This window comes from Schistocerca cancellata, chromosome 2 (assembly GCF_023864275.1).
Source record: "Schistocerca cancellata isolate TAMUIC-IGC-003103 chromosome 2, iqSchCanc2.1, whole genome shotgun sequence".
In the NCBI taxonomy this organism is placed as follows: domain Eukaryota; kingdom Metazoa; phylum Arthropoda; class Insecta; order Orthoptera; family Acrididae; genus Schistocerca; species Schistocerca cancellata.
In genome coordinates, this window is record NC_064627.1 from 229,820,351 (window position 1) to 230,108,708 (window position 288,358).

The following is a 288,358-nucleotide window of genomic DNA, read 5'->3' on the forward strand; positions in this document are numbered from 1 at the left end:
AGACACGCGATAAAAAAGAGTGCTCTTTATTCTCTGTAAGTAGACATATTGGTACCACCTTTCCTGATTAAGGTTGTTCAGCAACAATAGACTTTTTTGCTGAAGATACACATCATACCAGCTAGATTGCATGCCATCTCCCGAAGCATGGATCTGACAATAGTTCTTCCTGAAGTGACGTCAGATTTTATATGGTTGTACAATGGACATTCGAATAATGAGACTGGAGTACCTTGCACACCAGACTCACCTGGTCCTCGTTGTCAGCGTTGGATCTGGAAGTGCTCGTGATGAAGGCAGTAGGCTATAAGTAGGTAAGTCGCGCCCAATCTGCAGGGCATACTGTATCTGGAAGTGCTCGTGATGAAGGCAGCAGGTTATCAGTAGGTAAGTCGCACCCAACCTGGATGGCATTTGACCTAACATAAGCTTTCAGTGATGTTCGGAAAGATTCCTAGGACACGATGACCCTTAAATGATGTCTACCAGTCACATTCTCTGGCATTCCCTTTTCTACTATCTGGCTGGATTTTATTGGCGATGCCAACAGTTGTAAGATGCTGGACTCAATATAGCTCGATGCTTTGAAACCGGTACGAAGCCGCTCCATCTGTGACTAGTAACGAAGCTATTAGTGTAGTTTCCAGCGCTCCATTTATTTGTAACAGCACACCACCCTACGCATTACGCAAACTACGCGATCCAGCCACATTAATCTGACCACCACCAATGCGCGACATCAGCGTGCAATAACCGCTTACAGACATCAGATGACGCACTACCGTTGGAGGGTATATAAAGTGTGTCGGGAAGGGCGTGGGGGGACGCGGATTACAGTGCAGTAGTTATCGCTGTGCAGAAACTGAGCGATTTATCTGGCAACAAAAAGACATAATCATTGGCTTCCGGACCAAGGGTGGAACCATTGCCGTAATTATGTAAGTCCATCTTTGTACAAGATGGTTGAGGAACTTCTGCAGTTCAATATAAAACGCAACATTAAAAACACCTTCATCCGTCTATATTTTGAATGTAGTTTATTTATTCGACCAGTTTTGACTTTTCACTAGGTTATCTTCAGACACATTGACTAACGTGTAGAAGAAACCTAACCGCCGGCCGGTGTGGCCGGGTGGTTCTAGGCACTTCAGTCTGGAACCGCGCTGCTGCTACGGTCGCAGGTTCGAATCCTGCCTCGGGCATGGATGTGTGTGATGTCCTTAGGTTAGTTAGGTTTAAGTAGTTCTAACTTCTAGGGGACTGATGACCTCAGATGTTAAGTCCGATAGTGCTCAGAGCCATTTGAACCATTTGGAGCCCAACCTCCTGTACAGTCAAAATAGGAGCCAGCATTAAGTAACCGGTGTCTGTAGACTTCCAGTTTCAACAACCCGATCCCTTGACGGAATCCCTTACTTAATGCTGTCACCTATTTCGACTGCACATGAGGCTGGATTCCCTCTACGTGTTTCCCAGGGGGCCTGAAGATGGCGTAGTGAAACGCCGAAACTTGCGACATAAATAAACTGCATTCAAAGTAAAGACGGCTGAAGATGTTTTCAATATTACACTTTCATTCCAGAAACGGCTAAGTCTGAACTATTTGCGTGGCGCCGTGGCTAAAGTAAACCGTGCACGGCAAAAGGTGCTATTCACAATCGCTGACGAGGCTATTGTGGTGCACCACGTGCCATACATGAGAGGGATGAACGACGGTTGCGGAGATGTTTACTCCCGAATAGACTGCAGCTGTTGAGCAACTCTCCGCCCAGCTGAACCAAGGGGCTACCAACAGTGTCTCCTCAATGACCGCTCAACGAACGTTGCTACGTACGGGACTCCGCAGCTCCCATGCTGACTGCTGTTCACTGGCGACAAAGGCTGGAAGCTGCAAGCCAGTACCGCAAATGGACGTGCACTGAATGACAACCGGTGGCCACTTGAGACGACTCACGTTTTATTCTCTGTAGGATGATGACGATGTTTGGTTTGTGGGGCGCTCAACTGCGTGGTTATCAGCGCCCGTACAATTACCCAATCTTTGCTCAGTCCAATTTCGCCACTTTCCTGAATGATGATGAAATGATGAGGACAACACAAACACCCAGTCATCTCGAGGCAGGTGAAAATCCCTGACCCCGTCGGGAATCGAACCCGGGACCCCGTGCTCGGGAAGCGAGAGCGCTACCGCGAGACCACGAACGGCGGACACCTCTCTATAGAGTGGATGGCCTTTGGCGTGTACGGCGTGAAACGTCTGAAAGTAAATACCCTGCAACAAGCGTCAGAATTTTCCAAGCTGAAGGGTATTACCTAGGTGATCTCGTTATTCTGGAATGCACAACAGGCACACACAAGTAAGCGTCTGTCCTTGGGGACAATGTTCACCCTCTCATGCAGTTTGTTTATTCTCGGCGCGATGTCTCCTACCACCTTCTGCATCGTGTCGCGCAGCAGTTCCAAGACTACCAAGATTACCTCACTGCGCTGGTCACCAAACTCAGCAGATTTAAACCCAAACGAGAATCCGTGGCATCACCTCGATATGGCTGTTCGCACCACGGATACTGAACAGAGAAACCTAGAGCAGCCGGCTACAGCACTCCAGTCTGCGTAGCCTCACATCCCAGTTGGTACGATCCAGAACCTCACGGACGCTCCTAATGCACATTCGCAGCTCTCCGTGCTGCAGAAGGTGGTTATTCAGGCTTTTGACAGGTGGTCACGTTGATGCGTCTGCACAATGCATTATGCCGGGACTAACATCCGGTGCGGCAAGGCGCTGACCCATTAGATCGTAATAGCAGCGAATATCACGTTCTTGAAACGTTTGATAACACACGACTGCAGCCGCTATTGCTGCCCTTGCTACGATTAAATTGTGAGTTGTTTTATGCACTCTATCTATTGCTAACTTAGTAGTCTGTAGTATGTTAGGCCTCCCATCTAAATAGACGCGCCGGTCGGAGTGGCCGAGCGGTTCTAGGCGCTACAGTCTGAAACCGTGTGACCGCTACGGTCGCAGGTTCGAATACTGCCTCGGGCATGGATGTTTGTGATGTCCTTAGGTTAGTTATGTTTAAGTAGTTCTAAGTTCTAGGGGACTGATGACCTCAGATGTTACGTCCCATAGTGCTTAGAGCCCTTTTCTTTGCAAGTCATCTGCTGTTACCATGGCGTCTATTTAAAAAGTGGTTCAAGTAGTTCCGAGCACTATGGGACTTAACATGTGAGGTCATCATTCCCCTAGACTTAGAACTACTTGAACCTAACTAACCTATGGACATCACATACATCCATGCCCGACGCAGGATTCGAACCTGCGACCATAGCAGCAGCGCGGTTCCGGACTGAAGCGCCTAGAACCCCTCGGTCACAGCGGCCGGCCGACTTGCAACAAGCATTCATTTAAGAGAAACAATTGTGGGCAGTGTACAGAGAATATGGGTGATTCCTGTGTAAGCGATGGCAAGTACAGAGATAGATTCCTGGCCGAACATGCTAGTGTGGATTCATAATAGGACCTTACATTGATGAACCTTTTAGCCAGTCTACCCTCATAGTCACACAAATTGGTTCGGAAGTATCCATGTAAAGAGCACATTGTGTTCGAATATAATGACTTTTCTGGAGACTAGAAATCTACTCTGTAGGAATCAGCATGGGTTTCGAAAAAGACGGTCATGTGAAACCCAGCTCGCGCTATTCGTCCACGAGACTCAGAGGGCCATAGACACGGGTTCACAGGTAGATGCCGTGATTCTTGACTTCCGCAAGGCGTTCGATACAGTTCCCCACAGTCGTTTAATGAACAAAGTAAGAGCATATGGACTATCAGACCAATTGTGTGATTGGATTGAGGAGTTCCTAGATAACAGGACGCAGCATGTCATTCTCAACGGAGAGAAGTCTTCCGAAGTAAGAGTGATTTCAGGTGTGCCGCAGGGGAGTGTCATAGGACCGTTGCTATTCACAATATACATAAATGACCTGGTGGATGACATCGGAAGTTCACTGAGGCTTTTTGCAGATGATGCTGTGGTGTATCGAGAGGTTGTAACAATGGAAAATTGTACTGAAATGCAGGAGGATCTGCAGCGAATTGACGCATGGTGCAGGGAATGGCAATTGAATCTCAATGTAGACAAGTGTAATGTGCTGCGAATACACAGAAAGATAGATCCTTTATCATTTAGCTACAAAATAGCAGGTCAGCAACTGGAAGCAGTTAATTCCATAAATTATCTGGGAGTACGCATTAGGAGTGATTTAAAATGGAATGATCATATAATGTTGATCGTCGGTAAAGCAGATGCCAGACTGAGATTCATTGGAAGAATCCTAAGGAAATGCAATCCGAAAACAAAGGAAGTAGGTTACAGTACGCTTGTTCGCCCACTGCTTGAATACTGCTCAGCAGTGTGGGATCCGTACCAGATAGGGTTGATAGAAGATATAGAGAAGATCCAACGGAGAGCAGCGCGCTTCGTTACAGGATCATTTAGTAATCGCGAAAGCGTTACGGAGATGATAGATAGACTCCAGTGGAAGACTCTGCAGGAGAGACGCTCAGTAGCTCGGTACGGACTTTTGTTAAAGTTTCGAGAACATACCTTCACCGAAGAGTCAAGCAGTATATTGCTCCCTCCAACGTATATCTCGCGAAGAGGTCATGAGGATAAAATCAGAGAGATTAGAGCCCACACAGAGGCATACCGACAATCCTCCTTTCCACGAACAATACGAGACTGGAATAGAAGGGATAACCGGTAGAGGTACTCAAGGTACCCTCCGCCACACACCGTCAGGTGGCTTGCGGAGTATGGATATAGACGTAGATGTAGATTTCACAGTATCTGATGGCTTGCTAGTTGTAGCGCGATTGAGACACTTCCTGATGCCCGACAAGCTATAACCTACTACAGTTTCCGTGATCTTGAGTGAGGCACGTGACTGAATGGAATGCGGGTAGACTTCACGTCAACAAGTAAGTTGCTATGTGTTGCCTGCAGTTGTTGATCTGCAGACCGTTATTTTGGGACATCTGTGCTCTTCTCCTTACTATCATAACAGGCACGAGCTCAGAAATGGTGTAGTTATCCATGAGGATTATCTGTTGGTAGTGGTTTCTTACGTCAAAAAGGTTATTTTGGAGGAACACGCATGAAATGGCCTTGATAGATTGCATTGCTGATAAATGGATGGTAAATAATGATAGCAATTTACCTCGATATAGTTCACATGTATAACTTTCTCAAACAACAAGTGATAAGCCGACACTGGTGGACGTTAGTAGCGTGCTCACAGGACTAAACCACAAATGACCGGTATGTCACAATTTTCTTTCTTGAGAATTCTAATTATTCCACTTGCTCCAGGTAAATGACCATTGCGTTATGGTTCTATGATGCCGAACAAAGTCTTCCAGAGCCGCAATATTAAAAATTATGGGGTATAACTAAGTAGGATGTCTGCCTGACGGACAAAAATCAGAATCTAAAGGCCGTTTACCTTTACAGATAAGGTCTGAGATGTTGTTTATCATTGGAAATGAAGCACTGCTGCATTTTGGACGCGAAAAAGAGACTGGGTGGAATGAGTGCGGAAAAACTGTTGGACAGATCCTCAACAGATGTGGCTGGCCTTGTATTTGAGATGTGCTCCAGCATAACTGAATTCCTACATCTCACTGTTGCGGCAGCTCGTTTCGGCATATTTAAAACAACAAATTCATATATAAGCACAGTCAAATTGTAGCAGAAAGCTATTTGCGTTTACAATAAGAAGGCAAAAGCTAAGAACAGAGCGAAAACGCTACATAGGTTTACTGTTTAGTCTGAGACAGTATATCAGAGCGACAAATTAAAAGAGTTCTTTTCCCCTGGTTCCATCCAAGGTTTACGGAAAGTTGACATTGTTCACGAAAAAAAAACACAAGAGGAAGTTTTCTTTCTCATATTTTCAACTAGGAACCCCTTTGCCAACAAACAAGTAGAAGAGAACAGAAAGTTCTACGATATCCTTTTATGTCCCACAGGAATCGAAATGTGTGCAACCGACTGGAATGATGCTTGGCGAGCTATACCTCTTTCTGTATGGCCAGTGATTGTTATTTCATTGGGAACTTTCCGGTGAACTGACCTAAAAATTACTGGCACCATTACGCCTCCAAATCCACTGTCCACTTAAACTGCTAAGCTTTCTAGGCTTCTGATTCGAGGGGGCAGTTATTTATTCGTCTCAAACGATTTATTGCCATGTTTTGCAAGCTAACATGTTGGTTCGTTGTATTATACGATTCAAGGAACACGATACGATTAGCACACAGGTTAAGAACAACACTCTAATCTATGCGGACATTCTGATTTACTGATAGACGTTTCACTTCAGAAAAACTAATAATGATGTTAGGCCTCACTCACTTGTAACCTGGCCAGTCAAATTATGGTCGATATGCAGTGGAGTAACGACGCAGCAGCAGTGACGTTGGGCAAGATCCGTGTAACTGAACAGGCTCCGGCAGCACGAGAGGCGTTGGGAAAGCAACGCGTAAGGACATTATTCACCGACACTTTATGGACCATTCTCTTTCTGCATCATAGGTATTTCATTAAAGGGTCGCTGTGTGTGTGTGTGTATGTGTGTGTGTGCGTGTGTGTGTGCGTGTGTGTGTGTGTGTGTGTGTGTTTGTTTTTCTGAGATCTATAGGTACTAGATATGTATACATTGTTCAGCACTTGGATATCATGAAAATGAAACGCACATGATTTGTGGTTTCAGCCGTTCGTTAAAGAAAGTTCTGATATCCTCGTCTGAAATAAATACCTACGGATTGGTGTATTTCTTGGTTGGGTATCACAATATATGACAAATTGGTTTTATAAAATTCTATCTGAATTCAAGCTGTGTTACATTTTACTAGGAAATCGATCTTTCGAAGGTCACCGCCAAGACCAGTATGTGCTTCGTACTTAAAACACTAAGCTCCTCCCGAATAGGCCATGGAGGTCCGACGGTACCGACCGGCCGCCGTGTCATCCTCAGCCCAAAGGCGTCACTGGATGAGGATATGGAGGGGCATGTGGTCAGTACACCGCTCTCCCGACCGTATTTCACTTTCCGAGACCGTGCTTCTCACTTAGTCGCTGTCTAGAATGAAATTTTCACTCTACAGCGGGGTGTGCGCTGATATGAAACTTCCTGGCAGATTAAAACTGTGTGCCGGACCGTGACTCGAACTCGGGACCCGAGTTCGAGTCTCGGTCCGGCACACACTTTTAATCTGCCAGGAAGTTTCAGTCGCTGTCTAATTTACCTAAGGTGGAATAACGTCGCCTGGTGACCGGTATTCGCTCGTTCAGTGAAGAGAAACTGGAAATGAACGAGAGAGAACAACTAAAGAGTGGTGTGGTTTAGCTGGAATGAATTGGGAAACGTCTCAGCGGTCTTCTATAGGGACTATAAATGTCTAGATCATTTATTATTTGTACTGAAGAAATAAGACTCCGAAAAATTATATGAAAAGCTAAAAAATTTTAAACACTGCAGGCTAGCTGGAAACGGCCAAGCCGGGTTCGACGCCGAAAGCAACCATTTCCACGTATCGGCATAAACTCAGCCCAGTTCTGCCCTCGAATGATCAATATACCCTGCTCAAGAACGAGGGAACATTCATAGTGTGTCAGACTCACTCACTCCATGAAGAACCGGCCAAAAAGCATAGGTCTGCAAGTATCACCGAGTGTGTAGCAAAATGTATGTAAAATGTGGAACAGGATCGTTCTACAGTATAAATGGTTGCTTGCTTGATGCCCTCAGGTAGGGCATCAATTATGATTTCGTTAATTCAGCACGAGTGATGCAAGTTGAGTACTCGGTCTGTCGGAGTAAACCCACAGCTACGTCGTGCATCTTTGATGAGCCTTTTCTCCTGGTTGATATCAGTCAGTACTAATTCCTGTCAGAGTCGGTTGGCAGACTTTCAGAACTGCCGAGTGTTAATTTGTTTGGTTTTCAATATCTTACTGTCGGCTCATTCTGCTGAGAAGCGAAGCCAAGCTGATGAATCCACGAGGAATCCGTAAGGAAGAGCACCAGGAGCCGCATCCGAAAACTACGCATAAAGCTTAATAACTGCACACCTTTCCCTCTGGAACGAAATTATGGGGCACAAGGGAACTATGAGTGTAATTTCGGCAATTTATGAACGTTCAATATTTTTGAAAATATTACTGGAGATATCAGCGATCCAAAAATTACTTTTCAAAATAGTTATAACAGTCTAGATCACAAGACACATTTATTGAATGATGACCGGTTTCGATCATCACATGATCATCTTCAGACCTACAGCCATTTGGATGACTATCGTCATTCAGCGGTTCCTGTTCCGTACACAGCCGTTATACAAGGTTATCTTCAGAACCACAGTTGTTTTTATGGACAATGCCTTTTAAAGGAGCAGGTACCGCTGCCTCTATTAAATGTGCTGTGTTACACCCGAATTTCTACCTTTTCTTTTGGTACAGAATGTCAGTAAAACAAAGAAAGCGACACGAGTTTGGTATCCATAATGCTGTGGTTTTGGCCTACCGCTTACTATGCAAAGTTTTTGGGAATGATATGCTGTCTACGTATAGTGCAGCGCTCAGACACTGTGCGAATTGGTTGTTGTATGTAAAGTTTACGAGGGACTTCTGCAACCGATGTTAATGTATAGCTTGGCAGGAAAGGGGGAAGAAGGCTGTCAAATATGCCTCGTGGCGGCAGTGTGCAGGAGGTCGAGCAGTCAGGATCTGATAGTGGGCATCCAGGGCTTGTGATGTTACAAAATAAAAGTGATGTTGTTATTCAATGGAAAGTTGGAAATTGAGATTTAGCTTACTGTTTTATCAGTCACAATTGGCGTAAGAATCATGGATTGACCATTGTCATAAAATATTGCATTATGAGATGTGAATAGTTTTTACTTGCAGTTTCGCGTGGCTTGAGGCAGTCACAACTAGCGTGCTATTGATTAAGAAATTGCGTTATCGTCTTTCTAATTACTTCATGGTCGTAGATACGATCATACCCGGTTGTGAAGTTATTGTTATGACAAAACAATTTCCTAAGGGACCAGAAAGTTCTTAAGGGCGCAAAAACAACTGTAACATCACCCAAAAGGGAAATTCAATATTAAAGCTGATGCAAGAAGACGATAAAACAGTTTTCTTTTTATCAATGTAACACGCACATTGGACTGCTGATCTTGGTGTCTGTAATATTAGCAAAATGCATAATTAAAATGAAAATAATACTGAGGATATAATAGGAATGAGCACTGCTAAATGATTCAGTATTCCCAGAACAAATATTTATTATAACTAAGACATATATCGTACCTTAAGCTTAATACTACAATGACGGTAGATTTTTATGTCCGTATCCTGTCCATTGAGCGCTCTTTTATATAGCCATTGTCTTCTTTGAGTCGCTCGTGCGTCGTCACGGTAAGTTATAACAGTTGTTTACACTTCACTCAAACTTAGACATAACACGTTTATATACATTTAGTAAAAATTAGATCAGACTACCACAAATCTGCGTCCGTCTTACTCGAGAAAAACAGTACAAGTCTTTTTAGCGCTCAAGGCTTCATTTGTTCTCCAGCGAACAAAATAGTGAAAGATCGCATATCTATCCGTATTTTTCTGTTTATATTGCCGCCCAAAGACTACGAATTACATTATTAAGAAAATTCCACCGTCGCCATGCGAGGCCTCATTATACATTAATCATTATTTATAAACAAGTATTTGCCTTCGGGCTGAAAGTATTAACTACTCGTATTTGCTGTTTTAATGAAGTCAAAAATAGCGAATATCACAGGCTGCCGTTAGATGACAAAACAGGGAATTAAGTACAATGAACAGGATATATTTCAATATACGGAGTACAAATGGCGCGCCTAGTGTCGGACTTTAGCAGGTTTAGGCCAGTCTAGGAGGTCGAATAATTAATTAAAATGGGCAACGGAAGGGGAAGCGGTTCATGTTAACTTACGTTGGTGACCGGTCGTGAAAAGCAGAGCCAGAGACTCTGCCTCCCAAAAAGACGTCTGATCTGTTCGAGGTCTGGATTACAAGGGAGAGAAGCAACTGTGTTCTGCTCCGCAGGACGCTCCGGCGTCCACACACGTGATCGGTATCACGCGCACGCTATTGGCTAAAATCAATGGCGTGAATTCACTAGCAGTTGCAGCAGAGGGCTCAGGGCGTCTCCTGTCAGCAGCTTTAGCTGGGCAGAACCGACTCGGTTTTGAAAGGCAAGCGACTTGTGTCACGTAGACACGGTGTGAATTACTCTGGGAGAAAACTTGTAAAGATTCCACTGGGCCTTTGAAATAAATTTCTGAAACCAATTCCCTAAAAATATTCCTTGGCTGGCTGCCATCCTGTACACGTACGTTTCTCTCTCTGCATTGACATCGCCCTCTGTATTCACCAGGGTCCAAGATCATGTTTCACTGACCATAACATTGCTTTAACATCGCACAGCAATCGTAAGGATGGTCTAATGCCGTATTTGTCTAGAGTATGACCCGTCTTCATCTCCTCAGAATGGAAGGAGAGTTGTGGGTCTGTCCTGTGCCGCTGACACAAATGGCGTGTGCCTTCATTTACCGGGGAAAGCAGATCTAACGTGATCGATTTATGTCTGATTTCGTTGAAGACATGTTCCATTCACTTTTCAGATTGTTGTTATCTGTAATTGTATTAGCTCAGTACGTCAAAGAACTGTGGACGGAATCTGACTTAGATGGTGGAAACTGCATTAATTTACGTAACTATTTCTGTGCGTTATCCCTTGTACAAGAGAGGCACCGCCGTGTCCAAGGAACACTTAACAAACACAGCCATTGGTTTTCTTTCTCAACTTCTATCATAAACCAGACGAGTGGAATTCATTTGGTCAAAAACTTATGCAGCATGACACTTCCGAATGGTCAGATCAAGAGCCTGTCTCATCATATCGACAGAAACATGTTGAAAGAAAAGGGGCAGAGTTTAAAGGCCGCTCTTTAAAGTGGAGAAATTAGCAACGGCTGGTTATAAAGCAAAGACGACGACTTTTCCATCAGTTGTTTAGTAGTATTTCGCAAGCTACAGATGGTAAACGGTCATCAAAACGTGTTAGAACATATTGAAGATGCGACGAGCAAAGTGACTGGCTAAAGTGTGAAAACTGTCTGTTATCATCGTTTTGGAAAATTAAGACACTACGTCTAGGCTCACCATATTTTTTATCAACAATTACCTTATACTACGCATATGACGGATACAGAAGGCAAACTTAGGCGCCACAAGCTTAGGAAGATAATCCACTATCATTAATGTTAGATTCTTACTGCATATTCGTATGTATCATACATATTTGTGCCAAACAAATTAATTAAATTAAATTGGTTAAAGTCAATTAATGAGGCAGAAGGAACAATTATATATTTTTACTTTCAACTGTGGCAGCATCACAAAATTTATGGCTTCTGTTGAACAAGAAGTGTAAGTATTTTATTCATTCCAGTCCATTGAAAACGTCCGAGTATTTTTACTGGAGAAACAGGCAGGTGGCGACCATTCTGTCAGTGTCCTTATTGAGATCCTCGATGACGTCGCTTAGCAAAATGCTCTGAATCGTAATATTCGTTGCACAAAGAACTTGATTCTTTGCACTGTCTTCCTCTAACTTATACTGACTTTTGGTGACATGTTTCTTATCTTGAGCAGCATAACTTTTCGAGGCACAAGTAGAATTTACCCATTTTATTTTCCTTCCAGTCATTAAAATTTTCCACCTTCTTCTTGGTAAGCATGCCGATACTGCCATCTGCCCGCATTTCCGTTTGCGAGTTGGTTTTGCATTTTTGGTTATGGTATTGCGCGCCTCGGTGAGACTGAGATGGAAACAGTATCATAATCGGAATGAGCGAGAACTGACGCAGCATTACCTTAAAACTGAGATAGAGTGAAAAGAGATCCTACGTTTATAGCACATATGGATATGGATAAAATATTGATTCAAATGTACTGTCTGAAATATGTGAGGGAAGCTGGGATAAAATACAGGAAACAAAAGAATATCTGTTGCTTGGATAGAAACCAGACTGGACTTGGGAGACTCAGGGGACATGGACCGGAGGAATAATTGAGAAGGGAATGAGACAGAATTGTATGCTATGCCCCATGCTATAAAATATATGTATTGAGCAAGCAGTAAAGCAATCTAACACCCAAATCTTCAGGTGTCAGGCACTCAGATCGATACCAAAAAACGTTGTACGCGGACAGAGTATCAACCAAAACTCCGATTTATTTCGGACTATGTGCTATCGTCCGTCAGAGCAGTTGCAAACTTTAATTAAAAGTAACACCATATTGGATCAAATGGCTCTGATCTCTATGGGACTGCACATCTGAGGTCATCAGTCCCCTAGACCTAGAACTAATTAAACCTAACTAACCTAAGGACATCACACATCCATGACCGAGGCAGGATTCGAACCTGCGACCGTAGCGGTCGCGCGGTTCCAGACAGAAGCGCCTAGAACCGCTCGGCCACACATAGACCGGCAGTAACACCAGACCTATGGAGCACAGCAAAAGCATAACTGCGAGTAATTTATAAGCATAGCGTCCGTGGGGATGGCGCTAGAATGTTAGATCGTTGTACCAAGCGTACTGGGCTCAACTCCCAACGTCGACAATTTATTTTACTGTCTTATGCGTGTAAGTGTTACACGGAAATAATAATGCTTCCGTACGTGTGATGCAATTGTTCCTTTATTCTACTTTTCCGATTGTTTATGTTTTTGTTTATTTTGTAAAACTACAAATGGCCTAGCTAATTCATCATGAGTGCTGTCTGTTCTGTCGCACATGTCCGACAGAACACCACATCTGTCTACACAAATGTACTCTATAGGTTTGAAACTTTCAACTAACGAAGAAAAAGCAGAGTGCAAAAAGAACATTGCTACGAACTCCAAAATTCCTTTTACATGTGAGGAAAATGTTCTTCCATATAAAAGTTTCATTCGTAAACAGTTAAAAAAATAAACGTCATCAATGGGGTTTGAACGCAGGATTTTGAGAACGGCGACCTCATGCTCTGCAGCCTAACGCACGCGAGGCCTACAACGCAGCAACTCAAAGATATGCTTTTCCTGTCCTTCGTCGTTCAAATGGTTCGAATGGCTCTGAGTACTATGGGACTTAACATCTGAGGTCATCAGTCCCCTAGAACTTAGAACTACTTAAGCCTAACTAAGCTAAGGACATCACACACATCCATGCCCGAGGTAGGATTCGAACCTGCGACGGTAGCGGTCACGCGGTGCCAGACTGAAGCGCCTAGAACCGCTGGGCCACATCGTCCGGCCCTTCGTCGTTCTGGTGTTGCTTTTAGTTACTGTATACGCGTGTTCTACTGGAAGACAGGACAGAGCACGAACTAAATCGCTATTTTGGTTGATACTCTATCGAAACGCAACGTTTGGTACTGATCTGAGAGTCTGACATCTAGAGATTTGAGTGTAAGAATAAATTCTGAAAGGGAAGAAAGTTCGGGAATAAGAAATAAGAAAATATGAGGTTTTCCAGTAGCAGTGTAATTCTGTCAGAGACCACAAAAGACGGGAATGTTCAGTTGAACGGAATGGAATGTCTTGAAAAGAGATTATGACTCGAATACAAATGGAAATGTCGTGTGACTAGGGCCACCCGTCGGGTAGACCGTTCGCCGGGTGCAGGTCTTTCGATTTGACGCCACTTCGGCGACTTGCGCGTCGATGAGGATGAAATGATGACGATTAGGAAAACACATCACCCAGTCGCTGAGCGGAGAAAATAACCGACATAGCCGGGAATCGGACCCGGGTCCTTAGGAGTGACATTATGTCACGCTGACCACTCATCTACCGGGGACGGACATGAAGGTAAATGGAAATAAAACTAGGGTAATGAAATGTTGCTGAATTAAATCAGGCGATGCCGAGGTAATTATATTACGAACTTAGACACTAAGAGTGGTACAACTGTTACACTATTTGCACTGCAAAATAGCAAAATAACTAACATCAGTCGAAACACGAATGTTACAAAAAGCAGAGTAACAAGAGCAAAATAAAAATAAAAAATAAAACATTTCCGAAAAGAATTGTTAACATAAAATATAAACGTACATGTTACGAAGACTTTCCTGGAGATAGTTGTCTCGAGTGAAGTCTTTTACAGAAGTGAAAGTTTAGACAAGAAGCAAATATAACTTTTTGACCTGTAATGCTACAGAATAATACTGTAGATTAGATGGGTTCAAATGGCTCTGAGTACTATGGGACTTAATTTCTAAGGTCATCAGTCCCCTAGAACTTAGAACTATTTAAACCTAACTAACCTAAGGACATCACACACATCCATGCCCGAGACGGATTCGAACCTTCGACCGTAGTGGTCGCGTGGTTCCAGACTGTAGTGCCTAGAACTGCTAGATGGGTTCAGGTGATAACTAATGAAGACTTACTGAATGGAGATGGGGAGAAAAGGAATGTGTCACAACTTGACTAAAAGATGGGATCAGGAATCAAGAAATCGTCAATCAGGTAATTTAGTGAATTGGGGCGTAACAGTTATGGAAACCTCTGTTTGATTACAGGAAGTGGGTCGAAATGGATGGAGGCTGCGATAGTTGTGCAAAGACGAAGAAGCTTGTAAAGCACAGATTAGCGTGAAGAGCTGCGTAAAAACAATCTTCCGATTAAAGTCTACAACAACAACAACAACAGAAAATTGAAAATATGAAAGGTAAACAGACATGTAATCTACAATACGGAAGTTAATAATATCTCCCCTAGGTGATAATGAGTAAATGTTGGAGGCGATTTCAAGCACACAGCTCACTCAAAAAACGGAAGTTCCAAAACATTATGCCGCTGATTTCTCCATTTAAAGGGGGGTGGGGGGATGGATGTAAGGGATTTGGGTCTAAGCGATGGATTTTTCCAAAATATTATTCTTTTAATATACGCAGTTTAATCTACGTTAGGTATAAATTTTATCTTGATATCAGCATTATAAATGCTTTTAAAACATTAAAATGTTAAACTCTGTACTCGCAGCCACTTGCATCTTATCAGACATTTGGGAAACAGTGATAGGGACTCTACGTATTTCAAAGCTGTAGTAGATACTCAACCACACAACTGTCCAATAAAAAAAGTTGGAATGTGTTGGCCCCATCTAGAAGAGGCTTGGTGGTAGGCTTCGTCACTTGTTGAAGGAGAAGAAATGTGAAGCTCGTGAGGACGGAAAAGAACAAAGATGAAAAGCCAGAGTGACTCTTAAAAAGTGATTCTTTGTAGTTATACTGTGCGAGAGATATTAGGAAAAATACCAAGAACTTAAAGGCAATAAAGTGTATTGTGTGGGCACTTTACTTTCACGAGCTATCCACCGACCAAAGACCAGTACATAATCTGAGCCCGAAAGACGATTGCTGTTAGTGCAGCTCGAAAAGGAGAACATATTGACATAAGCAGTCACTGCCAGAACCTACCACGAATGTAGTTAAGCCTATATTGAGATTTCTTGCAAACTCTGATTTATTGAGGATGTGTTTTCATGGCAAAACACAAAATGAGAACGTAAACCTAGGTTATATAATGTGGACAGATGTTCAAAAAGAACATTCTGTGGGCTTGATTGGCTAAAAATAGGTGTACAATGCAGTTTTACATTTTAATGGGCAAAATAATGGCATAATTGAAGTGCTGAGGAGAGTCGGTGTAAATCCTGAGAGGCACCCACATGCCTTGCTCATACTGTGGCATCAAGCAGTGAGGCCTGCAAGATGAGTGGTCTGCCAAGCGAGTGGATTCATTCTTATTTATCAAGTAACATGAGCTCTAGTACTCACATTTAAGTTACAAATTATTCTCCTGTTTAAATATTACGCAACGGAAACGGATAACGCACATCTGACTATTAGTAATTTTTACAACTCTGACTGTTCACTACGCACTGGCAATACCACATTTTCTTTCTTATTCAACGGCTTTGATCAACACGTGGCCATCGCACTGAATATGAATGGTGCACACATTATAAATTCTGGATATCATGGCAACATACTATTCGAAGGAAAAGGCCACCAATCTTTTTCTTTTCACTTTCTTTTTTATTCCGATAAATTCTACAACCTAAACACACCATTCTACAACAATTGCACATGAGAAACTCTGCCCAGTGGCATCTTTACATTGGTGGTTCTCTATCTTATGGTCTCGTAATTATCTAACACTGCAGTGCACTTTCTGGATAGGATGGTGGATCTTTTGCTATATCTCACACTTCGACTCTCACACCCATCATCACGAAAATTTCCTCCAGACCGAGCGGTACAAAAAGGAAAATGCATGACCCAATGCCTCTGAAACTATCTTGCTACTCTCCCATGAAAACCACACATACTTAAAGTACATGACATACACCACACTGCAACATGGAATACAACACCAAGAATAGTCACAACGTTATAATCACATCACTTTCAGCTTTCCCACTTCAATTAATATTCATCCCAGTTTCACACGACACTGCCCCACTTCGTAACTTTCCTTTCCTACTACGAACTTTCCTACTACGAACTCTGGAGGATATATGCACGTCTTCCTGTGCAATGCAAGCCAAGTGGCGTTGCTGGATAGACGGCTGACTCACCTTGCTTCTCTCTCAGAGTATTATAGTTTGAATCAAGCGTCACACAGAAACATAACACGCAAAGTAATATTAAGAACATATTCGTCACACACGCGAATCCTCAACTGATACCATGGACGAGTACTTCTCTTTATCCTTTGTCTCACACACAGATTGAGATTCACACAGTACTCACCACGTGGAAGTACTCGTCTCTAATTTCAAGTCCTGCACACGCCATTTCTTAAATATTTCCAACTTATAGTACACACGCCAGTAATTCAGCTTAACTTTAGCACTCGGAAGTATTTCAACTTATTGCTACACGTGGTTTCATTGTGACCGTTGGTCACTTCCGAAGATTACTACGATCCCCTTAATATTACCTGCCTGACATTTAATTCTCCCCACAAAAGTTGCTGAAATAGAGAAATTGTTATTCCAAACTACTCTTAAGTATTCCACTTGCATACCATTCTATCCACTCTTTTGTCTTTACGGAGCACACCTAAGACAGGTCTTACGAACACAAGATCCAGCGCCAGAATGCTGAAAACATGGCCGTTCTTCAGGTCAGCTCGCACCTCTGACGAAGTGGGGGAAGACCATGCTACCCATTGGTCAGCCACATTTCAGGCGCTCAAAGCTCACGTAAATTTCATCTCTTTGGTTCCACCAAAGGTGTCCAAAGGACCGTCTCAAAGATGATCATATATTGCACATGCCCTATCTGCGGTTAGCAGACGACCATACATTCATTCATCTCGCAGATCTCACCAAATTGGATATAGGGATTTATTTTGTGGAAGTGCACATGTGATCAATTAAATAAATAAATTGTCATTCTTTCCTACACTGGTATCCGGCTTCGGTGTATTAAGTGAAATTGAGTTATTATTACAAAAAATATGTTCTTCTGGCAAGAATAACGAAGAATGAGAGAAGCATTCAACGAATTCGAACATAAAACATTGGCAAACAATCTAAACAAGAACCCTAAAAAGTTTTGGTCATATGTAAAATCGGTAAGCGGATCTAAATCCCCTATTCAGTCACTCGTTGACCACGATGGCACCGAAACAGAGGACGACCGAAGAAAGGCAGAAATACTGAATTCAATGTTCCGAAACTGTTTCACTGCGGAAAATCGTAACACGGTCCCAGACTTCAGCCGTCGCACGGACGCCAAAATGGAAAATATTGAAATAAACGATATCGGAATTGAAAAACAACTGCTATCACTTAGTAGCGGAAAAGCATCCGGACCAGACGAGATACCCTTAAGATTCTACATCTACATCTACATCTACATCTATACTCCGCGAGCCACCTTACGGTGTGTGGCGGAGGGTACTTATTGTACCACTATCTGATCCCCCCTTCCCTGTTCCATTCACGAATTGTGCGTGGGAAGAACGACTGCTTGTAAGTCTCCGTATTTGCTCTAATTTCTCGGATCTTTTCGTTGTGATCATTACGCGAGATATATGTGGGCGGTAGTAATATGTTGCCCATCTCTTCCCGGAATGTGCTCTCTCGCAATTTCGATAATAAACCTCTCCGTATTGCGTAACGCCTTTCTTGAAGTGTCCGCCACTGGAGCTTGTTCAGCATCTCCGTAACGCTCTCGCGCTGACTAAATGTCCCCATGACGAATCGCGCTGCTTTTCGCTGGATCATGTCTATCTCTTCTATTAATCCAACCTGGTAAGGGTCCCATACTGATGAGCAATACTCAAGAATCGGACGAACAAGCGTTTTGTAAGCTACTTCTTTCGTCGATGAGTCACATTTTCTTAGAATTCTTCCTATGAATCTCAACCTGGCGCCTGCTTTTCCCACTATTTGTTTTATGTGATCATTCCACTTCAGATCGCTCCGGATAGTAACTCCTAAGTATTTTACGGTCGTTACCGCTTCCAATGATTTACCACCTATGGCATAATCGTACTGGAATGGATTTCTGCCCCTATGTATGCGCATTATATTACATTTATCTACGTTTAGGGAAAGCTGCCAGCTGTCGCACCATGCATTAATCCTCTGCAGGTCTTCCTGGAGTACGTACGAGTCTTCTGATGTTGCTACTTTCTTGTAGACAACCGTGTCATCTGCAAATAGCCTCACGGAGCTACCGATGTTGTCAACTAAGTCATTTATGTATATTGTAAACAATAAAGGTCCTATCACGCTTCCTTGCGGTACTCCCGAAATTACCTCTACATCTGCAGATTTTGAACCGTTAAGAATGACATGTTGTGTTCTTTCTTCTAGGAAATCCAGAATCCAATCACAAACCTGGTCCGATATTCCGTAAGCTCGTATTTTTTTCATTAAACGTAAGTGCGGAACCGTATCAAATGCCTTCCTGAAGTCCAGGAATACGGCATCAATCTGCTCGCCAGTGTCTACGGCACTGTGAATTTCTTGGGCAAATAGGGCGAGCTGAGTTTCACATGATCTCTGTTTGCGGAATCCATGTTGGTTATGATGAGGGAGATTTGTATTATCTAAGAACGTCATAATACGAGAACACAAAACATGTTCCATTATTCTACAACAGATTGACGTAAGCGAAATAGGCCTATAATTATTCGCATCTGATTTATGACCCTTCTTGAAAATGGGAACGACCTGCGCTTTCTTCCAGTCGCTAGGTACTTTACGTTCTTCCAGCGATCTACGATAAATTGCTGATAGAAAGGGGGCAAGTTCTTTAGCATAATCACTGTAGAATCTTAAGGGTATCTCGTCTGGTCCGGATGCTTTTCCGCTACTAAGTGATAGCAGTTGTTTTTCAATTCCGATATCGTTTATTTCAATATTTTCCATTTTGGCGTCCGTGCGACGGCTGAAGTCAGGGACCGTGTTACGATTTTCCGCAGTGAAACAGTTTCGGAACACTGAATTCAGTATTTCTGCCTTTCTTCGGTCGTCCTCTGTTTCGGTGCCATCGTGGTCAACAAGTGACTGAATAGGGGATTTAGATCCGCTTACCGATTTTACATATGACCAAAACTTTTTAGGGTTCTTGTTTAGATTGTTTGCCAATGTTTTATGTTCGAATTCGTTGAATGCTTCTCTCATTGCTCTCTTTACGCTCTTTTTCGCTTCGTTCAGCTTTTCCTTATCAGCTATGATTCGACTACTCTTAAACCTATGATGAAGCTTTCTTTGTTTCCGTAGTACCTTTCGTACATGATTGTTATACCACGGTGGATCTTTCCCCTCGCTTTGGACCTTAGTCGGTACGAACTTATCTAAGGCGTACTGGACGATGTTTCTGAATTTTTTCCATTTTTGTTCCACATCCTCTTCCTCAGAAATGAACGTTTGATGGTGGTCACTCAGATATTCTGCGATTTGTGCCCTATCACTCTTGTTAAGCAAATATATTTTCCTTCCTTTCTTGGCATTTCTTATTACGCTTGTAGTCATTGATGCAACCACTGACTTATGATCACTGATACCCTCTTCTACATTCACGGAGTCGAAAAGTTCCGGTCTATTTGTTGCTATGAGGTCTAAAACGTTAGCTTCACGAGTTGGTTCTCTAACTATCTGCTCGAAGTAATTCTCGGACAAGGCAGTCAGGATAATATCACAAGAGTCTCTGTCCCTGGCTCCAGTTCTGATTGTGTGACTATCCCATTCTATACCTGGTAGATTGAAGTCTCCCCCTATTACAATAGTATGATCACGAAACTTCTTCACGACGTTCTGCAGGTTCTCTCTGAGGCGCTCAACTACTACGGTTGCTGATGCAGGTGGTCTATAGAAGCATCCGACTATCATATCTGACCCACCTTTGATACTTAGCTTAACCCAGATTATTTCACATTCGCATTCGGTAATAACTTCACTGGATATTATTGAATTCTTTACTGCTATAAATACTCCTCCACCATTGGCGTTTATCCTATCCTTGCGGTATATATTCCATTCTGTGTCTAGGATTTCGTTACTGTTCACTTCCGGTTTTAACCAACTTTCCGTTCCTAATACTATATGCGCACTATTTCCTTCAATAAGAGATACTAATTCAGGAACCTTGCCCTGGATACTCCTGCAGTTTACCAATATTACGTTAACTTTTCCTGTTTTTGGTCTCTGAGGACGGACGTTCTTTATCAACGATGATAATGTCCTCTCTGGTAAGCCGTCAGGTATTTTATCGTTTCGCCCAAGGGGGGGTCCCTCTAACCTAAAAAACCCCCGTGTGCACGCCACACGTACTCTGCTACCCTAGTAGCTGCTTCCGGTGTGTAGTGCACGCCTGACCTGTCTAGGGGGGCCCTACAGTTCTCCACCCAATAACGGAGGTCGATGAATTTGCAACCATTATAGTCGCAGAGTCGTCTGAGCCTCTGGTTTAGACCCTCCACACGGCTCCAAACCAGAGGACCGCGATCGACTCTGGGCACTATGCTGCAGATATTAAGCTCAGCTTGCACTCCGCGTGCGATGCTTGTTGTCTTCACCAAATCAGCCAGCCGCCGGAAGGAACCAAGGATGGCCTCAGAACCCAAGCGGCAGGCGTCATTCGTTCCGACATGTGCTACTATCTGCAGCCGGTCACACCCAGTGCGTTCAATAGCTGCCGGAAGGGCCTCCTCCACATTACGGACGAGACCCCCCGGCAAGCACACCGAGTGCACACTGGCATTCTTCCCCGACCTACCCGCTATTTTCCTGAGGGGCTCCATAACCCGCCTAACGTTGGAGCTCCCTATAACTAATAGGCCCGCCCTCTGTGACTGTCGGGACCTTGCCGGAGAATCGGCCACTGGCCCAACAGGCGAGGCATCCTGTGGTGGCTCGGAAACGATGTCATCACCACTAGGAAGCACCCCGTACCTGTTGGAAAGGGGTAAGGCAGCTGCCACGCGGCCAGATCCCACCTTCGCCTTTCGGCCAGGCACGCGAGAGCCCACCACTGTCCGCCATTCACTCTGGAGTGATGGCTGACCGGTAAGATGCTCACTGCACTACAGTGATTATGCTAAAGAACTTGCCCCCTTTCTATCAGCAATTTATCGTAGATCGCTGGAAGAACGTAAAGTACCTAGCGACTGGAAGAAAGCGCAGGTCGTTCCCATTTTCAAGAAGGGTCATAAATCAGATGCGAATAATTATAGGCCTATCTCGCTTACGTCAATCTGTTGTAGAATAATGGAACATGTTTTGTGTTCTCGTATTATGACGTTCTTAGATAATACGAATCTCCTTCATCATAACCAACATGGATTCCGCAAACAGAGATCATGTGAAACTCAGATCGCCCTATTTGCCCAAGAAATTCACAGTGCCGTAGACACTGGCGAGCAGATTGATGCCGTATTCCTGGACTTCAGGAAGGCATTTGATACGGTTCCGCACTTACGTTTAGTGAAAAAAATACGAGCTTACGGAATATCGGACCAGGTTTGTGATTGGATTCAGGATTTCCTAGAAGAAAGAACACAACATGTCATTCTTAACGGTTCAAAATCTGCAGATGTAGAGGTAATTTCGGGAGTACCGCAAGGAAGCGTGATAGGACCTTTATTGTTTACAATATACATAAATGACTTAGTTGACAACATCGGTAGCTCCGTGAGGCTATTTGCAGATGACACGGTTGTCTACAAGAAAGTAGCAACATCAGAAGACTCGTACGTACTCCAGGAAGACCTGCAGAGGATTAATGCATGGTGCGACAGCTGGCAGCTTTCCCTAAACGTAGATAAATGTAATATAATGCGCATACATAGGGGCAGAAATCCATTCCAGTACGATTATGCCATAGGTGGTAAATCATTGGAAGCGGTAACGACCGTAAAATACTTAGGAGTTACTATCCGGAGCGATCTGAAGTGGAATGATCACATAAAACAAATAGTGGGAAAAGCAGGCGCCAGGTTGAGATTCATAGGAAGAATTCTAAGAAAATGTGACTCATCGACGAAAGAAGTAGCTTACAAAACGCTTGTTCGTCCGATTCTTGAGTATTGCTCATCAGTATGGGACCCTTACCAGGTTGGATTAATAGAAGAGATAGACATGATCCAGCGAAAAGCAGCGCGATTCGTCATGGGGACATTTAGTCAGCGCGAGAGCGTTACGGAGATGCTGAACAAGCTCCAGTGGCGGACACTTCAAGAAAGGCGTTACGCAATACGGAGAGGTTTATTATCGAAATTACGAGAGAGCACATTCCGGGAAGAGATGGGCAACATATTACTACCGCCCACATATATCTCGCGTAATGATCACAACGAAAAGATCCGAGAAATTAGAGCAAATACGGAGACTTACAAGCAGTCGTTCTTCCCACGCACAATTCGTGAATGGAACAGGGAAGGGGGGATCAGATAGTGGTACAATAAGTACCCTCCGCCACACACCGTAAGGTGGCTCGCGGAGTATAGATGTAGATGTAGATGTAGATGTATTTTCAATGTCGGGCGGTACTGTACCCTTTCAATCCAGGTGTGTTTACAACAAAAGTATTTTACAGCATCAGTGAGAGTAGGGACAAGAAGGCTGACCGATCACTGTGTTATCTAGAAATACAGACCAGAACGCTCAGAATGGAAGAGAAACCTGGAGTATGAGCTAACTACATCTAGAGATATGAGAAGAAAATCCTTCGAACCACATTCTCTCGATTTTACATGTTTTGCATTATTAGAAGCCTTTTTCAAAAAGCACGTGTGCTAATGCTATTAAATTTTCACAAGATGTTCCAAACATGTTGCTGTCTCATTGGAACTGAAAATACAATATCCTTCGATTGGTTTTTGATTTATAGGACTGTATGTCGAAAACACTAATTTTGAATGTATAAAATTTAGAACTCTGTAAACAATAAAATTTTTACCATAAATTAATTATTGTAGTTCACTGATTTTATAATCTTCTTTGGACCTTGCGATAAAATTTTCGAATTTGTTATACGATTAGAATTTGAGCTATGGCTATTTATAAAAGACAATAAATATTGAAAATTCTCATTTGTGGCAAAATATTAAGCCCGAGTCTTTCACTATATTTTTCCAGTACAATACGGCTCTTTTTCTTTATTCATAGAAAATTTAAGATTTGTACATTAATAACTACCGCCATAATGATTCTTTAAGTAAATTTTACATTTTCGGCTACTTTCCTCATTGCCTATCCGGAACGACATTTGTGACAATCATTCTACGAAATGAAAAAACAATGAAATTTAAGAGTATCATATTGAAAATGGATACTGTCTTGAGATACATCCTGTAAAACTTCTAATGTTAAGATTTATTATGATTTACGGTAGAAGCAGTTTAGTTACTCTGTCATACCGAAATGTAAAGGTTGCAAATCAAAGCGCACCGTACAAGAAACGAAAAAAAATATCAGAATTGCCAAGTATTTGTACGCGTACAGAATATTATAGAACAAAATGGGTCAAAAATCACACCGAAAGAAGACCATTGGAGCAAGTGAGAAAAATGAACAGCCAATAAGAAAGTAGCGCCAAAAATGGGAAAAAAGAAAGAAGAATTCCCAGATAGCTGATGGATGCGCCCAACAGAAATCTGTTCAGGCGAGTAGTGCTTTCGCCCCTCGCAACAACGCGCTAAGAAGCAATTCCTGCCGGATAACTGGAGACACCGCCAATGCTTGCGACGCGCAGACTTTTGGCACGGCGGACGCCGCGGTGACCCCCCGCCGACTCAGCCGCGGCGGTTCCGGCTCCCGAGTTCCACGCAGCCGCTGTGATTAACGATCAACTTTCAGGTATTTCCGGTTGTTTTTTGTGTCCGCTCCGTCTGAAATTTTATGGTAATTAGATGTTGTGTATCAGTTACATTACACTGAATTATTATGTTGCCGTAAGAAAAGCTGTTTCGGAAGTGTGCAACGATGTCGGGTAGTGGCAGCAAGCGGCTCATCGAAAATCCTAAATCTCTCACTTAAACCGCGCAACATTCTCAGGGTACTAATGTGTCTATTTTAAAAAAAAATCTGTTTAGGAGATGTCACACTGGGGAAAGATACTTTCATTTATTCTGTTCTTTAAAAGATCATGTATTACCAGTGCACAATTACAAGGCTGAAACAGATAGACGAGAAATACATGGCTACAGACAGGATAGATGCAATTATAACAAAATTAAAGAAGATGTATGAATATCAAGAGCTCAGTTGGAAGACCAGTACTGAGCATGACTATGGACAGTGTACTGTCGATCCTATGTTTAAAATAACATGGGAAAAGGGAGGACTGGGAAAACTGGTGAACGTACCTGGATGTTCCATTCTTCTAGCCGGCCGAGGATATTATGCCTCCAAGTGGGATCGTAGGCATTCTCAGAACGAAAGAAAATACACTACTGGCCATTAAAATTGCTACACCAAGAATAAATGCAGATGATAAACAGGTATTCATTAGACAAATACAGGGATATTACAAATGATTGAAGCGATTTCATAAATTTACTGTAGCTCCATTCATTGACATATGGTCACGACACACTACAGATACGTAGAAAAACTCATAAAGTTTTGTTCGGCTGAAGCCGCACTTCAAGTTTCTGCCGCCAGAGCGCTCGAGAGCGCAGTGAGATCAAAATGGCGGCAGGAGCCGAGAAAGCGTATGTCGTGCTTTAAATGCACTCACATGTCAGTCATAACAGTGCGACGACACTTCAGGACGAAGTTCAAAGATCCACCAACTGATAACTCCATTCGGCGATGGTACGCGCAGTTTAAAGCTTCTGGATGCCTCTGTAAAGGGAAATCAAGTGAACGAAGAAACGGTTGAACGCGTGCGGGCAAGTTCCACGCGTAGCCCGCGGAAGTCGACGAATAAAGCAAGCAGGGAGCTAAACGTACCACAGCCGACGGTTTGGAAAATCTTACGGAAAAGGCTAAAGCAGAAGCCTTACCGTTTACAATTGCTACAAGCCCTGACACCCAATGACAAAGTCAAACGGTTTGAATTTTCGGCGCGGAGAGGATGCGTTCAGTGCGAAACTTGTTTTCAGTGATGAAGCAACATTTTTTTTTAATGGTGAAGTGAAGAGACACAGTGTGCGAATCTGGGCGGTAGAGAATCCTGACGCATTCGTGCAGCAAATTCGCAATTCACCAAAAGTTAACGTGTTTTGTGCAATCTCAGGGTTTAAAGTTTACGGCCCCTTTTTCTTCTGCGAAAAAAACGTTACAGCACACGTGTATCTGGACATGCTGGAAATTTGGTTCATGCCACAACTGGAGACCGACAGCGCCGACTTCATCTTTCAACAGGATGGTGCTCCACCGCACTCCCATCATGATGTTCGGCATTTCTTAAACAGGACATTGGAAAACCGATGGATCGGTCGTGGTGGATATTATGATCAGCAATTCATGTCATGGCCTCCACGCTCTCCCGACTTAACCCCATGCGATTTCTTTCTGTGGGGTTATGTGAAAGATTCAGTGTTTAAACCTCCTCTACCAAGAAACGTGCCAGAACTGCGAGTTCGCATCAACGATGCTTTCGAACTCATTGATGGGGACATGCTGCGCCGAGTGTCGGAGGAACTTGATTATCGACTTGATGTGTGCTGAATCACTAAAGGGGCACATATCGAACATTTGTGAATGCCAAAAAAAACTTTTTGAGTTTTTGTATGTGTGTGTAAAGCATTGTGAAAATATCTCAAATAATAAAGTTATTGTAGAGCTGTGAAATAGCTTCAATCATTTGTAATAACCCTGTATATTATACTAGAACTGACATGTAATTACATTTTCACGCAATTTGGGTGCATAGATCCTGAGAAATCAGTACCCAGAACAACCACGTCTGGCCGTAATAACGGCCTTGATAAGCCTCAGCATTGGGTCAAACAGAGCCTGGACGGCGTGTACAGGTACAGCTGTCCATGCAGCTTCAACGCGATACCACAGTTCATCAAGAGTAGTGACTGGCGTATTGTGAAGAGCCAGTTACACGACCACCATTTACCAGACGTTTTCAATTGGTGAGAGATCTGGAGAATGTGCTGGCCAGGGAAGCAGTCGAACATTTTCTGTATCCAGAAAGACCGGTACAGTACCTGCAATATGTGGTCGTGCATTATCCTGCTGAAATGTAGGGTTTCGCAGGGATCGAATGAAGGGTAGAGCCAAAGGGCGTAACACATATGAAATGTAGCGTCCACTGTTCAAAGTGCCGTCAATGCGAACCAGAGGTGACCGAGACGTGTAAACAATGGCACCCCATACCATCACGCCGGGTGATACGCCAGTATGGCGATGACGAATACATGCTTCCAATGTGCGTTCACCGCGATGTCGCGAAACACGGATGCGACCACCATGATGCTGTAAACAGAACCTGGATTCATCCGAGAAAACGACGTTTTTCATTCGTACACCGAGGCTCGTCGTTGAGGACACCATCGCAGGCTGTCCTGTCTGTGATGCAACGTCAAGGGTAACCGCAACCATGGCCTCCGAGCTGATAGTCCATGCTGCTGCAAACGTCGTCGAACTATTCGTGCAGATGTTTGTTGTCTTGCAAACGTCCCCATCTGTTGACTCAGGAATCGAGACGTGGCTTCACGATCCGTTACAGCCCCGCGGATAACATGCCTGTCATCTCGACTGCTAGTGATACGAGGCCGTTAGGATCCAGCACGGCGTTCCGTATTACCCTCCTGTACCCACCGGTTTCATATTCTGCTACAGTCACTGGATCTCGACCAACGCGAGCAGCAATGTCGCGATACGATAATCCGCAATCGCGATAGGCTACAATCCGACCTTTATCAAAGTCGGAAACGTGATGGTACGCATTTGTCCTCCTTACACGAGGCATCACAACAACGTTTCACCAGGCAACGCCAGTCAACTGCTGTTTGTGTATGAGAAATCGGTTGGAAACTTTCCTCATGTCAGTCAGCACGTTGTAGGTGTCGCCACCGGCGCCAACCTTGTGTAAATGCTCTGAAAAGCTAATCATTTGCATATCACAGCATCTTCTTCCTGTCGGTTAAATTTCACGTCTCTAGCACGTTATCTTTGCGGTGTACCAATTTTAATGGCCACTAGTGTACCTATTAACTGACGCCTTGTAGGAAAGCCTTTTTTTTTCTCCAGGGGGTCAGATTACCGACTGTTAAGCGGCATCTGCTGAGCCCACACTAAACGGCATCTAAAATCTGACAAGGCGACAGTCGACCATCTGCCCCTAGGTCTTTCCACACAGGCAGCGAGGGCAGCACTACAGTAGCTTCTCGGGCATATACAGCTCTTTCTGACCATCAAGAGGGGGATCAAAATGGCTTCTCTCGACGAGCTGGGATACTGTCCAGATACTGATATCAGGCTAAAAAACTGAGAAAGATTTCTTTGTTATTATTTGCAGATACTGTGTCACGAGCCGTAGAGAACGCAAAATCCAGCTCTGACAAGAAGAAGGGACAGTTCTCCACCTCATCATTAGAGGATCTGAGGTCCAACCACAACTCTCAGCGACGATTCTGTGGCGCTTTATAGCTGAATGCTGACTGGCGGTGGCAGACTTTGTGCCTCGGGTTCGTCTGGAGGGTTCCATTTCGCGTTACGGGGCTTTTATCACCTCTCACATAAATCCTCCAAATGGTCTCTCATGGAATTTTACTGTTGCTGCAGCCTAACATTTAGGAAGTGTTGCCATGATCTTCATCTACTCTATAATTCTTCTTTCTTTGGACCTCGGTTTCCGAAACTGAGCCGTGTTGAAAATTGCTGTTTTGAAGAGCGCGCCTCAGCGCGTTGTGTGAAGCAGTCGCCCTCCGTTTCTGGCGGTGGCGCCGCTGTGGCAATCGAAGCTTTGGTGTCTCCCTCTGGTGGGAAAGGGAAAAGATTGCCTGTTGACGTGCATTTAAGGGGCGCTGTGGGCTCACCAGTTGGTCAGCCTGGGTGAGCCTGGAGTCAGTCTGGGGTCAGTCTCTCGTCCCCAGCTTGCTAGTCTGTCTCTCGTCCGAACTTGTGGCGCAGTGAGAGAACTCAGCGAGAGGTCGCCTGGTCGGGGGCCTAGTTCCTGGATCTGAGTCTGCACTTTAGGCCGCCAGTCTCCTCGAGTTGCTCAGGCAACGGTCATTGGTGGTTGGATCAATCGGTTGGTCGGTTGCGCACTGAGACAAAAGATGACTTGAGCGCTGGCGCATGCGAGGTCGCCACTTGAGTCCAGTGGGCCGCGCCGTACAGCGAGGGGTAGTGGCTTCGCGGTCGACACGAGAGCAACAGGAGTCAACCCACAGCATCGGTCTGGCCGGTGCGAGCTGCGACGCCGTGAGACGGGAGATCGGCGCGCCTTCCCGCGTCCGTTGAAGCGGTTGGCAGCGGACGGTTCGGGAGAGCGTTTTGGGAGTGCTGCGCCAGGTCTTCCCCAGAAATCGCAGATTGGTGATGTATCGTTTCATTTACTTGTTAAATTCTACTTGTTTTCTTGGTGAGGTCACCAGCCACTTTGTTTTGGGGTCGTCCCATCATTCTTCTCCGTTTGTCCACCCGCGGGAAGGTGGTTATTTATGAATTGTGTGGTCCGTTTTTCCCTTGTGGAGTAGGGGCGGGTTAGAGCAACCTGCGGTTTGGGTTGTTTGGTAATCTCCCTATCAATCTGCCGTACCCTAATAGCTGCCTCTGTCATGTGTGTCGGACTCGGTGTGATACCGAATTTATTGCTTGAAGTGTAACGGCCTAATTCCTGAAATATGTTTTTATCTTGCCTGTCATCTTGAGAGATGGTATTTGTGTTCTATAGAGCATGTTTGGCCAACCTTGCATAATTTTATGTAAGATTGCATTTCATGGGATTTTATTTAAATGGTCATTTTAGTATATAAAGTTGCCACCCTACCACCATAAGACTTTTCTTAGAAGTTAAAATCAAGTTGCACCTGTGGCAAGTTAATCTTTTAATTTTAGTGTTTTGTAACATTTCCATCCCTCCTACAGGGTGCATAGTTTGTGTGCTTGTGTGATTGTTAAAACTTTTACTTTAAGGTAATCTGGTGTGTTGCAGATTTGCACCAGTGTAGTCTTTCAGAGGTTGTTGTGAGCGCTCGTGACTACGGCCGTGTCAAAAGGGAGCGGCAACGTTCTTAGCCCGAAAGCTCATACACTCAAAAATTTGTTTCTTTCTGCCTCTGAATAAATTGTAACTGGATATTTAGAGGGTGCTTTCTGCTTATAATTTAAAATCTGTTTCTTAAAAAAAAACTTTTAGGAATAAAATTTGCATTTGTTAAAAGCAATTTAATTTTGATTTCATCAATTACTCCCTGGCAACTACTTCCACTCTCACATATTGTGATTAAATGTGTTAATGTTCTTGATGAATCGCTAGTAAATAAAGTAAATTCTTAAGAAAAAGTTTTGAAATTAAATTCATGGTTCAGAAACGTTATGAGGTTCTCTGCTGTCGTCCGATATTCGAACATATGCAGTGCCACTCGCCTGTCCCTGATTTCAGAGCAAGGAACAGTCTGATTTCGTATGTGAACGCCTCACCGTCGTGGGAATCTTATATCTGATATGATCCACCCAGTTCTAGACGCTTTCATGGTGGCTGTAAAACGTCCATTTAGCCATGCTGAGCACCCTCCGTGGTGTTTTACTTACGGAGACTGCTCTCCCTCTATCGAGCGAATCCAGACCTGGAAGTCATCAGTAGGATGCATGTCGTCAGCCACTTGTCAAGGTACAGTATTTTTTAGGCCTGAAGACCATACCGAAAGATGAGTGGCAGGAAACGATTCCATGGCGGTTGGGCTGAATGGTATGTTCTGCCCCATGTGCAGAAGACACAGGTCCTCTGCAAACACTACTTTCTCAACATCTCCAGCCCAAGCCCAGGTGACAATCGAACCCCTTAGCACATTGTGTGCATTAAAATCCTCATTTAGGAGGAATGGACGGGTGAGCTGCGTGATATGGTTGGCGAAATCGTCTGGTCGACTGGTTGGTGAGAGGCCAGGTAGAAACATAATGGAGCGAACTTATGTTGCGACTGAACTGTCACAGGAAACTGCTAACTGCTAGCATGCTGGAGATAAGGGAAAGAGAGGAAGAAGTTTATGTGAAATCTAATAAGGTAGCAACTCCACACTTAACTCTCTCCCCGCTGAGGTCGTCCTATCTGCGGAGGCTACATCCACTTATCACAGGGGTGTCAGAGGCATTTAAATGTGTCTAATGGTGACCCCAACACAATGACCATCCCTGAACCAACTGAAAATTTAATGCAATACTTTAACTCGCGTTTTTGTAAGTGACGAGTTGGTCTTTGAGAACTGTATTAAACTTAGTTTGATATCGAATTACGTAAATCTCAGTGCATGGCGACGGAACTATCAGGAAATTTAATTTCGATCAGAAATATGTGGAACTCAGGCTACACGAGCCTATATCCAGACTAGCTGGTACATCAGATAATTCGTCACCAGGAAAACAAACAATTTTCAATGAAATTTACGTTTCCCATCTGACTACAGATTACAATGTTGGCTCAGAATATCGCAAATATTTATCTTAGTCATGCAAACAGTCACTGTATCAGAACTGTTATTCTAACTATGGAGTAAATGAATATAAAAATTAATGCTTCTGAATTTCTGGCAAAACTGCTTGAAAGTTCATAAGAAAGCACATTACTGAAACCTTCTACTGATATTAAGCATCGGAACTGATATGATATTATTTTCACAAATACATTCTGACAATTACTGTACCTTACAATGGACATGAACTTAAAAGTTTATTAAATTTCTTGCTCTATCTGTGCACAAGGAATGATCGTCTCTGCAACCTTTCACCTTTAAGATTAATAATGTGACTGTCAACAATCAAATTTCGTTTCCCATACTTGTGATGTGGAATGCAAGACAGTATTTACCAATTTTCATAAAACGCTTCTCAGTACCGAACTCGCAAAGCGCAATGCGAGTGTACAAACAGAGTCATGAAAGTAAAAATGAAAATGCGGAACTAGTTTTAACGACTGATAAATGAGAACAGGAACTCCAAGTATAGCTATGCTTCATTAAGCAATGACAAGAACAAATCTTTTCGTTAAGTTCTCACACCTAGTCAAGTTAGCAGAAATATTTCTTTATAAGTTTCCTGTGTGCAGTTGCCATCCTTGACACTTAATTCAACTATAAGACCATGTGCTGAACTATAAAATTTCTACCGCAAACTTCAACCATAAGCAATGTTCTAACAATAAAAAACTACACAAATACAAAAAGACTGGATTACCTTAAAATTGGCTTTTGTCACTCTTCCATTAAAATCACGACTTCCTCGATACTTTTCCTCAAAACATATTAGCAAGATAACCTTTTTAAATTAGTCTGCCTTCACTACACGGCAGGTCAGCTTCCATCCTTTTCAAACCAAGTACATAGCCAGACTGTCCAACAAATGCACATTGCTACTCTTTTCAAACGAAGTAACCTCTCTGACCAAAATCTCTGGTCTGAAACACAGTCTTACAAAGAATGTGATTATATTGATACTACAAAGGTTAAGTACATTTATCTTATTCGCAACTTCATTCACATTCATGGTCAAAACTTCCAGAAAGTCTTCATGGCAAATAGGACAGCCTCTTTTCATCATCCCTCTCCTATTAAACAAGAATTTTTTCAGAATGTTGTACAAAATGTGTGGTTACAAATACGTGGAGTGGGTGGTAATATATACAAAATGTAAGTGAACAGATGCAAAGTGATACAAATATGTCACATAAGTTGAGATACAAGTAACAGTTCATACATGCAAACTAATATACAAAGCTTCCAGTAACAAGTAATTTTACATATTTGTGATCATACAGAAGACATGACATGACAAGATATGTGCTGTGGCATAAATACATTCAGTTTTACAGTAAGGTACAGAGGATTACAAAGTCATTACAAGTAGCTGTATAAATGTTTGAAAGAAACCCATAAGCACAAATATTCTGCCAATTCAAATGCAATAAGAAAGATACACAAATTTAATGCAACATGGTACAAAACTTTGCAAAGCAATTACAGCTGATTATTCAGTCGTTTAAGAAAATCTTGTGAAGACAAATGAATATTCTTGTCATTTCAAATAAACCAACACTTATAGACACATTTATAGTATGGTACAAAAATTCCTGCAGTTTTCTGTTCAAAATTATTGAGTAAACCTCTGAGGAAAACGCATGCATTTGGGGGGGGGGGGGGATATCATAGCGAAATGTCATGCATCACTATTTAGGGAGCATAGCACTTTGCTTTCAGTTTGTCCACTAGCAACTCACAGAGCTCAAGATAAGTATGTTACCTGGGCAGGATAAAATGTCTTAAAACAACCTCCACTTGAAGAGCTACAATCATTGGTGTGGAATTAACATAATGAGCAGTGTTTCCACTGGTCCATCTTAGTGTCACAGCAAATTGTATAAAGCCATCAAGTATCATTACTTCCATTAAGCTTTGTGTGTATGTGTTAAACAAGATCATATCCCATGCGTGTCCAGAACACATAAAACAAATTTACAAAGCAATCAGATAACTAGTTTCACACATTTTAGTGCCTAAATGAACTGCCCTGAAGAAACATGGTAATTTCCAGTACATGTCCATTATTCAGACATTCTTAGCTGATAAACATACAGTAGAAATGATCATCTTATAACATGAGCATCATATAAATTGCATTAATGCTTGTCAGGAAAGTTCTAGTGACATTTCAACCAATTGCTGAAACAAGTAAACAGTTAACCAAAAATCTGGTATCAAATGCAAGTGTTGAATACATATCTCCATTTTTAAAGTACCTCACACAAATATAAAACTTGTAGCCAGTTTCTTAAGTTTCATACATGTATCTATCTGGCCAAAATGGTAACTGCCACATAACACACGTACAAAAACATTAGGAATAAGAATAGTGATCATTAAAATAACCAATTATTCTATACACACTCTTGGAGCAGAAAACCTTACACTTAGTGTCAGGCATGTGTCAGTTAACATCTTATACTACTGGGACAAAAATCTTAGGTGTAACATCATCTTATCATTTGTTACATTCACTGGTAACACATTAATTGTAGTTTCATTAACAAGTTGCAAGTTTCTGAAAATTCAAAGATCAGGCGTCAACCGCAAAGTAACTGTTAGCTGTTGAGTGAATGCATACATACAGAGCACAATTCTGAACAACATATTTTAAATGTATTTTGGTTCTTGTTTCCACTGTTACACAGTGTACCTGCAAAGTTAATATTAAACCACATACAGTATCATTACTGAGACAAGAATCTTCCTTTACCCCTCAGTGGCTACTTGAAATAATAATCCATAAAAAACATCCAAATACGTCATCACTACTGAACTAATATTGTCTTCTACTCCTCAAATACTTATTCTTAAAAAACATCTCATCACCTAGATACACATAATAATTTAGTACATATTATTCCTTCAAAATGTCTCTGAGCACTAAGGGACTTAACATCTGAGGTCATCAGTCCCCTAAAACTTAGAACTACTTAAACCTAACTAACCTAAGGACATCACACACATCCATGCCCGAGGCAGGATTCGAACTTGCAACCGTAGCAGTGGCGCGGTTCCGAACTGAAGCGCCAAGAACCGCTCGGCCTCCGCGGCGGGGTATTATTCCTTCATTATTGCTCAGCATAAGTACCATTTACATTTTGCATAACATCAACGTCTTTTTTCATCATACAAATACAGCTACATCATAAGCACTTCGTTTCTTATTTTTTGGACTCAGTATTTTTATATAAATTTCATATTTTACCCTTTCTCAATCAGTCTTCACACTGTGGTCCCATTTCTCAAGACATACATATTCAGCTGGAATTGTCAATTAATGTCTCTGTATCACGAGTAGACAATAGCTGAGGATTCTTAGCCTAATAAAATTATTCTCAAATGTCTCAAAGCAGCATCAATACAGTAGACTTCTGAAACCTAATTAACAAATTAGCAAACGTTCATAGCAAATGTTGGCTAAGGCTAAATCAATCACTTCATGATGATCATGTAGGCTACCTGTTTGGGTAATGATACTTTCTCTGAATCTGTCAAGTGAGGCAAAGATGTAGAATCATTTGGTAACTCATTCAACACATTCTAAAACAAGTGAAGATGTACATCTCAAGCACTCGGTTTGCAGTGACTATACGATCTGCTATCTCCCAAGCTCTTTCATTTGGTGTTCACAAGGATTTGAAGATGCATGATACATGGAGACAAAGACAGGTTTAATTTTCCTATGGCACAATGTTGGCAATCAATGCTGGGATTGGAATTGACGTCCACTGTCGGCTTTTACGTTGTCTATGTGACCAACTTCCTTCAAAAGGTGTTTAATAAATGTTGCAGGGATATAGTAAGAGATCTTCTTTCTGACATAGTTCACACTTTGAAAGCACTGTACGAATTATTTTCTCCATATTGTGGAAATAACACGTGTCATGTAACTTCTTAAAACAATTTGGGGCTGCAAAATAGGTGTAATTGAGGAGTATGCACCACCAAAGTATGTTCACTAAGTCATCAGGGATACCCATAATTCACTATTAGGACTCCTATGTTCCAAAAGAATATTGTTCCACATCAGATAAAATTGTCTCACAGCAACATCGTCCTTGTCATCCCATTTCTCTTTGATTCTTTCCATATAGGATACTTATCTTGTTTCTTAGCAATGTCAGTACTGAAATCACTCTTACTTCGGAAGACTTCTCTCCATTGAGAATGACATGCTGCGTTCTGTTATCTAGGAACTCTTCAATCCAATCACACAATTGGTCTGATAGTCCATATGCTCTTACTTTGTTCATTAAACGACTGTGGGGAACTGTATCGAACGCCTTGCGCTCGTCTTTTTCGAAACCCACGCTGATTCCTACAGAGTAGATTTCTAGTCTCCAGAAAAGTCATTATACTCGAACATAATACGTGTTCCAAAATTCTACAACTGATCGACGTTAGAGATATAAGTCTACAGCTTTTCACATCTGTTCGACGTCCCTTCTTGAAAACGGGGATGACATGTGCCCTTTTCCAATCATTTGGAACGCTACGCTCTTGTAGAGACCTACGGTACACCGCTGCAAGAAGAGGGGCAAGTTCCTTCGAGTACTCTGTGTAAAATCGAACTGGTATCCCATCAGGTCCAGCGGCCTTTCCTCTTTTGAGCGATTTTAATTGTTTCTCTATCCCTCTGTCGTCTATTTCGATATCTACCATTTTGTCATCTGTGAGACAATGTAAAGAAGGAACTACAATGCAGTCTTCCTCTGTGAAACAGCTTTGGAAAAAGACATTTAGTATTTCGGCCTTTAGTCTGTCATCCTCTGTTTCAGTACCATTTTGGTCACATAGTCTCTGGGCATTTTGTTTTGATCCACCTACCGCTTTGACATAAGACCAAAATTTCTTAGGATTTTCTGCCAAGTCAGTACATAGAACTTTACTTTCGAATTCATTGAACGCCTCTCGCATAGCCCTCCTCACACTACATTTCCTTTCGCGTAATTTTTGTTTGTCTGCAAGGCTTTGGCTATGTTTATGTTTGATGTGAAGTTCCCTTCGCTTCCGCAGCAGTTTTCTAACTCGGTTGTTGTACAACGGTGGCTCTTTTCCATCTCTTACGATCTTGCTTGGCACATACTCATCTAACGCATATTGTACGATGGTTTTGAACTTTGTCCACTGATCCTCAACACTATCTGTACTTGAGACAAAACTTTTGTGTTGAGCCATCAGGTACTCTGAAATCTGCTTTTTGTCACTTTTGCGAAACAGAAAAATCTTCCTACCTTTTTTAATACTTCTATTTACGGCTGAAATCATCGATGCAGTAACCGCTTTATGATCGCTGATTCCCTGTTCTACTTTAACTGTTTCAAATAGTTCGGGTCTGTTTGTCACCAGAAGGTCTAATACGTTATCGCCACTAGTCGGTTCTCTGTTTAACTGCTCAAGGTAGTTTTCAGATAACTCACTTAAAAAAATTTCACTGGATTCTTTGTCCCTGCCACCCGTTATAAACGTTTGAGTCTCCCAGTGTATATCTGTCAAATTAAAATCTCCACCCAGTTACCATGTTTGAGCCTTCTTTAACCGTGAAATTCACCCTAATTATTTCACATTTCGGATCTCCGTCAATTTCCTTCGATATTATTGCACTTTTTATCGCTATAAACACGCCTCCCCCTTCACTGTCCAGCCTATCTCTGCGGTATACATTCAAATCTGAGTTTAGAATTTAATTACTGTTTACATCTGGTTTCAGCCAACTTTCTGACTCTAGTACTATGTGGGCATTGTGACCGTTTATTAATGAGAGCAGTTCTGGGACCTTTCTATATACGCTCGTGCAGTTTACTATTACCACATTAATATTGTCATTCCCTGTTACGTTTTGCTACTACTACCTAGCCGCGTCTCTGGAGGCGTCTTGTCGGGCCTAGGGAGGGAATTCTCTAACCTAAAAACCCACATGTGCACTCCACACGTACTCCGCTACCCTTGTAGCCGCTTCCTGCGTGTAGTGCACGCCTGACCTTTTCAGGGGGACCCTACATTTCTCCACCCGATAGCGGAGGTCGAGAAATTTGCACCCCAGATCTCCCCAGAATCGTTGTACTTAAACTCGTGTTTGTAAGTGAGGAGTTGGTACCTGCCAAATGCATAAAACTTATTTTGATATCGAATTCTAAAAACCTCAGTGCAGCGCAAAAGAAATAAGTGAATATTTAATTTTGAACGCGCTACGCGATGCGAAATCCAGACTAAATGGCACATCAAAACAATTCGATTACAAGAAAGCAATCTGTTTTGAGTTACATTTACGTTTGCCATCAGACTGCAAAACTAAATGAGTCAGATTAAAATGCTGGCTCAGAATATCGCTAATATTTGTCACAGTCTTGCAAACAATCACAGTATCAGAATTGTTATTGTAAATACAGAGCAAGTGAACATTAAAATTAACACTTCTGACTTTCTGATAAAACTGTATGGAAATTCATAAGATAGCGCTTTACTGAGATCTTTTACTGGCCTTAAGCCTCAGAACTAATATGATATTATTTTCACAAATATACTCAGAAAATCAGTGTACCTTATAATGGACATGAACGTTGTGGTAATTAAATTTCTTGGCCCAACTGCGCAAAACAAAATGCTCGTCTGCTCTGCAATCTTTCACCATTAAGAATAATGACGTGACTGTCAAAAATCAAATTTCATTTGCCTTACTTGCGATGTGCAGTGCAAGACGGTATCCAACCACTTTTCATAAAGTGCTTCCTTCTCAGTGCATAACTCGCGATGTGCAACGCGAGTGTACAAACAGAATCATGAAAGTAAAAATAAAAATGGGGAACTAATCTTAACGAATGATAAATGAGAACAGAAACTCGAAGTATAATTGTGCTTCGTTAAGCCGTGACTACGATACAGCTTTTCATAAAGTTCTCGCACCTAGTCAAGGTAGTAGACATATTTCTTATTAACTTTCCCGTGTACAGTTGCCGTACTTGACACATGTTTCAACTTTAAGACAAGACCACATGTGGCATTACAAAATTTCTACAGCAAATTTCATCCATACGCAATGTTCTAACAATAATAAATTACACAAATATAAAAAGGCAGGACTATCTTAAAAATTGGCTATTGTCATTCTATCGTTAATATCATCACACTTCCCCAATATTTTTCCTCAAAACATATTATTACAAAAACTTTTCAAAAAGTGGCTGGCTCTACTACATTACTGGTCATCTTCCGTCCTTTTCAAGCCAAGTACATAGTCTGACAGTCCAACACACACTGTATACTGCTACGCTTTTCTAAAGAAGTAACCTCTCTAACATGTCTGGTCTCATACACAGCCTTACAAAGAATATAATTATATCGATACTACAGACGTCGAATACATTTACAAAATTAGAAACTTTATTCAGATTCATGATCAAAACTTCCCGAAAATCGTCATGGCCAACAGAATAGCCCCTTTTCACCGTTGTTCCTTTCTAATATGGGAGCCAGTTTATTAGTGAAGATTTTCTTACGCTTAACAGTTGGGCTTTAGTTGAGGCGCTGGATGGTTGCCTCAGGCAGACTTTATATTCCACGGTCTTTGATGTCATCTCATTAGGACCGCTTGTCAGAATTAGATCTCCATTATCTGACGGTTTACAACCTGCTTTATTATGACGCTGACACTTTTCTTTCGGAGGAGGCTTTGGAACAATATTCGTGTTTGCCCTTAGTGGAGTCTGGCTGTTGCGACGTTGGAATCTCTATAGTTTTGGCAACCATGGTCTGTTCTGATTGTCTGGATGGGGCCTCAGGTATTGAGATGAGTATGCTTTCGCTATTATACGTTCAAATGCAGTGCTTTGTGCAGACAATGTTGATTGTGTATATGTAGTGGCATCAGAATTTGGATTCGATTCCAAAGTTGGTCAGTGTGGAACCGCGCGACCGCTACGGGTGCAGGTTCGAATCCTGCCTCGGGCATGGATGTGTGTGATGTCCTTAGGTTAGTTAGGTTTAAGTAGTTCTAAGTTATAGGGGACTGATGACCTCAGAAGTTATGTCCCATAGTGCTCAGAGCCATTTGAACCATTTGAACCAAAGTTGGTGGTCGAACAGCGTTTACTTCACCGTACAGAAACCGCTTTGTTGTTTGGGCTCATGGCTCTTCTTTTCTTCGAGCTGTAGTTCATACTCTTCTCCAGACAGGGCGACTCTCAGAGTAGTTAACAGACCGCCGGAGTCGAAGAAATAGTTCTTTCACCTTTACACGCTAGAGTGGTCTTTAATACAGTGGTATTTAGTACAGTGCGTCGGATTTGGTATCTAAGACATCTTTAAATAAAATAAACCTGCCCTGATGAGCTTTGGGAGTTCTGCATTAAGAAATGTGAGAATAAAGGCACCCGTTTTTGCTACCTCCCCATCACATTTTGCACATGAGTCACCTCTTTTGAAATCATTCATCTTTTTGTTATACATTTGTGATGTGCGAGTCCAGTCCCCTATGTTTGACGTCAAAGTGCAATAACAACCACAGTCGGCATGCGGCACCACTAGCAGTGGAGGCCATGTGAAATGTATCGGGAGGATGCGGAAAACAGAGCATTCGCTGTCGTAATGCGGAAACGGAGCGATTTATCTGACGTCCAAATGGGGACTTTACATCAGTGGTCATCAGTCCCCTAGAACTTAGAACTACTTGAACCTAACTAACCTAAGGACATCACACACATCCATGCCCGAGGCAGGATTCGAACCTGCGACCGTAGCAGTCGCGCGGTTCCCGACTGAGCGCCTACAACCGCTAGACCACCGCGGCCGGCCAATCAAATTCAATAAGAAAACAATAATTAATATTACTAAAGGAAGAACAATATATTTTAATCTCAACAAAACTAACAATAGCATCAGGAAAATATACTGATAAAAAATAAAAATAAAAAATACAACATTAGTTTCAATAGTTTAAAAAAAACACCAGTTTTCTAAACTGGAAATAAGTCTAGCACACACCTTTAGAACTTTAGGGATAGGACACTATTCCTATCCTCAGTCTCCAAAGTCAGTATTCTAATAAACCAACCCTTGAAATGATTACAATAATAATTATAGCATCACAGATGTAATAAATATTAGTTCTATTAAAGTAAGTCATCCAATATCAATTTTTTTAATTTACTATCCTTTCTTATTGATTTACTGACAGGACCAATAATAGAAAGATGTTCACTATTACATACTCTGTTTTTAACATTTCTTGGTGTTACATTAGATTTTTAATTTACATTACATGAATTACATCAAATGAAGTACTTCAAACAGACTCATTTCCTATAATCTTTACTTTAACAACATGAATTATATCATATTTACATGAAGTATTTTTAGGCATAACAATTTGTATAGGTTCCCCTAAAAATACTGAAATTATCGGTATTAATAATTCAATTACTTATCAAGAAATAAAGGTTTCTTTAGAAGAATTACGTAATAACCCAACGTTAATTATTATTTATTTCTAGCATTACTAGCAGCAGTTACAATCACTAACAACAATCTAAGACTTACTTTTTAAAAATGAGACAGTTATGCTAGTGAATAAATCTTTATGTTTAAGACAACCCTTACTCAGCATCAGGAATGCATTAATAGACATTTTTGTGCTCTTTCACACATATTTAATCAAGTAATGAGACGCATTATGCTCAGTTAATAAAATATTCTTTTTACTATGTGTTCAGATAACAAGAAAGAGAAGTGTGTTATGAAAAGTCTGCTTTCATAACCCAGAGTTTTCTTAGTATGGACTGACGAAAGTGATGTTGGATCTGCCTCTGCTTCCTGTAGATGCTGAGAGCAAAATGTTGCTGTGTTTGGTAGATTGTAATCAGAATGATTAGTACACCCGTAACTTACGTAAGCTTGCATTATTTGTCAAAAAACACTTCCACCAGAAGTTCATGTATGTGGCAATTAATATGGTGGTCGTCTGTTTCAAGCAAGGCACACATGAAAGACAGGTCGCAGCCTGTAGATCATGCTGCATGGCACTGCAGGTCTTGCTAATGCCAGCAGCAGTCTCTGGCGTGGAACTAGTAACTATTTCAGACGAGTTTAATAATTTTTAACTGTGCATTTAGATGCATGCAAGCTTTCGATCACACACGTCAAAGTTAAGACCTTTAGTGGGTATATTTTTATTGACGTGTTGATTTCCCGTATGCTCCGCACGGCGCTGAGCGGTCGCGAAATATAGCGAACAAGGCTACTAGTGTGATGTCACAAGTTCGTTACGGGGCCCGTATTTCTGGCGGGTCCTGGCTCCAAGTTTGTGACGTCATGACATCTCGCTTTACTGTACGTCAGTGATTTTCGCTCGTGTACGAGGTGTGGCTAGAAAAAAACCGGACTAGTACTGGTGAAACAATAAAACGAATGCAATAAGGCTGAAAGTCGCGTGGCCTGTCACGTGACTCTCCCTCCGCCTACTGCTCGAGTTTCATCTGCCTCCTGCACTCAGTCTGCCCGTGGCGTCTGTTTTAAGTAGTTGACGTTTTGTCTGTGCGTCGGAAAATGTTGAGTGTACAGAAAGAACAGCGTGTTAACATCAAATTTTGTTTCAAACTAGGAAAATCTGCAAGTGAAACGTTTGTAATGTTACAATAAGTGTACGGCGATGATTGTTTATCGCGAACACAAGTGTTTGAGTGGTTTAAACGATTTAAAGATGGCCGCGAAGACACCAGTGATGACATTCGCACTGGCAGACCATTGTCAGCAAAAACTGATTCAAACATTGAAAAACTCGGTAAACTTGTTCGACAAGATCGCTGCTCTGCTCTGATTGTTAAACGGCGATCTTGTCGAACAAGTTTACCGATTTTTTCAATGTTTGAATCAGTTTTTGCTGACAATGGTCTGCCAGTGCGAGTGTCATCACTGGTGTCTTCGCGGCCATCTTTAAATCGTTTAAACCACTCAAACACTTGTGTTCGCGATAAACAATCATCGCCGTACACTTGTTGTAACATTACAAACGTTTCACTTGCAGATTTTCCTAGTTTGAAACAAAATTTGATGTTAACACGCTGTTCTTTCTGTACACTCAACATTTTCCGACGCACAGACAAAACGTCAACTACTTAAAACAGACGCCACGGGCAGACTGAGTGCAGGAGGCAGATGAAACTCGAGCAGTAGGCGGAGGGAGAGTCACGTGACAGGCCACGCGACTTTCAGCCTTATTGCATTCGTTTTATTGTTTCACCAGTACTAGTCCGGTTTTTTTCTAGCCACACCTCGTATGTCGACAGTACAACTACAGCAACTTCGTTGCGTATCCACGAAGTCTCAGCGAAGCACGTAGGCAGTGCCACAGACAGGAGTAGCCGAGTAGAAGTAAATAGAGGCAGGAGTTGCCCAGTAGGAGTACCTAGACTGAGTGGGGTCAGAGCGGCGGGGCGCGGCGCGTCGGCTGTGTTTACAAGGCGGCCGGGCCGCTGTAAGTGCTGGTGCGTGATTTGTGCGGACGTTCAGCGCACAGCGTAGCCGGTTCGCGGCATCGTCGTGTGAAGCCGCGGGAGTCCCGCGCTCGGTTTAATTTAGGAAGCTAGCGTAGCGGCACTTCTAGACATCGCGACCAATGTATTGTAGCGATAACTCAGAGGCTACCGGATGGATGTCTACATCGCACGGATAGCGCGGTGGAGAGCTGACTCTGATCACTGCCAATATTTCGTGGACATTGTTCTGCTACCTATAACAATAAATCGGATTGCGAAATCACGCGGACTGACAGCGATTTCCACTTCTTCATTGTAAAGGTTACGGTATTTCATAACAAGAGTTTTAACAGTGGGAAGTTTTATAATGACATTCTTGTCGCGTCATTTACACGGATGAGAAGCTACTACATAAAATTTCTACTTGTCCGGTACGGCACACTGTTTCAACCTGTTACGAAGTTTCAAAACAGCGCACACTTCACTTTGGAAACTATTCTATATTTTACACTGATATGGAACCTGGATTTCGTCTGTGTCTAGGTACTAAGCCAACTTAGCCGCGAGTGAAGTAACATGACACAATTCCTACTTCCTTTGTACACTAGCATCCTTTTATGGACTTAAAGTTCTCGGGTTCGATCCCTAGTCAGTCCTAGGCTTCTTATCTGTCCCTTATAACTTCTTTCACCTCCGGTTATGTTTACACCTGTGAAAAAATGCTGAGTTGCACCGTCGTTCGGAATCCACTTTAAACTATTGATCCCTCTGAAATTGGCAGGATAGGTCAGTTCAGAGGCCGCCGAAAGGCAGTGGCATTCCCTCTCCGACAGGAGAGAGAGTATTGGCTCTGAGCACTATGGGACTTAACATCTTAGGTCATCAGTCCCCTATAACTTAGAGCTACTTAAACCTAACTAACCTAAGGACATCACACACATCCATGCCCGAAGCAGGATTCGAACCTGCGACCGTAGCGGTCGCGCGGTTCCAGACTGAAGCGCCTAGAACCGCTCGGCCACCACAGCCGGCTCCGACAGGAGCATGCCTAGTAAAGCACTCTGGTGTTCACACCATCGTACGACTTGAGACAGCCTCACTTTTAACCTCTGTAAAGGGATCGCAAACGAAATATCCCTACAAGCCGAAAGTATGGGTGATTTAGAAAATCTGTTTTACTGGAATGAGCAACCAATTTACCCGTAAAAAGCAAAAATGAACAAGATGAGTATTGGAAAAAAAGTGGCTGTGGTGTTGTTGGGTTTGTGGAACATTTCTTTTTCCCCGTTATCGTGAAGAAATTGATCATTGAGCTTGTGAGAAGTGAACTTATTTACCAAGACTGACGACAGTTTCATATATTTCAGTGATGATGAAATGGAAAAAATCGTAAGTGCATTCATTAAGTAGAAAGACTATACCGACGTATCTTCAAATGAAAGGCACTGATAAACGTCTGTTACTATACTGAAGAATAATTACGTCAATACTACAGCTTCCATTACACTGCATCGCGATAGTGAAAAATCCAGAATTGAAAAAGGACTCAAACAGCGAGTTTCTATATTATCAGCCGGCCGGAGTGGCCGAGCGGATCAAGGCGCTTCAGTCCGGAACCGCGCGACCGCTACGGTCGCAGGTTCGAATCCTGCCTCGGGCATGGATGTGTGTGATGTCCTTAGGTTAGTTAGGTTTAAGTAGTTCTAAGTTCTAGGGGACTGATGACCACAGCAGTTAAGTCCCATAGCGCTCAGAGCCATTTGAACCATTCTATATTATCAAAGTACTGACAACAATCATAGCGGAAGGTATGTGATTCTGGAAGCAGGAGAATATAGAAGAAATATTTGTTAATGGAATGGAAACTCCAACAACTCAAGCTATGTCAATATTTTCGAACGTTGCGCAAGGGATGTTTTGACTCGGCATGTTTGGGACGGGACTACCATACTGTGACCGAAGCATCAGAATGAAGGGGCGCTTTAATTGGAAACTCTGCTGAGGTCCCTGGTCAGTGCCCGACGGAGTGGCAAGCAGCACCGAATGGCCGAAAACATACATCTGTGACAACAGAAAAATATGACACAGTCTCACTTAGTCTCAGTACTATCCCTGATTTAGTATATCTAATACTGACGTTAATTCAAGTTGTAGCCAAATCTTTTTTCCGAATTGTGTTAATTAATCTGTATACCACAGGAGACCTTCTCTGCAGTTTGAACGAAGTGGTGGTATCACGAGCACTCCACACACACTTCTTTACTTAACTTGGCACTAGAAGAAAGAGTGTACGAAGCTATAACGGAAACGCCGAAATTGATTATTCTCTAGAAGGAAGATTATGATTAAATTGTGTTACTTCAGTTTTCTAGCGGTACTTGGAACGACATAATAAGGGCAAGCAAGAAACATTTTCTCGACGTTCAGCAACAATTGTGGCACAGTGTTTGTTATGTGCTATTTCGGTGCCGTTGTTGGAATTTTACGGAGACGTATGAACTGTGGCCGCGATATTACGGAAATGGACGTTTGCCAGTGAACTCTTAGAGATCGCTGACGGTTGAACGTTGTATGCAAACTCTGTAGAGCGTATTTGGGCTCTGTACTCCCATCAGATTTGAAGATCTAATTCGAATGTACAATCACGCTATTAATAAGTTGGAGAGAAGCCTTAAAAGTGAATATGGATATATATACATACATACTTCTGGTAGAAAGAATATTTTCCGTGGTACAAATTTATGAGTCAAAGATTCAACTGTAGAATCAGAGATCGTGAATGAAAGGTGAGTACCGGTATATTGTAAGGATGTTCATAAATGATTGAAGTTAAAGTATAAATATTGCGCTGGAGTAGCCATTGAATTATTCCCGAGGACATAATTAGACGATTCCAAACATTCATTTTTTATGAATAATTCATTAAAGACCCTGTACAGAAATCGGGAATACATTTCCCAACAGCCTTTTATTAAGTTGGAGGATAGCTAAATTTTCTCGCAGTGGAGATACAGCCTTGAATTTGTGTAGGTAATGAGCTGAATGACAAATTGCAGCAATATGTTGAGTATCGCTTTCTAAATGAAATCAGTGGCAATTAGTGCGCTGTGTCTATGCTTACCACGACCATTTTCAAGGAAGAAGTGTATATCCTACACGGAAGGAGTTAACGCAAAGTACGTACTAACATTATTTTGCACCTGAAGGATTAGTTTATCATCACAAGTTCATTATGTATTAGAGGTAATTTAGATATATTTCATGCCCATGACAGTTTTGTTTGTGACTTTCTCGTATTTGATACGTTTTCTGCCAATTCTTATTCTATTTTGCTTTAGGTGTTCAGCTGCTCTCCTAGTAATCTCCTATCTAAATATTTCTCACAGCCACTAACATCTCGAAATCTGAAATGTAACTCTTAATTTCGATACCCGACATCCCTGCCCGGCATATGTATCCTGGATTTACTTAGCATGAACTTTTTTCTACGGAATGCATTGCAATACAAACGGAATCCCACAAATTTTCTGGCAGGGCGGTCTTACAAAGATGTGATTATTAGTCTGCACAGCACTACAATCACACAGATTTTTCTCACTGAGGCCTGCTTTGCCCTTGATTTAGTTTTAGAAACCCTATAGAGTGCGGTCCCTTTGTCACTCTCTCCTTCTTAGTTCTTCTTCTCAAACCCATATTGTAATAGCATGTAATTTTTTCCCATTCTTGTCTTCTTTGGAGGTTTACTACTGTACAAAACTAACTTGCTAACCACGCGTAATCAAATATTTTCATGATTGCTAACTATTTTCATAACTGCAAATCCTCTTGCGTTTCCGTATGGCATTACTAGCAGAAAGAGGGAGGGAGAGAGAGAGAGAGAGAGAGAAAGAGTGCTTTCCATTTCTCGTCAATAGTATTTCATTTCTCCTGCGCATGCTGGTTGTGTTGACACAAGTTTTCAGGTTAACTGTGTGCATGTAAGAATGAGGCAAGCCAACTGAGCAAAATCTATTTTGTCCTGGCGTGCACTGTATGCCATGTGTGATGAACATATGTGAACTTATCTAACCATAACATGAGCTTAAACCTAAAACGTGAAAACAGTATGTTCGTAGTTTCCCTTTCTTTGATCCACTTAATCTACACTGAAATCCGTATTATGTACTTGCACATCACATGCCGTCTTGTCCGCAGTTTGATCCTTCATGCTAAAGCTGGAGTTTTGTTTCAAGATTAGTTCTCTATTATAGAGGGAGAGTCAGAAATCTCACATAAGTTTAAATAAAATTTTTTTTGGAGAGGCTATTCTTTCTGCGCTGCATAATGTCTTAGAAACCACGTGGTCAGTACCAAGATAGTCTGTTGCACGATCGCTTGTTATAACATATAGCACAGCATCACTCTTCTTTCAGGTTACTGCATTCTGAGCAAGAACACAGGTAGATGGCAAATTGTCCTCTAACGCCACAGCGTTTGTTCGGACGTTTCAGATCTGGTCAGGTACAGAATAGTTCACTGAAGAGCGAAAGAAATTGGTATAAGCAAGCGCATTCAAACATTAAACAGGCAGAATACGGCGCTGCGGTCGGCAACGCCTATATAAGGCAACAAGTGTCTGGTGCAGTTGTTAGATCGGTTACTGCTGCTACAATGGCAGATTATCGAGATTTAAGTGAGTCTGCATGTGGTGTTATAGTCGGTTCACGAGCGATGGGACACACCATCTCCGAGGCAGCGATGAAGGGGGGATTTTCCCGTACGACCATTTCACATGTGTACCGTGAATACCAGGAATCCACTAAAACATCAAATCTTCGACATCGCTGCGGCCGGAAAAAGATCCTGCAAGAAAGGGACCAACGACGACTGAAAACAATTGTTCAACGTGACAGAGCTGCCACCTTTCCGCAAATTGCTGCAGGTTTCAATGCTGGGCTATCAACAACATCGTGCGACCCATTCAATGAAACATCACCGACGTGGGCTTTCGGAGCCGAAGGCCTACTCGTGTACCCTTAATGACTGCACGCCACTGAGCTTTACGCCTCGCCTGGGTCAGTGGCCACCGACATTGGACTGTTGATGACTGGAAACATGTTGTCCGGTCGGAGGATTCTCGTTTCAGATTGTATCGAGCGAATGGACGAGTACGGGTATGGAGACAACGTCATGAATCCATGGAACCTGCATGTCACCAAGAAACTGTTCAAACTTATGGAGACTCTGTAATGGTGTGGGGCTTGTGCAGTTGGGGTGATATGGGACTCCTGATAAATCTAGATACGACTAACAGGTGACAAGTGCATAAACATTATGTCTGATCACCTGCATTCATTCATGTGCATGGGCATTCCCAGAGACTTGAGCAATTCCAGCAAGACCATTCGAAGCCCCACACGTCCAGAATAGCTGCAGAATGGGTCCAGGAACACTCTTCTGAGTTTAAAAACTTCCGCTGGCCACCAAACTCCCCAGGCGTGAACGTTATTGAGCATATCTGGGATGCCTTGCAACGTGGTTTTCAGAAAAGATCTCCACTCCCTCGTACTCTTACTGATTTACGGACAGGCCTGCAGGATTCATGGTGTCAGTTCCCTTCAGCACTACTTCGGACATTAGTCGAGTCGATGCCAAGTCGTGTTGCGGCCCTTCTGCGTGCTCGCGGAGGCCCTAAACGATATTAGGCAGGTGTACCATTTCTTTGGCTCTTCAATGTAGAATAGACGTTTTGAGTTGCTTTTTTGCAGTCTGAATCTGTATACTGTGCGTGTTGTTGGCTATAGCACAGTAAAGTAACTCCATTGCGAGTCATGATTTTGTCTTACGCGCATTTTTGTGTTTCTTATCGATTAATCTTTTGAGTGGCTAAATTATTTCGAACTGCGTTTAAACACTGCAGCCTCAACAAGATGCAATTTTCAATACTGCTTGGATGCCCCTCAGTATTCATTATTACTCAGATATACTTAAATAATCATTATCAGTCAGCTGTGGTGAAATACTCATGGTCAGTCAGATGCCCTTTCAACACCACCAGATTGAAGCTCGAAAGTATAGACCAGCTTATAGTCAACACGCAAACATAGGCATATAATATATTAGAAGGCACCCACTGTTTTTTTTTTTAGTTTACAGAAAGCCTAAATATTGGTATTTGATTTTTTGGTGGGACGATCTTTCTCCATATAGCAGCGACTTTTTATAGCCACGAGCTTGCTATTGAACAAATACAGTGCGTAGCATTACCTGCATTCCCTTGAGTCCCAAGTCCTCTAAAGCCCTTGAAATATTTAGTAAATGTAGTGCTAGTTTCCACCGCAAAGAAAAACGCGAAATGGAAATCTAACATTAGGGCTTCAGAACAACGCATTAGGCATGAGGTTAGTAATCATAGGAAGAAGGATGGTGTGCTGGTGTGCACTGCGGAGAAAAGTTTAACAATCTCAATTGATAAATAGAGCACGTTTATTTACAAAAGGGAACACACTCCTGAACTTAAATTGGGGCTCATATGGAAGTTCTAACACTATGGTTCTCTTAGGACAAACTGTATTATTCACAATTATTCAGCAGCGATTAGGCTAGGTCAGGACTGCAACATGGCTACACATATTCTCACATGCAAAGTCCCAGACATTATTAGAATTACCGATGACAAACTCAACATTTTCTAGCCAAAGGCGAGTCGTCAAAACTGGCTTTTGCCTCGCTGCAGAAAGGAAACATGAACATAATCAGGATCACAACGCGTGAGGTGAATCGTGACTAGGTACAGAACAAGTTCTACCTTATCTGAATTTAGTGAAAAGATAGTAAAATTAATACTCACGAGAAACTCATATCGCTTATAATAAATCACTTTAAAGTTACAGTAATTTCCTAACCCGAAAAGCCTGAGCTAGGCCCCATCCAAAATCAACGTCTCAGTACGCACAGAAGCAGCACAACACACCGCCAACACAGTGACTTCTGTTCTAAAACTCATCTGCCTCGCCTCCCCTCAAAGAAACCTAAAACTTAAAGGGAGCGAACTGACCAATCGACATGACGAATTTTCTCGTGGAACAAGGCATCACCTCCAATCAGAAGAGAGGAGAGACGACGCCTGTTTACGCGCACGAATGAAAGTGTCCCTCGGCCGTGGCTGTAAAAGCCAGTGTCAGGAGAACCCGTTACAATAACCTACTCTTTAGATCAGATTAGATTTACTTTCATTTCCATTGATCCATAGTGAGGAGGTTCTCCAGGATGTAGGACATGTCAGAAAAACAACAGTACATTACAAATATTTACAACTCTAACAAATAAGCTAATATACCATTCCACAGGTCCCAAGTGGAATGCTCGTCATTTTTTTAACACTATATGAAAGAATCATTTTACAAATACTAATGCACTGAATTTAAAATAAAAATAATTTGTAAGGTAGGCTTTTACCAGTTTTTCTATTCTTCTTTATAGAATTCGTATTAGTATTCTGCAGCCACGACTTATTAAACTGATAGTCAAGTAATTTTCGTACGTGTCAGTAACTGCTTTCTTTCGAATTGTAATAACTACATTCTTCTGTAAGTCTGAGGGTATTTCGTCTGACTTACACATCTTGGACAACAGATGGAAGATCTTGTCTTGACTGGCTCTCCCAAGGCTATCAGTACTTCTGATGGAATGTCACCTACCTGCGGAGCCTTGTTTCGGCTTAGACCTTTCACAGCAGTGTGCGGTCCTGCCCACTAGCCTCTTATAGGGTGCTTAAAGGATGCTGCTTTCTCGGATGGCTATACAACAATTCGAGCAAATCACATTAATGGTTTTTATTACTATAAAGTAGATTGACAATACTTAATTTTGATTTACGAGAACGTGTCGCAAGCGATGGGCGACATGCAAAAAATGGTTCAAATGGCTCTGAGCACTATGGGACTTAACATCTGAGGTCATCAGTCCCCTAGAACTTAGAACTACTTAAACCTAACTAACCTAAGGACATCACACACATCCATGCCCGAGGCAGGATTCGAACCTGCGACCGTAGCGGTCGCGCGGTTCCAAACTGAAGCGCCTTTAACCGCGTGGCCACACTGGCCGGCGGCGACATGCAAACAATCAGTGTACTTTGCTGTACACAATGTTCATGCAAGTTTGTCACACTTTTTGGATCAGCAATAACGGCTATCGTAGTGCTCTCTTTTAAGGCGTAGTTTCTACTGGTGTCCATCTTCTACTGTCCGCCGAGGCTGGTAGGAGCGGCGCTTATATTCTCGTCGTGGGGCGGTCCTACTCAGCGGGCTATTGGCTGACGTCATCTCACAGCCTTCTCTGCTCTTGTGTTCATCTTCGCGCCGGCGCTTGTCGATACGCCGGAACACGCAGTATCATATCTCCCACGTCATCATCTACATCTACTTCCTTTTCTATAATACTGTCTTCAAGTTTATCTCCATTGGATAAACCCTCTACATACTCCTTCCACCCTTCAGCTTTCCCTTGTTTGCTTAAGACTGGATTTCCATCTGAGTTCTTGATATTCGTACAAATACTTCTGTTTTACCCAGAGGCTTCTTTAATTTTCCTGCAGGCGGTATCTGTCTGTTGCAGATATACTGCATAAGCAGCGAAACTGTAATAAGCGATAACCTGCATCCTTCCATCATTTTGTGGGGATGTTACCGGGAAAAAGTTGCGTAAAGCTCGTTGGGAGTCGCTACGTGCTCTCATTCTCTAATACTGGACGAATGTAATCTGTGCAACTTGCGAGCTGTGAGTTACGACGACTCCAGACATACAGGGTGTTACAAAAAGGTACGGCCAAACTTTTGAGGAAACATTCCTCACACACAAAGAAAGAAAACATGTTAATGTGGACATGTGTCCGGAAACGCTTACTGTCCATGTTAGAGCTCATTTTATTACTTCTCTTCAAATCACATTAATCATGGAATGGAAACACACAGCAACAGAACGTACCAGCGTGACTTCAAACACTTTGTTACAGGAAATGTTCAAAATGTCCTCCGTTAGCGAGGATACATGCATCCACCCTCCGTCGCATGGAATCCCTGATGCGCTGACGCAGCTCTGGAGAATGGCGTATTGTATCACAGTCGTCCACAATACGAGCACGAAGAGTCTCTACATTTGGTAAGGGGGTTGCGTAGACAAGAGCTTTCAAATGCCCCCATAAATGAAAGTCAAGAGGGTTGAGGTCAGGAGAGCGTGGAGGCCATAGAATTGGTCCGCCTCTACCAATCCATCGGTCACCGAATCTGTTGTTTTTTTTGAGAAGCGTACGAACACTTCGACTGAAATGTGCAGGAGCTCCATCGTGCATGAACCACATGTTGTGTCGTACTTGTAAAGCACATGTTCTAGCAGCACAGGTAGAGTATCCCGTATGAAATCATGATAACATGCTCCATTGAGCGTAGGTGGAAGAACATGGGGCCCAATCAAGACATCACCAACAATGCCTGCCCAAACGTTCACAGAAAATCTGTGTTGATGACGTGATTGTACAATTGCGTGCGGATTCTCGTCAGCCCACACATGTTGATTGTGAAAATTTACAATTTGATCACGTTAGAATGAAGCCTCATCCGTAAAGAGAACATTTGCACTGAAATGAGGATTGACACATTGTTGGATGAACCATTCGCAGAAGTGTACCCGTGGAGGCCAATCAGTTGCTGATAGTGCCTGCACACGTTGTACATTGTACGGAAACAACTGGTTTTCCCGTAGCACTCTCCATACAGTGACGTTGGCAACGTTACCTTGTACAGCAGCAACTTCTCTGACGCTGATATTAGGGTTATCGTCAACTGCACCAAGAATTGCCTCGTCCATTGCAGGTGTCCTCGTCGTTCTAGGTCTTCCCCAGTCGCGAGTCATAGGCTGGAATGTTCCGTACTCCCTAAGACGCCGATCAGTTACTTCGAATGTCTTCCTGTCGGGACACTTTCGTTCTGGAAATCTGTCTCGATACAAGCGTACCGCGCCACGGCTATTGCCCCGTGCTAATCCATACATCAACTCCGCATTTGTAAACATTGCACTGACTGCAAAACCACGTTCGTGATGAACACTAACCTGTTGATGCTACGTACTGATGTGCTTGATGCTAGTACTGTAGAGCAATGAGTCACATGTCAACACAAGCACCGAAGTCAACATTACCTTCCTTCAATTGGGCCAACTGTCGGTGAATCGAGGAAGTGCAGTGCATACTGACGAAACAAAATGAGCTCTGATGGAAATTAAGCGTTTCCGGACACATGTCCACATAACATCTTTTCTTTATTTGTGTGTGAGGAATGTTTCCTGAATGTTTGGCCGTACCTTTTTGTAACACCCTGTATACACAGATTCTAACAGTAGTTCTTGAGTAGCTGTATGAAACCATTGACAACATCACAGCTCGTATTGAATGGATTTTTTTATTATTATTAGTCATCAGCCTGTGCTGGCTGGTTTGATGCGGCCCGCCACGAATTCCTTGCCTGTGCCCACCTTTTCACCTCAGAGTAGCATTTGCAACCTACGTCCTCAATTATTTGCTTGATGTATTCAAATCTCTGTCTTTCTCTACAGTTTTTGCCCTCTACAGTTTTTGCCCTCTACAGCCCCCTCTAGTACCAAGGAAGTCATTCCCTGATGTCTTAACAGATGTCCTATCATCCCGCCCCTTCTCCTGGTTAGTGTTTTCCACATATTCCTTCCCTCTCCAATTCTCCGCAGAACCTCCTCAATCCTTACCTTATCAGTCCACCTAATTTTCAATATTCATCTTTAGCACCACATCTCAAATGTTTCGATTCTCTTCTGTTCCGATTTTCCAACAGTCAATGTTTCACTGCCACACAATGATGTGCTCCAAACGTACATTCTCAGAAACTTCTTCCTCAAATTAAGGCCTTTGTTTGATATTGGTAGACTTCTCTTGGCCACGAATGCCCTTTTTTCCAATGCTAGTCTGCTTTTGATGTCGTCCTTGCTCCGTCCGTCATCGGTTATTTTGCAGCCTACGTGTAGAATTTCTTAACTTCATCTACTTCCTGGCCATCAGTCCTGATGTTACGTTTCTCGCTGTTCTCATTTCTGCTACTTCTCACAACTTTTCGTCTTTCTTCGATTTACACTCTTATTCTTTACTCCATTCAGCACATCATGTAATTCTTTTTCACTTTCAATCAGGATAGGAATGTCATCAGCGAATCCTATCATTGATATTCTTTCACCTTATATTTTAATTCCACTCTTGAAGCTTTCTTTATTTCCAACGTTGCTTCTTCAAGGTACAGATTATAGAGTAGGGGCGAGAGACTGCATCCCTGTCTCACTCTCTTTTTAACGCGAGCACTTCGTTCTTGGTCGCATACTCTTATTATTCTGTCTTGGCTCTAGTACAAGTTGTATATTACTCGTCTCTCCCTATAGCTCCCCCGTACGTTTCTCTGAATTTGGAACATCTTGCACCATTTTACAGTGTCGAAGGCTTTTTCCAGGTCAACAAATACAATTAAGGTATCTTGATTTTTCTTTAGTCTTGCTTCCATTATCAATCGCAACGTCAGAATTGTCTCTCTGGTGTCTTTATGTTTCCAGAAGCCAAACTACAGACTGTGATAGCGTTCTAAATTTTTGAATTCATTCGAGTTGCAGTGCCATCCTAAGAAGTTTTGGTCTTCTGTTAAATCAATAAACCTGTCGAAGCCTTCTGTCCAGACTCTATGACCATACTGAGTCAAGCAGGATGCAGAAAGGAGACCGAAATACGAAACTCTTATCAGTGAGAAGAATCATTCTGTGGTTCCTCGTTTAAATATCTGCAGAAACGACAAAATGACAGATAAGTGACCACACGACAGGAAAAGAAATCGTTCAGTGTAGGAAAGGTCACTGGATCTGTCGAGATACTAATACTATTTTGTATCGTGTAGGCGAAACAACTTGTTATTCCCCTAGCAGCAGTGTACTGTAGACTAATGGAGGAGCGAAGCGATCCGAACGATTAGAGAGAGAGAGAGAGAGAAAAGAGGTGTGGGTCAGTCCCGCTTCCAAGAACCGTCGTCAAACAGACGTACAAAACTACACCCCTGTTGAATATTGGGACATGTTTCATGCTCTCGTATTTTGACGTTCCTGAACAACGAAAATTTCGTCTTTTGGAATAGGCTCAGAAAACAGCGATCTTGTGATACCCAGCCAGCTCGCTCTGTTCATCCACGAGACCCAGAAGGCAGTAGATACCCGCTCGCAGGTAGACGCCGCGTTCCTTGACTTCCGTAAGGTATTTGATACAGTTCCGCACTGTCGCCAAGTGAACAAAATAAATGAGTATAGAATATCAGATCAACTGTATGATTGGGCTGAAAAGTTTCTAACAAACAGATCGCAGCATGTCATTGTTGACGGAGAGAAATAGTCAGGCGTAAAAGTAACTACGAGCGTATCCCAAGAGAGTGTAATAGGATCGTTAGTTTTCACAGTTTGTTTAAATGACCCAGTGAATAATTATGGAAGTTCCAAGACGTTCTTAAGGATTACCGTATTGTACACACGTAAGCCGCAACGATAGAAAATTGTATCGAATTTCAGGAAGACATGCAGAGGAGTTGAATATTTTCCGTCATTTTGGGTCCTATTAGAAAGAACTGACAGAGGAAATTGCGAAGATTCAAAGAAGAGCAGCGTGTTTCGTTACAGGTTCATTTAGTAAGCACAACGGTGTCAAGGATATGCTCAGCTAACTCCAAGACAAGCGTTCTGCGTCGCGACGCGATTTGCTGTTAAAAGTCTGACAACGTACGTTCCTAGAAGGGCCAGCGAATATACTGCTTCATCTTACGTGTACCTCGAGAAAAGACCATAAACTTAATATTAGAGTGTTTCTGAGCTGATGCGGCTTACTAGAAATCTCTCTTCCCACGAACCACTCAGCCGGCCGCGGTGGTCTAGCGGTTCTGGCGCTGCAGTCCGGAACCGCGGGACTGCTACGGTCGCAGGTTCGAATCCTGCCTCGGGCATGGGTGTGTGTGATGTCCTTAGGTTAGTTAGGTTTAAGTAGTTCTAAGTTCTAGGGGACTTATGACCTAAGATTTTGAGTCCCATAGTGCTCAGAGCCATTTGAACCATTTTTTTGAACGAACCACTCACGAATGGACAGTGGTACACAAAGTACGCTATGTCACACACCGTAAGAAGGGTTGCGGAGGATAGATGTAGATGTAGTGGTTAGAGCTGACGTTGAAAGGTAACTAATGTATTTATATGGCACTAGTCGAGGTGCACAAAACCAGCTGTCTGGCTCGACGTCTGGTCCCTCAGCGCTCAGCTGAAGACGTGCATACAAGAAACCAGGGGAGAGTCGACGGGACGGGTTTGGGTAGGAGGCGCGTCCTTCTCGGAGCCGCGCCGATCTCCTGCGTTCGATAGTGCGTGTCGCAACGGCCGGCTCCCGACTTTCGCAGAAGCCGCTGGTGTGGCGCGTCCTGTTCTCCAGATTGCGTAACACTCGCTCTGGAAACTGGATATCGTTGACACATGTAAGAGCCGGGCGTTTAAAGTATAACTGTATTCAGATCCGAGCGGCTGATCCGTTCTTCGTTTTGTCCGCTTACATCCAAGTTCACAGGTGTTCTGCGGCAATTTATCAGAACGAACTCGTTCAGCCTGCCCCCCCCCCCTTCTTTCCCCCCATTTTCTGTTCCTCTTTCCTCCTTTTTCCTTTTTCTCCCCCTTCCTCTCCTCCCCTCGGTTCGAACCCCGCCGTGCGCACGCCCGATCCCTATTTTTAGCGCCCGTGTTCACGAGTAGACCGCGCGGGCGGTGATCGCAGTATCAATCAAGCGGCGGTCGATTCGCGCGGAATTTGTTATTACGATTAAGTTCTAAAAGGCGCTCCATTAAGAAGGTGGCCGCGGCCCGCCAGCAGAAGGCTAGGGGACCGGGCTGTGGACGATTTATGGAACCGGATTCGCTTTTCCATTTAGACCCGCGCGGGCGAAGGCCGGCGTCCGCTGCCCGGCGTGTAGGTCAGTAGTGGCGAGTCCGGCGCTGCCAGGGCCCGCTCCGCCATTAGCCGGCCAAGTCGAGCAGAACGGCGCGGCGTAGCGAGGCGCGGCGCGGCGAGGTCTCCTTCGTTAGCGGACCTAAGCGCTAGTAATTAGATTCCCCGCGCCGCGATGTGTGCGCCTGCGACACGCTCCGCTGCGCAGTAATGGCCCCCCTCTAGCTCTCGGTGCGTTATCAAAGTGGTAGCCCGGCCGGCAGTTTACATATAGATCTGCGCATTTAGCCGGCCGTATATCGCGGCCGAGTTATTGCGACAGCTGCCTCGTCGGTTTATGATGTCAGCCAGATCTTGATAACTTATTTATGTCGGACGCGCTGCTGTCTTGCTTTCTGAGAATCTCGAAGAGTGACGTGTCTGATGGCTGAGACGTCGTCCTATTACTTTAGAGGGATTAGCGAAGAACTTCGGTGGGGGATTTCCTGAGAGGCAGTTTGTAATCGATTGACAGCACCTGTTGCCGAACTAGCTGGAAAATACTAGATTCTTATTTCGAAGGTGCTTAATTCGATTCCCAATTTAACTCGTCATATATTGTTCCCGATCCTGTAGCGAAACATGTTTGTAGCAGATAATTATGAAACCCGGATTTTTAATTCAGCACCTTGTGTGCGGATCAAAACGTCGCCGCAACTAAGGGACAATAAAAGACAGGCATCAGTGACCATGATATCGTCATAGCGAACTTTGGTTCCTAACGTTAATAAATCAGTCTAGAAAATTAGGAGAGTATTTCTAATAGAAACAGCAGACACACGGTTGTTAGCATCCTACAAAAATTGTTCAATTGTGTGTGAAATCTTATGGGACTTAACTGCTAAGGTCATCAGTCCCTAAGCTTACACACTACTTAACCTAAATTATCCTAAGGACAAACACACACACCCATGCCCGAGGGAGGACTCGAACCTCCGCCGGGACCAGCCGCACAGTCCATGACTGCAGCGCCTGAGACCGCTCGGTTAATCCTGCGCGGCTTTAGCATCCTACTTAGACGACGAATTGACGATATTTACTTCCAGGATGATGGATGTATATGAATTATGGGCAAATTTTAAACGGACTGCGAATGATACTCTGGAGAAGCATGTACTGAGTATGTGGATTAAGAACGGAAAAGATGCTCCGTAGTTTAAAAGGCTTCTATCAAAAATGTTCAAATGTGTGCGAAATATTATGGGACTTAACTGCTAAGGTCATCAGTCCCTAAGCTTACACACTACTTAACCGAAATTATCCTAAGGACAAACACACACATCCATGCCCGAGGGAGGACTCGAACCTCCGCTGGGACCAGCCGCACAGTCCATGACTGCAGGCTACTATCCACTCACTCCTTGACCAGTCTGGTGTGGCAGTTAAATATAGGAAAAGTATAGCCAAAATTTTAAATGTCACATTTAAAGAAATCGTACACCGACGAGACTCGCACAGACTCCCGTAAGGGGGACATAGTAATAAACATGCCTGGCGTAGATAGTTGAAAGCGAATAAGTCACCAGGTCCTGATGGAATCTCATTTCAGTTTTACAAGGTATTATCTACAGCACTGGCCCTTTCCTTAGTTTCCATTTATCGTGAATCTCTCGCCCAGCGCAAAGTGACAAGCGACTGGAGAAAAACGCACTTGACTCCCGCACGTAAGGGTAAAATGATGGACCCGCAAAATTACAGACCAATTCATATATCCGCTAAACCCGCAGGGCAGAGCAAGTGATTAGGACTGTAGAAAGGACCAAATAAGGTGGCGGTCAGTTTCACTAGAAAATTGTCATTTATTGTAATTTAATAAAACAATTAAACCAAAACGGCACGTAGCCGAACCTTTACAACTACGAGTTTCAAAATCCAATTCCTTCACGGCTACGGCTGAAGGCCTCCAAACAAGAAATGATATAAATCAACAAGATAAATTTCAAGTGGCTAAAGACACGTAGTAAAATTATATATATATATATATATATATATATATATATATATATATATATATAGGGTATTACAAAAAGGTACGGCCAAACTTTCAGGAAACATTCCTCACACACAAATAAAGAAAAGATGTTATGTGGCCATGTGTCCGGGAACGCTTAATTTCCATGTTAGAACTCATTTTAGTTTCGTCAGTATGTACTGCACTTCCTCGATTCACCGACAGTTGGCCCAATTGAAGGAAGGTAATGTTGACTTTGGTGCTTGTGTTGACATGCGACTCATTGCTCTACAGTACTAGCATCATGCACATCATTACGTAGCATCAACAGGTTAGTGTTCATCACGAACGTGGTTTTGCAGTCAGTGCAAGGTTTACGAATGCGGAGTTGGCAGATGCCCATTTGATGTATGGATTAGCACGGGGCAATAGCCGTGGCGCGGTACGTTTGTATCGAGACAGATTTCCAGAACGAAAGTGTCCCGACAGGAAGACATTCGAAGCAATTAATCGGCGTCTTAGGGAGTACGGAACATTTCAGCCTATGACTCGCGACTGGGGAAGACCTAGAACGACGAGGACACCTGCAATGGACGAGGCAACTCTTCGTGCAGTTGACGATAACCCTAATGTCAGCGTCAGAGAAGTTGCTGCTGTACAAGGTAACGTTGCCAACGTCACTGTATGGAGAGTGCTACGGGAGAACCAGTTGTTTCCGTACCGTGTGCAGGCACTATCAGCAGCTGATTGGCCTCCACGGGTACACTTCTGCGAATGGTTCATCCAACAGTGTGTCAATCCTCATTTCAATGCAAATGTTCTCTTTACGGATGAGGCTTCATTCCAACGTAATCAAATTGTACATTTTCACAATCAACATGTGTGGGCTGACGAGAATCCGCACACAATTGTACAATCACGTCATCAACACAGATTTTCTGTGAACGTTTGGGCAGGCATTGTTGGCGATGTCTTGACTGGGCCCCATGTTCTTCCACCTACACTCAATGGAGCACGTTATCTTGATTTCATACGGGACACTCTACCTATGCTGCTAGAACGTGTGCCTCTACAAGTACGACACAACATGTGGTTCATGCACGATGGAGCTCCTGCACATTTCAGTCGAAGTGTTCGTACGCTTCTCAACAACAGATTCGGTGACCGATGGATTGGTAGAAGCGGACCAATTCCATGGCTTCCACGCTCTCCTGACCTCAACCCTCTTGACTTTCATTTATGGGGGCATTTGAAAGCTCTTGTCAACACAACCCACTTACCAAATGTAGAGACTCTTCGTGCTCGTATTGTGGACGGCTGTGATACAATACGCCATTCTCCAGGGCTGCATCAGCGCATCAGGGATTCCATGCGACGGAAGGTGGATGCATGTATCCTCGCTAACGGAGGATATTTTGAACATTTCCTGTAACAAAGTGTTTGAAGTCACGCTGGTACGTTCTGTTGCTATGTGTTTCCATTCCATGATTTATGTGATTTGAAGAGAAGTAATAAAATGAGCTCTAACATGGAAAGTAAGCGTTTCCGGACACATGTCCACGTAACATATTTTTTTCTTTGTGTGTGAGGAATGTTTCCTGAAAGTTTGGCCATACCTTTTTGTAACACCCTGTATATACATCACAGCTAGGCTGAAAGCCTCAAGGCAAAAGTGGATAGAACAAACATAAACAAGGTGCAATACAAACGGCTAAAGGCCGCAATTAAATTTCAAAATTTTAAAATATATTGCCATAATCTTTTAAGGCAGGAGGCCCCAATGTTTTCGCTTAAGGGGAAATATTAAGAATAAGGTTTTAAGTGGCTGAAGGCCCACAATTGATTTTCCAAAAATTCAAAATACCTTAAACCTTTAGGAATTTAAGTGGCTGACAGCGCACTAAAGGAAAAGTTAGCACAACACTAACTTTCAGCAAAATGTCCACTTACCAGAATTCAAACTTACTTATAACACTGGCTGAAGGCCCTTTATTTACGCAAAACACTTTTCTTTTCTTTTTTAAAGCATTGGCTATAATAGATTACCAACAGACCATTAAACATCCATGAAAATGACAGTCCGGCACTCAGACGCCTCCATGGAAGGAGGGGGGGGGGGGGGCTGCCCTCGAAACATTAACGTTCACTTAGGTGAGACAGGTGGTGGTCCCAACTACATTTGATCTGTCGGTAACCCAACCAAGAGACAGTTTCGGACCGACCGACCAAACGATTTGCTAGCCACCAATCGGTACATGAAAACTCAAAGACCAAACTGTTACGGACGTGATTATCCACAATGAAATATGTATTAAGCTGTCAAAACTACACACCATGTTGGACAGTGACAAAAGGTGAGTTACGTTAGTGGCCAGGGCAGATAACTGGAACACTAACGGCCACAAGGCAGAAAATTCCGCTGGTATACTTGAATTTCAAATAAGGTAATATAGTTAACTCAACAAAAAAAGAACACTGCCTGAATTAACGTCAGTAGCCAGGGCAGGTAACCAGAACACTAATAGCCACAAGGCAGAAAATTCCGCTGGTGTACTTGAACTGTAGTGAATCAACATAGTTAATTCCACCACACAGCGGCTCGATTTCACCACCACAACCATTCGGTGTTGCTCACAGGAAAAGCTCCCCAACAGTGAACCACCGTAACGAACGACACAACATGAACGGACGTGGCTTGGGTACTTAAGACACCACTCAAGGAAGCTCGTAGCGGTCGGACAGCTCCACACATGCTCCGACACTGCGCAGATACTGCCAGAGGACCCAGCCGAATGCGCCGCACGGAGATATCCTCCCTGGTCCGCACCAATCAACCGACTACCAGCACACAATCTAGCTGGAAACTATAAGCACAAGACCAAAGATGGTATATGGTGCAAATATCGATACACCTCGCTGCTGCCACACCTAGAAGGAGGAAGCACCACAGCATAACAGCAACAACGGCGAGAAACCAAACTCAGATAGACAGCAAAGTTCAAGGAAACGCATAGTTCGGAGTGGTTCAAACAGCTCTGAGCACTATGGAACTTAACTACTGAGGTCATCAGCCCGTAGAACTAAGAACTACTTAAACCTAACTAACCTAACGACATCACACACATCCATGCCCGAGGCAGAATTCGAACATGCGACCGTAGCGGTCGCTGGGTTCCCGACTGTAGCACCTAGAACCGCTCGGCCACCCCGGCCGGCAGATCGAAGAGCACGGCTCACCAATATATTTAACATCGGTTTGCTGCAGAATCTTTGAATATATTCTCAGTTCTAATATAATACACTCCTGGAAATTGAAATAAGAACACCGTGAATTCATTGTCCCAGGAAGGGGAAACTTTATTGACACATTCCTGGGGTCAGATACATCACATGATCACACTGACAGAACCACAGGCACATAGACACAGGCAACAGAGCATGCACAATGTCGGCACTAGTACAGTGTATATCCACCTTTCGCAGCAATGCAGGCTGCTATTCTCCCATGGAGACGATCGTAGAGATGCTGGATGTAGTCCTGTGGAACGGCTTGCCATGCCATTTCCACCTGGCGCCTCAGTTGGACCAGCGTTCGTGCTGGACGTGCAGACCGCGTGAGACGACGCTTCATCCAGTCCCAAACATGCTCAATGGGGGACAGATCCGGAGATCTTGCTGGCCAGGGTAGTTGACTTACACCTTCTAGAGCACGTTGGGTGGCACGGGATACATGCGGACGTGCATTGTCCTGTTGGAACAGCAAGTTCCCTTGCCGGTCTAGGAATGGTAGAACGATGGGTTCGATGACGGTTTGGATGTACCGTGCACTATTCAGTGTCCCCTCGACGATCACCAGTGGTGTACGGCCAGTGTAGGAGATCGCTCCCCACACCATGATGCCGGGTGTTGGCCCTGTGTGCCTCGGTCGTATGCAGTCCTGATTGTGGCGCTCACCTGCACGGCGCCAAACACGCATACGACCATCATTGGCACCAAGGCAGAAGCGACTCTCATCGCTGAAGACGACACGTCTCCATTCGTCCCTCCATTCACGCCTGTCGCGACACCACTGGAGGCGGGCTGCACGATGTTGGGGCGTGAGCGGAAGACGGCCTAACGGTGTGCGGGACCGTAGCCCAGCTTCATGGAGACGGTTGCAAATGGTCCTCGCCGATACCCCAGGAGCAACAGTGTCCCTAATTTGCTGGGAAGTGGCGGTGCGGTCCCCTACGGCACTGCGTAGGATCCTACGGTCTTGGCGTGCACCCGTGCGTCGCTGCGGTCCGGTCCCAGGTCGACGGGCACGTGCACCTTCCGCCGACCACTGGCGACCACATCGATGTACTGTGGAGACCTCACGCCCCACGTGTTGAGCAATTCGGCGGTACGTCCACCCGGCCTCCCGCATGCCCACTATACGCCCTCGCTCAAAGTCCGTCAACTGCACATACGGTTCACGTCCACGCTGTCGCGGCATGCTACCAGTGTTAAAGACTGCGATGGAGCTCCGTATGCCACGGCAAACTGGCTGACACTGACGGCGGTGGTGCACAAATGCTACGCAGCTAGCGCCATTCGACGGCCAACACCGCGGTTCCTGGTGTGTCCGCTGTGCCGTGCGTGTGATCATTGCTTGTACAGCCCTCTCGCAGTGTCCGGAGCAAGTATGGTGGGTCTGACACACCGGTGTCAATGTGTTCTTTTTTCCATTTCCAGGAGTGTATATAAATTTCTTTGAGAGGGAAAAGGTCCTGTTCACAAATCTGCACAGCTTTAAGAAGCATCAATTGTGTGAAACTCAGCTTACCCTTTTCCCATGTGAGATCCTGCGAACTAAGAATGAAGGGCAACTGGCGGATTCCATATTCCAAGATTTCTGTAAAGGATTTGACACAGTGCCATGCTGCCGACTGTTCCAAATGGATCAAATGGCTCTGAGCACTATGGGACTGTCCCCAAGAACTTAGAACTACTTAAACCTAACTAACCTAACGACATCACACACATCCAGGCCCGAGGCAGGATTCGAACCTTCGACCATAGCGGTCACGCGGTTCCAGATTGAAGTGCCTAGAAACAATCGGTCACAGCGGCCGGCTGCCGACTGTTAACGAAGGTACAAGCTACGGAATACGTTCGCAGGTATGTGAGTGGCTCGAAGACTTCTTAAATAAGAAGCACCCAGTATGTTGTCCTCGACGGCGCGTGTTCATCGGAGATAAGGGTATGGCCAGGAGTGCCCCAGGGAGATGTGATAGGACCGCTGTTGTTTTATACATCAATGATTACCCGACAGGATGAGCAACAACCTACTGTTTGCTGATGATATTGTTCGGGCCCAACATTTAAAGTGTGCTACTTGACACATTGATTACATATGAGGGCAATTCGGAAAGTAAGTTCCGACCTGTCGTGAAACGGAAAAACTGTGAAAATCAGAAATGTTTTATTAGCTATAGTTGGCTATATCTTCCAGCTACATCTATGCATCGTCGCCGCTCCCACTTAGACTTTTGTCGTAGCGTTGTGCCAATTTTGCAATACGCTCGTAATAGAAGCCAGCCTCCTGTTCTTTCCGCCAATACCCTAAGCTGGTCTACAGCTTGTTGACTGCGAAAAGTTATCTTCAAAGCCAGCGGCTCATGTGAGCAGAGATGAAACTGAAGGGCACCCAGTTGTGGGCTGTATTGTGGGTGGTCAAACTTTCCTATCGAAAACGCTGTGGGAGCATCTTCGTTGCCCCTGCAGAGTGGGGCCGAGAATTGTCATGAAGAAGGAACAGCATAACAGTTGTGTTATGTGGGCTGCCTGACTTACGGCGAAATGTGTCACCAAGCCCTCATACTTAGCAGGAGACGCTATTTCCTAGACATCATAAAGTGCTCGCTATGCACTCAGAACCGTACATAGCGACGCGACGCCATCGACGGAAGTTCTAGAGATACTGATCAACACACCTGTGCAAATCTTCAACGGATTTTCACAGTGGTTTCCATTTCGCGGCCGATCGTAACTTCATTTCAGAATAGCTCTCGTATCTCTGCGCAACATTGCAAAGCAGTATGGAATAGAGTAAACATGTAAAGATTGTAGCAGGGAAGGTGAACGATAGGATTCCGTTTATTGGGAGAATTTTAGGAAAATGTGGTTCATTTGTAAAGGAGACCACATCTAGGACACTAGCGCGACCCATTATTGAGCACTGTTCGAGTATTTGGGATCCGCACAAGGTCTTCATCATTTTACAAGAACTAGGAAAGGAATGGGAAGGATAGTATCATGGTTGTAGCACAGTGGGTTGCACGTAGCTGCACTGAAAGTCCATATCTTTCTACAGAAGCACAACACCAAGTGCGACAATCTGAAGTCCTCTTCCTGAAGTATTTATCAGTGTAGCCAAGACACTGAAATGCTACATTAATATTGTATGTTATCATTTTGGTAGTACATTAGGTACACCAAACAGTAGGACCATAATAACATCTCGATTGTTCAAGGTGGTGGACAGCTTGGTATGTCAACACTACATTCTTGTAGAATCCATACTCTTACATCAACGTAGAATTGGTGCAAAAATCAAATATAGTGCTCCATGATCATGAGGATGGACAGGACATACGGATATTGCAGTAATTTCTGGTAATTAGGTCAGAAGGTGAAGGATACATTAAGTCTTATGCTAGTCATCATTCAGAATTACACTAGTGTATCAACCAATCTGAATACTTATTGGCATTCATTGGCTATTTACACAGCATTTAAGTAATATATATATGGAATATTACAGAACATTATTCATAAGTCATCTCATTACAGTAATCATTGGCATAGCATTTATGCATAAGCCATCACATTACAGTAGTCATTAGCATTCATAAGACAACTCATTACAGTAATTATTGGCATTCATTGGCCAGTTACAAAGTATTCACATAGCTTTACAACACATTATTCAGTGTTATTCACAAGTCATCATTTAAAACAGGAGTTACTGAGTGTGGCATCAAGCTACCGGTGTTTATATATGATATCATGTAAGTGACATAAGACATATTTAAAATGAAAGACATTGGAACTAGTATTCAAGGTGTTTAGTCCAATAATACATAGAAATAGTGGAATCAATATATTAGAGAAATTTGCATTATCTCTAGGACTAGAAATATATCTTAAACTGGTCGCATTATTTAGTTGTATACTAGTAATAGTTGGGACTGGTAATTTTTTTTCTAGCAATGCATTGCGTTGGGATCGATAGTCAATTGCTGGGGTATGAAAGTATTTGCTTTAGATTTATTGCTGTAAATAAGGATTAATAATGTCATTCGTCATGAGTCACCTGTAGAAAGATTATGAAACAAGTAGAGTATATGTGATCACATTCATGAATGATACATACAAGTGGTTAAAAAAATAGAAGTACTAGAACAGGTTTAATAAGTAACTGCTTATAGCATATTAATATCATTAAGAGCTTCTCCTGGAAAAAATACAAAATGGATTATTAAGATGAAAGAAGAAATGTATTCATATTATGCTGAAAAGTAGTAAATTTCGAATTAACAGGTAATGAAACGTGTACTCAATATGTATGTACTCTAGCTGTCTTTCCCAAAACATTCAGTCATTATACTATGCGACTTAAGACATACTGTCAAAAGGAACTGCAACAAATACTTAAATATCTACATAGCATTCCTTAAATAATAGAAAATATATAAAATTCATCATTATCATTACTTGCAAAGAAAAACTTCATTATTCATATTACCATATTCTTCATACAAATATTCGTCATTATTTATTATCATCTGCAAAAAATAGACACTTCATTATTCATATTAATATTACCATTTACTTCATACAACTATTCATTATCATTCATTACTTCATATAGTATAGATTTTCTTACTTCTAGCATATATCATCACTAAAATTAACATCTGTAGTTCTGTCTGACAGCCTGCATCAATCGCCCCGTATTCCGAAACAAAAATAATTACTTAAGACTGCTATCATACGATGTGTATAGTATATTCTGTTTAATGCCTGTTAACTCTGATCAATTAACTCTTCATGACAAGGTATTCCATTTTCTTTCCTTCATTCTGATGGTATGTGTATAGTGTATAGTATATTCTGGTTAATGCCTGTTAACTCTGATCAATTAACTCTTCATGACAAGGTATTCCATTTTCTTTCCTTCATTCTGATGGTAAAATTTCCATTTCATAGTAAACCACTGTGGTTGTTTAATTGATTTGTTTTACACGGTATTGCTTTCTGAAAAAGATGAATAAGGATTAATATCTAGCAATTAAATCATATACTCATTAAATAAAAATTTGCTTCTAGTGATATACCTAGGCATACAGCATAGCATGACAGAAAACGTATTATGTCAAAAACATTGACAATTTTCAAGTGCAAAAAATGTACACACAGCATCATAATGTAGTAGCAAAAAATGTAGAATAGACAAGATGTTGAGATATCATAAGGTAAAATGTCAATGTCAACTGGTGTATGTTACATCTTACACATTTCATAGTGCATACAGATAAAATTCTACTTTCGATAGGAAAACAATCATACATACACAAAAAAATGGAAAATGTGCACGGTCTGATGTGTAACGACAAGTGAAGCGACCTGCTATCCTTACCTTGCCGGGCACTTGCCAAGAAAAAACATAAACATCATCAGTAAGTAGTCACATAGATATAATTGCTTAAGTGGTCATATAAAGTGGTCATATCAGGAAATGGCATTACAGTGTGATAAATCGTAAAGTATGTTCATTCAATAAAGGGTTTAATATTTGAGACATGGTGATTGCCTTTGCTTCTTCTGGCTCTCTAAGTTTCGACATGTACTACATTGGGGTGAGGAATGCTCCGAATTCTATTTGGACCTGCGTATAGAAGCTCAAATTTACTGCATCTACTCTTTCCTATGTTGGATAAATAATGCGTGCGTACTAATATCTTTTGTCCAATGTGAAAGTCACGGCGTGTACAAACCTGTTTCTACTGTCTCCTCCGGCGCTCTGCGGCACGTTTGATGTTGTTGAGTGCAATATCGATTATTTCATGGTGGCGTAGTCGACGAGATGTCGGAAAAAATACCAGTTCTTTAATTTTGTTGGGTGGTTCAACACTTTTCAATATAACAGTCGGAGATAGCATAGTAGTAGATTCATTTGGTATGGAGTTAATTACATTCTGGAATGAGAGTATGTGTGTGGCCCAATCAATATGTCTTTTATGGCGGTATATTCTACATAGTTTACCAGTCGTTCAGAAGGGTTCGAAGAGTCGTGACACCTGGATATATACAGTAGATCGGAGAAATGTTTCTAGCTCGTAAAATACGTGTCCATATTACAGATCTAAATTGTGGTCCATTGTCGGAAATCACTTTCAATACATGCCCTACATGAAATAAAAAATGTTTTCCGAATGCATTCGAAATAGATTTAGCAGTAGCTTTGCGTAACGGAGTGAAGGTAACAAATTTCGAAGTGAGTTCAACAGCGACAAATATGAAAAAACCCTATATTAGTTCTGGGAATCGGTCCAAAAATGTCTACAGCGGCCATGTGTCTCAATTTAACGGGTACAATGGGATGTAACGGAGGAATATGTGAAGTCGTATCTGATTTAGCTTTCTGGCAGATTTTACATGACGCTAAAACTCATCGAATACGTTTCTCCATGTTCGCAAAATAACAGTTCTGTCTCAGTGTAAGAAAACATTTTCTGGCTCCATAATGTGCGTAACTTAAATGAGTATACCAAATTAATTTGTTAACAAGTTCGTCAGGAATACAAAATAACCAGTTGTTGCTGTTAGGGTGAGAGCGGCGAAACAGAATGTTCTTGCGTACAGTATAATGGTTTCTAATGGTAACGTTATTTCTATCTTGCCAAAGGTGTTTAATTTCTTTCCAAACGTTGTCTTTGTTCTGCTCTTGTGCTATGTCCCGTAATGACGACGAAATGAAATTTTCAAATGCAACTTGTTGAATATACATGACGCTAAAATTTGCTTGCCAGAAGTTGGTCGCGATGTCTTGCTGATTGTTGCTGAGAGAACGGGATAGTGCGTCTGCTATAATATTTTGTGTGCCGGGAATGTGAACAATTGTGAAATTAAATTCCTGTAAATAAAGTTTCCATCTGCTTAATCTGTCATGTGTAAATTTAGCGGAAAGTGAAAACTGTATAGCTCTAAGATCTGTGTAAACGGTGGTATGTCTTCCATAAAGAAAATGCCTGAATCTGGTAAATGCCCATACAACACATAATGTTTCAAGTTCTGTAACAGAATAATTGCGTTCAGCAGGTGACAGAATTCGACTTTCAAAAGCCATGTTTTTAATTACTGTAGTACCGTTTTCATCAATTTCCTGAAAAATGTGTACGCCTAAAGCGGTGTTAGAACTGTCGGTGGCAATGGAAAAATTTCTGGTAGGATCTGGGTGTGATTAAAGTGGTGCGTTCAACAAAGCTTGTTTCAGATTGACAAATTCAGACTGTGCTTGGCTATCCCAGGACCAAATAGCATTTTTACCCGTCAGTTGGCATAATCTAGGGGTGTCTAAAGCAGAGTAATGAATAAATTTACGAAAAAAGTTACTTAATCCCAGAAAGCTGCGTAGTTGTTTCTTTGTCGTTGGAACATTAATGTCACGTAAAGCTCGAAGTTTTTCCGGGTCAGGCACAATGCCTTTTGCTGAAATTACATGTCCAAGAAATTTTATAGAAGTTTTGCCAAAGTGCGATTTGCTAAGATTAACTGTAAGTCCTTGTGCACGAAAAGTTTGCAACAGTTGTTCAAGAATCAGATTGTGTTCAGACCAGTTAGCTTCTGCGATAAGGATGTCGTCTACATACGTTGTGATTCTGTCTTTAAGTTCTGTCGGAAGTATAGTATTCAAATCGCGAATAAAAGCTGCTGAAGAAATTGTTAAACCGAACGGTAATTTGCAAAACTTATAAAGTCACCAAAACAGAGAAATGCTGTGTACTTTCTACAGATGGAGCTGAATTTGCCTAAATCCCGATTTCAAATCTAATGTGGAATAAATAGCAGTACCATGAAATTTCTGTAAAAGTTCTTCTAGTGTTTGTGGGCGCTCTGTTCCATTAATAATAATGTCGTTGACATGACGCGAATCAAGTACGAGTCGAAGTGATCCATCCTTTTTCTTAATAATATGCCATCCTTTTTCTTAATAATATGCCATCCTTTTTCTTAATAATATGGAGCGGGTTTATGTACGGACTACCTCCCGGTTCAATAATTCCTTGGTCTAGCATAGCTTGTAATTCTTTCTTAACTTACTCTCTGTGAATATATGGAATAGGATAATGTTTGGCTTTAAACGTGTCGTGCTGTTCAACTTTAAATTCATACATAAAACCGGACATAGTACCAGGGATGTTTTCAAAAACTCGAGCTTGCTGTGAAGGAATTTGGCGTAGCTCTGTATGTTGCCATATACTACTCCTTTTACTTTAGTTTTACCTAATGGTAACGTAGGATAAATATTCTCTTTGTTACACTCGTTGAAAGTTTCTTCATTTATAACTGACATAGGTGATCCAGAATCGATTACTGCTGAAAATGTGGATAATCCAACCTTTACTTCAATGACAGGGTGGGAAATGGTTTTTTGTATAACTGGTTTTTCATGTAAAAGCGTGTCTCGGATGTCGTCAGAAGTAATAACACTTTCGTGAACAAGATTCTGTGTGTCAAAAGTATTGCTTACGTTGCTGGAAGATGCAATCTGTACTGTATCTAGTCATATTCTTTCTGACGTGCTGTTATTTGCGGTAGGATGCTATGGCATTTCGACTATTTGTACTGTTCTGTTATTCCTTCCTGGCGCATTAGTTTGGGGATGATAACGACTGTCTGGTTAATTCATGATAATCTGTTGTTGCGGATGATTCTGCTGCTGGTAAGACCGACTGTTTCGCTGAAAACTATGCTCATTACTTTTACGTCTGTCATGATACTCATTACTATATGGCGCGTTGCGATAGGAGTTGAAATGATATGTTTTCTGTACGTACTGATTTCCTTGTTGCGGTGCGTTACTATTTGGTGGAGCCGACGCTATACGTGTAGGCGGCGAAACATTAATGCTTGGTTGATCTTGCAGACTACATTGTTGGGTAGGTATGCTAACCGACTGGTTTTGTTGATTTTGTGGGGAAAAGTCTCTATTGTTGCCTAAATGTGTATGCGATTGCTGAGAATATGACGATACTGATGATTAAAATTTTGTCACCTATTAAAATTACACTGGTATTTCTTGTCATTTCGGGAGTGTCTAATAAAAACTGACACTTTCAGGTAAAACTTGTCATATCAGGTTTTATTTACTCATTCTTAATCCTAGATGGATCGATAGTTGAAGAGTTGTTTTGACAGAAATAAAGGATAGTAAAAGAGAAGGCAGCAGTGCAGAAAACTAAAGATGAAATAGCACTACTACGGCTCGGAGGCCTGTGCACGCTACGGCACATATTCATCGAAGTGTAATGAATCCCCTGAGGTCTCTTACGCGCTGAAAATAAATTTTAGTTTCTGCCTCACAGGCAATGCCGGTGAAAATACAAAAGTAAATCGTTGTATCCAATCCAAAGGGTGAATTTGTGTTCTGTCATTTTTAAATACCTTAAATTTCCTAACAGATAGAAAGGGCTTGTAATCAAAATTATCGTCTCTGTATGTCTGAACATGTTCAGGATTGTATGATGATCTGTTTGTCTGCGACTTTTCGGAGTCTAAGTCACGTACTCTCTGTGAATTACCTAAATTATACTGGCTGCGTGAGTGTGAGAAATGTTCGGAAATTGGCGTATGCTGTGTAGTGTTAGAGGCTGAGACATTTTTCATCTCTGTCACTTCTTGTTGTAAAGATGACAATTTTCTACGTAATATACAGGATTATTACAAATGATTGAAGCGATTTCACAGCTCTACAATAACTTTATTATTTGAGATATTTTCACAATGCTTTGCACACACATACAAAAATTCAAAAAGTTTTTTTAGGCATTCACAAATGTTCGATATGTGCCCCTTTAGTGATTCGGCAGACATCAAGCCGATAGTCAAGTTCCTCCCACACTCGGCGCAGCATGTCCCCATCAATGAGTTCGAAAGCATCGTTGATGCTTTAAACCGTGAGATTGCAAAAAACACTTTAACTTTTGGTGAATGCGTCAGGATTCTCTACCGCCCAGATTCGCACATTTTGTCTGTTCACTTCACCATTAAGAGAAAATGTTGCTTCATCACTGAAAACAAGTTTCTCACTGAACGCATCCTCTTCCATGAGCTGTTGCAACCGCGCCGAAAATTCAAAGCGTTTGACTTTGTCATCGGGTGTCAGGGCTTGTAGCAATTGTAAACGGTAAGGCTTCTGCTTTAGCCTTTTCCGTAAGATTTTCCAAACCGTCGGCTGTGGTACGTTTAGCTCCCTGCTTGCTTTATTCGTCGACTTCCGCGGGCTACGCGTGAAACTTGCCCACATGCGTTCAACCGTTTCTTCGCTCACTGCACGCCGACCCGTTGATTTCCCCTTACAGAGGCATCCAGAAGCTTTAAACTGCGCATACCATCGCCGAATGGAGTTAGCAGTTGGTGGATGTTTGTTGAACTTCGTCCTGAAGTGTCGTCGCACTGTTATGACTGACTGATGTGAATGCATTTCGAGCACGACATACGCTTTCTCGGCTCCTGTCGCCATTTTGTCTCACTGCGCTCTCGAGCGAAGTGCGGATTCAGGTGAACAAAACTTTATGAGTTTTTCTACGTATCTGTAGTGTGTCGTGACCATATGTCAATGAATGGAGCTACAGTGAATTTATGAAATCGCTTCAATCATTTGTAATAGCCCTGTATTATAGGACGAACCTATCTCACTGATTGTTTGCTGTATGTTTTGGAATTCAGGTGTTCGATTAAACGAAACTGATGATGTATCGTCTGATTTGGTGTCATTGTTATTTTCGACAACGTCAATACGACTGGCCAATTCATCTATTTCTTCAGTCAGTGCTTTTACCTGATCGTCATTTTTAGAGTCACAAACATTAATTTTTTTTTGGATTTTACTGGTGGTTTTTGTTGAATTTCTTAACGTCTGCTTTAATGGCATCTGGATCCTGTATTAATTCCAGTTGTTCAAGTCTGCTGGTCATTGTCTGAAAGTCTACTATGTGTGTGTTTGCGTTTGATTTCATCTGATACTGTAGCAATATTGTTGTCTACGTATTTTTTTGCTTTCGTAAACAACTTACGCTTATCTTCCTGTCTCTGTGCAGTAATAGTTTCCATGACTTGTTTCTTTACTTTGTTCTGCTCCTGTATGAATTTACGGTAACGCGTTTCACTGTTTTGTAGGTGGTGATTAAAACGTTCGTCAATTTGCCTGTTTTGTTGTTCAAATTTCTTGTCGACATTCGCATCCAGTGTGCGTGAAAGTTCTGCTGACATCAATTTAAAATCGTCGCGTAACTGTGTCGCGTTTTCAGAACATTGTTTAGCGACTGCACTAATTTCATCTCTAAGTAATTTCGTTGTGGCTGCATGTGTATTGCGTATCTCTTCACTATTATTCCTGGCACAGGCCTTAATTTTCTCACGTAATTATTTTTTAGTTTCATTACATTGCTCCGCAACGGCTGTAATCTGTTCGGTAAGCTGTTCAATGGAGGTGTCAAGATTTTCATTAATTTGTTTGAACGACCTGTCGTGGTTTTCATTCGACTATTTGAAAGTTTTCATTAAGTCGTTTGAAATTATCGGCTTGTTCTTTCTTCGACTGTTTGTTGTTTGTTCGATTCATTAAGCTGTAGCAATAATGCCATAACTTGATCCATGCCAATATTACCTACTCTATTCTCTGTGCTGAGTGAGGGTGTATGTGCATTTGTCACGTTTTGTGTAACCATTTGGTCATTCTCTAATTCTTGAAAAGGTTTGCCAATTGGATGTGCACTGTTGGACACTACACTGGAATCTAATAAATCTGACATATTTTGAGTACATTGTTCACCTTCGTTAGAAACATTTGTCTGTTCACTGTGTAAATTTTGCCAATCATGTGTGTCAAACTGGACAGCGTTCATTGTAACGGAACGTGCCGCGTCATCAATTGTCGTTAAATTAAGTGTGGACATGATTGAATTTGTTTGTTCATCATTTGAAATAAAATCATTACTGTTGATCGGCACTCACTGATTATCCATAATTGTAGGATTATCATTATGGCACTGAGTGTCGCTAGTATTATCAGTCAAATTATTCAAGTCGGCTTTTTCACTCATTGCGGCTCGCGAAGTACTGTTAGTAGTTTTTCGCGGCATTTTCACAACTCAAAGGTAGGCACAAAATGACAGACAAAGCAAAATGAAACAAATACAATAACAACAAAGAGCAATAAATTGCCGACGATCTGTGAAAGAGAGAGTGACAAATTAGTAAATGCGTTGTGCGAGATGCAAACTACATTTAACATTAAGTAAATAAGAGCAGATATATGACTACTTCACAGAAATTCACAAAGAAAATACGATCCTGGCCTGTTGTCGCCAAGTGTAGCCTCCCCACAGATAAAGTATATAATAACCTCCCAACAGTAAAAAAAAATGCATATAATTATTCATTTCATTCACATTCAGCGTAACCTTCCAACAGTTTATTATTCTGTAACCTAGGAATAATAAAAATGTGACTCAGTTATGACCTTTCAATAATTGACTGTGAATTTAAACTGGTAAATTTTGAACGTCAGCAGCGCTGCGTCATGGTTCTGAAAGATCATTCTGAATAAAAAAAATGAAAATTCTTACCTCAATGAAGTCGCCGGATAACGCATATATATCTGCTCTTATAATAAATTTTTCTGGCACAGCACAGTGCAATGCTGGCCGATAGATTTGTCATGTATAAAAAGAACAACTGATTTTTCTTAGCAATAATCGGGATGACCATGGATTGAGGAAATTAGTAAATTCTTTAAATTGAGTTGAATGATTGTCGAAAGTTAATTTTTATAAGAAAGATTATTATTAAGAGATTGCTTTTTAAAAACATTTACATGGGACTTGATTTAACAATACTACATATGCCCGAGGCTGCTTTTACCTTATACTACAACGCTCACGCACCGCCATCGCTCCCACGACCAGCCCAGCCAACTCCACACACACGACTGCAGGCTACTACTTACTCCTACTGCTACAGACACTGCTCTTACTGCGTACAACACTGTTCTCTGGTCTGAGATTCTCTTATAGTTTACATATCGCAGGCAGCGCGTCAGCAATCCATCGAAATTACATCTGCTCGAGTGCGCTAGCAACAAATTCTTTAATCATGGATCTCTTACAGGGTGAAGTGTGGATCATTGAGCCGCGATTTTACCTATTTTACGCAAACCACACAAAAAACTCTCACCCCAAGAGACGTTTCGCTTATATCGTGTAACGCCGCCTCAGCAACGAACAACGTCCACCAGTTTGTTTAGGTATGTCACTTCTTCTTCTACGTGATCAGGCCCAGTGGCCCGCACGCTGCTACAAGTTTCCTCCTCCATTTTATTCTGTCCATTGCTGCTATCCGCCATCCGTCCACATCTATTGATGCTTCATGGAGGTCTGAAACACTACACAGAGGAAGCTGGATTTCTCAAATTGAGGAACAGCTTAATTCTCAAGATAGGGTTTATCTGTTCAGAAGGCACTGTTTCCGGTATGGCCTAAGTGGTGACATGTTTCCACATCGGAGTCAGGGAAAAGTTCTCTCAACAGTAGATACTAAAATATACTACGAGAGGCAGTAGCAACGGAACGAAAAGTACAGTTAGCGCAAGAGGGAATTTTAGGAATTGGCATACTTACTGCTGAGACAAAGGCAATTACTTCGTAGCCACAGAGTAATTGGCTGAAAGATCAGATATTGAATACTTTCTGGGGGTACTGAAACTAAAAATTTGCTGAATGTGTGGTAAGTTGTCGCAGAATGCAGACGATGTGTTTTGGAGCCCTATGCGACACAGAATGGAGACGCTCATTTTTATTTTGCTAAGGGCCGCAGAGGAGGTCAGAATTCAAATTCCAAGACATAACATGAACTGCAGTTGCATTTCCTTTGTGCTACAACTTCTATGCTGCTTAAGGTACAATATAGTACTTTAGCTTAAAGTGTGAGGATTCGAGTAATAGGTGCTCGGAGGAGGTGTAGTAGGACGGAACTGACGTGGCGAAATTTTGTAAGGTGAAAATGAAGTGTCGTTTCAGCGGAAAAGAAAATGTTTGCTTCCGTTTGACTGTGTAGTAATTCTAAATTTTACATTGGTCAAAAGAATTTTTTAAGATTTTAAAGAATCTTTCACAGAATCAACTGGGAGGTGAAACGGACTGACGTTCAGTGGTCGGATCTTGGGTTGCCTGAGTGCATTCAAATCGCAACGACGCCTGAAGCATTGAGAGAAATGATCATCGTAATAAAATAGCGTGGAAATATTTAAGCGTTCGTTTTTTCTGCGCGCTGTTCGACAGTAGACCTTAGCGAAATAGCTTGAAGGATGTTCGACGAACCCTCTACCAAACACATAAATATGAATTTTAGAGTACTCATGTATAGTCACGTAGATGTAGATGAACACACTGAAAAAAAACTCATCAGCGTGAAGGTAGGCCCTAACACCTCAATACTTTAGTAGGTATAGTCCTGTCATTACCACCCCCAAATGATAGAGTCCGGTTCGCTCTCCCATGTGAGGTAAATTATTTAGTTTTTCTAATAACGTAATTTTATGGTCCTTAGACCTTACAGCTAACTGCTACATCATTATCATAATCAGGTCGCCTTTTAAGACAAATACACTCTAAGTCAAAGAAAAAACGATGCACCACGAAGAATCAGAATGGGACGCAAAATCGGTAGGTGTGGTGAACATGTACAAGCAGATTGTAACCTGCCCACAGTAATATTATTTAAATGATGAACCATGTGTAACAAAATTGGCTCCCTTTTATAATCTCTGTGCAGAAATGCATTCACATTTAATGTAACCACAAAATTCTATTCCTAAACTCGGAAATAATAAAAAAATTCAGTAACCTGGTAAATTTTATGACGACTGCAGCGCTGCGCCTCGGCCCTGTATTCTGAATAAAAAAGGAAAATTCTTACCTCAATAAAAACTGCGAATATATCTGCTCTTACGTAAAAAACTTTTCGGCACAGCTTCGTGCAACTCTGGGCTATATATTTTTTTTTATTCTTGGAAGCAATGATCATGCATTGGAAATATTCTTTAAATTGAAATGAATGCTTTTCTTAAAAAAATTACTTTATATTATAAAAATTATTATTGGGGCATTTTTTTCTTTAAAGAAATTGATGACATTTAATATACATTACTAGATATGTGCAAGGCTGCTTCTTTACCTTCTACAATAATACTCATCCTCCAGAGTCCGGACCACAGCAGACTGCCGACACGCGCAGTCACGCGCCGACTCCTGTCGACTACTGCAGACAACTGAAGACTACTGCATAGTACTGCCGACTCACGCCGACTAGCGACAAGCAACAACTAACTACGTACTACTCTCTGGTCAGAGACTCTGCCATGCCTCGCCCATCGCCGGCAACGCATACGTCTTACAAGATGACTACAATTTCGGAAAAACTGGATGATTTATTCAAGAGAAAGAGCTTCGCAAATTGAGAAATTCAGTAACGCGTTGGTCCACCTCTGGCCCTTAAGGAAGCCGTTATTTAGTTTCTTCAGTGACTGACAGACTTCCTGGATCATCTCCTTTCATTATTATTCCATATCATGTAGCTGTTTAAGATACGCACACTAAAGTGTATTTCAAACCAATATCATACACGCCGCAAGACTCGAAGCCGCAAGTGCGTCTTTACTGAGCAACGATGCTCCCCGAGACACCTAATACAGACGTAGGCAGGGATTGTCTGATGTGGAATCTGACCCCCGCACAAATAATTGCTAGAAATAAAACTAGAGAAAAAGTTGTAAATCCAAAGCAGTGTAGCCTGCCAATTATGCACGCAACTATTAGACCACACCACAACTTACGTCTTACTGAAGTGTAGTGAAGACCTTATAGAGGTATACTGCCAATACCTGCTTTGTAACTAAGAAAACAGAAAAATCATAGCCTTTTCTGGAAGAAAAAATCTGAACGAAAACCCAATCAGACACCCTGAGCTGTTTAAAGAGCAATGGTATGAGCCGCTATCTAGACTAGGCCTTGTTCTGGCTGGTAGTACTGTACGAATATGATGGTAGCTACCATTCTCCACTGTCAGTGCCTATAAACTAATCTTCCCGAATGAGGCGCACAGTTACCTAGTTATTTTGCCACTGGCCTCGTATTAAGGGCGGGCGAACTGCGAATCTGAATACTCCACCGTTTATTTAAATGTCTTTTAATGGAATAGTCTTTGATGTATACTATATGAGGATGAGCAAAACGGCAGAAACTTAGTATGTGGTATATGCAGACAATCTCCTAGTTGTGGTATCGCCAGACATAAGAAAAGACTTGGAGCGCAAAGCAAATGATACGTTAGCGAATGTGATACAATGTTGCTTTCAAATAACCTAACCCTCAGGGGCAGAGAGAGAACGTACTTCATACTGAAAGGTATCCTTGGAGCAATCGCTCAATGAAACTAAACGACGTATTACTTTGGAATACATATTAACGAAGGACTAACAATTCATTAACGTATTAGAATTATTACAAACAAGACAGTAAAATTAACAATAAACTCTCACACTTGCCACAGCAAACTAAAGTTTACCCTTAACTTGTACACCACTGGCCATTAAAATTGCTACACCACAAATTTAACTGACAGGAAGAAGATGCTATGATATGCAAATGATTGGCTTTTCAGAGCGTTCACACAATGTTGGCGCCTGTGGCGACACCTACAACGTACTGACACGAGGAAAGTTTCCAACCGCTTTCTCATACACAAACAGCAGTTGACCGGCGTTGCTGGTGAAACGTTGTTGTGATGCGTCGTGTAAGGAGGAGAAATGAGCACCACCACGTCTCCGACTTTGGTAAAGGTCGGATTGTAGCCTATCACGATTGCGGTTTATCGTATCGCGACATTGCTGCTCGCGTTGGTCGAGATCCAATGACTGTTAGCAGAATATGGAATCGGTGGTTTCAGGAGGGTAATACGGAACGCCGTGCTGGATCCCAACGGCCTCGTATCACTAGCAGTCGAGATGACAGGCATCTTAACGGCATGGCTGTAACGGATCGTGCAGCCACGTCTCGATCCCTGAGTCAACAGATGGGGACGTTTGCAAGACAACAACCATCTGCACAAAGAGTTCGACGACGTATGCAGCAGCATGGACTATCAGCTCGGAGACCAAGGCTGCGGTTACCCTTGACGTTGCATCACAGACAGGAGCGCCTGCGATGGTGTACTCAACGACTAACCTGGGTGCACGAATGGCAAAACTTCATTTTTTTTGGATGAATCCAGGTTCTATTTACAGCAATATGATGGTCGCTCCCATGTTTGGCAACGTCGCGGTGAACGCACATTGGAAGCGTGTATTCGACATCGGCCTACTGGCATTACCCGGCATGATGGTATGGGGTGCCATTGGTTACACGTCTCAGTCACCTCTTGTTCACATTGACGGCACTTTGAAGAGTGGACGTTACATTTCAGATGTGTTACGCCCCTTGGCTCTACCCTTCATTCGATCCCTTCTAAAGCCTACATTTCAGCAGCATATTGCACGACCGTATGTCGCAGGTCCTGTACGGGCCTTGCTGGATACAGAAAATGTTCGACTGCTGCCCTGCCCAGCACATTATCCAGATCTCTCACCAATTGAAAACGTCTGGTCAATGGTGGGCGAGCTACTGGCTCGTCACAATACGCCAGTCACTACTCTTGATGAACTGTGGTATCGTGTTGAAGCTGCATGGACAGCTGTACATGTACAAGCTCTGTTTGACTCAATGCCAAGGCGTATCAGGGCCGTTATTATGGCCAGAGGTGGTTGTTCTGGGTACTGATTTCTTAGGATCTATGCAGCCAAATTGCGTGAATATGTAATTACATGTCAGTTCTAGTATAATATATTTGTCCAATGAATACCCTTTTATCATCTGCATTTCTTCTTGGTGTAGCAATTTTAATGGCCAGTAGTGTATTATAACAGTGCAATCTGATTCTGTCAGTCAGTAGCGTACTTTATGACCAACATGTGGAGATACAGAGTTACCTTTGCAGCCAAGGTCTTCTGTAATGCGTTGGTAGTGGAGCGTGATGTTGCAGACTATTAAGGGTATTCAACACCGTGTCAGTGGAAGTGTGCACAGTGCTTGGGACGAACATTATGAGTACTAACATCGAATACAGGGTTGCAGTCTTCTGGTTAATGGTGTGTTAACTCTAAAAATTTATGCTCACTACAAGCAAATATACTGGCATCGAGTGCCGGTTTATAAACTGGCTTTTAAATACCTGACATGGAAATGGGAAGTAAGCGATATACCTTTTACCTTAATATCACCAGCTGTCATGGAGCTGAGAGGACGTGCCCATAGCTGGGGTAGTTTGGACAATACACAGTAATTTAGTTCAGTCTTCGTTTTTCAAATGTGTTTGTGTTGAAAAGTGAATTGTACCTACGGATTTTTCTGTTTTGACTTGTGCTCACTGACTTTCCCTAAGTTTAGGCGTAAATTTTATTGCAATAGTTTTTCGCGCGGGGACTTCTCTTGTGGTATAGTCTAAAGGTAGTGTAGAAGCAGATTGCACCAGTGAGTTCTCAGGTTAGTTTCACATTGCTTGTGATGCAGACAAAAAAGAAGCATCTGATTGACTGCACTTGCCGTGTACGGATTCAGGTGGAATTGGCCACTGTCTGTAAACAGCTGGAAGCTGCATTGGCCACCGTCGACAGGCTTCAGGCTACTTCCCTGAGCTGCTGTAGCGTCGGAGCACCTGAGGCGAATGCTTTGTTGTCTCTGGAGCCTATTGCGCCTCCTGGGATCCCTGACACAGCTGCGCCCTCCGATTCACACATTCCTGATAGTACACATTTGTCCGACAGTGATTGGATCATAGTGGTAGGGTCGTGTGTCTCTGTGTGGGAGGCGGAAGTGCGTGCCAGCCGCACGGCTATCCTCATACGCCTCAAAAACAGTTTTGAGGTATTGGCGACTGCTGACAATACTGTACATCTGAGCCATCACGGGTTGCCACATTTTCATACTTCCTCCTTTCATTAATCAATTGAAGTATTTCTTCTGTTATCCACGGTTTCTACGCAGTTACCTTCTTTGTATCTATGTTTTTCTTGCCAAATTCTCTGACGGCCCTTTTTAGAGATGTCCATTCCTCTACACCTGTACTGCCTACTGAGCTATTCCTTATTGCTGTATCTATAGTCTTAGACAGCTTCAACCGTATCTCGTCGTTCCTTAGTACTTCCGTACCCCACTTCTTTGCGTATTGATTCTTCCTGACTAATGTCTTAAACTTCAGCCTACTCTTCATCACTACTATATTGTGATCTGAGTCTATATCTGCTCCTGGGTACACCTTACAATCCAGTATCTGATTTCGGAAGCTCTGTCTGACTGTGATGTAATCTAACTGAGATCTTCCCGTATCACCCGGCCTTTTCCAAGTATACCTCCTCCTCTTGTGATTCCTGAACAGAGTATTCGCTATTACTGGCTGAAAGTTGTTACAGAACTCAATTAGTCTTTCTCCTCTCTCATTCCGTGTCCCAAGCCCTGTAACCTTTTCTTCTATTCCTTCCTCTACAACTAACATTCCAGTCCCCCATGAGTATTAGATTTTAATCTCCCTTTACATACTGTATTACGCTTTCAATATCCTCATACTCTTTCTCAACTCTTCATATTCAGCTTGCGTTATCGGCATGTATACCTGAACTATCGTTGTCGTTGTTGGTTTTCTGTCGATTCTGATAAGAACAACCCTGTCACTGAACTGTTCACAGTAACACTCTCTGCCATCCCTTCCTATTCATAACGAATCCTACACCCGTTACACCAGTTTCTGCTGCTGTTGGTATTACCCTATACACATTTGACCAGAAATGCTTGCCGTGGTGCGCTTTAAAACTACAAAGGTTTATATCTTACAGTGACTAAACTATTCACACTGAACCACTGAATTAACAACTATTGGTTGCTTCATCCAGTTTTAACAAACAGCATCTCAGATGATAACACTGAACTAAAGCTATCATCCTGGAAGCTGTGTATCTGTATCCATTTTACTTATTGACTTGCGATATCTTTTATATTTGTTTTTACTACGCGAATGTTTGTCAGAACATCGTAATCTCCACAAGAACACAGTGGATGAATGCAGCATGAATACCTCATGTCTTGTCATACTTATGTAGTTATTTAATGAACATTTTACTTTTTTGGCAGATATTTATTTAACTATTGATTACAATTGCTAATACAAAATCGTGGTTACTTAAGAAGTGGTCAGTCATATATGTTAGCTGGCACCACTATTGTAAAGAGTGCCGAAGCACATCTGTTAGACAGGCCTAAATAATATTTAAAGACAATCAAAATGGCTCTGAGCACTATGGGACTTAACTTCTGAGGTCATCAGCAATCAAAATGGCTCTGAGCAGTATGGGACTTAACTTCTGAGGTCATCAGTCCCCTAGAACTTAGAACTACTTAAACCTAACTAACCTAAGGACATCACACACATCCATGCCCGAGGCAGGATTCGAACCTGCGACCGTAGCGGTCACGCGGCTCCAGACTGTAGTGCCTAGAACCGCTCGGCCACCCCGGCCGGCTAAAGACAATCTGTTGTCATCTAATGTGAGTGCACTTCTTTGTTTAGTTTCTTTATTTATGAAGAAACTATTATTTATATTTATTGTAAGTTATGTGAATGTGATCGAATGTTTATAACATTGCTTTATTTAAATACTGTTGTAATATATTATTTTAGTGTGAAAAGTGGACAAGTTGAGTCAACTCATGTCTGTAGAACTTAAGAACAACGTATTGTGGGTAGGGATGCCCTTCAGCTAAGGGAAGAGCGGACAGTGGCGGAAAAACACCTTTCTCGATTGGTGTGCTCAAGGGAGCGATCCTGGGCACTTTTACGTTTGTGCTTGAGGAAGGCAGATCTTCCTATGATAACGAGATGTATTTGACCCTGTAGGTCAGGGCCTCTCACACACGGAAAATCATGCACGTACAAAGAGAGGTGCCCAGAATGTTTGCACGGAGCGTCTCGGCTTAATTCCTCTCAGGCTGGCTTGGTTGGTGTGTCCGCCTTGGTGCGCTTCCGAGTTCGTTAATAGACGGCTTATTCAACTCTGAAATAGATGAGCACTTACTAGAATAATGGAACAACCTACTCCAAAAAAAGCAAAGATTTCCGACAGTCCATCTAAATTGCAGTGTAAGTTTCTTATTTTTTTGTTAGTTACAACGATGAAGTCAAATGTCTTATCTGCAATACAGTAATTATGTGTGTAAGAAAATCGTCTATTGAAAGACACTACAGCAAATTGTATTCATAAGAGTACAGTAAAATCACAGAGGACGCCAGAGAGGAAGAATTAAGGAAGCTGCAGAAGAGAATTCTGTGTCAACGAATGAGGTTTTTACCAGTAATTTAGCACGTATATTTTGGTTAAAGGTCTTTCAAAACGAACTGAAGTTTGTTTTCATTCCTCTCAAGTGTGTATTCTTTTTCCTTTTCACTTGTATTATTCCTAACACAATCTTTTTATGTCTAATTTTGAGTGAAGAAAAGGAAAGGTGCTCCGAAAGGATTGTTGGAGCTAGTTATAAAAACGCTCTACATTTAGCAAGAACAGGGAAGCCATTCGTGGAAGGTCCAGTAATAAAGAATATCTTGTTGGACGTAATAGAGACGATGAATCCCACATTAACTTCCGCGTGCAGCAGAGTATCACTTTCCAATATGACAATATCTTGGCGAATCAGCGACATTGCCAGGATTTTGCACGAACAGTTGACAGACGAAATTGAAAACTTCCTGCCGTATTACAAATGATTCAATTTTCCCCCTTTCTTGGCATACAGTATGTGAGATAATACCAAATCCTGGTAGAATTAATATGTAAATTTCTGGGCGTCCAAAGAATCAAAATAAGTGTTGATATAGAACTGGGTCTCCCCCTGCACTTGATGAGTCCACGGACATTAGCGACGCAGTTCAGTAAATCACTTTTTACGTAACGTGGACGACGACCCACATGTAGCGCAAGAGCTCCTGGGTATAATCCCAATGAAGGGCATTGATACCGGGGATATCGTAGAAGTGGTCGAAATGACAGCTCAAGGAACAGGGCTCACTCGGGTAAAGCTTTTTTCCGTGAGCGCAAACGGTACGCCAGCAATGCGCGGTAAAGTTGTTTTGGACACCAAGAGATACATTTTGCAAAAGTTATCAGTCTTCAAGACGCGATGAATGTAGCGGTGCGTATCGTGAACTATATTCGTTCTGACGGGCTAGTTCATCATCAGTTCAAAGGATTTTTTTCTTTCATTTGAAGAGGAGTATCCAGATACCCCTACCACCCTGAGGTATGCTGGTTGAACAAAGGAAAAGTGATTTCCTGAGTTTTTCGACTGCGTCACGAAGGCAGCTCAGTTTTTGGAGGATAAAGGACGTCCGGAGCCATTTTTGAATGGCACTGAATGGGAAGTTGGTTTAGGATTTTTGGAAGCATTGTGGCTCTCCGAAATGATTTAAGTCTGAAACTCCAAAAGGAAAATAATCTCATCAACGATAATGTCGGCAAAGTTAAAGCTTTTCAACGTAAGCTTCAGTTCCTCAAAGACAACCTTTCAGAGAAAAGTAAGCAACAGTTTCCTGAACTAGGTAAGCAATATATAAATTTTACCTTTAAGAAGGCATCCTGATTTTAAGAGTGCTTTGTTCACACAGGTACCATGGTTTTGATTGACAGCATTTGTGCGGAAAGGAGAGCGCTTTCAAAAATACGTCGAGGTGCTACAATCCCTTGAATATAAGTTTACCGGCAGATTCCAGGAAAGGTACTCGTGTATCACCAACAGCAAATTAAAATCGATTTTGTTAAACGTACAAAAGTAACATTACGTCAAAGACAATAGTGCACAGTACCTGTTTATTAATTCGTATCGCCTTTCAGTACTTCAAAGCAACTTTATGCATTATTTACATTTATTAACATTTAGTTTTGCTTTTGTTACAGGAAATTGTTAACTTAACGATCAATAGCTGAAGTGCTTGTAAGCCCTTTTCGATAGCAACTGAAAGTGCGCCTTCCTATTCGCATATCGATATAATCGATTTGCAAACCGATGATCACCGAATGAATCTATTTTACAGTAACAAAGGTTTGCTCGGATTCGCCAGAATTTGGCGAAGGCTGCACAGAGAGGCAGCGATGATTGCTTCTGTGTATAGTTCCACATATGTAAGTGAAAGATTTTTCTCTGTTTTGTCTTGTGCGAAACTAGACCGTGTGCAAGTATTTCTGATTGTAACATAAAAAAATTCTCTAAAAATTGCTGTCAGTTGTTCCACATATTAGCAGCATAATTGAAAATAAAAAAGAAAAAAATAGAATAGATGATATTCTGTTGAAACGAAATTTAAGGTTATTATTATTAATAATCAAATACCTCTGGCACCGGTAATCTGTCCCATTAAACTAAGCTCTTCGCAAACTGCACATAAACACTTGGCAATGACGAAGAAAATGAAATGTTGGAAAAGCTCGAGACAGAAGGACCGAGAGAGACAAGAGTTCAAATGGCTCTGAGCACTATGGGACTTAACATCTATGGTCATCAGTCCCCTAGAACTTAGAACTACCTAAACCTAACTAACCTAAGGACATCACACAACACCCAGTCATCACGAGGCAGAGAAAATCCCGGACCCCGCCGGGAATCGAACCCGGGAACCCGGGCGCAGGAAGCGAGAACGCTACCACACGACCACGAGCTGCGGACAGACAAGAGTAAGGAAGGAGAGAGACAGTGCTTTTGCGCAAAGTCGAAGAGTGAGGGTTTGAGCCATCGTCAACATAGCCAAGCCGTATTCTGCATTTTGCACTGCGCGATGCCCCTGCCCAAACACCCTGGGAGGACCTGGTGTAGGAGATAAATTCCGGGCGGTGAACGGCCGCTACAATACTCCCACTTTTCCGATTGCATTATGGATTTGAGACTAGGCAGATTACGAGTTTCTACTCGTTATCATGCATGTGTTCATTTCCACTTAATCATGTTGAAGTCTAAACTATTTTGAGTTGTTGAATATTTCTCGTACTGCGATCACGAAATGGACTTAGTTTTCATGCGTCTTGGATGACAATTTAGCTCGGGTATTTTGCTACCATTCTCGCAACGCTCTGAATGCAACTTTACTGCCTTTGACAAGGTTATTTTCTGTCTGTATTTTAACTGGAAATCGTAGGACAAATTCCCGTTTATTCAGATATGCTTTCATAATAATATTATTGAATATAATTCTCTGGTGTGGTCTACATCAGTTACAGATGTTAGAATAGAACCTTTTTATTAATTATTCATTTATTTTTTATTTAATATTCCTGTGTATTTTATTAATTGGGAATTCTAGCCAATGGATAGACTATTTGACTGCAAGGTCACTGCTACAGATTATGATTTGCAGAGGGTTAGCTGATGGACATGAAAGCAGACGTGTTTGCCTCGACTCCACGACCACATCAAGCTATTCCTTTTAAGCAGAGCCGTGCATAGTCCATTTATCTCATGTTCGGCAACATTAGGTGAAGTCGCAACTAGCTTGCTCGAATGAACTGCTGGTTAGAGAGCTACTACTCAGCAGCAAACCATTTTGTGACATCGCAAGTGTAGGACCTCCGTTAATATATCAGACATGCACGTCAAGCGGGAAGCGGGTACCAGGGCAGCGGTGTACGTGTGACATGCACATGTGGGTTTTTTAGGATAGAGAAATCCCTCCACACGCTCGGTAAGACAGGGTAGCAGCCGTCACAGGATATCGGAGAAAGAAAATATTAATATACTGCTAGTTAACTGCAAGAGTGTGTAAGGAAAGGTCACATAACGAGTCTCGCTCATTAATGGAACCAATGATCACATAGAACTAGGGACAGAAATCTGGCTGAAACAAGATGTCAGTATCCTAAACTCCGACTGGAATGCATGTCACAAAGATAGGCTGAGCGCTGGTTGTGGAGGCGTGTTTGCAGCAATAAAATTACGGTAATATCTAGTGAGATTAGTACAGATTCAGAATCATTTGGGTAAAGGTAAGTCTTAAAGGTGGACCAAACATGGTCATGAGGTGCTTTTATGAACCCCCTGCCTCAGCAGCAATAGTGGCGGTACATCTGAGGGGAGTCTTAGAAAATATTTCGCTTAAATTTCCTGGTAATTTTATAGTTTTAGGTGGAGATTTTAGCTTAGCAGTTATAGACTGGGAGTCTCAAGGGATTAGGAAGGGTAGCAGGGACGGAGGACCGAGTGAAACTGTTCCAAGTGTCTAATACGGAAATATGCATGCAAAGAAAGGTAAGAAGATCTTTCTGTTTAGCAGTAATGACATGAAACAGATTTCCTGTTAGATCAGCACGAAAATCTTAGCAAACGGCTTTGTCAAGTATGTTCCGAACAAAATTGTGAGGGATGGAAACGAACCACCGCGGTCCGACAACCGTGTTAGAAAGCTGTTTCGAAAGCAAAGAGCCCTTCGCTGCAAACTTACACGTAGCCACAGATTCACAGACAAACAAAAATTAAACGAAGCCAAAATTAGCGTGAGGAAGTCTATGCGTGAAGCATTTAACGAATTCGAAACCGAAATTATATCAACCGACTTGACAAAAAATCCTAAAAAGTGTTCGCCTTGCATTAAATCAGTAAGCGGGTCGAACTCATCTGTGGGTAGACTCTGTCACCATAATGGCAGTGAAACAAAGAATGACACAGCAAAGGTAGAAATATTGAACTTGTTTTTCCAATACTGTTTCAGAGAGAGAGACGAGCTGTAGGTTCTCCTTAAAATAGTCGCACGAATGACAAACCGAGATATTTCGAAATAATCGACCAAGGAATAGAAAAGCAACTGAAATCTCTGAACAGAGGGAAGGCCAGTAGACATGGCGGGATACGAATACGATTCTACACCGAGTATTCTTCTCTTTTAGCAGCAGTGTACCGTAGGTCTCTTAGAAGAGCGCAGCGCTCCTAATCATTGGAAAGAAAGCACAGATCATTCCCGTTTTCAAGAAGTGTCGTCAAAGTAACGCAAAGGCCTACATCCCTGACGTCGGTCTGTTGTAGAATTTGGAACATGTTTTATGCTCCAGCATTATTACTGTTGTGGACTGGCCAGACAGCCAATCCACTATACCCGGTAGTCGAATAGCACGCGTTAAGCTCACGCAGACTGGCGTGAGGTCTGGAACAGTAAAGTAGTTGAGTCTAGTAAGAAAAGAACGTAGTTGATGGAATACTTAACTTTAATCCATATTGGTGTACATCGCTCTTGACGATACAGGTTTTAATATCTCAATATAAACTGGTAATGGCGCCTTGCTAGGTAGTAGCAAATGACGTAGCTGAAGGCTAGGCTAACTATCGTCTCGGCAAATGAGAGCGTATTTGTCAGTGTAGCTTCGCTAGCAAAGTCGCCGTACAACTGGGGCGAGTGCTAGGATCTGTCTCTAGACCTGCCGTGTGGCGGCGCTCGGTCTGCAATCACTGACAGTGGCGACACGCGGGTCCGACGTATACTAACGGACCGCGGCCGATTTAAAAGCTACCACCTAGCAAGTGTGGTGTCTGGCTGTGACACCACAATTGCTTTTAGGAATCAACACGTGCTTCGAAAACAACGGTCGCGTGAAACCCACCTCGCTCTATTCGGCAACGAGACCCATAAAGCAGTAGATACCAGCACACAGGTATATCCGGAAGACGTTCGATACAGCCCCGCACTGTCGCCTAATGAAAAAAGTACGATCGCACAGAATAGCAGACCAACTGTTGGACTGGGGCGAATAGTTTCTAGCAAACAGTACACAGCAATTCATTCTGAACGGGAAAAAGTCTGCAGACGTAACAGTAACCTTGTGGTATACCAGAGGAGTGTTATAGGACCACTGTTTTTAACAATATATGTATAATGCCGTACTATCCACGAGGCTTTCCGCGGGTGATGCTATCGTATGAAGAGAAGTGGCAACGTGGATGACCTTCAGGGGTAGACGCTTTGAGCAGGGAGTGACATCTGACACTCAACATTAACAAATGTAACGTATTCCGAATACACAGACAGAATGACCCTTTACCGTACGATTATAAGCTTGTAGAACAATATCTTCCAGTATGAGTACTGAGCGATTTGGAGTGGAACGGCCAAATAAAATAGAATGCATGTAAGATAGATGCCAGAGAGAGATACATGGAAATAACCCTCATGAATGTGCTCTATTAAGAAAGGAAGTTTATAAAACATTAGTTCGACCAATACTTAAATATTGTTGGTCAGTGTGGGATCCATACAAGACAGCGCTGACAAAGGAAACAGAGCTCTCAAAAATGCTGAGGCAATTCGAGTGGCACAAGAGGCGTTCTGCATCACGGTGTAGTTTACTGTTAAAATTCCGAGAGCATACGTATATCTCACGAAAATACCATGAAGATAAAATCAGAGAGATTGAAGCCCACACGGGGGCTTACCAGCAGTCGTTCTTCCCGCAAATTGTGCGTGACTGGAACTGATACACAAAATATCCTCCGCACACATCAAAAGGTGGCTTGCGCAGTAAAGATGTAGATGCAGATACAGTTCAGGAAGCAGATGTACATGAAGTAGTCGAGACCAACCACGGTATGTTCTCTTTCCAGGCCTCGTATGGCCCCTTATCCCATGCATATTCATGACTTGACATTCAGTCAAGAGGATGTAAGCCCTTGTTAGGAGCACCTCTTCTCACTACGCGTAGCCCCGTATCGTAGTCGGCGAGGATAGAAACGACATACCACAGCAGAATCACACAATTCTAGATCCAGACATATTTACTGAATTCTACATGACAGCATAGGTGATATCAAGTAATCTGTTCACCGAATCCATCTGTTTGGAATGGAAGGAGGAATCATAAACATCTGCCATGCTGAGGGCTGAAGAGAATGTAGACCCTTTAGCAAAACGTAACAACATTACAGTCTGTGTCGCTATAAAAGGCAAATTTTCACACTAGTCTGTATTATTCTTATAAGAACAAGTACGTAGTAGAACTGAACTACTTCGTATCAGCACATTACATTAAATAACACTCCATGATGTCTGTCAGTTGATTCCTTACGGTTACGGCAAAAGTTTACATATTTCAGAACTAACAATGAATAGTCTCAGCACTGGTGCTCCCATAGTACAAATACTAGTTTAGCGCAAAACGCGAGTAGTAACAATAAAATAATGTAGTACCTTTGCTGCTAAATACTGTATTCACTAACGAAATATAGTGACGTATAAAATAACATTAGGTTACGCGAGGTAAGACAACTCTAAGCAGTCTAAGATACCAAACATACCTCGCATTAACTTATAATTTTATTAATAGACAACGTGCCAACAGGATTGCTAGGCTCAGAGTAAATTCAGAAGCAAAAGTGCCCAGGTGCCTCCACCCTATATCTGTACTACAGATTTTCTATACCTTTTCTTTTTTTTAATACAGAGTGTATATTTTCTTTACTTCCAAATTTCTTTCATGTTTATTTACTTCGTATTTAAGGTTCAGATAGTTGCATTACATTTATTAACAAAACTCTGATTCATTGTTTCACATGCTGCAAAAACGATATCAGATAATTACGACCAGTTATAGAACCATAAAGCATTAGGTGCTAAGAGGTGTCAGTAAATGAATAAACGTCCCTAAAAATTTCAAGGCAAATGGCGGGATGTGCGCTTTGGAAAATCAGCCATTCTTCCCCATAATCGTTCAGTATCTTTTTGTGTTTCGTCTGTAATGACCTCGCGTGGGCGGAACGGAAAACCTTACTCTTCCTGCATTTATAACAGACCTCCATGGTCGAGGACAGTAACACTTGCCAGGTTGCAGTCGACCAGTAGGTGGATGTAAAGAGTATTTCACGATAAATATTATCCGGCAGCAAAATGAATATAGTTTCAGACTGTACGCCAAAGACAAATGCCTAACCTCTCCGCAATATGTCATGAGATGAGGCTCAGTGATTCGGTTGACGATCTTTCTGATTGGGAATGCTGAGTTCAACTCGGGCGGTCTCCTTGAAGGAGACCTCGGCTGTTAACAGTAGTAAGGGATAAGTTAGTTGTTTTAAGAAATTGTGCAGTAAATTTCAATAAAATCTCATTAAACATACTTCAGACATTGCAAGTTTTTCATTCAGATGAGTCATTATTTTCAAATATTTCTAGAGTAGAGTCATATTTTTAAAATCGTAAACTCTGTCCAAAATTTCATTCTTAAAAATACGTCAAGGGGTACATAACGTTTATTTGCAGCTTAGTGCACTTGACAGGAGTTACCATTGATTTACCACTGTTTACTTCCTCGCCGAGTTAAAGAGAATTTCTGTGAAACCTGCCAAAAATATAAATTTAAAAAGTTCGAATTACTTCAATTTAGGATACTAAGATTTGCATTACCAGTTTTTGTAGTAGTAAAGTATAAGAATCTGAAAGTTAATCTATGATTCAGCCCAACATAAAATAGATTTTATTGTCACCTTACTATAGCACATTAGCAATGTCAAACACGGTCATTAGCCTTTCTGCCATCACACTGTGACTTAAATTCACGTAAACTAAGATAATGGACACAATATTGTTTAGCCGGCCGGTGTGGCCGTGCGGTTCTAGGCGCTTCAGTCTGGAACCGCGTGACCGCTACGGTCGCAGGTTCGAATCCTGCCTCGGGCATGGATGTGTGTGATGTCCTTAGGTTAGTTAGGTTTAATTAGTTCTAAGTTCTAGGCGACTGATGACCTCAGAAGTTAAGTCGCATAGTGCTCAGAGCCATTTGAACCAACATTGCTTACGTACAAAAATAATTACATTCATGTGATTAGCAACAACTTTCGAGGCGCATTTGCGTTCACGAACATATTCTGGATCTTTATGTGAGTCGTAATTATCCACACCGTTCCTGGAATTGCACAGATCTTCCGTGAAATGCATTTTCCTGGCACGAAGTCGCACACGCTACTACTACTGGTAGTCAAGTTCTTTTATTTACCACTGTTTGCATGCACACTTCCTGACAAAGTTACCATTAATGAGAATCTGAAATTAGACATAGTACAGCGTTTCTTGGTTCATCGTGAAACTGTCAACTACCATGAACAAAGCTTAGCGCCTACCACGTTCTACATACCGTTAATTACTTTGTACCTCATAGACTTTCCGTTACCACTGTTTACAGCCGATGTATTCCTAAGAGCGACGACCACCACCTACTACAAGTTCAGTCACGTAGTCTTCGCGTGTAATACCAACGTCGCTGACCTTCAAAGTGCGACAGTATGGACGGGCAGGATGTACAAAGAAGGAAATAGCTTTGTGTTAGTGAACTTTAGTATAAGATTGTCCAAATCTACAATATATCGTTACTGTTTGTGCTTCATAAAATTCAGTTGTGAACACTGCGATAAATAGTGCTTACCGGAGTCACGAACTGACAACGCTTTTTGACAGGTACATCCTCCGTTATTCGTGTTACCTGTTCGATCACTGAGTCTCATTTGCTCTGTAGTTCACTTTCGTGAACACTACCACCGATTGAGCGTCTATTGTCTTAAAATTTTCTCTACTGCCAGTGGCTCTTTTACAGCAGTGCAATTTTAGCTCCAAGGTTGTTGATACTACCGTAATTTTTTTTAAAGCTGTTCTGTTAACAGTTTATACAGTGCGCCGCGAAAAAAATTAGCCCGTGAAAGTATAAGGGGAATGCAGCAAAATTACATAAACGAAGAAATGGACTTACCATTTATTTTCAATGAAAAATACAGTGAAAGCTCATTTACAGATGTTGAAAATGAACCCCTGAAACATCGATACACAGCTGTGCACGTCTAAGCATACGAGTATTCGGACACACCCGGCGGAAAGTTCGGATATCGATGGCGGCAACTTCACGGTTGATGTCTTCTCGTATTGTGTGAGGAACTGTTTCATAGACCTTGCCCTTCAAGTGTCACTACAGGAAAAAATCACATGTTGTTAGATCCGGCAAACTTGTTGGCCATAAGTGTTTGTCTACAGTTCGTTCCGCAGTGAAGACATCATGGAGTCGATCCAGGGATACCTTAGACGTGTAGCATGTTGCCCCATCTTGCCGTAAGAAGCTGTAATGTCTTTCATATTCAGGGAGTCGAGCACAAAATGTATACAAAAACCGTGTTGAGAACAGAGTCAAAAAATTTCGGCCCAATGATGAGCGTGCCTGTTACACCGCATTAAACGCCAATTTTTTCATCATGGAGTGGTTGCTAACACACAATGTTTAGGTTTCTCCGCTGCCCAGTACCTCGTGTTCTGTGAATTGAAATGACTGGAAAGATGAAACCATACTTCATCACTCATGATATAGTGGAAAGGGACTAACAAACAAACTTTGGTGTAATTCAAAAGCCACGTGCAGTAACCTACATGTTTCTATCATCGTCACATAAATGCTGCACAACCGTCACACGATATGCCTTCAAATTAAAACCTCAATATCCGCTGGCAACTCCTCCCACTTACAAGTGCCTGTTGGACCAATTCACGTGTTAAACTTCTATGGGTTCTGAATAGTTCTTCTGCGAACGTCTGCAATATCTTCTGGTGTGCTCACAGGAGGAATTCTGTGCCGTTTTACGTTTTGCACAGATCCGTAGGTGCGCCAGTTTTTGCTGGTAATCCTCTATCCAGGTACTTGGCCCCGAAAATTTCGCGAGTTTCCTTAATCGAACCTGTTTTCACAAATCATTCCACAATTTCAATTCTTCCTCCTGGCGAGAAAATTATTTTACTGATGAAATAAACTGAAATGCTGACAGAATAATGCTGACAATCGCTTATTGCATAAAACTGTCCACTGTTGTTGCTGTTTACTCTATTTCAGAAGTCGAAGTATTGCATTCGCATTCAAAGACGAGGCGGGCTACTTTCAACTGCATCACACTATCATTTACGTAACCCACTTTAAATAATATAGTAGTTTTACAGTAGATAAAATGCTGCCGGTCGCGGTGGTCTAGCGGTTCTAGGAGCTCAGTCCGGAACCGCACGACCGCTACGGTCGCAGGTTCGAATCCTGCCGTGGGCATGGATGTGTGTGATGTCCTTAGGTTAGTTAGGTTTAAGTAGTTCTAGGTTCTAGGGGACTGATGACTACAGATGTTAAGTTCCATAGTGCTCAGAGCCATTTGAACCATTTTTTTTATAAAATACTTCTGGTGAAAATTTCGGGTGCTCAAAGCCAGTAGCAAAGTGAAGACTGGCTGGCGTTGAGACTAGGTAAAAACCGCACTTAACTTTAGGATGTTATCTGTCATACAAGGAAAACGTTTCAAGGAGTAAAAATTGTTAAGAAACAGCAAGAAAGATTTGGATCCCGTTTTATACCTCGTATCTGCAGCTTTGTAGTTTTTGAACAAAAAAAAGAAAAAAATTTGATTCAAGATGTACCGCACTGTAAATGCTGTGAATTTCCGATGAAAATTCCCTCTTCGCAACGACTCTTTGATGATTAATTGTTAACTCTCGAAGCGAGGGCACTAATATCATGTAAGAGAGAAGTAAGGGATGAGCATTGTAATTTGTTAACTGGACGATCATCCTTATTCATATCTAGATGAATGGAGCAATTCCTTGACAGAATAGCATCTCGTTCTGCAGCACGCGCCCCTTCTTACCATTTGACACGACAAGGACAACGTCGGACCCTCTCCCACTCGCGCGAGAAAGAACTGGAGATATTACTAAAGTCCGTTCACAATAGAGATACGGTTTTGAAGAAATTCAGTGTCCCATGCTCTGCACTGCTGAGAGCTGAAGCTGGTTGCGACCAGAAATAAGTGAATATTGGGCAGAAGTCATATACGACTTCCAGTTTATATCGAAACAGCTGCTCCCATCATCCATGGCGCCGAGGGTCTTCATAGAGTGAACAACTAATAGACATAATGATGTAATAAACATTGTAATGGTGGGTAGAATCATATGGTTTGTTCGCACAAATACAGTTTTGCTATAACTTATCAAAATGACTGGAATGAGTTTTCACCCTGCAGCGGAGAGTGTTCTGATATGAAACTTCCTGGCAGGTTAAACATTCAAGGAGTGCTAGTTCTGCAAGGTTCGCAGAAGAGCTTCTGTGAAGTATGGTTGGTAGGAGACGATCTTCTGGCAGAATTGAAGGTGTGAGGTCGGGTCGTGAGTCGTGCTTGGGTAGCTCAGATGGTAGAGCACTTGCCCGGGAAAGGCAAAGATCCAGAATTCGAGTCTCTGTCCAGCAAACAGTTTTAATTTGCCAGGAAGTTTCTTTAGACTGTTTAAAGTTATGTTATTCAGAGAGAATTGGAGGGATACCAAGAGAGAAAAAAGTGACTGAATTCTTCCTAAACGTCACCGGGGTCGACGATCATTACGGGTTCCATTCTAGCGGCAAAATACGAATATTACACCGTGGACCTCCCAAAGTATTTCGCTCCTTGGATGCGTGTACTCATTGTAAATAGTCACCAATTCGTCCGATACGAGTATCTCGACTCAGATTTGAGAGTCTTGAAATAGGATTGTCCAAACGCGCCAAATTAAATCCTTTGTTTTGTATCATTCACACAAGAGACGGATGTAGTTCAGTATGCGAATTAGGACGTTACTGGTACTACAAAACGAACATTTTACGAAAACTGGAGAATTCTGAATAGACCTGTGTGGTCTGCATTAAGTGACAACTCCCTAAAACAGTCTTCTTAGATATAAATTTCAGCCAAATTTGACAAAGCATGTGTTGTCTACAACCTTATTCTCGCTTTTTGAGCATGATATGTAACCGGCCACTGAGCTAGATGCTGCACATTTCTAATTTCACAAGTAACTGTAACAAGCTCACGAATTTACGATAATCAGTGAGGTAAATTTGGTGGAGTGAGTATCTCAGAATCAGTCAATGACTGCTAATTTAATGGGGGGTTATTATGGATACATGCGATTACTATGGATACATTTCGCATAATAGTGAAATCCAGCAGATTTTTGATAGATTGCAGCTCGACAGTGTTCATACGTCTTTGGAACTTGTAAGATCAGTCCCAAGAAGTATGACAGAACTGTTCACTGCCTTGAGACAAAGCTATTGCGCTTAACGTATGTAAATTCCAAGATCCGACCACTGAACTAGAAACGTATATCGTTATAAGTCTCCGTCTAACTTACAGCAAGTTCTTTGCATAATTCCTTGGAGTCGTAAGAAATAAAAAGATTCCTGGGTAACAATTCAAAGATATAAAACTGATAAAGTCACACCAGTACCATACGCTCCAATTTCCCAGGAAACGATAGAGTTCATTCTTAGTTCAATAAACATCGTCAGGTCCATTTCTTCAGCTGTCATTCGCTTCACATAAGTATTAGCTCCCTTGTCTTGAGCAAAACTGCCAACGAATAATGACACCAGTTTGGGGTAAAGTGCGCTTGAGTTTGAAAGTCACAAGTGACAATCCCCTGTTAACACAGCAAATCTGCTACTGTAATAAAAAATCACATCTACGAAGCTCGTAGTAGTAGTAGTTTTATTCGCCCATAGATCACCTTTACAAGGATATTTGACGTGTCTTGTATTATAATTTAAGAACAATAAAAGGTACGTAATTCATATACAGAGGGTTTTACACACTTACAGGTCTAGTTTGATTAGGTTGAAACAGGTAGTCAGTTTGTCACGTAATCCCCCCCCCCCCCGCACACCTTTTTTCTTTCTATGCAGTTCATATGGCATAATATTTTAATTAATTTTATATTGCTTATTGTTGCGAGCACGACAGATAAAATACGATTCTCACTCTTAGTTTCTGCAGTTGAAAATATTTTCACTTTATGCATTTTGACCTATTATGTGGGGATACGCAGAACACTGAAAGATTTCCTGCTGTGAACGTACGATCTTTAATTTGCAAACTATTTGTATATAACATTGATGTGGCTCGTTAGATATGGAACTTGGTATCGTTACTGTAACTAATTATGGAATAAAAAAATGACTTTCGTTATTTCATCTCTTGAATGCAGTGAAAATTACTCTGATATCTCTACGGAAGTTTCAGTATGTTATGCTCACTAAACGTAAAAGCTGCAGTGGATTTTTTAAAAATATATGAACACTATTAACTGCCATGACTAACATGAGAGCATGAAACTAAAAAAGGATGAAATATGATTTTTATGTCATTAGCCAGAACAGGTTTAACACAGCAGTCTTTGATCGCACACAAGTAAAATTTTATCACTCATGAATTAATTACGTAACTGATAACATAATAGCAGCTGCCCATGTCCACCAGAAAATGACATAACAAGATCCACAATTTCCCTCTGAAGTCTCCAGGAAGCTGAAAGAGATAATTTTAATGCACCGTTACATGCCCGCTATGTTGCGGGAAAACTGCTTTCATTCAATTTAATTTGAATTTGCCGCGGCAGCGGTTCCAGCGATCGCTGCACGGCTCTGCGTCATGACAAATTTCTAATATACTGGAAACGGCTAAGAATGTGGAATGAAATCTTGGGCAAATTATTACAGATAATAATTTTAACGATTTCTATATTCAATAAATCAACATAAACTGAAAGTACACACCTTTTAAAAATATCAACCTCCAATTGCGTCTTTCTCGATCAAAGGACAAACGAAGGCTATCTAAGCATTCAAGCGAGCGTCACAGGCTCTTACAACTTTAACGGCTACAAGAAGACAGAGACAGTAATGTTTTAACCTCCACTATTTATAGGCAGTTTAATATGCATCTTTATAATTATTTCTAATTATCATTAACTGCTTCGATACATACATTCGCCGACCACAGACGTTATTTGTGAAATATAAATACATAAATATTGCACAAACATAAAAATGAAAAATTGTTATTTACTTTTATACATAACCTACAACCATTCATTCAGTAATGAAATAACAATAATACAGATAAACTGCCTATTGGCTTCTGTCTCGGGTTCTTCGGCCGACGTTCATCTAATGATTTTTCTGACGTTTCGCCAGCACGAGTGGCTGGCATTGTCAAAGCTTCACCCTCCATTGCCGGTGGTGAACTGGAGGCGAGCTCGCGGCCGCAGGCTGTATGTACCTGGCGCGCCAACGTCCGAGGGCTTCTCCGCGGTCATTTCCGGTGCGTTTCTCCTCTTGCTACCTGCGACGGTCGTTCGCTGCAGTACGGGAAGCCAGGACCCGTTTACCTTAAGGCTTTCCTCTTTCTTGTTGAAACTGTTCGCGTGTTTTTGGATTTCTACAGCTTCTCTGAACAGGCGCGTGTGATAGTGCTTCTCTACAGACAGAACTTCCGTGTCGGCGAATTTTATTACGTGGTCGGTCTCATTCAGTGCGTGCTCTGCCACGGCCGATTTCTCCACCTGCCCCAACCTGCAATGTCGCTTATGCTCTTTGATCCTGGTGTTAATGGATCGTCCAGTCATTCCGACATAAACTTTTCCGCATGTGCAAGGTATACGGTATATTCCCGACATTGCAAGTGGGTCTCTTTTCTCCTTCGCCGATCTAAGACACTCTTTGATCTTCCTTGTCGGTTTGAAAATCGTCTTTACGCCGTGTTTGCGCAATATACGGCCGATTCTGTCCGTCACTCTGGGAATGTATGGCAGAAAGGCCGTACCCGACATTTCTTTTTCTGGTTCCTTACTTCGCCGAGTGTTTGGCTCTGTTACACTTCTAATGTAATTTTTGGAGTACCCATTGCTCCTCAGAACAGTTTCCAGGTGTTCCATTTCTCGTTTGAGGTGTTGAGGCTCACATATTCGTCCTGCTCTCGTTACGAGCGTACTAATCATGCCTCTTTTCTGGCTCGGGTGGTGGTTTGACAGTTTGTGCAGGTATCGGTCCGTGTGTGTCGGTTTTCGATACACGCTGTGTCCCAGGTTTTCGCCGTCCCTTGTGACCAGCACATCTAGAAATGGCAGTTTCTTGTTCTTTTCTACTTCCATGGTAAAAGTTATGTTGGCATGGAGGCTGTTCAAGTGTCTCAGGAATTCACCGAGCTGTTCTTCACCATGGCTCCACACCACGAAAGTATCATCGACGTACCTGTACCACACCTTAGGTTTGCAAGTCGCCAAGTCCAGTGCCTGTGCTTCGAATTGTTCCATGAAGAAGTTGGCCACCACTGGACTGAGAGGACTACCCATGGCGACGCCTTCCAGCTGTTCATAGAAATCGCCATTCCACGTGAAATAGCTCGTGGTGAGACATGCATGGAAGAGCTTTTTGATGTCTTGCGGGAACATGGAACCGATGTACTCCAGAGCGTCGCTGAGTGGCACTTTCGTAAATAACGAAACAACATCAAAACTGACCAGGATGTCGTTTGGCGCAAGTTTCAGTTTCTTCAGCTTCTCAATGAAATGTCCTGAGTCCTTAATGTATGTGTCGGTCTTTCCCACGTGTGGCTGGAGCAGAGAGGCCAAGTGTTTCGCCAGTTTATACGTTGGTGAGCCAGGAGCGCTAACGATCGGTCTCAGTGGAACGTTGTTCTTATGGATCTTGGGTAATCCATACAGCCGAGGTGGTAGGGCTTCTGTGTTGCGCAGGTTTCTCTGTATGTCCGCCGGCAGAGAAGATTCCTTGATTAATCGATTCGTATTCCGAGTGATACGCTGCGTCGGATCTGCGCTTAGTTTTCGGTACGTCGTCGGATCTAATAGGTCTCGGATCTTTTGCTCATAATCTTCGGTCTTCATTACGACGGTCGCATTCCCCTTATCGGCAGGCAGTACCAATATACTCTTGTCGGCGTTGAGATTCTTAATGGCTTGTACCTCTTCTTTCTTCAGGTTGCAAGCTGGTGGTTTTGCTCGGCGCAGTATCCTGGCTGTTTCAGTGCGTATTTCCTCTGCCCTTTCACAAGGAAGGGTCCGAATGGCTGCTTCGGTGTTGGCAATGATGTCCTCCATAGGTATAGTTCTCGGGATGATAGCGAAATTCCCTCCTTTTTGAAGAACAGACACTTCCTCTTCGGTCAATTGTCGTTCCGTGAGGTTGACCACTGTGTGTGACATGTCGGGAATCGCCTTGTCGGTCTGCTTCCGGCATCTTTCAAACTTTTTCTTTTGCCGCTCGGTGCAGCGCTCGAGTTCGTTCTGCATGCTCCTGTGAGTGATGCTGTCGATCTTGTCCCAGTCGTCTCGATGCATTCTGCTACTTAGTTGATAGAAAATGTCCAGAAGTTCCTGATCCGTTCTTGCCAAGTCTCTCCGTGTTGTATGTATTCGCTCACGAAGAAAAGCTCGTTCCATTCTGTCGTAGATACGATGTGCTTGGGCGGTGGTGAATAGGCGCTTGCATCTCAAGAACTTCGGTGTAGCACATTCATCTCGGCACCGTGACAGAAAGGCGAGAGAGGACATCAGTCGCGCTTTCTTCTTCCGTCGTTGGTCAAGGCGTCGGTACAATCTGCAAATCTCCTCCCCGTAGAGGCGTAATACAAAATTGTTAAGGCTTTCGTGGCCACTTGTTGACAAACTGCCTATTGGCTTCTGTCTCGGGTTCTTCGGCCGACGTTCATCTAATGATTTTTCTGACGTTTCGCCAGCACGAGTGGCTGGCATTGTCAAAGCTTCACCCTCCATTGCCGGTGGTGAACTGGAGGCGAGCTCGCGGCCGCAGGCTATATGTACCTGGCGCGCCAACGTCCGAGGGCTTCTCCGCGGTCATTTCCGGTGCGTTTCTCCTCTTGCTACCTGCGACGGTCGTTCGCTGCAGTACGGGAAGCCAGGACCCGTTTACCTTAAGGCTTTCCTCTTTCTTGTTGAAACTGTTCGCGTGTTTTTGGATTTCTACAGCTTCTCTGAACAGGCGCGTGTGATAGTGCTTCTCTACAGACAGAACTTCCGTGTCGGCGAATTTTATTACGTGGTCGGTCTCATTCAGTGCGTGCTCTGCCACGGCCGATTTCTCCACCTGCCCCAACCTGCAATGTCGCTTATGCTCTTTGATCCTGGTGTTAATGGATCGTCCAGTCATTCCGACATAAACTTTTCCGCATGTGCAAGGTATACGGTATATTCCCGACATTGCAAGTGGGTCTCTTTTCTCCTTCGCCGATCTAAGACACTCTTTGATCTTCCTTGTCGGTTTGAAAATCGTCTTTACGCCGTGTTTGCGCAATATACGGCCGATTCTGTCCGTCACTCTGGGAATGTATGGCAGAAAGGCCGTACCCGACATTTCTTTTTCTGGTTCCTTACTTCGCCGAGTGTTTGGCTCTGTTACACTTCTAATGTAATTTTTGGAGTACCCATTGCTCCTCAGAACAGTTTCCAGGTGTTCCATTTCTCGTTTGAGGTGTTGAGGCTCACATATTCGTCCTGCTCTCGTTACGAGCGTACTAATCATGCCTCTTTTCTGGCTCGGGTGGTGGTTTGACAGTTTGTGCAGGTATCGGTCCGTGTGTGTCGGTTTTCGATACACGCTGTGTCCCAGGTTTTCGCCGTCCCTTGTGACCAGCACATCTAGAAATGGCAGTTTCTTGTTCTTTTCTACTTCCATGGTAAAAGTTATGTTGGCATGGAGGCTGTTCAAGTGTCTCAGGAATTCACCGAGCTGTTCTTCACCATGGCTCCACACCACGAAAGTATCATCGACGTACCTGTACCACACCTTAGGTTTGCAAGTCGCCAAGTCCAGTGCCTGTGCTTCGAATTGTTCCATGAAGAAGTTGGCCACCACTGGACTGAGAGGACTACCCATGGCGACGCCTTCCAGCTGTTCATAGAAATCGCCATTCCACGTGAAATAGCTCGTGGTGAGACATGCATGGAAGAGCTTTTTGATGTCTTGCGGGAACATGGAACCGATGTACTCCAGAGCGTCGCTGAGTGGCACTTTCGTAAATAACGAAACAACATCAAAACTGACCAGGATGTCGTTTGGCGCAAGTTTCAGTTTCTTCAGCTTCTCAATGAAATGTCCTGAGTCCTTAATGTATGTGTCGGTCTTTCCCACGTGTGGCTGGAGCAGAGAGGCCAAGTGTTTCGCCAGTTTATACGTTGGTGAGCCAGGAGCGCTAACGATCGGTCTCAGTGGAACGTTGTTCTTATGGATCTTGGGTAATCCATACAGCCGAGGTGGTAGGGCTTCTGTGTTGCGCAGGTTTCTCTGTATGTCCGCCGGCAGAGAAGATTCCTTGATTAATCGATTCGTATTCCGAGTGATACGCTGCGTCGGATCTGCGCTTAGTTTTCGGTACGTCGTCGGATCTAATAGGTCTCGGATCTTTTGCTCATAATCTTCGGTCTTCATTACGACGGTCGCATTCCCCTTATCGGCAGGCAGTACCAATATACTCTTGTCGGCGTTGAGATTCTTAATGGCTTGTACCTCTTCTTTCTTCAGGTTGCAAGCTGGTGGTTTTGCTCGGCGCAGTATCCTGGCTGTTTCAGTGCGTATTTCCTCTGCCCTTTCACAAGGAAGGGTCCGAATGGCTGCTTCGGTGTTGGCAATGATGTCCTCCATAGGTATAGTTCTCGGGATGATAGCGAAATTCCCTCCTTTTTGAAGAACAGACACTTCCTCTTCGGTCAATTGTCGTTCCGTGAGGTTGACCACTGTGTGTGACATGTCGGGAATCGCCTTGTCGGTCTGCTTCCGGCATCTTTCAAACTTTTTCTTTTGCCGCTCGGTGCAGCGCTCGAGTTCGTTCTGCATGCTCCTGTGAGTGATGCTGTCGATCTTGTCCCAGTCGTCTCGATGCATTCTGCTACTTAGTTGATAGAAAATGTCCAGAAGTTCCTGATCCGTTCTTGCCAAGTCTCTCCGTGTTGTATGTATTCGCTCACGAAGAAAAGCTCGTTCCATTCTGTCGTAGATACGATGTGCTTGGGCGGTGGTGAATAGGCGCTTGCATCTCAAGAACTTCGGTGTAGCACATTCATCTCGGCACCGTGACAGAAAGGCGAGAGAGGACATCAGTCGCGCTTTCTTCTTCCGTCGTTGGTCAAGGCGTCGGTACAATCTGCAAATCTCCTCCCCGTAGAGGCGTAATACAAAATTGTTAAGGCTTTCGTGGCCACTTGTTGACAAACTGCCTATTGGCTTCTGTCTCGGGTTCTTCGGCCGACGTTCATCTAATGATTTTTCTGACGTTTCGCCAGCACGAGTGGCTGGCATTGTCAAAGCTTCACCCTCCATTGCCGGTGGTGAACTGGAGGCGAGCTCGCGGCCGCAGGCTATATGTACCTGGCGCGCCAACGTCCGAGGGCTTCTCCGCGGTCATTTCCGGTGCGTTTCTCCTCTTGCTACCTGCGACGGTCGTTCGCTGCAGTACGGGAAGCCAGGACCCGTTTACCTTAAGGCTTTCCTCTTTCTTGTTGAAACTGTTCGCGTGTTTTTGGATTTCTACAGCTTCTCTGAACAGGCGCGTGTGATAGTGCTTCTCTACAGACAGAACTTCCGTGTCGGCGAATTTTATTACGTGGTCGGTCTCATTCAGTGCGTGCTCTGCCACGGCCGATTTCTCCACCTGCCCCAACCTGCAATGTCGCTTATGCTCTTTGATCCTGGTGTTAATGGATCGTCCAGTCATTCCGACATAAACTTTTCCGCATGTGCAAGGTATACGGTATATTCCCGACATTGCAAGTGGGTCTCTTTTCTCCTTCGCCGATCTAAGACACTCTTTGATCTTCCTTGTCGGTTTGAAAATCGTCTTTACGCCGTGTTTGCGCAATATACGGCCGATTCTGTCCGTCACTCTGGGAATGTATGGCAGAAAGGCCGTACCCGACATTTCTTTTTCTGGTTCCTTACTTCGCCGAGTGTTTGGCTCTGTTACACTTCTAATGTAATTTTTGGAGTACCCATTGCTCCTCAGAACAGTTTCCAGGTGTTCCATTTCTCGTTTGAGGTGTTGAGGCTCACATATTCGTCCTGCTCTCGTTACGAGCGTACTAATCATGCCTCTTTTCTGGCTCGGGTGGTGGTTTGACAGTTTGTGCAGGTATCGGTCCGTGTGTGTCGGTTTTCGATACACGCTGTGTCCCAGGTTTTCGCCGTCCCTTGTGACCAGCACATCTAGAAATGGCAGTTTCTTGTTCTTTTCTACTTCCATGGTAAAAGTTATGTTGGCATGGAGGCTGTTCAAGTGTCTCAGGAATTCACCGAGCTGTTCTTCACCATGGCTCCACACCACGAAAGTATCATCGACGTACCTGTACCACACCTTAGGTTTGCAAGTCGCCAAGTCCAGTGCCTGTGCTTCGAATTGTTCCATGAAGAAGTTGGCCACCACTGGACTGAGAGGACTACCCATGGCGACGCCTTCCAGCTGTTCATAGAAATCGCCATTCCACGTGAAATAGCTCGTGGTGAGACATGCATGGAAGAGCTTTTTGATGTCTTGCGGGAACATGGAACCGATGTACTCCAGAGCGTCGCTGAGTGGCACTTTCGTAAATAACGAAACAACATCAAAACTGACCAGGATGTCGTTTGGCGCAAGTTTCAGTTTCTTCAGCTTCTCAATGAAATGTCCTGAGTCCTTAATGTATGTGTCGGTCTTTCCCACGTGTGGCTGGAGCAGAGAGGCCAAGTGTTTCGCCAGTTTATACGTTGGTGAGCCAGGAGCGCTAACGATCGGTCTCAGTGGAACGTTGTTCTTATGGATCTTGGGTAATCCATACAGCCGAGGTGGTAGGGCTTCTGTGTTGCGCAGGTTTCTCTGTATGTCCGCCGGCAGAGAAGATTCCTTGATTAATCGATTCGTATTCCGAGTGATACGCTGCGTCGGATCTGCGCTTAGTTTTCGGTACGTCGTCGGATCTAATAGGTCTCGGATCTTTTGCTCATAATCTTCGGTCTTCATTACGACGGTCGCATTCCCCTTATCGGCAGGCAGTACCAATATACTCTTGTCGGCGTTGAGATTCTTAATGGCTTGTACCTCTTCTTTCTTCAGGTTGCAAGCTGGTGGTTTTGCTCGGCGCAGTATCCTGGCTGTTTCAGTGCGTATTTCCTCTGCCCTTTCACAAGGAAGGGTCCGAATGGCTGCTTCGGTGTTGGCAATGATGTCCTCCATAGGTATAGTTCTCGGGATGATAGCGAAATTCCCTCCTTTTTGAAGAACAGACACTTCCTCTTCGGTCAATTGTCGTTCCGTGAGGTTGACCACTGTGTGTGACATGTCGGGAATCGCCTTGTCGGTCTGCTTCCGGCATCTTTCAAACTTTTTCTTTTGCCGCTCGGTGCAGCGCTCGAGTTCGTTCTGCATGCTCCTGTGAGTGATGCTGTCGATCTTGTCCCAGTCGTCTCGATGCATTCTGCTACTTAGTTGATAGAAAATGTCCAGAAGTTCCTGATCCGTTCTTGCCAAGTCTCTCCGTGTTGTATGTATTCGCTCACGAAGAAAAGCTCGTTCCATTCTGTCGTAGATACGATGTGCTTGGGCGGTGGTGAATAGGCGCTTGCATCTCAAGAACTTCGGTGTAGCACATTCATCTCGGCACCGTGACAGAAAGGCGAGAGAGGACATCAGTCGCGCTTTCTTCTTCCGTCGTTGGTCAAGGCGTCGGTACAATCTGCAAATCTCCTCCCCGTAGAGGCGTAATACAAAATTGTTAAGGCTTTCGTGGCCACTTGTTGACAAACTGCCTATTGGCTTCTGTCTCGGGTTCTTCGGCCGACGTTCATCTAATGATTTTTCTGACGTTTCGCCAGCACGAGTGGCTGGCATTGTCAAAGCTTCACCCTCCATTGCCGGTGGTGAACTGGAGGCGAGCTCGCGGCCGCAGGCTATATGTACCTGGCGCGCCAACGTCCGAGGGCTTCTCCGCGGTCATTTCCGGTGCGTTTCTCCTCTTGCTACCTGCGACGGTCGTTCGCTGCAGTACGGGAAGCCAGGACCCGTTTACCTTAAGGCTTTCCTCTTTCTTGTTGAAACTGTTCGCGTGTTTTTGGATTTCTACAGCTTCTCTGAACAGGCGCGTGTGATAGTGCTTCTCTACAGACAGAACTTCCGTGTCGGCGAATTTTATTACGTGGTCGGTCTCATTCAGTGCGTGCTCTGCCACGGCCGATTTCTCCACCTGCCCCAACCTGCAATGTCGCTTATGCTCTTTGATCCTGGTGTTAATGGATCGTCCAGTCATTCCGACATAAACTTTTCCGCATGTGCAAGGTATACGGTATATTCCCGACATTGCAAGTGGGTCTCTTTTCTCCTTCGCCGATCTAAGACACTCTTTGATCTTCCTTGTCGGTTTGAAAATCGTCTTTACGCCGTGTTTGCGCAATATACGGCCGATTCTGTCCGTCACTCTGGGAATGTATGGCAGAAAGGCCGTACCCGACATTTCTTTTTCTGGTTCCTTACTTCGCCGAGTGTTTGGCTCTGTTACACTTCTAATGTAATTTTTGGAGTACCCATTGCTCCTCAGAACAGTTTCCAGGTGTTCCATTTCTCGTTTGAGGTGTTGAGGCTCACATATTCGTCCTGCTCTCGTTACGAGCGTACTAATCATGCCTCTTTTCTGGCTCGGGTGGTGGTTTGACAGTTTGTGCAGGTATCGGTCCGTGTGTGTCGGTTTTCGATACACGCTGTGTCCCAGGTTTTCGCCGTCCCTTGTGACCAGCACATCTAGAAATGGCAGTTTCTTGTTCTTTTCTACTTCCATGGTAAAAGTTATGTTGGCATGGAGGCTGTTCAAGTGTCTCAGGAATTCACCGAGCTGTTCTTCACCATGGCTCCACACCACGAAAGTATCATCGACGTACCTGTACCACACCTTAGGTTTGCAAGTCGCCAAGTCCAGTGCCTGTGCTTCGAATTGTTCCATGAAGAAGTTGGCCACCACTGGACTGAGAGGACTACCCATGGCGACGCCTTCCAGCTGTTCATAGAAATCGCCATTCCACGTGAAATAGCTCGTGGTGAGACATGCATGGAAGAGCTTTTTGATGTCTTGCGGGAACATGGAACCGATGTACTCCAGAGCGTCGCTGAGTGGCACTTTCGTAAATAACGAAACAACATCAAAACTGACCAGGATGTCGTTTGGCGCAAGTTTCAGTTTCTTCAGCTTCTCAATGAAATGTCCTGAGTCCTTAATGTATGTGTCGGTCTTTCCCACGTGTGGCTGGAGCAGAGAGGCCAAGTGTTTCGCCAGTTTATACGTTGGTGAGCCAGGAGCGCTAACGATCGGTCTCAGTGGAACGTTGTTCTTATGGATCTTGGGTAATCCATACAGCCGAGGTGGTAGGGCTTCTGTGTTGCGCAGGTTTCTCTGTATGTCCGCCGGCAGAGAAGATTCCTTGATTAATCGATTCGTATTCCGAGTGATACGCTGCGTCGGATCTGCGCTTAGTTTTCGGTACGTCGTCGGATCTAATAGGTCTCGGATCTTTTGCTCATAATCTTCGGTCTTCATTACGACGGTCGCATTCCCCTTATCGGCAGGCAGTACCAATATACTCTTGTCGGCGTTGAGATTCTTAATGGCTTGTACCTCTTCTTTCTTCAGGTTGCAAGCTGGTGGTTTTGCTCGGCGCAGTATCCTGGCTGTTTCAGTGCGTATTTCCTCTGCCCTTTCACAAGGAAGGGTCCGAATGGCTGCTTCGGTGTTGGCAATGATGTCCTCCATAGGTATAGTTCTCGGGATGATAGCGAAATTCCCTCCTTTTTGAAGAACAGACACTTCCTCTTCGGTCAATTGTCGTTCCGTGAGGTTGACCACTGTGTGTGACATGTCGGGAATCGCCTTGTCGGTCTGCTTCCGGCATCTTTCAAACTTTTTCTTTTGCCGCTCGGTGCAGCGCTCGAGTTCGTTCTGCATGCTCCTGTGAGTGATGCTGTCGATCTTGTCCCAGTCGTCTCGATGCATTCTGCTACTTAGTTGATAGAAAATGTCCAGAAGTTCCTGATCCGTTCTTGCCAAGTCTCTCCGTGTTGTATGTATTCGCTCACGAAGAAAAGCTCGTTCCATTCTGTCGTAGATACGATGTGCTTGGGCGGTGGTGAATAGGCGCTTGCATCTCAAGAACTTCGGTGTAGCACATTCATCTCGGCACCGTGACAGAAAGGCGAGAGAGGACATCAGTCGCGCTTTCTTCTTCCGTCGTTGGTCAAGGCGTCGGTACAATCTGCAAATCTCCTCCCCGTAGAGGCGTAATACAAAATTGTTAAGGCTTTCGTGGCCACTTGTTGACAAACTGCCTATTGGCTTCTGTCTCGGGTTCTTCGGCCGACGTTCATCTAATGATTTTTCTGACGTTTCGCCAGCACGAGTGGCTGGCATTGTCAAAGCTTCACCCTCCATTGCCGGTGGTGAACTGGAGGCGAGCTCGCGGCCGCAGGCTATATGTACCTGGCGCGCCAACGTCCGAGGGCTTCTCCGCGGTCATTTCCGGTGCGTTTCTCCTCTTGCTACCTGCGACGGTCGTTCGCTGCAGTACGGGAAGCCAGGACCCGTTTACCTTAAGGCTTTCCTCTTTCTTGTTGAAACTGTTCGCGTGTTTTTGGATTTCTACAGCTTCTCTGAACAGGCGCGTGTGATAGTGCTTCTCTACAGACAGAACTTCCGTGTCGGCGAATTTTATTACGTGGTCGGTCTCATTCAGTGCGTGCTCTGCCACGGCCGATTTCTCCACCTGCCCCAACCTGCAATGTCGCTTATGCTCTTTGATCCTGGTGTTAATGGATCGTCCAGTCATTCCGACATAAACTTTTCCGCATGTGCAAGGTATACGGTATATTCCCGACATTGCAAGTGGGTCTCTTTTCTCCTTCGCCGATCTAAGACACTCTTTGATCTTCCTTGTCGGTTTGAAAATCGTCTTTACGCCGTGTTTGCGCAATATACGGCCGATTCTGTCCGTCACTCTGGGAATGTATGGCAGAAAGGCCGTACCCGACATTTCTTTTTCTGGTTCCTTACTTCGCCGAGTGTTTGGCTCTGTTACACTTTTAATGTAATTTTTGGAGTACCCATTGCTCCTCAGAACAGTTTCCAGGTGTTCCATTTCTCGTTTGAGGTGTTGAGGCTCACATATTCGTCCTGCTCTCGTTACGAGCGTACTAATCATGCCTCTTTTCTGGCTCGGGTGGTGGTTTGACAGTTTGTGCAGGTATCGGTCCGTGTGTGTCGGTTTTCGATACACGCTGTGTCCCAGGTTTTCGCCGTCCCTTGTGACCAGCACATCTAGAAATGGCAGTTTCTTGTTCTTTTCTACTTCCATGGTAAAAGTTATGTTGGCATGGAGGCTGTTCAAGTGTCTCAGGAATTCACCGAGCTGTTCTTCACCATGGCTCCACACCACGAAAGTATCATCGACGTACCTGTACCACACCTTAGGTTTGCAAGTCGCCAAGTCCAGTGCCTGTGCTTCGAATTGTTCCATGAAGAAGTTGGCCACCACTGGACTGAGAGGACTACCCATGGCGACGCCTTCCAGCTGTTCATAGAAATCGCCATTCCACGTGAAATAGCTCGTGGTGAGACATGCATGGAAGAGCTTTTTGATGTCTTGCGGGAACATGGAACCGATGTACTCCAGAGCGTCGCTGAGTGGCACTTTCGTAAATAACGAAACAACATCAAAACTGACCAGGATGTCGTTTGGCGCAAGTTTCAGTTTCTTCAGCTTCTCAATGAAATGTCCTGAGTCCTTAATGTATGTGTCGGTCTTTCCCACGTGTGGCTGGAGCAGAGAGGCCAAGTGTTTCGCCAGTTTATACGTTGGTGAGCCAGGAGCGCTAACGATCGGTCTCAGTGGAACGTTGTTCTTATGGATCTTGGGTAATCCATACAGCCGAGGTGGTAGGGCTTCTGTGTTGCGCAGGTTTCTCTGTATGTCCGCCGGCAGAGAAGATTCCTTGATTAATCGATTCGTATTCCGAGTGATACGCTGCGTCGGATCTGCGCTTAGTTTTCGGTACGTCGTCGGATCTAATAGGTCTCGGATCTTTTGCTCATAATCTTCGGTCTTCATTACGACGGTCGCATTCCCCTTATCGGCAGGCAGTACCAATATACTCTTGTCGGCGTTGAGATTCTTAATGGCTTGTACCTCTTCTTTCTTCAGGTTGCAAGCTGGTGGTTTTGCTCGGCGCAGTATCCTGGCTGTTTCAGTGCGTATTTCCTCTGCCCTTTCACAAGGAAGGGTCCGAATGGCTGCTTCGGTGTTGGCAATGATGTCCTCCATAGGTATAGTTCTCGGGATGATAGCGAAATTCCCTCCTTTTTGAAGAACAGACACTTCCTCTTCGGTCAATTGTCGTTCCGTGAGGTTGACCACTGTGTGTGACATGTCGGGAATCGCCTTGTCGGTCTGCTTCCGGCATCTTTCAAACTTTTTCTTTTGCCGCTCGGTGCAGCGCTCGAGTTCGTTCTGCATGCTCCTGTGAGTGATGCTGTCGATCTTGTCCCAGTCGTCTCGATGCATTCTGCTACTTAGTTGATAGAAAATGTCCAGAAGTTCCTGATCCGTTCTTGCCAAGTCTCTCCGTGTTGTATGTATTCGCTCACGAAGAAAAGCTCGTTCCATTCTGTCGTAGATACGATGTGCTTGGGCGGTGGTGAATAGGCGCTTGCATCTCAAGAACTTCGGTGTAGCACATTCATCTCGGCACCGTGACAGAAAGGCGAGAGAGGACATCAGTCGCGCTTTCTTCTTCCGTCGTTGGTCAAGGCGTCGGTACAATCTGCAAATCTCCTCCCCATAGAGGCGTAATACAAAATTGTTAAGGCTTTCGTGGCCACTTGTTGACAAACTGCCTATTGGCTTCTGTCTCGGGTTCTTCGGCCGACGTTCATCTAATGATTTTTCTGACGTTTCGCCAGCACGAGTGGCTGGCATTGTCAAAGCTTCACCCTCCATTGCCGGTGGTGAACTGGAGGCGAGCTCGCGGCCGCAGGCTATATGTACCTGGCGCGCCAACGTCCGAGGGCTTCTCCGCGGTCATTTCCGGTGCGTTTCTCCTCTTGCTACCTGCGACGGTCGTTCGCTGCAGTACGGGAAGCCAGGACCCGTTTACCTTAAGGCTTTCCTCTTTCTTGTTGAAACTGTTCGCGTGTTTTTGGATTTCTACAGCTTCTCTGAACAGGCGCGTGTGATAGTGCTTCTCTACAGACAGAACTTCCGTGTCGGCGAATTTTATTACGTGGTCGGTCTCATTCAGTGCGTGCTCTGCCACGGCCGATTTCTCCACCTGCCCCAACCTGCAATGTCGCTTATGCTCTTTGATCCTGGTGTTAATGGATCGTCCAGTCATTCCGACATAAACTTTTCCGCATGTGCAAGGTATACGGTATATTCCCGACATTGCAAGTGGGTCTCTTTTCTCCTTCGCCGATCTAAGACACTCTTTGATCTTCCTTGTCGGTTTGAAAATCGTCTTTACGCCGTGTTTGCGCAATATACGGCCGATTCTGTCCGTCACTCTGGGAATGTATGGCAGAAAGGCCGTACCCGACATTTCTTTTTCTGGTTCCTTACTTCGCCGAGTGTTTGGCTCTGTTACACTTCTAATGTAATTTTTGGAGTACCCATTGCTCCTCAGAACAGTTTCCAGGTGTTCCATTTCTCGTTTGAGGTGTTGAGGCTCACATATTCGTCCTGCTCTCGTTACGAGCGTACTAATCATGCCTCTTTTCTGGCTCGGGTGGTGGTTTGACAGTTTGTGCAGGTATCGGTCCGTGTGTGTCGGTTTTCGATACACGCTGTGTCCCAGGTTTTCGCCGTCCCTTGTGACCAGCACATCTAGAAATGGCAGTTTCTTGTTCTTTTCTACTTCCATGGTAAAAGTTATGTTGGCATGGAGGCTGTTCAAGTGTCTCAGGAATTCACCGAGCTGTTCTTCACCATGGCTCCACACCACGAAAGTATCATCGACGTACCTGTACCACACCTTAGGTTTGCAAGTCGCCAAGTCCAGTGCCTGTGCTTCGAATTGTTCCATGAAGAAGTTGGCCACCACTGGACTGAGAGGACTACCCATGGCGACGCCTTCCAGCTGTTCATAGAAATCGCCATTCCACGTGAAATAGCTCGTGGTGAGACATGCATGGAAGAGCTTTTTGATGTCTTGCGGGAACATGGAACCGATGTACTCCAGAGCGTCGCTGAGTGGCACTTTCGTAAATAACGAAACAACATCAAAACTGACCAGGATGTCGTTTGGCGCAAGTTTCAGTTTCTTCAGCTTCTCAATGAAATGTCCTGAGTCCTTAATGTATGTGTCGGTCTTTCCCACGTGTGGCTGGAGCAGAGAGGCCAAGTGTTTCGCCAGTTTATACGTTGGTGAGCCAGGAGCGCTAACGATCGGTCTCAGTGGAACGTTGTTCTTATGGATCTTGGGTAATCCATACAGCCGAGGTGGTAGGGCTTCTGTGTTGCGCAGGTTTCTCTGTATGTCCGCCGGCAGAGAAGATTCCTTGATTAATCGATTCGTATTCCGAGTGATACGCTGCGTCGGATCTGCGCTTAGTTTTCGGTACGTCGTCGGATCTAATAGGTCTCGGATCTTTTGCTCATAATCTTCGGTCTTCATTACGACGGTCGCATTCCCCTTATCGGCAGGCAGTACCAATATACTCTTGTCGGCGTTCAGAGAAGCTGTAGAAATCCAAAAACACGCGAACAGTTTCAACAAGAAAGAGGAAAGCCTTAAGGTAAACGGGTCCTGGCTTCCCGTACTGCAGCGAACGACCGTCGCAGGTAGCAAGAGGAGAAACGCACCGGAAATGACCGCGGAGAAGCCCTCGGACGTTGGCGCGCCAGGTACATATAGCCTGCGGCCGCGAGCTCGCCTCCAGTTCACCACCGGCAATGGAGGGTGAAGCTTTGACAATGCCAGCCACTCGTGCTGGCGAAACGTCAGAAAAATCATTAGATGAACGTCGGCCGAAGAACCCGAGACAGAAGCCAATAGGCAGTTTGTCAACAAGTGGCCACGAAAGCCTTAACAATTTTAATAATACAGATAAATGTTTATTATTATTTTTATGTATTATACCGATTTTGTAAATGTCTTGCCAGGAGACGTCACAAGTTGTGGCATTATATTAGGAGCCGACCCGGAAATAATTTAGGAAAACCTAAATCGGGATGGTCAGATGAAGACTGTAGCCTCCACCATTCCTTATACAATGGTTGCCTAGTTAAAACAGTGTTACCTCATTCGGTTTGTCCCTAGTGTAAAATACTGCTTTACAAAGAAGTTATTTCACAGCGGAAAAGGCTAGTGCTACGCTGCTCATTCATTTCCCACTCTTAGTCACTGCACAAAGACTCTGCGTCCAGACCCCGTCTTCTTCCCTCCACAAGGATCCATAGCCTTTTCCGCCTACATCTATATCTCATTATTTAGTTCACACAGCTGCTGATAAAAAGACTTGAGTTGCAGGATGGGTGAAGAAGTAGTAAATACCGCACAGCTGCTTGCTTAGCTCAGCTTATTCACTTGTTACAGCTTCCCTGAGACTGTGAAAGGTTTAAGAAGAGATTTAACGTGCCTCAGTATGGTAATAGTTTATGTGTTAAGATTGCAATTACGTTGGTGTCAGCGAGGTGTCAGCAGTATAAGAGATAAATACAAACAAGCTGCGCAGCATATGTCTGGTGTTCGTGCTATTCAATTGCTGTACCGAGACATCGTTTGCTGCAGCGAAAGGCAGCCACAATGAAAAGTAAGTCTTATGGTTCGGGAACCCGTACGCTGTTAAGGTCATAGCGTTACCTCATCCTCAATACAAATGCACCTGCATTCACTTTACCTACAAATGAAACAATATGTTCAATTAGTAAATAATGGGGCACGAAATCGCCGGCTGTGAATCTAGTGTGTCAGCAATGATTAAACTTTTCATGCTTTTTCTTTTCCAAAGTGCTTCGTTTGGACCAAGTAGCTTAATGAACTCTTTATAATTTAATAATTTCTTGTATGAATTATGTATATTATCCCTGCTTGTTATTTGTGAACTACAAGAAAGAAATAATAACGCCTTAAATATCGGATTATGTAGCTTTTAGAATATTTTCAGTAATGTTTGCATTTCTTTTGATGTTCCTTACACATCAGAAAGTTACTCTTAGTATAACGAACATGAAAATTTCCAAATAGAAGGAATTCCACTGACGGAAATGGAAAGTACAACACCATGAAGCATTATTCAATTTCGTGGAGACGTTCGTCACATAATGAATAAATCATTAAAAGACGATTTCTTCATTTCATTCGGAACTAATACTCATCATCAAAGTCAGCATGAAGTGTGACCCCACCAAGCTGATTAACAGTCTTGCACTTATTGTGGCATGGAAGCAAACAGCCTAGAATGTCATCTTTACTAATATCGTTCTATGACTGAGACACATTCCATGTCAGTTGTACAAACAGACTGCTGTCTGAAAGCTGGTATGATGCTATAAGCCTTTTTGTTTTATCCAAGATATGCTCTGTAGTTGAAAAATCAGGGGAGCGATAAGGCTAGCCAAGGATACATGCACGCACATTCCTCAAGGCGTTTGTGGTAGGAACCTGTAGGGTCTTTGATTATCCTGCTGGAATATGCCTGTTGCCTTGATCATGAAGGGTATGACAATAGAGTTTACAATTTTTGCCACATACTTTTGTATGTACGGAGATAACACTATATAGATATTCCTACTCTATGCTTGTTTACAATATTTACTAACTCAACACAGTGCTACGAATCGTTTATCAGTCTCCCAGCAAGTAGTGTCGTTATGTTTCGACATTTTGTGCCCAGAATAAGTTTCCAGTTCTGACCACAGCATCTTGCTGTGAATCATTGCTTTCAATGCTTTCAGGCAACGCCTCACGTCAATATGGCTTTCTTATATCTACGATCCTGTACTGTTTCCTGCGGGATAAAATGCAAATTGCAGTGTTATTACACTTTCTTGAAGCAATCGCGTCGTAGCGTCTTTTTTGTCCTTTTTCCTATGGTTCTCAGTAGTGACCGACTAACTAATTTTTATCTGAAATAAAATCTTCGATTCGTTCACATATTTGTCTCAACGTTGGTATAAAATATTAACTCTATAGGGCATCTGGTATACGTTTCATTCGTGATATATACATTTGCGCTGGAAATTACATATGTCGTCGGCCTTCTCGTGAGTGAATGTTGGCAAGATACGAGAACAGCTACATAATAATTCTTACTAGCAATATCAAGATTTTAATAAGCATTACTGGCCTGAAGGTGTATCTTTATAATAAGATGAGAGTGAAGTCTTAAATGTGTTTGATTACACTGATGAACAAAAAGCACTTTACGAATATTATGCAGAGTAGTACGCGAGCTAGGAAAACGAAGTTTGCACTTTGGCCTCAAGACACATTTGTCGGTGTAAGGAGAGAGCCTTAATGGCTGCGCCGAGAGTTACAAGGGGCTTATTACGAGCCTGAGTTTGTGCTCCCGCGAAGCGGCCGCACTTAATAAGCCAGAGTCTTTTCCGCTTGGAGCCTTAAGCTCCCTTTCGCAAAAGGTTTCGCCTATAAGTAATGCTGAGTGAAACATCATTTTGTTGCAGTTAACCTCTAATGCGTACAAGCTTGACCATGTCTCTACAAATCAATATGAAGCATTGAAATAGTAGTGTTAGCATGTACACGGAACTGGCTTTCTTCACGCAGACCAACATGGATTGAGCAAAAGGCCTGCAAAGATTTTGTCGCAAGTGTGATGTGCTATAATAGTTAAGTAAAATCCCTCCAGCTTCTAGTTACTTGGGACACTGGTCTCTTCCTGTGGTAAATTAGGGGCTGGGCCTGAAACTTTAGCTAAGATGTAGATTTCGAATGTGCTGAATGTGCTTCATTATGCTGTGCCGTCGTTATAATAACGTGCCGTCTCCTTCTTACCAACGTTGGTCAAACAAAATCACGGAAATACTTGAGTACTTGAGTGATATGTATTTCCTCCTTTATTAAAAAAGCGTTGCTTTGCGTGCAGAAATACAAGTGACCGCAGTAAGGTATTTTGCATAGTGTCCGCTGTAATAACGTTGTATAGCGTAGTAATATGGCAAACAGTAGCTGTATGAATGTCAGTCCTAGTGCGAAATATAGCGTGAATAAAAAACGATAAAGTAAATTTCACACTGACCAGTGGGAAGATATTAGAAGTACGATACTCTGCGACATTTATTTAAAGCACTCATCAGTTTGGTCCCTGGGTAACAACTTCCAACAAAGATGAATGGAATAATACTGTAAATGACTTCGGTAATGCTGATGTGGCTATGAGCTATTTTCTTAATGGAATGCAGTGATACTGTTTACTGTTTAAAGAATATAGCCTAGTCTTAAAGGTATGTAAATTGAACATGAATGTGACAAAATATTATAACAAAACTGGTATCAGTCAAGAGAATGTTTGATAGTTGACAATGACGCCTAACATTAGATCGTATGAATCTGTCCATGTATATCAAAACGAAGTAAGTTACGTTCGCTAAGGATATCAAAGGTGAGTTTGAGTCTCAATATGTTTTCAGGAAAATGTAATTTCACCAGATCAATAGGTTACATTCGTCTGAAAACTTGGTGGAAATCTTATTTCATTCCTCTTCTCAGGAACGAGTCTCGAATTGAAGTAAACGAGTCAGCCAAACGAAAAAAATGTACTCTATATTAGACCACCTAGTATCACTAAAGAAGAGAAGCGACATCCATTAGCTGTGCTCCAGTTGTTGGACCCAAACTGAGACAATTTTATGAAAACCTGAAATGTTACCAAAGAGCCCAAACATTCAAAGTGCTTTGATTTATTATTGAATCTTTAATGTCGATATTTTTACGTTAAAATTTATGTCAAAACAGCTTTTATTTTAGTTAAGTAAAGTTGTAATCCAGAACTTAACGGCAGTGGGCACAACATTTTTCAGTAAAGGAGACGCCTGACATCAAATGGCGCCGTATATCTAAGTCTGTGCAGTGACATTTCACCACAAGAAATAACAATCTTGAGAGAATCCATGATTAAATGTAGGTCTACCATTTATTCCAAGAGTATGTACAACAAGTTGCTATACAATGGTTCTGACGCTATCTTCTGGAACCAGACAAATTTTTCCCGTTTCTATAAATTTGTTGAAAAGTGCCACAAAGCCTTAAACGTGCAAGTTTGAAATAGTCTCAACTGCTGTTTTATATAATTCTTTGCATGAAATTTGCATGAAATCGTGACGGTACACATCTTCCTTCTCCCTTGATTACTAGTGTGGAGAACAAGCCGTCTGCGATAGCTGGTTCATGTGAGGAAGTTCTATGTCATGTTCTCCTAATTCCGGTTCAGCAACAGGCATCGCGTGATAGAGCGCCATCTTGTCATCTTTACGTATGTTAGGTAGCAATACCAATATCATAGATTCCATCGTCTGCTGTCAGATTTCTAAAGAAATGAGACACAGTAATCTGAACTTCAATAATGGTAGCATTCCAGCCAAAGAAATCCAGCAGAGAAGCAAGAGATTAACATACACCGACCACTGTCCATTGTCGGGAAGTAAGTGAAGGTTAATCAATAAGTTTTATGGAAACCCTTCCTCAAAGACAGAATGAGGCAGTGCAATTGTAATGGCACGGGACTCCCTCTGTGGAGGGTCTGGTTTCAAATACCGTTCGGCTGCTCATGTTCCCATAATTCTCTTAAATTGATTTCTTCTACATGCACGTGACTACTCTGCAATTCACAGTAAAATGCTTTCCAGTTCCTCGAACAACTTTCACACTATTTCCTTACCGTTCTATTCTCTGAAAAGGAGCGGCAAAAACGAACGTTTATATCTTTCCGTGTGAGCTCTGATTTATTTTATTACAATGATTATTTCTCTGTCTCCAGGTGCATGTCAACAAAGTATTTTTGCATTCGGAGGAGAACGTTGGAGATTGAAATGTCGTGAGCAGATCTGTTTTAATGACTACCACCCCAGATCGCGTCTCATATCCATGACTCTCTCTCCACTAGTTCGCGATAATGCAAAACGAGCTGCCTTCTTTGAACATTTCCGGTGTCCTCTGTCAATCCAATTTGATAATGGTCTCATACTTTACAGCAAGACTTTAGCAGAGTATGGACAAGCATAGAGTAGACAGTCTCTTTAGTAGACCCGTTTCATCTTCTAACTGTCCTTCCAATAAATCGCAGTCTTTGGTTTGCCTTCCCCACAATGTAATCAATGCGATCAATCCAGTTTAAGTTGTTTCTAATAGTAATTATTAGGTATTTAGTTGAACTGACAGCCTTTACATTTTTGTTAATTATCTTGTAACCGAAATTTAAAGGATTCGTTTTAGTACTCATGTGGATGACCTAACCCTTGTCGCTATTTAAGGTCAGTTGCCACTTTTCGCACCATACAGGTATCTTGCCTAAATGATTTTTCAGTTGACCTTCTGATGACTTTACTAGACGGTAAATGACAGTTTACCTACAAACATTCTATGAGGGATGCCCATATTGTCTCCTAAATCGATTATGTAGATGGGGAACCCCAGAGAGCATATAACACTTCCTTGGGGAATACGAAATATCGCTTCCGTCAACCTACTAGGAACTGTGATCTTTCCGACAGGGAATCACGAATCTAGTCACATAACTGAAACGAAACTTCATAGACACGCAGTGTGATTATAAGCCGCATGTGAGGAACAGAATAAAAAGCCTTTCGAAATCTGGAAATATCGAACCAGTTTGAGATCCCCTGTCGACAGAACTCATTATTTCATGAGAATAAAGACCTAATTGTGTTTCACAAAAACGATATTTTCTGAATCCGTGCTCACTGTGCATCAACAGATCGTTTTTATAGAGATAATTCATAATGTTCGAACACAGAATGTGTTCCAAAATCCTACTGCAAATCGACGTCAGTGATATGGATCCGTAATTCATCGAATTATTCCCATTTGCTTCCTTGGGTACTGGTGTGTCCTGAGTAACTATCCAGTCTTTTAATTACAGATTTTTCGTGGAGCGAGATGTTCTATATGATTGTTATGTACTGAGCTGTTATGTTAGCATTCTCTGGAAGGAGTCTAATTGGTACACAGTCTGGACCGGAGGGCTGCCCTTTATTGAGTGTTTTAAGCAGCTTTGCTACATCGTGGATAAATGCTTCTAAGTCACACCTTGTTGGCAGCAGTTCTTGGTTCGAATTCTAGAATACTTCCGTTAGTTCTTGGTTCGAATTCTAGAATACTTCCGTTGTCTTCTTTGGTCAAGGAATTTCGAAAAACCGTATTTAGTAACTCCACTTCAGTGGCACGTCACCGGTTTCGCGCAGTGATGGTATTGATCACATCTTGCCGCTAGTATACTCACTAACGACAAGAATATCTTTGGCTTTTCGTCCAGAGGCAGACTTTCGTTGCGGGAACTATTAAAAGCACATCGCAATGAAGTTCGCGCTAAATTTGGAGGTTATGTAAAACTTCGCCAATCTTGGGAATTTTCTTTTCAATTTGGCATGTTTTTCTTTGCTTCTGCATCAATATTTTGATCTGTTTTGTGCATCACGGGAGGGATCTATTTGGTATAAATCTCACCATTGCTGTCGATACTATTTCCGTGAATCCAAGCCACATTTGGTCTATTGCTTCATAGACAGATCAGAACAAATAGAGGTTGTCTCTTAGGATGACGTCAAACGAATTTTTGTCAGTTTTTTTTTAAATAGGTGTATCTTGTATTCATTTCTGGTGGGTTTGGGTGTTATAGTATTCAGTTTCGCTACCATGCGTTCACTAACCCATGTATCCGTCATAATGGTCCCCATTTCCTCGGGATTATTTGTTGCCAAGAGGCCGAGCATGATTTCTCAATCATTTACTCTGCGAGTGGGCTTCTGAACTAACTGTACAAAATAATTTTAAAGGAAGCATTTAGTACGATTTCGGACGATATTTTATGCCTATCATCGACTTTAAACACGTATTTTCGGCAAAGTATCGATTGTTGCTGAGAATAGGTGGCAACCGTTAAAAACTCTCGAAGTGTTAAACGATTTTTTCTCCTTCCTCGTGGTGGAGAAGGGAGACAGTAAGGACCGCTTTTCGATAATTGGAACTGAGTCAGAACGTGTTAATGGCGTTACCAAAAGACTTAGTGGCTTACCTACGCCCATCCATGCGACCCAATTCTGTTTACCTTCAAGCTGACCCACGCCTGCCAACACGAACGTGTCTTGTTCCAGGCATTTGCTGTCTTGAAGGATATCACAGTTTACCTGTTCATTAGTTTGAACAGAATGTCGTAACATCGTTCGTGTGCGGACGTCACCATTTTTTGCAAGTCGTAAGCGTCTATGTTGTGCTTCGTTTTGTTACCTGAAACTCAGTCCTCTGAGAAGACGTCTTTAAGGTATGACGTGGACGACAACTGAGGCAGAAACATTACTCGTCCCATCGTAAAATATTTTCCTTGCACTCATCTTCAGTTAAAATTTTTGAGGAATTTCTATCGTAGAAAAAGCGTATTTCATTAACCGACGGTATATGGATACTAATTTGATTCCGGTGTATGTATATAAACTACAATTCCAAGTTCACTAGGCCCAAACATTGCAAGAAATTTTTCACATAAATGAACATCTTTCACACTGTTAAGCACAATCTTCCGCACACTGCAAGCTTCACAAAAGGGATATGTTGAAGGGCTCCAGTTTAAATTCAGTTACTTCTCTTTCTTTGTTTATAATGATGCGTTATCCCTAGTACTTCACCTATTATTTCTTTACAGCATGAGTAGTATTGTACCAGTCTATAGATAAAGAGAAATGTACCAAAAAAATTTGCGAAACACTGGATTTCGGATTTAAAAAACGCTGCGACGTGTACGTAACTCAGAAGCGTTTTGTAGTTACTTTGCGAATTTATTGCGACTTAGTGTGTAAGTAGGCTGTTTATGTTTTCTTCTATGTAAGTAGGCTGTTTATGTTTTCTTATTGGCGAAGTTACGTAGCGCTCTATATGAAAATCACTGGCTGTGCTGTGTGCAGTCTGTGGCTAGTTTGCATTGTTGTCTGCCATTGTAGTGTTGGGCAGCGGCAGCTGGATGTGAACAGCGCGTAGCGTTGCGCAGTTGGAGGTGAGCCGCCAGCAGTGGTGGATGTGGGGAGAGAAATGGCGGAGATTTGAAATTTGTAAGACTGCATGGCATGAACTGCTATATATATTATGATTATTAAGGTAAATACATTGTTTGTTCTCTATTAAAATCTTTCATTTGCTAACTATGCCTATCAGTAGTTAGTGCTTTCAGTAGTTTGAATCTTTTATTTAGCTGGCAGTAGTGGCGCTCGCTGTATTGCAGTAGTTCGAGTAACGAAGATTTTTGGTGAGGTAAGTGATTTGTGAAAGGTATAGGTTAATGTTAGTCAGGGCCATTCTTTTGTAGGGATTTTTGAAAGTCAGATTGCGTTGCGCTAAAAATATTGTGTGTCAGTTTAAGCATAGTCTTGTATAATTTTTCTAAGGGGACGTTTCAAGTGTTATTGGGGTTCTTCGTATATTTTAGTTGTCATTCTGATGTTTCTCATGGCGAAGCGTTGTTACTTCTGCTTTTGATCTTTATCTCGTACAACAGAAGACAAAAGGAACCTTTCCTTTTCCCCAATTTTTTTCATTTTCATAAAAAATGATCGTTGTCGTTAAGGATTCCAGATTCGACTTCTCTATACCTTGTCATGCCTCATCGTCTTCAGACAAAATTGTCAATATTCTTCCTAAATTTTACTGTAACAGCTATCCACTTTCCATTACGACGTCATCTCGGTGCCTTCTTATCTTTGAAATCCGCAAATAATCTCCTTGGTTTATTTTCCATTCATTGTTGGCTATGTGTCCTGACAACTCCACTTCAATGTCATCACTCATAATTATGTTCTCGGTCCATTCTATTATTTGCTTCATTTTTTGTTTTTCTGTGTGCTTATTATGCACCTCTCGATTGCTCTCAGTTCTAATGCAGTCAAACACTGTCTCATAGCCTTGAACGTCAGTACCGTAAGTCATTGAAACTTTCATTTCAAAACGCATTACAAACTTAATCCTATTTATTTTACCAAAAGTAATCTAGGCCATGTATATTCATCGAATTACCTTCCACTAGGAATGTGGAATGCACTAAACGACTGTGATATGAATTTCAAAATTATGGAGAACAGCAGTCAGTCGTTCTTTCTTTTCAGGCTTTATTAAAGCAAATCTAGACTTCGACTAGTGCCTAGCCATTATCAGTGCACTATTTCAGAGTTTCAGTATATGTCCCAGTACATCAGCCCCTGTTGTTCCGGCTTCTGTCACAGTTCATTCAAGACTGACTGCTGTGAGTCTTAAATGAACTGTGACAGAAGCTCAGACGAAAGGGGACTGACGTACTAGGACACGCACTGAAACTATCAAATAGTGGACTGATAATGGCTAGGCACTAGTCGAAATCTAGATTTGCTTTAATAAAGCCTGAAAAGAAAGAACGACTGATTGCTGTGCTCCATCAATTTGAAAGCCATGTATATTCCTTTATTTCCTTTATTTGTAGCACTCACTACTGTTCTCAACCACCCTAATTAAAGAAAGCTCATCTAAAGGGACATTAACCGCAAATGAAAAGAATTACAGTATAATTCATTTTTAAAAGTTTTTGATTGCTTATTGTTCCTTCACATTTTGTTTTATCAGCACCGATATCTATGAATGTCCGTTTTCATAGCCTGTCCAGCTTAAAAGGGAGAGCATATCCAGCAGCAAGCAAACTCAGGTTTACAGCGAAGCAACGGTACTTTTGAATCGCAATTGTAAATAATGACTCTTCCTGTTTGGTGTAGTTTTCAACCTTTCCCTTTTTGATCAAATGAAATAAATATTTTGTCGGATGAGGAACGGTCAAGAACGTGCCATTAACCGTGTAATGGATATCCATTGCTATACAAATATATTGGCCAAAAATTACTCGCTCCCCAGCAGACATCACGCTAACACCGTGTAACACCATCTCTATCCGTGATAATTGAATCAGTTCGGCGAGGAAGCGCAAGTTTCCTCAGTTGTCCCATACCTAGATGAAGCGAGTCAGCAATGAGTAGGTCGTGCAGAGCTACCAAACTGAAGAGATTTTTATTGCTGTGTTTCACCCACTGTTCCAAATAGTCCCAGACATTTTCAGCGTGATTAACGTCAGGTGGATTAACTGGCCAGGGGAAGTGATATACGGTGCCTGAATGTTCGCCAAACTAGGAAAGTATGCTTGTAGTCTTGTGAACTCACTTGTCGTTGCAAGATGGGAGCGTCGGCAGGACACTCATATTGTAGAAGAAAGGGCAAAATCTGGTATCCGAGAGAGTTGAAATAATCATCCTGGTTCATGTACATGGAACCGTGATTTAGTGCGCTCCAGTAATTGTGAAAGATGTAAGTTAATTTGAGTATATCTTTCATTAGAGCTGATCCTATCAACTAGGTATTGTCTTTTATCATTTTTATATGCCATCTTTATCATTTTCTACTCGGACCATTGCCTATAGGAAGCGATCTATGGGGTATGCGTTTTATTTAATCGTAACTCTCCATTTATGCTAGTAATCCTTTCAGGGTATAAAATCGTCTTCCAAGAAAATATTCCGTTCCTAGTTTCGTCCAGAACTGCGCTGGACGTCTTCAGAGGCGTTGCTCCTCCACTGAGTCTTGCCAACTGACGGGTCGGAAGTCTGAGAGCTACATACATACTGCAGAAAAAGGGGACGTGGCTGCAGTTGCACGTGATGATCCTTGTCAAAGGTAAAACTTAATTATCGATTGTCGTCTTGTCAAAGATAAAAATCTGTTTAGCGATTTTGCAGAGCTACTATCCATATATCATTACGTTTCATGGCCTCTTCTTTCCTATAAAAATTATCCCTGTATTTATATGTGTAGCGATAATTTTAATAGCAGAGAAGAGACCATGAAGCGTTGCGACATGTGGACAGTAGCTCTACAGCATCGCTAAACAATTTTTCATCTTTGACAAGACGACAACTGATAGTTAATTTTTATCTTTGACAAGGATCATCTCTGCTTGTCACGTGTAACTCCAACCACTCCCCCTTTTTCTGCAGTATATATGTCGCTCTCAGACTTCCGACCCATCAGCCGGCAGGACTCAACGGAGGAGTAATGCCTCTGAAGATGTCCAGCGCAGTTCTGGACGAAACGTTAGGAACAACAGAGTTTCGTGAACGACGACTTTATACCCGAAAGGTCAACCAGCAGAAATGCCACCAGACCGTGAGAGACTTCATTTCGCCTCCATTTATGGTCGACCGCCTCTCTTTCATGAACACTCCCTATCTTGCATGAAATCCGTTAGTTTGGCTGTGGGCTAAGGCAACAATCAATCTCATGTTTACAGTGAAGCAACGGTACTTTTGAATCTCAATTGTAAATAATGACTCTTCCTGTTTGGTGCAGTTTTCAACCTTTCCCTTTACGATCAAGGAACGCTCAAGGAGGGTTTCTTGTACTGGAGTGAGCGAGGTGATAATGCGCCATTCTCTTGCTTCAGTAACTGAAACTCATATCCATTTTTTCTCGCTCTTCTCTATCCCGTGCAAATCGGTTAACGAAAGTGTAAGTTTATCAGCCCCGGAATTTCTGTGGATGAGTAGGAGCAACTTTCTCTCATATTATTTGCCCTCAGCAACGCTTATCTCTGTAACAGCGTGTTGGATCACCCACAAGCTTGTAAAGTCCTTCACCTTGTTCACGTAGAGAAACCTCCCATGCAGGTCATTTTGTCTGCTAAGTTAATCTGAATTCTTCATTTCGTAATCGACAGTATCATTGAAGAAGATTGCTTGTTACTCAGTTCAAATTTACTTCATGGGAAAAATAACAGGTAATCAATCTAAAGGTTTTAATTCAATATTTTACTTCGAGCCCCATGCTTCAGGCAATAGAGGTAGAAACATATGAGGTGCAGCAAAATATTGTGTTTGTGTCTATATGGCCCTTCTGTGCTACTTGTTTCCGCAGTTTTAGGTTGAAGACGGTGTTTTACTTGTTCTGAGGCAGAAATTCCTCCTACTTCAATTTACCACAGTGTGGCCATTGCAGTTATGGATGTGTTAAAAGATCAACGGTAATTGGTGGTTAAGGATTCCCGTTGCCATTTTGAGCAAGAAATATAGATTAAGATCACTAGTTTACCATCAGATCACTCCAAGCTACCGAACACTAAACTCACAGCCGGCACCTTTATTATGCGAAAAGCCCTAAAAAACACAGAACAACACCCGACCTAAACTATACCCCCCTCCCCCCCCCCCCATACACTTCGGGTTAAATCCCTCAGTGGGCATGCAGTTAAGTGCCACTCTGAGCAATGGTGTTTTGCGAGGTACCTAACTCTGAATTTCCATTATGTGTGGTTTCCTTCGCGAAGTTCGCTCGGAAAATGGTTGGATATGCACCTTGCATTCACCGACAGCAACAGTTCTTATCGATTGTTATTTAAATCTGCATCTACAGATGTACTCCGCTAGCCACCAAGCGGTGTATGACGGACGGCACAATTCGCGCCAAAGTCATATTTCTCCCCCTCTGTTCCACTCGCGGACCGCGCGAGGAAGAAACGACTGTCTGAACGCCTCAGTACGATCTCTAATTTCCCTTATCTTTGAATGGTGATCATTGCGCGATTTGAAAGTTGGTGGTAATAAAATATGCTCTACATCCTCGGCGAAGACCGGATTTCCCAATTTAGTGAGCAGCCCCTTCCGTTTAGCGCACCGTCTATCTGCAAGTGTGTCCCAGTTCAAACTTTCTATGAGATTTGTAACGCTCTCGCGATGGCTAAATGTATTAGTCACAAATCTTGGCGCTCCTCTTTGGACCTTCTCAATCTCTTGAATCAGACCCAACTGGTAAGGGTCCTACACAGACGAACAATACTCCAAGACTGGACGAACTAAAGTATTGTAAGCTATCTTCTTTGTTGAAGGACTGCACCGCTTCAGGATTCTACCAATAAACTGCAATCTAGAGTTCGCCTTGCCCGTTACTTGTGTAATCTGATCATTCGATTTGAGATAATTTCGAATAGTCACACCCAGATACTTGACGGATGTTGCCGCCTCCAAATACTGGGCATTTATTTTGTAGTCGTGCATTAATGGGGATTTTCGCCTTGTTGTACGCAATAGGATACACTTACTAATATTGAGAGATAACTGCCAGTCATTACACCACGCATTTATTTTCTGCAAATCCTCACTGATTTGTTCACAACTTTCGTGTGATATTACTTTCCTGTAGACTACAGCATCATCGGCAAACAGTCTAATGTCGCAGTCAGTACCATCAACCAGATCGTTTATGTAAATCGTAAAAAGCAGCGGACTTATTGCGCTGCCTGGGGCACACCTGAAGTTACTGTTGAAGTCACTCCGTTCAGGATGACATACTGCTCTCATGTTCCTACAGTTGGGATTTCTTTACGAACACTGGTCTTGCGCCGGGTTATATGGCTGCTAGTGTCATTCCTTTGTTTGAAGGCACGTCGCAGAATCCGCGTTGATACACCGAACATACTGGACAACTTTGTTCACGGCGCGGCCATGGGCAAGTCCAAATGCTATAGCTTCTTTTTACTTTTCTGTCATGTCTCCACTTAGTCCCAGCTTACTCCATTGATTCCATACAGATAGCTGGCATATACACACCACTTCCGTGCCATAAGATACGTCGGCGGTTGTGAGTCACAGAAACGCCTGCTGACAATTCTGCACGAGCCATAGCACTGAGGAAAAAAAATTGCACTTTCAGCGACCTGACTAATATATTTACGGCCTGCTTAGTTGCCTCGTTTACTTACCGCACTCTCATAATCTACGGAAACGGAAGCCGTTGAAGTAGCTGCTGTTTGAAACCCGAAAGGATTAATTCAAGTTGGCGTACGTAACCTGTACTGCAGTGTGTACTTACGTCTAGAGGAAGAACATCAATCCTCAACTTGGAATGGATCTCGAATATTTTTACAATAGGAATAACGTTTCCTAGCCAACGGCATTTCCGCAGTGGTAACATCAGTTTCCGTCAGCACCGAAGTTGTGTCGGGCTTGGCTTGCACTTGGATGAGCCACTGCCAGAGTCCGCCGAGTGCTTGTGGCAAGCGGGTTACACTCAGCCCTGGTGAGGCCAGTTGAGGATTTACTTGACTGAGAGTAGCGTGTAACGGAACATATTAAAGGCTTTACTTTACCGAAGTATGCGATACCCTCCAAATTCAACCAGTTTAACGAGTATTTATGATTATAGAAAAGTTATTGTGTATGTTAACAATGATTGCATAACATGTCTCCATAAACAGTCAACCCATTAAATTATACTGAATAACTGACCCACACAAAAGTTAATTATCACTTGATAACTGATACAGCAAATGTCATCATGTAAAAACACCAAGTTCATCTTAAATAATTAATATGAAGTACGAAAAATAGTGGCGAACTTAGGTATTTCGGATCTCATTAAATAAAAATCACCCAGTGAAACCGATTTGTTCACTAGGAGCGTTTTCACTCAGTATTCATGTAATCAATCCTATTTTAGACGAAAACCAATGTAATTCTTAATAATTCATGTTATTTACTTATTTATGCAAATTAGAGAAGTCAATTGACAAACTTCTAAAACACGGCCTTTTTGTAACAAAGAATTATTCTATCAAGTCAACAAATCTGTCTGTCATTTTAATAACATGTTAAATTATGTCACTCGATGCAAATTAATAACTTTTCTGCACAAATTATGATAACAGATGTACATGTGACTTATAAACTATATCTCTTTTTAGTAGTTCTTTGACAAGGTTATAAATACAAGCAGCAAGAACGGTTGGGGCGCAGTCGGAATGTCACTTTGGTAAAGTGTGTTTGTGTGTTATTGTTTGAGGTGGATAAACAATGCAAAGAACATGTAAAGGAAGTACTACTTTGTGTTGTGTCATGGTCTTTGGTGGACAGTGGAATTAAGATGGCCACCAGAGTAATAAATATTTGAAGTTTACATATTTGTTGGTTTCGCTCGTTCTTTATCATCAAAAGCACATAAAAAACACGTGACCTCATGTTTTTAACCCTAGACAACCAGATTTAGAGCCAGCATCAGCATCGAGACACAGCAGCGATCCAGCAAGTAGCAGCGATTACCACAACACAATGCATTGTAATGGTGCCAACCTAACATCAAGTGCTAACAAGCTCCGTAAATGGGAGTGAAATAGTGCGATTATAGCAATTAGCAATATCTAAGACTAGGCGACCATTACAAGCAGCACCAGTCACCACCGAATCCGCATCCGGGGTCACTTAAGGGCTGTATCTTACTTTATTTTCCGCTATCCCTTATTTCTTTTATGTGGATAACCAGTGTCTAGGAAATCTTACCATATGTGACGTCTCGTTTTGTCTCGTCTGAATGGCGATGGTTGTCCCAGTCGAGATGAAGTGGAACGGCGTCCGTCGATCACGACACGCCAATCTGTAACTACTATAAAAACAAACTCCTTGCGCGGTTTGGCTATTTTTCAGATACTGTCTCTCAAAACTGATATCAACATCTCGAAGGAGCAGCACGCCGGAGTGTGTGCGCCACCGTTGCTTGTAATTAAAGCAATGGTGTTCGATGTTTATCGATCTTCTCCACTTATAAATATAGCGACAGCACCAGTCGATAACGCGATGACTCCCTTGATCTGAAATCATAACGAAAAGTCCTTTGCGTGTTCGCGACAGACTTTTCAGTTCACGCGAACTTGCTGACTGTAGTTCTTGTGCCCGGTTTGAGAATGGGTATTCAGACATTGAACATATAAGGTCTTGAATCATCAATCCATCACCCAAGCCGATGTAACATCATGATTTTTGGGAGGATATTGAGTTGTTAATTAGTATTCTGTCGTCAAGGCGTCACTACTTCACGTATTCAACAACTACACTACGTAATTCCAGAGATAACATACCCTTGAGCAATGTTCAGAATGTGTCGTATTTCGGTGTAAACTTCTTACTGTTTTCAGTTAAATTGTCACTAAATCATTTTTAAAAAATGGCTCTGAGCTCTACGGGACTTAACTTCTGAGGTCATCAGTCCCCTAGAACTTAGAACTACTTAAACCTAACTAACCTAAGGCCATCACACAAATCCATGCCCGAGGCAGGATTCGAACCTGCGACCTTAGCGGTCACTCGGTTCCAGACTGTAGCGCCTAGAACCGCTCGGCCACGCAGGCAGGAAAATCATTTTTCACTTTTATGTTATCCGGAGAATCAGTTAATTCCACAAATACACTTTAAATGTCCATTAAATGATGTATGCAACACGAAGAATTTAAGTTGAATTATAGTTTATTGTTCTTCGTAATTATTTGCCCCTACACTGAGCGCACACACCGATATATCATTCAGGGGAATGCGCCTGTTAACATCATAAATTCTAACTTTGACGATAGCTTCTGACAACACGGCGCAAGTTCTTCGTGATTGCGTTTATCTGTTGCCTACTCAAGTCTAATACTTGAGTCTATGTCGGCGACTGGTCTCTTTCTGTGACCTTTGATATTCATGAGTATTAAGTGTCACCAAGGCTAAGTCCTATCAACAATCAGAAGTCATACGAGTTATTTTTCTGTCACATATATCAACTATCCCATCATCTGTCTAAACGGTAAAGATGATTTTACTTCAGTCCAACTTCTGACTGAAACTTCCAAACGTAAAGCATTTAAACTTCAGATCGGTTTTAAAACAATGTAGTAGCGCGTAACAAGTGTACTCAGATCGGTTTTAAAACAATGTAGTAGCGCTTAACAAGTGTACTGCTACTGCAAGAGTACAAGAGAGAAGTGAAGTTAAAATCTCCATCGCTCAGTTACATTGTAGTCACAGCGAACTTACAACTCGACGCGGCTACATCTCTCTTCTAGGATAAATGTTATCTTTGGTCAATTTATGGTCAGGGCTTTAACCTTCGTAAATAATAGTTTTTTGAAGTCTTTCTTTAAGGATTCTGTTTCGTATCATATGGTAGTCTTTCATTCAGTCCTTTCTTTATGATAAGCATTAGTATTTACATAACATTCTTGTTAATCAAACTGTCAAGAGTATAAATTTTGTTGTCATTAGCTGTCATCACTGTCAGGATGACTGATTTCTCTATTTCTTTTTGCAACAAAAGGGTGTTCATTATGGGGTCTATAATTGGGGTGTTACACATACAAACAAACAAATACCGTCCGAACAGGCTCTGAAGGCCCAAATGTACCGACCAGCAGCGGTGTCATACGGTACATTTGGGCCTTCAGAGCCTGTTCGGACGGTATTTGTTTGTTTGTATGGTAAGATTTCCTAGTCACTGGTTATCCACATAAACGAGATAAGGGAAACGGAAGATAAAATAAGATACACATTATTATTGCAGACCAAGTAACTTTTATTGAATGCTGTATTACACTTCAAAATGACACTATTTTTCATCACAGTCACCAAATCTCTGTAATCAATGGTCGGAAATTTGTGCCAATCGTTTTATTCCTCGTCTTTAGAAATCAGCTCCTTGGGTCAAGGAAACATTCGAGAAACATCATTATCTTCGGAAAATCTGCGATTGCTATTAATCAGTTCCTCGATTGTCTGGACATTGTCGTCTATGGTGGATGTCACTGGCCTTCCTTCAGACCAGCATTTTCCATTCCACGTCTGTCTGCCTTTGTCAAACTGTCGGCACCATTTCACTAAGGCTGGACACGATATTGTATTTGGTATATATACAACCAGAATTTCACAGTGAATCGGTCTGCGTTGTAGTTAGACGGTTTCACCAAAGGGATCGTACTGTCCCACGCACTTCAACGCTGGAGTACGTTTGGAATTGCCGTACAATTTCACTAGCACACTGAGATGCACCTGTTAAGTTCAAATGGTTCAAATGGCTCTGAGCACTATGGGACTCAACATCTATGGTCATCAGTCCCCTAGAACTTAGAACTACTTAAACCTAACTAACCTAAGGACATCAGACAACACCCAGTCATCACGAGGCAGAGAAAATCCCTGACCCCGCCGGGAATCGAACCCGGGCGTGGGAAGCGAGAACGCTACCGCACGACTACGAGCTGCGGACACCTGTTAAGTGTGCCGCAGCAGAACTGTGAAGTGATCTTAACATGAGATGACATGTATAACTTACATCTGAAGTCCACTCGTAGAACCTTCAAAATGTTGCATGCTGCATGCTATTTCTTTTCACTATCACGAAGCGGACGTCGAAAAGGTCGAATCGTTACTGGCGAACGTGTCAGTCCGTTAGGAGTGTGTGTGTGTGTGTGTGTGTGTGTGTGTGTGTGTGTGTGTGTGTGTGGGTGTGGGTTCCCACAAGACCTGTATGGTGCTTTTAAAGTGGCTTGCACCATTTTAAATTTTCAGAATAAAATAATGTCATCGTATTTAACCGATTAGCGAGTGAAATATCATCCACTTACTGTCAACTGCAAAAATCGCAGTAGCCGACCCTCGGCGATGGACACACGGACGTGGGCAGTAAGTGAGCAGACTGTCTGTTGGCAGATCGTGACCGGCTCCCGATGGAATTGCGATCGGATAATTTACGCGACCTCTCGCAAGAACGCTCTCGGATGTCTAAGACACCTGAAGGCGCTACATTTTATGAGCTACTGCAAGCGGATACGCCTTAAAAACTCCACACTAGCTGCTCTGGGTGCTTCCAGAGAGAGTACGCATTACCTGATCAAAGCAGTGAGGAAGTCCTGATATCAATGTACCTACAAGTACTTGCTCTTTGTGTTGATGTTGTAACATAGCACTATTTCATGTTCGCCAGTCCACTGCAACTTTTTCCGATAGCAGGATCAATTTACTTTTAACAGTCGTCGCACATTCTATACACAATGATGAGCCAGAACATGACCACAGCCCAACGGGACACTGAATGCCATCTGAAGCCATTGTGGGCACGTGAAACGGTAAGGAAAGTACCGGGTGGTTATAATAAAAGTCCTGGTTCTCACTAAGGTCCAGTATGGGCTGTAATTACCGTACGGTAGCGAAACTATGTACAGACATTAATGCCTTCATGCCGAACCGATTTATACTGAAAAAAAATTAGTTCCAGTTTTTGTCATCAGGTGTAAATCTCGAACTGTACAGCATCTTGTCGACGTCTTCGGCGCTCGCACTGAACAAATTTCATAATCGGTGGCGGATAATAAAATCTAGATTATTCCTTACTTGTTTTACATTGTGTCCCTACGTCCAGTTTCCAATCCATTACATATGGAAACGTTCCTGTACGGCTTTCTTGCATTCACAACTCCAGATTTTCACCTGGTGGCCAAAATTGTATCAATACACTCCTGGAAATAGAAAAAAGAACACATTGACACCGGTGTGTCAGACCCACCATACTTGCTCCGGACACTGCGAGAGGGCTGTACAAGCAATGATCACACGCACGGCACAGCGGACACACCAGGAACCGCGGTGTTGGCCGTCGAATGGCGCTAGCTGCGCAGCATTTGTGCACCGCCGCCGTCAGTGTCAGCCAGTTTGCCGTGGCATACGGAGCTCCATCGCAGTCTTTAACACTGGTAGCATGCCGCGACAGCGTGGACGTGAACCGTATGTGCAGTTGACGGACTTTGAGCGAGGGCGTATAGTGGGCATGCGGGAGGCCGGGTGGACGTACCGCCGAATTGCTCAACACGTGGGGCGTGAGGTCTCCACAGTACATCGATGTTGTCGCCAGTGGTCGGCGGAAGGTGCACGTGCCCGTCGACCTGGGACCGGACCGCAGCGACGCACGGATGCACGCCAAGACCGTAGGATCCTACGCAGTGCCGTAGGGGACCGCACCGCCACTTCCCAGCAAATTAGGGACACTGTTGCTCCTGGGGTATCGGCGAGGACAATTCGCAACCGTCTCCATGAAGCTGGGCTACGGTCCCGCACACCGTTAGGCCGTCTTCCGCTCACGCCCCAACATCGTGCAGCCCGCCTCCAGTGGTGTCGCGACAGGCGTGAATGGAGGGACGAATGGAGACGTGTCGTCTTCAGCGATGAGAGTCGCTTCTGCCTTGGTGCCAATGATGGTCGTATGCGTGTTTGGCGCCGTGCAGGTGAGCGCCACAATCAGGACTGCATACGACCGAGGCACACAGGGACAACACCCGGCATCATGGTGTGGGGAGCGATCTCCTACACTGGCCGTACACCACTGGTGATCGTCGAGGGGACACTGAATAGTGCACGGTACATCCAAACCGTCATCGAACCCATCGTTCTACCATTCCTAGACCGGCAAGGGAACTTGCTGTTCCAACAGGACAATGCACGTCCGCATGTATCCCGTGCCACCCAACGTGCTCTAGAAGGTGTAAGTCAACTACCCTGGCCAGCAAGATCTCCGGATCTGTCCCCCATTGAGCATGTTTGGGACTGGATGAAGCGTCGTCTCACGCGGTCTGCACGTCCAGCACGAACGCTGGTCCAACTGAGGCGCCAGGTGGAAATGGCATGGCAAGCCGTTCCACAGGACTACATCCAGCATCTCTACGATCGTCTCCATGGGAGAATAGCAGCCTGCATTGCTGCGAAAGGTGGATATACACTGTACTAGTGCCGACATTGTGCATGCTCTGTTGCCTGTGTCTATGTGCCTGTGGTTCTGTCAGTGTGATCATGTGATGTATCTGACCCCAGGAATGTGTCAATAAAGTTTCCCCTTCCTCGGACAATGAATTCACGGTGTTCTTATTTCAATTTCCAGGAGTGTATTTTTAGCGTAAATCTGTTCCTCGTTAATGTATTAGAACATCTAGCAAGTTTAGCTACCACACGATAAGTAAAGCACATATTGGTCCCCTGTGAGCAGCTGCACTTTAATTATAACCACGAGGCATATAAGCGGAGCAGCGACGAATGTGAGACCATTCGACCGATGTTAATGACAGTGGATATACTATTATAAGCCGATGCCTGGGAAGGAACGTTTCAGAAACGGCGAAGCCAGTCCGTTGTTTGCGTCATGAGAAGTAGATGACAAGTTGTAGAACGTCCAGGACTCATCACTCAACGTGAAAGTCGGAGGCTGGCTCGCTCTGTATAGCGGGATAGTCAGCTATCTCTGGTAGATCTGAGAACAGAGTACAGTGCTGGTGCACGCAAAAGTGTTTCGATGCACACTGGTCAGTGCTCACTGTTGAACACGGGACAGCAACACCAGACGAAGCGAACGTGTTCCCATGTCGATTCGAATTCGTCAGTTACGGTTGCAGTTAGCACGTGATCGTGTCACCTAGCCGAATGAATTACATTTCTCGTTACAACAGGTCGATGGTCGTGTCTGAATAGGCCGTCATACAAGCCAACGGCTGCTCGAATAAGCACCGCGCCACAGACGCAGGGTGTGGTGGGGGCATTGTTATGCTACGGATAATGTTCACCTGGTGTGTGTGTGTTGGGGTTTATGGGCGCTCAACATCGAGGTCATCAGCGCCCTGTTCACCTGGGCTTCCACGGGACATGCGATATTAACGGAAGACGCCACGACAGCTGTGGGCTACGTGAACATTATTGCAGACCTCCTGCATCTCTTCATGTCTGATATCTTCCCTAATCTTTTCAGAAGGTCAAAATCGTGCTAAGGTTTTGACATGTTGTAGAGGCTTTTGATGCAGACGATGAGCATTTTCAGGACTCCAATGATGATCAATTCTTCGAGTTCAGGGATTCCCTTAAATTCAGCCATGTTTCATCAGATAAAAAGAGCATTTACGATCAACTATTCATTGTGGACCGACTGCAGCAGCCAGTTGTAGCACTGACGTCGAATAACAGCACCTGAATTTGTCTGTCGTTGCACTACAGTCACTTTCTAAGGTTCAGTTTGAGCAGATGCTGCTAAAGCACCACACTGAAGTGCTACTTGGTGCAAAAGTTATCTCAGAATTCTTTCCAAGACCGCTGCTAATTCGGATACCCACCTTCCACAGTCTGAGATACAGGGCAGATTACCCTATGGTAATCACAACCAGTCAATTTCATGCGCAATGTCTGAGACAGTGCATACTATTCGTGAAACGTCCTGTATATAATAACTGATGGCATTGAATAGACGGGTAGAATATCCAAAAGGACACTACGGACTGTGACTGAGCATTTACGCTAAGAGACGAGAAACTGCTTTACTTTGGAGAGGCAGCGAAATGACACAGCCGTAGGCTGTTTAAGCAACAATTCTGCATCTGCCAGAGATGGTTTTAGGAAAATTTTAAACCTAACTCTGACGGCTGGACGGGTATCAAATCGATCCTAGGGTACACGACTACAAGGTCTTGACCAACAACCCATTTCTTTCATTATCAAAATACAAGATAACAATACTAATGTCGTATTAGTTAGTGGAGCGTTGGTCCCTATGCATTAAGATACACCTCACTAAAGAATTATCACTGTCGATATCTGCCTTGGGAAAACTACGTAATTCTAAAAGATCATTGATAGAGAATGGGATACAATTCGTAACAATAAAATTTAAGGAATGCTGAACCTGGGAAAACATATCCGAATGCTTCGGTGAAGATAATGAGTACGTAAAACCTATTATGGGGAGACACGCACTGTGGGTCGAAATGGAGTCATAATTTTAGCTCATGCTGAGTGAATTACCACATTTTTCTACTAAAATCACACCTTGGGATCCAGCAGGGTGAAACTTAAAGGGCAATCCATTATTTATGGAGTGGCTAGAAGAGGAAGAAGTAAAACTTATGGGATTTGGAACTGCATGTTCGCAACCTATTTATTAACGAGGGAGAGAAGAGAGAGAGGAGATGGGTCAAATCACAGACAGTCGAGTATAATAAAATTTTTCTTAATTTAAGAAGTAGATGTTTAAGAAGTTTTTCCCATAATTTGAACGCCTTTTTGTTATTAGTAGGATGCCTCACGCTAAGAGAGTGATAGCCTTTCAAAACTTTTTGTTGGTGAGAACGCTCTATTTGTTTTGGACAAAGGGAATTTATTTTGTAGTATTATTTTTTATTCACGTCTCGAAAAAGGTATTAGCGTCTGAACAGTAACACTACTGGTGGATATAGATGAAACGAATGTACAGTGACTCAAAAGAAACACTACATACATTAAAAGCGCTTGTGAAGTATATATCCTGCATGCTGGGTGTGCAATATTTTCTATTGAATGTTTGCACCAAAAAGATGCTCGAGTAACTGGAATCCGATAGGAGCCTATAATGAGGAAGATGTAAGGGGCCACAGAATCCTGGAACATTTGTGGAAGTAGGCTGCATTTCCATGAAATCATTAAAATATTGGATCCTCGGAATAACTACAGAAACTGTGCTCACAAGATGACATATTTCGTATGTCGATGTATCGTAAGCGATGATATGAAATTGTGTACTGTTGAATTACCATAATTTATATGCGCTTAATTTGAATATTGTTAATCTCTCTCACTTTTAAAATATACTGGACGTAATGAATGAGAGAACAGGACAGAGGTTGTATTCTATTAGCTTCGTTGACACACGGGACTGAAGGGTGTTTTCCTTTCCTTTGTACAACTGTGAATAGGACGTCGTAAAATTCTGTGTTAATTGCGAGGCACGATAGCATCTTTTAAGACATGTGAGAGACGGGATCGCTCGCTCGGGTCCAGGCACTAATCTCGAGCTTCGACAAGAGCTTATTTTTGATATCATCTGCTGAGACGAGTCGGCCTAACCTGTTTACAATGTCGCTGCGCGATCAGCGAGCCGGCGACTCTCAGGACTGGTTGTCAGCGGTGAGGCTCTCCCCAATTCCGTGTTACGGTCATTCGCTGCGGGACTCAGCGGCCTTCAAGGCTACAGCCACATTAAGCCCTCCGGTTGTAGCGTGCATCCACTCGGCGCGCTTCTTGCTGTGGCGTTAATGAGGAATGTAACGAGACAGGGAAAGTAGCGCTCTAGAAAATACGCACTCTTTCTTGTAGCAGTCAGAACCGCGGGACTGCTACGGTCGCAGGTTCGAATCCTCCCTCGTGTGTGATGTCCTTAGGTTAGTTAGGTTTAAGTAGTTCTAAGTTCTAGGGGACTTATGACCTAAGATGTTGAGTCCCATAGTGCTCAGAGCCATTTTCTTTCTTGTAGCACATGAGTGCAGTTATGACGCTAATTTAATTTACTGGGCGTTACAAGAATCGAACTCACTTTCCACAGCAAGTACACTACTGGCCATTAAAATTGCCACACCATGAAGATGACGTGCCACAGACGCGAAATTTAACCGACAGAAAGAAGATGCTGTGATATGCAAATGATTAGCTGTTCAGAGCATTCACACAAGGTTGTCGCCGGTGGCGACACCTACAACGTGCTGACATGAGCAAAGTTTCCAACCGATTTCTCATACACAAACAGCAGTTGACCGGCGTTGCCTGGTGAAACGTTGTTGTGATGACGCGTGTAACAAGGAGAAATGCGTACCATCATGTTTCCGACTTTGATAAAGGTAGGATTGTAGCCTCTCACGATTTTGCTTTATCGTTCGTGACATTGCTGCTCGCGTTGGTCGAGATCCACTGACTGTTATCAGAATATGGAATCGGTGGGTTCAGGAGGGTAATACGGAACGCCGTGCTGGATCCCAACGGCCTAGTATCACTAGCAGTTGAGACGACAGGAATCTTATCCGGATGGCTGTAACGGATCGTGCAGCCACGTCTCGATCCCTGAGACAACAGATGGGGACGTTTGCAAGACAACAACCATCTGCACGAACAGTTCGATGACGTTTGCAGCAGCAAACCATGGCTGCGATTACCCTTGACGCTGCATCACAGACAGGAGCGCCTGCGATGGTGTTCACAACGACGAACCTGGGTGCACGAATGGCAAAACGTCATTTTTTCGGATGAATCCAGGTTCTGTTTACAGCATCGTGATAGTCGCATCCGTGTTGGTGAACGCACATTGGAAGCGTGTATTCGTCATCGCCATACTGGCGTATCACCCGGCGTGATGGTATGGGGTGCCATTGGTTACAGTTCTCGGTCACCTCCTGTTCCCATTGACGGCACTTTGAACAGTGGACGTTACATTTCAGATGTGTTACGACACGTGGCTCTACCCTTCATTCGATCTCTTCTAAACCCTACATTTCAGCAGGATAATGCACGACCGCATGTTGCAGGTCCTGTACGGGCCTTTCTGGATACAGAAAATGTTCGACTGCTGCCCTGGCCAGCACATTCTCCAGATCTCTCACCAATTGAAAGCGTCTGGTCAATGGTGGCCGAGCAACTGGCTCGTCACAATACGCCAGTCACTACTGTTGATGAACTGTGGTATCGTGTTGAAGCTGCATGGGCAGCTGTACCTGTACACGCCATCCAAGCTCTGTTTGACTCAATGCCCGGGCGTATCAAGGCCGTTATTATGGCCAGAGGTGGTTGTTCTTGATACTGATTCCTCAGGATCTATGCACCCAAATTGCGTGAAAATGTAATCACATGTCAGTTCTAGTATAATATATTTGTCCAATGAATACCCGTTTATCATCTGCATTTCTTCTTGGTGTAGCAATTTTAATGGCCAGTAGTGTACATGTGTACCGACAGGATGAAATATTTTCTCTACGCTTCTGTAGAAACTACAGAAATATATACGTAATATTTTTCTCATGAAATATTGGCAGTTTCGTAAGAAGAAGTGTTCATCCTTAGTTTAGCGCAAGAAGAAATGCGTTATTTTCGCTGCGCTTATAAGTAGATGAGATATTCAGAAGGCACTGAGCTACCTTGAAGTGAATTTCTGCATCTTCTTCTGCTTGTTCGTCTCGTTCCCTGTCAGCGTTTCGCTGAAGGCTCTGTCTTCTGTAAGGAGGAAAGCTACTCTTTTTCCCTGGACTTTTAATTTGTTTCGCAATGTTTGCAGTTGTAGTTTCTCTGGAGTAATTTTCGATAAGTGTTTGAACAGGTTCTACTTTTTCACTACATTATTTGTAACACCAAATGATTTTCGTATTTGAACGCTTCTAATTTATTCCATCAAACCTCCGTATTATGCAGATTCTAGAAACTTAATTTTTACTACTCCTACTTTATTTTCCTCGCATAGTTTGAGAATACATGATTTACTGACACACAGTAACGCAAATTTTCGCAGCACATGATGCAACTTATTCTCAGCCATTTTCTCATGTTTTACCCCAGATATAATTTTGTCCACCAATTTACAGTACTGCATTTCCATTTTTCCTGACTGTACCGTGCTTTTCTGTGTATACAAGCTTGTATGTCACTTTCCAAACACTTTGGTGGACTAGTTCGTTTCATTGTTTCATTATCGATAACAACTTCTCTGTTTTAGTTGATTATTATTGCCATAGCTTTCATTTTATTCTGGTTTTCATATTGTAACCATTAAATGTTCTGTTTCCTGCAGTAAATCTTACTCTTGTCATCACAAAAGAATTGTTTTTTTGACAGATTTGTAATTTACAGGTTATTCTGTTTCCTTTTCTGAAACATTTTATCTGTATAGTTGTCGTAAAGTGTAGGAAAAAGCGCACATTCTTGTTTGAATCCTTGATTAATGTTTAGACTGAGGCTATGTCATCATAAGATACGGTACTAAAATTAATTTATAAGACTTCTTAAAATGTCACAATGCAAAATCTGTTTCAGTCATTCAAAAGGTTTTCCAGTGATTTCTGGAATATAAAAGAGGTTAATTACGTTATAAAGAGTCAACTTATGCATCTCTTCCTGTCGTGAGGGACGAAAAATTTCATGAGAAAACGGATGGATTACAAATGACATGAAAATTACTGGTAGTGGGAAACGAACGAACATTGTAGCATTAGTCTTTTACATCACTGAATAACTTATTTCTAAAACAGAATTGTACATTAGGGACCAACCGAACAATGCAGCCCTTGTATTCTGGCCATCCTGATTTAGATTTTCCTTAGTTTCCCTAAATTACTTCAGAAAAAAAGCCAGGATGACTGCTGTTGTAAGGCCTTGACCGACTACCTGTTGTACCTTGTTGTACTAGAGCTGTAAGTATGTAAATGTCTATATATTTGAATTACTATATTTTTATTGTTCTTAAATGGTTATACCAAGGTATGTCCAATAGCTTTGTAAAAGAGATCTACAGATAAATGTACCCGCTATTATTATTATTACTGCTACTACTCCTAGTTATATTTCACAAAGGCGATCCACCTGCCGAAAAAAATTACTTTGACACGGGTGATACTGAGGGATTTGAAGAACGAACTGTTGCAATATCAGTCCTGTTCACCTGATTTGGCACCATCTGATTTCCCACATATAAGGGCGCTTCTGGCAGGGAATGTTTTGAGTCCAAAGAACTGATTGTAGTCGCTGTAGGCTAGAACAGCGCAAAGGTGACACCTAGCCACTGGAAGGACGTTGGAGAAATTGCAGTGATATATTTTGCGACTGTGTTGAATGTTTAGGTTTTTCTTTTTTGAAAAGACAATCTTCCACTGGCAAGCCGATAAATTTTCTATTTACCATGGTAGATATGATATGCAAATATGCGTTTATTTATAAATAATTTAAACGGATTTGATGTAGAGTGTGTGTATTGTGTACTGAACCGGGGACCAAGAAACGACGGAGAAGCTTCGTCCCGCCGCAGCCCTCAATGGATCAGAGCCCCACAACAGGCTACAGCAGTCCACTCGCACCACCGCCGCCCCACACCGAACCCAGGGTTATTGTGCGGTTCGGCCCCTAGTGGACCCTCCAGGGAACGTCTCATACCAGACTAGCGTAACCCCAAATGTTTGAGTGGTAGAGTAAGTATGATGTACGGGCACATGGAGACAGTGTTTGCGCAGAAATTGCCGACATAGTGTAACTGAGGGGGATTAAGGGGAACCAGCCCGCATTCGCCGGGGTAGATGGAAAACCGCCTTAAAAACCATCCGCAGGCTGGCCGGCCACCGGACCTCGACACTAACCCGCCGGGCGGATTCGTGCCGGGTACCGGCACGCCTTCCCATTCGGGAAGCAACGCGTTAGACCGCGCGGCTAGCTGAGCGGGCATTGATGTAGCGTTCATCACATTGTTGCCTTCTTCGACACATTTCTGCCCTCTACACGGCTAGTGTAGTAGTAAATGCTTCGCAAGTCACAAATAAACAATATGTCATTTTCGTCTGAAATGTTTGTAACTTACCCTGCATAGGCTCTGTGGGAAATCCATCCCGTCCTCTGCTCATAGCAGACCTGAACGGGCTCCAGCGGACGCCCGTGTTCCTTTTGGTCAAGGAGATGGCGGTAGTGTCCCTCACACAGCCCCTCCCTCCTTAAACGAGCCTTTAGAGTATGTGATATGAATTTCTAAACGTGTGTTGGGCCCCCTGTCTGGGGTAATAAAAAAGGACCTATGCCTGATTCGACACGAGGCCTTCATTGGGCATTGGTGCGGCAATATCCAAGACCCTTCCGCCAGCAGGCAACAGGAAAGAGGTGTGATGATTACCGTTCGGCCTTCGGCGCGAGGGAGGTGTAAACGTGTCGGACTGTCTGCGAGATGCTCGAGCGCCGCCTAACGAGGATGGATCAGCTGTAAAACTGGAGGCGGCTCTTTGTTTCCCGACAAAGTGGAGCCGCTCCAGAAAGGTGAGAACCGCTGCTTGTAAGGTGGTGAGAGGCCGCAGGCGTACCGTTCACGCCCGTGGAACGGGGGCGGTACCAGTCGCAGGTAAAGGAGCCAGAAAGGGAAACCACGCCGCTGCCATTTTTAGAGGCAGAGTATGAAATCCTATTCTGCCGTTGCACCGTATAAATACGTCGCTAGATATAATGTTCCTGCTGTTCTTCCCCGTGAGCCTGTCTTGATACAGCACTGCGTTTCTTGTGACGATAAAAAGTTAACACTAAAATCAAACTCAGATGACATTCCAGGTTCCCACTTCGAGGTATACATGCAGATCTCTCGCTAGCGTCATTCTGACATTCGTACTGTATTACAATTTCCTCACAGGTATCTCTCTCCGTTTGGAATAGTCACGCCATAAACAGCATTTGATCGCAGAAAATGACGATTATTTTAATGTTGCAAGTATCTTTGAAACCTGGTTGGTAGGTACCCAGAGAGCGCACAGGATAAGGTTATGATTGTGGATGGGGCCCTAAACACTTTACAATCAAACACACAACTTTATTTTTTCTAACAAGGGAACCTCCCCATCGCACCCCCTCAGATTTCGTTATAAGTTGGCACAGTGGATACGCCTTGAAAAACTGAACACAGATCTATCGAGAAAACAGGAAGAAGTTGTGTGGAACTATGAAAAAAATAAGCAAAATATACCAACTGAGTAGTCCATGTGTAACATAGGCAACATCAAGGAGAATGTAAGCCCAGGAACGCTATGGTCCCGTGGTTAGCGTGAGCAGCTGTGGAACGAAAGGTCGGCAGTTCTTGTCTTCCCTTGAGTGAAGAATTTAATTTTTTTAACAATTATTATCTGTCACCAGTGTCGTATAGAATATATCGGACGTGTTTTCCTGTGGAGGAATCGGTTGACCTACCTTGCGATCATATGCTTTCGGTTCCCATTGGAGAGGCACGTCCTTTCGTCTACTAATCGCAACGTTTTGCGGTGCGGTCGCAAAACACAGACACTAAACTTACTACAGTGAACAGAGACGTCAATGAACGAAAGGACAGATCATAACTTTGCGAAAATAAAGAAATTAAAATTTTCACTTGAGAGAAGATTTGAACCAAGGTTTTCTCGTTCCGTAGTTGTTCACGCTGACCACGAGACCACGGAGCTCCTACACTCAGTGTCTCCTTGATGTTGCTAATCTTGCACATGGATACTCAGTTTGTATATTTTGCTTAATTTTTTCATAGTTCCACACAACTTCTTCCTGTTTTCTCAATAGATCTGTGTTCAGTTTTTCAAGGCCTATCCACTGTGCCAGCTTATAACTAAATCTGAGTGGGGTGCGATGGGGAGGTTCCCTTGTAAGAACCACTTATTTACACATTGCTTTAAAAGATCACAATTAGACAATACGGCTGAAGGCCTAGTTAAAGAAAACTTGAGATGCTTTCTGGGCTGAAGGCCCAAAACCACATCAAAACAAAAACGGCTATGACCTGGCATAGAAATCAAAAGCAATTAAAAATAAAAGGTAAAAAAATTCTTTAAAAAACATGCAGTTGAAAACAATTAGTGGCTGAAGACCTACACTACACGTCTGAAAAACAACTATAATTAAAACACATTAATAAACAATTTTTTTTCTAACCAAGAAATTTCTTCTTAATCTTACAACAGAACGCCGAAAGCCTAATTAATGAAATATTAACTTATTGCACGGCTGAAGTCCACAAACAAATTTGGAGCAATGGCTGAAGGCCTGAACACCAAGTCAGACAAACAATTTAAAATAAACCCCTTCCTTCTTATAAAAAATTGTCCTTTAAAGAATACACAGGGCTGAAGGCCTTATCAAAAGGGGTTCACGTAAATCCTCGGCTGAAGGCCACACATAACAGATCAAACAACTAACGACTTAGGGCCTGGATTACAAACAATTTCAGATAGAACAAATTTTAAGAAAAAAATATTTTTTAAAAATAAAATCAATGTTCAAAATTTTAATTTAACGTGGCTGAAGGCCTTTATGTAAAATTTAAAAGAACTGAATTAATACCCAGCTGAAGGCCTTGCACAATACTTCAAACTAAAATGAAAATCACAATCTAAAACAAACAGAAGAAGTGGTGCTTCTCAGGCCGACCGCCTGAGAAGGTGGCTCAAACGTAAGGTGAGGTGAGACAGGCAGCCAAGAATTGAAGTAATCAGATGTCGTCGTCGTAACTGCCGCCTGCTTCACGTCTGCTGTGCAGAGAGCTACCTTAATTTAAGTATTAACTGTATTTTTCTTACTTGTCACTTCTTCTTCCGTGTGTTTTTGCTTTTCAAAAATGGTTCAAATGGCTCTGAGCACTATGCGACTCAACTGCTGTGGTCATAAGTCCTCTAGAACTTAGAACTACTTAAACCTAACTAACCTAAGGACAGCACACAACACCCAGCCATCACGAGGCAGAGAAAATCCCTGACCCCGCCGGGAATCGAACCCGGGAACCCGGGCGTGGGAAGCGAGAACGCTACCGCACGACCACGAGATGCGCGCGTTTTTGCTTTTAGGAAGCTTTAATTGTCGTGTGCTAGTAATAGTGTTCCATAGATTTCGTGTTTGTTTTGAATACAGTCAGAGAGAGTCCCTTTAGTCAGCCACAGTGCCAGCTGTGCTAGTGTTTGTTTTGAATACAGTCCAGAGACAGGTAGTGCTATTTTCATTGTTTTCTACAAGAAGTGGCTAGCAATCACTGTTTAGTCAACAATCAGCCGCCCTTAGTGAATTAGCAGTCTAGTTAAAAGTTGATTAACTCTTTACAGTAAATTGATTCCTTAGGATGGATAGGATGTGTGACTGCTGTGTACGGACGCAGGAGGAGCTGGCCACTGTTCGCGAACAGCTGAGCGTGTTGATGGCCGCGGTCAGCCGTCTTCAGGCTGCTGCCTCGGAGTGTAGCGGCAGTGGGGAGTCTGGTGCGTCGCATGGTACACCCCAGGTGTTACAAGCTTCACTCACTGTCCCTGCTGTCGAGACATCTTCGCGGGTACCGGGCGCGGTTGGGCCACCCTCTCTCAAAGGGGAGTGGCGGGTTCAGCGGCGTTCGTGGCGCACGAGGCGGAGGGTAAATGTGGAGGCTGGCCGTGTGGCATCGCCCGCTCTGCCTGTGAGTGGACATGTGGCTGCTCCTTCAGCAAGGTCCGAGCAGGCACACGGGGGTAGGGGTTTATTAGTTATTGAGAGCTCCAACGTTAGGCGGGTGATGGAGCCCCTTAGGAAATAGCGGAAAGGTCGGGGAAGAAGGCCAGTGTTCCCTCTGTCTGCTTGCCGGGGGGTCTCATCCGAGATGTGGAGGAGGCCCTGCCGGCGGCGATAGAGAGCACTGGGTGCACCCGACTGCAGATTGTTGCTCATGTCGGCACCAATTACTCCTGCCGTCTGGGTTCAGAGGTCATCCTCAGTTCGTACAGGCGGTTGGCGGAATTGGTGAAGGCGGAAAGCCTCGCTCGCGGGGTGGAATCAGAGCTAACTATTTGTAGTATCGTTCCCAGAACCGATCGCGGTCCTCTGGTTTGGAGCCGAGTGGAAGGCTTAAACCAGAGGCTCAGACGATTCTGCGGAGATCTGGGGTGCAAATTTCTCGACCTCCGCTATCAGGTGGAGAAATGTAGGGTCTCCCTGAATAGGTCAGGCGTGCACAACACGCCGGAAGCATCTACAAGGGTAGCGGAGTACGTGTGGAGTGCACATGGGGGTTTTTTAGGTTAGAGAATTCCCTCCCTAGGCCCGACAAGATGCCTCCTGCGACGCGGCAAGGTAGGAGTAGGCAAAATGCAACAGGGATTAACAATATTAATGTGCTAATAGTAAACTGAAGAAGCGTCTATAGAAAGGTCCCAGAACTGCTCTCATTAATAAACGGTCACAACTAGGGACAGAAAGTTGGCTGAAACCAGACGTAAACAGTAATGAAATCCTAAACCCAGATTGGAATGTATACCGCAGAGACAGGCTGGACAGTGAAGGGGGAGGCGTATTTATAGCGATTAGAAGTGCAATAGCATCGAAGGAAATTGACGAAGATCCGAAATGTGAAATGATTTGGGTGAAGGTCACGGTTAAAGCAGGCTCAGACACGGTAATTGGATGTCCCTATAGGCCCCCTGGCTCAACAGCTGTTGTGGCTGAGCACCTGAAGAATAATTTGGAAAATATTTCGAGTAGATTTCCCCACCATGTTATAGTTCTGGGTGGAGATTTTAATTTGCCGGATATAGACTGGGAGAATCAAACGTTCATAACGGGTGGCAGGGACAAAGAATCCAGTGAAATTTTTTTAAGTGCTTTATCTGGAAACTTACTTGAGCAGTTAAACAGAGAACCGACTCGTGGTGATAACATATTAGACCTTCTGGTGACAAACAGACCCGAACTATTTGAAACAGTTAACGCAGAACAGGGAATCAGCGATCATAAAGCGGTTACGGCATCGATGATTTCAGGCGTAAATAGAAATATTAAAAAAGGTAGGAAGATATTTCTGTTTAGCAAAAGTGACAAAAAGCAGATTACAGAGTACCTGACGGCTCAACGCAAAAGTTTTGTCTCAAGTACAGATAGCGTTGAGGATCAGTGAACAAAGTTCAAAACCATCTTACAATATGCGTTAGATGAGTATGTGCCAAGCAAGATCGTAAGAGATGGAAAAGAGCCACCGTGGTACAACAACCGAGTTAGAAAACTGCTGCGGAAGCAAAGGGAACTTCACAGCAAACATAAACATAGCCAAAGCCTTGCAGACAAACAAAAATTACGCGAAGCGAAATGTAGTGTGAGGAGGGCTATGCGAGAGGCGTTCAATGAATTCGAAAGTAAAGTTCTATGTACTGACTTGGCAGATAATCCTAAGAAATTTTGGTCTTATGTCAAAGCAGTAGGTGGATCAAAACAAAATGTCCAGACACTCTGTGACCAAAATGGTACTGAAACAGAGGATGACAGATTAAAGGCCGAAATACTAAATGTCTTTTTCCAAAGCTGTTTCACAGAGGAAGACTGCACTGTAGTTCCTTCTCTAGATTGTCGTACAGATGTCAAAATGGTAGATATAGAAATAGACGACAGAGGGATAGAGAAACAATTAAAATCGCTCAAAAGAGGAAAGGCCGCTGGACCTGATGGGATACCAGTTCGATTTTACACAGAGTACGCGAAGGAACTTGCCCCCCTTCTTGCAGCGGTGTACCGTAGGTCTCTAGAAGAGCGTAGCGTTCCAAAGGATTGGAAAAGGACACAAGTCATCCCCGTTTTCAAGAAGGGACGTCGAACAGATGTGCAGAACTATAGACCTAAATCTCTAACGTCGATCAATTGTAGAATTTTGGAACACGTATTATGTTCGCGTATAATGACTTTTCTGGAGACTAGAAATCTACTCTGTAGGAATCAGCGTGGGTTTCGAAAAAGACGGTCGTGTGAAACCCAGCTCGCGCTATTCGTCCACGAGACTCAGAGGGCCATAGACACGGGTTCCCAGGTAGAGGCCGTGTTTCTTGACTTCCGCAAGGCGTTCGATACAATTCCTCACAGTCGTTTAATGAACAAAGTAAGAGCATATGGACTATCAGACCAATTGTGTGATTGGATTGAAGAGTTCCTAGATAACAGAACGCAGCATGTCATTCTCAATGGAGAGAAGTCTTCCGAAGTGAGAGTGATTTCAGGTGTGCCGCAGGGGAGTGTCATAGGACCGTTGCTATTCACAATATACATAAATTACCTTGTGGATGACATCGGAAGTTCACTGAGGCTTTTTGCAGATGATGCTGTGGTGTATCGAGAGGTTGTAACAATGGAAAATTGTACTGAAATACAGGAGGATCTGCAGCGAATTGACGCATGGCGCAGGGAATAGCAATTGAATCTCAATGTAGACAATCGTAATGTGCTGCGAATACATAGAAAGATAGCTCCCTTATCATTTAGCTACAAAATAGCAGGTCAGCAACTGGAAGCAGTTAATTCCATAAATTATCTGGGAGTACACATTAGGAGTGATTTAAAATGGAATGATCATATAAAGTTGATCGTCGGTAAAGCAGATGCCAGACTGAGATTCATTGGAAGAATCCTAAGGAAATGCAATCCGAAAACAAAGGAAGTAGGTTACAGTACGCTTGTTCGCCCACTGCTTGAATACTGCTCAGCAGTGTGGGATCCGTACCAGATAGGGTTGATAGAAGAGATAGAGAAGATCCAACGGAGAGCAGCGCGCTTCATTACAGGATCATTTAGTAATCGCGAAAGCGTTACGGAGATGATAGATTATCTCCAGTGGAAGACTCTGCAGGAGAGACGCTCAGTAGCTCGGTACGGGCTTTTGTTAAAGTTTCGAGAACATACCTCCACCGAAGAGTCAAGCAGTATATTGCTCCCTCCTACGCAAATGTCGCGAAGAGATCATAAGGATAAAATCAGAGAGATTAGAGCCCACACAGAAGCATACGACAATCCTTCTTTCCACGAACAATACGAGACTGGAATAGAAGGGAGAACCGGTACCCTCCGCCACACACCGTCAGGTGGTTTGTGGAGTATGGATGTAGATGTAGATGTAGATGTAGATGGCAACCCAAACTAGGGACAGCCCAAGGACTGACCAACAATTTAACCAATTCCCTTCCGTTCGAGCAATGGCACAACGATGGATAATATCGGACGAGGATGAGGATACGAACAGCACTACGTCTTCAGAAATTGGCGTCTAATAACAGCCAAGGGAACAATAACCACTCTAAGAAAAATATGAACCATGCAACTTAAAAGGCTGTGGCACTACACGCCATACCGGGTAGTATCAACACGATGAGGAAAGGCACACTGCCGGAAAACTACGTTAAGGACTAGGGGATGTAACTGGGGCGTTGATGGCCGCAGAGCAGAAAATACCGCAGGTGCATTTCACTGGTAAGTTACACTCAACTTAATAATTAATCACAATGTAGGAAGATGGCTGCAATATTTCACCAATTCCAACACATCATATGTTGCTGCTAGCCCGAACGGTCCAGGAAGCAACAAACCGCAAATGAACGAAGAGATTTCACAATAGTCGAGGTTTTGTAAAAGGTTAACTGATCACTCAACTTCAGCGTCCAGTTTCGGTAGGCAACGAACTTCGTCGCTCTCGCAGCTAGCTCCTCACGATCCGACAACACGTGCATGCCGCCAGCGGTCCTGGCCTGGCTTCGCGCCGCGGAGACTTCCTTGCTGACCACCACACACACCACCATCACCCGGAAATACTAGCGGTCACACCAAAGATAGTACGACAGTACTAGTATCGATTAGCGCTGCTGCTGCCACTGAAGGAGGCAAGCCAGCAACTTCGTTATGCCAGTAAGAAAGGAAGAAACAAGACGCCACTCGATGTGACAAAATTCCAAAGAACAAACGGCATGAACACGAGACGCACACGGCTCAATCTTAGGTAAAACAGACATGAAACTTCATGTCTGCAGTATACTTGAACCAATTGACTTCAATTAGCATGTGACTCCCATAAAATAATCCACTGAAAAATTTTGATTTAAAATACCTCTACTCCTCATTTGTCCGAGTGTAACTTAACAGTGCTACAGACACGACCACTACGCATCTTGATAACCGGTATTGACTAGTGATGCATAAGGCGACCTTTTTATAGTCAGAGCAGAATTAGTAAAAAAAAATAATTTCACTATTTATAATTTATTAAAAAACAAGGACATGCTAACAACATATTAATAATACATAATTTGAATTAATCGACATTAGATTGCAGTTGCAGACGAATTTGTTTTATATTTGTTGGCGGAGAAAATCAACTGAAAAAGTCGAGTAGGAATGGAGCTCATCACATGATTTGTTTATGTTAGTCTTGGTAATCAGAATGTCTTTCAAAACTGGGACACTTAACGATGTTTTGTCATTTGTCCATATCTTAATCATTAGACAAAAGGCTCTTTCGACTGGTGCGCTACTTCGCTCACTCTTCTCCATGCCTCCCACGCTTAAGCCGTCACCCGGGCGTTTCGAATGTACTGAATGTAGGCAGATCGGGTACGTCTAATCAGTTACCATTTGGTCTGTTTCCAAAAGTGGGACATTTTTTCTCTGGCTGGGGACAACGGGACAGACGGCCTGAAATGGTCACGTTCGTCATGTACCAGTCATTAACAGTAATATTTCTACTTAAAATTATTTACATACTTTTGTTATTCTTTCATATGGAGTCTGGCTGGCTATCGACGATAGGTACGCGATAACAAGTCAAACTACATACAACTGATGAAAGAATAAGAAACGTTATTGCTGACCGCAAAAATACACTACTGGCCATTAAAAATGCTACACCAAGAAGAGATGCAGATGATAAACGGGTATTCATTGGACAAATGTATTATAATAGAACTGACAGGTGATTACATTTTCACGCAACTTGGGTGCATAGATCCTGAGGAAGCAGTACCCAGAACAACCACCTCTGGCCGTAACGCAGGCCTTGATACACCTGGACATTGAGTCAAACACAGCTTGGATGGCGTGTACAGGTACAGCTGCCCATGCAGCTTCTACACGATACCACAGTTCATCAAGAGTAGTGACTGGCGTATTGTGACGATGCAGTTGCTCGGCCACCATTGACCAGACGTTTTCAGTTGGTGAGAGATCTGGAGAATGTGCTGGCCAGGGCAGCAGTCGAACATTTTCTGTATCCAGAAAGGCCCGTACAGGACCTGCAGCATTCGGTCGTGCATTATGCTGATGAAATGTGGGGTTTCGCAGGTATCGAATGAAGGGTAGAGCCACGGGTCTTAACACATCTGAAATGTAACGTCCACTGTTCAAAGTGCCGTCAAGATGTGACCGAGACGTGTAACCAATGGCACCCCTTACCATCACGCTGGTTGATACGCCAGTATGGCGATAACGAATACAGCTTCCAATGTGCGTTCACCGCGATGTAGCCAAACACGGATGCGACCATCATGATGCTATAAACAGAATCTGGATTCATCCGAAAAAATGACTTTTTGCCATTCGTGCACCCAGGTTCGTCGTTGACTACACCATCGCAGGCGCTCATGTTTGTGATGCAGCGTCAAGGATAACCGCAGCCATGGTCTCCGAGCTGATAGTCCATGATGCTGCAAACGTCGTCGAATTGTTCGTGCAGATGGTTGTTCTCTTGCAAACGTCGCCATCTGTTGACTCAGGGATCGAGACGTAGCTGCACGATCCGTTACAGCCATACGGATAAGATGCCTGTCATCTCGACTGCTAGTGATGCGAGGCCGTTGGGATCCAGCACGGCGTTCCGTATTACCCTCCTGAACCCATAGATTCCATATTCTGATAACAGTCATTGGATCTCGACTAACGCGAGCAGCAATGTGACGATACAATAAACCACAATCGCGATAGGCTACAATCCGACCTTTATCAAAGACGGAAACGTGATGGTACACATTTCTCCTCGTTACACGAGTCATCACAACAACGTTTCAGCAGGCAACGCCGGTCAGCTTCTGTTTGTGTATGAGGAATCGGTTGGAAACTTTCCTCATGTCAGCGCGTTGTAGGTGTCGCCACCAGCGCCAACCTTGTGTGAATGTTCTGAAAAGCTAATCATTTGCATATCACAGCATTTTCTTCCTGTCGGTTAAATTTCGCGTCTGTAGCACGTCATCTTCCTGGTGTAGCAATTTTAATGGCCAGTAGTGTAGGCTACAGGGAAGCAGCGTTAAGGCCGCCCGCTTTCATAGCTCTTTGTTAATGAGCGGTGATGCGGTGCGTTGCGGTCCAGTCGTGCAGAAAAGTTACTCTCGTGAATCCGTTAATATTTGAACAGTGCACTAGAGAACTCGATTGTAAAATGACGTCACCCACCCGAGACGGCAGAAGACACACGATTAGAATTTTAGCGTGAAACGTTTTAGTTTTATCTCGTAGCTCACAGTGCTTTGCACTTTTTGGGAAACATGATTGGGGGCTGGACAAGAGACGAGCAAACAAATACCGTTCATGTTCCTACAAATTACTGTTCTCGTACTCGAACGTTCATTATAAAACTCATTGTGGAACACTCATCTATAAGACGAGTAGCCGTAGGGTGAAGAACAAAATCTTTTGTTAAACTTGAATCGTCGGAGTATGGTTAGTTATTGAGTACCATTTAGATCAATGAACGTGTCTTCTGAACATAATTCGGCTGGGCACCTACGTCATTATACTCGCAGAAATGTGTTCAATATGATTTCGCTATCGTATCGCAGATATTAGCATCTGCTCATAAAATCAACCTAAATTTTCCATATCTATTGGAATACTTGCATATAATTTTAATTCTGAATAAATTCATGGGTTTCCCTCACGAGAGGATACAGTCTTTTTGGGATGACAGTTTGTAACCCTGATATAGAAAGGACAGAGTTAAAATGATAAGTGAAAATGATAAATTTCAAAGATGCCCGTGGTCTGGTCCAAGTTAGTACATTTTTAAGATACACTGCTGGAAATGGGAAAAAGAACACATTGACACCGGTGTGTCAGACCCACCATACTTGCTCCGGACACTGCGAGAGGGCTGTACAAGCAATGAACACACGCACGGCACAGCGGACACACCATAAACCGCGGTGTTGGCCGTCGAATGGCGCTAGCTGCGCAGCATTTGTGCACCGCCGCCGTCAGTGTCAGCCAGTTTGCCGTGGCATACGGAGCTCCGTCGCAGTCTTTAACACTGGTAGCATGCCGCGACAGCGTGGACGTGAACCGTATGTGCAGTTGACGGACTTTGAGCGAGGGCGTATAGTGGGCATGCGGGAGGCCGGGTGGACGTACCGCCGAATTGCTCAACACGTGGGGCGTGAGGTCTCCACAGTACATCGATGTTGTCGCCAGTGGTCGGCGGAAGGTGCACGTGCCCGTCGACCTGGGACCGGACCGCAGCGACGCACGGATGCACGCCAAGACCGTAGGATCCTACGCAGTGCCGTAGGGGACCGCGCCGCCACTTCCCAGCAAATTAGGGACACTGTTGCTCCTGGGGTATCGGCGAGGACCATTCGCAACCGTCTCCATGAAGCTGGGCTACGGTCCCGCACACCGTTAGGCCGTCTTCCGCTCACGCCCCAACATCGTGCAGCCCGCCTCCAGTGGTGTCGCGACAGGCGTGAATGGAGGGACGAATGGAGACGTGTCGTCTTCAGCGATGAGAGTCGCTTCTGCCTTGGTGCCAATGATGGTCGTATGCGTGTTTGGCGCCGTGAAGGTGAGCGCCACAATCAGGAATGCATACGACCGAGGCACACAGGGCCAACACCCGGCATCATGGTGTGGGGAGCGATCTCCTACACTGGCCGTACACCACTGGTGATCGTCGAGGGGACACTGAATAGTGCACGGTACATCCAAACCGTCATCGAACCCATCGTTCTACCATTCCTAGACCGGCAAGGGAACTTGCTGTTACAACAGGACAATGCACGTCCGCATGTATCCCGTGCCACCCAACGTGCTCTAGAAGGTGTAAGTCAACTACCCTGGCCAGCAAGATCTCCGGATCTGTCCCCCATTGAGCATGTTTGGGACTGGATGAAGCGTCGTCTCCCGCGGTCTGCACGTCCAGCACGAACGCTGGTCCAACTGAGGCGCCAGGTGGAAATGGCATGGCAAGCCGTTCCACAGGACTACATCCAGCATCTCTACGATCGTCTCCATGGGAGAATAGCAGCCTGCATTGCTGCGAAAGGTGGATATACACTGTACTAGTGCCGACATTGTGCATGCTCTGTTGCCTGTGTCTATGTGCCTGTGGTTCTGTCAGTGTGATCATGTGATGTATCTGACCCCAGGAATGTGTCAATAAAGTTTCCCCTTCCTCGGACAATGAATTCACGGTGTTCTTATTTCAATTTCCAGGAGTGTAGTTCTGTTTATCTGCGAAAACTGCACATGGTGATACTTTCACAACCGTTGTTCAGCGTGTAACCCACGGCTTTCGTGTAGGCATGCAATCGGCACATGAAGCTCTGTCAACCGCAGTGGCGGATACATATGGGGGCGCCCACATTGCCACCCACGCCGCCCTCGCCAGTCAGCCCGCACGCTGTTCGTTCGTTTCTTTCGTCAGTCAACTCGACTGAATCGAGTTCTCGAGTAGTTGTACTTTAGTATGAAGCACGCGTGTCCACGTTCTCGTATTTTACACGTTCCTGTCTGGCACATAGATAGCTAACACATACCTACCAGAAAAGTCGCGGCCATTCTAGCGATCTCGAAACTCTGTTCTGTCTGGCATTTGTTAGAGAAAAGTCGAAAATATTCTACTGTTTTCTTGTACAGAGAACCTACGATACGTAGCGCTATAAATACGGACTATTCACCGATTAGGAAGCTAGTGTACATACAGAAGCAGAATTATTAAGACTGAGGAATTGATAAGTAAAAAGTCCTAGTTGTAGCAAGTGCAAGTGTGTAGATTAGTCAAGAGTGACAGTGATTAGATGATTGTGAAGTATTAATAATAGTAATTCAACGTCTTGTATGTGTGTATAATCAGTTTAAACAAACCTTTCTTAAACTCTGCTTGTGACTTGATTATTTTTTATTACGGTAAAAGTAGAGGTAGCTCAAGATATCTTGAGCGTCCCCTCCTTCAGGTTTTTCTGTATCCGCCCCTGGTCAACCGTAACGTTGTTTGAACAATGTCAAAGACAGTGGCAGCTCTTATTCTAACAGGCTTTTGACATGTGTCGATCAGGTAAACTAGCGAATAGCGAATTGTCAACCCTGTAAGGAAAGTATGAAGCAGATGTTCACAAGGAACAAATGCAAAGATCGCATGGATCCGTTATATTGTATTGGAGTCACACACGAGCACGAAAGTCATTAACAGGCTACCTTCTAAGAACACTGGCGTATGTTGTTGAGAAGCACATCGTACAGTGAAGCGGGGAAGAAGAAAATACTGGTCCATTAATCGTCCACTGATTATGCGTGCCCACAAGTTCACAGCTTATCTGCGTTACTGTTTGGGGTTTCTCAACGGCCCATACGTAACAACGCTGTCCTTTGTGGATTCCGATTATGATGATGATGATGTTTGGTTCGTGGGGCCTTCAACTGTGCGGTCATCAGCGCCCGTACAAAGTCCAAGTTTTTAAGCAGTCAATTTCTTTTTCGCAGTGCAATCTAGCCACTATCACGAATTATGATGACGATGATGAAATGATGATAACACAAACACCCAGTCCCGTGGATTACAAGCCTGGTGGAACACGCTTTATCTGGGAAAAGATTACATGCTGCAAACAAAGGATCAGCGCCAAATGAGAAAGATGTAGTTGCTGTTATCATGATTTTCACGCAGTCCTGCGCCTGCCCTACAGCGTTAGCAACTACGTGGTTAATTAATTTATTCATTACATCGTACAAACAAATATTTGGACTGAGTCTTTCCAGGCCAAAGTTTACCTGTTTGAAAATTATAAATTTTTCCTTCTCCATCGTGTGTGAAGTTGTCATCTTCATGAACATCAGCTTGCAAATACTACATGCACTCATGCTCAGAAAAAAAACAGAACACTTGAACGACTACAGGTAGGACGTTCATATTCGTGGGACATTTACATTGGTATGTTCTGCAAATATGATAAGCGTTTCAGTCACCTAGATTCAGTATGTGTCCAGTTGCTTACCAGGCACAGGGTCGGCCATGAGCCCTGGTAACTTGTTCCATACGTGATGACTTCGAGGCTTATTAGGCGTGAACGGCGTTCTGTGGTATAGCCATCCATACTGCATTCCCCAGGTTCAGAGATTATTATGTGGTGGTTGTCACTGAGTCACAGCACTTCACCCGTCGTTTCACCATATCACACATACTTTCAATTGGGGTCAGGTCCGGTGATCTGGCAGGGCAGGGCAAAAGGCTGACATTCTGTGACAACAAGAAGGCACGTGTTCGTGCAGCAACATGTGGTCGTGCATTATCTTGCTGAAAAATGGCGTCTGGGATGTTGTGCAGAAAAGGTATGGCTACAGGTGGCATGATGTCGTTCACATACGTTACACTGGTCACAGTGCCCTGGACACGCACCAACTGCGATCTGTGGTTGTACCCAATAGCACCCCACACCATAAGGCCTTGACTTGGCATTGTATGTCTTGTGCGAATGCAGTCACTGTGATGCCGCTCCCCCTGTCTGCGGCGACCCAAACTGCGGCCATCATTTTCAAACAAAAAAGAAGATGGATTAGTCCGATAACACTATCTGATGCCATTCCTGTCCCCAGTCACGTCGTTCCAAATACCATTGCCGCCTAGCATGTTTCTGCACATTCGTCAAAGGAAGGCGGAGAAATGGACGACGCGCACGTAACCCATGGCGCAATAAACAACGACACACTGTCGTCCCTGATACTTTACCATGTGTTACACTGTTATACAGTTGCGCCAGAGCCGAGGAGGACGCGAATCATCCTGCAGTGCCATTCGGATGAGGTCGATGGGGGAGGGGGAGAGGAGGGGAGTTGGGCGCTGCGGCCTCGTGTTCTACGGTTTTCCGTGAACCATTCTGCACTCACACGTTGCTCTGACGAAACACTTCGTCCCACACGAGTAGCAATTTCTCGGATGGGTTCATCACATTCTCTCATATCAATAATGCGCCATCTCTCTAATTCACTGATTTGACGGTACAGTTCGCCCATACGTCTGCGAGGCATCCTGCACGTCTGCTCAAGTCAAGCTGATCCATTACCTTCGGCCTACAGCGGCAACGAGAGCCGCTGGTACATTTTACCGGTAGGGTTTGTTGCGCCGTGATATCGATGTTGACCACGAACCTGCGGGCGGACACAGTTCAAATGCTAATCTTTCTACAGAACATACTAATATGCATGTGCTGTGAATGTGAACGTCCTAGCTCTATTCGTTCAAGGTGTTCTGTTTTTTGCCAACTATGAGTGTATTTACGCTTGAAGACCAGGCTATAGTACTTGCACATTAGCATATCTTGCGAATCAGAAATAATTGTAGAAAATAGGGAAAAAATAATGCTACAAACAGGTGTTTAAATACTACTTATGAGTGCTTGATAGCCCTTGGAATTGTTTATAGATTCGTTTCACAAAGGGAGCTGTAAATATACTAAAAGGGATTATATTGCTTGTGAAATCAGTATCCGATACACAAGCCACTCATAGCATCAGTTATGACGGGGAAAGGAATTCAAATATTTTCACTACCCCCAAATCTAAAAAGTTAAATGGGGCTTTGGCATGTGTACTTGCTAGTCGTTCTTTTTCTATTGATACATTTCCATGCTTCATTCGGAATTGATATTATCAGGAAATTAAGTCCATCATCTCTGAGGGAGAGAGGGGGCGGGGAGGCGAAGGGAGTGCGTTGCGACCTCGTGTTCTACGGTCCTCCGTGAACCATTCTGTACACACACGTTGCTCTGCCGAAACACTTTGTCCCGTACGAGTAGCAATTTCCCGGATGGGTGCATCACATTCTCTCATATCAATAACTCGTCGTCTCTCAAATTCACTGATCTGACCGTACAGTTCACGCATACGTCTGCGAGGCATCCTTCTATGAAATATTTCAGATTATCCCTTGCTGTGCTGGTACTGCGAACGGCTGAAAGCAAGGGGGGGCCGTAATTTTTCCCGAGGGCATGCAGCTTTACTGTATGATTAAATGATGATGGCGTCCTCTTGGGTAACATATTCCGGAGGTAAAATAGTCCCCCATTCGGATCTCCGGGCGGGGACTACTCAAGAGGACGTCGTTATCAGGAGAAAGAAAACTGGCGTTCTACGGATCGGAGCGTGGAATGTCAGATCACTTAATCGGGCAGGCAGGTTAGAAAATTTGAAAAGAGAAATGGATAGGTTAAAGTTAGATATAGTGGGAATTAGTGAAGTTCGGTGGCAGGAGGAACAAGACTTCTGGTCAGGTGACTACAGGGTTATAAACACAAAGTCAAATAGGGGTAATGCAGGAGTAGGTTTAATAATGAGTAGGAAAATAGGAATGCGGGTAAGCTACTACAAACAGCATAGTGAACGCATTATTGTGGCCAAGATAGATACGAAGCCCTCACCTACTACAGTAGTACAAGTTTATATGCCAACTAGCTCTGCAGATGACGATGAAATTGAAGAAATGTATGATGAAATAAAAGAAATTATTCAGATAGTTAAGGGAGACGAAAATTTAATAGTCATGGGTGACTGGAATTCAAGTGTAGGAAAAGGGAGAGAAGGAAACGTAGTAGGTGAATATGGATTGGGGCTAAGAAATGAAAGAGGAAGCCGCCTGGTAGAATTTTGCACAGAGCACAACTTAATCATAGCTAACACTTGGTTTAAGAATCATGTTAGAAGGTTGTATACATGGAAGAACCCTGGAGATACTAAAAGGTATCAGATAGAGTATATAATGGTAAGACAGAGATTTAGGAACCAGGTTTTAAATTGTAAGACATTTCCAGGGGCAGATGTGGACTCTGACCACAATCTATTGGTTATGACCTGTAGATTAAAACTGAAGAAACTGCAAAAAGGTGGGAATTTAAGGGGATAGGACCTGGATAAACTGAAAGAACCAGAGGTTGTACCGAGTTTCAGGGAGAGCATAAGGGAACAATTGACAGGAATGGGGGAAAGAAATACAGTAGAAGAAGAATGGGTAGCTTTGAGGGATGAAGTAGTGAAGGCAACAGAGGATCAAGTAGGTAAAAAGACGAGGGCTAGTAGAAATCCTTGGGTAACAGAAGAAATATTGAAATTAATTGATGAAAGGAGAAAATATAAAAATGCAGTAAATGAAGCAGGCAAAAAGGAATATAAACGTCTCAAAAATGAGATCGACAGGAAGTGCAAAATGGCTAAGCAGGGATGGTTAGAGGACAAATGTAAGGATGTAGAGGGTTATCTCACTAGGGGTAAGATAGATACTGCCTACAGGAAAATTAAAGAGACCTTTGGAGATAAGAGAACCACTTGTATGAACATCAAGAGCTCAGATGGAAACCCAGTTCTAAGCAAAGAAGGGAAGGCAGAAAGGTGGAAGGAGTATAAGGCGATGTACTTGAGGACAATATTATGGAAATGGAAGAGGATGTAGAAGAAGATGAAATGGGAGATACGATACTGCGTGAAGACTTTGACAGAGCACTGAAAGACCTGAGTCGAAACAAGGCCCCCGGAGTAGACAACATTCCATTGGAACTACTGACGGCCTTGGGAGAGCCAGTCCTGACAAAAGTCTACCATCTGGTGAGCAAGATGTATGAAACAGGCGAAATACCCTCAGACTTCAAGAAGAATATAATAATTCCAATCCCAAAGAAAGCAGGTGTTGACAGATGTGAAAATTACCGAACAATCAGTTTAATAAGCCACAGCTGCAAAATACTAACACGAATTCTTTACAGACGAATGGAAAAACTAGTAGAAGCCGACCTCGGGGAAGATCAGTTTGGATTCCGTAGAAATACTGGAACACGTGAGGCAATACTGACCTTACGACTTATCTTAGAAGAAAGATTAAGGAAAGGCAAACCTACGTTTCTAGCATTTGTAGACTTAGAGAGAGCTTTTGACAATGTTGACTGGAATATTCTCTTTCAAATTCTAAAGGTGGCAGGGGTAAACTACAGGGAGCGAAAGGCTATTTACAATTTGTACAGAAACCAGATGGCAGTTATAAGTGTCGAGGGGTATGAAAGGGAAGCAGTGATTGGGAAGGGAGTTAGACAGGGTTGTAGCCTATCCCCGATGTTATTCAATCTGTATATTGAGCAGGCAGTAAAGGAAACAAAAGAAAAATTTGGAGTAGGTATTAAAATCCATGGAGAAGAAATAAAAACTTTGAGGTTCGCCGATGACATTGAAATTCTGTCAGAGACAGCAAAGGACTTGGAAGAGCAGTTGAACGGAATGGACAGTGTCTTGAAAGGAGGATATAAGATGAACATCAACAAAAGCAAAACGAGGATAATGGAATGTAGTCGAATTAAGTCGGGTGATGTTGAGGGTATTAGATTAGGAAATGAGACACTTAAAGTTGTAAAGGAGTTTTGCTATTTGGGGAGCAAAATAACTGATGATGGTCGAAGTAGAGAGGATATAAAATGTAGACTGGCAATGGCAAGGAAAGCGTTTCTGAAGAAGAGAAATTTGTTAACATCGAGTATAGATTTAAGTGTCAGGAAGTCATTTCTGAAAGTATTTGTATGAAGTGTAGCCATGTATGGAAGCGAAACATGGACAGTAAATAGTTTGGACAAGAAGAGAATAGAAGCTTTCGAAATGTGGTGCTACAGACGAATGCTGAAGATTAGATGGGTAGATCACGTAACTAATGAGGAAGTATTGAATAGGATTGGGGAGAAGAGAAGTTTGTGGCACAACTTGACTAGAAGAAGGGATCGGTTGGTAGGACATGTTCTGAGGCATCAAGGGATCACCAATTTAGTATTGGAGGGCAGCATGGAGGGTAAGAATCGTAGGGGGAGACCAAGAGATGAATACACTAAGCAGATTCAGAAGGATGTAGGTTGCAGTAGGTACGGGGAGATGAAGAAGCTTGCACAGGATAGAGCAGCATGGAGAGCTGCATCAAACCAGTCTCAGGACTGAAGACCACAACAACAACAACATCCCGTGCTGTATTGCTCACTCTAATACTTTCACAAGCAAAATTAGCCACCTCAATTTTACGACATGCAGGTACTCAAATCCTTCTGCAGAGCGTTTGTACTAAGGCTGTTGCCTTCTTCTTATCTTGTTTGTTTTTTGTTTGTTTATCTCCCCTATCAGAAAATCGGGTTATAGTTTTCTTGATTATAGCTACAAAATAATTCAGATCAGGGTGCAGCGTGCTCATGATTTTATACACATCAAAAAAAGTTTTGCATCACCTCGGTTCCGAGAGTTCCGCAACCAGTACAGGAAATTGGAATAGAGATCAACATAAACATCATTTCCGCCCTTTTTATTGCTCATAAAAACCACACATTGCATGTTGTACCACCATACAGCGAGACCTTCGGAGGTGGTGGTCTAGATTGCTGTACACATTGGTACCTCTAGTACCCAGTAGCACGCCCTCTTGCATTGATGCATGCCTGTATTCGTCGTGGCATACTATCCACAAGTTCATCAAGGCACTGTTGGTCCAGATTGTCTCACTCCTCAACGGCGATTCGGCGTAGATCCCTCAGAGTGGTTGGTGGGTCACGTCGTCCATAAACAGCCCAATCCAACCCATGCATGTCCGATAGGTTTCATGTCTGGAGAATATGCCGGTCACTCTAGTCGAGCGATGTCGTTATCCCGACACATTCACATCATTCACAAGATGTGCATGATGGGGAAGCGAATTGACGTCCTTGAAGACGAATGCCTCGCCAATATGTTGCCGATATGTTTGCACTATCGGTCGGAGGATGGCATTCACGTATCGTACAGCCGTTACGTCGCCTTTCATGACCACCAGCGGCGTACGTTGGCCCAACATAATGCCACCCCAAAACAGCAGTGAACCTCCACCTTGCTGCACTCGCTGGACAGTGTGTCTAAGGCGTTCAGCCTGATTGGGTTGCCTCCAAACACGTCTCGGACGATTGTCTAGGTGAAGGCATATGCGACACTCATCGGTGAAGAGAACGTGATGCCAATACTGAGCGGTCCATTCGGCATGTTGTTGGACCCACCTGTACCCCGCTACATGGTATTGTGGTTGCAAAGATGGACCTCACCACGGACGTCGGGAGTGAAGTTGTGCATCATGCAGCCTATTGCGCGCAGTTTGAGTCGTTAACACGACGTCCTGTGGCTGAACGAAAAGCATTATTTAACATTGTGGCGTTGCTGTCAGGGTTCCTCCGAGTCATAATCGATAGGTAGCGGTCATCCACTTCAGTAGTGGCCCTTGGGCGGCCTGAGCGAGGCATGTCATCGACAGTGCCTATCTCTCTGTATCTCCTCCATGTCCGAACAACATCTCTTTGGTTCACTCTGAGATGCCTGGACACTTCCCTTGTTGAGAGCCCTTCCTGGCACAAACTAACAATGCGAATGCGATCGAAACGCGGTATTGATCGTCTAGTCATCGTCGAACTACATACAACACGATCCGTGTACCCCCTTCCTGGTGGAATGACTGGAACGGATCGGCTGCCGGACCACCTGTGTCTAATAGGCGCTGCTGATGCATGATTGTTTACATCTTAGGGCGGGTTTAGTGACACCTCTGAACAGTCAAAGGGACTGTGTCTGTGATACAATATGCACAGTCAATGTCTATCTTCAGCAGTTCTGGGAAGCGGGATGATGCAAAACTTTTTCGATGTGTGTATATTCTAAGTTCTAGTTTCTACGCTTGTACCCATTTTGCAGCTTACTCAATTGATAACATTGAATGCTACCATAAAGTCCATTGCTTTCATGCGTCCTTCCTATGGCGCATCTATCTGAATCCTTGTTCTGCCTCTCTGTCTACACAATTACAAAATAATCGTAGAATGATTCATCCATATTATTCATTCATTCATTCATACCGCTCATTTGTACATGCGTTTATCAATACTAGCCATTTCTTCCCTAAGTTGCTCAATGGGTGGTTTATTGAAACCAATGCTTCATTTCCCACCGAAGCTGTCATAGTGAACTCGCTGCAAATAATGCGCACGAAAATTACAAAAAACCATGAAAACCTCCTTCTGTCGTTTTATATTATCGTTTTCTTCTCCACTTCAAATTCACCAGAATACAAAACGTTAAATCGGAACCAGACTCCATAGCCCTGGAGCGCTGTAGATGGTGTAGAACCGGTAGCGGACATGTGACCATCCTTCGCTGACGTGAGTCAGGGTACTGAAGCGATGGGAATGTGCCAGGTGGTTGTAAGGGATCGTCGCAATAAGGTGGGTCATCATAAACACTGGCAGATGGGAGCTATCGTGTGTGGACATGACTACAACGTGGATGAAGGTGACCGGTTTTCCATTGTATCGACGAGAACAAACCAACGACTCTAAAAGGAATGGACGGCAGCTAGCGGCCATGTAACACGTTGTCGGAACAATGGCTGTTGGATCGACAGGAACCGCAGACGAGCCTCACACCTTGTCAATGAAAATCTGCTCCGAACCTGACTGGACTTGCTGCTAGCAGCGAATGTAGCCCTACCAAAACCAGTTTCCGAGCGGACAGTCTCTAGAGCACTGAACGCAATGGACATTGGCAGTCGGGCATCTCACAAGAGGCCGTTCTTCACTACGGCAAATAAAGCTGCTCGTCTTCAATGGTCCACACTAAAACTAATCGTGTACTGAGTTCCAACAAGCCGAGATTTGGCCTCTTTTCAGTGAATGCAAGGCATTGAGCGCAATGACGGCCCAGTGAGATGTTTAACCCGCGATGTCTGGGGGATGTAGGTGAGGCCGGAGGTAGCATGCACTTAAAGCCAACTGCATGTACAAAAATGCACTCGATAGTCGTGCGTAGCCCGAGGTGTACAGTGTTCCTTGAATCGTCACGCAGGAGGGCGACAGTAATATCTTCGTGAGTATTACCCGTCCATAGATTAAGCGCTGACTGCATAGGGAAAACACGGTGACTAAGCATGTTCTGTACGGGTGACTGCGAAGGGTGGACAAATGCCTTGATGATCTCGTATGTGCTTTTCTTTGATGAGATATTTCAAATCTTTGTCTGTGAAATGCAATGCTGCAGTTAATTTTTGCTATCATTCCTAACTGACTCCTTTATTCTATTAACCTTGCCTACGAGCTACTGACGCATTATTTCGTAACGATTGCAGTTTTATGTAGAACGAGAATTTGTAGATTTTGTGAGGATAATTAGTAGACTTTATGCCAAGATGCTTTGTGAGATTCTTTTGTGATAGTCTTGTAAGTACTAGTAAGGTTCCCCTTGCATACCATCCCATGTGTTTGCTTCTAAGTGTTAATAGAAGCTTATTGCTGACGTAATTTTCTCAATATTGATGTTCTCATTTCACTGCGACAGACTGAATTTTTTATGCTGTGGATTTTGGTCAGCGGATTTTTGTGTTGAGTTCAAGAGCCAATGGTAGCCGCTTCCGTGGCAACTTGTTCAGATTCTGTGTACTGAAAGCCCTCCTGCATGGTAAAAGACAAGCGAATACACAATCCGCGATCGCTGAATACTCGCAGATGCCCTGTGCAGGTATGTCTCGAAGAAAACGCGCCACCAGTTTCCCACACTTTGCTACTTGCTGCAAGGGGTACGCCCTGCGTTAATCCGAACCATCTCTTTTTTCTTGTATTTCTTAAAACACCGCTCTACAAGATTCCTTCTTCATTCATCCGATACCAAATATGCCTTTGTTTACACTGGGTATCATAATTTCCATATTCCTGTTCTGCCGATCACGACGATTTTTGTTTGAAAAATGGCTCCTACAATATTTTTCTTTCCTTCCATAAATGGCATTTCCTTATGGCTTTCTTCTTCTGGTCACTACGTCTCTTTAAAATACATAACTCACCATTAATTTCTAATTTCTATCGAAGAATGTCAACTATTAACTCCCGCTGCTATGAAAAAAATCCTGGAAGTTCCCTAAATATCAATATTCCAACTTCAATAATTTCCGTAATAAATGACAGACCTTTCGAATTAAAGAACCTGACTCCCAGGCTTGCTAAAATCCAATGCCGTCAAAAATTCTTTCTGATTGTCTCCTTCAGATTCCGATAGGTGATCTAGAATTCACCGAAAAATCTATATAAATCAGTATATGGGTTCTCATGCCGTCAATATGAGGTGACGAGACGAAAATTTAATTTTTTTTCTCTTTCAGCCTTTGTGATTATCTTTGCAATCTACTGTCACTTTAATGCAAAGTTTCTCGTCTTGCCACCGAGCGAGGTGGCGCAGTGGTTAGCACACTGGACTCGCATTCGGGAGGACGACGGTTCAATCCCGCGTCCGGCCATCCTGATTTAGGTTTTCCGTGATTTCCCTAAATCGCTTCAGGCAAATGCCGGGATGGTTCCTTAGAAAGGGCACGGCCGATTTACTTCCCCATCCTTCCCTAATCCGAGCTTGTGCTCCGTCTCTAATGACCTCGTTGTCGACGGGACGTTAAACAGTAATCTCCTCCTCCTCCTTCTCGTCTTCCCAACTTCGTGCAGTTTGAAATCGATCAATGATACTTTTTTTATCATTTGGGATGGACTATACAACTTTTCATACGTTTATTGGAAAACACAGAAATAAATAACACAGATGATTTTGTTCATAAGAAAAACCTTAGCTAAACAACTCTTTTGAATACCATGATCCAATATTTCTAGGTAGTCTAGAGAATATACAACTGTTTTGTAGTTGTTCAATGTAAACAATTCATTTCCATTCTTTCATGACCCTCTTTCGGACTTCAAACAACGCCCCACTTCCACGGATCTGCACCTGTTATGAGAGTGTTTGAGGCGCACGTCGCTGGCATCGCAGAGCCACCATGTGTCTTGGGAGATCAGAAGAACAACCCATTTAAGGAGTGCTGAACTGAGAACTGAATTCCATAGTTCGCAAATACGAGTCCAGTGTCGTAATAATCACATATCGATATGGAAGTAACCAGATTGATTGTTAATGGGAGAAATTTTGACGATCAGTAATTTGCTACAAGGGGAGAAAGACTATACCCAATGACTTGGGGCAAATCTTATGGCCGAGCGGTTCTAGGTGCTTCAGTCCGGAACCGCGCTGTTGCTACGGTCACAGGTTCAAATTCAGCCTCGGGCATGGATGTGGGTGATGTCCCTATGTTAGTTAGGTTTAAGTAGTTCTAATTCTAGGGGACTGATAACCTCAGATGTTAAGCCCCGTAGTGCTTAGAGCCATTTGAATTATTTATTTTTTTGGCAAACCTTAAGCTTCTCAGCAGTGTCTCGTTTGTGGATACATTTGATACCGGCAGATGAGGAACATTAACTTTGGCGAATCCTTCAGTGACCTTCGGGTGTAACTTAAGTGCTAGCACCAAATTTATTTATTTCCGTTGCTTGTGTCGTCGTCATCAATAACAGAAACAAGACACTGCGCTTGAGAAAAATCGTCCTCACCAAGACATAACAGATTTTAGAGGCAAAACACTTCACATGGAAAAGGTGTCAACTTGCACACAGAAATGAAAACTTCCCGGGTACGTTACTGAACCTTTCCAAGCGTATATGGCAGCCCATATGGAAACACGATTTCACTGTAGGGCAGCTCATGACGCGAGGACATAATTTCTCTCTGGGTAACAAAACAAGATTTACTTCTGTGTAACAGGTAAAATGAACAAAGGAACCGGAATAAAAATACAAAATGTTTCAAAAATATCTTATTTAGAAAGACTATTTCTTCTATGTCACTGAAGACGGAAATCTGGGCTGGATTTTAATTTATACATAGGACTACACAGTTTTTATATTCGAAGAGGTGCATTTATATGAGCATGCACGTACAAGTTCCGCGTGATTTTTACAGTTATGTGTAGGGTTAAAGATTTCATTTGCCGTTCATAAATTTTCAATATGCCCTCCACCGGAACTGCTAGGTATGTTCGCTCAGAGCATAGCACCATGGAGGCAGAAGACACTGGCTACTGCTTGTACAACGAGAACACACTGGTCAGCGATGTCACACTGCTAATAGAAGCTAAGTAGGGAGTTTCCAGTTCACAAAGTTAACGGCCCTGGAGAGAGGGCCTATCGATAAGAGACATGACCTGATAATTTGGCCATCTCCCTATGGGCTATAAAAACGGCGTGCGACAAGCATGAGGCGCGTTCGCTGTCGATTACACTTTCTGGACAACGTCAACTCATCATGCTGAACTCCAACCAGTTGCTATTCACGTGGACTATGCCGGAACTCTGCCACAGATTCTCTAGCACTGCCGAAGGCAACCTGCAAGCGGACTTTTCAACGCTTCACTTTTACCATACAATAGTCACGCTGTTTTATTTACTGGGTAATTGCTTTTTCATGTCATTTACGATGAGGCGTGCTAGTTCAGGAACTGTACTGCGTACTGTCTTCACTGTGTTAGTGAATCCTTTCCATTTGCTAGCTGCGCTAGTGACTCTAAAAGAATTTATTCCTCTCAAGAGTAATCATTTTTACTTTGTTAGAATGCAGAATTTTACTCTTGCATTTTTGCAATTCGTCGCGAATTCTACAAGAAGCACAACAAACATCCAGATGATAGTCTAACTCGTCCTATTCTTTTGCTAACACGTCTTGAGTTAACTGCATTGAGTAGTGCAGCAGTAGAAATCAGTATAAAGGTATAGATATCTGTAGAAAAATTAACATTGTCGGCTGGGATAATTGTGCACAGAGCACATGCAGTAGTATGAGATCCTGTATACCGACAAACGCAGTCAAATGGAATCGCATTTGAAGTCAGCAGTACAGTATATAACACGACATCAACGATTCAACATGTAGAGCTTGTAACACGGCTTAAAGGCAGTCGGTTCTGTGCACTGTTAGTGTGTGCCTACGAGCCTTTATTGCAGAAAGGAAACCGGCACCAATGGTGACGGGCGTGTAGCGTACATACACCACTACTATGGCAATGCCAAGAAGAAAAATATTACCATGTGATGAAAAAGAAAAAATCGGGAAATCGTACTCTCCAATCGTCATAGCGCCAAGAAGCTGAACCGTTCAAGTACAGTGACCGATAATTTCGTTTGACTGGGCCCTCAATATGGGCAGAAAAGAAAATACGGGCAAAGAAGAAAATTATGTGAGGCACTGAGACGGTTACTTTTGTGCAAAGCAAGAACCACAAGCCATCATTCTTCTTAGCTTGTTGCTAATTTAAAATTGACAGTAACTGCCAGACGCGTACGATAAATATTGTCAAATGACAAGCACCTTGCATTCAAGAAACGACTGCAGAAATCTGTTCTAACACCTAAAAATAAACAGGCTACATTGGAGTTCGCTGAAAACATGTGTCATGGATATGAGAATGGGATGAAGAGCTGTTCAAAGATGACAAGAAGTTTAATTTAGATGGTCTGAATGGATTTCAATGTGATTCGAATGATCTGAGTACAGAGCAGCAGGTAAGAATGAGCAGAAATTTTGGTGGTGGAAGTGTTACTATTAGCGGAGCCTTCTTAGCTAAAGCTAAATCGCGCATTGCTTGAGTGAACACTAAAATGAACTCTAACGAGTAAACTGAGACGCTAGAGGCACCTGATTAGAATGTATGAGGATCTAGGAGACGAAAGTGTAATGTTTCGAGGAGATAATGCATCTGTGCATGTTTCTGCTGTAAGACTTCGTGGTCTCCTGACCTTCATTGCTTACATATTCCGCCCTCACAATCATATTCCGCACATCAAGACGCTTCATTCGAACCCAAAGTCGATAAGATAAAGTCAGAGTTGTATGAATTCATGTAAACGATATGCAAATAACAAGTAAGCACACCGTGGTTGAAATACTCGGAGTGGCGTACACACGTACGTTCCAGACACGACGGTCACAGGAGCTTTTAGTTTGGGAGAGCAACCGCAAGCCAGGAGGCCGGTCCCAACCTATCTAGTCGGCCGGTGGCTGCTCGTGGAGCGGACAGCGTTTGCCCGAGTGAAAGGAAGAACGACCCCGTGTTCGGCTTAAAAGCAAATTCCGCTACATTGTGTGGGAGCGCCCAACCAACGCATTCTTTACAAATGTAGCATGCAGTTTCAGAGATGTTCACAGGGAGACAGCAAACGCCAAATGCCGATGCTACATATTTCCGGATTGGTCGCCTTAAACGAAACGTCATTCTTCCGTTTTAGAAGAGCAATGCTGATTGGCAGACGATAGTCCTGACGCCCTGAGCTGAAGAAGTAATGGAAGACACCGAAAGATATACCACTTCACGCTTGGCGTGGAGAGGGCCGTTCCGTTGTAGCTCTTGGAGTAAGAACACGTAACGAGAGCGTGTGCGCTCGTATGTGTACTCAAAGAGCGAGGAACAAGTCTCTCCTCAGTACTTCACTGGGAGATCACCTCTGTCGAGAGCGAATCAGAGTGCGACTATATATTGAGTCCTTGCGATTAAGCATGTTCACTGTGTTGGCCGCCACACTTATTGTGCAGTGTGATGGACAGAGTTATAGTTAAACGCCTGCGAGCGAATTTTTGAGTGGCATCGAGGTGGACTGGTTATCTGACCGGTGTACCACGCGAATAGTTAGACTAGGGGCGAATGGGAGTCCTTGACTTCATCAAGACGTAGGGAGAGTTTGATTGGCGAGGGTCAATCCAGATAGAAGGAAAGTTATCTTATTTGTCAGCAGCGAGCGGCGCAGACAGCAGTCATCGCAGCTTACGGTATTGTGCGCTACAGCTCTTGCGAGCCTCATATTTCTTCCACAACAGTACACTTCACTGCATTTCACACGCGACAGCCTCGACCGTACCTAGCAACATTCTAACAGATAAATATTGAGTAGGTGCGGTTCTCAGGCATTCTGCCAAGTCAATAACAATCTTAAACTTTGTATAGAAATTTCATTATCGAATCCTATCCTTGAGAGGTAACTCCACATTCCGAAAAGAACCCGGAAATAACTTCAGTTCACAACTAAAGGTGCCATAGTGATTTCTCAGAATTTTAGCATAATAAATAATAATTTTCGTTAGTTTCATGTTTTTCTTACACTAACTAGCACTACTCCAGTACCCAAGTATCCCAATAGTTACGTAAGAAATTTTGTGAATTTTTGTGTCATTTCCTTACAGCGGAAGACTCCAGAAGATATTTATTACTGAAAGTTTTTCAGGCATTTCTCTTTAGAACGTTAGGAGCGTCTGTCTGACTTCTGTAGTAGTGTAGGGGTGGAAATTGCATCTTGCAGGAGCCACAGGGTAAAGGGTACATCTCGTATTAATGCGTTGCGCAGAATGACAGAATAGCAACCCCACACGCTCAAACTGCTACAATCAAAAAGTGGTTTGAAGATAAAGATATCGATTTCTTGCACTAGCCTGCACGCAGCCCGGATTAGAACCCCTGAAAAACCTTTGGGAAATACCTACAAGGCGTGTTTATCACAATGAAAGCCATTTGAGACCGTATGTAAGGGCAAAAGATTGATACGAGAAGAATGCGGGACAGTTTCACTGCAAGAACTACAAAACCTAACAAAATCAATAAGGAAGAGAAATTTTGAGGTAACTGGGAAGAAAGGAGGCTGGACAAGTACTAACGATGCAATAACACAAGAGGACAGTGAGTGCCGTTACACCAATTTCCATCCAGGAAACGCAACCGCCATATTTTGTTACTCGTGCTATCAAAGAAACTATGTAATTCCGTTATCATTTTTATGTCTTATATGTACCTACTACTTTCACAATAGCCGGCCGCGGTGGTCTAGCGGTTCTGGCGCTGCAGTCCGGAACCGCGGGACTGCTACGGTCGCAGGTTCGAATCCTGCCTCGGGCATGGGTGTGTGTGATGTCCTTAGGTTAGTTAGGTTTAAGTAGTTCTAAGTTCTAGGGGACTTATGACCTAAGATGTTGAGTCCCATAGTGCTCAGAGCCATTTTTGAACTTTCACAATAAATTCGAAAAATTTGAGAGTCAGACATTGTACTATTACTTCCATAAACGGTGCCTTTATACTGATTTCCAGTACTTTATTGCTCTGTGACGTCACACTTCACCGGAAGTTGTTGGAAGGGAAGACACATAGTGAACATTCACTAGCTCCTACTGATGATAATCACTTACCGTGAAATCAGGCGACCTTGGAGAACACTAGTGCATTGCGAATCCGTACACCCCTTACAGCTGGGCTGCAGTTCTCTCGACGAAAATTATGTAGCACGTTTGTAACTTAACTGAACATGTTGAAACGGTACCTGTTGAATCGAAGCTGTACCATCGCCATCTAGATTCGACACACGTCCTATGACGAACGGACAAGTGAACGAGTCAGCTACACCAGGGAGGTCCCTAACGCCAACATCAACTGGCAGCTTACAACTGCGGCCAAGATAAATTTTTAGCTACTTTTTAAATTTATCTCAAGTGTCTCTCTGCATTAATAGAGAAGAAACAGTCTTGTGAAATCGGATGAATATTTTTGAAATACCCAGTTACAGATAAATTTGATTGGCTTCACGTTTTCTTATCTGTCGGTTTACTATCGTTTAAAGTTCTTTCTGTTGCCAGACGACGAGATATAAAGCGAAAAAGCCGGGTACTGAATTTCTTTCATTTTCACTGGTTGGCCCGGTACGTGTAAGTACAGACACGAGCTAGGCTTTATACGAGGCGGTAAGGGCTTACCAGAGGTTCAACGTAGAGGCGCCCAGGGGTGCCGCTGTGGAGCACCGACAAGTCCTCTGCCCCTCGAAACCAGCAAAATATAGCGCAAAGCTTGATCAACAGAATGTGGCACGGGTATTTAAAACAAGTTATAACTGGACTCTGAAAAGAATATGGTTTATGCGAAGCACTAAGGAAGGCCGGCCAGTATTTTATGTGTGATAGTGGTCAGACTAAGGAATGTTCACAACTGCACGAGATGAATAGAATCGATTAGTATGGTGTAGAAAGAAGCGGCCTCTGGTTGAGGATGGTGCCGTACTGGGGGCAGAGGGGCGCCCGTTCCACTCACATCATCCACACACACGCGGCAGTCGTGTCTGATCGAGAGAAGAGATTCTCAGATGAATTTCGCAAAGCTTTGGTTGGACAACTTTGATTTCAGACGAAACAAGCTTCGAAGATAATGCTCCTTCGTTAAATCATCTATGCCTTGTATTTTTGACGTCTACATATACACTAGTGAGCAAAACTTGAGGACGAAAGTAATTCCCGCTTGATGTGTCACTGGCACGTAAACTTGGACCAGTTCGTAGAAAGAACTGCTGCAGTATAGTGCAAAAGGTAAAGGAAAGAAATATATAATGAGTCGAATACAAATAGCACTTATATTCAAAGATAACAGGGTATATGATCACCATGCACAGCAATGCATGCTCTGGAACGTGCTCCCATACAACGTTGGTAAAAAATTCTTGTGGCAGGACACACCATTCCCCCAAGAATGGGGCTGACAACTAATGGGTGGTCATGGGCGATTGTGGACGTGATGTAATACCTCTTCTCAACACTTCCCACCGGCGATAGAGACTATTTAAGTCGAGGGATCCGGAAAACCCATCCATTTGCAGAGTATCCTCTCATTACAAGAGGTCGTCCACCTGCACTCTTCGATACGGTCGCGAACTGTCATGCGTAAAAATGAAGTCAGGAACGAATGCGCCCCTGAAAAGACGCACGCAAAGGTTGGGAGGTCAATACGCCAATGCAAATTTATACCTCCCCTGCCCCACAACAGGATCATGTTAGCGAAGGCTCCATGTATCCTCATAAGGAAAGAGATGGCAACATGTAAAGCACCCAGGAACATTTTGTACCGGTTTGGTACAAACGTTATTCTGAAATTGTACTCCTTCCCTATGTGCGTCTTTTCGGGCGTGGATTCGGGCCTGACTTAATTTTTAAGTATTACAATGTGTGACCGCATGGAACAGTGGAGGTGGAAGAGTTCTTGGAACGAGAGGATATTCGGCGAATGGACTGGCCTTCCTGTTCCCCCGACTTAAATCCCATAGAGTACGTATGGGATGCGTTGGGGAGACGTTTTGTATCACGTCCCCATGGTCCGCCCCAATAGCTGAGTGGTCAGCGTGACGAATTGCTGTCCTACGGGCCCCGGTTCCATTCCCGGCTGGGTCGGGGATATTCTCCGCTCAGGGACTGGGTGTTGTATTGTCTTCATCATCATTTCATCCCCATCCTGCGCGCAGGTCGCCCAGTGTGGCGTCGAATGTAATAAGACCTGCGCGAAGGCGGCCGGACCTGGCCCGTAAGGGGCCTCCCGGCCAATGACGCCAAACGCTCATTTCATTTCACGTCCCCATGCACCAACCATCATGCGGGAGTTTTCAACCACGCTGGTGGAGGAATGAAACGCCCTAGCACAAGAAATCCTTACCAACCTTACGCTTTCTGGCCTGCATGGGACCACTTAGGAGAACATGCACTGCCATCTATGATGATCACACCCCGTATCAAGAACCATGTCTCGCTTTTTGTGATGTCCAGGAGACATAAATCGAGGTGACTTCTGTGTATTTATTGTTCTTGAATACAATTGTCCTTCCTATTTGTATCGTTGCGTAATTATTTCAGTTATCTTCTGTCCGTATTTGGCAGGAGTCCTCTTTATGTATGTTTCAAGTGCCATAGAGCTACATTACTTGGCAGTGATACGTCGTGCGAAAAAGTTTTTGCGCACCAGTATACAAACTTACTTCTTAAGCCAACATGAAGAGCTTGCCAGAGGTTATGTACCACTCTACCACGTGTTGTGGTTTCTTCCCATTCCGATCACATATGTATGGCGGGAAGAATGACATTTTAAATGGCTCTGTGCTTGTTGCAATTACCCTAATAAAGTCTTCTGCGGCCCTGTGGGACCGACAGAAACATATTTCTACATTCTTGACTTGACACTGGTCCTTGATCCATTGTAAATGAACTTTCGCGTGAGTGTTGCATCTATCTTCAAGTGTCTGCCAAGTCACTATCTTTATTAATTATGCGACGCTCTCATGTGGGTAAAAGAGATCAGTCGTTGTGTCCTTCTGTCTGTACCTTCAGTGTCGCCTGTCAGTTGTATTTGACACTGTTGGCTGGGATATCCAACGGGCTGAGTTCTGCCACCTGTCGGTAGCGCTGTTCTTCTACTGCGCGCATTGGCCCCTTTCCTATCACATATGTGAGAGTTCCGCCGTGTGTGTATTTAGCAGTGACAGTTTCATCCAGCTCTTGTTTCTAAAAGGCTCATCCCCGCGTCGAACGTCCCCACATAGGCGTGCGTTAGCGACCTCGGTTACCGAGTCGGGTACAAAAATGGTTCAAATGGCTCTAAGCAATATGGGACTTCACATCTGACGTCATCAGTCCCCTAGACTTAGAACTACTTAAACCTAGCTAACTTAAGGACATCACACACATCCATGTCCGAGGCAGGATTCAAACTTGCTACCGTAGCAGCAGCGCGGTTCCGGACTGAAGCGCCTAGAACCGCTCTGCCACAGCGGCCGGCGGAGTCGGGTGCATCACTATAGTGATTGCTACTGATGATGCCAGACTAATTCCGTAATAATGCGATTTCCCTATTGTGCACAGAAGAACACGAAAAAAAAGGATGCAAGTTCATTGATATCTGACCATAAATGTTTCTTTGGAGCGTGTCAAATGTAAATCGACGGAAAAAAAATCGCAACACCAAGAAGGAGTTTGCGACATACGCTTACGTTGGTAAGCTTGTTTCTACATCTGAAACATGATGTCTACTGAAATTTCACGCCGGTCGCGTGGGAATGGTGCTAGTAGCCTCCCTATGAGGGTGAAAATACGGTTTGCTTTAACTATGCACTGTAACGGTCATGAGCGTTAGTTACCTTTGACTGTGGACGTGGTTTATGTCAGTCAAGAATGCCTTTAAGGCGACAAAGATGCCGTTGCGAAGACATCATTAAGTTTGAACGAGGTCGTGTAATAGGGCCACAAGGAGCTGCATGTTCCTTCTGCATACTGCAGGAAGACGTGGCAGGAATATGGCCATTGTACATGATTGCTGACAGAGGTGGTTACGAGAATGTACGGTCGCAGGAAGATCGAGCTCCAGACGGCCATATGGCACTACCGAGAAGGAAGACCATCATGTTCGGCGTTTGACTATGTCGCATCGTACTGAATCTGCAAGAGCAACTTGAGGGGCTGCAAATAGATTCTTCAAGGACGGCACCTAGCCAGACGCTCTATTGCATATGCATTCTTCAAACACAAGACCATGTCCATTTGCGACATCAATGGTGTCAAGCGAGAACTCGTCGGAGGACCAGGCAGAGGTCTGTTGTGTTTTCTGATGAAAGCTGGTTCTGCCTCGTTGCCAGTGATGGCGATGTGTTCGTAAGAAGGAGGGCAGTTGAGGGCCCGCAACCAACCTGTCTGCATGCTAGACACAATGGACCTACACTTGGTGTTATGGTCTTGGATGCAATTTCGTATGACAGCAGCAGCCCTCTCGAGGTTTTGCGACGCACCCTGACTGAAAATTTGCACCTCAATCTGGTGATTCGACATGTTGTGTGACCATTGATGAACAGCATTCCAGGGGGTGTTTTCCAACAGGATAACGCTCGCCCACATACCGCTGCAGTAACCCAACATGTTCTACAGAGCGTTGAAATGTTGCTTTGACCTGCTCTATCATCAGCTCTGTCTCCAATCGAGCACATATGGGACCTCATCAGACGACAACTCCAGCCGTCATCCACTAACAGAAATAACCGTCCTTGTAACGATCCAGCATGTGTAACAGGTATGGAACTCCATCGCACTACTGACGTCCAGCACCTATTCAACGCAATGCATTCAAGTTTTTATGCTTATATTAAACAGTCTGGCGGTTACATCAGTTGTTAATGAACTAGAAGTTCAGATTTGCAATGGTTTATCTCGAGCTTGCATTAACATGAACTCTTGCAAGGCTAATTACTTAAATATTTTACCTTAGACAAATGTATTCGCAAAATTTTATTACTCTACATAAATTATTTTTGATGTTGCAGTTTTTTCCGTCAGTGTATTTGACAGACATTGTTTCTAAGCCATAGGATAAAAAATTCGCAGAAAATTTAGGAAATACTAACTCCCGTTGGTTATTGTTTCGCAAAATAAAAAGTATAAAATATTATTCAATGCATTTCATTGTAAAGTAGTCCGCCACCGGCAGCTGAGGGTTCAGTGCGACAGAAGGTCAACCGTAATGGCCCGCGTTCGGTTCCTGGCTGGGTCGGAGATTTTCTCCGGTCGAGGACTGGGTGTTGTGTAGTCATCATCATCATTTCATCCCCATCGGTGCTCAAGTCGCCGAAATGGCGTCAAATCGAAAGACTTGCACCAGGCGAACGGTCTACTGGACGGAAGGCCCCAGTCATACGACACTTATTTATCCTAAAGATATAACTTCGGTATCTTATGCTCTCTCTCTCTCTCTCTCTCTCTCTCTCTCTCTCTCGGTTCCTCATGTTTGTATTATAATATATCTGTTTGTACTACAGTATATTTCGTCGTGTGAGGCAATAAAATATTAATGTACAGTGCATGGTAGACGCAAAGACAGTGCTCCAGAAAATACTACTGTAATGATCTTGATTGACAACTCGTCTTGCAAAAAATCTGTTGGAATTTGATGAGCAACGTACGGTAATAGTGTAGACCCACTGTGAAACATATTTGATCCTTTTTTTATATCGATGCAAATGATTGATCGAGTGTCACAGTTATGCGGTTACAAGTCTGTTAGTCGGTGTGATGAAACATTATGTCTCAATAACATAATCGTTGTGCACAAATAGCAGCTTACTTCCGCACTAAGTAAAAAAGAAACGAAAAACTGAGGGCTGGCTGTGCCGGTGGACTGTTGGCCGAAACATTACAGTATAATTATTTGTAAGTCAGCTAACGAGTTGATCGCGCTCATTTTCGTTTTGGCCCGGAACCCGTCCGTCCAGTTTGGAGGTGCTTTTATATCTGTCCACTTTGCAGCGAGGCATACATTACCGCCTGCTAAAGACTGGGTCGCTCACTTACGCAAAGGCGTAATTGTGGCCTATAGTGTCGAATGACAGCTATTTAAAAATTGGTACAAAAGGAAATAGGCTTTGAGTGCCCCCATTTGTCTCTTGATATCTGATACGCTAATCTGCACACCTGCAGTGAATTTGAAGCCGCTCAGTGATAGTGGCGCACGCATGTGAATACCCAATTAGCTGTGAGGAAGCGTGACTCAAGTGCAAAGGCCGACGGGGCGGCTTAATCGCGTACGCGACAGTTCTTCTGAAGAATATGACGAACAATGCAGAATAAAGATTTTTTATTACAGGCAACACCTATGCAACAACGATGCCGCAGTCATTTGGATTAATACGGTAGCCGCTTTTGAATTTTTATGAATGATGGGAGTGTTGAGATGCTGGTATTGCTGTTAAAACAAAGACTACTCAGAAAATGTCCGCGTAGTTTGTGAACAGTGAGCTTTTAACGAGAGAGTGTTGTGAAAAAATGGAAGTTTTACCAGGATGTTTTCGTTGGACGATTTTCATAAACATTTTAACACAGCCAAAATGTCTTGAATTCCATCGATAATCTTTGTTTCGGAAAGTTTTCGGCACAGTGTTGAGCTGCAGGTTGTTAACGGAGGTCCGAGCGTACGGAACGGGTTCCTAGATTTGTGAGTGTCTCGAAAACTAATAGAACCCACTTCGTTGTCCTGAACGGAGGTGTTCCATAAGAGACAAAAATATCATCGGAGTGCCCCAGGGAAATGTTTTCGGACAGGTCTTGTTCTCTGTATATGTAATTAAACTATCTGACACATAAAGTAAACGGCAATCTGTGACTGTTCGCTGTTAATACTGTAGTGTACAGTATGGTATCGTCGTTGATAGATTGTAGGAGCATATAGGACGGCTTAGAGAAAATTTCGTGTTCGTTTGATGGGTAGCAGCTTGCCTTTAAGGAAGGAAAATGTAAATTAATGGAACTTCAGTGGCAGCGAAGGCGAATGACCGACTTCGGTTTATGGTGAGAATGCTAGGAAAGTCTAATCATATACCAGGGTGTCTCAAGCATTTTGGGTCAAATTGAATCTGGTGATTGTGGGTCCACAACCGAGGACCCACGTTGGGAAATGCATAGTTATTGTCTTAGAGACATACACAGCGCACACCGAGTAACAGTAAAGTAGTTCACAGTACGTTTTCGAAGCGCCAACCGCCAGTCTCACTGTTTGTATTGCAACGGCTCATGCAGTTCTGTTGCACTCTCGCTAATATCCCGGTTGTATGTCGTACACTGGAACATGCAGCGGGTGATAAGCAGCGTACACACGTGACCACCAGACAGACATCCGTACAAAACTTATCATGTGATGACCACATGCACAGTACTGGCGCATTAACCTCTGCCGAACGCACACCGCACTATCGCTTGTATCAGCTGTCCATTGCATCAGACAGCTTGTGTCCATGGTGATGTGTGTTACTGTGTACAGTGCGTAACGCTTAGTCAATGATGGAACGTTACGAGACTTGGCAGATATAATTTTACACTATGGTGTGGAAGGATGTAATGCCCATAAAGCAGCAAGAATGTACAGAAAACGCTTTCTCAACAGGCGTTTATCTCCATGGATACCAACTTACGAGAGATGGGGTCGTCCACGCCACAGAGAGCCGGCCAAGGTTGCCGTCAAAGATATCTACGAACATCGAACTTTGAGGAGATAGTGTTGTATCGTGTGGTCCACCACATAGCAATAAGGACCCATCAACTTTTCCCTGAAACGCACACTTCGAAGGATATAGTCTAGAGTGTACTGATGGAACAGGTATTACACTCCTACCATACAAAACGTGTACAAGAACTGGGACCAACGGATTTCACTCTCCGGTTCACTTCTGTCAAGGGGTTACCCACTGCAGCGCTGAAGTGCCGAACTTCGTACAGTTTGCATTGTTCACGGATGAAGCATCATTCAGCCGTGATTGTGTTTTCAACAACCGCAACAGCCATGTCTGGGGTGAGGACAATCCCAAGGGCACCCACATCGGTGCCCACCAGCAACGTATTGGCGGACATTGTCCAAAATCCCCTAATAGGCACTTATTTGCTGCCTCCCCGTTTGACTGCTCCACGTTACCTGATGTTGCTGCGAAGTGTACTGCCACAGTTCTTGGAAAATGTGCCCCTTGCTGTCGGCGGAAGGATGAGGTTTCAACACAACGGTACACCACCCAACTTCAACGTTAATATCCGCAAGCACCTGAAAAACACATACCTTCATCGTTGGATTGGAAGGAAAGTCCTGTCTCATGGCCAGTTCAGTCGCCAGATGTCACACCTCTGGAATTGAATTTCTCTGTGGTTACATCAGGACATTGATGTATGAAACCCCCTTAACGGATGGAGACCTACTTTCTACGATCCAAACTGCCAGCCTCTTGGAACAACAGACGCCAGGGATCTTTGAGAGAATGCGACAGAGCCTCATGCGCCGTTGCCATGCATACATTGAGACTGGCGGTCGTCACTTTGAATAATTACTAAGAGCTACCTGGTTGTTACGCGGTGTACATCGTTAATGTCCACAATACAAGAAATATGCATTTTCTGCCATTGCTTCCCTGTCTCAACATGATCGGTTATGGACCCACTACAACCTGTTTGAATTTGACCCAAGAGGTTAGAGACACTCTGTATAAATGAGGCCCCATACAGAACACTAGCGCACCCATTCTTGTGTACTGTTCCAGTGTGTAGGATCCTCACGAGGCCAGATTAAACGATAACGGAGAAGCAATTTCGATGCTTGCTGGTGGATTTCTTATCGGTATCTTCGTCAACACGCGAGTAATGTGGAGATGCTTCATGAAAATTGAGAATCTCTGGCGTATAAACAACGTACTTCCTGCGAAAAGCTTTTGAGAAAATTTAGAGAACAGGCATTTGTGGCTGACTGCTGATCGAGTCTACTGCCACCATCGCATATTTTCCGTAAGGACAAGGAAGACGAGATTAGAGAAATTAAGGCTCGTACAGAGGCATATAGACAGCTGTTTTCCCCTCGTTCCATTTTTCAGTGGAGCAGAAAGGGAATAACTAGCAGTAGTAGAAGGTACCCTAAGCTACGTATCATATGGTGGCCTACGGAGTAGATGTAGATGAATATCATTAAGAAAAACTATGTACAATTTGTTAACTGAATATCGTCGTGGTTGTGCTTCGTCAGCGATGAATTGCGTGAACAGCAGGCAAGTGGGGAGCTATTCCAAAGAACGTCTACTCTGTGTGCAACAGCCCTCGTACTGCGACAGTAACTAACGGTTACTGCTGAAGTAGTTGCTTTTCCAAATAGCATCCTGGACGAGCCACCAATTGCGACTGTACCTAATGGTTACAGCTGAGTAGTTGCACTCACAGACAACGTCCCATACGAACAAAGCAGTTAGATCTTTACCTGTGGTTAGTCGTACTTTAGGCACTTGAACTAAGCACAGCTCTGTTTAAAAAGAATGTTTCGATGTAGTCACAATCTGTTTTCATGCCCTGCAATTAATTTGGTGCAAATAATAACCTGCAGCTGTGATCTTGCAGTCAAGTAGTCTATGAATTGGCTAGGATTTTGATTTAGTAAAACAAACAGAAATATACAACAAAAGTTAAATGAAGAATTTAATAACAAGAGTTCTATTCTAACGCATGTAATTAATGTAGACGACGGAGAAATACGTCATTCTTGAAGAAATATATTGAATAATGTTTATTCAAGAAAGGACATCTCAAATCCGTCAGTCATAATAAAATAGAAAATACCCTTATTATATGCAGTAAAGGTATGTTGACAGTGTTACGAGAATGGTAAGAAAATCCCAAAACTAAAGAGTCAGCAAAGGTCCGCTAAAAATAAGTTCATTTCGTGTTCACAATATACGAAATATTCACCAACTCAAAATAGTTTACAGTTCAACATGATTATTCACAATTAATACACGTGATACCAAGAATAGTAATTCATATACTGTTTATCCTCATTTCTGTAACACAAGCAGAAAACGTTGTAGTCCTACTTTGGAGCACATTCAGACCTCTCGAAATATAAAGTTCCTTCAGAAGTTAAAAATATGGTATCGGGTATTCACCTAGCAGATTCAATCACCTAGACGATAGAATCACGCACGTTACTCTAGTCAGGCCTGTGTTCTTCCAGAATTCACATAAAAGTTTCCAGAATTGCTCGCTTGTGCTCGTCACTCTAAATGTCCTAATTTCCACCTGACTCCCATAGTGTTCTGCTGCTGTCTGCTTTTCCCTTGTCTGAAGGCCATCCCAATCAAAACTACATCGTCTTTAAGATTTACAGCTATATCTGGAATCAAGCTGAGAACTTCCTGGACTAAACTAATATATTACAACAATATTTAAATAAAGAAATGTCACTATCATTCAGTTACATTCAGATCGTTTACAATAAATATAAGCAATATTAGTTCACAAATAATAAAGCCAGCATTCTTGCGCAAGTGTACTCACGATAAATGACAAGGGATTGTCCTTAAGCCTTTATTAAAAGTTGATACTTCCTGGCAGATTATAACTGTGTGCCCGACCGAGACTCGAACTCGGGACCTTTGCCAGTTTTAATCTGCCAGGAAGTTTCATATCAGCGCACACTCCGCTGCAGAGTGAAAATCTCATTCTTGATTAAAAGTTATTTATGCCTTCTTGTCAGAAGAACGTTTGGTTCTATTTTCAGTTGTGGTGTCCGCCAGCAAATGCGACTTACCACTTTCAGATCAGCACAGTTTTTAACAGCACTAGCAAACAAAATTTGACTAAAGTTACCGGCAAATTGTAAACTTTCATTAAATAAATACACAAGTATAACATTAGGTGAGGTATTCATACTGCATTCATTTGTGGAGAAAATGATGTTCTGACAAACGTTTGTGTAATAAAAAAGATGTAAAAAAGTCATAAGTCAATAAATAAAATAGATAGATATCAGTGGCTTTCAGGTATGATAGCTATCTGTTATCATCTGAGATATCATTTGTTGAAATTGCATGAAGTGTTTAAAAGTCGTTAATTCAGAGGTTAATTGTGAAAATGATTATTTTTTTGTGACATATTAACTGCTTTAGTTTTAAAGATATTGAAATATTTCTGTAGCATTTATCTAATATCCCTGATGTGTTCATATTTGCTTTAGTACTTGATGTGAAATATTATAGACTCTCAAAGAGCTGTAAGAAGTTATCTTTCATCTTATATGACACTCCGCCTTGTCTTGGAGCATAGTCTCCTGCGCAAAGGCCGTGCGCGTGACAGCCATCACACTTCCCCGCAGTGGGATTTTCCCTGTTTCCGGCAATGTTGCTAGTCTTTGTACCTGGACTTGGCTCATATTGGTCCAGTTGTACGGGACGCCTTATTACTGGAAAATACAGGGGCGAACAGAAAAATATGGAAACAGAGAAAACACAATACATTAACATAGCTAATGTGGTTCAGGAAATCCGTTGGAATTCAAAACAGCTTCTTGTCGTCTAGGATTGGATAAGTAGAGGTGCTGTATGGTTTTCAAGGGAGTCCTGCACAGTAGTGGCAGATTCAGGTAACGGCGCTGGAGGTGGTTAGTCTTCCCGTATACTTCTCTGGAAGGTAGACCACAAAGCCTTAATAACATTGAGATCTGGTGAACGTGGTGGCCAGGGCTAACGCTACAATTCATCCTAGTGCTCACAGAACTAAGTCCTGGGGAATGCCAACTGTGTGAACAGTGGCCCTGTAGTCTTGGAACACAGCATCACCTTTGGGGGAAGAAACAATGTACCATGTAACAGACAAGATCAGGCAGAATGATCGCTTAATCCCTGGCCGCAATGCGGCCCTGCAGAATAAGCATGGGGCCCATGCAATTGCAAGTTATGGCTTCCCACATCATTACCGAATTTCCACCATGTTTCGCTCCTGGGACGTTAACTCGGCCAGAAGATGGAACCAGTGTGCAACAGCCCTCATTAGAGAGACTGACTTTCTTCCATTGCCTCATAGTCCACGCTGTGGCTTCGGCACCATGATTTCTTGTGATGGGTATTTGCATTACCGATGAGTGGTTTTGGGATTCCAGTTCACCGTAGATTTCCCAGCTTAAAAATGGTTCCAATGGCTCTGAGCACTATGGGACTTAACATCCATGGTCATCAGGCCCATAGAACTTAGAACTAACTAACCTAAGGACATCACACAACACCCAGTCATCACAAGGCAGAGAAAATCCCTGACCCCGCCGGGAATCGAACCCGGGAACCCGGGCGCGATAAGCGAGAACGCTACCGTACGACCACGAGCTGCGGACTTTCCCAGCTTATGGAGCTCCCTTCGTGGTGTTTTGGTTCTGATATATTTCCCGAGTTCGACATTCATGTGTGCGGTGACTTTCGCAGCTGTCGTCCTCTTATTGTTTTTCTCACAATCGTGTTTGACGATAGGGTGTCATTATCGCTCAACACACACTTTCCTCTGCGTTGTGACTTAGCATTGATGTGTTTTCGCTTTCCTTGTGTGCGGTATAAGACTTCAATACGCTGCCTCTTTAAACACCGAACACTTCATCTGCCTTGGTTACGGAACTCCTACCATACGAACATCGACAGTTTGTCCACGTTAGAATTCACTAGTCTCCGATATTATGCACTCAGAACTACACAGAACATTGTTCTGATCATGACTGACTCTTGCTATGTATTACAGACATCGCACAGTTGCCACCAGTAGTGAAACACATCAGCGCAACCCGCTGGCTTGGCTAGCACGTTCATTAATTAGAATTATATATTAATACCTTCAACTGCTGACGGGCGTTGATATATATCAACGGGGACAGGTAAAAATGTCTGCCTCGACCGGGACTCGAACCCGGGATCTCCTGCTTACATGGCAGACGCTCTAGCCATATTTTTTTGTGCTCATTGTTGATCGTTGCGTTTGGTAGTTGCGGACGTCACATGACATCCGTTCAAGTTCGTCTGTTGATCCTTCGACACACTTTTTTTTCTTACGATCCATCTGAGCCACCGAGGGCACAGAGGATAGTGCGACTGCATGGACTATCTTGCGCACGCCTCCCGCGAGACCCACATCCTCACCTTATATGTCCACACACTACATTCGTAGTGTCCCTACCCAACATACTCATTACTCGTGGAAGACATTCTTACCAAGTCCCGTAAGAGTTCGGGTAATGTGTGTGAATCCGCTCAGAAGTGGAAGGTCATGGCCGGTATTGCCAGAACTATATACTTATATGGATATGTTGTACTTATATCGAAACGGATATGTCCGAAAGAACAGACACCATATCCATGTTCATTTACGCTCAAACATGCATTTTTCGCGATGTTTCCACGTTCTTGTCCAACGCACGTACGTAGACGTCAGTACGTTGTATGGGCTTCTTCAGCAGAATTTTTTACAGGACAGCTTGCATTAATTAAGTAACTGCTCATCTCATGTCTCAAATGCGGCGGTTCCTCGCGTCATATTCTGGGTGGCGTCCGTCTAACGCTTAACATTTGAGTTGGTTGGTTAGCTAATAACTTTTACAAGAAGGGCTAACGTATTTTCGCAGTTCGAAGTCAGTTAGATTTGGCGGAGAGCTGATTTCTTCCATAACTGATGATTTCATCCGGCCCACAACCCGTAAATAAAGTATATATATATATTATCGCGTACAGAAGGTATAAAGGAGCAGCACACTGGTGGACCTGTCAACTTTATTCAGGTGTTTTACGTGAAAAAGTATCCGACGTGATTATGGCCGCACGAGGGGAGTTAACAGAATTTGAATGTGGGTATAGGAGTGGAAGCGAGACGCATGGGACGTTCAATTTCGAAAATCGCTAGGGAATTAAATATACCGAGATTCACAGTGTTAAAAAGGTACTGTGCAAACTAGTGGTGTCTCCGTAATGGTGTAGGCTGTGTTTACATGGAATGTACTGCGTCACCTGGTCCAGAAGAATAGATCATTGGCTGGAGATGGTTATGATCGGCTGCTTGGAGACCATTTCCAGCCATTCATGGACTTCGTGTTCTCAAACAACGATGGAATTTTTATAGATGCCAACGGGACACCGTTGTTCATAATTTGTTTGTAGCACATTCTGGACAATTCGGGCGAATGACCTGGTCAGCCAGATCTCCCGCATTGAGTCCCAACGACGACAATTTGTGGGAAATAACCGAGAGGTCAGTTCGTGCACAACATCCTGTAACGCCAACAGTTTCGCAATCCAATGACTTATTGAGTCCATGCCATGTCCAGCTGGACTACGCCGGGCGAAAGGAGGTCCGACACGATTTTTGCAGGTTTCCCTTGACTTTTTTCACATCAGCGTGTAAGATTATTTGCGACTGCAGAAGCAAGTACATCGATCAGTCTAGTCATTACCGTAACCGATCGACGAGCAAGACACCAAAGACACACTAAACATCAAGAATGGAAGAAATTAGGTGCTTCTGAATACAATCTCACAAATAAACGTCAAATAGTAACCGGTGTAATTAAAATCTTGTCCAATGCTTCTGAATCCTGGGATTCTGTTGTTAAAGAAGTAGTAGAAATCTGAATGTACGCAACCATCTTTAACTAAAGAGAGGCTACAATCTTTTAAGTGCGCGAAGGCTGTGACAAGACACAGAGAAATGCCGTGAATTACTTACGTTCCTACGAGACCTCTGGCAACACCAGTGCATAGGCTATATGGATGCGATCTCTGGCAATATTATGTAATGATGACGTACGTTGATCAATCACAAGCAGCCTGTGGGCTACAAATAATCACCACGGCAGCAGCAACGGCAGCCAGTTCTTCCTGACGAAGACGAAGGGACATTTCGTGGAAAGCTCGAGATTTGACCCACATTTAAAGCTACAAGTAAACGGAGAATGTTTTATACAAAGATGTCGTCGCGATAATCGAATAGTACGATTAAATATCACTGCTGTCAGTTGGGATCTGTCAGACGTTCCAAGACAGACACTATATTAATTATCCACAATATCTAACGTATTGACAAGGACGTTTAATCCAGAAACATTCTAGCTGGAAGAATTTTTCCAGAATACCGTCGACAAATGGAATAGCAAGAGTGGTAGAATGAGTTTTCTCAGCCATACATACGGAATACAAACGTAGATTTATACGACTGAAACTAAAACTTAATAACCAACAAAGTGTGGTTGTTTCTCAACGTAAACTACTGACTACTACCTGTTATGCAAATTTTTCATGATAAAATGTCTAGAAAATATTGCTTATAAAGTTACAATACAGATTGAATTTATTTCTTATGACAATTTTTATGACAATATGTAACGTAATACTATCATTTAATAGAAACAGTTTTCCTTGTTCCACCATGCATTCCGCTTATCGCTCTACGGCCCATTATTTGCAGACTTTACATGATCAAGTTTCATTTCTTTATACTTCATGAAAATTGTGAAACTTCCAAGACTGATATTCAGGGAAAAGCTGTGAGCATTTGCTATTACTTTATAGAAAGCAGATGTTTGACTCGAGAATTTTTTTCAGCGTTCTCGTTCGCACTTACTTGATATGCATTGTATTCGTTCTTACAAAGTAAGTGTAATATTGAAAAACGTACCTGAAATATTCTCATTCAGTCTTTTTCTGTTATGTCGTTTGTTATTGTTGATATTCTACACAAGCTCGAAATTGAGTGCAGACTTCAATGTAAGATGTTTTCAATAGCTACCATAATCAAACTGTCTCGAAATCTGGCAGAAAACACATAGAGATTCTGGTCGAATGTGAAAAACACCGGCGGTAGGAAGGAGCCAGTACCTTCGTTGTACGATAGCCGAGTTACGATGTTAGTGATGACAGTGCCACTAAGGCGGGGTTACTAAACACGGTTTTCTGAAATTCCTTCAACAAAGAAGCTGAAGTAATTGTTACAGAACTCGAATCAAGAACGTCTGCCGGTATGAGTAACGTAGACGTAGGTATCCTTGCTGTAGCAGAACAGCTTAAATCTCTTAATAAAGGCAAGGCCTCTGATCCAGATTGTATACCAATTACGTTCCTTTCAGAGTATACAAAAGTCATCAGCTGAATTACAGACACATATCACTGACGTCCATTTGCAGTGGGATTTTGTGTTCTTACGTTATGAATTATCTCGAAGACAACGATCTATTGACACATACCCAAGACGGATTCAGAAAAAAATCGTTCTCGTGAGACACAACTTACTCTTTCTTCTCTCGTTCTAATGAGTGCTATCGACATGGAACGTCAACTTGATTCCATGTTTTAGATCCCCAAAAGGCTCTTGACACCGTTCCTCACAATATACTTCTAATGATGTTGCTTAACTATGAAGTACTGTCTCAGTTCTACGACTAGATTCTGATTCGCTGTCAGAAACGGCACAATTCATAGTAACTAACGAAAAGTCATCGAGCAAAACAGAAATAATACCCGTAATTCCTCAAGGAAGTATTGTGGGCAACCTGCTGTACCTGATCTCTACAAGTGATTTAGGAGACAATCTGAGAAGACCTCTCTGATGGTTTGCAGATGATGCAAAATGATTTAGACAAGATATCTGTATTGTGCGAAAATTGGCAATTGACTCTAATTAATAAAAACTTTGAAGTCACTCTCATGAGTACTACCTGTAAAATAGCAATCACAGCTCGCACAGAAAGATTTAAGTGTTTGTTTTCCCCGCGAGATGTTCGTGAATGTAACGGTAGACAAACATCTTGAAGTACTCCCATGAAGCCTCAACCAGGCAACTGTGAATTGCAGAGTAATCATGTAGCTGTAGATGTAGACTGAAATGAATGGAACAAGTGCATACTATAATTGTACTGTGGTGTAGAATAATGTAACAGAGAATTTGGATCTGGTTGTTTCTTGTTGCAGTAACACTTATTAGAAAAGATTAAGGTAAGCAACAGTTGAAGATAAGAAAACGCGTTATGATAGTTTCCTTCACTCGTTGGTGACACTTTTCTGTTAGATAAAAATATCTAGCTACAGTTTCCATAAGATCTTCTGTCGGCTCGAAATGTTTTCCAATAATAAAGCACTTCAGATTTTGAATTGATGGATGTTAGAAAGTGTCTCGTTTGGAGGAGAGGGTAGACATTCCAACAAACCACACTTCGAATCCTAGTTTACTAACTGTGAAGCACGTTAAATTATTGAAACGTTATCCCTTGTTTTTCTAGAAAACCTAGGCGTCCAACCTGGTTAATAAGACTAGTGTCATTATGGTAGCAGACCACCCTTCAGGAACTAGTGCTCATTAATAAAGCTACACAAGAAAATTTAACTAACACGATCTGGATTTGGAGGTCCTAAGCATTGTATCCTGAGTGGATCTCATCGAATTTACTATTATTCCTTACTGCGACATGTGATTTGTTGCCTGTGATAGTAAAACCACAGAGTAAGCTAAAATCAGAGTTTATTTCACCAATAACATTTTAAAACTTGAAAGGATTGAACATTCGTTATTCACAACCTAACTTCCAATAGTAAATGGCTGGTCACATTAGTGACTCTATATAGTTATTGACAAGGTTAGTTATGACTATTCATTATCATGACTGTAGAATCACAAAGTCGTATAGCATGTATGTAGTGATTGCAAGGCGCGAAGTTAATAGCACAGCAAATGGAGACAATTATCCTACTGGGTCTGAGGCCATCTGATTCTGAATCTCCATGTCTAAAGTCTCTGCTTTGAAAGTCAGAAAGCGAATATGAACCTTTCTTACAGCTGGAGCCCAAACGTTCTTACTGGAAAACCTGAGCTCAAATCCTTCTCTTGAAAAGAGAGAACACGAATGTCTAAAAAGCGCACTCCTGCATGCCTGGCGACATACTCATGAAATGACATAGCCAATCTCCCGTTTCGCCGCAAACACTGGCCAATGGCATAATTTTGTAATGTGTTTCAAACTACCTCCAGCAGCTCCATAAAGAATGCTCTCCCAATCGACTTCTTTACCACCCGCCTGAGCCGGCCACAGTGGCCGAGCGGTTCTAGGCGCTACAGTCTGGAACCGCGCGACCGCTACGGTCACATGTTCGAATCCTGCCTTGGGCATGGATGTGTGTGATGTCCTTAGGTTAGTTAGGTTTAAGTAGTTCTAAGTTCTAGGGGACTGATGAACTCAGCTGTTAAGTCCCAGCCGGCCGCGGTGGTCTAGCGGTTCTAGGCGCTACAGTCTGGAACCGCGCGACCGCTACGGTCGCATGTTCGAATCCTGCCTTGGGCATGGATGTGTGTGATGTCCTTAGGTTAGTTAGGTTTAAGTAGTTCTAAGTTCTAGGGGACTGATGACCTCAGCTGTTAAGTCCCATAGTGCTCAGAGCCATTTGAGCCATTTGAACCACTCGTCTGTGTCCAAAAAGTGGAACTCAAGTGTCACGTCACAGGCTACCTACCAACGACAGAGATGCTACTCCCATTAGCGTGATACTGCCTCAGAGGGGAAAATAAAACGAAAAAATACGTTCTACTCTCCTAGCGTCGGCTTGGAGGACCACAAGCCAAGCAATAAAGTCATAGACAGTGGTGCGGTTGGTACCGTTTCCAATGGCATTATCAGTGGCCGAAGCCTGCACTTATGCAAGCCCAGAACAGCATTTCTCTGAATTCCCTCCCACCACCGGCGGGCTTTTTCCCTACCCTTGAACGCGCTGTACTGTCTACAGGTTATGCTGGGAGAAAGAGAGGGAGTTGCATTTTCACCACCACAATTGCGTCCTGCCTGTACTGTCTGTGGCTCAGGACCTGTGTGTCCTCTTGCACAAGCCCATTGCTTCTGCCTTCTCTCTGTCGTGAGTTCACTGCCAATCTTACGGGGCCTTCATCCCAAGGAAACGATCCATGTAGCGATCCTTGCTCCTTCACGCTCATGCGCCTCTACAACTCATGATTTGAAGGTCCAACAGAGAAAGAAAAGGCGCAGAAATTTAGGACTGTCCTTGCCATCTTTGCCACGTCGGTCCTTACGATTGTAAGTGCAATTGTCATGTTATACAAGTCATTAGCGTGCTACTCCGTTCCATTTGTACTTACAGGTGAGACGTGCCTAGCAGGAAAGGATAGCCAACTATTCTCATGGATCTTTTCAGTTTGTTGATCCAGATGGATAGCATAATATTCACCAGATATTGATTTACTCTATGCAAGATACTCAATTACAAAACTTCCTATGGCATCCCACGAAACGCCAAACATCTCAGACGATGATTTCTGATAGTTGCAGCTAATTTGTATGATACTCCGTCTTCTGATATGGCTGTTGGATAGCTATTTCACACACCAAGAATCATCGACCATCCAATAAAACATTTTGCACATACTTTATACTTTCATCTGTGGTTTCAGTTTTGAGACGTCCTTCAAAAATGTTCAAATGTGTGTGAAATCTTATGGGACTTAACTGCTAAGGTCATCAGTCCCTAAGCTTACACACTACTTAACCTAAATTATCCTAAGGACAAACACACAGAACCATGCCCGAGGGAGGACTCGAAACTCCGCCGAGACCAGCCGCACAGTCCAAGACTGCAGCACCTTAGACCGCTCGGCTAATCCCGCACGGCGAGACGACCTTCATATAGGTCATATTCAAGAGGAGTATATCCACCTGTCAATTCAGCAAATAATTTCTTGAGTGCTGAATTGCCATAAGTGATAAACCGTCAAAAATAAAATAATTTTCCGAAGAAATTGTGTTTCAATTCACTTATTCCAGCGTCGCATACACAACCAAACTACATTAAAAAACTAGCGACATTAAACTCTTTCGGTTTCAGGGTCGGTCAAACAGAAAGATCCAATCTTCTGTCGATTCTCTTATATTTTCTGTCATTTATAGTGTATGTCACTTCTGGGGATAGTTTGCGTATGTGAAAATTGTAAGTTACACCTTTATTCGGAGCCTATGTTAAACTATAGGTCAACCCCTAACTAGCTTAGTAAATCCATTCCTAGGAGGGCATAGTTGTACGTACTAATAAGACCACGCCAGGTATAACACTGTCGTGTACAGCCAACCTTAGTAGGTATGGAAAGAAACACCGTGCAGGATAAGAATCAGCAACCTGCTATTGGGGTGGGGGTGATAATGTGGAGAGAGGATGGGGCAGGAGGGGCTAGACAGACTGCCATGAAGAAGGAGGAGCTGGAAACAGTTAAGGGGGAGAAGGAAATGGACAGGAGAGTAGGAGGGAGAACTGGATAGAAAGAGAGGATGACGAGACGGATAGAGGGGGAAGAGTAAATGGACAGGGAAGCGGAAGAGGAGGGGGCGGACACAGAGAGGGGAGAGGAGGGGGTGGACAGAGAAGGGAAAGAGGAGGAAGTGTGCAGAGATAGGAGTAGGAGGATACAGACAGAGAGATGGCAAAGGAGGAGGTGAGGAGCAGGTGGACAGATAGAATGTGGGAAGGAGTTTGAGACTGGGGGAGAAGGAGATGGACAGAGAGAGATGGGCAGATGGACAGAGAGAGGAGGGAAAAGCAGACAGAGAGAGGGGAAGGACGAACAAATGGACAGGGGGCGAGAGGGGTGGACAGTGGAGGCTGGGGAGGTGTACAGAGATACAGGCGAGGAAGAGATGGACTAACAGAAGATGGAATAAATGCTGGGTTTTCAGCTAGTAAGTGATAAGGGAAACTATTACACAAATCAAGTTGTGATAGATGATCAAATGTGCTTCAGCAGCCACATTAGAAAGTTTCTGCGGAAGCAAAGTAAGCCTCATCTCCCATGTAACCAAAAACAAAAGCCAGTAGACAAACAAAAGCTGAACGAAGCGAAAACGAGCGTGAGGACAGGAATGCGAGAAGCGTTCAATGAACTTGGAAGTAAAATTTTGCGAAACGATCTGACTAAAAATCCTAAGACGTTTTGATCGTTTTTAAGGTCAATAAGCGGATCGAAATCATCTATTCCGTCACTGAAAAGCGAAACAAAAGACGAGAGAAGGAATATGGAAATATTTAATTCGGTCCTCCGAAACAGTTTAACCGCAGAAGATCGTAACACGGTTCCTCCTTTCAATCATGCCGAATGGCAAGTATTGAGTGAGCTATCATGGAACAGTAAATCAATTACAACTGCTCAACAGCGGAAGCGCACTTGCACCGAATGAGATACTTCTGAGGTTCTACAGAGATTCTGCAAAGAAACTTGCTCCTCTTCTTGCAGAAATGTATCGTAGATCGCTGGAGTAACTAAGGGTTCTTAGCGACTGGAAAACTACTGGAAAACAGCACTGATCATTCCCGTTTTCAAGATGTATCGCTGGAGGCAGATGCACATAATTACTATCGGCCTATATTGCTGGCCTCAGTCTGTCGTAGAATAGTGGAACATGTCTTATGCGTACATATTTTGACGCATTTAGAGAACGAAAATCTCTGAGATAAAAACCATCCGTAAACACAAAGCTTGCGAAACACATCTCGTTCTGACAAAGGCGGCCAGATTGATGCCGTGCTCCTTGACTTCCGGAGGGGCTTCAATACAGCTCCTCACTGTTGTTTAATTAGCAAAATACGAGCTTGCCGAACATCGGATTGGATTTATGAATGGACTGAGGATCTCCTTGCAGGTAGAACAACATCTCGTCCTTAACGGAATAAATTGACCAAAGCAAAAGTAATTTCGGGGGTACCTCAAAGAAGTGTACTAGGGCTATTACTGTTCAAAATTTATATTAATGACCTAGTGGATAATGTTGTAAGCTACATGAGGCTGTTGGCGACTGATGCTGTTGTCTACAAGAAGATTGCAACACCAGAAGACTTAAGCGAAATGTAGGAAGACCCTTGGAGGGTACACGATTGGTGCGTTGGCTTTCAGTTGACCCTGAACGTAATAATTATAAAACATTGCGCGTAAATACGCAAAGAGATCCACTATTCTTCGACTACACTATTGGTGACAAACCACTGGAAACAGGAACTAGCTAAAAGTACTTAGTAGTAGTCATCCGAAGCAACCTAAAGTGGAATGACCACATAAAACAAATATTAGGAAAAGCAGATGCCAGGCTTCATTACAGGCATCTAAAGAAAATGTAATTCATGGATGAAAGACGTGGCTTACAAAACACTTGTTCCGCTGATTCTTGAGTTCTGTTCATCAGTCTGGGACCCTTACCATGTTGGATTAATAGCAAAGAGAGAGAAGCAGCCGCGAACAACAGCGCGTTTTGTCAAGTGATCGTTTAATTGGCGCGGAAGGATTACAGAGATGCTCTACCATCTCCAGTGGATGACGCTACAAGATCGGCTTTGAGCGACACGGAGGGGTCAATGTGTAAAAATCAGATAATTTAGTACTAATACGGAGGTTTATCGACAATCATTCTTCCAATGTGCCACTCGGGAAAGGAACAGGGAACTGGGAAAGAGATAGTGGTTCCAGAAGTACCCTCCTCTACACGCCATATGGTGGCTTGCAGACTAAAGCTACGAAAGTAGAAGTACCAAGTTTGTTGAAATCAAAGCCACTGAATTATTATAGAGTAAGTCTCTGCTAATTTTACGAAAGGAATGTATACTGTAAGTGCAATACCATGCCCGCCTAGTCTGGTGTTCGCAGTAAATATTAATGAGAATCTCTATGTTCAACAATGCCACGACCGTGCCTATCGGACTCAAATAAAAAACTTAACTGCATGTTCTAAACACGTTGTTGATTATTACGAGTTACAGAGTTCATTACTGTAATTCACACCAGACAAGGTAGTAGACAGAACCTACTTTGATATTTATCTACCACGGAAAGAGATAGATATTTCTAGGCTTTCACACAATACAGAAATGAAAATTGCTATTTGCCATAAAAAATTCGTTAATTATCATCAGATCCAAGGAAGGTTCACAGTCTACTCGAATGAAATCAGAAATTACATAATAGTCATTTTTTTAGAGAGATCGGATTACTTAATAAATTTCCTAACGAGCGTCAGAACCAGAGTAATCAAATAACTATTTTATCTTACAAATCATTATGTTATATCCATAGAGGTAAAAAGAGAAGGAAATGGCCCTATAGACACACGTAGTACTTTGTTTTGAAGTCAAAGGTGGGGGGGGGGGGGGCATGCCGCCGTATTAAATAGCACAAAACATTGACAAACTACTATTTACGACAGCTTGTTCATTGTTTCTGGCGTGTGCATGCAACAGCTGTTTTAAAAATTAAAACTTACAGCACTTACTTAACTAACATAGTTGTTTCTGGCGTGTGCATGCAACAGCTGTTTTAAAAATTAAAACTTACAGCACTTACTTAACTAACATAGTGTAAGGAAGGCCATTTCGAACGTTTTTCTGTTCTTGAATACGTATTTGCTCTAGTAATACATTTTTGGCCTCGTCCAAGGAACTTATTTTTTGTTGTTATCTTTCGAATAACCAATAAAAAATTGTTCAAATGGCTCTAAGCAGTATGGGACTTAACATCTGACGTCATCAGTCCCCTAGACTTAGAACTATTTAAACCTAACTAACCTAAGGACAACACACACATCCATGCCCGAGGCAGGATTCGAACGTGCGACCATATCAGCAGCGCGGTTCCGGACTGAAGCGCCTAGAACCGTTCGATCACAGCGGCCGGCTGAATAACCAAGAAGAGAAGGATGTAATCTGAAGGGAATTCTTTCGTAATGCATTTAATTCCACTTATACTGTATTTCTATCGATAGTAAATTAAGCTGGAACTCCGACTCTAGTGCTTGTTGGCTTCCTCGTACTACTTCTTGTTCGTCACTTTTTCAGCTTTCAACTCGAATGCACAACATTTTTAATGTTCACGTTTGCAAAAAACTTACCTACGTTTTCTTTATAATCCATAAACCTATGCAGTGAGGAAAGAATCGAGGCATGCTATCGGTTTCGTTCTATTAGATTGTCAGTGCATTAGTGTCACTCTGAAATCTTTTTTATGATGCGTCGTTCAGTGTGTGGCCAATAATAGCGATTTACATTGTAAAAAACCACATAATTTTCTAACTATGTTCCAGCATTGTGCAATGCTGTAAAATGTGTCTAAGGGAATGGTCGTGAACGCTTTAAGGCCCTGTAAAAGGGATATTCTGCTTTAACAGGTATGTAAACCAATTTTTAGTAATGATAGTATAAATCAATAGTGATAGTGTAACTGTGTAACATGTAGGCCTACCTTTCTAACAGTGGCCTATTTGCTTTTTTATCCGGAATATTTCTAGCCTATAACTATGTCAATTCTTCAGGAATAACCAAATGTATCACAATTAAAATGTAAGTCAACTTCGATCATCTGTTTGATTTTAACATTGGATTTCATTTTGAGGTTTTCAAAGTGCATAAGCTTATACCAAGCTTTGTGATATACCAATAGTTAGTTAGCTAGTTTCATGTTCCATGCATCATTTGCACGATAAATCGTAATGATATGTTACAAGTCATTTTATGTTTACCCCAGTTTTTTTTGTAAATATGCCTCCATTGTGATTATTACTATTATTATTATTACAGACAGATGTTAGTCTGCTGTTCCTACCCATCGCCATTTACAAATAACAATAAGAGATAGTCTCCTACGGAATAGGAAGAGTTGTCAGAGAGAACCGCTTTCAGTTTAGTTTCAAATTTTATCTTGCTGTCTGTCAGGCATTTCAGTTCAGTGAATAAGCGATCAAAACGTTCGGTTGCAGCGTTGTGAGCCCCTGTTTGTACAACAGACAAAATTAAATTGGCGTAATGAATGTCATCTTTTTCTTCTGGTATTGTAATTATGTACATCATTGTACACGTTGAAGTGCAGTAACGTATCTACAATAAACGTCATGAGGGAATAACTATACTGTGAAGCGGATAGATTGCTACTCACACGTCGAACAGCAGCCAGGGACGACGAAAAGCTTTCACGTAAGTTTTCGGCCAAAGACTTACTCAGAAAGTAAGCAGACATCATACACACATTCATAGAACCAGAGACAAACTTACACAAAGATGACCGCTGTCTTTTGCTGTTCTAGCCAGAATCTTTATTAACAAGGGAGAAAATGTGAGCAACAATTAATTACCGGCAGAATGAATTTAGGACATGAGATGCTGCATCACCAATCAGCGCGGTTATGTAGCCGTGTTTTGTGCGGGATGTCGAAGCTTTGCGATTTGGAATCGACTAGTACACCCGTAAACGAGACCAACTGGTATTTTTGATTAAACATCTTCGTCACCACTCAAAGCACTCAACACGGTTGAAACGGGACACGGGCACGTCACGGGGAAGTTTCACCGCGGTGAACCGTGGAAGTGTAGCTGCGGTGAACCTGATGTTTAGGTCTATGTAAGATGGCGGACGACTGTTTCCAGTTTGTGGCCTAATGGCAACTCCCTTCTTTTTTTTTACCTCCATGGTTAGGTCTTACGAGAGTCAACCAAAAACGTTCACAGCAAAAAGAGTTAATAATACTGGGTGAAAGCTACACGTTTCATAACAGTTGGTCCTCTCTTTTGATGTCATGCGCTAGGTCGACGACAGGAGGAGCTGCTACTGACTTTCGTTGGCGTTCGATACAGGTCTCTCATAAGACTTCATGCACACATGTCGGATATTTACAAAAAACGCTCCATTGTTGGAAAGATTTATTATAATTATTGTTATAACAGTACTTCACGTAATGATCCTTCGATGGTTAATGTCTTCATATAGGAGTACTATCTCAGGAGTGAGTTGTTATCGTCAATAATTTACAAATTAAGAATGAAACACGCTTGTGTTATAGCTTATAGTTCGCCGTTTCAAGGTAACGGAGCAATGAAAATTTATCAACACGTCACCATTATAATTAAATGTCAGTTAATAATGTATCAATCACATAAGCCTTGAAGAGATAGTATAATCAGCAGATAACGTCATGATTTCTAGAGTCGAAAGATGTAGGTTCACATCTCGCCAAGTGCAATTTTTTCTTAGGTTAGCGTTGTTAACACGTTCGGAGACTTTCTTGACAATGTAATACAAGTATGTTCTGCAATATACGTTTCCGTCTGACTAGATAACGAAGGTCAGCATAAATATTTAGCGATTTCCGAGTAAGTAGTTACGTAGGAACCTAAGAGGACAGCTTACAATTGCTGCGAGTGAAACGAGGAGCAATGAGATTCATATGCTTACTTGTCACAAATATTTCTTCGTTTATTTCCGAATATGTGGCTTTCTGAGTCTGTGATTCGGCAGGAACACAAGAGGACACCTTAAGTTACTGTGAATGAATCTAACGTTCATTTTTTTTTCTTTGTCACAAAGTGGAATAGCGGTTCCTGCGGTCGTCGATATTGCGCGTGAGGTCAAAATGACGTCACCTACGCGGGAAGTAGTGTGAAAAGTGTTAACCCGTTCGTCCTGTGCGGCAAAGATCACAATTACTGCACACAGAGCGTCAGTGTAGGAAACGGATTGAATTGCCTTATAATATGACAAGATTCACCACAATTAGACCGAGAAATTTTCACTCCTCATGTACTATCGCTAAAGGCTATTCCTATGTATTACGGTTATTCTCGAAAAGACGAAATATCACCCCCTAGGCTGATAATGGTGTACTGGCAGAATAAGTTACTAACGTCAAAATGTGTACAGTGAAGATGGCACCGAAAGACATGATATCGAAGAAGGCGACAATAAGTTAACGCCACAAAGCAGAAAATCAGTTATCAACATTAAAGTAACAATGCCACTAAAATTACGAAGAGAATGTCTATACACATCGCTCGTGATATGTATATCGTTGTTGAAGGTCTTACAAGTATCAATGCTAAACCCAAATCGATTCTACCAGGTGCGATGTAGAGGCTTTCAGGGTGTTATACTGTTGCGTAATTCCTCGCCTTTGCCCGAGGCTCATTGCCGGTGGAAATAGACAGCGACCTCATAAAAAGACAAAAAAGGAGAACTTTCCGAACACGAACTGCCACTTTTCTTATTCAAATCCGTTACGAGGAATTCTCGCGGATTATAAACGCATTTAATTGGTCAACGGCTGTCAGATTATATTGAGCGACGCGGTTCGTTCGAGACGTGCGTCCTTCCAGGCTCGTTCTTTTGCCTGGCCGCGCATCTCCGTCCTCGGGACATAAACCGACGCCGGATGGCCACACCTCGGTGGATACTACAGAAGGCTCTCAGCAACCGACGACACATCGCTCGTTTCGGCTTCGTGTCACGTCTGAACGAGAATGCTGCAACCAGGTGACAAGTGTTGTAAAGTGAGGTTACGATGGGGTCAGTTCTACGCCCACTGGTTGCGAGGATCGCATGCGACATTGTGGAATTCGTCGAATATAGTGAAAATACTTAAGATAGCAAAACACAAAGTGTATTGTTTTTCATACAAATATCGTTAAAAAGTGACATTTTATTACAATATTAAGATCTTATTATCAGAAGTGAAGAACATTTTCAATTCTTACCGCTGAAGAAAGAGGAAAAGCTTTCTAGTCAATATAACACAATCGAGGACGGAAGTGAGTGTTGCTGTATTCACTGTTAGAGTAACCTTAGTATTGCAGTAGTCATAGCACACGGATTCCGCGGAGAGAGGATTCTGGGATGTGAAAGAAAGTCAATTACGTAGTTTTATATTTAAGTGAAGTACAATGAAATAGCCTAGCACTACGAAATATTATTGTGTAACAAAGCTAATGTTCATTATAGTGTGAACTAAAATATAAATTTTAAGAGTTTCTGTGAAGAATGCCGTAGTTTTGTTGACAGGAAGTTGTGTAATTCAGTCTTCAACTCCATCATAATGACCACAAGACGCTTAATATGATCTGGCCGCAGGTACAAGACATGGTTATCCAAGTATCTGACTCGTCTCTCCTATTACGTTAAGGATTGGAAGACTTGTAGTCTTTTTTAACAAAAAAAATGTATTCACAAGTTGCTCTATCTTTTGGCAATAGAAAAACAGAGATATTTACAAAGGATATCATTGAATATATGTATTGTGCAGCAGTTGTCAGAATGTCACATCTTTTGAAGAGATCCTTTAATGATGTTCTAGAACTGTCAGGAAATACACTGATGGAAAAAAATTGCAAGACCAAAAAATAATTAATGTGGAGTAGTGAGATTTCTGGAATACGGTTGTCCAGGTAACATATTTAAGTGATTAACATTGCAAGATCATAGGTTAATGTAAGCGAGAGACAAGCTATTGTAAATGTGAAAAGCTGATATTTTAATAACCCGTGTAACCGCCAGAATGTTGAATGCAAGCAGGCAAACGTGTATGGACTGTGCTGGACAGGTGCCGGATGTCAAGTTGCTTAATGGAATTGCATTTGGTCGATCAACGCAGGGATGGATAATGCTGTTTATGGATGCCGCTGGGCTTGTCGTCCGGTGTTGTCCCACATGCGCTCGATTTGACACATATCTGGTGATCGAGCATGTTGGGTTACAACAGCGGTATTCGAGCGAGCATTGTCCTGTTGGTAAACACCTCCTGAAATACTGTTCATGAGTGGGAGCACGACAGGTCAAATCACCAGACTGACACAATTTGTGGTCAGGGTGCGTGGGATAACTACGAGAGTGGTTCTGCTGTCAAATGAAATCGCAACAACGACCATAACTCCAGTTATAGGTCCCGTGAGTCTAATATCCAGGCCTTCAACTGGCCTCATTGTAATCAATACATGACCTCGACTGACACCGTTGCAGAACCAGCTTTCTTAAATAAAAAAAAAAAACCAGACCTTCACCCTGACTTCCAATGAACTCTCGCTTGACATCACCAAAGTTGTAAATGGTGGTTGTTCGTTGGCAGTGGAATGCACGCTACAGGGCGCCTGGTTCGAAGCTGTCCTTGAAGTGACCGATTTGTAACAGCTCGTTGTGTCACTGTGGTGCCAACTGCTGCTTAAGTTGCTGTTGCAGATGCAGTACAATGCGACTGAGTCATACGCCGAACACGATGGGCTTGGCTCTCGGTAGTGCCACGTGGCCGTCCGGGCCGTTCGCAGCCCGTAGCTCTCTCGACCGTACATTCTCCTGAGCACAGCAGCCAGCAACAATATAAAGTGACTACCTTCCCGCCAAGTCTTTCTGCAGTGTCGCGAAGGAACGTGCTGATACATGGTGAAATAACGCTCTTGGTGGGCGGTTTGCGGGTTTAAATCACCTCGGGGTATGACCATGCGGTGCATTTGACCTATGGTCGTCGCACTGTGGCTCTGGCAACAGTCCACATACGCAGAGGTGTGTTGGTGCATGTCAGAGTACGGTGCAGCCAGTTAGTGTGCAGACGTTTTCAGACGTACTAATGGTGACTGTGTGTTGAAAATGGCTCAAAGAACACATACTGATGACGTTATGAGAGGTAGAATACTAGAGCGACTGGAGGCTGGTCAAACACAGCAGGTCGTAGCACGGGCCCTCCGTATGGCACAAAGTGTGATCTCAAGATTATGGAAACGATTCCAGCAGACAGGAAACGTGGCCAGGTGCTACAGTACGGAACGTCCACAGTGTACAACACCACAAGAAGACCGATATCTCACCATCAGTGCCGGGAGACGGCCACGGAGTACTGCAGGTAGCCTTGACAGGAGCTTACCGCAGCCACTGAAACAATTGTCTCTACACACACAGTCTACAGACGACTGAAAAGACATGGTTTATTCGCCCAGAAACCTGCAAGGTGCATTCCACTGACCCCTGGTCACAGGAGAGCCCTTAACATTGGAACAGTGGACCCAGGTTATGTTCATGGACGAGTCTGAACAGTGATTCTCGCCGGGTTTTTATCTGGCGTGAACCAGGAACCAGATATCAACTCCTTAATGTCCTTGAAAGGGACCTGTATGGAGATCGTGGTTTGATGGTGTGGGATGGGATTATGATTGGTGCACGTACACCCCTGCATGTCTTTGACAGAGGAACTGTAACAGGTCAGGTGTATCGGGACGCCATTTTGCACCAGTATGTCCGCCTTTTCAGGGGTGCAGTGGGTCATACCTTCCTCCTGATGGATGATAACGCACGGCCCCACTGAGTTGCCATCGTGGAGGAGTACCTTGAAACAGAAGATATCAGGCGAATGGAGTGGCCTGCTTGTTCTCCAGACCTAAACCCCATTGAGCATGTCTGGGATGCTCTCGGTCGACGTATCGCTGCACATCTTCAAACCCCTACGACACTTCAGGAGCTCCGACAGGCACTGGTGCAAGAATGGGAGGCTATACTGCAGCAGCTGCTCGACCACATTATCCAGAGTATGCCAACCCGTTGTGCGGCCTATGTACGTGTGCATGGTGATCATATACCATTTGATGTCGGGGTACATGTGCAGAAAACAGTGGCGTTTTGTACCACATATGTTTCGGGACGGTTTTCTCAACTTACCACCAATACTGTGGACTTAAGATCTGTGTCGTGTGTCTTCCCTATGTGCCTATGCTATTAGCGCCAGTTTTGTGTAGTGCCACGTTGTGTGGCACCACATTCTGCAATTATCCTTTATCTATGAGCATGAGTGTAGCTTCTCGTAGCCCTATTACACGAGCTCATTCAAACTCAGTGAGGTGTTGACAGTTGCTTCTTTGTAGCCTTAAAGGACTTCTCGACTTACATGAAGCTTACCACATCCAGTCTCAAAGGTTCTAACGCTCACGACCGTTGCAGCTCGTATTTACAGCAAACCTGATTTACATCTGTAACTGATTACTGTATGAACACATGTACAATTAACCAGTTTCTTTCACTTTAAATCACTGTCAGAGTTAGCAGGCGCAGTGTGAGTGTAACTGGCATACAGACCTATTTAAATTAGTTGACATTTGACAGCGAGCGGTATTGGCTGCTCTCGCCAGCAGTTAACCAATGGCAGCTGTACTCACATTGTACGAAGACACTGCGTTCCTACTCCTGCTGGGCGTAGCAATGCTGCTGCCTGCTATAAACTAGGAGACGTAAGATGAGACATAGCACAACTCCAATTTATTTACTGTCGTAAGGCGCATATGAAGAGTTTTTGAATCACAAGAATAGCTACCCATATACAAAGATTACTGAACTAGTACGCATTAACACTTCAACATAGCTCTCCAGTATAATACTACAAATGCCAATAGGTATAGGCAAATATCATCGTCTCTTACTTAGTTCATCACTCCATTCGTCACTTTGAGGAAATCTCTGACTGGACCCCTGTAGGCACGAGCAGGCTACGTTAACACAACATGAGCAACAGTCTGTCGTTCAACAACGCAATCACACGATGCAATGAAAATTTGCCGCACTTGTAGGGACTATATGGACATGTTTCATTGCCAGTTCTGATACGATTCAGAGTAGTGTGTTCAAATCTAATGGGTTTCTCCTAGACGCAGGACAAGTTCAGGCATTGCGCACGATATTTTGTTGCCATCAGCGTTTCTCCATCGATGGCACTGAATTCGTCTTCAGCAAGAATCCTGCTGTGGTAAGACTGGTCTACCTTGACCTCAATCTTTCTCGCTCCACAGGGAATAGGCTAGATCATTCAATAATGGAAGGTCGAGGTTGTCAACAATCTTCCAGTATTCACGTAGCAGAGCACTCTTCCGTCTGATATCAGGAGGGGGAATGTGACTTGTCTAAGGTAATCAGTATATGGGAGTTCATCTACTGATTCACTGACAGTGCGCATCAATTCTTTAAGTACTACATCTTGTATTTTACACATTATTATGGACTATTAAGCCGGACTAACAGACAGTAATCTGCTGTTGAGAACATCAAACGGAGTGACTGCCCCAATTAAAAGAAAGATCTGAATTTTGGCTTGCTTTGAAACACCATAGAGGTCTGCATTGATCAGCCAGAACATTATGACACCGACCTGCTATCGATGTAAACCCCTCCAGGCGATAGCTGCGTCTCCTGACGAGGATTGACTGCTAGTCAGACACACTCAGGGGGCATCTAGTATCAGTGAGCATGCTGTGTGTAGAATGGTGAAGGCGCGGGAGTTTGACGGAGGGCAGGTTGCTATGGCACAGCACGAGCATTTAGGAAGCTATACGAAAGGGTGTTCGAGATGTGATGAGGTGACTGTCTTCGACACGTGTTGAAACCAAGGAGAAACAACGTCCAGATGTCGGGGAGTTGGGCGGCTACCCCTCATTACAGACGTCGGGTGTCGTAGGTTGGGAAGACTGGTAAAATGGGATAGGGGGCGAACTGTGCCGGAACTAACATCAGACTCTAATACTTGGCAGAGTACAAGAGAGTTTGAACACACAATGCACCGAACACTCCTAAAGTTGGGCCTCCGCAGCCGACGAACCACTCATTTGCCAATGTTAACACCACGACATTGTCAACCTTCGACTGAAATGGGCACGTGACCATTGGCAATGGACGTTGGTAAAGTGGCAGAGCATTGTGTGATCTGATGAAACCCGATACCTTCTTCATTGTGCCGATGGGAGGGCACAGCTCCGTGACGCCTGTACTTCGGGGGGAAGACAAGCTGGCGGTGCCTCCGTTATGCTCTGGGGAACATTCACTTGAGCATCCATGGGCCCAGTGGAGCTCGTGCAAGGCACCATGACGGCCAAGGAGTTTCGTACACTAGTTGCAGACCACATACACTCCTCCATGACGATCAAGTTTCCTGACGGCAGTGGTATCGTTCAACAAGATAATGCGCCATGTTACAAGGCCAGGAGTGTGATGGAGTGGCGAGTTCCAACTGATGTGCTGCTCCCCCAACCCGCCAGATCTGATCCCGACTGAACGCATCTGGGGTGTGATTGCAGAGCTCATCGTCCCCCTCCCCGGAATTTATGGAATTAGGTGACGTCTGCGTGCGAGTGTGGTTCTAACTCCCTCCAGCGAACTACCAGGGCCTCATTGCTTGCAAGCCACGACGCTTCATCGATGTTATCCGTGTCAAAGATGTACATACCGGGTATCAGGTAGGTAGTCATAATGTTCCGGCTGATCATTGTTCACCGTGCATAAATTTCAGAATTTTAAAGTAATTTTTGTTGAAGACAGAGGTTTTCAAACGATTTTCTATAGCGGCGGAGAGCAGGGCGCTGTGTCGGGTGGGGACAGTACCCGTACGTCGCACCATCGTAACTTAAAGGCCAGATGGCAACTAATTTAAATCAGACAATACACTGATTAATTAGTTCCGTGATCAGTCTGTAGAAATACGGGTCGTCTCTACGTGTCTCGGAAATGTAACACTGCCGTCTCTGTGCATTAAAGCCTTGTGGTGTTTTCGGTTGATAGTATCTGCTTATTCGAATTCGAAAAGTACAACAACATTTGCTCAGTGAACACTAGACCGGAAAACGATTCGCACGTGGATGGTACATTCTTGAAAATAGCGCAAGAAGCTGTCATATGGTTTTTTATTTTATTTTATACCATTTACAAATGACCTGGAACCTAGTTTCTGCCGGCCGTTGTGGCCGAGCGGTTCTAGGCGCTTCAGTCTGGAACCGCGCGACCGCTACGGTCGCAGGTTCGAATCCTGCCTCGGGCATGGATGTGTGTGATGTCCTTAGGTTAGTTAGGTTTAACTAGTTCTAAGTTCTAGGGGACTGATGACCTCAGATGTTAAGTCCCATAGTGCTCAGAGCCATTTGAACCATTTAAACCTCGTTTCTAAGACAAGTCGTCCTTTCACTATATTAAATTGTACATATACATAATATGAAGCTTATTTGATTTCTTACTTTTTTAAGGATATTTAACAATGTTGCAGCTATAAATTTTCGTAATCTTAAAACTAATCAGGAAACAGAAACTCTTAAAATTAATAATTTTTGTATTAAGAAGATACAAAATAGGATAGGCAAGAGTTTAGATTTGTATAACGCCACCACTGATGCCTTCCAGAAGGGAAAGCATCAATCCTTCCGGGACAGCCATCGCCCGATCTACTACTTTTCGCCATGCGAGGACTATTGCCTCAGATACACTCTGAGCCTCTAGCCCTCAGATGCCTTGGGTCTATATCTAGCTTGCCTGCCGCGCACTCTGCATGTTCCCTCTTCCACAACATCCAAGCATAACTGAAAACTCTGAACGAACTTCCGATCTAAAATGTAGAGCAACGTGGTGGCTCGGTTCATTTATTATGCACAGGGGTTTCTCGCAGTGGTTTGGAATCTTTCTCCGTGTCTCCTTCCCTGCCGTACTTACTCGTATGTACGTCTCCCTCTCGAGGCTTAAGATGGAGTTTCCTCTGACACGTGTGAGGACAGTCCCGAAGTCATTTGACCCCTGGGGATGTGCGTGGAGGTGTAAAGGATCAATCGTATAGTGTGTGGTGTCTGTTCTTTCGCACATGTCTTTTGATCCTCCAGCCACTATGAATCAAGACACAATAGAATTAAAGACATTAGCTGTCAGTGGGCATTGATTCATGTCAGTGAGGACCAATGATTCCTTCAGTATAGGTGCGCACTAAGCTCGATCTCTTATGGGAATCGGCGAGATTCCGCCATTAATGAGGCTAATGATCAGGGGCACTACATCAGTAGTGTGTGCTATAAGCTAGAATTTGATTCTGACGGTGGGCGTTTTAGGGTAATCTGTACAGTTGTGGTGACCACTGTGCCCGGATCGTGTGGTGGTCAGCGCTCTGCCTAGTAAGCAGGATACCCGGGTTCGAATTTCGATCCAACAAAAATTTCCAACTTACAGTATAAATCGATGCCCACTGCTAACTTACGTCCTTAGTTCCTTCGTGTCTTGATTTATTGTGGTTGTGGGATCAAAATGGTATCTGTTCTTTCGGACATGTCCGAAGGAACAGATTCGACATATATCTGTATACTTAAGGCGATGACAGCCAATGATCCCCTCAGTGCAGATGCGTGCTAAGCTCGAAGTCACGGGAATCGGCGAGATACCGCGAGTAATGAACAGGGATACTATGTTAGTAGTGTGGGATATAAGTTGAGAATATGACTGTGATGGGATACGTATTAAGGTAGTCCGTGCGGTTGGAGCGACCTCTCTGCCCATATGGCATAATGGTCAGTACATCTATCTAGTTAGCAGGAGACGCGGGTTCGAATCCTAGGCCGGAAGAAATTTTCAAGTTGCCCCATTGATATAAATCAGTGCTCACTGGCAGCTAACGTTTTAATTCCTTCGTATCGTGATATAAAAATAATCCAGCGATCTGACGTTGGGGTCAAATACACAAAGCTAGACATCGCTGTACTGTTTGACCACAGTTCCTATGACATTTCATCTTTACAGGTGAATTGAAAATCAGGGTGAGGAAAATGTGACGTAAGGAAAATCGACGAATACTGGTGTCGAATACATAGTAACCGGGGATGCTAGAATGAATGCTGAAGGTGCTGACAACAGTTGAGCCATAGGGGTGACTATGGCGCGTGGAGTGAGGCATGCCTGGGACATCTTCAACTAAACTAGGTCCGCGAATAGTATATTGAATACCGGTAGGGAAAGACTTGCGAAGCTACCAAAGGTCTGGAGATGGGGGCTTGAAGATGGTAAGATGGACTTCATTTTTTTTCCTACTTGATATGAGACTGGGCAACTTCAAGTAGTCATCTAGTTATAAAATTAAATATTCATTTACGTCCGTAAGTTATTATCTGAAAGTACTAATTTTAGCATCACCTACCATCTTTATAAGTTTGATTCGAGATGTTTCAGGCGCCATGTATATTTTCAAGTAATAGTAGAAGATTACAAACGGGCTTGTAACGAGAGCATTTGACTGAATTATTTCTCACGTCATTGTTTTAGAAACCTCTTTCTAAAATCGTCCCGGAAGACGCTTGTGGTCAGCCAGCAGTTTGAATTGTTTTACCAAAATATTAAATAATGAAAGAGTTCAACTATCAAAAAGATCCGTTAACATCTAAGTCAAATTTTAGGTAAAGTGAGACTCGCAGATGATTTTGTTTTTTAAACTGTAAGTCTGTAAGCCAAGGAAATAATATCTTCTTGAGATGACGCGTAAGGATTGTACTTGGAATATAGTACACGAATGTAATACCCACAACTTAGCCTGATAAAAGTGCCAGTCAGAGACCAGTATAGTAGTAAATTGGGAATAGAAAGTGGAAATGGTTTCGACACACCCTGAACCAAGGTGAAGGATCAGTTTTAAAACAGATCCATGGTCGGGTATGCAAGTCTGAAGGTAAAGACCCCGGCGTAGGATTACGTGGAGATCTGTGGACTTGATAATGGCAGATGTGAACAAGATTGTATAAACTGCAGAAGATATATCCAACAACAGAATTCGTTAACGACTCTTCTTGGAGCCCTTGTATCCCACTGGAAATTAAAGCATCCGATAACAGTCAGTCATGTATTTTCAGTTGAAGAATGTTGTAAAAGTATATGTCATATTATACTAATCATACTGAAGTGGTAAAACAGAATAAAACTGGTTGCAATTGGCCCATTGAGCCGCACTATTAGTCCATAATTGTGTAGGTGAACGACATAAATTTGGTTGTGAGACTTAGATCGTATTACTTTGCGAAATTATAATACTGTGACTTCCAAGAATAATACCATAATTTATTAGGAAGTTTTGTTTTGAGACGGTAATTAAAAGAGGTAGACCACGTATTACTGGCACTTACATGAATCGTGGGACTATTCCCAACATTTTAACAGAAAGTGTTGAACACTCGATACGCGAACTTAGATCGAGGAAATAAATTGCGCTACAGAACACTCGTGGTGTATCTACTGTGCAGGCGCACAGAAAGTGCTCATCTCACTTGGTGGTAACAGAATCCGATCGCTGTAGACGGTGTTATATTCAGTGAGAAGAAATTCAGAATTAAATAAAATTGCAAAAGAAAATAATAGTATACTAACCATCTACGTAAAATGCGAGGAGATGATTAGAGGCCTTCTGAATGTCCTCAGCAGAAGCTTTATCCGACTTCGAAGAAATTAAAACTCCAGAATTTGAAATCTATTCCATTTTGCGTTCTTTCATATGAACGATAGTCTAAGTACCTCTACGCCGTGTTACAACTTAAGATACCTTAAAGATTCTTTGGTAAAACTAATATCTGACGTACTATACCTGCTATTGCCCATTCAGTCTCACAGGCATTTACATTGTTTCCGCAAAGAGCGGATCATGAGGATAAGGCATTGGTTGTGGCGGAGAAGCGTTCTGGCTGACTATTAGCGGAAATAAGTAGAACTTTCTAAGAAAAGTTCTGAATTGACTTTCATTTCAGCATACAGTAGCACTCCATTGGATGCACTTTAATAAATTTTCTTATGTATTGACCACAGTTTCACTTTTTCCAAAAACACCTTACGTGTTTCGACTTCCCGCTGTTTTCAAAGGCAGTGTTACGTCATTCATTTAAAATTGTTCATTAGATATATTGTATCACGTCAACATTCCCAATTATGACACAAGGGCATTGGTACAAATTAAGATCCTGTCGCATCAAGGCTCTAAAAGATGGCTGTAAGTACACTGCCTGACAAAAAAAGGGAAATAACGGGGTGAGAGAGTACGTGATGTCATTTCAGTAATTACAGTATCTAATCAAATTTACGAAGAACTTAGCGCTACGAGTCTACTTATCACTATAGCGTCGCACCGCGTGTGACCTGGGTGCATGCACTGATTCACTTGGGAAGTTTGTCATAAAGTCGGTGTATCCTCTACTAAGCAATATGGCCCACATCTGTTGTAAATTGCCCTTGATATTATGGATATTGGTCCTGGGATGGAGTTGACAAGCGAGATGGTCATATACATCCCATACATGTATATCTTTGGTTGGCGGGTCGTGCACATTCACAGCTGTCGTAAAGATAAGTGTTTAGTTGCGTAATAACAATTAATTATGGCAATATTACATCATAATACATCATAATACCTATTTTAAGCTTTCACTTGAAGGATTCACATTTTTTGGGTATTTTTCTGAAAAAAGAAAGCATTTCATAGGCGCGAGTTTTGGACTAGGATTTGTTTACGTTGTGATATACTGTAAGTTACGTGATTATTTCAATAAAGTAAAGTTGTGTTGTTAGTGTATTCTTATAAGCTATCCATTTGATTCTCTAGTAGGTAGTTGAAGTGAAAAGTACCGAAATAAGTGGATATTTTATACAGTGCAGGCTCAGTTCTTTGTTTACTTTTTGTTTCGTCACGTAAACAATACAGGTTATATCGTCTTTGTTTCTCCAGAAGTTTTGAATTAGTATCCGAACTTTAGGCCTAAACTTTCTAATAAATTTAAAATGTTAATTGAGTAGTCTACGAATTTATTCTTGTTTTAACTCAGACTAAAGCTAATATTGGTTTGCCATGGGTGAGAAGTGTATGATTGGCCGTAGGTTTGTTAGTTCCGGGGTGTGGTGTGAGGGTTGTTGCAGTTTCTTTCATGTGGGTGACTGTAGAGGCGTGGGAATTGGGAAAATAAACAAGGCTCGTTGGTTGAGCAGGATTTGCTGTGGAGATATGAAGATAGTGGAACAGAAGGAAAAGATTGCTGCCCTTCACGCGGAACCATTTAAAGCGAAACAAGATCTGGAAAGGTTAAAGGGGGGGGGGGGGGAAGAAGGGAAAAGAGAGGTGTTAAGTGACAACAGGTTATAGAAGAAATAGGAATAGGACTTTTCAGACAGTGTGGTTGTGTATGTTGAAAACAGGTTTGATCTGCTGTCACAGTTGGAAACTGATGAGCCACAAATAGTTGTAGAAGTAGACAGGACACAATAAACTTTCAAAAAGTGCTTGAAAAGTAAGAAGTCAGAAAAAGCTGCGAAGAAGAAGAAAGTTTTGTTGTTAGCTAGTTCACATGGTAGAGGTGTTGGCCAACTGTTTCAGGATGAACTAGTGTCAGATTACCAGGTGACAAGCTTTTTCAAACCTAGTGCAAGTCTGAATCAGGTGATAGAAGATGTAGGTTCACTTTGTAAAGACTTCACAAAGGAAGACACCATGGTAATAGTGGGTGTGGCGGGCAACAGCATAGACAGGGACCTAAATAATTCAATTGAGGTTGACCTGGTAAAGATAGCTTCAGCAACGAGACATACCGGTGTTGGGCTTGTGTCTGTTCTGAGTCGCCATGACCGGCCTCATTTAAACTCTTCTATTAGAAGAGTTAATTTAGAGGTGGAACGTCTGCTTGGATCGAGCATGGGGTCTCATATCGGTGTGGTCCCTGTTGACTCAAGCAGCAGGTGGGACAATACTAGGAATGGCTTTCAACTCAACAGGAAATGGAAGGGAAAACTGTCTAGGCTAATAGCAAATAACAATAAGGGGGGTGGGGGCACTGTCACAAGTGATAAAGTACTGGCGGTTACAAGTGACAGACCAGCAGTTGTCTTAGGGTAGGGAGAGCAGAAACAAAAGATGTTCAGAGACAAGCTGAAAATGACATTCACATTGATAAAACAGGCAGCCAGAAAGCATATTTTAATCTACACAATTCACGCAGACAGCCTCCGATCGAAACTAAAGATACTCAAAAATTGGCCGGAATATTAGGTTCATCTAGTTGTAATTCAGCCAGTGCACAAAATCAGCTATCACTATTGCATCAGAATATCCGAGGACTAAGGGGTAGGCTTAATGAGTTGCTTACTTCTGTTGAAGAATTAGAGTTGAGCAAACCAGTTGATATAATCTGCCTCTCTGAACATCATGTGACCACTGGTATAGATATGTCAAATGTTACAGGATTGAAGTTAGCTTGGAGAAAGGAGGGGTTGCCATATTTGTCAGAAACTGTTTTGATTTGAAGAATATTGATAGTAATAAATTTTGCTCCGAGCAGCACTTAGAAGCTTGTGCAACAAAAGTAGTATTCTATAATAAGTCCTTTATAATAGTAGGTATATACAGATCTCCTTCAGGAAATTTTAACTTAAAATATCTGGAAGCTCTAATGTCCCACCTCATAGCAAAAAACAAAGAAATAGTGGTAGCTGGAGATTTTAATGTGGATTTATTGAAAAGCTCTGTCACTGAACAATTATTGCAGTCAGTAACACTATCATTCAATTTAGTTCCTACTGTGAACTTTGCTACTAGGATATGTAAATGGTCTGAAGCTGCTATTGATATTATCTTTGTAGACAAATAAATCTAGGGAAAAAGTCATATCACAAAACCAATAGTAAATGGGCTATCTGATCATGACATGCAGCATTTGTGTTAAATGTTGAAACTTGTCAGGATAAAAATCTGTTAAATCTGAGTACAGGAGGGTAATAAATAAGTCAAAAATTGATAAATTCACACACGGTCACTTCATTTAAATATCTGGGCGTAATGTTGCAGAATGATATGAAATGGAACAATCATGTGAGAATTGTGGTAGGGAAGGCAAATGGTGGACTCCGCTCTACTGGGAGAAATTTAGGTAAGTGTGGTTCATCTGCAAGGGAGACCGCATGTAGGACACTAGTGCAACCTACTCCTGACTACTGCTCGAGTATTCGGGGTCCGCACCAGGTCGGATTAAAGAAAGACATCGACTCAGTTCAGAGGCGAGCTGCGAAATTTGTTATCGGTAGGTTCGAACAACACGCAAATATTTCGAAGCTCCTTCGGAACTCAAATGGGAATCCCTGGAGGGAAAGCGACGTGCATTTCTAGCAACACTATTGAAAAAATACAGAGAACCGGGATCTGAAGCTGACTGCAGAACGATTCTACTGCCGCCAGCGTACACTTCGCGTTAGGATCACGATACGAGAAATTAGGGCTCATACAGAGAGGCATACAGACAGTTGTTTTTTCCTCACTCTTTTTTACGAGTTGAACAGGAAAGAAAATGACCACTAATGCCACTGGATACCCTCCGTCACTCACCGTACGCTGGCATGCGCAGTCTGTATATAACTGTAGATGTAGATGAACTGCAGATGAGCAGTACCAACATTAACGCTGGCTACACTCGAACAGTTTAGCAACTTAGCCATTCTGAACGCTTCCACCCTTGTCCCGAAAGCCAATGATCACGCTTTTTTGGACGTCAGATAAACTGCTCTGTTTCCGCGGTACAACAACGACTGCACTGTTTAACGCACGCCCCGACACGCTTTATATCCCTCCTCTGCTAGTGCTGCTCAGTCCGGAACCACGCTGTTGCTACGGTCGCAGGTTCGAATCCTGCCTCGGGCATGGATGTGTGTGATGTCGTTAGGTTAGTTAGGTTTAAGTAGTTCTAAGTCTAGGGGACTGATGACCTCAGATGTTAACTCCCATAGTGCTTGGAGCTGTTTGATTTTGCTAGTGCTCCCACCTGCCGTCTCCGAGTGCTTATTGCACCTTAACATCGAACATAGGGGATGATATTAATGTGACTGCACCGTGTACTTGGAAAAGACTGCAATACGTGGTTGGTGAGAATTCCATGACTGTATCTGTCCAGATTATTTCTCAATAATCGTCCTTAAAGTCTGTATTCATTCGCCACTTGGTGGAGGCTACGTTGCACTTCTTGTCACACGTACGTCAGTGTTAATAAGGAGGTGAAAAGAGTAGCGCAGAAACGATGTATAAGAGGAACGTACAAAAGAAAACTACTCATAATCTGTTAGGCTCAGTACAGAATGGAAATAAACTGAATGCCTTCTGTGACGGATACTTGCTTCGGGTTTAAAATTAACAGTAAGCTCTGGGACTGGCTACGTACGCCGAGAACTTATTGTGACCGGCCGAACAATGGGAAACCATTTGCCCTTGAGTGCTCTTGTCCTCCCGGCAGGCGAGCTCAAGTTTTCTGCACTGCTGTTCTCTTTGTCCGCTACAAAAATTACTGACACACAACTCTGCGGCAGATTACGCCGCTATTTGAAACGAAGACCTCGAGGCGGCGCGCGTCGAGCCTCCAAAGGGAATGAGATAAAAGCACACAACGCTTAACGAGAAATGCAACAAAATGGAACGTCATGGGAGGCGACGTGCGCTTCCACGAAATGACCGCCCGCCGGTTGGGCTCCACTTACCTGGAACAGTACCGAAAAGAAATCAGCACATTCACTACAGTGTAAGAGGGAAACGAAGAACTTGGCAATGTGCACTGTGGGTTTGTATCATTTATCGGCAAATGCACTGTTTTGTACTAACGAAGTTCCGTCTCTTGCTACAGGAAACCTTATCAGGTACTATGTAGTCGGAACGAGTCACGGGCTTCACCTGTGGCGAGATAATCATGTTCAGCTCTTCGATAAATGTAGTAGGTTAACGAATGTCAGCGGCACAGCAATCATTTTATCATTTTCGTTTTGTATCAAGATGCTTCTCTTCAATAACCAGTATTGCGAAGATTTGGCCTTTCCTATTTAGTGTGCAATTTAGAGCCTATGTTGGTCTCATGTTCAGGTTAAGTAGTCTTCGTTCCATTATTAAGTTATCATACTACAAAATTTCAAAGTACTCATTAGTGGGGTTCATGAGATACGATTACTTACGACGCATCGGTTACTCTGCACCTGAAACGATGTGAGTGTTAGAGCCTTCGCTTCATGAGCTCCATTACTCATTCGCGAGAGATTCTCGTGTCGATGCAGTGTGCTGAACAAGTGCGTGTTGGGATTTCGAAGAGCTAAGCAGCCGCAGTAATACTGTAATGGCCTTATTATCGAAGCCACGATTCTCCTCTCAGATAACGGGCGCTGAATAGAATACTCCCCTCCCCTTCCTATATGTGGTCTTCCGCAGCGCTACCGTTAATATTTCGCAATCAATTTACACAATACACGTCGTTCTCATATACAGCCGTCATTTATGTAATCACTCGGGAAAACCTGAAACCAGTTTGAGACGGGTGCCTGCCGTAATTTTTATTTCTTCTCCTATGTGTCAGCCTGTTTTTATTATTCTGCCCCCAATATAAGTGCGTGTCCCTGTGTGTGTGTGTGTGTGAGAGAGAGGGAGACTGTGTGTGTGTGTGTGTGTGTGTGTGTGTGTGTGTGTATGTGTGTATGCGGTCGGCCGGAGTGGCCGAGCGGTTCTAGGCGCTACAGTCTGGAACCGCGTGACCACTACGGTCGCAGCTTCGAATCCTGCCTCGGGCATGGATGTGTGTGATGTCCTTAGGTTAGTTAGGTTTAAGTAGTTCTAAGTTCTGGGGGACTGATGACCTTAGAAGTTAAGTCCCATAGTGCTCAGAGCCATATTTTTGTATGCATGCTCGGTTGTTTCTGTACGGAGCCTCATGAAGTGTAATGTAGCCCATATCAGCTCAGAGCTACAGTGTTCAGTAGAAGATTGTGACGGACTGTGTAGTAACGAAATCTGTGATATACCCATTTGGAAATATGTTTAAATATATCAATTTGATGCAATAAATGCAACATTTTGGTCGTAATTAGTGGAAGCGTGCTAAAGATATCAAAGTACTAAGGAAATAGTGTTATATCGAGGTAGTATTGCATGAGTAAATTTTACGAAACACGAGAAGTGTACGTACACTTACACGGAGCGAAATTTTTTTCACAACCTAGTACTTACATTTCTGTCTGAAGAATCCCAACTTAAATCTCGTTTTTGGCAACCTGTAAATCTATAACCATAAGTATTCGATTCATAAAGCTGCCATAGGGGTGTCAAGTCATGAACCCATTAGATCGACAATATCTTTAAGTTCGTATTCGCCTTAGGATTGTAAAGACATATTAAAACTAGAATATTTGTGCCTCTCTAAAATGAGATTACCGACCCAACATAATATCTTCCGAAACACGATGGCGAAAGAGTTAAAAAGTCTTAGTCTAGGCGACATGTAATGTATCTCAATCTTCCATGAAAATCTCCTAAGTTATCTTGCGTGCTGTGAGCAGAAACTGTGCTGCAACATTGATATTTATCCGGTGGTACATGCGTTTCCCACGAACACTCATTCTTAAATATCCGCAGATGAACTGACATGGCGAAACGACATCTCTTCATTCAATAATGCCACTAACTATCTCAATTTTCTTGAGTTTTTATTTAGCCAAGATCGAACGCTCAACTTCACAGAAGTAGTAGGGGACATACCGGAATTTGGAAACTTTTCAAAATGGTTCAAATGGCTCTGACCACTATGGGACTTAACCTCTGAGGTCATCAGTCCTCTAGAACTTAGAACTACTTGAACCTAACTAAACTAAGGACATCACACACATCCATGCCCGAGGCAGGACTCGAACCTGCGACCGTAGCGGTCGCGTGATTCCAGACTTAGCGCCTAGAACCGCTCGGCCACTCCGGTCGGCTCGGAATCTTTTTGTGTTGGCATTCTCCGTTTCAGTATTGCCACTCTTTTCCCATCCCTTACCAAGATGCTATAGGCCGCGGACAGATATTTTATGTCAATGACACCATTCAGACGAACCTGAACGACCAACCCAAAAATTGGAATACTCTTTAGTTTCTCCGTAGTCTTGTATCATACTAGACCGCGATATAAAGTTTATAACCAACTGTATATGTCCAATATCGCTACTAAAAGTGCTCTTCTCCTAGAAAAGAAAGTCTTTTCAAGAATTAGAAGAAATTGCACTGTAAACCTAACACAGATATTGTACCTGCTTGTGCATCTCGACTTCTTGACGATGATTTGATAACGGTGCAAGAAGCTTAGTTATTTAGCACTGCCAGTCGTAAAATGTGTGTGATTGTTTATTGTTATTAGCGAGTTTAAGAAGTAACCGTTAAAAGTATGCAAAATCCACGACAGGCAAAGACACACGAATCTCTATGGAGCAACAACTACTGATGTTAATTTTGTCCGCTTTGAAGGGGTCAGAGTCTGCTGATACTTGTCATGTGTCATTAACTCCGAGCAGTAATCAGCCTTCTATATCCGAACACTAAACTTCTTTATCTTCTTGTCGGTGGCATGAAAATATTCGTGAAGCATGCATTCATTAGTGTCAGATAACTCCTTAATCGACTGGCTAATTGTCACGAAGGCAGTAATTAAGACATCGTAGCTAAGTCGTGTGTGATTTGCTAACCGCGAAATGGACAGTACACCAATTAAAATGTGCTGGTATCATTGATTGGACGCTTTGCTTAATGATGGTAACTACACGACTCTGCGCACACTTCATTTGTATCCCTCTTGGGAACCGTGAATCCTAGAAAGTATTGGAAATCGTGTAAGTAAGGGTATGAGAATACCCGACCAGCCGTTGGTGCAAAATCAGTCCTACCGAAATTATTCTGCTCCTCTTGATAGTGTCGAATTCTTCGTTTTTCACATATTGTGTTCATTTAAACTGCATGTGCAATGACTGACTGCGGCATGATGTCACCATATGAATTTCGTTTACCTCAGTAAAACGTCGTCTGTTTCTTGCTGACATGTAAGCGACTTCGTACACGTTTCAGAAGAATTATTCTCTCTTGCACTTCTTTCTTTCTCCTTATTTAGTGCCACACAGAATTTTTATCAGCTGTACAAGCTAAATTAGTGGATCACCTCTGAGCAGCTTAGCTGACGTTAGTATTTTTTTTTTTTAATTTTCATCCGTATACTCGTGTATACTCGCATGTTACAAAAGTTGTCAGCTTGTAACACCACAGCTCTTATGCTGTATGGATTTATTTTGTTTTTTTTTTTTTGTTTTATTTAATGTTATATTGTTGATCGTCTGTAAATGTGTTTGAATCGATAACATAAAATTGTATACTCTTTTCTTTGTCAAACCTTTGATGTCGTGATTTGATTCTATGCAAAGTAGTGTATCTGTAATTTAAAATTCTTTGTCCCATTTGGAGGGAACAAAACTTACTGTATATAATTGTAATTTTGTGTGAATAATTTTTTGTAGAGATGTCAATATGTGTAAATGTTTTGTTTTATTTAATGTAATTGGTTGCTGTTATGTAAACTGCTGACCTTCACTTAGGGTTCTTAGTTAATTTGTATGTAAAAGTTGTAGTGGTTCCCCTCGGGAACGGAACTGTGTAGCGCGCGCAAATTGTGGTTGACCTAGGTAGAAAAGGTGGAACTGATAGTCAGTCGGGGACGAGCCACGAGTCGGAGACGAGCTACGAGTCGGAGACGAGCTACGAGTCCGTGCACTGCCATTATAAAGGTGCCTATTGTGCTGATTCAGAGAGAGGCTTCTCCTGCTTCTTTCCAAGGCCTCGGATGGATGGATAAATAGCTGGAACTATTCTGGAGTTTGTATCTATCATCGCCACCAAGAAATGACAGAGTCCAGCAATTCTGCCTACAATTCCACCTACCAACATGCAGTTGCCACCACATTGCGCAATCATTGCAACGTAATACTATAATGATGTACAGTGAAGGATCAGCTTAATGGATGTGCTAATGTGCTGAAATATAAGGTAATTCATATCTGAATTTATGTACCTACCTTGATTTTACTCCTCATCATAACACCTCTCAGGGTCCTCTCCGTTTGAAGTAAAGTGATTACCGAGTGTCCTTACTGAAAGTGCATTGAAACCCAGTTTTCTAATTGATGCCCTTTGAACATAGTAAAGAGAAAGTTAAAGTTAATGATGCTTGCTGAAATAATTTTCCTAGTAAAACTGCTTATTAAAGTGTTATTGCCAACTTCAAATTAAAATTTCTCAAGACAGTGGCTTATAGAGTTTTGCTTAGTAAACAATCACACTACTGCCTGTTGTTAATATCAGAAAGTGGGTCAGTATCTTACATTAATGTTAATTTTATGTTTCACGGTAGTAAAAGTAGAAAACTGCATAGTAGGAAATTATATGTTCATGATCACTAAGTGTTTATCTCTCTTGTGTGCATATTAACAGTATAAAGACCACTCAGTTTGTGTAAATCCTGAAAGTGATAGTGTTTTTCTGTACGTGTTATAATTTTGCAAATAGTTTTTGTGCTGCTCCAGTTGTTAGCTTCAACCTTAAAACATATGTGTGTCGGCGTTCATTGCACTCGCGTGTGGCCAAGTCTAGGTTGTGTTTTGTCCGTTATAGTTACTTATACCTATTTTCTTGAGCGAGAATGTTAATCATTCTCTTGCCTAGTTAGGCTGGCGACCGTTTTCTTTATCAATTAAACAGTGCAGATAAACAAAATTTCGTTTGTTACTGTTCAAATATTAACGTAATTTGACTTTCATTTCCGATAAGCCACCTCCGTTAGGAACAACACGGTCAACATAACAAAATTCCTCTCAGAGGGTAACACAGATCTGTTGCTTTATACCATAATGGCTATAGCAAAATAGTTCTGTTTTGCAGACTGACTCCTACTTTAAGGTTATGGTATAGCAGTAGCAGACAGGGAGTGTTATAAGCTCATCCCGTATATAAACTTTTCGTTTCATTTGTGAAATGTGTTTTTCTATATTTGAATGTGCGTGAGTGTTTGTGTGTGCGCGTGTGTTAATTGGGGGAAAATCAGAAGTAGAACAGGGGAGGGACGGGAAAGGAGGAAGGGGGAAAAGGGTGGAAGTGCAAGGAAGCAATTGGCGAATGTGTGAGTAGTGGCGTGGTGACTGGCCTTACGTCGTAAATGGAGGAGATGGGAGGAGGTTGTAACGTTACGCATATGTAGGCGAGCTAATCGGCCGCCTAAAATTGCTACGAGGTAAGGTGAGTTTGATGTACGGTTGCTCGCTAGCGGGCCCGAGGCTCATGGCTGGCCGCATCGGACGTTTCAGGCCAGCCGGGGATGAGACAAGGAGCAGGTGTAGAGAAACCGGAAAATCCCAGTATGGGGAATTTGTATGATGCGTCGATTACTTAAAATGGCCGGGTGTGTGGCAGAGTACTTGCCCCTAGAAGGCAAAGGTCTCCATTTCGAATCTCGGTCTGACAAACAGTTTTAATCTGCTAGTAAATTTCATGTCAGTGCACACTTCGCTGCAGAATGAAAATTTCATTCTGGAAACATTCCGCAGGCTGCGGCTATGCCATGTCTCCGTAAAATCCTGTCTTCCAGGAGTATTAGTTCTGCAAGGTTCGCAGGAGAGAGTCTGTGAAGTCTGGAAGGTAGGAGACGAGATACTGGCGGAATTAAGGCTGTGAGGACGAATCTTGAGTCGTGCTTGAGTAGCTCAGCTGCTAGGGCACTTGCCCGCGAAAGGCAAAGGTCCCGAGATCGAATCTCTGTCCAGCACACAGTTTTACTCTGCCAGGGAGTCGCAAACTGGAAGATGACTCCTTTCAACTCTCTGAGAGTCTATAATAATTTACAACCAAATGTTAATGCAAATCTGAATAGATCGGCGATCCCAGAAAAATGAAGCACAATAATATTTCAATATCTTTAAAACTACAGAAGTTAACATTTCACAGTGAATAAACATTTACACAATGAACCTCTGAATTAATAACTTTTAAACGCTTCATGCGATTTCAACATACAATGCCTCAGATGATATCACTGCACTATAGCTACCATCCCTGAAAGCTCCATGACTGTATCAATTTTATTTCTTGATTTATTACGTTTTTAATCCTTTTATTATGCAAATGTTTGTCAGATCATCGTATTCTTCACATTTACACAGCAAATAAACATAATATCAGTATCTCATATTGTATCATAGTGCTATTGAAAAAGTGCGCTGATTTAAAAGTCGTTGCATATGCTAGCGGATACCACAATTCAAACGAAAACCAAAATATGCTTCTGTCAAGAAGGCACAAATAATTATTTAAAAAATATTTAACGACAATTCGCTGTCATTTAACGTGAACGTACTTGCGAAAGAATACTGGCATATTTACTTATGGAGAAATGTTTATTTATAATTACTGTAGAGTATGACAGAATGTTCACGACATTTCTTCATTTGTATGTGGTTGCAATGTATTAGTTTAGTTTGAGAAGTGGTCAGCTTCAGTCAAATCTTGCCTGTAGAGGGTAGGAACGACGTAGTTTTGAAAGGGATGTCCTTCAACGAATGGAAAAGCAGATAGTGGCTGAACGCTATGGGAGCCAAGTGGAGACGGGACTTCTCGAGTGAAAAGCGCAAGGGAGCGAGTCTGGACACTTTACGTCGAGTTCCTGGAGAAGGCAAACCTGTCTGAGGTAATGTTTGTGGTTCAGTCATACAGGTTTTTTGATTCTGGGCAGCGAATGGCCGCTACCATACTTCAAGCTCTGAATGGACTTTAGATCTCGAGAGGTCTGAAAGAACTCCGCAGTAGAACTCTAACTTTTCTTGCTTGTTTTACGGATCTGGGAGTAGACTGATTACAAGTGACTTGTCTTTGCATCACTTGTGTTAATTAATGGATCATCAAGTTGAACTCTGAACTATGAGCTGGTGAATATTTCGTGTGTTGTGATTACGGTGGTGGTGGTGGTTAGTGTTTAACGTCCCGTCGACAACGAGGTCATTAGAGACGGAGCGCAAGCTCGGGTTAGGGAAGGATTGGGAAGGAAATCGGCCGTGCCCTTTCAAAGGATCCATCCCGGCATTTGCCTGAAACGATTTAGGGAAATCACGGAAAACCTAAATCAGGATGGCCGGAGACGGGACTGAACCGTCGTCCTCCCGAATGCGAGTCCAGTGTGCTAACCACTGCGCCACCTCGCTCGGTGTGTTGTGATTACGAAATGGTCTTAGTTTTGCGTATCTTTAACTACAATTTAGTTTGTTGATTATGCTACCATTCTCGTAACGCTCTCATGGCAGACGCTCTATCCATCTGAGCCACCGAGGACACAGATGAATAGCGCGACTGCAGGGACTTATCCCTTGCACGCCACCCGTGAGACTCACACTCCCAACTGTCCACAATTCTACATATGTAATGTACCTTACAGACATTTGCCCATCCACTCATTACTCGCGCATATATATATATATATATATATATATATATATATATGGCTGGGTAGCTTTTAACTATATATATATATATATATATATATATATATATATATATATATATATGGCTGGGTAGCTTTTAACTATATATATATATATAACTATATATATATATATATATGGCTGGGTAGCTTTTAACTATATATATATATATATATATATATATATATATATATATATATATATATATGGCTGGGTAGCTTTTAACTATATATATATATATATATATATATATATATATATATATATATATATATATATAGTTAAAAGCTACCCAGCCATTGACCTTCATCTGTGCGAATGCGCACAGGTTGCCCAAACTCTTACGGGAATCGCCAAAGCGTGTGCGAGTAATTGGGAGGCGTGCAAGGGATAAGTCCCTGCAGTCGCGCTATTCATCTGTGTCGTCGGTGGCTCAGATGGATGCCGGAACGGTAGCTCAGCGTGTTCGGTCAGAGGGTTAGCTGCCCTCTGTAATAAAAAAACTGAGTTTACCAATCAACAACGAACGAAACCGGGTGTCTTACGACGTCCGCTCCGAGCAGATACAACGAACGAAAGAGAACAAAATGAGATTAAAAAAAAAAGATGGATAGAGCGTCTGCCATGTAAGCAGGAGATCCCGTGTTCGAGTCCCGGTCGGGGCACACATTTTCTGCTGTCCACATCGAGGTATATCAACAACACCTGTCGGCAGCTGAGGATTTCAGTTAGTCATCATTTAAACTACTAGTAACCACAGGTAAACACTCAACTGGTTTGCTTATATAAACTGCTGTTTGGAAGAGCAACTACTCAGCAGTAAGTGTGAGGTACCGTCGCAAGGTGTGAAGGAGCACGCGATAGCAGGGTGGAAAGCAAAGCGTCAGTGAGAAGAAGAGAAGTCTGACTTAACACCTTATTGCTTCTCTCGCCTGTACAGGTATACAGCGGTACTGGATTTCAGTCCGGCTGGTTCAACATTGTTTGTGTCCAGGCTTCTGATTTGTACACGATTTTTATATTGTTTCGTAATTCTTTTCATATGTGGTGGTGTAGAACTGTAAATACTTGCTGTAAATGCAGGCGAAGAATTTCTGGGACAGTGTATTAAACTACGTAACCGAGATTAGAATGAAAAATAAATCAATGAAGATGTAAGGATCTATTCAGCAAAGAACTTAATCAAGAACTAAGGGAAGGCAAAAACTAATATAGCAGTAATAACTGAAACAAAGAGAGTGTATTGAATGGAAGATTATGTTTTATTGTATCACGGAGAGGATATAATTAAAGGAGCTAGTGCTGGTGTAAGTATAATGGTCGAAACGAATTTGTTAGAGGATATACAGTCATACATCCCGATTGATAAAAGAATTCTACATCTAAATGTTTAATTAAAACGGAATATTAACATCATGAGAATATTTGCATCAGTGGGAGGCGCAGAAGAAGAGAGACGCTAGTTTTATCATTCGCTGCAGTATGTGGTGTATGAGATACCTAGCGATTAGCATATCATAATCACTGAGGATTTTAAAGCAATGGTGGAATGTATGCCTTCAAAAGGGATAGCTGGAATTAATCAAGACGATTAAAGGAACTAAAATGGTGAATAGTAAAGAGACATCAATAAATTTACTTACCACGCAAGAGGAAGCAGTTCCACGCCTTTAGTAAAAGTCAGTAGCATACAAAGAGAGTATCAATATACAGAGTACAGATAGTGTTTAAAACTTGTTCACGAGGATAGACACTATTCAAACTACATCTGCTGCAAGATCCCAGCGTGAGACATTTATGTGAACGGAGATTGGATGAAATGTTAATAGATTCAAAGATAAACCAAAACTTAAACGAAGAATGGCGGTAAATTTGTCATATAATAATAAAATCGACTGAAGAAGGCATAGCAAACAGGAAGAAATATACGAAGTACAAGAGTACACTGACTATAAAAGACAAATAGCATTAGTTAAACGAGAAATGCGAAAAGACGGAGTTGGCAGCCGTTCCTTGGAAATGGAAGGCAAGTAAGAGCTTGTAATACAGGCTTTTAAAAATGAGGAGTAATGTACTTTACAGTAAAATAATATTTCTGGTGAAACATGGCTAGACTAGTTCCAAAACCTATGGTCAAGAAATCAAGAAAATATCGTAACACCTGGATCAGATGTGAGTGTAGGTCAATCTCCTTGGAAGAAATAGGAAGATGCAGTAGGAACTGTGAGAAAAAGAAGAAAGTCTCTAGGAGAAGAAGAAATAAATTCAGAACTTATTAAGTCCATGAGTATCTTAAGATTAGTCTTCTAGATTTTATAGATCTATCTTGGAAGAATACCCATGTTGTGGAAGGTCTCCAGAGCTCAGTAGTCTTACCTATATTCAAAACAGAGGAAAGGAATGACTGCAGTATCTATACTGGTATACTGGTATAAGCCTACTAAATTGTGGGTATAAGATATATGCCGAGATACTTTCCAGAAGACGAAATGCTTTAACAGAGACTTTTCTGGTAGGACAAAATGATTTTACACAAGAAAGAACACGTAAGGATTGTGTTTGATCCATAAACAGATAATCGAATAGCATAAAGAATTTGATCTTCAATATACATAGCGTTTGTGAGTTACTAAACGCTCTCCGACCGCGTGGTGAGACAAATTTTATGGGAATTTGAGGAGATTATAGCGTTCTTCAGTATTTCATGAAGTCGGTTGTATGCAGATAACAGAATATACACTTTAGCAATAGTGCTGGAACTAGAAGAATCGCAAAAGAAGTCAGATAAGAGAATGATTTATCGCCCAGATAATTTAATGTATATATAAATGGCGCTTCCAATAAATCACAAAAGAAAATGAAAGATTACTACCCTCCGATCTAAGCATCTAACGCACTGCTTTTTGCGGATAACCAGGTTATACTGACGTATACGGGGGACAGCCTAAAATGAGCTGTGTGGGTCATACAAACAAGTGGCAAAACAATACAATTTAACCATATCCACAAAGAAAACTAAAGTTATGAACTTTTGTGGAAAAAATATCTTAAACCTTAAATTATGATAGAGAAAAACGTGCTGGAACAAGTCCAGATTTACATCACCTGAGCTTTGATATTTCTCATGCTTATGACAATAAACCTGAAAAGAAATTTGCTCATATTTGGTACACTCTTGAATAAAACCAGCAAAGAGACAAGGACTTAAATTCTACGAGACTATGATTGTACCTTTACTGCTCTATGGATCTGAATTATGGACTTTAACGACCAAACAATTGCAGAGAATTGAAGCGGCAGGTATGAGACATGTTAAACCTTTGGCATTATATGAGATACGAGATAAGAGAGGAAGTCCATTTAGTAGAAAAATCAACAGTATAGAAAGGAAAGGCATGACCAACTACTATGTGTGGATCAAAGCCAGTAACAAGTCAGATTTTAAGGGACTACAAATCCAAGGGTAGAAGAAGTATAGGGTGATCATGAGATGCTGCAATCAGCTTCAGAATGTTTGGTTTCGGAACAGGCAAACAAGTCAATACGAAATGTGTATGAAAACAAAACTGATTTACAATTATCGCATTTCCTGTTACACCGTAATATTCTAATTTACTTGAAAAGATATCTTGGTTCACACTGTTAAATGTCTTTGACAGATCATGAAATATATCAATAGCCTGTAATTTATTGTCTAATGAATGAAGTACATTTTAGCTAGATGTCAAGATAGCCTTCTGTGTATCACAACCCTTCGGAAATTACAACTGTGTCTTTGACAATAATTATTTGTTGTTGGACGGCAAGGAAGCCGATTGTGTGCAACTGTTTGTAAAATTATCGAGAAAGTTGGTAAGAATGTAACTGGACGGTCTGAGGCGTTTGTCACGTTCAGCGCGACTCCCCCCGTAGGAGGTTCGAGTCCTCCCTCGGGCATATGTGTGTGTGGTGTGTGTGTGTGTGCGTGCGTGTGTGTGTGTGTGTGTTGTCCATAGCGTAAGTTACACTACTGGCCATTAAAATTGCTACGCCAAGAAGAAATGCAGATGATAAACGGGTATTCATTGGACAAATATACTATAACTGACATGTGATTATATTTTCACTCAATTTGGGTGCATAGATCCTGAGGAAGCAGAACCCAGAACAACCACCTCTGGCCGTAATAACGGCCTTGATAGGTCTGGGCATTGAGTGAAACAGAGCTTGGATGGCGTGTACAGGTACAGCTGCCCATGGAGCCTCAACACGATACCACAGTTCATCAAGAGTAGTGACTGGCGTATTGTGACGAGCCAGTTGCTCGGCCACCATTAACCAGACGCTTTCAGTTGGTGAGACATCTGGAGAATGTCCTGGCCAGGGCAGCAGTCGAACATTTTCTGTATCCAGAAAGGCCCGTATAGCACCTGCAAGATGCGGTCGTGCATTATCCTGCTGAAATGTAAGGTTTCGCAGGGATCGAATGAAGGATAGAGCCATGGGTCGTAACACATCTGAAATGTAACGTTCACTGTTCAAAGTGCCGTCAATGCGAATATGAGGTGACGGAGACGTGTAACCAATGGCACCCCATACCATCACGCCGGGTGATACGCCACGCTTCAAATGTGCGTTCACCGCGATGTCGCCAATCACGGATGCGACCATCATGATGCTGTAAAGAGAACTTGTAATCATCCGAAAAAATGACGTTTTGCCATTCGTGCACCCAGGTTCGTCGTTGAGTACACCATCGCAGGCGCTCCTGTCTTTGATGCAGCGTCAAGGGTAACCGCAGCCATGGACTCCGAGCAGATATTCCATGCTGCTGCAAACGTCGTCGAACTGTACGTGCAGATGGTTGTTATCTTACAAACGTCCCCATCGGTTGACTTACGGATCGAGACGTGGCTGCACGATCCGTTACAGCCATGCGGATAAGATGCCTGTCATCTCGACTGCTAGTGATACGAGGCCGTTGGGATCCATCACGGCGTTCCGTATTACACTCCTGAACCCACCGTCTCCATATTCTGCGAACAGTCAGTGGATCTCGACCAACGCAAGCAGCAACGTCGGGATACGATAAACCGCAATCGCGATAGGCTACAATCCGACCTCTATCAAAGTCGGAAACGTGATGGTACGCGTTTCTCCTCCTTACACGAGGCATCACAACAACGTTTCACCAGGCAACGCTGGTCAACTGCTGTTTGTGTATGAGAAATAGGTTCGAAACTTTCCTCATGTGAGCACGTTGTAGGTGTCGCCACCGGCGCCAATCTTGTGTGAATGCTCTGAAAAGCTAATCTTTTGCATATCACAGCATCTTCTTCCTGTCGGTTAAATTTTGCGTCTGTAGCACGTCATCTTCGCAGTGTAGCAATTTTAACGGCCAGTAGTGTAGTTTAAGTTAGATTAAGTAGTGTGTTAGCTTATGGACCGATGACCTAAGCAGTTTGGTCCCATAAGGTCTTACCACAAATTTACAATTTTTTTGAAACTTGAGTGATATTTGACCGGATTTCTTTATTCCTTTCTTGAACAAAGACCTAACTTCAGCATATTTCAACCATTCAGGAATTACATGAAATGTCAAGACTCGTGGCCCGATCCAAACTTCCATATGCCGTCGTTCATGCGTCACGAGCTGCAATCGTAGACATATTAACTGTAGGTCACTGCCGGTTATCGGCGGATAAATACGGTATTTCAGTGCTGTGTTGATGAGAAGTATCATGCAATGTTGCTTCAGACATGCATGCACTCCCAAACGAACATTACATCGTGCTTCTTAACAATACTGGCAATGCAATTCTGCATTCAAGAATTGTTCCACTGATAAGTGATTGGTTGCAGCGATAACTTAATGTACTACTAAATTCAGAGTAGCAGAGTCTATTTGCTATTGTATTTCAATTATATAGAAGTACTGTGTATAGTACCTAAAGACACAAACATTTCGTTTCTTCTATAAAACAGCTACAATGTTAACGTTATAAATCAGCGTAAATGAGTCTGGGTTACGTGAAGAATATTCGCCAGCTACTGTGCGCAATCGTTAGATCTAATTTCTGCTTTGTTTTCAGTTTAACCGCCTTTGACAAAGAGAACAGCAGAAACCCTTGAGTGTAGCTTCCACAATCTTCTTCTCACGGCAATAGACCCATTAATCGCTATTTAGCAGCGGTCAGGCGATATTGAAAACGCCGTGGACTTGAGACGTCGCGAGATAACGCATCTCGATCTACAAAGGCAGAGGAGGGGCAACAGCAGCAATAAGAATGAGGCTCTAATTAAAAGCAGACTGGAGCTTAATTTATTGTATCGGCTACGTGCGGCGGCCAGCGGAGATTCCAAAGATAAGACAGAGCGCTGATTACGGCCATGATGTATGGGTCCGCGCCCCGCCTGCAGATGGCTCTGACGACGCGGAGTTGGCGGTGGGAGCCATCTTGCTCGGTAGACACGCGCCGCTCCCGACACATCGCCGGCTTCTCTACTCCCAGCGACATCTCCATTATCTGATTTCCTAATTGAGCACCCCTTCTCCGGCGGCAAATTACATCGCTGGCAGCATAATGGACAAGTGGTAGCCGCGTTTTAAATGGGAACGATCTTGTGGGAAGCGCGGCCGTATTTTTCTTCTGTTTTAGGCTAGGCTTCGAGAGCGAATTAAGCACATTATCGGTGAGTAAAGACTGGTGGGTGGGCAGTGCACTATCTCTGTTATAATTAACGCGATCGGTAATTCCTTGTGCACCGCCAAATAAAGTGCGTTGACAGTAGAATACACAGCAGGGAGCGCACCAAACAGACAGCTTCATTTGTTCTGCGTCTTTCTTAAACGCTTTAATTATGAATGATGAAATAACGAAATGGAATATACAATGGAACCGTAAAGCTGTCTTGTTTGATTCTATACCATTACCAACGGATAACAAAGTTATAAATCTGGGCAGGGGTGAACTTCGGACTTACTTCTCCATTCGTTCTTAAGAGCAATTCACAACTTATCTTCCGGACGTAAGACGTCAATGTAAGACGTGTACTGCAAGACCACTGGAAATAAAACGCTGGTAATTCATATCAAACCCAATACTAACTTATTTATTTTGAGTCATGTCTGCTACTAAAACCAGATGAAACTTTTTAGAAATGTAGTGCTGATTTCGTATATATTTTCAAGAGGTATCATGCCTGTGAGTGAATCATTCTAGTAGATAAAGAAAACAACGTAACGGCGAAACGAATCAATAAAAGTTTCTTCTTTGCTTATTAACTCATCATGTAATAAAATATTTGCGACTTCTTCTCAGTGTGAATGCCACATGATCGTCGACAGCACCCTTTGTACCAATTCTTCGACTTACGTTACGATGACTTCACGGAATTTTGCTCACCTTATCCCTGCGAGAGCTCCGTTAGGTACCCTACTCAGCTGCATGCCACCATACCTTTGTTCAGTGGATAATATAAAATTTCCAATTCCTTACTCTATAGTACGAACTACTTTCCTGACAATACTTTCGTGCTTACACAACGTTTGTATAAACTATACATCCGACTCCTAAAGGCTGATCAGCATGCCTGAATGGTCCTGCATTTTTAACAGTGCTTTTGACATGCTAATTTAACGGGTCATTTAGTCGCAAAAGAATATTCTAGTAGCAACGTAATTGTGGAGAGAGAACTCTGGACTCAGAACACCACGGGGCGTTTTCGATATCGTACATCTTTATCTGTGAATTTTTCTGCATAGAGGACCTGGGTAAATGCACTCGTGGACACTGGAATCACTCCACCTAATTATTTATCGTCACGCTGCTCAACAGCTCAAATCATTTCAATTATATAATATGAAGATAATTTTGAGGTTACAGACGTTTTTCTGAAACGAGAATTACTGGGCGCATACTGCATCATTCCCAAGTGACTGTTCACTATGACGTACGTCAGTTTATAATCGTTCCTCGTGTCAGCCATGTTTACAAATTTGATATGGATAATAAGAAAAGATTCTTCGTCACCCATATAAGAGGACGTAGCACTTGATACAATAATTTCTTTCTCGAATTGGTCGGTGCCGTGCGGCGTAGCAGCGCGGTCTAGGGCGCCTTGCGACGATTTGCATGGCTTTCCCCGTCGGAGGTTCGGGCATGGGTGTGTGTGTTGTTCTTAGCGCAAGTTAGTTTAAGCTAGATTAAGTGGTGTGTAAGCCTAGGGACCTATGACCTCAGTAGTTTGCTCCCATAGGAACTTACCACAAATAAGTTTCCTTTAATTTACGGCTATGGTCACAAACTTTTTGTAAACAGATTAGCGGTTTCGGTCTTTAATGACCATCATCAGATCTGTTTCATAAAAACAAACTCCTAATTTTCTGCAGCCATAGTGGCTGTTTTTGTTTTTATGAAACAGATGTACGCGTTCGTACTAACGCTGTACACAGAACTAAGAGTTCTCTGGAAGGACGACGAGATGACGTTCCTGAGTTCAGTGTCGGCACTTGCCACACTAAGGTCGACGCGCCTCTCATTGCTTTCGCATCGAGGAAATCAATTTGTAGCCGCGTTAACGGACAATGGTGCTCCAGAGTTCACGGGAAGGACAGTGACACAAGAACTGCTAATAGAAGACAATTTGTGTATTACTGATGGGGAAGGGTCAGGCAATCGACGCTCTATTCCCCCAAGACGTTCCAAAAGAAATTGCTCCTGCTGAGTTCAGTGAAGATGCAGAACTGAATGCTAGCATAACATCACTTCGGGAGAGCTGAACCACTGGTGTGATGCAAGGAAAACTTTTCTGACGACAGGGTGGTCATCTGGCGCTCAAAGAAGGAAACCTATTTCGTCTGAGTACCAGAATACTAGATATGATTCCTATATAAAATGACATATCTACTGAGAGTGACATAATCTCGATATTTATACATAAAGGGTTAGGAGATGAGTTTTCAGGATATAACATTCTCACTGAAGCAGATTCATCCAAACAGAATAATGATTGGACAGAAGATGGACAAAAACGGGGAAACACCAAGAAATGCAACACATTGTATTGTGTAGGAAACCCTTTGCAATTCAAAACAGCCTCCAGTCGTCACGGAAAGGTTAAATATAGCTCCTGTTTGGTTTTCAGGAGTATCTGATGCCTTGCTTCCTGAAAAATAGAAGCAAGTGCAGGGAACGATGATGTAGATGGATAGCGGTCACCCGCCTCTCTCTCCAAAGTAGACCACAAAGCCTCAGTAATACTGAGATCTGTGGTGGCCAGGGGAGATGTGACAATTAATCCTCGAGCTCACAAAACCAATCCTGGACGATAGGAACTTTCTGAACAGATGCCCGGCGTCGTGGAACACATCACCATAGGTAAACAAACACTGTACCATAGGGAGGATCTGATCTGCCAAAATCGTCACATAATCCTTGGCAGTAAAGCGGCCTTCTAGAGTAGGCACGGGGGCTGTTGCATACCACAATATGGCTGTCCAAGTCATAACCGAACCCCCGCCATGTTTCACTCTTGGGAGCAAGCAGTCTGCATCGCAGGCTTGGGACGGCGTACGCCACACAGGAACTTGGCCAGAAATTGGGAACAGTATGAAACGAGACATCCCACCAAATGACTTTCCTCCGTTGCTCCATAGTCCAGGTTTTATGGCTGCAGCACCTCATTTTCCTGCTACGGGCATCAGCATCACTGATGAGCAGTTCTGGAATTCTATCGCGCCCTGCAATTCCTTACTTACTGAGCTCTCTTAGTGTTCTTTTACTGCTGACTGTTTTCCGAGTGCGACATTCAGTTCTGCCGTTACTTTTGCAGCTTTCGTCCTCTTATTTTTCTTCATACTCTCCTTCAATGACCGCTCGTCACCATCACTCAACATACGCTTTCAACCGTGTTGTGGCTTAGTGGATGATGTTTCTCCACTTTCCCTGTATGTGGTAAAAATCTTGGTTATGGTGCCCCTTGAAACACCAAACACTTTGGCTACATTTGTTACGGAAGCTCCCACCATACGAGCACCAACCATTTGCCCACGTTCGAATGCGCTGAGCTCCAACATAATCTACTGACAACTACCACGACGGACACTTGCAACGTACTGAGGACGTGTTACAGCTGCCATTCGTAGTCCAATACAACTGCACAATCTGCAGATTTTTCTAGATCCGCAGCTCATACTCTAGTGGCTAGCGTTGCTGCCTCTGGATCATGGGGCCCCGGGCTCTATTCCCGGCTGTGTTTGGGATTTTCTCCTCTCTGGGACTGGGTGTTGTGTTGTCCTCATTACCATTTCATCATAATCAGTGGAAGGCAACGGGAAACCACCACTGGAATCACTTCCCTAGACGCTCATGCGGTGGACCTCTCTGACGAGGCTTCCCCCATGACAAGACCTGCCGTAAGGCAGAACACAAGATTGGACTGTGCAAAAAAAAAAAAAAATGGACTGTGTAAGAATTGGGACTTTGTACGGGAGCTGATGACAGCGCAGTTGAGCGCCCCACAAACCAGACATCATCATCAACAGATTTGGCTGGGATCTGCGTTTATGTTCGAGCACGCATTGCTCGCCACTGAGGTGATCGACCATTATGGAGGGTGCTGGAATTGGGTAGTTCGAGATCAGGATGTCGATTTTGCACCACCCTGGGCTGGGCAGCAGTGGAGCGGCGAGCGAGTGTCTGGTAGGCACCCGACGGGACGTCACAGAAACAGACCGTCCCTGTTTTGCTGCAGCATCGTTTTTTATCACGAAAGCAACAAGTCCTTGTCTCACATACAAAGTAACCAGTCCATCCACACCGTTATGTATGTGCCTTTTTGGTGTGTCGATGTTATTTACGCTTTTGGCCGCGTTGCTTGGCGAATGCGTGAGGCAACCACCTCAATGCTACGACAGGGGTAGTCGCTGCACCAGCAGGTAGCCCTGACGTAACTCAGCCATCAGACTTGAGCTCCTTCACTGGCTGCTTGCATTAACCGCGGAAGGGCTCTTGATTTGTATTCAGCTGCGCAAAGTAAATTATTTGCGGCACAACAGCTTACATCTTTGCACCCTTCGCTCAGCAACGACTTTGGCTGATCAGGTCCTTCCCATGGTACAGTATTTGTTCCCCTCTGGCCAGGTTGTGCTCCAAGACGCAGGGCCTCTGTTCACAACGTTCCTATTCGCTTTAAAAGTGAATGTTTCACTTGTCAAAACTGGCATTACTAGTAATTTTTTTCCAGGTACAGGGAAGGCTTATTTTTGAATATTCTGTTGAGTTTTTTTGAAGCACTGCCATTTGAACTCTTCTTTTTCTTATTTCGTTCTCCGTGCAGTCATTGCCTCCAACTACCCTAAAGACAAAAATTGCATGACTTCGTTGTTAATTAGCGACATTACTATTTTGGGTGTGTTTATTGTACATCATTTTAGCGTTATTATTTCAGACCAATATTCAAACTTGCTCCATTAAGGTCTTCCATTAGTCCTTGAAGTTTGTTGCGAAGTAGAGAACAGCTACAACCAAGGGCAGTATTTTTGGCAGGTAATCTTTATACCTTAAAGCGATTGGAGTGCGGCACCATTTATGGACACTTGCTGTATAATGCTGGATAATGGTGATGGGCAGTCACGCAGAGAAGGAAGGCAAAGGAAGTGCAGATGCTAGTCCACAATCGCTTGTTGCAGCGCTATTGAACTCAGGTTACGACAGTATGAGTAAGAGTATTCCGCACTGTGTGCACACGGAAGCAGCAATACGGCCGCGGAGCGAAGTAGCTTATAGTCGGAAGGACCAACTTCATAGCCCAGTTCTGCCATGCTGACCTAGGATTCTCATGAGTTTGTTAAATCACACCAAGCGAACGACGAGATAATTCCTTCATAGAGATTGCGTACAATTATAAATCCCTCTCCCCGACTCCCCCTCACCCCCCCTTCCTCTTAACCTTTCCCCACTGTTCATGTTCACCTTGATCTCCAATGACTTTGCCAGCCGCTGTGATCGAGCGGTTCTAGGCGCTTCAGCCTGGAACCGCGCTGCTGCTGCAGTCGCAGGTTCGAATCCTGCCTCGGGCATGGATGTGTGTGATGTCCTTAGGTTTAAGTAGTTCTAAGTCTAGGGGACACGATCTCAGATGTTAAGTCCCATAGTGCTTAGAACCATTTGAACCATTGACGTTTACTCCCTCTTTAGGAACGCGAGTGGTTTATTGTTCCTGAGGCAGTACTTTCTTCCGGCGACAACTGGAAGAACAAGAAAGGCCTTAGCGTAGCAGCACTGCAACACTGTGCACGCGATGGATGACCGAAAGAATACTGCCGTCATTCCCTCCATTGTCTGCTCCGTGTTCTTCGTTCTTCCTCGCTGCTTCCATGCTTTCTTTTTCTCCCATCCTCATGTATCTCTGTCATTATACCGTCTTTACAAGTAAATAAATAAATGAGGCCGCGCAAGGGGAAGAAGAATGAGATTTGGATCTTTCTGCCGGCTACAATTGTATTCACAAAAACACCTGCCGCCTTTAATAGCATGTAAATCGCTGCCATTTAGTATGCATCCCGACGGAGAGCGCGAGGCGCTCCAGGGTAGAGCAGGAAGTGAGATCGCGTCCCTCGATACTTCTGTGGTACTGCCAACCGACAACCGTCCGTACGCATTTCTATTTGCGTGTTGGCCACTCCAGCCACCCACCTTTCCGTTACGCTGCTGACCACGAACATCATGAAGTGAAGCAGCTTTTAGCTATAGATGCATCAGGTTCGACGTTTTCTATGCGTATAATTTTCTCTACTTGCAAAATGATTTTTTCACTCTGCAACAGTCCGCCCCGGTAGCTGAGTGGTCAGCGTGTAAGACCGTCAATCCTAAGGGCCCGGGTTCGATTCCCGGCTGGGTCGGAGATTTTCTCCGCTCGGGGACTGGGTGTTGTGTTGTCCTAATCATCATCATTTCATCCCCATCGACGCGTATGTCGCCGAAGTGGCGTCAAATCGAAAGACCTGCACCAGGCGAACGGTCTACCCGACGGGAGGCCCTAGCCACACAACATTTCCATTTTACTCTGCAACAGAGTGTGCGCTGGTTTGAAACGTCCCGATAAATTACAATGCCATGCCGGTTCGAAAATCGATCCCATAACAACGTCCTTCAAAAGCACTGTTGCTAATAGCATTACCCGTGTAAAAGAAGGTTCTGGGGTCGAATCTTAGTCGCCAAGCATTTTTAACGTCTCAAAAAGTTTCTTTCCATTTTTTTTATCTTATGGGACTTAACTGCTAAGGTCATCAGTCCCTAAGCTTACACACTACTTAACCTAAATTACCCTAAGGACAAACACACACACCCATGTCCGAGGAAGGACTCGAACCTCCGCCGGGAACAGCCGCACAGTCCATGACTGCAGCGCCCTAATCCCGCGCTGCTTTCTTTCCTTTACTTGTCTCCAAGCTTCGATGTAAGTGCTGTTCTACTACCATGACGTGTGCTTTTAATGTCACATAATATTACGTAGGATGCCAACAGCGTGAACGGTATTATATGATCGTAAACCCTAACAGAATAAAAAACGAAAAATGCGATGGAGAAAAATTAGTTAATTTATTTATGAACTGTTTATGTGTCGTATACACTCAGTGTCTCTTCTTCCATGAAGGCCTTCATCGTGTAGCGCTACTGGTTAGTTATAATCACTCCACAACATGGATCACTTGGTTGTCCTTTTCCACTTAACGGAACAGGCTTGCAGCATATTTCTTCTCCACTGAAGTCGTATGTTATTCAGCTGACTTGTAGGCCTACCTCTTCCCTGTTGGCTTATAAATCAATACTGCTTTAACTAATCTTTCTCCATTGTATAGATACTTTGTTTTCATTTTCTACGTCCTCGCTCTGTCTTCTCATCCACACACCACAATTTAAATTGTTCGTTTATACTGCTGTAATATGCATGATTTCAGAGGTACCGCCGGCCGCTTTGGCCGAGCGGTTCTAGGCGCTTCAGTCCGGAACCGCGCTGTTGCTACGGTCGCAAGTTCGAACCCTACCTAGGCCATGGATGTGTGTGATGTCCTTAGGTTAGTTTGGTTTAAGTAGTTCTAAGTCTAGGGGACTGATGACCTCAGATGTTAAGTCCCGTAGTGCTCAGAGCCATTTGAACCATTTTTTTCAGAGGTACAGCATTTTATTTTTATTAAAATTTCGTTTCAACGGCCTAGATTCTTCTTTTGACTTTCTTAGTAATTGGCCAGATTTTAGTTCCCTTCGTTATTATAAGTGTACCAATTACCTTATAAAATTATCTTTTTTATGCCTCCTTTTCTTGCCATATAATGATTTATGTTCACACACCATAACATTTCGACCTTTACTTCTTTTGACGACGTTTGCATTTGTAAATCTAATTTCACAGTTTAATAGCTGCAAACGGTTTACTCACTCTGTTTATTGTTCATGGACTAGTTTCTTGGAACTGCTATAAATGTTATTTTAAATGCCGTCACTTAATTCGTTTTTAAACTGAAATTCTTGATAAGCCTTAAATAATTTATTTAAGCAGTCTATTGCAAACTTCATACTGTCTTCCCTGTTTTAATAGTTGTATGGCAGTCAGCAATGACTAGCGTGTTTATGTGTGTGTGTGTGTGTGTGTGTGTGTGTGTGTGTGTGTGTGTGTGTGTGTGTGTCCTCATTCTAAGATTAATACTGTTTTCTCTGTGAGTTGATTACAAATGTAATATTTTGCTCAGTCACAATGAACTGCTGTGAATCTTTCATTCAGTAAATCACCAAGAATATAACGAATTGTTATGTATCTCTGCACACGCAACTCGGAAACGGAAAAGGCCCCAGAACTCATAGTCTCTTGAGACCATTACGGAAAATGCTACAATATTTTATAAACGATTGTTGAATTTCAGTGTTATGCTACTAAGTAAACACGAGTTCATTAGAAACAATTTTTGTCCTCGATACGATACTAATTTGACACAGAAATTAGGATTGCAGGTGACACAGGATCGAGGAATTTGCTTAATATCGGTACACATGTTTTGTAGATATTAAGCAGTTATTCTTTCCCCTAACCACGGATAAACTCCATTACAACTATTTTGCCCTTTAGCTTTGGAATTAACTTTAATAGTGCGAGATTTGAACTTAAGTTAATATCTGTCTAGACAGTATGGACTGTTAGAGTGGATTATCACAAATCAGTCATCTTTCGCGCGGCCGTTCTATGTATGATGTCCCCTGTTAGTCCTATTTGGTATAGGACGCAAACGAGCAATGTTCTAAGGCGGAACGCCTTAGTGATAAGCAAGCAGTCTCCTTTGCAGACGATTGTATTTTTCCAGTATCCTCTCAAAACTCGAAAGTAAAGTAACTCGAAGTCGTGTATCACGAAAGGCTGGGAGGCACCGAAAGGCAGGTTCTGTCGCCTAATTGGAAAGGTTTTTCCTATCCTTCGCACCCGCAGGCACCTGTCCGTCGCTGGGAGTGAGAGCTTTGTACGTGAGTGTATCTGTTAAGTGTTGGTAACTATAAACGGTGTGTGTCTAAGGCCACTATTCACAACGGGCGTTCAATAAGTAACGCAACATATTTCTTTTTCTGAAAGTAGGTTGGTTTCATTCAGAATTCCAACACTCTCCTGTCTACAAAATATTTTTCAACATAATCTCCGTTCAATGCGGCGGCCTCACGCCACCATACTGGGAGAGCCTGTACGCCATCATAACATCACTCTGCCGGTCGCGAGGAGCTAACGTCTTGCTATACCAATAACCTCCCGACCATCCACGTAGCGCTTCCCGCGGAGTATTTCATTGGGCCAAACAGGTGGAAGCCGGAAGGGGCGAGATCTAGGTTGAAGGGTGAATGAGGAAGAACACAGAATACTTCATTGAAGTTTCGTTAGATCCTCTCGGTTGCCAAAAATTGTGTGAGGGCTAGCCTTGCCATGAAGAAGGAGAAGCTCGTTTGCGTTTTTGTGGCGGCGAACTCGCCGAAGTCGTTTATTAACTTTCCCGAGGGTGGCACAACACACGTCTGAGTTGATCATGAGGTAGGGCATCAACCAGAATATCCCCTACAGTGTCCCAGGAGGCAGCAGTCGAAACGACTTTACCAACTGACGATGCGACTTTGAAATTTTTCCTCGGAAGAGAGGCGGTTTGGCGCCACCCACTGCACTGCCGTTTTGTTTCCGGCTAGGAGTGATGAATCCATGTTTCATCGCCTGTGAGGGCTCGGCAAAAAATTGTCACTATCAGCCTCTTAAAGCGCAAGTTATTTCGCACATATGGTCCTCCGTTTCTTTCTATGGTCTTCTGTTAGGGGGCGAGGAACCCAGCAGACACACACCTTTGAGTACTCCACTTGCTGCAGGAGTGTGTCAGCACTACTAACAGAGACGTCCAGTTGAGCAGCGAGGTGTTTGATTGTGATCCGTCGATCACCTCCAATGAGAGTGTCCGCACCTTCCAACATTGCAGGAGTGACAACTGCGTGCGGCCGGCGTGACATCGGGCCGGCACGCGTGGCATCGGATACCTTGTTGTGATGATGACAGACGCCTCGCCCAACGACTCTCTGTGCTTTTGTTCACCGCCAGGTTTCCGTAGACATTCTGCAAGCGCCTATGAATAGCTGCGATGCTCTGGTTTTCCGCCAAAAGAAAGTCAGAGACAGTTCTCAACTTGGAAGATACCTCCGTTAAAGACGCCATTTTGAAGGCTATGTATAGCGCAACCACCTGTCGGAACTCCATGAAACTATAAGGGAATATTCCAGACGTCCCACAACGAATTAAGCCTTTTTCCAACCGAATCTGGTGCAGATAAATGATGTGTTGCTTTACGTCCCTCGTACACTGCCTATCAAGTCATTAACATTCATCAAGAACATCAACAGCCCCCATACACTGCTGTGGAAGTTAGTTCCGCTTCTGGTCGATGTATCTCCATCCATGATAACAGACTGCATTCTCCATATAAAAATATCATCAGTCCCTACGTAATCATACTATTGTCAGTGATAGTTGGTGTATTAACGACTCAAATGTTTTTCGGATGAGAATAAGTATTTCGATCGCCCGACTGTCTTGATCCATGGCTTCCGAGGTATGAGGAACGAGATGCGTTTCGCATGCCTTATGTATTCGGAATAAAGACATAAGACGGTGAAGAACAGCTGCATACTAGTAACCCCTCATCTCCGATTCGCGAAAGAATAGAAGTATTGTGTATAAAACAGCTCCGTTTAAAGGAAAGGTAGCTTTTCATATACATCAGTGTTTATGACGTCATATCCTCTGAACTACGTGTAATACAGGGTGGCGCATGAAAAACCGGCCGCGAGTACTAGACTGCTCATTGTCGCTCGCCAGTTGTCTCTATTGTTTCGAAACTGCTGCGACTCTGTTTTCCATTTTCGGTAGGAAAGCTGTTACGACTTGCTTAAGAGTTTGAAGTTAATGCCTAAGCGAGATGTGTCCTCTTCAAGCAATAGTGGAGCTGTACGTGTCTGCCAGTTCTTGTAAGGAAACGCGGGACATTTTTGGAAACAAGTTTTCTGGAATTTCCATACCAGAGAAGAGCAGTATGCAGGATTTGTTGTTAAAGTGGCCTACAGCAGGATCAAATGACAATACAAAAAAGAATCGAGCGCCGTCTGTTTGCACACGTGCTGTTATCGCGGATATTCGACCACGATTGATCCAAAGAAGTTGACACGTAAATTATCGCTACAAGAGAATTTTTTTTTTAATTGTGGGAGAAAAGGAAGGAAGGACTGGGACACTCCTGTGGTTGTGTATGCTGATTGAGGATAATTGACTGAGGGTGACGGGTTGCGCTGAACTTAGGAAAGAAACGTAAGCAACTGAAAAATTCATTTATTTCTGAAAACTTACTTCTTTAAAACCACCGAGCTTACAAATGTTGTATGCTGTGTACAATGCGTGTTTAAAGAAAAAGATCTTCTCTTTCAAGAAATGTTTTGCGTGCTTACTCCCGATTTTAATTTCTTTTAAAAAACTAATTGAAGACGCCTTACACGCACTACACTTGCTAATATATTTCCACATTACCGGTGGAACCATACTCAAGTGTGCCAAGCATGCCGTCTCCTGGCTAACCAATGCGGTACCAGCTCTTGTTTCACTTGATTGTGGCTCGTCTCTACCTGCTGGGTTGTTATTAAACTATTCTTGTTGCTTTGCCCAGTGTCTAATGTCAGTATCTCAGGACAACAGAATAAAGATTATTGCGTTTCAAAAACAAAAAAAGATATGACTTTATTTAAAAACTGAAAATTTTGGGAGCAAAGCAAAGGCAAGATGATTTTGGCGTTTTTTCCAGTCGGTTATTAATAAAATTAGACAAAAAATAACTGAAAAACTGGATGGTCAAACCTACAAAACAGGTTTTCGGTTTTAACCAGTAGGTTAAGTTTCTAAGCTTATGGTTTCTTAAATAAAAGTAGAAATGATACACGCTGAAATATACATTTTTCATTTTACCATAAGCTTGAAAGATACAAGAAACTAGGTGTTTTACGAATACATATAGATTAAATTCTATTTTAGCAACGCAACATGTTAATTCCGTAGAGTAGTATGCTTGATTTTTAATTTGGTGTGTGTGTGTGTGTGTGTGCGCGCGCTTCGTATTCGAATAGACTTTAACGATTGTACAAGCTTTTAAGTGACTCTTAATTGAAATGTCGTGTGGCTAAGGCCTCCCGTCGGGTAGACCGTTCGCGTGGTGCAAGTCTTTCGAGTTAACGCCACTTCGGCGACTTGCGTGTCGATGAGGAAGAGACGATGATGATGATTAGGACAACACAACACCCAGTCCCTGAGTGGAGAAAATCTTACTAACTTATTTTCTAAACATCGAGCTAAGATTTCACCCTATTATAAATGTAACAGCTAGCAAGTGTTACCTACCTATTTTACAACTGCCAACGGCAGATTAACGGATTAGAGTTGTTAACACTTGAACGAAACGAAAGCAGTCGACCATACAATCCATACACGGAAGGAAATCCCCTCGGCTCAGGGATGGAGAAGGGCGAGGGAAGGGTGACAGTGCCGCCGCGCGGTGAAGGGACGTGAGAGGGCGCAAGGATGTAGCCAAAGTGGGGGGAGGGGGGTGGGGTCCATGGGGTGTAATGGGCTATCGAATAGTTTCCGTTTGAGGACGTTGCTGCAGTGTATATGCAACATAGCGTTGCTCCGATACGCGCATGTAAGCACCGACATATGGGCAAGGCTCAGTATGGCTTTCATGCCTTTTCGAAGCGCGTGCATCAAATGCGTAAACGTGAATTATGGCTACGTTATTCCTAAATGCGTCCAAACAGGACCAACGTCTTGTTATTCCTTTCTTGGCTGCCGTAGGATAAACACTGGTAGTCACCAAACGGAGAATGAAGAATGTATAGTGGGCACCATGTCTGTCGAAAAGTGCCGTTGTGGAATGGTGCGACAAGGGGCGCTACTGCTTCATGATGACGACTCACGTCCTTATAACGCAAATGTCGTAACGTAGAGGTTACGCCAACTCAAGCGGGAGTCACTCGAGCACTCGGCCTATAGTCCTGATCTCCCCCCACACGTTTATCACTCCTTAGGTTCCTTAAAGAAAAGCCTTGAAGCGTTGACAATTCCTTTCGGACGAAGAGGCGCAGCAGGCGTTTATGGACTTCTTCTCGCAGCAGGCGGCGTTATTTTTCCAGCTGGTATCTTCAACCGGGTGCGTTGATGGGATGTTTGCCTCAATGCCCACGGTGACTATGCCTGAGTGGCATACCAACTTTGGACTGTACGGCCTTCGAACGGAAGGATTTCAGTACATCGAGTGGTGCCAAAAATGACACAGAAAAGCGCAGAAGTGGCGCTGATCATTGATTGATTGATTGATTTTAACAGGGAAGCTAAAACAGCTTAGGTCTGACCCACCACTGCCCGCACCGAAACTAGGTTTATTGTGCGGTATCGCTCCCTGTATGCCCTGTATGCCTGTATGCCCTTAAATAGTGCAAGGAGTCCCTCTACCAGTTTTTTGTTAGACCCAATTTCTTCAGGTCTAGTTGTCCCGAAGATTCTGTATCTTTTATTGTCCAATGCCATGCATTCGAAGATTAGGTGTGATGCAGTTTCTTCACCCTCATCACAGATCCTACATTTAGGGTCCTCTTCCGTTATACCCATTGTGTGTAGGTGTTTTTTGAAATTCCCATGGCAGGTCATCAGTCCAGTCATGAGTTTGATCTCTTTCCTGTTCAATCCCAGGATTACAGAGTTTCTTTTAAAACATGACTTGGACATCATTACCTTACCATGTTTTTGTTTATGGACCTTGGTGCAATATCCTACGTGATGTTTCCTAAGCCAGTTCCGTAGTTCTAATTTGAACATAGCCTTGGTGATTGTCAGGACAGGTTCCGGTCCAATAAATGGAGTTGTTTCCCCCACCCTAGCCAATCTATCGGCTTGTTCATTGCCACAGGGACCCACACTAGGTTTACCCTATTGCTTCCACGTAGCTCCACCAGAGCCCTGTGGGTCAGTGATCATACGAAGAAAGAAAGAACTGCAGATATGATAAAACCTTTAAAAGCAATTCTGAATACTGATCAAGTAAGCACTCAAGAAGAAAAACAGCTGCCGAAGTACCTAATACCGACTATTGTGTTAAGCACAGTATGTCGTATAGTCTGTCAAGCTAAGCTTGATAATGTCTTGTATAGCGATTCAATAATTGCAGAAAAAACATAAACTTGGAAGGACAAAGGCCAACGCAATTTCCCGTAATGTTTTAGGTCTAGCGTCTATTTAAGAAACGATAGAGGTCCTTCAAAGTGGCACATTTTTTAGTGTTGCTGCAGATACTCGTACTTCTAATCACAATACATTCCATCGCTGGTAAGATTTAATAGCTCAAATACAAATTTAAAAACATACGTGCTTGACTTTTACAGAGACGCAGATGAAACTGCTTTAACCATTTATAAAAATTTGGTAGCACGTCTCAAGGAAAGCGATACTGACACCAAATTTCTTACCAGTTTTTGTGCAGACAAAGCAAATGTTAATTTCGGATGCCGTAATTCCATTTTTCAGACGCTGCACAATTAAAACTACAATATTATTCAAGTGGGATGTCCAGCACATATTTTACACAATAGTGTAAACTTTGGTTTGAATTTAAGTAAATTTAATTTAGAGAATTTTATTCTTAATCTGCGTAGTCATTTTTAATAATACGGAATAAGAGAAAAATCTTTAAAAGCTTTTCATGAAACGAATGAATCTGAATTTGCTCTGATCTTTCGATATGTAAAATCGCGATGACTGTCGTTTCTTCTAGCTGCAGAGTGTGCATTGAAATCTTATGCAATACTGAAGCAATACGTCATCTCTCTGGGCGAGAACGAGTGATCTCTTGTATTCTGGATGTTCTTTAATAGTGGGCAAATAGAGTCTTATCTCGCTTTCTTCCAGAATATACTGAAAATCCTACAAAAATCTGTACTGAGCCTTGAAAATAAAACACTAAGACTATGACATAACGGTTGGAGTCACTAACAAACAAAGGCAAAGGACTGACAACGACTTTTTGTCTTTCACTTTCAGTAATTTAATAAAAAAATTACCGATTAAAATTGCCTCAGTAATAAGAATAACATGCTGTTCCTGGTATAAAAAGCTCCTAAAGAATGTAGAAACAAGGTATGAGTTTAATGACAACAAATTAAAATTGTTGAAAGCTCTTTCTTTACATGACGACCCCTCAACTTACGTATCAATTGTTAATATCATTGTAGACTTACTATTGCCACACATTTTCAAATGGACGATCTTGATGAGGAATCTCCTGACGTCAAAGAAGCACTGAATGCAATAGTACAGAAAAAAAAACTTAGCAACATTAAAAAATTGGCACGATCTTCCTACTTTGCAGAAGATATTTTGTTTTTCCTTGCTTCCATACCTGTTTCAAATGCAGCAACAGAGAGGATTTTTTCTCAGTCAAATATTGTTTAGTCTGAGAAAGAATTCGATTATTTCTTGACAAGTAAAAGCAGAGATTCAAATAAAGGCCGACTTTAAAATGTGCACAGAATTTTATAATTTTGCTATAAAAAAAGTGTTTCTTAAAGCTGTAAAATCTAACTCGAAATTCAATTTAAAAAAAAAATTACTTCATAATCAGGTATTGTAGATTTTAATAAGAAAACTGAAATGAAATACATTAATACGTTATATGACAATCATTCAAATCATTTAATTTATGAATACATTTATGTATTTTGTGATTTGATGTGATGTCTTGAAAAACATACAAGGAATACAGAAAAACTACTATAACTTTGTTATGTTCGATAATTCATTCTTTACTTAAAAGTAAAGTACATTTGCAACAATATTTAATTAGTTATAACACTTCAATAGTTAGCATTTGTTTTGGTGAAAAAAGTATGTCGACTTTCATTACTAAATAGGTACTACCAGACTTACTACTGTAATTTAACTGTCACTGGTAAATGACAAAAATAAATACTAATTTATAAAAACTTTATTTATTTTCACTGTCCCGATATGACAACCAAATTCCCAATTTTTGTAACACTATCCCGAAAATTAATGTACTCGACCAGGCAACACTAGCCACCATGTATAATTTTGCGGGGATACCGCCTGCAAAATGTACTGCGAGTAAAGCTAGCAGTAAAGAAGTGACAAGTTAAAACGTCATGCATGATACTGAAGCGTTTCTGCATGAGCAGCGAAAGGGGCTCATCAGCGAGAAAAAGTTTGGGAAAGGTTTGAAATTACGTGTAAAGTATGCTGGAAGTCGTTAAGTGCTGTTATTCTCATGTATTAGATGAATGTAGTATGGGTAACTTGCGTTGCCTCAAAACCCATAGACAGTTCCTAGCTTTAATACTTGGCTTATTGCGTTAAATCATTAGCATAGTATTGTACCTCTTAATGAGGTTATGGCAGAATTTTAAATTTTTAAATTTTGTCAATAATTACACGAGATACTGAAAATCATATTCTTTTTGTCTGGAAGTAGATAGATAGGCAACCTGCAACTGGTATTGTGCACCGGATGAGTCGCTTACAAGGAGAAAACGGCAAGTGCCGTAACCTGATATCGCAGAAATTTCGCTCAGTGGAAGAGAAGTCAAAATAAGCGAACACGTGTCAAGGCTTATCGGTAGATACTCTATCGTTTCTGAGAAAACGGCCGTCGAAGTTTACGTCGTAACTTAGCTGGCTTTTTAACGCGAAAACAGCTCAGCCCAGCTGGTGCTGAAGTGGCTAGCGTTGCGGCCTCTCACTTTTTGTGTCCCGTATTCGAAAACCTATTATCGTTTTTATTTTACTTTTTTGCATTTATCTACTCACGACGGTAGAAGGTCGCTACACGAATGTTTCTCATCAAGTTAGCGGACACAAGCGCACTGTATTAATCGTAAAATTACCTCTGTGTTTTATAGTAAGTGTCATAAATTTATTAGATAATATATGTGTCAATGTATTTTCAGGGGTTACGATCTTTTTAAATTCTCATATTCTTATATTTCTCTCTTAAATCATCTATTAATAATTATATTTTATTCTTACGTTTATTCTTCAGGAAGGTTTGGTGCATTCCCTTGGATGATACCGATCGGAGAAAGATTAGAAATTAGAAATTCCGATTAATACGAGCATCGCGGGAAGGCAGGTTTGCCGCAGCGAAACATTTCTTCGTATGACTCTCACCCGGCAACGAGACGTCGTTAACACACATGAAGATTTCACGCATTGGCAATAATTTCGCGGTGACCACGAATAACGTATAACTTTTCCGAAAATTGTCGCTTGCAACTGATTATGAATCAAGATACACCACAGGAATTGCACCGAGAACAATCTGAAATAATTTTTCCATTCGTTTATCGTCTTTTTTTAAATTCATTCAGCATACAGTTAGCGGACGAAAAAAAGAGAAGGTTACTTCAATATACATTGGAAAATATTCGCGTAGTAATATTCGGTGGGCATGGATAGATAAATGAAAAAAAAAAATTTAAAAAGTTGTAATCAGGTTTCGAACATGGGGCACACAACTGTAAAGCCACTGTGCTACCGCTCTGGTCGAGTGACATACTCGCTTAAAGTCACAAAGTACTTCGAAAATATTGATCGTCGTTTTCTCAGAAAAGGTCGAATATTTACGGATAAGCCGAGACAGGTGTCCGCTTACTTTGACTCCCCTTCCACTGAGCGAAGTTTCGGGGAAATCGAGTTATGGCACTTGCAGTGTTCTCCTCGCTAGTAATGTATTGGGTAGACTCAATAATTTCGTTCAGTTTTCGTTACAGTGCAATCACAAAGAACACTTTGGAAAACACCTGCCCGCAGCACAGCTACAGCAGAATGGTGCCAGCCTGTCTGCTTACTCACTTCATTCACAATGTGGTGCACAATATTACTAAATAAGGCGGACCCGTTTTGAAAACAAACTATTTATTTCCTGCAATATACACCAATATTGTCGACAATGTATTGCTATTACCCTCGAAGCTTATAAATACCATTCTTCCAAAATGTGGAGGTTTTCACGTTGATGAACTGTTCGAAGTTAAGTCTGCAGTCCTCCAACGTGGTGAGATCTTCGCCATTCAGGGAATTCTGCAGGGAACCATATAGACGAGAGTCGGAAGGGGCAGTCTCTGGCGAATACAGTGGCTGGGGTAAAACAATCACTCAAACTAACGCTGCCTTTGATGATTCTCTATAGATGTATGTGGTCTGGCGTTATCGTGGTGAAAGGCGGCGTCGTGTCGCAAATCCGGTCTTTTCTCATCAATGACTGCCTTGAGACGATCCACCTGCGAACAGTATTTCTCGGAAGTGATAGTTTCAAATGGTTCAAATGGCTGTAAGCACTATAGGACTTAACATCCGAGGTCATCAGTCCTTAGACTTAGAACTACTTAAACCTAACTAACCTAAGGACATCACACACATCCATGCCCGAGGCAGGATTCGAACCTGCGACCGTAGCAGCAACGCGGTTCCGGACTGAAGCGCCTAGAACCGCTCGGCCACAGCGGCCGGCTGTGATAGTTTCATTCGGAAGAAGTTCATGATAGAGGACGCATTTGCAATCCCACCCGACACACAGCAGACACTTTCTGAGATGCAGCCCTGGTTTAGGAACCGACAGTGTTGGCTGCCCTGTTTTGCGCCACGTTATACTCTTCCTGGTGTTTCTGTACATGATCCACTTCTCATCTGCTATTGCCAGCCGGTCCAGAAAAGGGACATTATGATTATGTCTCAGTAAAGAGTCACAGATGGACACGCGTGTATGAAATTCGCATTACTGGGCTCACGAGGAACCCATACATCGCGAATATTTACGTAACTCAGCTTCATGTTCCTGGCTGCAGTGGTAAGAGCGACATTGAGCCCCAATGCCAAAGCCCGCGTTGTCATTCTGGGATTGGTGACTTTCAATTCATTACGCTGTTCCACTTTCGTAACCGTTGGTCGTGCAGATCGAGGTATGTCTGTTAGGGCAAAATTCCCCACTCAAAATCGACTAAATCACTTTTGACATGTTCGAGCAGTTACGGCAGCGTCCCCGTATATAGCACCAATCTTCTGCCGGCACTGTGTCGCGGTTTTCCCCTTACGATAGTGAAACAGTACAAGATGTCGGAAACATTTCTGACATCTTGCTTTCAATAGCTTTTAAACACACGGGCACGCTGTTCCATCCAACGTCAGACACAAACACATACATATGCAATTGCGCTTTAGGTTGCCGAACTGTACGTAACTCGCCACGTTAGCTGAGAGCGCTAATGCGCTGCTTCGTGGACTCGGGTAGACGCGCCGGCCCCGGATCGAATCCGCCCGGCTGATTAACGACGACGGTCGATGTGGCGGGCAGTCTGGATGTGGTTTTTAGGCGGTTTTCCACATCCCCCTAGGCGAATACCGGGCTGGTCCCCACGTCCCGCCTCAGTTACATGGCTCGCAGACATCTGAACATTCTCGCATTATTCCATGGATTCCACTAGTCGCAAACAGTCGGGGTACACTAATTCCGTCCCGGGGGGTACGGGGTGGCGGCAGGAAGGGCATCTGGCCACCCCTTAATCTTATATTGCCAAATCCGATTAACCATGCCGACCCTGCGTACCTGCGGGAAAAAGGCACAAGCGAAAGAAAGAAAGAAAGTTGCCGAACACTTCGTCGTCGGGGCGGTTAGGCAACTGCAACCGTTGCCCTGGGCGAGGGGGAGTGTGGAGGCACGGCGGGTGCAGGGTTTGCAAGTGCTATAGATGGAAGGCGAGAGCAAAACGAACGTACTTATGTTATGAGACAACCCAAGACATGCTATGAAGGAAAGAATCTGTTGGAATCAGCTTATACGCTTCTCGACTCGGCAGTGCTCGTGCGACTCCAGCGGTAGTCGCGTGGGGGCGGCTACTGGGACCCCCCTAAGTTAGAGCGTGGCTCACAGCAGCCGCCTGCGCTGTGTTCTCAGCGGGAGACCAGCCGCCTCTGTTCGATCGCTACCTGCCGTGCCCTGCCCGCACAGAGCCACATAGCCATTCGCTTTCGCCTTCGGCCAAATAATGTAGCGGGCATTTCACAGTATCAGACCGAAAATCACGTTAGCTGCGCTCTTTTGAGCCTCATCGGGGGAGACGTCAGGCAAAGGCAGAAGACGTATTCGCAGCGGTCTCTGTATACTATTGTTCATCCAAACACTTGCATTTTCTGTGGACAGAGCAGGCAGGTTCTCGGGAGGTGTTACAGTTTGTTACTGTTCCCCAGGCAGCTACCCCTCGAAATATACACTACTGGCCATTAAAATTGCTACACCACGAAGATGACGTGCTACAGACACGAAATTTAACCGACAGGAAGAAGATGCTGGGTTATGCAAATGATTAGCTTTTTAGATTGGCGTCGATGGCGACACCTACAACGTGCTGACATGAGGAACGTTTCCAACCATTTTCTCATACACAAACAGCAGTTGAACGGCGTTGCCTGGTGACACGTAGTTGTAATGCCTCGTGTAAGGAGGAGAAATGCGTACCGCCACTTTCCGCCTTTGATAACGGTCGGATTGTAGCCTATCGCGATTGCGGCTTATCGTATCGCGACACTGCTGCTCGCGTTGGTCGAGATCCAACAACTGTTGGCAGAATATGGAATCGGTGGGTTCAGGAGGGTAATACGGAACGCTGTGCTGGACCCCAACGGCCTCGTATCACTAGCAGTCGAGATGACGGGCATCTTATCCACATGGCTGTAACGGATCGTGCAGCCACGTCTCAATCACTGAGTCAACATATGGGGACGTTTGCAAGACAACAACCATCTGCACGAACAGTTCGACTACGTTTGCAGCAGCATGGACTATCAGTTCGGAGACATGGCTGCGGTTACCCTCGACGCTGCATCACAGACAGGAGCGCCTGCGATGGTGTACTCAACGACGAACCTGGGTGCACGAATGGCAAAACGTCATTTTTTCGGATGAATCCAGGTTCTGTTTACAGCACCATGATGGTCGCATCCGTGTTTGGCGACATCGCGGTGAACGCACATTGGAAGCGTGTATTCGTCATCGTCATACTGGCGTATCACCCGGCGTGATGGTATGGGGTGCCATTGGTTACACGTCTCGGTCACCTCTTGTTTTCATTGACGGCACTTTGAACAGTGGGCGTTACATTTCAGATGTGTTACGACCCGTGGCTCTACCCTTTATTCGATCCCTGCGAGCCCGCATCTCGTGGTCGTGCGGTAGCGTTCTCGCTTCCCACGCCCGGGTTCCTGGGTTCGATTCCCGCGGGGTCAGGGATTTTCTCTGCCTCGTGATGGCTGGGTATTGTGTGCTGTCCTTAGGTTAGTTCCGTTTCAGTAGTTCTAAGTTCTAGGGGACTGATGACCATAGATGTCAAGTCCCATAGTGCTCAGAGCCATTTTGACTCGATCCACGCGAAACCCTACATTTCAGTAGGATAATGCACGGCCGCATGTTGCAGGCCCTCTGCGGGTCTTTTTGGATACAGAAAATGTTCGACTACTGCCCTGGCCAGCACATTCTCCAGATCTCTCACCAATTGGAAACATCTGGTCAATGGTGGCCGAGCAAGTGGCTCGTCACAATACGTCAGTCACTACTCTTGATGAAATGAGGTATCGTGTTGAAGGTGCATGGGCAGCTGTACCTGTACACGCCATCCAAGCTCTGTTTGGCTCAGTGCCCAGGTGTATCAAGGCCGTTATTACGGCCAGAGTTGGTTATTCGGGGTACTGGTTTCTCAGCATCTATGCACCCAAATTCCGTGAAAATGTAATCACATGTCAGTTCTAGTATAATATATTTGTCCAACGAATACCCGTTTATCATCTGCATTTCTTCTTGGTGTATCAATTTTAATAGCCAGTAATGTAACTTGCCTTCACCAACACATTTAGTAAGCCACAGATGTGTAAGATTTGAAAAATAATAACAATATATAATTGGATCGAAACATTTGTTCAGAGCAGTATTGAGTAAGTCATTTCAACATAACTACCAGTAAACTAAGTGATTGCAAAAATGTACAGGATGACTTGCACAAAATTTCTAATTGGTGTGATGAATGGCAGCTTACCCTAAATGTTTAAAAAATGTGAATGCGGATGAGTAGGAAAAATAGACGTTTAAGGCTGTGTTGGTTCAGGAGAAGAGACGAAACAGTGAAGTTATCGGCCCTATCGGATTAGAGAACGAAGTTGACTGTGCCCTTTCAAAGGAACCATTCCGGCAATTGACTGAAGTGATTTAGGGAAATCGCGGCAAACCTGAGTGAAGATTGCCGGACTCGGATTTGAAACGTCGTCCTCTCGTATGCGAGTTCAGTATATTAAAACCACTGCGCCACCTCGCTCGGCAGCCCTGAAACGTTTGAATACAGCGTAGTAGGGTGCAGCTTGACACAGTCACTTCGATTAAATATCTTGGTTGGTTTGTTAGCTGATTCGGGACATGGGACCAAACAGCTATGTTGTTGGTCCCATCGGATTAGGGAAGGGTAGGGAACCAAATCGGCCGTGCCCTTTCAAAGGAACCATCCCAGCATTTGCCGGAATCGATTTAGAAAAATCACGGAAAACCTCAATCACGATTGCCGGAACCGTCCTGCCGACGCGAGTCCAGTGCCAACCACTGCGCCACCTCGATCGGCAGATATCTTAGCACACCGTTGCAAAGACATATGAAGTAGTCAGGTTGATAGTAGGGAAGGGGAAGGCTCGATTTCATTTTATTAGGAGACGCCGTATAGAAGTCGAGCGCGACCCATTTTTGAGCATTGTTCTAATGCATGGGATGCCCACCAACTCGGGTTAAAGGCAGACATCGAAGCAATTCAGAGGCGTCCTGCTAGATTTGTTACCGGTTGGTTCTGAACAGACGGGAAGCATTACGGAGATCCTTCGTGACCTCAAATGGGAATCACTGGAAGGAAGACGGTGTTCTTTTCGCAAGACACTGTTGCACACATTTAGACAACCGACATTTGAGGCCGACATGAAGGTAAGTCGCGAGAAATTGGAGCTTGTACGGAGACTTTTAGACAGTCGTTTTCCCTCGCTCTGCTAGCGAGTGAATTAGGAGAGGAAATGACTAATAGTTGTACAAAGTGCCCTCCACCTTATACCGTACAGTGATTTACAGAGCACGTGTGTGGATGTAGATGTAAATTTATTCGAAATTTAGATAAACACATCATCTGAAAAGCATTTGCGCAAAAATTTGAGAAGAATGTGTGTTATGCAGTTACCACAACTTATCATAACGTTGACAATTTCATGATTTATCTATAGATACGTATAAAAAAATAAATATATTGAACAGCAATTTGCAGGTGTTCCGTTGAAACCGATTAAGTAGAAGAAAATGCCGTGCTGTGAAAAAAAATCGGTTTCGTTTTCTCTCGCAGTCGGTTTTAAAGAATTAGATGAGATTTAGTCACCCATTTTACCTGCCGCCCAGTCCTGTTATCTCCGTTCGATGCTAATTTTTCTACCTTCGATCGATTTCACAGCCATCGTGAGTTATATATTGGGAAAGTAACTTAACTTTACAGAAATTATAAGGATCTCCGTTCGATGCTAATTTTTCTACCTTCGATCGATTTCACAGCCATCGTGAGTTATATATTGGGAAAGTAACTTCACTTTACAAAAATTATAAGGATGAGTTAGAGCAATTTGAAGCATATAATAATTATTACTTACCAAATAGTTTATGCCAAAATTTGATGAAAAGCTAATGTAAATGTGTTTAAAATCCATGCCGTCTACCACACGCCGAGGAAACTGGAATGCCCACTAATGGGCGGTGGGACAATGATGGCTACCACTTAATTAGAGACTTACTTTCTCCCATGCATAGCGGGAAATGCCATAAATTGGATTCTCCCACTTGGGTCTTGGCTCTGCATTCTCTTGAACTCTAGTGGAACAAAGAGTAAATAGTAGTTTAGGCTTCTACCACTCTGTAGGGGGTCCTCAAATCACCTGCTTCCCATTTTGCTTATCAGTTCGCCATTACATGTTTCGAAAACAGAAAAAGTTTCCACATTGTGCTACATATTTCGTGATTTCTCCTGCATACTGACAGGTAAGCCTTTCGCGTTACTCACGTTGTATTTATGGCTTATCGGTTTATGATCTGAAACTACTATACAACATGAATCGTCCGAAACTTTACAATACAACTCATTCGGAGATTAAAACCATTCGAAGTAATGGCATTGAAGCCATTGTTTGGCCGGCAAGAGGAGGAGAGGTGGTGGCGTGAAGTTTCTGATCACCGATTTTCACGCCATGGTCCTGGATTACATTTCAAACTTGTCCGCAGTGTCTCATGAAGTATACACTGGAGGCGGTCAGCTGTATACTAATTTAATGCTCTACCCTCGCAACAACCAAGTGCAGGTGCCTCGCCCCAGTATTCCGTCGGTTGTTATTTGTTGACGACTTCCCCTCTTCATGGTGTTGAACTGTGTGACTACGAATGTTGAGGGCGTCTCCGTGAGCTAATCTATACTACTGGCTATTAAAACTGCTACACCAAGAAGAAATGCCGATGATAAACGGGTATTCATTGGACAAGAATATTATACTAGAACTGACGTGTGATTACATTTTTACGCAGTTTGGGTGCATAGATCCTGAGAAATCAGTACCCCGAATAACCACCTCTGGCCGTAATAACGGCCTTGATACGCCTGGGCATTGAGTCAAACAGCTTGGATGGCGTGTACAGGCACAGCTGCCCATGCAGCTTCAGCACGATACCACAGTTCATCAAGAGTAGTGACTGGGGTATTGTGACGAGCCAGTTGCTCGGACACCATCGCCAGACATTTTCAGTTGGTGAGAGATCTGGAGAATGTGCTGGCCAGGGCAGCAGTCCAACATTTTCTGTATCCAGAAAGGCCCGTACAGGACCTACAACATGCGGTCGTGCATTATCCTGCTGAAATGCAGGGTTTCGCAGGGATCGAATGAAGGGTAGAGCCACGGGTCGTAACACATCTGAAATGTAACGTCCACTGTTCAAAGTGCCGTCAGTGAGAACAAGAGGTGACCGAGACGTGTAACCAATGGCACCTCATACCATCACGATGGGTAATACGCCAGTATGGCGATGACGAATACACGCTTCCAATGTGCGTTCACCGCGATGTCGCCATCACGAATGCGACCATCATGATGCTGTAAACAAAACCTGGATTCTTCCGAAAAAATGACGTTTTGCCATTCGTGCACCCAGGTTCGTCGTTGACTACTCCATCGTAGCCACGCCTGTCTGTGATGCAGCGTCAAGGGTAACCGCAGCCATGGTCTACGAGCTGATAGTCCATGCTGCTGCAAACGTCGTCGAACTGTTCGTGCAGATGGTTGTTGTCTTGCAAACGTCCCCATCTGTTAAGTCAGGGGTCGAGATGTGGCTGCACGATCCGTTACAGCCATGCGGATAAGATGCCTGTCATCTCGACTGGTAGTGATACGAGGCCGTTGGGATCCAGCACGGCGTTCCGTATTACCCTCCTGAACCCACCGACTCCATATTCTGCAAACAGTCATTGGATCTCGACCAACGCGAGCAGCAATGTCGCGATACGATAAACCGCAATCGCGATAGGCTACAATCCGACCTTTATCAGAGTCAGAAACGTGATGGTACCCATTTCGTCTCCTTACACGAGGCATCACAACAACGTTTCACCAGGCAACGCCGGTCAACTGCTGTTTGTGTATGAGAAATTGGTTGGAAACGTTCCTCATGTCAGCACGTTGTAGGTGTCGTCAACCTTGTGTGAATGCTCTGAAAAGCTATTCATTTGCATTTCACAGCATCTTCTTCCTGTCGGTTAAATTTCGCGTCTGTAGCACGTCAACTTCGTGGTGTAGCATATTTAATGGCCAGTCGTGTATGTGACACTACTAACCACCTGGAGGCGCTATTTTAACGCAGCGAAACCTCTCGTGAATAAATCATCACATAACAGCTGTTTGCAGTTTTATTTAAGTTCATTTACCATGAATGCTGTACGACAAATAACTTAGTTTAAATTTTATGATCTCTTACCATAGCGTGATGGTAAAATACCACGGTGGCTTACTTCTAAGTGTCAAGTTCTGGAGTGCACCTGCGGACGCCACAGGTGGTGCTGAAGTGAAGAAGCAACACGCGCCCATCCCCACCGGCGCTAGTGCGTCGCCCGTTGATGTTTCAATCACGGGACCACAGAGGGAGCCTCGCACCCCCTTTTGTTCCGTTAGCGCGCCCTGCGGCCCGTCTTTCATGCTGTCCACCCTCTTGACTAATGAACCGTACCCCCATTAATTGATTCCCACCCCCTGAACCTCTGCCCACAGCCACTGTCACTTCATCCTCTCCAGGGTCCCCATTATTCCCCGTAGCTCACTTTGGAGCAGAACGAAGGGAAGAAAAGACGCGGCCGCTCGCTCGTCAATCGCCAAAAGCTTTCGTTTTCCAGTAGTGCGGAATGAGTGTGACTGCTGGAAGGTGCCACCGCCTTGTGGAACGCCGGTGAGCCGAGCCCGTGGGTGGCACGAACCTTGCCTCCTCTCCTTCCCCTTCCAGCGTCCCCTCCCCAGCTGTGTCCTCCGACTGATGATACTTCCCACTGCCGTGGGCGCTGCGGTCGCTGTTGTTCCTGATTCCCTCCGCAGCGACCGATTCATCCGAGAAATCCTTTACGGCGGAGTTATTAAAAGCTATAATCATACGGCTCTCTACAAAGACGCGCGGAGTGAAATTTTTCTTTTCTCGTCACTGGCAGCCACCTGCGATGGGAGAAACGGCGCGTCAGTGTTAGCTCCCTATTCAGCGATGCAGGCAGGACGTAAAAAGAGTATTAATTAAGATCTTTGTTACGGCACTCTTGCTTCTTTTCAGACATGTTCGTTGTTATCCGTTCGTGTCACACACGCCGCCCATATGAAGCTCTTGTGAAGTAACCGCCATAAAATAACAGTAAAGAATATGATGCAGTTCCGGCTGAAGCGAAAATTTGAGCCTGATAGTGCAGAGTTTCTGCGTGGGAAATAATGAATTCGTTTGTAACGCTAATGAAATCTAAGCGTTTACAAGGGCCGCGATTTTAATGTCATCATTAACTTGCTGGCCATTGTCACAGCATACCTTTAATGCGTTATGTATTACATTTTATTCTAAATCACATGTCAAAAAATTTCTGTGCAGCTGTAGCTAGGGATGGGTAAAACCCGACGTGTTAAAACCGATACCTGTGTTTTAGTTCTGAAACTGTACGTAAATTCTATTTAATTATGTTTATGTGTATTTATATACTGTACGTAAATACACAGAAACAAAACTAAATGTAATTACACACAAACAATAACCTAATTAAAAAAAAGTTGTAGGTCAAAGACAAGGAACAAACCACAACACATACTTGAAGTAGAAAAACAAACAGAATACAGTGGTGTGCATACAAGTTCGTTGTGAATAATATAAGAAATGCGTAGTGCTGCAGAACATCTGAAAATTAGACCAAAATTATCAGTGTTTAGCACAGAAAAATAACGATGTGCTAGCAGACAGCATTTCCCGATGTAAGCGAGAAATCAGTCGAAAATCACCGTAAGTACAAATCAATTTATTCTGAACGAACTGATTTTAGATCTAAAAGCAAAACAAAATGCAAATAATTTAATTACAGACCACTGATGATGCTTTACCTCAATAAAGCGAAACGCGTCTGGTGAAAGTGTCACACATTTTTGTAGTTTCAACGACAGAACAAAAATATCCTCAAGAAATACCGAATAGTACCGGTGATTCAGAGCCAAAACACAGATATCGGTTTTAACCAGTCAGTGTTTACCCATGTCTAACTACATCTGCACAGTAATTTTTTGACATGTGATTTAGAATAAAATGTAATACATAACGCATTACAGATTTAAATAGTATGTTGTGCCAATGGCCAGCAATGGCAGCAGACAGATGGACACCAACGAAAAACGCCGCCCATACTGTCGCAGTAATAAAAAAACTAAATTTTGCATCCATATCGACAGATAAACAATAGTCATGGCGATACATTACAGTGTGTTCCATCTTCTTGTCACTCTCACAGCCAGAAATCAGCATTATGCTAGAAATAGTGACGTAACTTCCAGAAAATCATCTGAAAATTAACCTGAAAAGGTTCGAAAACCGCCTCATAGAATAATAAATAACTAATCAAAAAAGTGACTGGTTGCAGTTTTATCTATTTACATTCAGTTTCCAGTCACGAGTCCTAAAATATTAGTAATGGATTAGCTTAATCAATGTTAACATTCGCTGATGTTAGCGAAAATGAGAAAGAATTACATGGAATGTACAATGTAACAACCACAGAATCTCGATTGAGAGTAAACCGACGAAAGGAGGAAGTAATGAGTATTAGCAGGAAATGAGACAAGCAGTAATTTTAACATCAAAACTGGGGACCACACAGTAGGTGAAGTGAAGCATTGTGCTATCTCAGAGGCAAAATAACTGATGATGGGCGAAGCAAGAATGACATAAGAAGCAGACCAGCACAGCAAAAGAGGCATTCCTTGCCAAAATAAGTCTACAAATATCAAACATTGGCCTTAATTTTAGGAATAAACTGCTGACTTGTACGTTAATGGACTGTAAGAAAACCAGAAAAGTTGAGAATTGAAGCGTGTGGGATGTGATGCTACAGAAAGATGTTGAAAAGTAAGTGAACTGATAAGATAAGAAATGAGAACGTTCTCCGCATAATCGAAGAGTTGAGGAACGTGTGTAAAACATTGTCAAAAAGAAAGGATAAGAAGATAGGACATGGGTTAAGTCATCAAAGAATAATTTAATAGCTAATTGAGGCAGCTTTGGAGGATGAAAACTGCAGGGGAAGACGGAGATTGGAATGTATTGAACTAATAACTGGGTGCGAGTGGTACTGTGAGATAAATAAGTTGGCACAGGAGAAGAACTTGTAGCAGTCCGTATCGAACCAGTGGACTGATAACACAAAAATGTCAAGACTGAATCTAATAGAAAGATTTTGCCACAAAGAGAGTCAATTAACTTCTTTTGTAGTGACTCAAAAACCAAATCACTAGAGAAACGTTGTGTAGAAACAAATATGTGACTCGTCATCAAAACAGTAACTCGTGTATTATATGCTATTAGAAAAATAAAAGACTAAATCGAGAAAATCGTTACACCACACAATGGGGAACTAGAGCAACCGAGCATTTTATTTATGTAATACAGTTGTAACATATTACCTACAACTACAATAACTCACGTCAGCTCAAACAGCATCCAACAGTCTCTCTGCATCTATAAAATGGTAGTTACGGTACTTCAAACGAACTGGTGTTCCTCCTCCCTACAATAACGGCAACTACTTTATTTTAGTTACTATTATCTGGACCCTCGTTACTCAGCTACCGGTACTGCCAGTTATCTACTTCTGCCTTACAACCTTACTTCCTTACCCCCTGCGGGTTCGGGGGTTATAATTGGCCCGTGGTATTCCTGCCTGACGTAAAAGGCAACTAAAAGGAGTCTCCAACGTTCAGCCTTTCGGTGATGGACGCCTCTCGGGTTTCACCTCCACCTTTTCCAAATTTCTGTTGATAGTGCGTGCCATTTGGGGAAGGACGCCTTATGTGATGTTTTCTGTTTGTCCATTGTGCACCAAGATCTTGCATGCTACTTATTGTCATGTAGCAGACTTTGAACTCAATATCTAATGGGTTGCCTACTTCTCGTCTCCTGCACCGGGTAATGAACGTGTTGACAGGCTGGCCAAACAGGCTATCAGTGAACCGGCCCTGGAGATTGGCCTTTCGGAAAGTGACCTCCAGTCAGTCTTGTGGCAGAAAGTCCTTAGTACCTGGGGTGATGAATGGCGCACCCTGCCTTCACACACTTCGAGTCATTAAGGAGACTAAAGGTGTGTGACGCTCGTCTATGCGAGCCTCTCGCAAAGACTCGGTTGTTCTCTGCCAGCTACGCATTGGCCACACCTAGCTGATGCACGGTCATTTATTGCGCTGCGAGAACCCACCTCTATGTAGCAGTGGATCAGCGTTGAGAGTGGTCCACATCTTGTCGGACTGTCCGCCTTTAGGTGCGCTCAGGCAGATTATCGCTCAATATGAGGGTCTGTCTCTTTTGTGTGTTGAGTGTGGCCTTTGGCCTACGGTTTTCGATTGGGGTTTTTAGTGTGTCTCTTGGTGGTTGGCTTTTCCTTTTTTTGTTTCCATGGTCGGCCAACCACTGTAAAACTCTGTGTGATTTTAATTCCTCTTTTCTGGACTTTGTCTGTGTCTTTCTTGTTCTGTGTCGTCCCTTGTCCTCTCCGTTGATTGTTTTTATTCCTTGTGGATGTTTCATGGTCGTGGAAAAAGACGCTTGACCTCTGAAGTCTGGTCCCTTCAACCCCACAAACCAACCGACCAACCTTACTTCCTTCACCAATGCCTTCCATAATTACCATCTTAGTTCTACTCTGGTATCCGCTCATCTACACAGACCTGTCCCGCATTACCGCAGTCAATGAATGGCCACATGAGCTGAGCCATCTGTGTCCTACATCGCATTCCACACCGCCTGCCTTCTGCAGCTGTCGGCAAAAAAAAGACCTCTTCACGAAAAACTGACGATTTTTGTTCCACTTGTGATGTCTGTTTCAGAACCTTTCTGAAATGTCTCAAAATGGCATTCCGTCTCTTTTTCTCCGTCGTGGATAGGGGACATCGGCTGGTTAAGCACTTGTCAATCTCAATGAAATTCACCAGCAGCCATGTAACTTAAGATGTTATTTTATTGTGTTTTTACGGCTACCAGTTTCAGCATTTCACTATGTCATCTTCAGGTCCCATTTGCATCTCTCCAAATAAACGAAAATGTCATATAGAGCCATAAATCTCTGCATGTTATCTCCAATGTTATTGGAAACAACGACCCCTCTTGTTGCCGCTATTGCAGTGGTGAGTAAGAAGCGGATTAGAGGGCGGAAATGAGTATTCTACTCCCTGACAATGAAAATTTATGATGTTCAGTCATTACATTCTTTTTCACTTGTCCGTGCACTTCCAACAGTAGTTCGTTGGCGTCCCGTACTGTGTTTCATAGAATGTGGAAGTACAGATTCAGGAACTTTTTTTCTGAGCCATTCAATGATATACCAAGTCGTGCTACACTGCTATACAGATATTGATTACGAAGGTTTTTGTCTAATGAGTGTTGATCTGATATCGGATTCTGATGTGACCACTCTATTTAAACCATTGATTTGTGAAATTATAGTGTAGACCGTAGAGTGATGGATGCCTGATACAGTACACTCTCTAAACTGTCATAGAAAACTTATTTCCGATCTGTAGGGTTAAATTTCTGGAAGTGGAAAAATTAAAGTCAAGTCTGAAAAGTAGTGGTAGTTTCATTCTGATTAATGTTGAAAATGGCGGACTTCTACTTCAATACATTTCTGGCTACGTGCCACCATTGATTCCGTGCATCGTACCAAAGTGTCCAATGGAATTCCCGCGCACACCAACTTTGCAACTATTTCCAGGTTACGTCGTTTACGTTTGTATACCTCATCTTTTACTGTGCCCCAGAAGAAGCAGTCGAGTGGTGTAAGGTCTGGAGAGCACGGACTATATTCGATTTGCCCCTTGCATCCCATCCACTACCCTATGATAGCAATAAAACTTGTCATTATCGTATAATGCACGAATGGCAGGGCGTATGGAATCAACAAGCATTGTTAGGTACTTTTCTCCAGTTACATTACTTATATGGTGGAAAGACCCAATTAGTTCCCATACAGACACACCACACATGTACACCAGGTAAATTCACAATCTTTTCAAGATTATCTTCAGTCCAGCACAAAAAACTGCGGCTACTGACAGTTCCAATAAGTTTGAATTGGGCTTTAGCCCACCAAGTTATCCTACACATAACTCCCGGTTCAGTTCTCACTATCGCCTGAATCCATTCACAAAATGCTAACCCTCGATCTGCCTCGTCATCACTAAGACGTAGCACGAGCTATGGAATGTGCACACGAAACATACCGTTCTTCAGAATGAGTACCACGCTACTAGCATTAACATTACTCTGACATGCCTCTTGCCTTGAAGATTCTTGAGCCGCGAATTCATCAGTTGTATCTGTACAGAGGTCGCCCTGATCGGCCTTTATACACATCACACACTGTTCCATGAACATCGAATCCATCTCGCTGAAGGTGGTTCTTTTTGTGGCGGGGTTCGTAGCGACAAACACTTCGCTGTAGAAACGGCTTACGAAGTCACCGCCACACTTTTAATAGCGGGCCGACCGGTCCGCTGGAACAGTGAACAGAAAGATGAAAACCCAAACACTCTGAGTAAATAAAAGTCGGTACTTATCTTTATTAACGAAGATACAGAAACACAGTAGTGAACTCCGTGTCTACAGAAATCTGTCTAGTTCGAGTCGGAGCGGCTAGGTCAGCGTCGGCTGACGACAAACAACAACTCTGCCGCGATGAACACACAACTGACTAGCAAGTACACAATTCGGTGGCGAGTATACAACTGAGCGGCGAATACAGAACTGTCCTAGCGCTCGCGACTCCAGCGCTTAAGAAGCCAGAAGCCAGCGGTGGCGCGCGCAGACTTACGGCGATTTCCTGTATCGCTGGCGCTGCTTATGCGGACGGCGTCCGGACTTTGATGCTGCCAACCTTTTGGCAGCGGGCTCGGTTGGCATTACTGGCTAGGATATAACAGTTCTATACTATACTCACTTCTCCACCGTCTTGTAACCGCAGCAACATTCTCAAATTTCCAGTACCGATTAATCACCACCTTCAGTGCTTCAAAGCCATGTTCCTCGCCCCTGAGTAGCGAGAGTGACGATTCTGCTGCCACCTGTTACAGAAATATAGCTTTGCTTTCTCCCAGAAATTGAACCTTATAGAATGGGAAATATATTTTCTGTGGCAGTTCAATGAGCGTATACATTTTTGATGCATTTGCGAAGCAATGTTTTGTTGGTTCTGCTTTTATTTTCATTGCGCCAGAAATAGATCATAACACGCAGATGATATTTGACAACGTAAGTTAACTAACACACATGTCAGACATTTCGTATTTGAAAGGAGTGCATACTGTACAAAACAATGGCATAGGAATGTATGAGCATCCGTAAAGATGACAGAATGTTGCTGAAACACGACAAATCAACAAATATTGCAAATGAATGAGGGGTTGAAGCATCAGAACTTTTGATGTTTTGCAAAGTGACGAGAATAATTTAGTGAATTATTGTTACGGAGAAGCTGACCTACAGACGTCATGTGTCCGTTTAGGTTAATATTTTTTATATGAGCGTATGTTAACACCACCGTTTACACCCCGGGCAGTACAACACTAGCATAACATCTCTACGACAGAGCATTTTAGCATATGAAGGAAGAGAGCGGACTCAAGAGAGGATTAGTAAAAAAATGGTTCAAATGGCTCTGAGCACTATGGGACTTAACATCTATGGTCACCAGTCCCCTAGAACTTAGAACTACTTCAACCTACCGAACCTAAGGACATCACACAACACCCAGTCATCACGAGGCAGAGAAAATCCCTGACCCCGCCGGGAATCGAACCCGGGAACCCGGGCGTGGGAAGCGAGAACGCTACCGCACGACCACGAACTGCGTACGAGGATTAATATTTATTGCAAAGTGGGTGAATTGTTCTATTCTGTTGGAAAGACAACATGTGAAAAATTTGATTTAACTTTGGTCTCTTAGAATCGCTCTGTTTTCTACAGCGTTTCCTGACCGAACCAGTATTTAATAAAAAAAGCCAACTTCCGGAGTATTGTGTACTTAAAGTGCTCTCTTTTCATTTGCCACTATTTTTGACGCCTTATGCATAACAAATAGCTTACCTTAGTGAAATAGTACAATAAAATCTAAGTCGTTTGCACAACGGTCCTGGGGGCAGCACCACACCCCTCCGCTGGGAAACATATTTTCTCAGTGCGAAAAAGGTCTGGCATGCCGTTCCAGTACGTAGCGGCCTCGTAACAAATTGTTGGTGACATGGAGGCCGTGTTCCCAGAAAGAAACACTTAACACTTGGATCGAGTCCGTGGTACAATTAAACTGGTTTCACAAGAAGACCGAGACCCCGTCTACCTTCAACTGCAGCATTGCGAATTATCACAGTTATGTACGTTCTCATGTGAAACCCGTTTTATAGTGGCAGAAGTAGGGCTTTTGGACAAGTCCAAACAATATAAAACAGGCAGGGTAGAGCTCGTGAAAACAATCGAGGGCCACGATACAGTCGTAACATTAGTGGTGCTGGATCCACTAATCCCCATGGTCTGCAGTTGTGCCAGTTTCAGGTCATATCTTTCTATTGTTTCGTAAATATTTTCAGATGGAACCTCCCGGTTGAGTGTAGAGCAAAAAGCTTATTTTTCACTGACGATTTGTTGGTGCACTAATGCAATATTGAAATTGCGTTGAAGTTTCCTGACATAATACCGTACATAAAACAGAACTGGAATGATCGACCTACATTTAAACAGTACAAACGACCGTGTAATCAGCTGGTGCTCTAATCTCGTTATGTTACACAGAATGAACTTAAGCGTATTAGTTAACAGTGACTAATTCCACGTACGGGTTTGGAGACAAAAGAATTAAATTAAATGTACTGTGCAACTCAAAAGCAATAAAGCTGTAGTCATGTACCTTACTCAAACATGAACAACCAGGCTCCAGAAAATTAAATATTCGTCATTCTCCCCATTAAACATAGTTGCCACAACTATAATGTACCAATGTCATTGAATAATAAACATGCATGCACCCACAAACGCACTCAGTTATCGAAACACACTGACGCGCCCAGCCCAATGTATGCGCGGAATATCGTAAACAGACCAGCCTGAAACACATGTACCTGTACATCTGTCGTCAGTTTCAGATACCGCGCGGGTTTAGGTTCTCGGTCAGTCAGAACAAAGCATATTTACGATAGTTTTACATGGACGACATATAATGGTGATTTCCAAATCGGTTCACTTTACGAGGTTATTTAGTTATTACGTGTGAAATCAGAACCTGCAAAACAGGAAATGCGTTACCTTATTGGGAGCAGATGTAACTCACTTTACTATATACTAGAAAAATTGTGGGAAGGAATATGGAGCAAGCGCTACACTTACATCGACGGAGATGGTTGGTTGGTTGGTTTGGGGAAGGAGACCAGACAGCGTGGTCATCGGTCTCATCGGATTAGGGAAGGATTGGGAAGGAAGTCGGCCGTGCCCTTTCAGAGGAACCATCCCGGCGAGGGAGATGGCGGTTGAAATCTGTGTCCGGTCTTACAGATTTACATTTTCCATGATTTGTGTGAACCGATGCAGATAAATTCGCAGGTGGTTCCTTCGAAAAAGCACAGCCGATTTTCTCCGCCATGCTTGCAATATTACGACCTTATGCTCCATCACTAGTGATTTCGATTTCGACGGGACTTTGAACCCTAATCTTCCTTTCTTTTTTACATTTGCGTGAGGCGTCTAGCATCAAAACCAGCTAAGTCACCAGATTAACGAAAATGAGTTCAAGTTATCAATTTAGAGAAATACATCGGATATTCTGAAAGTAAGTTGCGATCGGCCGCGAATTGAAATCACTGTGAAAATCAAAAATATTTTATTTGCAACAGTTAGCTACACCTCCCAACTACTTATCTAAATAGTCACCACTCTGCCTTAGACATTTGTCGTAGCGTTGTACCGACTATACAATAACCTCGTCATAGAAGGCAGCCGCCAGTGCTTTCCGGCAATTCTCTACACTGGTCTACAACTCGTTGTCTGTGCCAAAATGTTGTTTTCAAAGCCAGCGGTTCATGTGAGCAGAGATGAAACTCAGAGGGAGCCAATTTGGGCTGTATTGTGGTTGATCGAACACTGATCGAAAACGCTGCAGAATGTGGCTGATAATTGTCTTAATGAAGGAAATGCATGACAGATATGTTAAGTAGGTATGAATAGCTTCAGACGAAATTTCTCAATGGGCCCTCGTACTTGACAGGAGACACTATATTCGAGGCTTCTTTACGTGCTCACTGTCAGCTCAGAACTGAAAAGAGCGACTTGATGCGATCGACGGGCGTACTAGAGATACTGCCCAACACATCTGTGTAAAGTTTCATCGGATTTTCATAGTGGTTTCCATTTCACTACTGATAGGAGCTCATTTTCCAAATAGCCCTCGTATACTACTAGCAGTCGAAACAACGACATGCCTCCAAATCGGTCATGCCTCCGCATTACAGAGCACTGAATTCTTGGCCGTCCATCAGAATGGTTCAGTCATGTAGGCAGTGAATTCACAACCAGCCATCTCAAGCAATGAGCAACAGACTTCACGACTGCCTTCATGTCGCAGCAATTTTGTTGTCAGATTATGCAACAATGTGACATATCTGTAGACAAAATAATTGCTTACTTTGTACATTCTTTGTAGCCATACTTCATTTGTACTGTGTGAACACCAGTATTTTGCTCGTGTTTACGGGCTTACCGTAATTCGCACGAAATGAATCCTGTTTCCTGTGCACTTGTATTTTGTCACTATTTTGTAATGTAATGTGTATATTGCGTCATTGGTACTCGTGAGATGTCTATTCGGGAGCAAATCGAGGACTTAAAATAATAATAGTAGTAAGTGTGAACAGTGTCAATATAATACATCGATTAATGTACTTGATTATTTGCAGATCATATTCTTTTTGTTGTGTTCAAGATCTATATATAAACATTTAGTGAGAGAAGTTCTGTTTTCATTCTCCTCAATTTTATGATGTTCTTTCCAAAACGTTATTATCCAATTTATGTTGCGCACTTTATTTTTTACTATAAAGAAAAAAGTAGTTACAGTGTCACTTTATTTTCATTTAATTACTTTTTCACAAGATTCTGGAATTTAAAAAGGGTAGAGTATTATAAAAAACAGTAAAATTAAATAACGTTGCAAAAAAAAAAGGTTCATTATGAACCACGTTGCACAAAACAATAGAACTTAAATACTAAACCACTAAGAATGTAACAATGAAAGAAGAACGTTTTTGACCATCACTGTTTTGTCTTTAGAGGTATGCTTTCAGTGAATTGGCCGGTTTTGATACTAGACGCTTCACTTATTTGTACTGTTGCAATGTCAGCGTTGTCATAGACTAACAGATTACAATATTACGACTGGAGTAACGTTTCAGTTTAAACAGAAAGCAGATACGACATTATTTTTGCAATGGAAAACCCAGTTTATTGTGACTGTCTGTCACAAAAATCTCCGCTATGGCTGCACTTCACAGCTTTGCAGAATTCCGTTTAGTGTGGCAACGTTCCTTTTTTTACGATTATGCGTTGAAAATAATGGCTCCAGGCGTGTTATACATCTGTACTGCCGCAACTATCGTCTGAGCTTGATGTCGTGGGACTGCATTTCCCGAGTGTGCACTATTTTAAATACGCGGGTTTGACATAGTCATCCAGTATTGTCGTCTACACAATATGCTGCTCCGTGGCACCAACGAAATAATCTCAGTTCAATGTCTTATGTGACACACTTCATGGCTTATTCACATCAAAGCATAGTCTTCGAAATGTGTAAACCTAATATCGTGCACACGCATATTTTCGCCACTGAGCCACTGATTTGTTTCCGTTGAGCACGGGGGAAAGCTGTCACCCTACCATCGACTGCTCAGTTTCGTTAGCCGAAAACACGTTCTCTTATTATAAAGATATATACAAATACAATGAAACATCTGTGTTCAGATACATGTATTATTTGAATAGATTGAAGTTTATTATTAAATATGCCTAATGAAACAAAATAATAAATGACAAAAATGATTAATATAGACTCCCTAAAACTAATTATACCTTTAAGTTAAGTCCAATTACGGAATGGATTTTACTAAAACTGGAGAGAAGTGTTTGACGAAGCAAATCAACAATTCAGATATTTCATTCTGACTCAAACACATTCAGATGTATCTGATTTTAGCAAGTTTTGTAAACATGCTGTCAGGATTTTGTTTTTGTATAAGCACTGGATAACGTTACTAATTTTCATCAAATAGTCCATCGCAGAGAGTGAAACTTATGCAAGTGCTCCAGAACATCATCAGTGCCGGCACTCCTCACTGTAATAGACGAGATGTGAAGAAGCAGAGCATCTTCCACTCAAATAAGTCAGGTTCTATAAAAGCGATAAGAAAACCGATAGAAAAAAGTCTTTAGAATAAATTTCAATTAAGTTTCTTCGTCACGAAATGCATCTTATACTCGACAGTATTAACATCTCAAATTTCTTGGGTTCCTATTATAGGCTTCAAAATGACATAATAAATAGGGAATCGCTCTCTTTGTACTTACTGGATTCCTCCATGTGTTTCAGGCAAAAGACAAACCCGTATGGCATTTAGTCAATCTGGCTGATTCACAAAGTGCGGTGTCCATAAAACTGCATAATATACAATTTCCATCGTCTGCTTCAGACCACTAACCCTTTTAAATCATATTTTAACTAAAGTTCAGTCTTGATCACAACACTTATGTCTCAATAACATAGGTGACGGTTTCGGTTATATTTATATAACCATATTCAGACCTGTGAATTAATTTTAGAAAACACTAGAGACCAATCTTAAAATAAAATGAGAAGTGTCTAATGCCGCCAAATTTTAACAAGATAAAATAAAACTTATTATACCCATGGCTTCCTTGGAGGATGGTAGGCGGAGTTCTCCTCAGCTGCTACGAAGTCAACTGATGGTTATGAGCGCTGAGCATGAGTTTAAATATGCAGAGGCACCGCCTACTTCCTCTCGCACTACTTCACAACTGCCAATCAGCGTTCATAATATGACGCTATCGTCAAAGTATAAAAGTACGAAATACACTAATAAAAAAAAATTGATTCATTTAAAATGTCTGATTAACAGATAGTATGTATAAAACTTATTTATATTTTAGATGAAAACGGTAAACTACGATGTGTAATAGCTGTGCCCTCTATGGGCAACCTTAATACTATTACAGTGTCAGTTAAATCAAAGACGTAAAAACCCTTGGAGTTGTGATGTATATCGATTATACCGAGTCGCCTACATCACAATTGCATCTTTGATGGATGTTGCAGAATCGTCTTACTTTAACTTTTAAATCAATTGTTTCAAGCTGTAAGATACACGTAATGGCATTCTAACAGTACTCACAATGGTCTCGTATAAAAATCAATAATATTTAAATCAAATAAATAATAAATAATTTATAATTATAAATAATTAATATATACTTAATATAATATTAATACAATATATAATTAATATAATATTGATATAATACATAATTAATATAATATTAATATAATATATAATTAATAACAATTAGCGTATAATAAATTAATATGTAATGAATTTATAAAAATTAGAAATAATTAATATACAATAAATAATTAATGTACCTATAATAAATTGAAATAATTAATAATAAGTCAAATTAATAATATATAAATGAAATTAATAGTATATGAATCAATTGTTTCAATCCGTAAGATACAACTAATGGTATTCTAACAGTACTCACAACTGCCGCGTATAAAATTGCTTTCTTGTCCTTATTACGATTGGCTTGAGGGAAATATATCTGATTTGACTTTCGAACGAGCAGAAGAATTCATGCGGCCCTTCTGACTGCTTTGGCTGGTATGTTTAAAATACGAAAAAAGCCTGGAGTTAGCAGCAGCGGAGCAGCCACTTCAAATCGGGAATAATGAACGGGGACAAAGAGGTCACGAAACTATAAGAAAAGTAAACATTAGTCATTCCAGTGGTAGAAGATGAGGGTGCTTAAGAAAACGATGGGACTATCTCTTGACTTCCGGCCAAACCAGGGCTGAACTTCAGCTGTTCTTGACTCAAAGATTGACATGAATACCGCAGTGCTTTACTGGCCACAGTCCTGCTGGAGGAGTTACGCCTCTGCCTTTCTCCGATCTATTCAGAATAGTCTGACGTGAACTCCGAACCACAGACAAATTTGCCAGTTTTCACACCTTTGAATCATTTATACAGGCGAGAGAAGAGGTAAATGACAAAAATAACCCTAAAAGAGAGTCAGCATTGGACGTCGGTCGGATGGATGACGTTTAGCGACGTAGCCTGACTGTAGGAGGTGCGTTCAATAATTAATGCAACGCATTTATTTTTTGAAATTAGGTCATTATTTTGATTCCAATAAACAACATTATTCTCAACTCTTTTGGCTGCAGAACCCTGTTTTTCAATATAATCTCCATTGAATGCGATGGCCTTTCGTTGCCTTAATGGAAGGGCCTGTTTGCCCGCAGGGTACAACTCTACTGGTTGAGGTCGGAGCCGATGTCTTACTGCTTACGCGCTGCTTCCCGCGTAGTGCATCCTTCATTGTGCCAAACAGATGGAAATCGGAAGGGGCAAGATCCGGGGTGTAGGACGGAAGAGAAAGAACAGTTCAGTGAGGTTTTATGATGTCCTCTCGGTTACGAAGACTTGTTCGAGGCCTTGTGTTGTCATGGAGAAGGAGAATTTCGTTCTCATTTTTGTGGCGTCGAACACGCTTTTCTAAGGGTAGCAAAATACACTTGACAGTTAATATTTGCACCGTGAAGGAAGACATCAAACAGAATAACCCCTTCAGAGTCCCAAAAGACCGTCGCCATTTCTTTACTAGCCGACGGTGCAGCATTGAACATTTTCTTCGGCGGAGAAGTGCTATCGTGCCACTCCATGGACTTTCATTTTGTTTCCGTTTCGAAATGGTGAACGCATGTTTCACCACCTATGACGACGATCGACAAAAAATAGTTTCGATCAGCCTCATGAGCGAAGCCGCTCTGCATGATGGCCCTTCGTTGCTCTTTATGATCTCAGTAACAAAAGGGGAATCAGAATGGTCGTTGAAACACAAATCTTAATTCTGTTGCAAACCTACCTCAACCACTGTATGAGCCGGCCCCAGTGGCCGAGCAGTTCTAGGCGCTACAATCTGGAACCGCGCAATCGCTACGGTCGCAGGTTCGAATCCTGCCTCGGGCATGGATGTGTGTGATGTCCTTAGGTTAGTTGGGTTTAAGTAGCTCTAAGTTCTAGGGGACTGATGACCTCAGATGTTTAGTCCCATAGTGGTCAAAGCCATTTGAATCATCTGAACCACTGTATGACCATCATGAGTGCTAGGCTCTGTGCACTAATAAATACAGGCAGTAAAACTGCAACAGTTGCACTTAGCAACGAAGAGTACTTGTCAGACCGAAATCACAATGCAACTGGGCTAGCTTTATGGTCTCCTGGTAGGCGGCGAGGCACTCCAGCGAGTACACAATTTTAAGCATCGCAGCTGGTGAACGAGTGTGTCAGCAGTACCAACAGAGACGTCCAGTTGAGAAGTGAGGTGTTTGATAGTAAATCGTTGATCGCCTCGAACGAGAGCGTCAGCACGTTCCATTATTACAGGAGTCACAACTGTGTCCTGCCAGTACACGTTTTGGCGACCTTGTTGCGATAATGATATACGCCTCGCCCAACGACTCGCCGTGCTTTTATTCACTGCGAGGTCTCTGTAGACATTATGCAAGTGCCTATGAATATCTGCGCTGCTATGGTCTTCGCCAAAAGAAACTCAGTGATAGCTCTCTGGTTGCATCGCACCTCCGTTACAAACGCCGTTTAGAAGGCAGCGTACAGTGCCGCTACCTATTGCAACTTCATGAAACTATGAAAGCTGAAGAGGAAATATTCCAAGATGCCCAACCAAAAATTCCGTAAATTTTTAACCGATATTATCAAGGGAAAAAATGTATGTTGAATTGCTTATTGAACGCCCCACGTGTGTCGCAAATTGGGAATCGCAATGGAAGCAACAGATGGATACCAACTGCAAGGACGACCGTACTATAGCAATAAGTAACAGAATTCTTTTTCCGCCGTATAAATGTTACAAAGGGCGATGCACTGATGTCTTTTATCCATCTTCTTCTCACAGAGCCAGCACCCAGCTTCACACTACTGGAATAGACATGCAAACCCATGTGCACCAGGTGAAGATGATCGTCAAAAGGTTCGAAAACTGGTTTATGCCAGTAAACGGATATTTAAAAAAAAAATAGATTCGTTCAAGTTTTCTCTATTTGTATTCAACACAACATCACACGATCTCGAATATCTGTAATGGGTGATCTTCATATGAAGTATTATTTGATTATTGGCTTATGTTATCTTGATAATTTGGTTTACCGTGTTTGCGAAATCCTAAAAAATTCAGCCTTCTCAGGAAGCTACACTACTGGCCATTAAAATTGCTACACCACGAAGTTGACGACAGGAAGAAGATGCTGTGATATGACAAATGATTAGCTTTTCAGAGCATTCACACAAGGGTGGCGCCAGTGGCGACACCTACAACGTGCTGATATGAGGAAAGTTTCCAACCGATTACTCATACACAAACAGCAGTTGACCGGCGTTGCCTGGTGAAACGTTGTTGTGATGCCTCGTGTAAGGAGACGAAATGGGTACCATCACGTTTCTGACTTTGATAAAGGTCGGATTGTAGCCTATCGCGATTGCGGTTTACCGTATCGCGACATTGCTGCTCGCGTTGGTCGAGATCCAATGACTGTTAGCAGAATATGGAATCGGTGGGTTCAGGAGGGTAATAGGGAACGCCGTGCTGGATCCCAAAGGCCTCGTATCACTAGCAGTCGAGATGACAGGCATCTTATCCGCATGGCTGTAACGTATCGTGCAGCCACGTCTCGATCCCTGAGTGAACAGATGGGGACATTTGCAACACACAACCATCTGCACGAACAGTTCGACGACGTTTGCAGCAGTATAAATTATCAGCTCGGAGACCATAGATGGCTGCGGTTACCCTTGACGCTGCATCACAGACAGGAGCGCCTGCGATGGTGTACTCATCGACGAACCTGGGTGCACGAATGGCAAAACGTCATTTTTTCAGATGAATCCAGGTTCTTTTTACAGCATCATTATGGTCGCATCCGTGTTTGGCGACATCGCGGTGAACGCACATTGGAAGCGTGTATTCGCCATCGCCATACTGGCATATCACCCGGCGTGATGGTATAGGGTGCCATTAGTTATACGTCTCGGTCACCTCTTGTTCGCATTGACGGCACTTTGAACAGTGGACGTAACATTTCAGATGTGTTACGACCCGTGGCTCTACCCTTCATTCGATCCCTGCGAAACCCTACATTTCAGCAGGATAATGCACGACCGCATGTTGCAGGTCCTGTACGGGCCTTTCTGGATACAGAAAATGTTGGACTGCTGCCCTGGCCAGCACGTTCTCCAGATCCCTCACCAATTGAAAACGTCTGGTCAATGGTGGCCGAGCAACTGGCTCGTCACAATACGCCAGTCAATACTCTTGATGATCTGTGGTATCGTATTGAAGCTGCATGGGCAACTGTACCTGTACACGCCATCCAAGCTCTGTCTCAATGCCCAGGGGTATCAAGGCCGTTATTACGGCCAGAAGTGGTTGTTTTGGGTACTAATTTCTCAGGATCTATGCACCCAAATTGCGTGAAAATGTTATCACATGTCAGTTCCAGTATAATATATTTGTCCAATGAATACCCGTTAATCATCTGCATTTCTTCTTGGTGTAGCGATTTTAATGGCCAGTAGTGTATTTTCGGACTTTACACAACAAACACAGATCAAATACGGAAGAGCACGAGAACTAGCCCTACGCAACGAAAACCTGCCCCTTTCTGCACGCCATGTTGCGGCTGTGTGTGTGCGTATGTGTGTGCGCGTACGGGTGTGCCGGCATGTGCGTGCTTAAGGACGTGTGTGAGGAGCTTCGCACGCGCGGGGCCAGTCGCGCCGCCCTTTGAGCAGGTTTTTGTACGCCTGCCGCTGCCGGCTCGGCTGTAATTGCCGGAGATCTACCTGCTGCGTCGTCCCTGGCCCGGGCGGCCACTGGAAACCTCAGCCTGCCCGCTGCCGCCGCCTTTTTCCACAAAGTGACCGACAGCTTATTCTTGTTATTTGATTATCAATCGAGTCTTAATTTTGCCCAGAATTATTCCACGTAACTCCAGTGCGTCGCTGCAAAGGAAGAAGGAACGAATTCTAAATTTGGGTAACTACCTCAGAAGCGGGTTTAATGGTGTGTCTTTTTCTTCTTTTTTCTTGGTCTGCTATCGTCGGATATGATCGTGGTAACTGCACACTGTAGAATATACGCTACCCGCGTGTAAACTTGCTTACATATTTTTCTCACCATGATAAATTTCGAAAATACGGAGTTTCCCAATAAGAATGTACAAAATAAATTGCGCACCATTTTCCTTCTGATAAGTTGGCTGCACTTGCTGCTGCTCAGTTATCGTCTGCAGACACTTCACTTACTGGACATGAATCTCTTTACCATCGAGCAACGCAATGTCGTTGTCAAAATGTTTATACATAAAATTCCGGTGTGCGTGTGATCGTAATTATTTACCTCCTAAACGGTTAACGGATTTTGAAGGAAATTTTTTTGTACTTATGCGGACCGATAGGTGTCACTTTTGTCGAGATCCAGAACATTATTTCTTAAAATTTTCGGACGAAATTTTCTCACATAAAATAATGTATAATCCCAAATATTTAGCCTCCCAGCACCTCTCAATATCAAATTTTGCATCAATACATGGGAAGCTCATTCGTAGCTTGGTACTGTTTTGACGTTTCAATGGTTTAAATGGCTCTGAGCACTATGTGACTTAACATCTGAGGTTCTGAGGTCATCAGTCCCCTAGACTTTGAACTATTTAAACCTAACTAACCTAAGGACATCACACACATCCATGACTGAGGCAGGATTCGAACTTGCGACCGTAGCAGCAGCGCGACTCCGGACTGAAGCGCCTAGGTCCGCTCGGTCACAGAGACTGGCTTTGACGTTTCGATTTCGGGTGGTTGAGATCTGATATATTCCTTGTACTGTAATTGCATGCATACTGAATGAACTATTTATCGATTAATTCAGATTCAAATGGCTCTGAGCATATTTTCTTAAAATATTATTTTAAACACACTCCCTTTGTTATATTAGTATCGAATTAATCGACAGCCGGCCGGGGTGGCCTAGCGGTTCTAGGCGCTACAGTCTGGAACCGCGCGACCGCTACGGTCGCAGGTTCAGATCCTGCTGCAGGATCTGCTGCAGTGTCATCTGCTGGAAAACGCGCACCAAGATCTGTGGAGAAACAGTGGACTACGCAATCGAGCAAAGTTACAATGATATGACATTTTGTTCCAAGCATATTAACTGTTAAAGAGAGTCTACAATTTCCTGGCCCCTTTGTATTTAATGATGGAAATCCTTTTCCTACGTAGACTGTCGTTTCATTTTGAAAGAAACACTATTTCATAATTTAGCGAGTAGCTAATTTTCCCCCATTGGGCTAAATCACAGAAAAACTGTAATGCATGTAGCGTGATGCATATAGTGTGATATTTCCAGACATTCGTGTGGAGGAAGCAACATGTCATTGCCTCCCTAATAAAGGTTTCGCACACCCGTACTACGTACGAGCACTACAATCTCAGACCTGAAGTCCAATTGTAAAACGAAACAAAAAACACGACTGAACAGTCTTTCAACCCATCAGCAGTCCGACAAATTATCCTCTTATTCCCACTCAGCTGATTAAATGTTTTCTACATTTATATCTCTTTCTAACTCACCTAGCGGGGTAGCGCAGTGGTCAGCACAATTGTCTCGCGTGCGGGAGTACGACGGTTCAAATCCGCGTCCGGCCATCCTGACTTACGTTTCCTCTGATTTCCCTAAATCGCCTAAAACAAATGCCGGGATCGTTCCTTCTACAGAGCACGGCCGCTTTCCTTCTCCGCCCTTCAATTGTCCGAGCTTGTGCTCCGTCTCTAATGACCTCGTTGTCGACGGGACGTTAAACGGTAATCTCCTCCTCCTCCTCCCACATTTGTATATCATGCCGCTGTTGTGTTCTTCAGTACGAAGTCACCGTCTCTGCATAATTACTGTTGAAACTATCACACTCAATAAGAGTCGTCAATTCAGATTTTCCGAACACGCAGGTCACACCGTACCTTACTCTTTGGTTGTAATGGGTCTATGGACGAAATATGAGTCTCAGAATATGTGTATTTATTGAGTATGCTCGTTCCCAATTGATCCCTATCCTTCCTTGTGCACCATTCTGATGACTGAATGCTTGAATGAGTTTATTTCGGAAGTTCCGTAGGGAATCAGAGTTAAATGCCGTATGTATGAGTTGAATTAGGCCAGCCTAACAATCATTTTGTAGCCGAGTATAGTAGAGAATTCAGGTCTGGACCAGAGACGTACCATTTCTGCCAAACGCCAGGGTTTCCGCACTGCACGAACAAGTCAGTTCACCCCCCTCCATCCTTCGTCAGGACACCAACTGTGTAAACCGCCATCAGTTAGGCGCTCTTGTTCTGGGTACGTGTGAGGTACTGCTCCTTAGAGCTTTCCTGTTACATTTGGAGACAGGTACTTGTTTGAGTTATTTCGACATATAGAGGTGCGTAACCTCTTTCAACAGTGCAACATGATAGTGTTTCTCAGTAATATTGACAGTTACCTATTTCGATTAATTTTATTGAGTGAAAGCGAATCAGAAAGTGATTCCGAGTCTGAAGGTAACTTAACGCTAACTGTTGGTAATAAAATTCCACTGCGAGAATGCACAGATAATTGTAATTGCGAGAATCTTAAGAAAATCATGACCTGTATGAAACCTTGTGTAATCACAAAATCGGACTATGAACTTTGATAAAAGGAAACTGATTATTTTGAAAGTAAAGTTGGTCCCGTCCTGCTTTTACATCGAATGTTAAAAATACAATGACTCCACGAAATTTGGGCAGCAACTCGAAAGTAGGGATTAACCTTAAAGTGCTATATCATCATCATCATCATCATCATTTAAGGCTGATTATGCCTTTCAGCGTTCAGTCTGGAGCATAGCCCCCCTTATACAGTTCCTCCATGATCCCCTATTCAGTGCTAACAGTGGTGCCTCTTCTGATGTTAATCCTATTACTTCAAAATCATTCTTAACCGAATCCAGGTACCTTCTCCTCGGTCGGTGCTATAGAACATACCAAATTTATTGAAAATGTAAAGTTTTTTTCCTTTTTTTACGAACACATTAAGTAATTACTCCCATTTATGCATGAAATATAATATCCTTCATATGAACAACCAAGGCCGCACGGCAACGAGCAATGCGTTCATTGAAGTTCCGGATTCCTGTTTGTCACGCAGAGAGAGAGTTTTTTGAGGAAGCTTTTCATTCAGCAGATGAATCACTTCACAGGATGTGTGACATGTCGCACCATCCAAAAATTCCATCCATTTTCGTCAGTAAGAGGGAAAAACCAATCTGAAAGCGTGTTTAGAAAACGGTCGCCATTCACAGAGACGGCAGTTCCCTCATCATTATCAAAAGAGTACGGGCAGATCACTCCATATGCCCAGAACCCACACCACACAGTCGTGCGTTGTGGAGGCATTTCATCTTCCACAGTCACTCGTGCGTTTTCGTTACCCCAAATTCTGCAGTTTTGCTTACTGACGTACCCTACTAAAGTGGAAGTGCGCCCCATCTGAGAAAACTATTCTTTTTGTGAAGCTCTTGTTCTCCGCTTGTCGAGCCAAGATCTATTGAGCAAATCGATCTGCATAATCTGCAGGGTTCGACTCTTGTGTAAGTTCAATCTTATACGCACTTTTCAGAACTTTTGAAGGGATTTCGTGCAGTGGACTGGGAGATCAATTCAGTTGTTGAGTTCGTCGGCGAACCGATTTTGTGGGGCTTACGGTAACATTGTCACGCACGACAGCAATGTTTGTGTTCGAAAAAAAAAATGGCTCTGAGCACTATGGGACTTAACTTCAGAGGTCATCAGTCCCCTAGAACTTAGAACTACTTAAACCTAACTAACCTAAGGATATCACACACATCCATGCCCGAGGCAGGATTCGAACCTGCGACCGTAGTGGTCTCGCGGTTCCAGACTGTAGCGCCTAGAACCGCTCGGCCACCCCGGCCGGCGTTTGTGTTCGAACAGAGCTCGGTACTCTTGTTTTCTTAACGTTTGAAACAGGACCCGTGGTCTCAAACTTGCGGATCAACTTCCGAACACATGATTCGCTGGAGCAGCATAACGTCCGAGTATCGCATGCAATTCACGAACGGTTGCCGTGGGACTTTCACTGGTTTTGTTATAACTTTTTATCACTTGGATATGTGCTCAGCTGTCATCCGTTCCGTGACGAAAATAAATATCAAACAACAATGCTCACCACACAGAAGCTATCACGCTACTAATGCGAAGGATTGCAGATAACAAACATGAAAAAAACTGCGGCTGCCAACCGTCATATGACAAAATGGCGCAAAATTCAAATTCGTCCTTGCTTCCCGGAGACCCGTTAATATCTGCGGTCTATATGTTTCTGGTGATTAATTTGATGTGATTAATTTGTCTTGAATGTAAAACAAGCCTGAGAGAACGATTTTTTTTTTTTTTTGAACAACGTGCAAGCTGTTGTTTTAGTTATGTTCTGCTGGGTCATAGATTCAATTTACTATTTTACATTGTTTGTATAAATGAGCAGAATGTTGTAGTGACTAGAAACAAAAGTATTGTGGAGTTTCACTTGAAAATCGTAAACGACTCCGTGCGCAGTTCCGGGAACGTTGTCAGAAACATGAGAACCAGTCTTTAGGAGTACCTATAGTTGTTTCCCATCCCTGTCCATTGCTGCTTCATACCTGTCTATTTTTGTTTGTACTGTGTGAGAAACGTCTAAATTTGATTCTTCATTTTCATTAATAATACGAAATTCTGCATCAGTGACTAATGACGTGTCCCATTTGACGTTTTTATTTGATGTGAAAAACTATAATGTGTTAATCTACCGTTCCTCCGTCGAAAAACTCTTCTCAAAATGCAATGTAACCTGCGTATCATTGTTTTGTAGTGAAATACATGAACGAATTCCCAAAATGCAATACTGCTTTTTGTCTGTTTAACAAATCCATGCCAAGTTCAATCTTTGTTGCTAGTAGCTGAATGATCCAGAAGTTCGCTAAGAAAGTGTGATCTCTTACAGTAAATTGTAAATGTGTTTGTGATTTTACATCGAAACCTGTCCCTGAAACAGCTATCTCTAACGTTTGTTTTATGTAATGGTAAAGTAAGGAAAATTTCATCCGAATTACATTTATTGAATGCTGCGTTATTGGTTACTGAGACTGGAGAACCTGAATCTGACACTGTGTTTAAAGTATGTTTGCATTTGTACGCTGATGGCTGGATGATAAATTTGGCTTGAGGTTCTTCTTTTACTTGCAACAACGTGTCTCTAATGTCTTTTAAACAAATGATATTTTCAGTAGTGTCGGTGGCATTTTTAATACGTCGTCTTGTCCCTGTGTGTGAATCTTCTGCATTCTTCTCCTCCAGTCATTGTGGTCCGCCACTGTGGCTTCGCTGTAATGTAGCTTGTAAAACGTCAACTATTTGTACAGATCGTCTCCGTTCTGCATCATTAGAATTAAACTGTCGTGGGTGAAAACGAGTCATTCAAAAACAAATTTTGCTGTTGTCTGTTCACATATCTGTCATTTTCTCGGAACTCGTGGTTTTGTCTGTTGTGATAGTTGTGATTGTATGGTTGCTGCCTACGCATATCCAAATTGTTGATGTGTGCGTGTGTGTGTGTGTGTGTGTGTGTGTGTGTGTGTGTGTGTGTGTGTGTGTGTGTCTTTACTGACGAAGGCTGTGGCTGAAAGCTGTTTGTGAGTGACTTTTAATCGTGCCTGTCTGCAACTTGACATGTCTTCTTTACGGTAAGTAGCAATCTATCGTTTCCTACATTGTTGATATTGCTACCTGGAGTTTCCATTGTCTCATTGAAACTGTTATTCCTTTGCACGTAATAGTTTGTAGAATTGCTACATTGCTGTGGAGGACTGTTCATGTTGCCCTATAAATTGTGAAAATGCTGATTGTTGCTATAAAAATACGGATTTTGTTGCTAGTAGTACTTTCGTGGTCTATTGAAATTGTTATGTAACTGATATTGTTTTTGTTACTGTTGGTTATCCCGGTGTCTTCTGTCTGTTGTCACTGAATGACCTGGAAAGCCTTGTCATTATAATTGCGGCTGTTTCTGTTTTTGTACGTGTATTCTGATTCCTGAATTTCAAGCAATTGTAAAACGTCACAGAATGCACTGATTTTTTTTCTGATGTTCTTTCAGCAAAGATCTTGTCAGTAAACATCTTGGAAGTTTAGAAATACAAAACTGGATGAAAGCAGGATGGATGAACGGTCCTATTAAATGTTGGTTCTGCTGTACCATGTGCTTGAAAGACTACGTTAAGGTCGCAGATTGTGAATTTTCAAAATTTGGAAAACTGCTGATTTATCCTCAGCACCACGCTGTGTAGTCTCTGACCAATATAATGCAAGAAATGCATTCTGAAATTCCACTCAAAGGTATTGCCTTGCTATGGGTAGATCCGCATAGCTGATTCACGTTCCAGGTGTGTGTCACTGGCCAGGTTGGTGGTAAGGAAAGGCTAAAACATTGAATCCAATATAAGGGATAAAAATCACTGATGCCATTGCGAAAAGCTTTAAATCCGACGAGTCTTGTTAGGTCATTAAAGTTCTGTCGGTAGAAATATGTATGTGATTGTTTGCGTTCAAAGTCTCTTTCACATCTCAATCGGTCAAAATGTTATTCTTGCACGAAATCCTTTTCTCGTCCGTTATAGTTTTCACTACAATCACGTGTCTCTTGTTTTTGTCAAATGCTTTTCAATATTAGCTAGATGAATGCGTAAGCTCCTAACTTCTTGTTTGTGCTGTTTGTTTACCGTCATCTGTCCTTCCCTAAAACGCTCAAAAGGCAGAAATTTTTCGTTTTCTTTAACTGTATTCGTTGTGTGTCGGCTGAGTGGTTGTCTGTATTGACCTCAATTTGTTCAACTTTTTTTTTAAAGTTCATCGATCTGTGCTTTCAGTGTTTTAAATTGTCCTTTGGCACTCGTGTCAATTTTATTTGTTTCTGTTTCCAAATTCTATATCTGTTCCGAATGCTTTTGGTTTTTGCGCTGCAATTTTGCGACCGCGGCATTAGCAACTACTTTGTTAGTTTTTACAGTAATTGAAGCTTTCTCGTTTCGTTATGTATTTGAAATTTCTTTAAATTGTGTGACAACCTCAGCCACCCTCTGAGAAAGCTGACGCTGTTACTGGGTTTGTGTTTTAGCAATTTCTTCTGTTGTTGCAGAGATTTTGTTTGGTTCTGTTTTCATGCCTGTCGTTACATTCTTCACGATTGAATCATTGCTTTCTTGCTTTGTTTTAAGTATTTCGTTGTGTTCTCGAATTTTGTTCTAAGGTGACTCGATGATAACTGATTTGTTAGCGTTTTGTTATTTATTTGTAGTAGGTGCTGAAGCGTAAGTGCAAGTTTATTTTTCTGCAAAGAATACGTACTAACAGTTGTGTCATGAAGCGATTATTCGTCTGTGGTTTCATTCACTGCTGCGTGTTCCGAAAAATTTTGCAGCGTCTGTGTGGTGATACGGAGTGACTGCGTAGAATCTAAGACTTTTAATCTCGGTTCTTGCGTCTCATTACCAAAAGAGATATTTAAGTTCGTAAAAATGTTGCCATCTGAAATCTGTGTAATGTCCCTATTCCTCGTAACCCGACTATCGGGGAGGGAAGCGTATACCTCAAGCACTGCTGTGTCTGAATTTGTCTCTGTAGCGTTAATGACTCGTCAAAAGTTAAGGTATTTTTGTCACATGAATTTTGCTTATTGAAAGATTTCTACGCGACTTGCTATTTACTGTGTTGCTTGGCATGATAATTATAACAGCAAAGAAAAATATTTTAAAAAGTAAATTTTCAGAAACTATCTCAATGAGCTGTAAGAAAACACAAATTATTAGTAATTAGCGCAGCAGAAAAACAAAAATACAAGCAAAAATCGATCGAGAACAATGGACGACTTGAATAAAATATAAAATTTCCCGACGCCTGAACTTAGAAGGAATGTTGTCAAGTGAAGATTATCAGTTTCGATTTGTTTTAGGAAGTGAATATGCATCTGAATCTGTAGATAATATAACGTTAAATGTTCATGAAGAAATTCAGCTGCGAGAATGCATAGAAAAATCTAACTGCGAGAATTTTAGGAAAATCGTGCCCCATCTGAAACTCGTTGTAATCACAAAATCTGACTTTGTACTTTAGTAAAAGAAAACGTATCACTCTGAAAGTTAAGCTGGTCCCTGTGGAATGTAATTAAAAGAAGTATCTGTTCTATACACAATTTGACTTACCAGGGTGCAAACTGCTTTCGTAGCTACAGCGCGTCTCAATAACAGAGCTGCAAAATCTAACTACAGAGATACCCAGAAGTGCATGCGTACTCTGAAAACGTTGCTGTCATTCTTGGTTCACAATCTTTTGATAATTTTTTTTTAAATTAACTGACTCTTTGGATGTGGACAGTGACTTTGGTTTAAATGAACTCAATTCCAATTTCATTTCCTTAACCTTAATAACATTTAACGAAACTTGAAACATGCTTAAACTTTCTCGGAGAGCACGTAATAGTTATTCAAGAATTATGAAAATTGAACTTACAAAAATCGAACTTCATCAGTACACTCTCTCCTTAAACCAAATCTCAATATCTAACTCTTGGATCCATTTCTCTCTCAATGATCGATAAATCCTAAGAAAATAAATGAAAAGCCAAGCGATTCCTAGTCTGGATGTTTGACGAACCAAGAATGCTGCATTATCAAACTGCTGCCGCAAATAAAACAAACTTAATCATTACCTGTAATCCATTCTTCACAAATACTGTCGTACCAATGTAAAAATCAATTCTTTCTCTCTTCGGAATATGTCTTCTACGGATTCATAACATAATTCCAAAAAGCTCCGTTGTTTGTTCCTTGCTGCTACTACACCAAAACTCAAATGTTTACATCCAATCAACAAAGTTCAACTGACTATTTCCTCTCCTCTCCTCACGATTAACGGATAAATCCGTCGCGCATCTTCACAGAGCAAACATAACCTCTGACTCATCTCTTTTCTGCGCAGCATCTCTGTCGAAACTGCGCGCATGTCTAAGCAATTAAAGCCTTACGAGCACGATTTCAGAATCCGAAACAAGAAAAAATGGTAAAAAAATTAACGAACACACCATTTCAATAATTTTGATTTCCTTAATTCAATAGTAGGTAAAGGGTTCAATTTAAAATGAAAGCCTTTGCTCAGTCGGAAGAGCAACTTCATGCCTCCATAGCTCGTTTGGCAAGTCTTATACGGGTCGCTTAGCTACTCGAACAACACGCATATTTGCTCGTGAGATTTACGGAAATAATTCTATCGAAATTCTTTTCATTTTTAGCTCCTTTTTAGAGGAGCAATTGGAGTCATAATCAGATTAAATTTTCTCCTAACTGTCTCAATTGTGAAGACAATTGCCTTCAGCGGCCTATATTGGCCATTTCGCGACCCTTTTTTTTTGCGTTTTTTACGCACAAGTTTCGATGTTTTTCTCTCTATTGGAAATTCGTCTTCGGGTGAGGGGAAGGGAGAGGAAATAGGGAGGGGGGTAATCCGTACCACATATTCCTTGTTCAGTATCCATCAGGTAATGTTGTAATTCTTCTCGTAATACGTGAAATTGCGTACGGCACGACTACCGATTTGTGCAAAGAATTCATTTTTGTTTCCACTTGTACATTTTTGGACACTCCTGCCACCACGGTAACCGGTCTGAAACCTACCGGTGTTCTCTCAGTTTATGCTCCGTCGGACTTAAATGTAATGGGATCAATACCACTTGTAGCATCTAGTGTACCTGAATATGTGAGTATGAGAGAAATATTATTGTCTTTGCCCCTTCAATACCTTCCATACTTCCTCCGCTATGCTACCCGTGCTTACAATAGTACCTTTGAGCTCATTTCGTCCAGTCGTGTGTATTAATGGACTCTTTTTTAAATTAAATAACACCAAATGAATATCTAAGAATACATTTGTATTCTATGTCTGAGAACACCGATGGCAAATTTATGGTTCCTGTCTTAAATACGAGTGTGTGCTGGAAAGTAGTGCCCCCGAATTCTTTATGTGAAAACCTTGAAAGCTTTTTAAATAAAACAAACGTTATTAAAGTTCTACAGCTTTATTCTTCAAGTCTACATATTTATTTCTCAACAAACACTGGCGACGAACATATTTCGACCAACGAGAGGCCAGTTGGTGATACCTTCGCTCTAGAATGACTTTGTTGAAGGAGTTACAACCTCACCCTGCCTGCACCGCTTCATTACTATGAAAGTGAAGTCTTTGAAGGTGTTCCTTAAGTTCTGGGACCAGATGAAAATCGGATGGGGCCAAGTCGGGATTGTATGGAAGGTGATCGACGACAGTGAGCCCATGGCATCGGGCTGTTGCAGACGTCGCAACACACTACTCATGTGTGGTCTGGCATTGTAATGCTGCAGGAGAAGGCGATCCATATGTGGACGAACTCTTCGGATTCGAAACTCAGGTACAAGACGCCGTTTCTCACACACTGACATAGTTGCGTTACCCACCGCCACGTTACACGCTACAACTTGGAGCCTTCTAGCGGCAGCTGGCTAAAGATATGTAGACATGAGGAGTAAAGATGTATAATGATAATAACGTTTGTTTTGTTTAACAGCTTTAAGAGTTTTCACATAAAAAATTCAGACCATTACTTTTCATCACGCCCTCGGTAAACGTCATTTGTGATGAAGAACCCTTTCTCTTCTTCATATCTAATACGATTCCAAACTAGATCCTCTTTCATACGTATGTTCAACTCACTCCAACGACGTAACTTGCATATAAGTTAAATGGCATGAAACTGATTTATAATAATGAACCCCCCCACCAATCTTCACATTATCGCTCACCACTGCTCTTGTGTGTTAGGCGTCCTACTTATCTGTTGCTCGTGTGATCATTACTGGTCCTATTACTGGACCTATTCTGTCTTATAAATTCAGGCAAACGACACAGATTCGATAATTCGTGAAGTGGTGTACGTACAACGATTAAATCTTTTCTTGTATAGGGAACCCGACTTAATAGCATTTAATCAGTCATCTTTTACTGTAACTTACTCTCATTTCAGCCTGTTCTTCGTGTTTAATCCTTGGTGTCACGCGACAGTTTTTATTTTCACCACTTCTTTCCACTAACAAATAAATTACAGCTTGATGCATTAGTATATGTCCTACCAATGAATCGCTTCTTTTAGTCAATACATGACACGAAAGTCAATCAATGCAAAGCCGAATAACTGCTTGCCTAAGAGCTTGAGGTGGACCAACAAGTAATTGGCTTGCTTAATTTGTGAAGCTCTTTCAACCATTAAATTTTTCTGAGATTGTAATCATTTATTTCTCTGTACATTTACATCACATCTGCCGGTTTCCGTTCCATTCGAATAATTCATCCATGGTCCGTCTTTTTTTTTTCATTTTTTATTAGAGTGTACTGAAATTTCTACATTAATTTCTAACCAGCAATCCTTATCAAATACTTGTAACTAAAAGCCAATTCATATGTCCTGGAACCAAAATTATGTCGTTATACACATCGCTAACGAGCTGACAGCCCTCCAGCCGAACGTCTTAGCGCATTGCTGCCGCGTAATAAGATCCAAGAAGAGACAGGCGACATTTTACTGCGTCCCACAAACATCTCGTGAGATGTTCATGACAAGAAACGCGTAGAAATTAGAGCCCATATGGAGTGTACCCAAGGTCTTAGAAGTAGCGTCTTTGATTAGTAATAAAAACGTCCTAGGTTCCGAGTTCGAACCCTACCACCGCTTTCACTTAAATTTTGATTCAAAATCATCAGTAATGGCGGCCAAAGACTTCCGGCAGTCATCCTCATTCAGCCAATGGCCTTGTGAAAGAGAGCGGAGGAGCGGACAGGGGCTCAAGGCACTTTATCGCCTTTGAGGTAGAGAACTGCCCCTAAAAGCGGAAGAACCAGCAATGATCAACGCCATGAGTTGCAGAAGGCAATGGACGAACCACTGCATTAACGACACTAATGCCTATCAACAGGACATGTGGCCTCTAATTGGTGAAAAGTGTCATATTGATCTCTCCATCGGTGAAAACTAGAAAATCTGAAAAAGAAAATGCTAAGGCTCACTCTAAATGGAAAGAAGACTAGGACTCCTGGTCAGATGAGTATAGGGTAACATCAACAGCAGCAGAAAATGGTATGCCTGTAGTAGTTTCATTATGAACGAGAAGGTAGGGCAGAGAGTGTCTTATTGTGAACAGTTCAGTGATGAGGTTGTTCTTATCAGAATCGACAGCAAACCAGCACCGACGACTGTTCAGGTATACATGCCGACACCGTAAGCTGAAGATGAAGCGATAGAGAAAGTATATGAGGATACTGAACAGGTAATTCAGTACGTAAGGGGAGATGACAATTTAATGGTCATGGGGAAATGAAATGAGGTTGTGGGGGAAGGAGTCGAACAATGGGTTACTAGAGAATACGGGCTTGGTATGAGGAATGATAGAGGAGAAAGAATAATTGAGTTCTCCAATAAATTTTAGCTAGTAATAGCGAGTACTCTGTTCAAGAATCACAAGAGAAGTAGGTATACTTGGAAAATGCCGGGATATGCTGGAAGATTTCAGTTAGATGACAGCATGGTCGGCCAGAGATTCTGAAATCAGATACTGGATTATAAGACGTACCCAGAGGCAGATATAGACTCAGATCACAATTTAGTAGTGATGAAGACTAGGCTGCCGTTTAAGAGACTAGTCAGGAAGAATCAGTGTGCAAAGAAGTGGGATACGGAAGTACTAAGGTAGGGAGATACACTTGAAGTTCTCTGAGGCTATAAACACTGTGATAGGGAATAGCTCAGAAGCAGTTCAGTTGAAGAGGAATGGACATTTCTAGATAGGGCAATCACGGAAGTTGGTAAGGAAACCGGAGGTTCGAGGAAGGCAACTTCGAAGAAACCATGGATGACAGAATAAATACTTTATTTGATCCAGGAAAGAAGGAAGTACATACATGTTCGGGGAAATTCAGGAATACTGAAATACAACTAACTTCGGAATGAAATAAATCGGAAGTGCGGGTAAGATAAGACGAAATGGCTGCTTCAAAAATGTGAAGAAATTGAAAAAGAAATAAATGTAGGGAGGACTGACGCAGCATATAAAAAGTCAAAACAACTTTCGGTGAAATTAAAAACAAGGGTGGTAACATTAAGAGGGCGATGGCAATTCCTCTGTTAAACGCAAAGGAGAGAGCGGATAGTAGAAAGAGTACACTGAAGGGCAGGGCTCTATGACGGGGCAGGGAGGGGGAGAGGGGGAGGGGAGACTTGTCTGATGTCGAAGTAGAAGAACAGGAGTCGATTCATAAGAGATAAGGGATCCAGTACTACAATTAGAATTTTAAGAGGTTTGGAAGACTTAAGATCAAACAGGCAGAAGGAATAGATACCACTGCATCAGAATTTCTGAACTCACTGAGGAAAGTGCCGACAAAACGACTATTCAGGTCAAAAAAATTCAGGTAGGTATGTAGAATTTATTAGACGGGCAATATGCCATCAAACTTTCGGAAGAACATCATCCACACATTGCCGACGATTGCAAGAGCTGACAAGTGCAAGAATTATCGCACAACTGCCTAACAGCTCACGCATACAATTTTCTGACAAGAATAATATAGAGAAAAATGGAAAAAAATTGACGATATGTTAGATGACGATCAGTTTGGCTTTAGGGAAGGTAAGGGTACCACAGAAGCAGTTCTGACGTTGCCGTTGATAATGGAAGCAAGACTAAAGAAAAATCAAGATACTTTCGTAGGATATATCGACCTGGAAAAAGCGTTCGACAACGTCAAATGGTGCAATGTATTCGAAATTCTGGAAAAATAAGGCTAAGCTATAGGGAAGGAGGCGTAACATACAATGTGTATAAGAGCCAAGAGGGAATAATAAGAGCACACGACCAAGAACGAATTGCTCGGATTAGAAAGGGTGCAAGACAGGGATCTAGTCTTTCGCCCCTACTGTTCAGTTTGTGTATCGGAGAAGCAATGAGGGAAATAAAAGAAAGTTTCAAGACTGGAATTAAAATTCATGTTGAAGGGATATCAATGGTAAGATCGCCGATGACATTGCTATCCTCAAAGATAGTGAAGAAGAATTACAGATCTACAGAATGGAATGAAGAGGTTAATTGAAGAGCTTATTTCAATAGTAGTACAAGTCCATTTTTGTTCATTCTGAGATACAGAGTCCTAAAGGTAAAAGAGCGCTGAAAAATCTGCAGCTGAGATACCACAAATATTCAAGTATACGTACCTGAATATTTCTGGTATTTATGGTAATCTCAACTGCAGGTTTTTCAGCGCTCTTTTAACTTTAGGACTCTGTATATCAGAATGAACAAAAATGGACTTGTACCACTATTGAAATAAGCCCTTCAGTTAGTACTGAATACGAAATGAGAGTAACTCGAAGAAATACAAAAGTAATGAGAAGCAGCTGACAGGAGAACATTGAGAAACTTAACATCAGGTCTGTTGATCAGGAAGTAGATGAAGTTAAGGAATTCTGCTACCTAGGCAGAAAAATAACCTATGATGGGTGCAGCAACGAGGACATAAAAAGCAGAGTAGCAGTGACAAAAAAGGCATTACTGCCCAAGAGAAGTCTACTAGTATCATATACGGACCTTAATTTGAGGAAGAAATTTCTGAAAACGTACGTTTGGAACATATCATTGTATGGTAGTGAAGAATGGACTGTGAGAAAAGCGGAACAAATTGATTCTCAGGCGGTTTTCAGACAGAGGATGAAAAATGTAACAAATGGGGTGAATCTGAATGGTGACTTATGATGGTTAAAATCTAATCTCGATTGAATCTTGCTACTAAAATTTCAACAGTGTTGTGGGTTGGCAGGAGAGCCAACACCGGGTACTAGAGGAAGCCGAAAGGCACGCGTTTTAGCTCACGCAGGCTGGCGTGAGGTCTGGAACAGGGCAACGAAATTAGACTTTAGAAAAACGGACGTAGCTAGTGGAATACTTAACTAAAATGATGAGCGTCGCTCTTGACTGTACATAATTCAGTATCAGTAGTAACTGGTAATGGTGCCTTGCTAGGTCGTAGCAAATGACGTAGCTGAAGGCTATGCAAACTATCGTCTCGGCAAATGAGAGCGTATTTTGTCAGTGAACCATCGCTAGCAAAGTCGGTCGTACAACTGGGGCGAGTGCTAGGAAGTCTCTCTAGACCTGTCATGTGGCGGCGCTCGGTCTGCAATCACTGATAGTGGTAACACGCGGGTCCGACGTATACTAACGGACCGCGGCCGATTTAAAGGCTACCACCTAGCAAGTGTGGTGTCTGGCGGTGACACCACATTCCTCCCCCGCAAATAGGCGCACGGTTGTGGCATAAGGCTTCCGCCCGCCGTGGGGAGGACCCCATGTTGACGTATGCGACGAGGTGGGGAGCCTAACAACAGTCGAGGCTGTGCCACCCGCACCCTGCCATTCGGACCGCGGGGAGCTAGGAAACGCCTGAAAACCTGCTCCAGGGTGCACGCCAACATGCGGTGTATGAGCCCGCAGAGAGACAGGAGGGGCCGAATGGTCGACCTCCATCGGGCCGGGGCACCGGACGGGCGAAGACGACATATGGTCCGGAGCGGGCAAGAGTTCCATGTCGGAGGACAACTGGTCACGGGAAGCGATCGGCGGCGCGTGACCCAGGGAGGCGCCCGGCGGTTGCAGCGACGCATCCACTGCGGGCGTCGCCGGCGGGAAAACAGGCGGCGTCGCGTCGCCATGGGGCAAAATGGAAGGCAGCGTCGGTAACACCTGGGGCTGGGCTGAGCCAGTAGATGGGTCCCCAGGGCGCTGACCGGACGGCACCGTCGCTGAAAGCAGACGGGGAGCGGCAGATCCCGTGCGACGACAGAGGCGCAGCTGATTGAGATGCCGCCGCACCTCACCAGAGGGCCCCCAAAACCAGATACATAGCGCGGCTGAGGCAGCGAAGAATGCGCCCTTCGAGCCTACGCCGTGAACCTCGATAGTTGCGGTAGGAGACAACGTCGCCTGGGGCAAAAGCAGGTGTCTGCCGCTGCACAGGAACCTGATGCGGCGGATGTAGCAAACACATCAAGGTGCGATGAGGGCGACCATGAAGCAACTCAGCCGGCGAGCGACCATCTCGAGGCTGAGAGCGATACGAGGACAAAAAGAGCAATAACGCGTCCTCCCGAGAATGCGACTCTTTCAACTTCAATATCTGTGACTTGAAAGTCCTGACCAATCGTTCAGCGGCACCGTTTGACTGTGGCGAAAACGGCGCGGACGTCAGATGTTGAATACCATTGGCCTTGCAGAATGACTGAAATTCTGCGGACACGAATTGTGGGCCATTGTCGGAAACAATAGTCTGTGGAAGACCTTCAATGCAAAAGATAGCGGATAACGCTTGGATGGTGGCAGATGACGTCGTGGAAGACAACTAAAGGAAAATTACTGAATGAATCTACGACAACCAACCATCGAGCATTCCAGAAAGGACCAGCAAAATCGATGTGTAAGCGTTGCCAAGGGGAAGCGGCTGTTGGCCATGCAAAGAACTTCCGCGGTGGTGCTGATTGTTGTTCGGCACACACCATGCAACAAGAGCACATATTGTAAGTAGGCTGTTTAGGCTTTCTTTATGTAAGTTTGCTGTTTATGTTTTTTATTGGCAACGTTACATAGCACTCTGTATGAAAATCACTGGCTGTGCTGTGTGCAGTATGTGGCTAGTTTGCATTGTTGTCTGCCATTATTGTCATGAACTGCTATAGCTGGATGCGAACAGCGCGTAGCGCTGGGCAGTTGGAGGTGAG